Raw genomic sequence first — 288,358 nt, 5'->3', positions numbered from 1 at the left:
CGGATAGAAAGAAAATACCCTGTAACAATCGTCAGAAGAGTCCAGCATTATCGTTTGGAGAATATTTTCGTGGCATTCCCTGAGTGATCTCGTCAATCTGGAAAGCACAGTGGATCAAGTACGCACCTGTTGTTGAGGCCCACGTCCACCCCTACATACAGTCTGCTTTTCCTCAGCATGGTGGAACATACAAGAAGGACAATGCAACGTCTCGGACAGCTCACAGTGTCGCATGGTTTGAAAAGCACCAGGATGAGTTTATCATTCTCTTCTGGCCACCAGATTGCCCGGTTTGAAATCTAATCGAGAATCTGTGAGACCACCTCGATCGGGCTGTTTACGCCATCGATCCTCAACCAAAAAAACCTAGCGCAGCTGTCCACGGTGCTGGAGCCGGCATGGCTCTGCATCCCTGTCGGTACCTTCCAAAATCTCATTCACTTGCTCCCTGTACGTCTCGCACCAGTCCGCGCTGCAGAAACGTGGTTATTCGGGTTTTTGACAGGTTGTCACATTAATGTTAGTGTTATAAACATTGCATGTAGAGCTGAAGTGGAACTATGTCGATGAGTAAGTGCGTTTCTGATCTAAAAAACAATTTTGCACTTTGCTTTTGTAAGATGATGAATGGCGAATACAACATCGGCGACTGAGAAGTCGGGCGTGCAGTACTAAGCGTTGAAAAGGCCCCGCATCGTCGTAAGGCTTCACTTTTGGGAGAAGTGGGTAGGGGGGGGGGGGGGGGGGAGGGAGGGTGAGATTCGTGCGTCGCGCGGCAATCCAGATAAGTCCGCCGGCACGGATAGCCGTGGCAGGCAATTTCCGAAGGGGCGTCTCGCCGACAAAGCGGATTGCAAGCCCGGCTCGGCGCGGAGCGGAGCTGCTCGCCGCGCCACCTCGTTAACCCTCTGCGGGATTCCACAACTGTGACGCCGTCATGGAGGCTGTATCACCCACCAGCCGGCTCACTAGCGTCCTTCACTACAAAAGATTCACGATAATACAGCAGCAAAACTGCCCCCTTTGCGTTGCAGTGCATTCGTCCGTAACGGAAGTACTTGTTCGCTTTAGATTTCTCTTCGCGAACGGCGCAGCTTTTATCAGTCCGGGGGAAATTAGTTGCTCAAAACCAATTTTCCGACTGGCTGTTTTCTTCTTCAGTTCTTTGATACATTGCTTCAGAGCACTGAACTAATCTTGAAACGGTTGTTTTCTATATTTACAGGCTTTCACTATTACATAAAGCAGAAATAAGATTTAACTGAGTAAAATCTTTTCCACTCCGTTGGATGGCTGGTACAGCAACCATTGCAAATTACTGCGAAAAGAAAACAGTATTGGTTTCAAAATAATTATTTTTTACTAACGCGTTTCACCCTTTCGTGGCATCAACAGATTATCTACAAAGAAACCTAAAAAAGGAAAATGTTAATACGAAAAGCGACATGGTCCTACCATGCACCTCTCGAATGAGAAAATAAGTAATTTAAAAATCGTCTTAAAGATAGACGTACGTAGTATTCTGCAAATAAGCATTCGTAGAAAAACGTGCGAGATAGGGCCTGGATCTGTAAGGTACATATAGCGGTTAGAAGTGTTGAAAGTAACAGGTAAAGGGGACGAAAAAGCAAAGAAACCAGAGCAGAGACCACAAACTTTACCTTAAACACGCCAGCATTTGCAGACGTAGAAGTGGAAGACGAAGATCAAACGGCACTCTTTTGCTGAATATCTTAACATTTGTGGGCACCACCCTCTTAGCCTTGACAATCTGCGGATTTACACTATGCTCAGAAACGTAAAAAGTTAAATTTGCTTGAGGAAATGAAAATAGTTAAACATTCGCACACCAAATCAGCTAGTCAGAAAATGTCAACATTATAAGTTTTCAAAATATTCACTTAGCTGTATCTTTCTTCATTTTTCTTCGTTTCATTTCATTTCATAGGTTACGACGCCTTTTTGATCGCCACAATGAACTTCTCTGTTTTTTTTCTGTTTGTTTTTGCTTAAATTTATTGCCTTGTATTGCTACTTGGTTGAGTGCCTTTTTGCTAACATACTCATCTACAAATGTTGGGCGCTTTGCGTTTTAATTCTGAATTTTGCATATTTGTTTACATACTTCTAGTCTTCCTTACAGATATTTCCTACCTTATCTCACCAGGCCGTTCATGTTTACGCATACGCTGCCAGCTCCTACTTCTACGGCAGTACTCTTTCCATACATCGAAGTTGCACTTCAGTATGTTTTGCATTTGCTCATCTTTTTTGCCTTTATTTTTAATTCCTTTTAAACTTCTGTGGTTTTAATATTTGTGGAATATTCCGTCGGTTCTTGGAGGAATATAGGCATATCAATAACTTGAATACAACGTATTACTGTCCCACAGTTATGTTAAAGTATAATCGTTATGAACCGGCTTTCGGCTTTTTAAGCCATCGTCAGATACTCAATGCTGAACAGATAGTCCATACAACTTCGGCGAGAAATGAGCTGTACAAAGAATACGGTACAAAGATAGGCAACATTTTATGACTATATTGATACAAAACACAAGCACGATGTAAGACCTAAAGATACACTGAACAAATATATCGTATATTACAGCATATTCAAACATTAAAACTATGTGAGCGTATAAAACAGAGATGTTCCACAAGTGAGTAATGATACAGGTTACATCATACGGACAAACAGATGGATGTGATGAACAGAACGAATAAAGGGAGTGGAAGAAAGACGTCTATGAAATGTAGGTGTGGAATAGTTATAACAAGCTTATTAGCTAATGGTAAAAGTAATAATAACTGGCTGCTGCATTAATAAGGGTGAATAATACAACTGTGTTTGGTTATTAAGGACTAGGTCATGAATCTCTGATTGATGTTTATTAATTGCCTGAATTTCAAGTAATGTTAGTTTTCTGCCTTTAGTTTCTTTATGGAGAACATTACACATTTTACGTGACATTCATTAAGAGCATGTTCAGCAAAGGAGGAATCTTTCTTTCTTAGTCTCCAATTCCTTTCACGTTTAGTCAGTCTAGTAGCTTTTATTGTTGTTCTATGTTGTAACTACAATTTCCTGTTACGTCTTCCGCGTCACCTACGTGAAGTTTCTCTTACTAAACTTCACACAGCGTACCAGTTTCCTCCGGTTCGACCTATATGTTTAGATGTCTGTTTTGAGGAAACAACAGCTGTATATAGAGATTATGCCACATTTGTACAAATCTGTAACCCTGGTCCTAACTCACGAAGATGCAAAGTTGGTACTTTTTGCCGACGATACAAGTATAGCTATCACACCCAACAGACAAGAATTAACTGGTGAAATTGTAAACGATGTTTTTCAGAAAATCATTAAGTGGTTCTCTGCAAATGGGCTCTCATTAAACTTTGACAAAACACAGTATATACAGTTCCACACAGTAAATGGAATGACACCATTAATAAATATAGCTTCGATCAGAAATCGGTAGCTAAGGTAGAATATTCAAATTTTCTAGGTGTATGCATTGATGAGGGGTTGAACTGGAAAAAACACACTGAGGATCTGCTGAAACGTTTGAGTTCAGCTACTTATGCTATTAGGGTCTTTGCAAATTTTGGCGATATACATCTGAGTAAATTAGCTTACCACACCTATTTTCATTCTCTGCTTTCGTATGGCATCACATTCGTGGGTAACTCATCATTGAGTAAAAGAGTGTTCATTGCACAAAAGCGTGTAATCAGAATAATTGCTTGAGCTTATCCAAGATCATCCTGCAGACACTTATTTAAAGAGCTAGAGATCTTCACTGTAGCGTCACAATATATATATATATTCACTTATGAAATTTGTTATTAACAATCCGAGCGAATTCAAAAGTAATAGCAGTGTACATGGCTACAACACTAGGAGAAAGGATGATCTTCACTACTCAAGGTTAAATCTAACTCTGGCTCAGAAGGGGGTAAATTATGCTGCCACAAAAGTCTTTGGTCACTTACCTAATGGCATCAAAAGTCTGACAGATAGCCATATAGCATTTAAAAGGAAATTTAAAAAAATTCTCAGTGGCAACTCCTTCTACTCATTAGATGAATTTTTGGATGTAGTAAGTGGGTAATTTCCCAATCCCCACCAAAACAAAAATATTAAAAAATATTAAAAATATTGAGTGTCATGTAATATTTTGTGTAATGTAATACCTTGTATAGACACTCTTTATTAACCTGACACGTTCCACATCATTACGAAGTGTCGTATTCATGATCTATGGAACAAGTACTAATCTAATCTAATCTAATCTCATCTCATCTAATCTAATCTGTGCTTCTACGCCTGGAGATGCTGCTGTCTTTAAGGTAAAGTTTGCGGTTTGTGCTGTAGATGCTTTGCGTTTTTTATCCCTTTTGCCTACTAATTTCAGAGCTTTTTACCGCTGTAAGTGCTTTGTAGGTCAACACCCTATCTCGTGCGTCTATTGACTAATACGATACGACATTGAAGTGCCTGTGTTATTCCGAATTACGATGTAATATTCGTTGAACAGGCATTGCGGCGACTACAATCGTCATGAAACATGTGAAATGTATTCTTAGTTGCGGACATGGACTACCATCAGCTGTATAATGGAATGACGACAATGAAAATTTGTGCCGGAACGGGATTCGAATTCGGATTTACTTCTTATCGCAAGCGATCGCCTTACCATATGGTCACGACACACTACAGATACGTAGAAAAACTCATAAAGTTTTGCTCGGCTGAAGCTGCACTTCAGGTTTCTGCCGCCAGACCGCTCGAGAGCGCAGTGAGACAAAATGGCTACAGGAGCCGAGACAGCGCATGTCGTGCTTGAAATGCACTCACATCAGTCAGTCATAACAGTGCAACGACACTTCAGGACGAAGTTCAACAAAGATCCACCAACTGCTAACTCCATTCGGCGATGGTATGCGCAGTTTAAATCACCTGGATGCCTCTGTAAGGGGAAATCAACGGGTCGGCCTGCAGTAAGCGCAGAAACGGTTGAACGCGTGCGGGCAAGTTTCACGCGTAGCCCGCAGAAGTCGACGAATAAAGCAAGCAGGGAGCTAAACGTACCACAGCCGACGGTTTGGAAAATCTTACGGAAAAGGCTAAAGCAGAAGCCTTACCGTTTACAATTGCTACAAGCCCAGACACCCGATGACAAACTCAAACGCTTTGAATTTCCGGCGCGGTTGCAACAGCTCATGGAAGAGGATGCGTTCAGTGCGAAACTTGTTTTCAGTGATGAAGCAACATTTTTTCTTAATGGTGAAGTGAACAGACACAATGTGCGAATCTGGGCGGTAGAGAATCCTAACGCATTCGTGCAGCAAATTCGCAATTCACCAAAAGTTAACGTGTTTTATGCAATCTCACGGTTTAAAGTTTACGGCCCCTTTTTCTTCTGCGAAAAAAACGTTACAGGACACGTGTATCTGGACATGCTGGAAAATTGGCTCATGCCACAACTGAAGACCGACAGCGCCGACTTCATCTTTCAACAGGATGGTGCTCCACCGCACTTCCATCATGATTTTCGGCATTTCTTAAACAGGAGATTGGAAAACCGATGGATCGGTCGTGGTGGAGATCATGATCAGCAATTCATGTCATAGCCTCTACGCTCTCCCGACTTAACCCCATGCGATTTCTTTCTGTGGGGTTATGTGAAAGATTCGGTGTTTAAACCTCCTCTACCAAGAAACGTGCCAGAACTGCGAGCTCGCATCAACGATGCTTTCGAACTCATTGATGGGGACATGCTGCGCCGAGTGTGGGAGGAACTTGATTATCAGCTTGATGTCTGCCGAATCACTAAAGGGGCACATATCGAACATTTGTGAATGCCTAAAAAAACTTTTTGAGTTTTTGTATGTGTGTGCAAAGCATTGTGAAAATATCTCAAATAATAAAGTTATTGTAGAGCTGTGAAATCGCTTCAATCATTTGTAATAACACTGTACATAATGGATGTACGAGAACAGGCTGTAGACACATGGTTCGCGACATATCAGGTTTGTGTTTGGCACTGAGTAGTGCTCGGGTAGCCAAATGGTAAGGCGATATCTCGCGATGAGCGGAAAATCCGGATTCGAGTCCCGGGTAAGACACAAATTTTCATTGTAGTCATTCCATTTTACAACTTATGGTAGTCCATCTTCACAACTGTGAATAAATTGCGTGTATTTATTGACGACTGCTTATTTGCAGAACACTACTTAAGTTTTCCCTTATGATGATTTTCACATTAGTTATTTACCCATTGTAGAGGTACTGATAGGACCATGCCCCTTTTCATACTAATATTTTTCTTCTTTTCATTTTCATTGCAGATAATCTGATGATGCCCCGAAATAATGAAATCATTATTCTAAAACCAAGACTGTTTTCGTTTTGAAACATTCAACTGTGTCCTCTCCACCAATTGTTTTAAAGATCTCAACGATGTGGAGAAAATGAAGTATAGCAGCGCTGTTGAAACCTGGAAAAGACGCAGACCAACCGAAGAACTACCGCCCAACAGCACTCCTATGAAGCTGTACGAACGAATGATTTTAAATCGCACTGTAAGTATCAGAGACCAAAAGCTCATTCCCCAACACACTGTATTCAGCCAATCCTGTCTCTTAAACAATGCTTAGAGAAAAGGTTTGAAAACAAACAAATAACAGATATAGCTCTGGTAGTCTTAGGTTCAGCGTATCACTTAGTCAGCTACAGAATGTTCACGAAAGACTCTACAGAACATTTGACTATCAGTCTAGAAGAATTATAGAAGCTCTATTACAAAACAGACTGTTTTTGTGACTCTGAAGGACAGGAAAAGTCGATGACGTCAATAATAAAACAATCTCGCCGAAGGCAGTGTCCTGGGGACCCTTTTATTTAATCTGTACACAAATGGTCGACCAACACCAGGTCATACTATCTATTTCTTATATGCAGATGATCTGGCTGCTGCTGTGCAATGAAAGAGCTTTGACGAAGTGGAAGGGAAATAGTAATCTCTTTAAACATTATGTGTGAATATTACCGAACCCATCCAAGATACAGATTAGGACTTCCCACCTTTGCTCAAAACAGGCACGTCACCTGGAATGGCAGCAACCTAAAATATACAGACAAACCATCATTGACATACAAATGTCACTGCGAGAAGACCTTCCAGAAGGTTGCTACCAGGAACAACATCCCAAGAAAACTAGGAATAGTAAATGGGAAGCCAGACTTATTGTATTAAGAACAAATTCCGAAGCACTTTGCTTTTCGACGGTGAAATATGCACACTATGTATGGTCCAGATCCGCACATGCCAAAGAAATCAATACAAACATAAATGACACAGCAGGATGCATGAAACCCACACCACTTGGGAAACTATATAAAGCGGAAGGATTCTCGTATTCTGAATCCCAAATAAATGCACATGAGCCCCGAAGATGAAGCAGACAACAAATGTGGTTGTACTGAAGTCTACGAGATGGAACATCTTCCACAATGTCCCAACTGCTCCACGAGAAGTGTCCTTGAGGACCCATCACTTGACAAGAAATAAGCAACGGACGTGGCCCGAAATTGGAGTGGGAAACTGTAAAATACTTTTCTGAACAAGAAAATGTGAAGTGTTGTACAGAAATTGACTGAACTGCCAAAGGAATTGGTTTCATTTTGAATAACAACCAAAGCTCACTGAGGTACCAAAATATTATGACCGCTGCCCAATGCGTGACTGAATGCCGCCAGGGACCGTTGCAGGCAACTGACACGGTAACGAAAGTTCATCAGTGGAGCAGGGACGAATGTGGAATTACTCTAGCGATGATAGGGCAGCTTATGTGGAAATCCACTTTGACAAAGGGCATATTGTAATAGCCTGGTACCTGGGAACGAGCAGCTCAGAAACGGTGAACCTGGTCGGTTGAAGGATGGTGAAACCATAATCTGGCAACAAGCTTTGGAAGTCCATGGCTAAACAAAAAACCTATAGGTCGAAAACTTCCCTGCTCCATAAAGTAGTGTCGTGACTGATACCAAATGTTGTGGATGGGTGCCAAGAGGTGCCGTATTAAAACTCGTACGAGATTTTCAAATGATTTATTTTTTCCACTACAGAGTTTCGTTGACCTCGGTCCACATCACAGGCCCCACATTGCTAAGGTAGCAACCCAGCGGCCAGTGCAATGCACTGTGTCGAGCCGGCCTTGTACTCCAGCTGCAGAGTTCCAATTACGTCAGGATGGCTGCACTACCAGCCGACTCAGCGGCCACTGCCCCCATTGACTCCTCACTGTTCCGCAGGGAGCCATAGGCCGGCCGCATTGCTGCTTCTTCCTCTGCTGGCATAGCTGGGAACGTGGCAGCAACGACCGTCCCCATTCTGGCATCCGCACCTGCAGGCCTCACCTTGTAAGTCTCCGACGTGTGTCGGGAGACGAGACGACTACTCACGGTAGCGAGTCGAAGAGTGGCCCGCCCTGGCTGGCTGCGGACCCCGAATCAGTGACGCACCGTGGACTGGGACGCTGTCGCCCCATCTGTTGCTGTGTGTTGCCGGTAGTGTGACACGCCCCACCGTCCAGGTGAGCTGCCACACTTCAATGACTCTCGTTAAAAAACAACACCTATTTACACTCGGCTTCGCGGCTCTGTTGCGCTAACGCATCGCTCCAAGTCACGTACGCCCCACACACTGGTTGCATCAGTGGGGCCCTTCTGCCTATAGCTTGCGACATGCGAACCGCTGCGTTTACTCTTTTCAGCGGTTCGATGGCCCCTGTGGCCTCCATTCCACTTCGCAGCTACTGGTCAGCGTAACTTACTGCAATCTGGCCCGCACCTGGCTGTAACTCGTGCGCTCTGAAATATTGCATCAAATCTAACTTCCCTATCTTAAACTGTGGTGTCTCTACATTATTCCCCTCTACGGAAAGACCCGGTCTCCGGGTCGTCCTTTAACTAACTCTTAAACTTGTTTGTATTGGCACTTATGATATGCTTACTTACTACTAGAAGACTTAAATGAAGTCTAGTGCCCTTTTAAAACCATGACATGGAACAAAACGTAAAAATTCTTTGCTGGACGACCACTGCTCGATCAACCCCTTACCTACTCGTCTCACACCCTCAGTATCCAATCCACTGGGACTTGGACTACCCTTGGTTCCCTTTTGGAATTGGCTCTCCGCCTGATCAGAAAGAAAACAACACATAACAAAGTTAAGACTGCGATGACACTTGGCACAGAGGTGCTCAAAATAATCGTTAATTGCCGTTGCCTTTCCCTATACTGCGTGACATGTTGAACAAACTGTTCGGCTGATATGCACCCCTCTCGCTCTAAAATGAACTGGTTTACGGTTCTCAACAGACCTGGCTCCAGAGTTTGATTTAACAAGGTCAGATTCTGCCTTGGCAAAGACTCTGAATTGGTTTCTGGCCGTACAGCTGTGGCTACGTAACATTCAATTGTGTCACTCCTGAAATTGACGCTGGCAGATGGAAGGTTAGTCCTATTATGTTACACTTAGTTCCATTGATTAAAATTCCACTTCCCTCGAGCTCTATACGTTTCGCTTCCGTAAACACTCCTTGCTCAAAACAACTTGCTACTACTACCAAATTCTCGTAGGTGGAGAAAATCTAAAGCATGCTCAATTTTTGCTCTATGATGTCCTTTGGGCAGTCTATTCCTTAACCCCTGGCTAAAAATAATTGCACCGTGCACGTGCCCTACATTTGTAGCTTCACAGATTTTCCTCTGACATTAACTATTTTTGATTCAAACTCAACACTGATTGTGTGACTACTTTCATCCCTAAATTTACATTATATAAACACGACTTTTCTGACCTAGCACTGTCGATAACTAAAACTTTAAACAGGAAATCGTACGACTCTAACATCGTTCAACACATATTTATTACGGCTTTGCCGCAAAATTCACTCTGACGCATTTATTTCTCCAGAGCTGGGTTTGATTTCACCTACAACAACACTCCACATACGTCAGACACTACACTTCCCTTTTCAGTGACCTGACAACAGGGATCACTATCGCTCTTCCTCCCTCTTCAAAAAGACTGCTGCCCCTAGCGGGCTCACAATACTCGGAAATACATATAAAATACAATGCCTACTTAATCTACACAAACCCAGTGATATATAACAAGAAAATAAAAAACAAAACTACAAATACTCTACTACTTTCTAGGACGCAAAGCATACGGTACTTCATGCTGTACTCTATCTTCCTGGTTTTCTCTGCGCTTAGCACATCTCTTCACTCTCTCTTTCTTCCTCTTTTCTTCCTGTGACAAGCCTGGAATCACATTCGGGCAACCCTTAAATGGCCGCAATCACCCAATGTGTCCTATCGTCGTTCTAGTTGGCAGCTGAAGCTTAACATTAACGGGAGATGTGGTTTCAACAACTTAGTATAGCCCTTGATACCTCGTGAGGAACTTCTTCGTTTTCTATTTTTGCGTGTAAGGGCTGGACAGCATTACCCATTGCCCCACCCTATACTGCAGTAAACTTCCTTTCCGCTTTACTGCGTCTCTCTACCTTTCCAAAGCCTTTGTATTCGCCTGTAGACTCGTTTCCAAAAATTCCGAATTGTCCTTGCGAATTGACGTACAGATTCACCAGTCCTTCCTTTCTCTAGCTTCACTAAATCAAACGGTGACGACATTTTTCGCCCGTACACTACCTCATATGGAGACAAACCGGTATTTGTATGGACTTTTGCATTGTATACGCATACAATATGCTTCAAATACTCGTCCCACTGATGGTGATGAGAATCCACATAAAAACTCAGCAGCTTCCCGATTGTTCTGTGTACCCTTTCTGTACTTCCCTTGGCCTGTGGATGCAACGCGCTCGTCCTCAACTTCTTTACGTTCAACAATTTACATAGTTCCTTCATTAAATCCGACATGAAGTTGGTCCCTTGGTCAGTAATTATTGTCTCTGGTACACCAAACTTCAAAATCCAGTTATTTACTAACGCTTGCGCGACCATTGCTGCCAGTTGATTTGGCATAGCCACCATCTCCACATACCTTGAAAATGGTCTGTTATTGTCAGAACGAATCTGTTCCCCGATGGTGTGCACCAAGGTCCTAAGACATCAATCCCCAGGAAAGAGAATGGACATGTTGCTCCCGGTAATCGTTGTAGCTGTATCTGTTTCCAACTCAAATCTGCTCTCTGCGCACATGGTGTGCAATTCTTGACGTACTGATCCGCATCTCGTTTCCTACCTCTCCACCAATACCTCTCCGCCACTCTCCTGTTCGTCGCTCTACACCCTCCATGACCGGATAACACGCGATCATGTGCTTCCTTTAAAACTTACCCTCAACTTCGCTGGACTACTACCCTTGGCCCTAACGTCGTTTCCCTGCACAGAAGACCGTCGTACAAATTAAATTGTGGCTGTGTCCGATACAATTTACAATCGTTGTCCGCGTCCTGTAATTTTTGCCATACTGCTAGGTCATAACCTATGACTTCTACTTTTGCCACCTTCCTACTTTAGTGCATCCGCATTTCCGTGCTTCTTCCCAGGCTTGTGCACCACCTCGAAGTCGAATTCACTAAGCCTCACAGCCCATCGAGCGAGTCTAGTAGATGGATCCTTCAACCCCAACAACCACTTCAATGCAGTATGATCTGCCAATACCCGAAATCATCTCCCATATAAATAACATTTAAAATATGTGATTCCATAGATTACGCTAAGCATCTCCCTCTCTGTTGTTGAGTAATTCTTCTCTGCTGCATTCAACTGCCAAGAAGCATAGGCTACAGGATGTTCTTTCCCATCAATTCCCTGTCTAAGAACACACCCTAAGGCTTGATTCGATGCATCGCATGCTAGTATAAACTTGAAGCTTTCTGGCAGATTAAAACTGTGTGCCGGACCGAGACTCGAACTTGGGACCTTTGCCTTTCGCGGGCAAGTGCTCTACCACCTGAGCTACCCAAGCACGACTCACGCCCCGTCCTCACAGTTCTACTTCTGCCAGTACCTCGCCTCCTACCTTCCAAACTTTACAGAAGCTCTCCTGCGAACCTTGCAGAACTAGCACTCCTGAAAGAAAGGATATTGCGGAGACATGGCTTAGCCACAGACTGGGGGATGTTTCCAGAATGTGATTTTCACTCTGCAGCGGAGTGTGCGCTGATATGAAACTTCCTTGGTAGGGCACTTGCCCGCGAAAGGCATAGGTCCCTAGTTTGAGTCTCGGTCCAGCACACAGTTTTAATCTGCCAGGAAGTTTCATATCAGAGCACACTCCGCTGCAGAGTGAAAATCTCATGCTGGACACATCCCCCAGGCTGTGGCTAAGCCATGTCTCCACAATATCCTTTCTTTCAGGAGTGCCAGTTCTGCAAGGTTCGCAGGAGAGCTTCTGTAAAGTTTGGAAGGTAGGAGACGAGGTACTGGCAGAAGTAGAGCTGTGAGGACGGGGCGTGAGTCGTGCTTGGGTAGCTCAGTTGGTAGAGCATTGCCCGCGAAAGGCAAAGGTCCCAAGTTCGAGTCTCGGTCCGGCACACAGTTTTAATCTGCCAGGAAGTTTCGTATCAGCGCACACTCCGCTGTAGAATGAAAATCTCATTCTAATGTAAACTTCTTTTCAAAATCTGGAAACACAAGAACCGGACTTGATGTTAACACTTCTTTCAGTTTGTCAAACGCTTTCTGACACTCTTCTGTCCACTGAAATTTCACACCCTTCCGTAATAATCGCGTCAATGGCTGTGCTAAATCTGCAAAACCCTTCACGAACATTCGATAAAAATTGCAAAGTCCGATGAATGACTTCACTTCCTTAACTGTTTTCGGTTTCTGAAAATCCCTTACAGCCTGTACCAACCTCGGATCTTTTCGCACTCCGTTCTTACTGATATGACCCAAATATTTTACTTCTTCTAACGCGAAATGACACTTCTCCAGGCTCAACGTCAAACGAGCTGCTCCTAACCTCATAAAGACTTCCCTTAACCGCTGTCTATGTTGCTCCAAAGTACTTGAAAACACTATAATGTCATCCAAATAGACAAGGCACTGCCGTGGTTTCAAACCGCTCAATACACTGTCTAGCAACCTCTGAAACGTTGCCGGAGCGTTTTTCAAACCGAATGGCATTCTAATGTACTGGTAATGGCCTCCAGGTGTGGAGAAAGCAGTTTTTGGACGATCCTCTGGAGCCACCTCCAACTGATGATAACCACTTGTCAAATCCATCGTAGAAAAGTACTGGCACTGTCCTAAGTGATCCAAAGTCTCCGATATTTTTGGAATGGGGTATGCGTCCGTTACTGTCTTATTATTGAGGTATCGATAGTCACAACAGAACCTGCGTTTCTTAGTTCCATCCGCAGGTTTTTTAGGCACAACTACAATGCCTGCTCCCCAGCAACTATTACTATGCTTTATAATACCATCCGCATGCTGCTAAGCCGGCCGAAGTGGCCGTGCGGTTAAAGGCGCTGCAGTCTGGAACCGCAAGACCGCTACGGTCGCAGGTTCGAATCCTGCCTCGGGCATGGATGTTTGTGATGTCCTTAGGTTAGTTAGGTTTAACTAGTTCTAAGTTCTAGGGGACTAATGACCTCAGCAGTTGAGTCCCATAGTGCTCAGAGCCATTTGAACCCCATGCTGCTGATCAATGAAATCCTCCACAATTGGCTGCAAATACCTCGGTATTCTGTATGGTTTACGGTAAACCGGTGCTTCATTCCCTGTTAGTATCCTATGTTGAAGTAATGGAGTTACTGGTAACGGCCCTTGTGGAAAAAACAAATCCTTAAATTCCCATAATAATTCTTCCATGTGCTCTCTTTCTTCTCCTTTCAAATGCTTAATTTTGTAGCGCAATGCAGTTTTATCGGCAGTTAGTGGTTGATCGCTTCTCCTACCTCTCAAACACCAGTCTTCGTCATCTGGCACGTCCAAATTTGCTACTAAAACTCCTTTTCTCAAATTCGCGTCTACAGCGCTTAAATTATCCACGTTCACGGGAACTATTCGCCCGTCGTTCCCCTCCTGTACGCGTACAACACTACGTTTCACAATATAACCCAATGAACCCAAATCTTCATTATCCTTCAATGGTTCAATAACACATACTGTACCCACAGGTAGATTCGACTCCACTCTTACCCAAAGCGACTTCCTGGTGACACTAGACACACACTCATGCGAATTAAGACTTAATGCTAATATACGCGGTTCAGTTGGTTTGTTCATTACGTTGACCGCCCCTCGCGACAACTCTGCATTGACAACAGTTTCCCCTAGCGGAAATAACATTACACTAAGTTCCACAGTTCGTTGTACAAGGTTGATTTTGGCATGATGTTGATGGAAGAAATCTACTCCTAGGATCATGTCGTAGCCCTCGCTCACCCATGGTACCACCTCCATGCATGCACTAAATCGGACTTTCCCTATGTGAAAGTCAACTGTCACCGACCCCAAAAACGTGACCTCCTTATCCCCCATTCCACGCAACCTATAACGTGGTGGGTCTAACTTCCCATTATAATCTTAGTATCCACTGACACTTGCGCCCCTGTTTCTAACAAAATCTTAAACTTTTTAGTTCCTACGGATCCTACCACTGAACATTCCACCTCTGCATACGTATTCGTAGCACTGAAATTAAACGGGAGCTCCTTTAGGTGGGTCTTGGGCCCCCTTTGTCGTTTAACGCTTGTCCACCTCTCCTATCTCCATTTCTCCATCCTCCACGCTGCTGATTTCCACCCCTTCCTCCATTCCTCGGTGACTGGGTACATTGCCTCTGCACATGTCCCGTACGACCACACTTATAACATTTTATACCCGCTGCAAATACTGTTTGCCTCTCGCGTATTCCTGTTGCCATGTCTATTTCCTCACACTGAATTGCCAACTGAATGGTCGAATACAAATGTTTCGAAGTTCCTTCACGCACTTTCCGTGACATAAGCGCCGGTAACCGTCTCAAAAATACATGAAGTGCCCTTTGCTCGGCCTCCTGCAACAGAACACTATTCGCTTCATCCCTCTGACCCAACTCGTAAGTACACTCATTAATTTCACTTATCCTGTCCGCAAATTTCTCCACCGTCTCCCCCTGTCTCTTTGTCATTGTACTTAACCTCTCCCTAAAGTACCGAGCGCTATTCTGTTTCTTGTACCTTTGCAAAATCCCTTCCTTTAACTGCTTAAACTTTCCTGCCTTCCTTAAGGCCTTAGAACACCTTACATATATTTTCGCTTCACCCTTTAGTCTAATCTTGGCTACATGTAACAACTGCTCATCAGACCAACCATTCATTGCCGCTGAAAGTTCCAAGTCCTCCACAAACGAACGCACATCCTCAGATGCCTTGCCAGAAAACGGAATAATAAAACTTGCAGAGGTTGGATCAACCCCTGCAACCTAGGCAACAACGACTGATCAAATGTGGTTTCCCGCTCACTTATAGATGTTAATTCGTTTCTCAACTGTTTATTGTCCGTTGTCAATTGTGCTACTTTTTCCAACAAAATCCGCACCGCTTCTGGTTCCGACAAACCTTGCGTCCTTTACTCTGCCGTTGTGTTGCTTTTGTTCCCAGTTAGTCGTATTGTTTCGGGACGAAGTACAAGAATAATCTGACTTCCTACAACTCCGTATCATCATACTCAGTAACATCATAAACCAATACAAAGTAAACAAATGCCACGAAAAACAACATCTTACTGTGCCAAATACAATAACACTTATTCTGACAAAATAAATAATATGCATACGCAAAACATCTAAAATGTAGCTTCTGGTAAGCCATACTTAAAATACCAACAAGAAAGAAAACGTCCAACACTCAAAAGAATAATTTGGACAGCACTCACCACATCTTGTGACTGTACTGCAGGCGGTGGGCTTGAACGTCGTACTGGACAGCCAATGTCCGCTATTCTGACACTAAATGTTGTCTGGATGGTGTCAGAATATGGTGTATTAAAACTCGGCGAGAACTTTCCAAATGATTTATTTTTTCCACTACAAAGCTTCGTTGACCTCGGTCCACGTCATAGGCCCCGCACTGCTGAGGTAGCACCCCAGCAGCCTATGCAATGCACTGTGTTGAGCCGGCCTTGTACGCCAGATGCAGAGTTCCAATTACGTCAGGATGGCTGCACCAGGAGCCGACTCAGCGGCTACTGCCCCCCTCGATTCCGCACTGCTCCGCCAGGAGCCGTAGCCCGCCATGCCGCTGCTTCTTCCTCAGCTGGCATAGCTAGGAACGTGGCGAAACGACTGTCCCCGATCTGGCGTCCGAACCTGCGCCTCTCGCCTTGAAAGTCTCTGGCATGTGTCGGGAGATGAGATGACTGCCTGCGGTAGCGAGCCGAAGAGTAGCCCACTCTGGCTGGCTGCAGACTCCGAACCAATGACCCGCTGTGGACTGGGACGCTGTCGCCCCATCTGTTGCCGTGTGTCGCCAGTAGTGTGACAAGCCCCACCGTCCAGGAGAACTGCCACACTTCAGTGACTCTCGTTAAAAAACAACACCTATTTATACTCAGCTTCGTGGCTCGGTTTCGCTAATGCATCACTTCGAATCACGTACGCCCCACATACTGGTTACGTCAGTGGACCCCTTCTGCCTATAGCTTGCGATATGCGAACTGCTGCGTTTACTCTTTTCAGCGGTTTGATGGCCCCTGTGGCCTCCGCTCCACTTCGCAACCGCTGGTCAGTGTAACTTACTGCAATCCGACCCGCACCTGGCTGTAACTCGTGTGCTCCAAAATATTACTCCAAATCTCATTGTGGTGCCGCTACAGTAGTATGGGCGGCAATATGTGGCAGATCTGACAACAGAGTACAATGCTGAAGCAAGCTCAAGTCGTCGTGTCCCAATGGGCAGGCTAGAATCTGCAGGCCCAAGCACTGAATAAGCACTTACCACTGGGCTCCTCTCAGCTCCTATACTTCCAGTGAACAGTTATGTAAGGTAAATCATTTACATCCGTAACAGCAAAACTTGCTGCTATCTGAGTCCCTTCTATGACTAGAGAGAGACAAGTCAGCTGCTTATATCCAACCCCATCCCCCTTATCCCCACTCACATAGGTGTGAGTAAAACTAGCGAGAGATTCAAAAGAGTAGTAGCATTATGTACGTGATGTCTTAAAGTTCCGATTACATTCGCCTTTCGGCCTTAAAGCCTATGTGTTCATATCAAAAATAAGTTTTCACATTTATATAATTTGACACTATTTTGCCTCTTTTTCATTATTCCAGCAATTTTTGCAGTTTTTGGATATACAATTGTACCATTACTTCACACATACAGGTTTCATACCTGACTATGGTAATTTACCAATTATTTGCTAATTCAGTATTGTTCCGTACTGCAACTTTCCATATAGTGTGTTCGCCACAGAACTCATTATGTTGCATAGGCTGTAGACATACAAGCTAAAGGCATATATGAGGGTCGTCCACAAAGTAAGTTCCGTTTCTATCCGCGGCAGCGCTACAATCGCAGTTCCGAGCATGCACAGCAGTTACACTGACTCAAGGAGAAGATACGTACACCATTTTCAGATCGCTGCTGCCTTGCTTTGTAGTGCTTCTTTATAATGTCAGCCGTAACTGAAAATGCCGCCGCGCGTGAAATCAGATCTGTGATTCGTTTTCTAAATGCAAAGAAACTTAAACCAAAGGAAATTCATCGGTAAATCTGCAAGGTTTATGGACAAAATGCTTTCAGTGATTCAATGGTTAGAAGATGGGACACATTGTTCAATGAAGGGCGTGGTCAAGTGCACGAAGAAGAACAAAGTGGACGCCCATCTGTGGTTACTGATGAACTAGTTCACACAATTGAAGAGAAAATCGTAAGTTTACACTTAGTGCCCTTGCCATGGAAGCTCCACAAATCTCACGATCACTAATTCATGAAATTCTTACTGAGAAACTGAAATTTCGAAAACTTTACTCACGTTGGGTACCCAAAATTCTTACTGAACATCGAAAAAAAACAACAGATGGGCAGTGCACTTCTGTTTTTGACACGTTACAATGAAGAAGGTGATGGTTTTCTTTCTCGGATAGTCAAGGGGGATGAAACTTGGGTATTGTGCGACACCCCTGAAACAAAACGGCAATCAGTGAAATGAGGCACACTTCATCCCCAACGAAGCTTAAGCCTAAGCAAATCCTGACACCTCGAAATGTCATGTGCACCATTTTTGCTGATTGATTTCTCACCACGAGGCCAAACAATCAATGCAAATAGTTACTGTGAGGCCATTAAGAAATTGCGCCACGCAATACTGAACAAGGGCCAAGGATTACTGTCAACAGGTGTTGTTTTTTTCCATGATAACGCCCAACCTCACACGGCGAACGTGACCAAACAACTCTTATGGGGATTTCATTGGGACACATTTGATCATCCTCTGTACAGCCTGGACCTTGCTCCTAGCGACATCCATCTCTTCTTACACCTAAAATCTGTCCTTGGTGGTCAACACTTCAATGATGACGACGAGCTGAAAGAACATGTTACCACATGGTTGAAAACACAGGTGGCAACCTTCTATGAAGAAGGCATACAAAAACTTGTGCCACACTATAACAAGCGCCTACAAGATTTCGGAAACTATGTAGAAAAGTAGTTTAACCATTGTAGGTTTCTGCACAATAAATATTTTTTTCTGTATCTGTGCATGTTTGTTTTATATAACCAAACGGAACTTACTTTGTGGACACACCTCATATATTTATTATGATATTCTTTACCATACTAATATTACACATGCTAAAGAAACCTTCTGTTGCGTTTTCATTACTAAACTGCTGAACTATATGAGTCTGGTATGGAGATACTTGATCAATGAAGAAGATAGTCTACATTAGAAAGAAAAAAAGAAAAGAAAAGAAATTAGCCGTAAGAGGTTGAAGTAGAGAAGTAGAGAATGAAAGAACTTTTTCATCATCTGAACATAAACCATTCTAAAAAATTATTAAATTTGTTGCTTATGTACATGCTGTATAATGTATTCCTACTTTAGTAGCACATGCATAGACAAGCTGCTGCACACAGCCTTCTGCATGCACCTCTTGACAGCGACACTGCGCATGCTACCACTTCATGCATTGCAACAGTGAAGGGTATGGGGTGGGGAGGAGGAAAATGGAGAGAGAATGGGGGGGCCACATCATAAGCTATACCCATCCAAATAGGCAGACACATGAGGGTAGCTGACGTTATTGTGCATAGAATAGCTTACTTACTCAACACCACTCATAAAAAACTAGTGATGTGTGAGCACAGTTGTGTGTAACAGCCAGTTATTCAATAAGTAAGGTCATGTGTGTATTACAACCAGTGTTCTAGCGCATTTTGTTAGTGCAGGTTGCATACATTCAGGGGATAAATTGATTGATTTATGACCCTCTCCCCTTAACCTATTGTTCTGATAACTAATTTATGATATTAAAAACTAAAAACCCGTGTCGATTTTTAGTTTTTTAATATATTAACCACCGATTGCTGACGCGCTGCGATATTGAATGTTACTGATTTATGACCCCCTGCAGATTTATTTATGACCCCCTGGGATATTCTCTCGTTCTGAGGGATCCCCCACGCCTCCCCTTCCCATCCTCCTCCTCCTCCTCCTCCTCCTCCTCCTCTTCCTCCTCACCCATCCCTCTGGCCGGCCGCGGTGGCCGTGCGGTTCTGGCGCTGCAGTCCGGAACCGCGGGACTGCTACGGTCGCAGGTTCGAATCCTGCCTCGGGCATGGGTGTGTGTGATGTCCTTAGGTTAGTTAGGTTTAAGTAGTTCTAAGTTCTAGGGGACTTATGACCTAAGATGTTGAGTCCCATAGTGCTCAGAGCCATTTTTTTTAACCATCCCTCTGGGAACCTCCACTCCTCTCATCAACACAAGTACACTTCCAGACCTGAGTTAATCACTCTATCAATTTGATTGACAAATTAATTATCCCCTGCCCCTGGGAGACCCCAACCCTCCCCTCCACTCTCCCATTACTCCCTCCCCCCTCCCCCCACATGGAAATTGGCGGGTCCGTGCTGTAAAGGAGGGATCTCGCGACAGGAAATTCAATAACACAGAGAAAGATATACCGTTTATTTATAGAATTCAATTTGCAGGGCTTGGATATCTCCTGCTCATCATTTTCTGCTGTGTGGGAAGATACAGGTCATGAAAAATACATTGAAAAGAGGTAAGTAAATCAACTGCAGTTTTTTTATTCTGATTGTGCAAGGAATACTGTTATGAAATAATCACCGTGTGTAATTACATTGTTAAAAATCTTTCGAGCATTAAGCGTGTGATGTCTGCCATCCACCAGGCCAGCCGCCTAATGTATTTCCCAATGCACAGAACCTGCAACCATTGTCAGCTGCCACACTACTCCCCCAAACAAAAGTTTCAGGTGGCTGACACCCTTCATATTGATACTTAACAAATTACTGTTGAAACATATGCTCTCCCTCTGACTCTCTCTCTCTATCCCTCTCTCTCTCTCTCTCTCTCTCTCTCTCTCTCTCTCTCTCCCTCTCCCCCCCCCCTCTCTCTCTCTCAGGTTGATACTTCCTATTTGTGTGAACAAACGTATGCAAACACTCACCAACCAAGATGTCCTCCCCACCTCTCCTACCTTCCATCTGCCTCCCCTGACCTCCTCGCCACTTATGCAGACCTGGTGTTGGTGGTCGGTACATCACGTGGTAAACTCCCCCCCCCCTCCATCCCAGGTGAGGATATCCTTGAAATATTTCCTCACTCCACCCTGTTGATTAACTAATTAATTAAGGATACAGGGTAATTATAAATGGTGAAAAATCGAAATTTTTATAACTTTATTAAATTCTACAGTCTATCCTGATTACATTGAGATATGCATTATAGGGTTTCAAATGAAAAATGACGTATATGTATCAAATTTTAAAGCTAGTCATGTATGTCGACATGCCCCCTTTATTTCTGTTACAGAAACCAGCATTATTTCGAAAAGAACTGTGAACATCCTGTTTCCAGCGATTATGCGTATAATACATTGTATATGTTGGTAATAGTGCAGATTTCTAGTGTCTAAATGATTTTCTTTGTTAGTATTTACTTTTTGCTTCGCTGAAGCAGTTTGTTCACGTGCTACTGAATGTTTGTTGCTCAAGTGCTACATATATTTTTGGAAGTACATATGATTTAGTGTCCAATAAATACGAAATTCAATAAAAGGAAATTTCATGGTAACCAGTTCTCAAACAAAGCAAGCCACACTGTTTAAAGTAACCTGTGTATCAGTTCTTCAGGGAAGAAACTCACACATGGCACGCCTCCTGGGGACTCATATTTTTCTTTTAACAATGACGCTTGTTGTTGTTGATGTGGGCATCGTATTTTCTTTGATAAAGGAAGTGGCGCGAAAGGTAAACAATGTGATGGTGTAGGCCGTCTGGAAGTAGCTGAACAACAAAGTAACAGGAAGTGTTTAGCGTCAAAATTAGTTGTTCTGTGTAGATCCTGCAATAAATCTACCTCGAAAATGACTTGCAACATTGTGAATAATTTATATGATGTGAATTTGAAGTTAGTGTATGCAGTGCATGCAATACGGAAAGGAAAAAAGGCTGCTCAAACGTTTTGTGGTTTGATGGACCTTCCTCCTTCCCCCATTAGGATCAGCAAGTACACAAAAATACTTTTCGGTGCCTTGATGCTGTGTCTAAAGCATCTATGAAACGTGCAGTAGAAGAAACTGTATATATTGGTGGAACCAGGGACATCGCTGTTGCACTTGATGGGACATGGCAACTTCAAGGACATCATTCCTTGAATGGTGTTGTAAATGCTACTTCCCTGGAGAATTGAAAAGTTGTTGATGTTGAGTGCTTATCTAAGTACTGCCACGCCTTCCATGGTAACACTAAAGGACATATTGAACATCAGTGTTCTAAGAATTATGATGGTTACAGTGGAGGTATGGAGTGCGATGGAGCTCTAAAAATATTTCAGAGGTCAGCACCCATTTAATAATGTTAGGTGTACGAAGTACCTCGGCGATAGAGACTCTAAAGCTTTCAATAAAATGAATGTGTGCAATGTTTATGATGATACCTTGCTAACAAAACTGGAGTGTTGTGGACATGTGCAAAAGAGGATGGGTGTTAGATTGAGGAAACTACAAAGAGAAATGATAGGAAAGTTGCTGTCTGATGGAAAATCTCTGTCTGGCTGAGGCAGAACTGAAACAGACATTCTTCATAGTTATTATGGACTGGCCATTAGACGAACTGCACTTCTGAATGATGTTACAGCAATGAGAAAAGCTGTATGGACCACCTACTTTCATAAGTTGTCCACAGATGAATACCCTGTTCACAGACTTTGCTCTTAAGGGTCAGGTTCTTGGTGTAGTTACCAAAAAGCATAAACAAGTGGTCAAATATATCATCATAAGCGTTCTCTTCCTGAGCCTGTAATGAATTAAATAAAACCAATTTTTAGAGTCGTTAGTGACCCTGTTTTGCTTAGTAAATGTCTTCATGGGGCACTCAGAATACAAATAAATGTTTTAACCATGCATATAGGAAAGATTATCCAATAATGTTTTTGTAGGACTAAATACATTAAAAGTTGGTGTGCTAGATGCAGTGATATGTTTCAATGATGGAGTGATAGGAAGGCTGGAAGTCCTGAGATATTTATGCACAAAATGTGGCTCTAATATAGAAGATCAATTGCTTGCATGTGACAGAAAACAGGTGCATGAAGCTGAAAGATTCGCTCTTCAACTTACCAAAGAAGGAAGAAGTGCTAAAAGGAATGCAAAGAGGGAGCCTGAAGACGAAGAAATGCTCCAGGATGAAAACTATGCTTCAGGAATGTTCTAAGGCACAGTTTAATTGGACTTATATCATCATTCGCAATTTCCCACAAGTTGTATTTTTCAGAATTCAGGTACAAATATTTCCTAAAGTTTATAAAGCATTGCTCTATTTTTTTTGTAACTTGCATTGGTCCATACTTATGTAGTAGACCTAAGCTTTATTGTTGAATCAATTAAATTATAGAAAAAATAACATTTTTACTAGGAAAAAGTTATAAAAATTAAAATACAAGATGTGATATTTTTTATCCTTGTAATATACATAATAGGTGGAATTGAATAAGTCTAGTATCTCAGCCATCATTTCATGCAGATCTGGTAAAAATTTGGTCTCCTTCAAATGTATAACATTGGATTAAATGGTACCTCAATTTGAGGAAGCATTTTAGGAAAAAAATTGCATCATTTTCCTTGTAATTTTTCTAATAACCCTAAGCAGGTTCAAAAATATTCAAAATACTTCTAATTGTTTAGAAAGTGTGCTGCATTACCTAACATCAACAAAAAATCTGTAAAACATATACATTATAAACAGTACCTGAAAGAAAGAGGTGTTGATTTTTACATAATATTGAGCCAAAAAAGTACCCTGTCTTAAGAAAAGGAACATTGCTCACCTGATAATCAGTCAAAAAAGAGGACAAGTTCTATGGGAGACCCAGATCTGCCCACAGGTCATATTATAAAACACACTCAATTAAAACATATCACACTGACAATTGTATTCCTCATCTGTGACATACTGTCTGCTCGTTGCGGTGTAAGAGAATGCAATTGGTCGATGGGAGATGTCCCACACTAAGCCTTGTAAGGGCTACTTCTTCAGTTCCTCATGGTCAGAAGGAGGTAAGCCATGGTCGCAAACTAAGTTTCACTGAACCCAGCTTATTATTCCTCACTTCTAGCCACTGAACCTTTTCTGGGCCATGTATGTGGTAACAGACTGCAGGGGAACTGAATAACAAGCAGGAGTTGGAAGGGAGCTCCTTGTCGGCTGCATCAGAAAATTCATTCCCTGTATCACTATGTGCCCTGGAACCCAGCAGAAAATTATTTCCTTTTCCTGCCTCCTGCAACGGAAGGAGAGCATCCTGCACTTCTTGCGCCATCCCATCGGTCGGGTACTTCTGACCAATAGCAAGAAGTGCACTCTGGGAATCTGAGCAGATGCGGAATTTCTTGCCATGTAGTTGTCTCATCTGCTACAGTGCCCTCACGATAGCAAACAGTTCTGCACAATAAATTGAAAAATTGTCTGGGAGCCTATCCTGAAGACAACACTTGGGAACACGATGGAGCAGCTAATAAAATCCACTTTCTTAGACCCATCTGTGTAAACATCAATAAAATCCGAGTGGCAATTTAAAATCTTGTTAAATCTGAGTTCAGAAGTACAGTGTGGGGTACAATCATTCCTATACGCTTTATGTTTGAAAACTACCTGGGCCTGGGCCTGGGTGACTTACTCCACCCATATCTGTGGACCTTAAAGCCTTCCACTTGCAGGAACTGAAGGTTATCCATTGCATGGATCCCACTGGCCTCACTGCCCACAGATGGTTATGGAACAAACGTTTCAGTAGCGGTTGGGCAACGGAGATTAATCGCAGCAATATTGTAACACACAGTCCTGTATGCTTGATGTAGCACAAGAAGAAGACGTCGAATAGGCGGTGGAGGCTCACCAGCCTCTGCACGCAGACTGACATTTGGACTCATGTGATAAGAGCCTGTTGACAGCCTAATACCACTGTGGTGCATGGGTCGCACAAAGACTTTGTAGATTTGGAGCAGACATGTCCTTTCGGCTACCCAAGATTTATGACTAATGCATTTCAGGATGTTCGGAGCCTTGGAGCATCTTAATTACAGCTCTTCAGTTCTTTAAGATGTGGCAGCCACATTGACCTCTCATCAAAATTTAGGCCCAGATATTTCACCTTTCCTTAAAAATTAGAACAGTGTTATCCACATTTCAAACAGGTGAATTAAAAAGAGTGCACGTGTGTTAAAAAACAGCGCAAAGAGAACTTGAAACCTGTGCTGTTTCACCATTTGTCCAGCTACATGATTGTCAAATTCAGTTGTTGAGTAGTTGCAAAGTTGCAGGAGGCACAGAAGATGGAGAAGTCGTCTGCAAACAAGGAACATTGTACTTGGCATCATACTGTGGAGGAAATATTGTTGATTGCAATGGCGAATGCTGTGACACTTAAAACATTCCCTTGGGAGACACCAGTCTCCTGCTTGTATCTAAAATACCTGTCCAAGAGAAATGATCGTATGAGAGTGGGTACACGTCCATGAAACCCCCACTGACAGAGAAGAAAGAAAATAGTATTCCTCTGGTCGGATTTCCAAATCAAAGAAGACGCCGATAAATTGTTTCTTATGGAGGAAAGCTTGCTGAATTGTTGCTTCGGGCAGGGTCAGGTTATCGAGTGCAGAGTGATACCTCCTGAACCCACACTGGGAGCCTCTTAGTAGGACTGTTTTCGAGAACCAGCACTAGGCGCCCGTCGATCATATGCTCAATTGTCTTTCCTTTGCTGTGATAACTACAGAGTCAATCTCATCCTTCCCAGGTTTTAAAATCAGGATTAAAATAGCTTCCACGACTTGGGAAAGTCTCCAATCATCAAAAGTTCATTAGAGATGAAGAAGAACCTTCTGTGACCCTGAGCCCAGCTTCTCAACATTGTGTACATATCAGGTGACCAGGTGCAGTACCACAACGTATCTGCAGTTCAAAATCCAACTCCCACAGAGAGAAAAGCTGGTTGTTTGCGGCATGGAAATCTGGATCCTGTCTAAAATCGACAGTAATGGTCTTATACAACTGCATAGTGTCTCGGCAATGTCTCTTGACGATATTAGGAGACAAACCTCTTTCTTACAGCTGCTATAGGCGATCGTGAGTTATGCCTTGTGATCCATCTGATAGCTTGCTTGAGGATGTGGACCTATTGATGGGGTTAGGAACTCTTGCCAAGACCTCTGCTTACTCTCTCAAATTATTCTCCTCGCTTTTTCCCTCGCTATTCGAAAGGTTGCAAGATTTGCATCTGTAGGACATAGATCGAGTCATCGCATAGCAACCCCCTGTCCCTTATTGCAGGACGACACTCATCATTCCACCAAGGCACAGGCTGCCTTCTAGGTATTCCCTTGGATTTTCAGATGTATGCATCAGTGGTTTGGTGGACCACAACTGTAATGTGATCCGCCTTGTCCTGGATGCTTTCACACTGTTGAAAAACAGCTAACTACCTCTAAAGCGATCAGTTAGCCTTTTCAAACAGCCATCTCGGCGGCAACCTTCCGGGATCTGCTCCACCTGGCAGATGGATCCAGACAGGATAATGGTCCCTACCATGAAGGTTGTCGTCCACTCCCTACTGCGCAGTCTCTGCAAAGTCTATGGCCGTATGGCGGTGCTAAAATGTGTTGCCTGACCAATGTTCATCAATATGATCTGTATTTCTTGACAGATCCTGAAGTAGCTGATCTCTTGACAAGTGGTGTAGGATCCCCACAGTGCACTATGTGAATGAAAGTTCCCTAACAGGAGGAAGGGGGGAGAGTAGTTCAAAGAGTTGTGTTAGAGTCTCACTGTCAATGGGTTCACGGGGCAGTAGGTACACAGAATGCACCATAACATGGGCCACTATCCAAACAGCGATGGCTTTTAGCGTTGTGGCTGAGAGCACAGGTGAGGAGTGGGTTGTATCCTTGATGGCTACTGCTATCCCATCCTATGTCCTGTCACCATAAGTTCTTCTTTTCTGTAGAGGTGATAGCCTCCAAGTGCGTCAATGTGTCTAAAATGAAAATCTTGGAAGCGGTGGCAAAAACTCTGTCCTGTGCAAGGGCTCTAAATTCCTCCAGGCAAGTCCTGTATCCATTCATATTCCACTGGAGTATGGGAGCCATTTCAGTGACATCGTTTTGATTTACCCCTATCTTTGCACCAGTGTGGTGAGACACTTGTAGAACGAGGGGGAATAAAGGAACTGCCTGGGTTCCGTCATGAACATTAAAATCCATGCTGTCGTTCTCATCAGTCACACATGTCGGAATAACGTCTGAGAGCGAGCGCTTCGGACAGCTTTTGACTCAAATGTCATGACCGTTTCCCTTCGAGGATGGTGGGAAAAAGTGGCACTGAGAGGCAGTCCGCTTTTGGTGCACCTTCTGGATGCTCACTGCAAAAACGTCTTCTGTCTTGGTCGCTTGGATCGCTATGTCTTTATTCATTTTGTTTTGTCATGTACCAGGTGCAGTGCCAGGAATGGTACTCAGGACGGTGTTTGCGTCGATGCGTCTTTCTTGGAGACAGGTTTCTGCACCCGGGATGCACAAGAAGTGGTAAGAGGGGGTTTCGTAGCCATATATTCGTTTTTTGGCTACTGCATAGGGAATCTGCTTAGTCACTTTTATTTCCTGAATTTGCGTTTCTTAGCGAAAACAGGGCAGTCTCGGCTCCAGACTGAATGGTTCCCAGAACAGTTGCCACATATTTATGGAAATGGGTAGCCGGTCCCAGGTTCATGGGCTGTCTTTCCACACTTCCCACAGGTCGCTTCACCTCCACAACTCAGGTTTGTACAGTTAAAACGCTGACGTTGTAGTACATCATAAGGTTAGGTATGTACAGCCTAACCTAAAGTCTGACAAAATCTGCCTGATGTGTTCAGGCAGCGTTGGAGACTTTAATGTCATAATAAAGGTGGCAGTCTTCCCAATTTCTTCACTATTCATTCGGGCCCTTTGTTCCACATCCACGATCCTCTGTCATACCCGTTCTTGTTTGAGTTTTGCAATGTTTATATTCATAATATCATGGCACATGACCACACAACTGCTTGTGCTGAGGGAGCTATGCAACTCAACAATAATTCCGTTGTATTCGCCCAATTTTTGTGACTTTCTAAGAAGTTCCACCTGCTTTATCCTTTTCGTCTCTACCAATAAGGGATCATTTTGTAACCTAATAACAGACTTTAAGGTACTAGCAAGCACTTCTAAGTCTTTATGAATGTAGAAGGGGGACACTTTTTCAAACTCCCCCCACCCCCTTCCTTTCAGTGATTACAAACATATTCTGATTTATGACTCCTTCAGCCGCACTGCTAAATAAAATTTGATTTTCAAAAGGATTAGCCTCCCACATTCATTTCCTGAGTCGGCGTGAGCACTCCCAGACGGTATCACCCCGTCAGTTAATAAGTTTGAGTTTGAGGGTTCCATCTCAGTCCCACGAGCAGCTAGAGATATAAGGATTCACTCACACAGTGCCCCACTTGCCTGAGTAATCCTCATACAACTGTGGTGCAGATGGTTCCTCAGAGGTTGCCTGTTAACGACTGTCCCTCCTCAACAGCTAAACAGCTATGCATCTCCTCAGGGTGCAACGCACCTTGAGATTGAGCTTTTTTTTTTAATAGAGGTTTTGATCTTCTTCACGATCCGGACGGCTAAGCCAAGGTCTACGGATCCTGTGACACACAACGTTCCACTGCCAGGTTGCATAATAGTTGCTAAAGCGTGCACACAGATTATGCTTGCAGAGGACTGACAGTGTTCACCAGTCTACAGCTTGGGAAACCCAGGTTCCCCACGCCTGTTTTCAGAAAGTGAAGACTGAGCTCCTTGAGGTGTTCGCCATTTAAAACGATCCAGGGCCCATGTGTAGGCCGGCTGCGGTGGCCGAGCGGTTCTAGGCGCTTCAGTCCAGAACAGCGCGGCTGCTACGGTCGCAGGTTCGAATCCTGCCTCGGGCATGGATGTGTGTGATGTCCTTAGGTTAGTTAGGTTTAAGTAGTTCTAAGTTCTAGGTGACTGATGACCTCAGATGTTAAGTCCCATAGTGCTCAGAGCCATTTTTGAACCCAAGTGTGGTTTATCGACTGCCACGAACGTGGCACGCACTACCCCCTGGAAGTGTGCAAGAGTAAATCGTGCCAGTCTGCTCTCGTTATCACACTAGTTCTTGGAGCAGAGGTCGGTTTAGCTCATACCTTCTAACCCTGTCTTGTGGCCCCATTGGAACTCTTCCCTGTAGATCGCAGCTTCTAACATGCTATTTCAATCAGTGATTTTCAGGTGGCTTTTGGGATATTCCAAGTCTTGGGATATTCCAAGTCTTTAAACACATGTGACACCACTTTATTTATCGCTCCAAGGAAAATAAGGAAACATTCTTCAGTATAATACAATCAGTTCTATGTGGGAGTCTAAACTCATCAATCACTGCAAGGATCGCATATTCTCATCAAAATTCTTTGAACACTACAAACATGAAACTTCAATTCACTATATTTGTTTCTGTCCCTTCAGGTCAAACTAACGTTTCCCGGGGCGAAATAACTTTCACTTAAATGAAGCACCAACTCATAGTTAGTATGTGTTCACATCATGCAAGCCAGCAGATGACTCCTCCACGGCTAGACTGTGTTTCCCGAGAGCCAGGTGCAATGTCATAACAACTCGGACATTTTCGCCTATATTTTTAACAGCGATCTAATTCTTTTGTTAACTTTTGCAGGTTAAATTTTTATTAAATGAAATCTCAGTGATTTTGATATCAGTATGGGTAAAGGCTTCAGCATCGTTAAAGTGATTTATTAATCAGTCAGACATTAAATAATAATACTGAATGTTATGCATCTTCACGCCAAACCGCACACAGGAGTTCCTTCGTTCTGTTCTCGCTCGAGGACAAAAGTAGCCAACTGTCAGAGGTTTCCTATGCCCCAGGTCTGGGTGAGTTACAGTGACATAGTTAAAGGGGGGGGGGGGATGAGCAGTGGGGGCGGCCCGCCCCAGATGCCACCCATATAGGAGTAAACGTTTTTATAATTAAACACCATTGTTTCCTTCTTTTCATTAAAATTGTGCTGTTGGCCTCGAGACTCGGTAGAATACCGACACAAGTGTATTGTCTGTGTGTCTATAGAGTCTGCCAGAAAAATGTGTACACTCTTTGTCAGGATCTATCGAGATATCGATATTGTCTTCGATTTGAGGTATGAGAGTGTTGTAATATGGTCTTTGACTCGTTGAGATGTTAGTACTTTCATCTCGATGTTGAGAAAACAAGATGGCTGGAGCACACTTGACATTCGAGCAACGAAAATGTATTGTGAAGTGGTTTTTCAAGTTTGATAATGCCGTTGAAGTGCAACGTCAGTGGAAGCAGGAGTTTGAAACAGAACCGCCAACCTGGCTAACAATTAAATGCATTATTGACAAGTTTGAATTGCATGGAACGATTTGTGATATTCACAAAGGAAGATCAGGAGGACAGTGTACAGCTACAAGTCCTGCTTTGTCGGCTCTCGTGTTGGAAACGTTTGTTATTTCTCCACAGAAGTTTACTACACAATGTGCACGTGAAGTGGGGGTTAGCAGTACAAGTGTATGAAGAATTCTGAAAGCTGCAAAGTGGAAAGCTTAGGTTCCACGATTACTGCATGAGATTAATGATGATGGTCCTAATGCAATTTTGCGAATGGTATCAGCAAATGCTGAGACAAGAGATTTCAAATCGATTCCGTATTTCTGGATTTCCAGAAGGCTTTTGACACTGTACAACACAAGCGGCTCGTAGTGAAATTGTGTGCCTATGGAATATCGTCTCAATTATGTGACTGGATTTGTGATTTCCTGTCAGAGAGGTCATAGTTCGTAGTAATTGACGGAGGTAGTGTAGGGTGACGAGCCACAATTTAAACTTAATGGAACCGTGAATCGTCACAACAGTGTGTACTGGGCACCAGAAAATCCGCATGTTTATGTGGATAAAGCGCTCAGTCTACCAGGAGGTTCATGTGGTGTGGACTATCATCTAAGGTCTTAGTAGGACCATTTTTCTTTGATGCTACTGTCACTGTGTAACGCCAGTAATGCATATCCTCCTATTTCCATCTATTGTACTATACATTTTTTCTTTATTTTGTTACCTGAAGATATGACATTTCTGTGTCTTTATATATTGTAATTGTTTTACAATTTGTATATATATATATATTTCTGCATTTATGTCGATGTATAATTGGTTTGTTTTGTAAATTATATATATATATATATATATATATATATATATATATATATATATATATATATATGTATATATATATATGTATATATATATATATATATATATATATATATATATATATTACGCTGGGTCTTGCCTAGGGAAAACTGTGCTATCGAACAATTACATCGATAGGTCATGTGGAGAACCAAAGTGTTTTTGGTAGTGTTAATTCTGCCGCGTAGAGCGTGGGCAGAGCAGAGTCTGGCTGGAGTAGAGTGGTGGAGCAGGTGTGTTGAGTGACGCTCCTGCGAGTTGCCGCGCTTTCAGGGTTTGGCAGCTTGTAATTGCGCTCGATTTGCTATGATAGTTTCTGGCACGGTGTCGCGGACGGGAAACATTAGCTGGCACACATCAAGAGCCCATTTCGCCTGGGGACCGTGTCGAGAAGAGGGCGCGCCAACATCCACCTTCTGCAACAGCGACGGCCGGCAATAAGTGATTGTCACCTCCCCGATCGACGACTTCAAACCTTCAATCAACCAACAAGGAAGACAGAAAGCACGTTAAGTTTTAGATCTGTATGGCAGACCTCAGCTTTTCAAACTGTTCCATGCATCACTAAAATACAGCAACTTAGCATGAACCTTTGTTGCTCATTGTCCCAAGTGCAATACCAAGCAGGGTCCCTCCCTTTTCCGAAATGAACGTGAGTGTCGTTGAAATTCAAACGCCAGCATTAAAGTAATATCGTTCTCTTTCACTACTTTAATTTCAAAGTTCAGTTAAAGTATTCATAGCTGGCTACAATAACCAAACAGAACTACATTTAGATTAGACAAGCACAAATTAAGAGTGCGAGTTTTGTTACCATATTTTAGTTTACCTGTGACTGCAGCTCAGCTTGGTTCGTACTAAATTTTACTATTGTTAATTGTTCAAAATCATTTAATTCAAGTTCAAAGTTAAATGTCTTATTTCTAAATTGCATAGATTCAAGTTGCTTTTGAGATGATTGTTGAGGTAGCCCAAGATTAACCTTATTTTATTTAATTTCGTAGTGCTTCAGAAACAAAGTTCACTATTAATTTCAGTCACTAAATTAACTTTCAGTATTCCGGTTTTATCAATTATTTTGCTAAATCAAGTCAGAGTGTAGCGAAATTTATTACTTCTGCCAAACATTCAGTTTTCACACAACATGTGTCAACTTTCAGTTGCCATGCTTTTAGTGCTAGTTATATGTGCATTAACCTTTCTTTTTCATTTATTATAGTAGTTGTCCATAGGACTAGCGACCGTAATTTTCCCCAAATCTCGAATATCTAATTAACGCCAGTTAATTGTTACTGTAACGACCGCACATTTACTTTCTTTACTAACTTTACCCTTTTTCAAAATTAATTTCCACCATTTCATTTGCATTTTTCCTTTTATTTAGATGTAATCTTTCCCCCCTCTTTACTGACAGATTAACTTTGGTGATGATTGCTTTTCTCAAATTTCCATTAGGTACACACGGTTTAATTTTTCACTGTCATTTAGGTCGATAACTGAGGGGGAGGTTACAACTGGATAAGTGTACCTGGAAATGTTATGCACATCAGTTTTGCCAGGTATATGAGCAATTTATGGAGCTGATGATGCAGTCTTCTAGCCACAGGATGGGGCGCCAGCACACTACTTCCCAGCTGTACAAGCTTTCCTGGATGACAATTTTCTGGGGCATTGGATTGGATGAAGAGGGCCCACTGAGTTCCCTCCAAGGTTGCCAGATCTAACAGCTATGGACGTTTACTTGTGGGGAACTGTGAAAGACATTTATCGACGTAAGCCATGCATGCTGGAGGAACTTCGCCAGGAGATAACAGCGGCATGTGCAGTGATCTCCACTGTAAAATTGACTGATGTAGTTGCGGCGACTGCTCGTCGTTATATGTATAGCCGCCACAGTGAACATTTCAACATTTAAAGTAACCGTGTGCTAAACAGAAGATTGTACAACATGTATGCCCAATTATTAAATGTAAAATAAACACATAAGTAATACTTTTTCTTCCTTAAGTGTGTATACATTTTTCAGGTGGACTCTGTATAATGAGCTCTCCCGAGTCAATTTTGCGCAAAGAGGGAAAAGGCTACTTCCGGACGAGCAATGGTGGTGCGGGGGACAGTGTCTTGTATAGTACTGAGGACTCAGTTTTCGTGTTGGTTATCTGCTATGATAGAAACATCTCAAGGAAATATAAAACTTGGGTAAGTGCACTTTAAGGATTCTCACGTTTAAATGTGGCACAATATGATAGCAACAACACACACACACTTCATGTGTAATACGTGGTACAGGAAAGCAGTGACAGTACGTCCAGTTGTTGCAGCGTTGCATAAGTTCAGTAAGTCTAATACGTTCCATGAAATTGTTAATTTTGGTCGTTCAGCGCTCTATTGCCTGGTACCGGACTAAAAAACGCAGCTGGGCTCGAAGCAAACTCAAGGGGCTTGTCATCCTACGGCATCTCTCTGGCGGACCGCGCGGCCCATTTAACTTGGAACAGGGTAGTACAGTTCTGTCTGTAGCACGTAGTAGCTGTGCGGCGACTTCACTGGGCTTTGCAGTCGACCAGAAACGGTTCCAAATGCTCCGTGAGGTAGCACCACACAATGGAGAACATTTCTCCCAGTCTTCTCTTCTCCCACATCGTTAATATCTTCTCGTAGCAGCTCGGGTACGCTACTCTGAATATGACCAATACTGAAATGTCAGCAGCAATCATAAGACTTTGCTTCATTCACATATTTGTTTTGAACGTAAAAATCCGTAGGAAATGTCTTTTTAATCAGCATAACGGCATTTTATATATTTTTTTCGGTCGTGAATAAAGAACTTCGAGAACCCAGTCGCCGAGATTCGGAATTTTCTCCCTTGCAAGCGTCTCAAAACTGCAACTTTAAAACTTCGGTGCAGTACCCTACTTCGAATACCACTGCCGCCACTGTTGGAATGCATTCCAATAACTGTGCTTCTTACCAAACATAGATCGCTTGGACTGGCAGCTTTAATAGGAGGAACAAAGTACAGCGACTTCTACAGAGTTCAAATCTAGCGTTGGAGCTCACTATGGATTGGACAGACTGTTCTGGACCCACTTTCTGTTGTTTCTATTTTCATAGCTCAGCGGCTTGATCGGAGGTGCCCCAAAATCGTCTTTGCTTGTCGGCCGTTTCATTTCTCGTTTCTTTCGTGTTGTGAACTTTGACTGACATGAAGTGAACCATAGTTATTTCAATAGAGTGTTATACAAGAGCGGAAAAGTTATCTTGCAAGAAACTAAAACCAATGTAAGTAGTTTAATAATTTGTTACAAAATATATCAATATTGTATACATGATTGTCGTCTCTTCAGGAACTGTGACATAATTCGGGCTGAAAAATAAAGAATTTTTTTCTGGTTTCGGTTAGCATAAGCTATCTGTTTTCAAAAGTTAAATGTCGGTGTGAGGGCAGCATGTCACATAAATAAGTCATAACAGAAGTGGTAATAATCATTTGTCAATTAACCAGAATGTGGTCTGCTCTTCGTGCTGACAGTACCACTTCGTTAAGGTTTATTGTGCGACTTATGCTATCCAAGCACTAACATGTCATAAATTATCTCATGTAACTTTAGAAAATGGATGGCTTATGCTAACCGAAACTGGCTGTAACGTTACTGTACTATTTTTAGTGTGTAACGTTACGCTTTCCAAACACGCGTAACAAGGAATAGTCTCTTCATTTTGCGGAAATAAGCTATTAGAAGAGCCACCTAGCTGATGGACTAGGTACAGTAGAGAGTAAATTATCAGAACTAATTAGCGCAAATGGGTGATCGGAAAACTAGTTTACACGGACAGTCGAACCACATACAGTAGAACCTCGTGTATATGTTGTTGAAGTGGGATGATAAAGTAAATGTACAGGTGAGATTAACGTTAAAATGAAACTTTTTAATATATTCGTACTAACTTTAAATGCATGCAGACGGAAGATACATCTATCGTACAATAGTAGACAGGTAGTTCTCAGGAGAGGCCATTGCCAAGCAGTTAGGAAGCTTTAATGACACACCACGCTAATACTTTTCTTGAAACTAAAACATATTAAGTAGTATCTGTTTGTCACTGCCTTTCAGCACATTTTTCTCACAAAGTAACATATCTATGAAGTCAGCAACACTAATTGAAGGTACTTTTTTATGTACATGTTCCAAAGATTTGATAAAATAAAAATACCTTGATGAGTTCAAAAACATCTAAAAAAAAAAGTAGATTTCAGCAGAGAAAAGCAAAATAGGCTAAAACCAGGGCATGTCTGGCGCAATCTTCAAATATTGTACAAAAACTAATGATCGCCAAAGCTCATCAAAAGAAACTGATTCTCAAGTTGATGCAAGGAACGATTCGGATAATATCAGCTAATCTTCAGAGGGCGATGATGATAATCCATGAAGAAGATGAATTAGAAAAAAATGCTGATAATGACTGTGATAATGCTGATAATGTTACTACCGTCAAAGACTATATTAATATAAATGAACCACTGAGGCACTTGAGAAGTGTCCCTCATTGGAGCATACTTGTTTATTTATTTATTTATTTATTTACACGTCAAGTTCCGTAGGACCAAATTGAGGAGTAAATCTCCAAGGTCATGGAACGTGTCATTACATGAAATTACAACATAAAATTAATAACAGATAAAAATGAAATCTACATCTACATGGATACTCTACAAATCACATTCAAGTGCCTTACAGAGGGTTCATCGAACCACCTTCACAATTCTCTATTATTCCAATCTCGAATGGCGCTCGGAAAGAATGAACACCCATATCTTTCCGTACGAGCTCTGATTTCACTTATTTTATCGTGGTGATCGTTCCCCCCTATGTAGGTCGGGGTCAACAAAATATTTTCACATTTGGAGGAGAAAGTTGATGATTAGAATTTCGTGAGAAGATTCTGTCGCAACGAAAAACGCCGTTCTTTTAATGATTTCCAGCCCAAATCCTGTATCATTTCTGTGGCACTCTCTCCCATATTTCGCTATAATACGAAACGTGCTGCCTTTCTTTGAACTTTTTCGACGTACTCCGTCAGTCCTATCTGGTGAGGATCCCACACCGCGCAGCAGTATTCTAAAAGAGGACGGACAAGAGTAGTGTAGGCAGTCTCCTTAGTAGGTTTGTTACATTTTCGAAGTGTCCTGTCAATAAAACGCAGTCTTTGGTTAGCCTTCCCCACAACATTTTCTGTGTGTTCCTTCCAATTTAAACTGTTCGTAATTGTAATACCTAGGCATGTAGTTGAATTTACCGCTTTTAGATTATACTGGTTTATCATGTAACCGAATTTAACGAGTTCCTTTTAGCACTCATGTGGATGGCCTCACACTTTTTGTTATTTAGGGTCAACTGCCACTTTTCGCAACAATCAGATATCTTTTCTAAATCGTTTTGCAGTTTGGTTTGATCATCTGATCACTTTATTAGTCGATAAACGACAGCATCATCTGCAAACAACCGAAGACGGCTGCTCATATTGTCTCCAAAATCGTTTATATAGAGAAGGAATAGCAAAGAGCCTATAACAGTACCTTGGGGAACGCCAGAAATCACTTTTGTTTTACTCGATTACTTTCCGTCAATTACTACGAACTGTGACCTCTCTGACAGGAAATCACAAATCCAGTCACATAATTGAGACGATATTCCATAGGCACACAATTTCACTACGAGCCGCTGGAAATCCAGAAATACGGAATCGATTTGAAATCTCTTGTCAATAGCACTCAACACTTCACGTGAATAAAGAGCTAGTTGTGTTTCACAGGAACGATGTTTTCTAAACCCATGATGACTGTGTGTCAACAGACCGTTTTCTTCGAGGGAATTCATTATGTTCGAACACAATATGTTCTAAAATCCTGCTGCATATCGACGTGAACTATCTGGGCCCGTAATTTAGTGGATTACTCTTACTACCTTTCTTGAATATTGGTGTGACCTGTCCAACTTTCCAGTCTTTGGGTACGGATCTTTCGTCGAGCGAACGGTTGTATATGATTGTTATGTATGGAGCTAATGCATCAGCATACTCCGAAAGAAACCTAATTGGTATACAGTCTGGACCAGAAGACTTGCTCTTATAATAAGTGATTTGAGTTGCTTCACCACTCCGAGGATATTTACTTTTACGTTACTCATGTTGGCAGGTGTTCTCGATTCGAATTCTGGAATATTTACTTCGTCTTCTTTTGCGAAGGCATTTCAGATGACTGTGTTTAGTAACTCTGCTTTGGCAGCACTGTATTCGATAGTATTTCCATAGCTAACGTGCAGAGAAGGCATTGATTGTTTCTTGCCGCTAACATACTTCACATACGACCAGAATCTCTTTGGACTTTCTGCCAGGTTTCGAGACAAGATTTCGTTGTGGAAACTGTTATAGGCATCTCGCATTGAAGTTGGCGCTAAATTTCGAGCTTCTGTAAAAGATCGCCAATCTTGGTGATTTTGCGTCTGTTTAAATTTGGCATGTTTGTTTCGTTGTTTCTGCAAGTGTTCTAACCCGTTTTGCGTACCAAGGAGGATCACCTCCATCGTTTGTTAATTTATTTGGTATAAGTCTCTCAAATGCTGCCGATACTATTTCTCTGAATTTAAGCCACATGTGGTCTACACTTATATTATTAATTTGGAATGAGTGGATATTGGCACTTAGGAAGGCGTCAAGTGAATTTTTATCTGCTTTTTTGAATAGGTATATTTTTCGCTTATTTTTCGAGGATTTGGAGATTATAATATTCAATCTCGCTATGACAACTCTGTGTTCACTAATCCCTGAATAGGTTTTGGTGCTCGTTATTAACTCAGGATTATTTGTTGTTAAGAGGTCAAGCATGTTTTACAGCCGTTTACTATTCGCGTGGGCTCGTGAATAACTGCTCGAAATAATTTTCAGAGAATGTGTTTAGCACAATCTCGGATGATACTTCATGCGCAACTCCGGAATTAAACATGTATTTTCGCCAACATATCGAGGGTAAATTAAAGTCACCACCAAGTATTCTCGTATGAGTCGGGTACGTGTTTGAAACCAAATTCAAGTTTTCCTTGAACCTTTCAGCAACTGCATCATCTGAATTGGGAGGTCGGTAAAAGGATCCAATTATTATTTTATTCCGGTTGTCAACAATTACCTCTGCCCACACTAACTCACAGGAAGTATCTACTTCAATTTTGCGACAGTTTAAACTACTTCTGAAAGCAACAAACACGCCACCACCAACCGTGTTTAGCCTATCCTTTAGGAACACCGTTAGGTTCTCCGCAAAAATTTCGACTGAGTTTATATCCGGCATTAGCCAGCTTTCAGTGCCTATAACGATTTGAGCATCAGTGCTTTCTATTAGCGCTTGGAGCTCTGGTACTTTCCCAACATGGCTACGACAATTTACAACTGTTATACCAATGGTTCCTGGATCTACGTTCTTCCTGTGTTTATGAACCCGAGAAAAATCAATCCATAAGTTTAAGTAAACGTAATCAACAATACAACAAGAATCAGCTTAATTTTTCAAGGAACTCCTCGACAGAATAGGAGTGGCCCATGAGGAAACAGTTCAGTTTCGATTTGAAAGCGCGTGGATTACTGCTAAGATTTTTGAATTCGAGTGGTAGCTTATTGAAAAAGGATGCAACAGTATACTGCACACCTTTCTGCACAAGAGTTAAGAAAGTCCGATCCAAATGCAGGTTTGAATTTTGCCGAGTATTAACTGAGTGAAAGCTGCTTATTCTTGGGAAGAAGCAAATACTGTTAACAACAAATGACAGTAAGGAATATATATATTGAGAGGCCAATGTCAAAATACCCAGACTCGTCAACATAGGTTCGTGAACTTACACCACTTCTTGCCCGAACCGACCGTTTCTGAGCCAAAATTATCCTTTTAGAATGGGAAGAATTACCTCGAAATACAATACCATATGAAAGCAAATGAAAATAAGCAAAGTAGAGTAATTTTCCTGTTGAACGATCACTCACTTCAGATATTGTTCGAATAGTAAAAATGGCAGCATTTAGTCTTTGAACAAGATCCTGAACGTGGGATTTCCAGAACAGTTTAGGCTACTATCAATCTGAACACCTAGAAACTTGAAATGTTTAGTTTCACTAATCATATGCTCATTCTGTGAAATTCAAACGTCAGGTTATGTTGCAGTGTATGTTAGAAACCGTAAAAACTTATTCTTACTGTGATTTAGCAGATTATTTTCTACATGCCATGAACTTAGGTCATGCACTGCACTATTTGAAACTGAGCCAATGTTGCACACAACATCCTTTACTACCAAGCTAGTGTCATCAGCAAACACGAATATTTTAGAGTTACCCATAGTACTAGAGGGCATATCATTTATTTAAACAAGGAACAGGAGTGGTCCCAACACTGATCCCTGGGGCACTCCCCACTTGACCGTATCACACTCAGACCCCACATCACAGCCATTCTCAACGTAGTGAATATTGAACTTTTGCTGTCCGTTGCTAACGTAAGAGGTGAACCAATTGTGAGCTACTCCTTGTATTCCATAATGGTCCAACTTTTGGGCAATATTTTGTGATCAACACAATCAAAAGCCTAACGTTCTAAACCTTTTGTTTAATCCATCCAGTACGTCACAGAGAATATAGCATTTTCAGTGGTTAAATGACTTCTAAAGCCGAACTGTACATTTGATAGCAAATCGTGTGATATAAAATCCTCAATTATCCTTACATACACAGCGTTTTCAATAACTGTAGCAAACACTGATGGCATAGAAATACGTCTAAAATTGTCTACATTATCCCTTTCTCTGTTTTTATAAAACAGCTTTACTACTGAGTACTTTAATTGTTCAGGAAACTGACCATTCCCAAAGGAACAATTACAAATATGGCTAAATACAGGGCCAATATGTGCAGCACAGTACTTCAATATTCTGCTAGCCATTCCATCACAACCATGAGAGACCCTAATTTTCAGTGATTTAATTATTGACTCAATCTCCCCCATGACAGTATCACAGAGGAGTATATCAGGCATCAATCTAAGAAAGGCATTTGTCAAGAAAGTTATATGATTCCCTGTAGAAACTAAATTTTTATTTAATTCACCAGCAGTGCTCAGAAAATGATTGTTAAATACTGTACATATATCTGATTTATCACAAACAAAAATATTTTTGCTACGAACTGACTTTATATCGTTGACCTTGTGCTGCTGGCCAGACACTTCCTTCCCAACTGACCATGTGGTTTTAGTTTTATCCTGTGAACTAGCTGTTATATTTGCATGCCACATCCTCTTTGTCCTCCTAATAGCATTTTTAAGCACCATGCAATACTGTTTGTAATGGGCTACTGTAGCATGATTTATCTGAGCACAAAGGCCTTTTAGTGTTAAAATTTGTGCATAATGGTCTGAAAGGCCATTCATCCTTTTAATAACAGAATGCACATCTAGTAATGAAGGATGAATAAAAATATTGTCTATGGCTGTGCCATTGTTCCCCTGCACCCTAAGTTGGAGAAAACACAGTCTGCATCAGATCGTATGAGTTTAGGAGATCTACTTACATCATTTTTCTTGCACAATCATATACAACATTAATATTGAAATCACCACATATAACTAATTTTTGGTACTTCCTGTAAAGTGAACCATGAACCCTCTCTAGCTTGAGCAGAAATGCTCTGAAGTCAGAGTTAGGGGACCTATAAACAACAACAACTAAGAATTTAGTTTCACTAAATTCAACTGCCCCTGCACAACATTCAAATATCTGTGATACGTCTGTGGACTCAAATGGAATACTGTTTTTTGTGTACATAGCCAATCCCCCATCCTGCAAGGAACTCCTTGAAAAACAGCCAGCTAATCTACATCCTGGTAAAGGAAGCTTCTGAGATGTCAAATTATTTATGTGGTGCTCTGACATACCAATAATTTAGAGTCAACATCTATAAGCAGTTCACTAACTTTATCTCTAATATTTTGATGAAATATGCTAATTCCTTCTCTATTTGGAAACATGACATCCTCTGAAGGTGAGCCCTTAGTTAGAGGGACTTCCTTTAAGCTATACCTACCAGCTGATTTCAATCTGAAAAAGGTGCAGCGCTAACGCCAACTGCTAAAGGAATTTTTCCATGAGTGATCCCACCATCACCCACTACACTGTCACCTATAATCTTTGCCGCCCTCCCCTTCCCATACCTATTGAGGTGCAGGCCATACCTAGTGAAAACTGATCTACTGATAGACCGAACTGGCACCACTGAAATGTGATCCATGCCTTCTGCCATCAGCGCCCTCTCCAGCCCCATGTTAACGCGCCTAACAGCTGCATTAAGATGAGGCCGATCATGACACTGAAACAGTTGCACAAAATGCACATTAGTGCCACCAATTTGAGTAGCTATCTTTACCAGGTCACCAACTACATCCCTATCAAAACTGTTCCCTGCTCCACTTACTATCACTACCTGATCCTCCTTCGTAAAATTCCTTCGTAACTCCCCTATGCTTCACAATGCTGGTGACCTGGTACTCACTCCCCAACACTTCCTGCAACTGCTGGCCCACACCTCTGCCATGCGAACTACCTAGCAGCAGAACCTTCTTCTTTCTGTTGACTTTGCAGCTAACCTAGGCCTCTTAACTGCTGAGGACTGCTGCATTTTCCCCACATCTGCAGTTAAGAGACTCCTCTCCACTCAGCTCAGGCAGTTGGCAAAAGCTATTGCATATACACAAAGTATAACTGTCTGAATACCTCCCCCTCCTATCTGCCTTCTTGCTAACTTCCAGTTCCCATTCTCCACCACCCTTCACCCTCCTCAACCTATCTAGTTCCTCCTTTGAGCGTTGTAACTGTACCTGAAGGGCACAGATCTTAAGCTTCTGTTCCTCTATCAACTTATTTCTACTACAGATTCTGCATTCGCAGGAGAGGATCTCGCTAGAATGCCCACTGGCTTCCCCACTACATTCGCCCAATGAAAATATTTTGAACAAATCCCACACCGTAACCCACAACTCACAAACCTACGATAGAGCCCACACTTCTCACTCATGGTAAAATTTTACAGTTACTGAAAAAAACTATACGTCTACGTTACCTAAGTTCAGTTACACTAGTAGAACTATTTATAGTAACAATAGCAGTCTCGAAATTCTCTGTCTACTATGAAAGCAACTACTTGTATCAGTACTGCTACACCATAGCTAGTACCTGTTCCAACAAAACTTCACAAAATTATTAGCTAAAACCAAAAATTCAAGCGGTCACTGGAACACTCAACGAAGTTAAAACACTGAATGAAAATTTTACTGAAATATTTCAATAGAAACAATAAGAAACGTCAGCTTAAAACTGAAGCAAGAAATTTACTGAACGACATCAGCGCACAGAAAGCTCTACAAAATACAGCGAGCCAACGTTTCCAAACGTTTATTAAATCGTTATTTCGCCACAAACAGCACGAAACACCGGTGAAAACTCTTAATTTAATAGCAGTGCACAAACAACTTTGTCAGTTCTTAGCCTTATAACCGCTACAGATGCAACTGCACGCCGCATAATGTACACAAACTACAGAGGCGTAAGGCTTGGACGAACGGCGTAAGCACACTGACTATGTTCGCAACATTTCCAAAACAGAGAAGGGCCATTTGGCACTGTATCTAGGCACAGATCAAAAACAAAAGATGATGGCCGGCATCAATCAAAGTAATGGTTTTATAAGGGGAGCCTAACCTCTACTGCTCCTGCTGTCGTTTGTTTGCTGTCACCAGTAGTACTAATGCAAGATCGATTTAAGAAGTGGTGGAAACTGAAAGCATGAAACTACAAATGAACACCTGGTAAATGAAGCAATAGATGACGCTGCCTTGCAAGTAATGGATAGGGAAAAACTGAAGTGGAAACCTCTTTTATCAAGGTTATTGGACATAAATTTGCTTCTGCCTTAACAGACCTTAGCATTTCGCGGACTTGATGAAGGACAAGGCTCTACAAATAAAGGCAATTTCTTAGAACTAGTGAAACTACTGTCACTGTATGATCTAGTGTGGAAAGATCACATCTTGAACTTCGAACATGGTAAATCTTAAAAAGTGTAATATTTGTCGCCAGCAGTACAGAATGAATTTATCAATGTTTTAGCGAACCACCTAAAATCTAAATTTGTCAACGAAAGTAAACCGTCTAAATGTTTTGGTATGTGTTTGGTAGCACAGCTAACATTTCACATATTGATCTGTAGTGAAACGTTTCGTGTAAATTGATAACACAGAAGTGGAAGCAAAAGGGTATCCCTTAGATTTTTTCTTCTAAAAGGAAAACACGCGGCTGATCAAAGTGACGGAACGGTTTACAAGTTATGATATGTCGTTCCTAAGGTTATGACAATCCAGCTGTTATGAGTGGCATATGTGGAAGAGTACAAGCTATTATTAAAGCAATAAACAATAAACCGTTTTTGTTGGATGTATTGATCATTCAATTACTGTATGTGGCCAACATTCCTTGGCACAAAATGTGCAACATTTTCGCATCAGTGGAGACCATTTTTTTCTGCTTCCACTATACTCCGGGATGTTCTTATTGAACACAGCAAAGCATCTGTTAAAAGACTCTCAAAAATACGTTGGAGTGCTCATTACGCAGCAGTGAAAGCACGGCAGAAAATTTTGATGGAGTTGTCGCTGCAATTGACGAATTATAGAACCAACAAAAAAATCTGGACACCAGAAGTGCTTCACAAAATCTTGTACCTTCTCTATGTAATTTCATATTTCTCTACTAATTCTGCTTTTGGAATGATGTACTAAGAGAAATAAATTGTACTGAGGTTGCATTACAAAGTAAATGCTTGAGTCTTGATCAGTTAGCTACAAAAATAGAGGCACTTCTTCTTTATAGTGAACAAAACGAGGTCATATTGTAAGAGGCAAAACGACTTGCTATGAAGAAATCGGAGGCATACAACCTTCCGATAGAAAGAAGAATTCATCGTAAAGAACGAATGGCTGGTGAACTGGCCACCAATACAGAAGTCACGCTGAGAGCAGAGCATCAAAAAGATATTTTGAATGTCCTGACCGATTCAGTATTGAACTCTGAACCAGATCAAAGTCTATTCAAGATGTCACAGCCAACAACGAAGACTTGAAATTAGCTGTTTCAAAATTCACTGGTTTTTATTAAGAAGTATCTATAGTACAGCCCCTATGAGATTCCAAGGTTGAGAAGACGCTTAAAAGCGGCAAATGTTACTGTTTCTGACTGAGAATGTCTTGACTCTTTGAAATTTATCGTGGAATGGCATTTTAAAGACTCTTTTACAAACCTTATGCTCGCTCTAAAGTTATTTATGACGATTTGCGTATCAGCTGCTTTATGTGAAAGAAACTTTAGTAAATTGAAAGTAATTAAAAATTAATAACGATCGACAGTGAGCAACCCAAGGCTAAATAATCGTGCCATGTTAACTATCGAATATGAGACAACACAAAATATTAATTTTGAAGATATTCGACTATTAAAGTTAGAAAGAAATTTTTAGTGTTTGCGTCTCGCTTTAGCAAATAGTTCTCTGAATGCATTTTAAGTTATAGGGTATAATACGATAGACTAATTTAGCGTATAGTACTATATACTAATGTATAATCAACAATAAAAGAATACTGTTATATATTGCACTTTTGTCGATTAATGACTCTAAGGCCTTGTCTTATTTAAATTCATGCTTGGCACGTATCCAGTTTTGTTGATTTTAAGAGTTTTCGTTAGTGGGGTGACTCCATCGATATACGCCCGTGTGCCACAGACCCTCTAGCTACGTTACTGGTGTGTAACCGTATGTGCAGTGGGTAACTTGTGTGTCTATCGTCTCACATAGCCACAACACTGAATACTGTCCTACACAATACCACAAATCATAACACGCAATGACATAAATACAATGTAGGGACTAAGACAAACAGCTGCACCGTTCGCTTTATTTCAGATGCACAAAAATATCCTTTGTACACACACACACACACACATGCACCAGCGCGCGCATCCAATCTGCTCAAATGAACTATTATCAACACTGTGAAACTTTTGCAGCAAGTTCACGATATGGTTCTTAGTTCACCTGTCGTATTTGCTTTCAAAACCTGTGAATAGTATAGACATTTCCTGTGTATTTTTTTTAAAGGGTTTTGTGAAAATGTAAGTATTTCTGATGTAATAAGAAGCTTCAGTGGCAAATATACAATCAGTCTGAAGAGGGGGGACAAATCCTCGGTTTTTTGGAGTCCTTCAGGACAGTCCAGTTCGTCTTTCCATGACACTGAGAAAGGAGGTTAATGTAAAGAATGTCACATAAACCGTTTGGTTAAGACAAAATTAAAAATAAGAACAGGAGAAAATGTTTTGTATTTGCCCACAAAAGCAAGTTTTGGATTTGTTCCCTTCTTCAAACTACGGGAGCGATTAAATTATTCTTCAATTACTTAGGTTTTCTGCAAGTTTCGGAGGAGAGCTTCTGTAAAGTTTGGAAGATGGGAGATGAGGTACTGCCAGAAGTAAAGCCGTGACGGCGGGGCGTGAGTCGTGCTTGGGTAGCTCAGTTGGCAGTTCCGTTTCAGCCGCGCTCGCGAGTGGCCGCTGTTAACTGTTGCGCTGCGCTTCAGTGTTTACATCGCTGTACTTGTGCTTCGCCGAGTGCTGTCCGTCCGTTAATCTCCGTGTTCGTTCCTGTTCCTTGTGATCTGATCGCTCTTTCTGGTCTTGCTGCTGCTACGTGGAATTTCGGTTGTTTAACCGAAATTGCTTCGCTGAATTAACCATGGCTACAAACCTCAGGAAGAATACTCTGGTATTTGCGTTTGACAAGGAATCCCGTCCTGTTCAGCCGACATCCCTGGAAATAGATGACTGGATTACACAGGTAATTGGACTAAATTCTGAAACCGTTCATACCTGGCAACTGGATCAGGAAAAATACTGTGTTTTTGTCAAGTTAATCAGTGCTTCGACTGTTGATAAAGTGTTACGAAAGTGGGGCTATGAAGTAGATTTTGTGCATAGAAATGGTTATAAAAGTAAGGTTTCCATCTATAGAGCGGACATTCATTACAAAACCGTTCGTGTCTTGAATCTTCCCATTGAAATTGAAAATGATAAGATTAAGGAAGCTCTTTCAAACTACGGAGACGTTAAATCAATTGCAAATGAAAGATGGTCGCCTCGCTTTAAACTGCAGTGTTTTAACGGTGTCCGCAGTGTAGAGATGGACGTTAAGACGAATATTCCGTCCCACATAACTGTTTGTGGGTATAAGGCACAAATTGTTTATACAGGTCAGGAAGCTACATGTCATATATGTAACGAAACCGGCCACTTCAGACAGGAATGTCCGCGGCGAACTGTTGTTCTTAAAAGTAATTTGATACAGCGTCAGAAGCTTACCTTAAATGATCTGTTACCAAAGAATAGCCCGGAACAACTGGTTGAGGATGTTAACGCAGCAGGCCAAACTGATGTGTCCCTTCACGATAACAGTCAATTTCCCCCGTTAACAACAAAAGGAAACCCTGTTGCCACTACTCGTGAAACTGAAACGCAACCGAAAAAACGACCTCTGGAGATAACTGATAGTTGTTCAGAGGACGAGCTGTCTTGTCCCACTCCCTCACTACGCAAGCAAAAACAGTGCGATGAGGAGGCAGAGGAACCTGAAGGCAAAATGCGAATGGAAACTAATGAACAGAAAGATAATACACATACGGTACCAGAAAATGAAGGGGGTGTAAACAGCATTAATGTGCAAGAAACAACAGGTGCAGTAGCCGATTGCAAAGATCAGAATCTATCTGATAATAAACAAATTCAGGGAGAGGATGCAAAACTGCAGTCTCCATTTGTTTCCCTCGATCAGAAAGTGAGTGAAATTAATAAAGAACGAGGAAGTGGTGGCCAAACTGAAATCACGGTCAACACCTCAGGGCAGGCGCCGGCAACCGAAATTGCGAAAGCGTCTGCTGCTGCTCCAGATAAGCCGCGAAGTAAAATACCGACGCAACCAAATGAGAATGTAGCTCGTAACCAAGGGAAGGGAAAATCCGGTAGGGGCGACCCAAGCCCAAAGAATGTTCAGTCCGAAACGGTCGTACACGAATCACTGGAGGAAAAATCAGAAAGTTTACCAGGAAATCATTCTGCTTGCATTACAAGAGAAAACATCAGAAGCAGAAAAAAACGGGACAGTAACTAATAAACAGATGGAAGTGTTATTCCATGTTCAGCCTTCCGAGAAAACTGTTACAGCTTAGCTGAACCCTGAACCAAAGGAAACTAAATTAGTTCATCAAAACAACTACATAGTGAAAACACAATGACGCAATCTTATACTGTCACCACTATAAACATAAATAAAATCACGACCGGTTTGAAATTATCGGCCCTTAAGGAATTTCTGTACGAATCCGCGACTGATATTGCCCTATTACAAGAAGTTCTAGTTTCGGAGTTGGTAATTCCCGGCTTTGTCAGTTACATAAATGTGTCTCCCGAAACAAGTGCTGGAACAGCTATTTTGGTGAGGGAAGGGATTACAGTAAGCGAGGTGGAACGACTGGAATCCGGAAGGGGAATAGGACTAAATATCTACGATGTGACTATCATCAACTTGTACGCCCCTTCAGGAAGTTCTCATCGAGCTGACAGGGCACGTTTCTTCAAAGATGACCTGATATACTTGTTAAGGAAATCGCCAAGACAGTTATTACTAGGAGGTGATTTTAATTGTGTTTTAAATCGAAAAGATCAGTTACCTAATTTTAATTTCTCAAGTGAACTAAAACTACTAGTTACTGGTTTAGAATTAAAAGATATATGGGAAATCAAATACCCCTCCACTGTTGAGTTCACTTATGTCACGGCAACATCACGTAGCAGGATTGATAGACTATATATTTCTAAAAATCTTGAAACTTCCGTGACAAAAGTAGAAACCATTCCTACGTACTTTTCAGACCATTCAAGTGTCTTAGCTTGCATGAATCTAAAAAGACAGCCGGTTCACCGATTCAAGAATCAGTGGAATTTGAACACTTCCTTGTTAGTAAATCATGATTTAGAAGATCTGATTAAAGAAACATGGGCAATATGCCTGCGAGCCAGTAGTAGATATGCCACTGCTATTGACTGGTGGGTTAAAATGGCAAAGCCAAAGTTGAAGAAAGTTCTTATTCAATACAGTGCCCAGAGCGCAAGGGAAATGAAATGCACTATAGAGTATTACTATTCCGTTTTGAGAGATCTATATGATCAAGTCTCCGCAGGTTCCTCACTTCGGATAGCAGACATCAAAAAAGTCAAAGCCAAGTTACTTAATATCAAGAGAAGTCAAATGGAAGGGTTGAAAATAAAATCGAAGGCAAATTCGGTGTCAGAAGATGAAATTACTTCCCTATATCATTTAGTGAAGCATACGAAAAACGGGAGAAGGACTTTTATTGATGAAATTCGAACAAAACACGGTACGACTCTCAGAACCCAGCACGATATCATGAACGAGATTTATCGCTACTATTGCGAGCTATATTCTGTACATCAAAGTAGTGATGCTTCCTTGGAAGAATTCCTTGACATCCTAGCCCCACAGCTGACAGAAGATGACAACGAAAATTTTCTAGAGGTTGTCAGTGAAGAAGACGTGTATGAGACTCTGTGCGCCTCACCACCAAAAAAATCCCCAGGACCGGATGGTCTGCCAGCAGAGTTTTACATCCGTTACTGGCCAATAGTAGGTGAGAAAATCACGGACATTGTAAATGAGGTTATTCAGGGTAAAATGATTCCGGCTGAGTTTAAGGAGAGTAAAATTGTTCTGGTGCCCAAAAATAATGGAAAAAAAGATTTAAATAATTTTCGTCCAATTTCACTGCTGAATTCTGATTATAAATTAATAGCTAGAATAATAAACAAGAGAATTTCATGCCTTACAGATAAAATTATTAGTCAACATCAGAACTGTGCGCAAGGCAGAACCATTTTTCAAAATCTAGCGGAATTCAGGGATATCATTGCTATAACTTCGGTAACAAACATAAAGTGTGCTTTATTGTTTTTAGATTTTTATAAAGCGTTCGATGTAGTAAATCATGAATATCTTCTACAGACATTGAAGAAAATAGGTTTCAACGATAGGGTCATACAGTTGATTAAGAACATAGCAACTGGAATAAATGCTAAAATAGCGGTGAATTGTCAACAATCCAGGCCGATGCAAATACAACGAGGTGTTCCTCAAGGAAGTCCTCTGTCCATGTCGCTCTTCGCCATTTCGCTGGAACCTTTCCTCCGCCATGTCCATGCTAGATTAAAAGGCTTAACATTATCAGGAAATAAAACCGTTATAAGAGCCTATGCTGACGATATAGGGGTCATTATAAGGAACAATGATGAGGTAACCACGCTAGCAACAGTGATTGATTCGTACTGTAGAGCATCTGGAGCCAATGCAAACGAAAAAAAAAGTAAGATGTTAAATCTCAGAGGTTTTGATAATATAAACGTCGAGTGGGCAAAATTAGTCCCACAACATAAAACACTTGGGATCACCCTGACAGCATGCCCTATGAAAATGATGGCTTTAAATTGGAAAGTTGCAGCAGATAAAGTGCAAGGAGCCATTGTAGAGAATTTAACTCGTTATATGAACCAAGTTCAAAGAACACAGTATATCAACTCATGCATCCTTGCTAAGGCTTATTATACTGCCCAGCTGTTTCCAATACCGAGAATGATAGCGAGGAGAATAATGTCTAAAATCACCAACTTTTTGTGGAGAGGTGAAGTGTTCAGAGTACCGGCTAAAGTAGCCACTTTAGATCCTAAAAATGGTGGACTAGGATTAACTGATATAACGGATAAAGCCTCTGCTCTTTTTATCAAAAGGCAAGTTAATTTAATAAGAGACTCGCGAGAAAGCATAACCAGCCAACTTTTTGAGATCATTAAACCTCCAAGCCTGCTTCCCCCGATTGACGTGCAGAATATCAACAGTCGCTTACAGCACGTGAGGATTTTCTATGTTGAGTTTAGTTATGTCAGTGTCGAACTCAGGCAGTCCCGACACTTAACATCGAGAGCCATAATGCGGGAACGAAAGAAAAGCGAAGGAAGGAACAAAATAGAACGACAATTTCCAAACATTGAGTGGACTGAGATTTGGAAGAACATTAGTTCTAATGTGCTCACGTCTAATATAAAAACGTCATGGTACAAGACGGTTAACAACATAGTTTGCACCAATGAAAGACTGCATGCAATCGGACTCTGTGAAACAAATTTATGTCAACAATGCCATCTAGTTGACACAGTAATTCATAGATATACTTGCAGTGGTCACATGAATAGTTGGAAGTGGATCCGGGAGCAAATAGCTCTGATTACAAGAACATCCCCTGAGTATGTATCGCTGTCATTGATACACAGGCCTGAAGCACGCTATTTCCCAGAAGCAAAAAATAACGCTGTGTACTGGTTGCTGGGAAACTTTATTAACTACGTCCTTAACAAATTAGGATCCGATAGCCTCATAGAGTTCAAGGTATACATGCTGTGTGAGTTCCACAAAATTAGAAGCTATTCGAATCACAAGAAAAAGTTCGGCAATATGTTAAAAATTGTATTTGAAAGAATGGGCATTGGTTAATATAAAAAAGAAGGCTGTGTTGACAATTATGTATTGTAGTTACCTTAAGGATACTATTTACGATTTTACAGTATATTTATGATGTGCGCTTTTTCTACTTCAGAGAGTAGTGTTTGAAATTTATAAGTTAATGTACAGAACTTATGTGACATTGATTGGTTATACTAGAAATTTGGAAATAGACAGTTTTTATAGAAATGTCCTTATCGATTGGTTAAAACCATGAGATTCTATCTGATAAATGTAATATATATCTCCTTTCCGCCATTCTCAAGTATTTCAGAAATTGCCTAATATGATTATTAAATTGTTTTATATTTAATCCCACGAACTTGTTGATATCCATCATAAAGAAATTATGCTTCTGTAAAGATTGCAGTTCATGTAATTCAAAGTGCAGATTTTACTTCTTCCGGTTGAAGTTTAAATACCTTTAAAAAAATTTTTTTTACTTGATGTTTAACGTAATTCTTTCTGGTAATTTAGTCAGTAACACAATGTTCTGTTGTCTTTCCTTAACGTCAGCGTAATTGAAATGATCAAACCGTTTTGTTTAAATAACTTCATGTATGTATAACTTAATATGTATTTGGAATGTGTAACATTGTTTTTTTTTTAATAAATGTTTTAATGAAAAAAAAAAAAAAAAAAAGTTGGTAGAGCACTTGCCCACGAAAGGAAAAGGTCCCGAGTTCGAGTCTCGGTCCGGCACACAGTTTTAATCGGCCAGGAAATATCATATCAGCGCACACTCCGCTGAAGAGTGAAAATTTCATTCTTCACCCTAAAATATTCCTTGACTGGCTGCACCATGTAAGTTTATTAATTTTTGGGTTTAAAATATCAATACGAGAATACTGTTTCAATAATATTGATCATATATGGATGTGAGGTTAACATTAGGTACCTGTACCGGTACTTATATTACTATTTTTTGCATAGGATAACATGTTCTTGAACAAGATTTCAAAAAACGGTGGCAGAGGTCTCCTCTCCTCCTCTTCCGGACCCCATCAACAACCAGCGAACAGGACGGCTCTGGTTGTCACTCCGCTGTATAACAGTACTTGGCGCGCGGGCATTAGGTGACTGCAGTGGGGTGGAGTGAGTAATAGACAACCGGTGCTCGTCAGAGATTAAAAGTTGTACTTGCAGGAGTTCGTAGCTGCATACTATCAGAACTATGGCCTAAATTTTGACGCGGGATCGATTCTTAAGACTGTTATCCTACAAATGTGCTTTTTTATCTCCTTAAAATATGTAGTCGAGTTGACGTTTCCATGTAAAGTCGCCAAATGAAGTCGTACCTGAGCCACAACCACAAGGCAAGTATCATAAGTGAAAGTTAATTGGAAATAAGGCATGAATATTCAGCTAAATACTGTACTTAACAATAAGATTTACCACTTTTGTATACATCTGTTTGACTTGTATAACTCGTGAGCAGACTACAAATTATTGATAATGCTGTTAGATTTTTTAATGCTCTCCCCCAGGACATTAAGACTTAATGAATGGTGTATTGTAAATATGATGTGATTGTTCATTCTCTTTGAAACTGTCAACAAGTGAAGAAGAGGTACTGTGCACAGGAATTAAGATGAAGTGTTTTATATCATCCACCAATAATTAGACATACCAATCAGTAATTAGTCTTTTTGCACTTGTACTTTGCGTATTTGACTAAAGTAAATTGAATGCAAACAATGGCTCTATGCTACAGAAGGGGCTCATTACATGCACAGTTTACTAGAAAATAGGACTAAAAGCCTTAACCCAGCACAGTGTAGTAGTCTTATTTGTATAGTCCATTGCTTAAACATGGGACACACATAGATGTTCAGCTTATTAAGAGGAATGAATTGGACAAATTACCTACTGGCATCCTCTTAGATGCAGTCCAAGATTAGTCGGACGGATACATATTAACAAATTTTGTGGTGAAAACCAGGCTCTTAATGTAATTTTGTTGTTGTTCAGATTGTACTAATTTTACGGCTTATCCCTTTAAAGCCTCTCTTGGAATAACTTGTAAAAGGCTGAAAAATCAAATCACTCATTCTTGAATTGTTCCATGAATACTGACAAAAATTAATCACTTTGAAAATCAGAAAAATTTTCTTTAAATTGCGCCACTCTAATGCCCACCTGATGGAGTGTTGCAGTTACATACTAGTGGCTTGTGCGACATGAGCAACCTGGAAAGCAGGTAACACCATCAGTCATGCAGCCGCTTCAGTGCTACACTTGCACCATCACACCGCCTCTCCACTGCCCCACTGGTGTCCACATTTCACTTTTAAAGGGTGACTTGTAAAAAAGCCTCCCTGCACCCATTGTTACCCACCAACTTAAGGAACAGGAGAACTATTATGATTTTATGCCTCCAGAACAAAATAAGTTGATATCAGTCACCATCGCTTAGTAAGCACCGCTCCCAGAATAGCACAGTCTGTCCAAGGTAGCATTCAGTAACACACTTGTAAACTTGTTGCTCTACACCTGCATAAGGGGGAAGGAATGTGCAGCGGCCACTCATTTGTAGGGAATTGGGATAATTCATTAAATTTTTTTTGAATTGGTTTCTTTGGTTACAGCTCAAGAATGATGGGAAACCTCTCCTAAAAGCTTGTGCATCTTTCCAGCATGTGATGCTAACATAGTTCCCATGGTAAGGAATGCTCACAGACAGACACTGTCGAACATTACTTACAACACTTGGCTAATGAAAATATAGGAAAAAGTTGTCAGGGATAGGGGGTGGAGATGGGGATGGTCTCTGACACAGGTAGCAGACTGCCTGGCCAGGACACCTCTCCCTATCCCCAATCCTCATCTGGCAACATGTCCTTTCCTGTATTCCATACTTTGACTGGAACAGACCCTTCAAATGTCTGGCACCTTCCCCGGCTGCACCTATGTATCCCTCAACAGATAATAAATCTGACAACAGGTTTAGCCTACCTCACTTGATGCCTACTGCCTGGCCTTTCCTCTTTCCATATTGCACAGTATTTGGTCATGGACAATGACCAGGTGTAAAGATAATCTCATTCATCCGATAAGGCCACAAGTTTATGCTTCCCACAGTCAAATCTTGATGATCCGGTGCCCAGTTTGGCCATAATTAATGTCCTTGGGCCAACATTAACACATATGGGGATTGTCTGCTGCCCCCCCCCCCCCCCCCCCCCCCCCCCACGTTCAACATGTCCTGAATGGTGTGCTCCAAAACATTTTTCTGCCACTGATGGCCACCTGCCCTGTTCCAAAGAGCAGAAAAACTTCCGACCACCTTCTGTGATGAGGCACGGACATCCAACACCTTATCGTCCACTCGTGACTTCACTATCCTTGAACAACTTTCCAAAGATGTGTATGACAGAAACATGCAAACAGCCAGCCAGCTTCGACATTTTTTGAGATTCTCGTTCCTAGATGCCAGGCCTGGCCATAATCTGCCCTTTGCCAAAGTTTCTCATCTCAGTGGATTTATATGTTTGTGGCCCATATCATTGATAAAATGATTCTCCTTTTTTCTGTACTTATCAGCACACACTTATGACTGTCTCGTGTATCCACACCACCACCAGGCAGCTTTCAAAATCACTGTATACGGTTTTGGCTTATCAGTTTATGTGTCATGTTTCAAGACTCAGTAATTTCACAGGTATGATCAAATTAACATTGATATTTTTTAAAGTATGTGAAAATTTGAACCAGGAATATTAAAAAAAAAACTGAAAACAAACCAAAATTAAACTTTGCTAGTGCCAGCCTTAAGACCAGATCTAAAAGAAGGATCAAAAATATTTATAGAATGTGTAAAAGTATTCAAGCACTTAAAAACACTCCTGAATTTGAAACTTATCTACAGATGAATTACTGTGCTGACAAACACAAATTTCACATTTCAGATGTAATATCTACTTAGTAATAACTACATACACTTATTTTGTTTTGGAAAGGTGTCTGGGGAAGTTTATTGGGTTTACATGTTCAAAATGCAATGGTAAACTTCTAAACAGTGTTCCAGCACACAAATGTCTTCCCAAGAAAACTGTTATGTGCTTGCTTGAACAAACAGGAAAAGTTAGATTTATCAAATTCTTCAGCTTACTTTGTAAATTAAGTACAAGGCCCTAAAAATTAAGCAGCACTGCTCCACGGTTGCTCTTCTGTGAACAGTCAACTGTTTACATGTAATATTAACGCTGTTTATACAGCGTACGTCTCACAGGCAGACATTCTGTACACTTTTGTCTAATCACTAGTCTGTTACAGTTCAAGAAACAGATCATACATGAGACCACAGGAACTATTCAATCTCAACGTCTCCACTGCTATTTTGCTTAAGGCTTCTTTCCAAAACCGTCATGAAAGTAACCTACTAACACACTGGCTGTCCCATGCACAGTGTTAGATGTTTCACAGCCAGGCTGGCAAGTACACAGTGTCAGGACTGAGTGAGGCTCTGCTGTCATCACCGGTCCCCTCGTGCCCATCTGCTCATTAATTATGCAAATCGGAAAATTTCTTACGAGGAAAACTCCCCATCGCAATGCCCTCAGATTTAGCAGCAAGATGCTCCAATGGATAACCCATCAAAAACTGAACACAGATCAAGCATGAAAACAGGAAGAAGGTGTACTGAAATGTGAGAAAAGAAGCAAAATCAAAACAGTGAACAGTCCAAGATCAAGGTGTGCAGCATGGAGCAAATTTCAACAGCCAAGGCATTGTGGTTCAGTGGTCACGGAGTTGGACTGTGATGGGGGAGATCCGTGTTCAAATCTTTATCTAGTCCATCTATTTTTTACCCCGAGAAAATTATGAACCCTCCATCCAGTCATTGACGTGTCTGTTAGGTGTATTCAAATTTGTTTCTGTGTCATGATGTAACATCCATTTTCAACAGTAAGGTGTAAGGAAGGGACCTCCAGATGTACATATGTCCTATTCTTTCTACACAAGTGCGTGTTCTCACTCTTGCATCCCATTCTGGAAGTTTTGACTCTTCAATGCCTTTGTTGTAATGTAGTTCACATCCGTTTATTTATTATTTTCATTTCTGTGAGAGGTCTATGCGGCATCTCACCTGCTCTCACTATTCATCACATTTACTTATTACAGTAAATATTCTTACCACATGACTCATATTCTATAACCAATGTATAGTATAACAATTATTAAGATTACAAAAGAACATACATGTCAGTGACCGGTTGGAAAGTTCATAATTTTGTGAAAAAAAAGTTGAGCACAAGGGAGATTTGAACACAGATCTGCTGCTTTTCTGTCCAACACCGTGACCACAACCATGCCACCGTGATTCTTGCAATTCGGTTGATGTTGTACATCTTGAACTTACACCAGTCACTGTTTCTATTTCACTTCTTTTTTCACTCTTCAGTACACCTTCTTCCTGTTTTCATTCTTGATCTGTGTTAATGTTTGACAGCCTATCCACTAGACCATTTTATCACTAACTCTGAAGGAACTGCAACTGGGAGCTTCCATTGTTACTAAACTTTGGAAACCACTGCACATTGAAATTTTCAAAGTGTCACCTATTATCTTGTCTTTATAATTATACAGCTTTTTGTTAAATTACCTTTATTGCCTATTATATCATTTTATCTTTTATGTTAATATCCAAAACACATTTTTTAGTAGTATTTTAACATGTTGTAATTTCTGTATTACGCATGTCTGTAAGAAAAAGTTTTCTCACACACAGAAAGTCAGTCACGGTTCCATAGTTTAGGCTTATAGTTTCTCCCCGTCAGTGCCCAGTGTCTTTAAAGTGTAGTTCTGAATCTATAGAGTTATCAAGAAGTGCTCAGTTTATGTGTCATGTTACTTTCTATCAGTCGTGGATTAGCTTTCAATACCTGTGAAAACGTATAGTTATTTTGTTGATCACTGTCACTTAAACTCTTTGTAATTATTTATAACATACATTCTAAAAAGCTGGCCATCGAACTGAAAGTCCTAATAAATGTGAAGAGTACGAAAAGTAAATTATGCAGTTTTGTGTAAATTGTTAAACAGCAGTTCACCACAATGATTAATTACAGCAATACTGTTAAAACAGAACCTCTAGGCATACAAAATAGGCAGTAAGTTAGAGGAGGGGGACATAGCTTCTATGTCAAATTCGCATCCCGACTCATTGCTGAATGCAGTAATTTTCATTTCCAAGAGCTCCCAGGCAGACATTGCTTTCCCACATTATCAAGACACTGGTGAGTTGACTGGTCTCAATTGTAGCTGTTAATCTAATCACTGACTTACTGTTTTCCCCATAGCCTACCCTATATTTACCATATAACTGTAAGACAAAATGACTGATTTTTGTAAACACTTTTCTGAAAATTATATCACTTTTCTGATTGAAAATCTTTGTAAATCTAACCTTACTGTTTACTGGAGTGATGGGGTGGCAATAATACTGTTTTCAAAGTTTTTTTGTTTGTGTAGTATATCTGAATATATTCAAGCATGTGCACCACCTCTCGACATCTCTCTCCCTCTTACTGAGGGTTACTTTTCTTCTTCCTTGCTTTGTACACTACACAATTTCCGGGAGGGGGGGAGGGGCATTTTTGTGATGGGATTAGGAAGGATAAACCTCCAACTTGCTGCTTTCAGTCTAATGGGGGAAATCCCAGATTGGGGCCATCCACATGTAGGGCAGTCCAGTAGAGTGACCTCTACTGTGCCCTCAATCAGCTGAATTCTGAAATGATTAAAACAATTTTTTCCTGTCACTTTGTTTAGTAGGCTACATAAACTTAAAATCTTATATCCTCTGGCATAACTCCTCATGATAGAAATGATGACAATTGCTGGTCCTGTCTGTCAACTGCATTCATTGAACTGTTGCGTTGTGTAATTGCTTGGGGCTTCTGGTTATACATGTTTGGTTTTTTTTTCTGTTGCTGTTATATTGAATCTGTATGGATTGTGGATAGAATATTTACTTTATCCATCCACTGCAGAGCCATGAGCTTTGTAAAATAGCAAGTTTCTTTCTTTGTTTAGATTTTTGGAAATGCTCTGGCATATTTCACCTTGTGCATCTGTCTACAGCATTTGTGCCCCTTATGGACAAACATAGCGAAGTGTACTAGTTGTAAACAGACTGTATGACTTGACCAAATAAAGTTACATGGAGATCCATAACAGCAGCTTCACCAGTCAGGATTTCTTTATTGCCAGTTCAGGTTTTTTCGATGTTTAACTGTCACATCCTGAACAGTGGTTACTATTTGACTCTCAGATTGTGAAGAACTTTATTCCAAAACATACCTTTTTTTATTGTATTGGATGTAGCAGATCTACCTCTGGATTTCATGAGACTTTTGTCAACTGCAATATAACGCTCATGAAATAAACATTTTGGAAATTTTGTTTCTGATGGTCAGTAACAGGATCCAACTTGAGACAGTCTGCAGGGTCATCATTTTTTGGAAATATGTACTGTGGCATCTTCTGTCATTCTCCAGCGCCGTGACATGCACGGGTGTTTGAAAGTAGAGTGCCGCGAAACTTCCCCGCTGAACGCCAGACGCTATACACAAGTGACATTTGTTCTGTGATTTACTCTTTTATTGTGGTTTTCTGTTCCATGTTCTACTCCTTGGCGAAAGTGTGAATCCAAGTGTGTTAGATACGGGATAATTTACCATACTGAACTTTTCTCACGCCTCTGCACAAGTTATTGATTGCAGTGTAGTATTGTCTGTTCGGTCTGCAGGGTTTCATTAATAAACTGTTGCATCAAACTGAGACAAGCCTACTTCCCTTATTCAGCCTACAAGCACACGCAGATGTTAACCCGTCAATTTCGGTAATTCAAACCGGTACCGAGAAGGTGGTGACCCCGACGTGATCTCCTGCATGCATGCTGAATTTACAAGAAGTCTTTGCAAGAAACTGAGATGGCGAATCCACCAGAGCCGACAAATACTTCTGTGGCGCATCCAGCAGTGCAATTACCACCCTTCTGGCCGCACAATCCATTCCTGTGGTTTGCGCAAGTTGAAGCAAATTTTTCCTACGCAGGTATCACGGTCAACGCCACAAAATTCGTGCTGGTGGTCAACCCACTAGATCACCAGTACACTGCTGAGGTTTCCGGGTGGGAAGGAGCACCTGATCCCCGGCACGAATCCGCCCAGCGGATCCCCTGGGTTCGGTGTGGGGTGGCAGAGGGGTGAAGTGGACTGCAGTAGTTGTCGTAGGGTTGTGGACCACTGTGGCTGCGGCGGGGACAGAGCCTCTCCGTCATTTCTAGGTCCCCGGTTAACATACAATACAATACACTGCTGATGTTCACGACCAGTGAAGGCAATCGGGGTGTCACAGACTGACCTGTCTTTAGATGCAGTGGCCGAATTAGCCAATGAGATCCAAGAGGCAATGACGCCGACAATACATCTACATCTACATTGATACTCCGCAAGCCACCCAACGGTGTGTGGCGGAGGGCACTTTACGTGCCACTGTCATTACCTCCCTTTCCTGTTCCAGTCGCGTATGGTTCGCGGGAAGAATGACTGTCTGAAAGCCTCCGTGCGCGCTCTAATCTCTCTAATTTTACATTCGTGATCTCCTTGGGAAGTATAAGTAGGGGGAAGCAATATATTCGATACCTCATCCAGAAACGCACCCTCTCGAAACCTGGCGAGCAAGTTACACCGCGATGCAGAGCGCCTCTCTTGCAGAGTCTGCCACTTGAGTTTATTAAACATCTCCGTAACGCTATCACGGTTACCAAATAACCCGGTAATAAAACGCGCCGCTCTTCTTTGGATCTTCTCTATCTCTTCCGTCAACCCGACCTGGTACGGATCCCACACTGATGAGCAATACTCAAGTATAGGTCGAACGAGTGTTTTGTAAGCCACCTCCTTTGTTGATGGACTACATTTTCTAAGCACTCTCCCAATGAATCTCAACCTGGGAACCGCCTTACCAAAATTAATTTTATATGATCATTCCACTTCAAATCGTTCCGCACGCATACTCCCAGATATTTTACAGACGTAACTGCTACCAGTGTTTGTTCCGCTATCATATAATCATACAATAAAGGATCCTTCTTTCTATGTATTCGCAATACATTACATTTGTCTATGTTAAGGGTCAGCTGCCACTCCCTGCACCAAGTGCCTATCCGCTGCAGATCTTCCTGCATTTCGCTACAATTTTCTAATGCTGCAACTTCTCTGTATACTACAGCATCATCCGCGAAAAGCCGCTTGGAACTTCCCGACACTATCTACCAAGTCATTTACATATATTGTGAAAAGCAATGGTCCCATAACACTCCCCTGTGGCACGCCAGAGGTTACTTTAACGTCTGTAGACGTCTCTCCATTGATAACAACATGCTGTGTTCTGTTTGCTAAAAACTCTTCAATCCAGCCACACAGCTGGTCTGATATTCCGTAGGCTCTTACTTTGTTTATCAGGCGACAGTGCGGAACTGTATCGAACGCCTTCCGGAAGTCAAGAAAAATAGCATCTACCTGGGAGCCTGTATCTAATATCTGTCACCGCAGTGTGCGCCTACACGGCGACAACTGTTTCACGCCTGGATTATGATGTTCTCGCCAACGAAGTGGACTTATTTTCACGGCAAATCAGCGAGCTGTTACCTGCCGCGACACGGACAACAGGAGCTGACATCGATTCCGTTGTCGCTCACACAGCAGGTCATCGACAGCCTCGCCTACGACAGGGACAGAACAAACAGTCTGTTGGTACCATAGCAAGTTTGGAGAGCAAGGACATAAGTGTACGATGCCCTGCACCTACCCAAATGGCAGTGGCGATCAGAAGTGAATGCCTCCTCCGGTTGCTGTCCGACATCCAGGCACCTGTTTGTGAGTGACCGACACTGGTTTCAATTTGTCAATATTTCCTCAAACCATGCTACATCAGAAGCGACTATCTACACCCATTTGCCTCACAGCTGCTAATAACTCCTGGATTATGACGTATGGCATGATGCGCTTGGAACTCGACCTCGGGTTGTGCCGCGCATTCGTGTGGGACTTTACTGTCATGGATTTCGCCGACCCAATCATCAGAGCCGACTTCCTCGCCCACTACAACCTGCTGCCTGACATGAGGAACTCTCACCTAGTTGACACACCGGCCTAACAACTTCTGGATTCCATCGAGATGCTGCTGTCCATACTGCCAAGGTAATCCAGGTAGTGGATGGCGTGTACGAGGAGCTGCTGCGAGGATTTCCAGCCCTGATGCAACCACCCAGGGAGGGCACCAAAGGAGGTAAGACATGATACTGTCTATTACATTGAGACTACTGATGGACCCCCTACCTCTTGTAGCAGAATTTGATAGTGTTGTGCAGAGGTGTAATTCGGCCTTCTAACAGCCCTTGGTCTTCACCATTACATCTAGTGCCAAAGAAGGAAGCTGCGTGGATTGCCGATTATTATCCCATACCCTTGTTGTGTAATTACAATTACACATTGAGTGGTTCAGTAGTGTTCACTGTGTTGGACTGCAAAGGCCTGCACACAGATACCTGTAGCCGAAGGTGACATTCCAAAGACAGCCATCATCACTCCTTTTGGTTTATTTGAGAGCATGTTCACGACTTTTGGACTGCGGAATGCTGCATAGACATGGCAGCGCTTCATAGATTCTGTGCTACAGGGTTTACCTTTTGCGTCTGCATATCTGGACGACATTTTGGTTTTTTTGTCGTCGCCTGAGTAATATCGCCACCATCTAACCGAGGTAGTCAAGCGATTGGAACACTACGGAATCTACCTCAAAATGTGTCTTTGGCCAGTAGACTTTCTCAGACATGATCGCTACCACTACCTGAGAAGGTGGAAGCCATGTTGCGCATTCCGATGCCTGCTACAGCCAAGGAACTACGGCGTTTCCTCAGTATGTTAAATTTTTTCCGCCGCCATTTGCCACACCCTGCTGAGCTACAGGGGACCTTTAGTCACAGCACTAACTGGTCCGAAAGCCAATGGTAACGCGCCCATTACTTGGACTCACAAATGACTGTCGCAATTGAAACGGCCAAGAAAAGCATCGCCAACGGAGCCCTGCTGGCACATCCAGATCCTACTGCCACGTTAGCACTGGTAGTCGACGCTAGCCAGACCACAGTTGGCGCTGAGGTTGCAACAACAGTGTAGTGACATACGGCAGCACTCGCATATTTTTTTCTTTTCCCACGCAAGTTGACAACCTCACACAGACTTTGGAGCGTATACGACAGAGAACTTCTGGCCATTTACGAATCTGTCAAGTACTTCAGGCCACAACTAGAAGCACGTGACTTTTGTTATCTTTACAGATCACAAGTCACTAACATTTGCATTCCATCAGAACAACATGAACTGTTGCCCCAGGCAACACAATCAGCTCATGTTTATTTCTCAGTTTACCACTGATATCCGTCATGTGTCTGAGATTGACAATGTAGTGGCCGACTGTTTGTCCATAGGCAGCAGCATCGCCAATATGACCGATTATGCCAACCTCGCTGCAGCACAGCAAGCTGATGCGGAATTACAAGCGATTCTGTCAAATGGTGAATCAGCGGTGGACCTGCAGCTGGTAGACATTCCTGGAAGTGACGTAAAGCTATGTGACATGTCCACATCGAAGCCAAGACTGTTCCTACCTCTGGAATTTCGGAAGGACACTTTCCATTCATTGCACAACTTTTGTCACCCAGACATACAAGCTACAACACGCTTAGTAACAACGCATTACGTGTGGCCTGGAATGCAAATGGACTGCCGCAAATGGGCGAGATGCTGCTTGAACTGCCAGCATAGCAAGATAAATTGCCACATCCACTCACAGGTAGGAAGCTTTCACGACAGCACGATTCGTGCATGTCCACCTTGACATTGTTGGCCCACTGTCATCATCTGATGGTCACCATTACATACTTGTGATGATTGATTGGTGCACATGATGGCCGGAAGCTACACCAGTGGACAATGTTACTGCAGAAACTATTGTTTTCACCTTCATCACACACTAGGTGTCACATTTTGGTTGCTTGCTGCACATTATGACGGACAGGGGACGTCAATTCGAGTGTGATTTGTTTTGAGAGCTGACAAAATTTTGTGGCACACTTCACCACCGGACGACAAGCTATCACCCTGCTAGCAATGGTTTAATAGAGCAATGACACCGTACCCTAAAAGCTGCCCTAATGTGTCATGAAACCGAATGGACCAAAGCACTTCCTGTGATATTACTTGGACTCCAAAGCACATTCAAGCCAGACCTGGATGCTTCTTCAGCCGAATTGGTTTACGGCGAAGCATTATGCCTGCCGGGAGAATTCATGGCTACCGATGCTCGGCCAAATCCTACAGGTGACCTGCCGGAATTTCTCTGCCAACTGCGACAACATGTCCGCAGCAACCTCACAGACACGGGACCCCTGCCACGTTTGCCCATCGTGACCTATGCTCCTGCACACACGCCATGTTACGAACGGAAGGTATTAAACTCCTCGCTCCAACCACCATATTCCAGCCCACACCATGTCGTAACCAGAGGAAACAAGACCATGGACATCTTGATAAATGGGAAACCAACTACAGTCTCCATTGACCATGTGAAACCAGCGTATGTCTTTCCAGAAGCAACAACGCCTGACCTACCACGACTTCTGCCTCACTCAGCAATCACTCCATCAACGTCGTCGCTGACAGAGACACAGCCAGGTGCCGCAGTTGATCCACCACCATGCACCTCAAGATACGGGCAACATGTCAATTTTCCAGCATAATATTTGGAATGCACTCTGCTTCCACCATGGGTGCTGATGTTAACGTCTTCTGTCCTCCTCCAGCACCGTGACATGCGTGGGTGTTTGAAAGTACAGTGCCGCGAAACTACCCCGCTGAACGTCAGAGACTCGATAAACAAGCGACATTTGTTCTGTGATTTACTCTTCAATTGCTGCTTTCTGTTCCACGTTCTACTCCTTGGCAAAAGCGTGGATCCAAGTGTATGACACATACAAATCTTCGATATAGCATGGTGTTGAAATAAAGGTGTATGAATTGATTTCTTTATGTACCAGTACGAAGTGTTGGCTTCTTCACCTGTACTGTAAGAACAATGAAGGAAAATTTGCTCAAATTTCATCAGGTGTAGTAGAAAACAAGGCACTTTGATTTTTTTTTCTTTCCTTTTTTTAACATCACACACCTGTTGCTGCAACTTCAGTGTCACTGTTTGATTTACCTCACTGTATTTTATCATCAGAGCTACCAGGAATACCACTTCCACTGTTGAACAGACTTTCTATTTACTTGTCTGGAGGTAACTTTTTATGGCACAGCATTGCTTGCTGCTACAAAGCTGATGAAAACCCTGAAAACGATTTTTTATAACTTGCCGAGTATCTAAAGGAACTGTTATTCACAAGGAGAAGTCCCCAGTAATGGGCCTGACTTTTTGAAACTAAGTAGGTTAAGACTGCAGCCAGGTACCACCCTGCAGCCATTCACCTGGTTGGCCCACATTTGCGAGTAGTTGCCAAAAATATTTTGAAATGTCAAGTGATGTTCAGTATCGGGGGGGGGGGGGGGGGTTTACATACTTTTGTTGCATGGTGTAATGGTCAGGATAGCTTCACGTGTAGGAGGTTGTGGGTTTGAATCTCCCCAGGTATTTTTTAAATCTGCATCAAAATAACTTCATTTTCATTCAATTAATTGACTGAAATAAGATTTTTTATTTCCATTCCTTTGTCATAACACGTCGCGTTTTGATCATTGTACGAACTTTTTTCATTTGTTTCACTTCTTATATCATTTGTTTCATCTTTTTGTATCATTTGTTTTCAAATCTGAATTTTAGTGAATATGAGTTTAATTGTAGTGATCTATTATACTCAATTATTTGGAAACTCTGATCAGTTAGAAAGCGAAAGACCGAATAATTTATTTATAGTGACTGCACTGGCGTGAAAAATGTAAATGAGAAGTATATGTAAGAATGGAATATTGTGGACAAAGAAATAGGGTGGTGATATAAATTAAATCTAAATTAATACATAAAATTAATTAAATACACATTAACCAAGATTTCAAGTGCAAAAGGAGTGACAGGAAGGAAAATGAAAGTACATGAAGTCTATATGATGATGAGAGCAGATCAAATATAAATGGAATTTTATTTTAATTTAAATTCATTTATTGAAAAACAAGGCAATTTATTTTTTCCACTAGTCCCCTGCTTTGGAAATGCATTTGTCCCAGTGTATGGGCAGCTTTTTGATGCCTTCATCATAAAAAGAACTGGGTCGTGTGAGCAGCCAGTTACGCAGTGTTCCACACACCTTCAAATCGACGCCCTCCTAGAGCTTGTTTAAGTGGTCTGAATAAATGGAAATCACAGGGCAACAAGTCTGGACTGTAAGGAGGATGATCAAATGTAATCCAGAGCATTTCCTGTAGCTTGGAGAGAGCTGCAGTATGGGGTCGCGCATTGTCATGAAGGAGGATGACCTGTCTAATCGACTGGTCTTGTCTTTTGTGGCGATATGCAACTCTCTCCTTGTTCAACAACTCACAATAGTAAACAGCATTAATTGTGCATCACTCATGCAAAAAACATCACAGCAAAACGCCTCACTGATAAAAAAAAAACAGTTAAAAGAACCTTGCCACCTTACAGTCTAGTCTGCTTTCACTGGTGCTGCCTCCCCTTTCCTACGCCACTCCTTACTGGCTCGTGTGGATTCTGGAGTGTAGTGGTGAAACCATGTTTCATCACAGGTGACAATCTGACTCAAAAAAATGCAACACCTTCCGCAACGCTTGCTGTAAGCCTCTGACGGACCTCCAAATGTCTCAACTTCAGATTTTCGGTCAAAAGTTTAGGGACCCATCTGGAACTCACTTTACGGAACTGTAAGTTGGTTGCGATTGCTTGACAGCTCCCATAACTGATACAGACTTTTTGTGCCATTTCTGATACTCTCGTGCTTCGATCAATGATGTGGTTAACAGCATGAATGTTTTTTGTCTGTAACCCTGGTTCGAGGACAGCGACACTTGATTCTTTTCCACACATTCTTGTCCGATCTTGAACTTTTTATACTAGGCAAACACATGCATCCTTGGTAACATTTTGCCACCGAACTGTGCAATGAATCTTTGGCAAATTTCCGCTGCTGTAACTCCTTCGCAAGCAAGAAATTGGATAATTATGCATTACGCAATGGAGGGTGCACCTGTTGCTGAGACATTGGTGTTAGTGATGAAATGGTGGGAAATGTCTAACAGCATGCTCTCCTCACTTCTAACAGTCCCACCTAAGCATGGCAGAAGCACAGGGGCAGTCCTACCAACTGTATGTTAAGGAACAAAAATCTCATTATATTTGATCCCCTTCTCATAAAATGAGACAAAAGAATGGAAATTAAACAATTACATTTTAATCACTTAATGGAATGAAAGTGATGATCGAAGTCATTTTAATAAAGATTGAAAAATGAAAAATTACTGTGACTGGATTCAAACCCACAACCTCCTTCACATGAAGCTGCCATTCTATCCATTACACCACACAAACCAGACTATGTACTTACACTTTTTACATTGAGCATTCCGAAATTTTTCTGTCAATTACTCAGAGTGAGAGCCCAACAGGTTAAATGGCTCTAGTAATGATGTTTGGTTTGTGGGGCACTCAACTGTGGTTATCAGTGCTTGTACAAATTCCGAACCGTTGCTCAGTTCAATCTCGCCACTTCCATGAATGATGAGGACAGTAGAAACACCCCATCATCTTGAGGCAGGAGAAATCAGCGACCCCGGCAGGAATCGAACCCAGGACCCCGTACTTGGGAAATAAAAGGCGACCGCGAGACCATGAGGTGTGGACAAATGGCTCTAGTGTAAGATACCTGGGATTTAAACCTATAGAACCATATAGACTTTCAAAAAGTTGATCTCACCACTGTGGACCTCTCCTTTCAAGTAGATGACTCTCTCAGCTTTCCAATGATGTAACATGTTATGCCACCTCTTGACCAAAAAGACGAAACACTAAGAAGCTACAGCTGCTCAGCACACATCTGGCAATGTAAACAATAGACTTGAAAGCTGTATAAGCAAACAGGTTAATGCCACCATACCACAGTGAACTAAGTAGTTTATGGTTGGAGTTACTTCCCACGTTATGTGTGCATTTCTGGATGTGGCATAAGTACATCTTCGATATTATTTTCATTATGGGTACATTTATGCTGCAGCCTCACAGATGGCACACTGTGGGCTCACAGAACTGGGAATGTTTACCTTGTGGCTTTTCACTATATGAAATTTAGTTCCTGCACTGTGGCAATGACAACAGCTCCTGCCAAAAATTTGGTCGACAAGTAGATGAAAAATAAGGGTGCACCTTTTAAATGTAGATTGTCTGCAACACCAATATGGTCACCAGTTTTAAGAAGAGCTTAAATTATCAGGAATGCTTCTTCAGACAGTTGAATGTTATTTGAAGTTTTTCTGTTTATTTTATATATTAAAGAACCCGAATAAGGTTAAATCTGTATCAAAGTGAATTATTATTTACAATCACATGAATAATTAATTTAATTCCTGTAGAGTTGTTAATATGCCTCACTTTTAATCAGTTTTTACTGCCATAATTTCATGCTGATGTTCTAACGAAAAAGCAAGTGACAAATTAGGTGAAACAGACTAACTTATTGCATAAATCATTACTCCTAATACTACCCATTATGAAGCAGCTGGGATCCGTACGCCTCTTGTCCCACACTAGTTCTTACAATGTTACTGGCTGCTTATGGTGGTGATATTGTAAGATATTGGGAGACTTGAGTCTACAAGAGAGATTTCTCAAAACATCCACACAACCCGTACTTTAATATTATCGAAGAGTGTACGATCCACACCAAATGTGACAATCAGCAAGTTTTTAACTGTACAATGCATCAATGGTAACAGGTTTGTTTGGTAAGAGCATCAGGACAATGCCCCAACACCCGAGATGACAGACTAATTCAGATAGAGACTATCTCAGAAAAAGACTACTTTAAAACTGAAGTACCAGTACTAAGCGAGGAATCTAGGAATATACTACAGCTCGGGAAGTATCGGTCTTGCAGGAATCACCAAGGTGATCTTAATGAAATTGCAGCTTTACAGAGTCACTGCAAGGAAATGGAATGGAAGAGAGAATATGAAGTGCAACGGGATGTACTCTCTGCCATGCACTTCACAGAAGTTTGTAGGGGCAGGTGGTGAATAAAGAGAACCTTTGCAAACAGCAATTGTGCAGTTTAGATTTGCTGGTATCACTAGCTACGAGGAGGACTTGCCAACTGTATAACGAACTCATATTATTATATATATATATATATATATATATATATATATATATATATATCCCTCCAACATCGTATTTTGAATACTGTTTTGAGTAAAGGAATCGTGTCATATTATTCAATGAAGACCTAAATGTTTTCCTATGTTTTGTGTCATTTTAAGTGCCTTATTTACTTTCATATTAATGTAGATCCTCTGACAAAAAAATGCAGCCATCTAAAGCAGTGTGTATTGGTTAGTGAATCCTCCTTGATTGAACCTGTGTATGACCTGGGAGTTGTACTCTTAGTGAGTAATGTACTATCAGCAATTTATTTATATACTCAAATAACAGGGCAGCACAGCTGATACTTCTGTAGATGCTGTGGAAGGAAGTAACTGATTCCTCAAGTATCTCAGACTGTCTAGCAATATAAATTCCCATCCCTACTTGCTTGCTCCCGTGGCCACAAGTTTTGTAGCCTATTATGAACATGCACTCTTGCTTACTCTGAATCTAAGCTTCACTCTGTCACAGTTTTCCTCGTATAAAAGGAAGTATTCCACCTCTCGTGACAAACAATAGTTATTTGGACCAGACTTCTTTGCTTAATTTCAGCCCCTACTTCTAAATGTTCTAAAAACATATCAAATATTTTATGCATACTGCACTTCAGACTGTTTTAGTCTTCACCTCATTTACTTAATCATGATAAAATAGAGTTACACAGTGTTTAAGTTTCAAGAGATAGAAATATCCCATATCAACTGCAGTGTAATGTATTTCAGTGGTTCCTTAACCTGACCAGTATTAGCATCAAAGCTGTCATCTTTGACCATCAAATATTCCTTTTCCCACAATGAGTCAATCTCTAAACAGTTTTAACATTTAAGTGTTTACAGATGCATGCACTTTATGTTTCCGGGATTATATTTGCATAATGAAATGAACCAAAGACAAGGCATTTGGAGAGTTTTTTGTGCTGTGGCTTAGTTGAACTCAATTTTCATATTACTGAAGTATAAATATGAGAGCACCAGATATACTGCAGCTTCAACAACACTGCACCTGCACTGTTTGCTTCTGTCAGCCAGCACAGTGTCACGCGAACATGTTTCTGGTTGTCTAACTGAATACTAAGTATGAATAAGAATCTTTATTTTTTGAATACTAAGTATGTTACTCAATATGATTTTTGCAGTTTTGTTACATGAAGCTTGTGGTGACAGCCTCAGCTGCAGTGTAGCTGAAGTTCTGGCTGGGTGATAAATCAACAGTGCATCTGGTTGTGTTGCTTCTGTTTGTTTGCAAAGCTGAAGTACCATATTCAGTAGCTTTCACAGGATTATTGTGATCTTTTTCTTGTCTTTATCCAGAGGTAACTTCAAGGAATATATTTACACAAACCATGCATCCAATCCATTACCTGCGAAGTACTACAGTTTCGTAATTACTAAAGTAGGGAATCAACGAACGCTTATTAACACAAATTAGTAACATTGAAGGTCTAAATGTCCAGTAACTCAAGTAGTGAAACAGTGTTCATAAATAGTACCTGTAAGGTCTTACCTTCCCAAAAGCCACTACAGGATGCTGCAGCAACTGCTAAATATCCCAGTGTCCACTACAGGGCTTTACTCTGCAGAAGGATACTAATCCCAAGTAGTATTATATTAACTATTATCTGTACAGTGGATGTGAATTTCTACAACAATTTGTGTGCAAACTGCATATTGTAGTATATTGTGTGAACTATTATTATTCCAAATTGTTCCATATTCCCCAGAACACACATGAATAATGAAAATGTAACTTGTCCAACTGATGCTTCAACTACTCACCAACCTTCCACAAAACACAAGTACACTGAATACACACACACACACACACACACACACACACACACACACACACAATATCAGAGGTAACATTCTGAATAATTTCCATGTATTCATGCTCCAACAGTATATATAATGAACTATCTATACTTTATTAATTTCCTGCAATGTTCTGTGCAACTCTGTTAATCTAAAAATCCCAGTTACAAAATACTTGGAAATACGAAATGCCATACAAGGATGGATGTAACATTAATGCCGCAGAACATTCAAAAAATTTAAGAAGGAAACATTCAGCATGCTCTTGCAAACTGAACCTTAAAGTCCGCTTAAAATTTCTTTAAAGTATATGGATAAAGTAGAAAGAAGTAGGACAAATAATGTGAATTTTGACATTTTTTGAAAATTTCTGTCACAGCAGCAACGAGAACAACAGTTTTGTATTGATCTTTAAGGTATGTACCTATCAACCAGTAGGCCTATTTCACCAGTAAAAACAGCAACTACATTAACTTTATTATCTCCTTTGATTCAAACTGGGTTTAATCTCACATAAAACTTACGTTGCTTCCTTCAGAGTGCCATGTGCAGATTGAGATGATTTAAAATTTTGTTTTCACTCACAGGTTTATTGTGGGAAAATAGTTCTCATGGACGAAAACTATGTATCTGGATATTGAACAAATTTGAACTGAAAATAAGATGTATCTGCTTGACCAGCAGTAATAATTATTTGCTCTTTGACATGATGTACATATCATGATATTGTGTAACAAAAGTTTCTCTTACACCTGTAGTACATTTTACACTAAAAAACAGAAATAAAAACTAAATGTATTTAGAACACACTTACACCTTAAAAGTTTGTAACATCGTCTGGCAACATTTTAATTAAATGTTACTAGTTTAGTATCACATCAAAAAACAACATTCTTAAGTAGTGTAAGCAATGAGCGCACACAGCGAGTCAATTTATCACAGAAAAAAAAAAGTCAAATATAGTCAGTTCATGTGTTTTGAAAGTTGATAGACAAGAGCCTGTTCCAACTTTTTCACTTCACAACACTTGAAACTAATTTTAAGATGGGGAGAAACGGAGGAAATGATATTAACTTCTATGCATTGCAGGCTCAAATGTGTGTGCATCACACACATTTCAAACAAAAAGTTAGCATTCATGCAGCAAAGAAAATGTGAATACATGTCCAAACTATCACCACATAAAGGTACAGAAACTAAATATCTTCTCTTGGATTGTACTTTCACCACAACATTAAGTAAAACCTCTTGTTAATCTGACATTTTAATCCACTTACTAATTAAAGTTGAGATTTCTTACAAGCACCATTTATCAATCCTCCATTTGAAAAAATTTATTACAAAAATACACGAGTTGACAGCAAAACTCCCAACTTTCAGAAAGAAAATCTTTCGTCTCCCTTAAATTCACAGTACTTGCATAATTTTTACTTCATAATCAGAACTGACCTGCCACAGAAATTCTGAAGTGTGTATTCTTGTGACACTCAAATGTTTAAACAAATTACTGTTCTGCAAACATTGAGGTACATCTATTTTTAGTGACAAAACAAAAATTAAAAATAATTTTACAAGTTGTCAGTTCTTAATCAAAGGCAATCCATGCTAGTGTCTTTAATACAATAGAATGGTCATGTATTTAACAACTAAATAAATTTCTTTCCGCAGTCTTATTTAAATGCTTAATTTCATTTTATTCACTGCTTCAGTGCAGACTGCTGAGCCACCTCTGGCTTCAAACAAGGGTTAAGTCTTCGCAGTTTTAGTTACCTGGAAAAGAACAATTTTTTAAAATATTTGACACTGAGTAAAGAACTCAAATAGAATGAATTTAGTCGACAACCACATGCTCTTCATACAATGTTAAGTTACAAATTACTACTTACTTTGGACAGTAACTGCTCTGGGAGGTGTACTATTTGCAATTGGAGCTGGTGTCTGTTGCATGTTGGTTGAGCTGTTCCTATTGCGGTTAGCTCCTAGTATCCCAGATCCTTGGCCTCTGAAGTTGTTGCGGTACTGACCTCTGTAACCACCTCTGTTGTAATAACCACGACCTCTAAATCCACCTCTGCGTGCTGATGCTACTCCAAATGTTTCAGAGTTCAGCTTACGTTCTGTCCTCCAATCTGTTCTTTGTGAACGCCTGAAACAATTTTTTTTGCAAATTTAGCAACACAGATGTAATTGAGACTTACTTGCTGGGCAAGCAACACTCACACAGCTATTCCATTTCACAACAGTTCAATAAATGTTGCCATGACATCAGACAGCCTAAAAGAAGAAATACTAACCTCATACTCACTAAAGGTGGGTCATTTATCTTTGCATCAGAGTGGCCTGCACTTTAACATTTCCCAATCTATCCTCTCTTTCCCGACCGAGGAGCTTTTAATCCCTAAAGCTGGGTTCGTGTCAGTTTTACTTTTATACATATACAGCAGTATTTCAGTTTTGTTTCCTGATGGAAAGTCCTAGCCAGAAGTTAATCCATAATCTCATCAAAATGTTAACACACTTTATTTTGATGCAAGACTCATTGTCTTTCGCGACAGGGTTATTAGAATCTCTTCTGAAAGTATCCCTCCTACCTCACCACCTTCTGTTTCCGACATTTAATTTTTTTATCTCTTTCATTCGAACATTATTGTCGAAGAATATGTATAGGCCATTGGCCATGAAACCTTATTGTAACTTACTCTAGTGAGAATATGATTAAGTGCAGAATTAAGTTAACTGGTAAGGAGATCCACTTCATTTTACCCAAATTCACTGATATACCTGACCTCATTCACTACTGTGATCAGTTTATTAACACACACTATCTGATGAAAAGTATCTGATATCAGAAGAAATAGATCTGTCTGTATAGAAAGATGTGAGACTATTGTGCTGGCAGCAGAGCAGCAGTAACAGCTGAATGTTTCCAGTAAGAGAGCTCTGAGACTTCGAAGGTGGACTGGTTGCTGTGTCACATGAGTAACAAATCCGTCAGGGATGTTTTAATCCTTCAAAAGCTGTCCAAGTGAACAATTGGCGATTTCACTTAAGTGTGAAAGTAAAGAAAAACACAGCTAAACAAAGACCAAGCAGGCTTCATGTACTGATGGACAGGGACTGTTAAGCATTGCTGAGGGTGCTTGTAAAAACCTGCATGAAGTTAGTGGACGGAATCAGCCTACTTCCGAAGGGCTACTAACAGTCCAGCTAGTAACTGTGCATGGGGAGTTACAACAAATCTGGTACAATGATCAAGTAATTCTTCTGTACGTTACACATTTCTTTAGTCTGTACGGCGTGTAAGCCGACAAGGAAAAAAAAGGTCTAAATTTTTACAGGATTTCCTGTGTAAAAATACACCTTTTCCACAGTGAAAACACATTTTCTCTGTGTTCAGTGACAGCATACTTTCACTCGGGACTGTAGAACTTGTCAATCATTGAATGGTTAATGTTCTATACACTGGCGTGTAACTTCCCTGCATTTTGCAATGCGGAAACAAAGAAAAGGACATTTTGGAAAGATCTTTGATTTGCAGCAAAATGTACGCTGCACGTTTTCGTATTATGAAATTATATCTTCCAATTCCAGGAAACACAGCACATTAGTTTCCGAAGCACTGAAATCGAGGTTGCAATGTGCTTTTGTGAGCCAATCATAGCTCATGTCATGTGATCTTGCCAGCCAATGACAGCAGACATTCAGAGCATAGAACACATGATCTCAGCCAAATAGTATAATCACTTAAGTAGTGTTAACACAAAAATAGGGAAAGTTAATGGTTTAAATTAAGCTCAGCTTTCATATATAATGTTGGTCATTTTTGCATGTGTTATGCTTGACAATAAGTCACGCAAATGTGCAAGTAAAATCTTAAGTAATGACAAATGTCTGGTCTTCTGGGCTCTAAATTTTTCTAAGTGGCTGGTCCTCAAAATTTTATGTCAGAGTGAAACAAATTGTGATTTAACAAATTCAGCACACCTTCTCACACTTAACATATTTCATCTTGCATAAAATGAAATTTAAGTAAGGCTTTTCAAACCACCATTCACAACATTTCCTCCAACCTGTTAGAAATAGGTTCATTTCAGAATTTGCCAGACTGCAGCACATACCAGACATTACTGCACACATGCAGGTACGATGATGTTACTCTGTATGTTTGTACATATGAAGTAGTAAGAGCTCTTACATTATGTCATAAAATAGAAATGACATTAGAGGCTACTCCAAGAGCATCATAATTTCATAAACCACACTAAAATGCATAATTCAGTTTGAAGTGCACATTTATATGTCCCAATTCACTACGAAGTAGGCTTCAACCAGATAGTAAGCTTTTCAGTGTGGTTTTTGGGATGTAAAATTACTTTGAGTATCAGTACTCTATTATCTAATGTTGGTTCTTTATTATAGCATAAATCTGTATGTGCCACAAAAAGAAAGTTTGCACTTAAAATTCAGCGAACCATTGAAAATGGCCATTAGTGTGGAGTAGTAAACTTCGTTTCAAATAAACTGACTGCCTCAACAGGAAAGATCAGTAGAAGTCAAATTTATTTAGCAAACCGACAAAAATAACCTCTCTGTTCTGCAAGGCAATTAATGCTCGAGTGTCAAAAAATGTGGAAATAAAATAAAACCAAGAAACAAATTTTAGCCTTTTGTAATTATGTGAATGTATTTTAAATCACTTGCTAGTGCCCAGCAACAGAAATACATTTTGTTTTCATTTGATGTGAGAGGTTTTAAATAAAGAGGAAACAGCAAAAATCGCTAAACGTGAATACTCATCATGTGGAGACTGTACCCCCTTCCCACTACAACTCTGACTGCTCTGCGTATGCGCGGGTCTGGCAGGTTGGGTGAACCAAGAAAAGTTTTCCGGGTTGTATCTGGCAGCTTATTGCTACTGGCAATACAGTTAATAGCCACACTTCAAGTAACCAGGAACAGGAGAAGGTACTGCTCATACACATCTACGCATACGCATAAGCCCACTGGTAACAGCTGAAAAACCTAATGTGAACAATTGTTATGTCACACTCCTCAGGAGGAGGTTGCTGTTACGAGGCATTGTACTGTCTTCATCATAAAGCCTTTGACACATTTTGCTGTTGGCAGAAGCTTATGTGTGCACTGTTTTTGTTGTAAATGGCACATTTCCTTTGCAAATTAGGTTTTATTTTGTTTTCTCTCTGGTTTATGTTATATTGCTGAAGTATTATTCTGCAGTAGTGGGATACAGTAATATTCTTTGTTAGAGTATCAGTTTTTACCAGTCAAAATAAAAAAATAACCAAAAACTCAAACACCAAAAAATTCCCAGAATTTTAATAAGTTGAAGAGGGTTTTCCCAGTTTTCTCCCAGATTTCCCAGGGCATGTAAACCCAGTTTAATTAGTGTCAAGAGCGACAGTGAATGATTCCAAGAAAGTTATCTGGAGTGATAAATGACATTATAAACTGCGGGAACGAAAGGGTTCAAGTTTGGCAAATGCCTGGACAATATTACCTCCCGTCATGTGTAGTGCAAACAGTGCAGTACATGAGGTGAATATGTTACAGTATGGAGTGTTTCTTGCAGTCAGGGTGTGGTTCTTTTGTTGCGCTTAAGGGAACACTGAATGTGAAAGGATACAATCACATTATACAACACTGTATACTGCACACAATCTAGAACAGTTCAGACACAACTGCATGAGCATGCGCCCTGTTGAAGCAGCATCTGTGAGGTAACAGTTTGTGGACAATAATATTCCTGCCACAAACTGGCTCCCCAAGAGTCCAGATCTGAACCCAATGCAGTAACTTTTGAATGACTGGATTGAGGGGCTTAAAGAAATGAAGTTACAAGTTGCTTCTTTCAAAGAAACTATTGACAATAATCTGAAATCCACATTTCAGTAAAAGGGCGTTATCAAATATAGAGTAATACAAAACCCTAGTGTTTCAAACAACTTTCGAGTCAGAATAGAATTGTCTTTACATCTTACTTAAAATACATAATCTTATTTTTAATCACTAACACAACTCAGTTTTTTATCTGATAAAAGTCACAAAAAGTTTGTATAAGTGAGACAGTTTAAACTTTCTTTAAGCAGCTCCTGAAAGTTTGGTTTCCAACCAGTTGAAACAACTAATGTCACTCCGATTTCAGCTGACTGCAGTGTTTTGCTTTCATGATGGCTGGTGTGAAGAATCTAGGCTTCCATAGGAATGCAGATGAGAACTGTAAGGATTCCTTTGCCACTCCTGGATAAATACAAAGGAAACTGGCCCAAAACTCTTCCAAGCCCTATTCTTTTCAGCACTCTAATCACATTTCAATTGGACTGCAGCCTCTTATTTCATTAACAGGTGTATGCACGTTAATTGTTATGAGTGAGCTTGGTAATAGATGTGAATAACAGTTGGTACTCCATCAGTGTAAATTCTCCTAACTCTGTCCAAAAAGAAACTATTTTTAACAAAAAAATCATTAACAATAGGAAATAGATCAAAACCTTCTGATGTTGCTTTTAAGTTTTTAGGAAACTATAGTCCTTCCACCGTTTTCTTCTTGTCCACAAATTGGCATTATACTATGAAATGAAGTCATTGAGCTGTCAGTAGAACTGTCACACTGCAAAGCAAGAAACAGACCTCAGTCTTAACTAGCAACTCTTGCACATTCTGGGCCATTTCTTCAAACCTACATTGTATACTGTTGTTTGGAAGAGCTCTCGTCTGCTTTCATTATATTTTCAAAGAATGGAAGGTTTGATTAACATCTCACCAACAGCAGGTAGCTTTGTTTTCCTGTTGTAAGAGAACTTAGTATGATTATTTAGCAACTCGTGTTTGAAGGACCTAATGGAGTCTAATTTCATGTGATTTAAAGAATATTTTTCCCAACAAAAGCTTTACGTTTAGTTTTCAATTGAAGATGAGCTGCAGTGTGTCATTACAAGACATTATGAAACAACACACTGTAGGAATCAAATAATTACTTTTTCAATCAACATAAATTGATACCCAAGATTCATATAATATTCTTTTATTAGAGTATGTTCATCATATCTTCTTTCTTTAGGAGCTAATTTTAATCATTGTAAAAACCAATAAAAATATTTATGTCTACAGAGCAGAAGTAGTACAATACTGTTACATATGCAGATTTCAGACTGAAGGAGGCCTTTTCAACAAAACTTGTGATACGTTAGACGAAGCTGATGCTGCCAACTGTAAAACAAAATGTGCTCAATAACTATAGTAAGAACAAGACTTTTTACTGGTCAGACCACATGCTTCTGTTTTCATCTGAGCTGTCTGTAGATAAGATTCCACTGTGTTAGAGGTGCAGAGTTAAGTATGGGGTGTAGCATCTGTATGATGGTCCCCTTGACACCTTCACAATACTGGCCAAGGTACTGTATTTACCAGAGTATAAGGTGATCCTGAATATAGGACAACTTCCCTTTTCTGAGGAGACTCCTTCAGAAAAATTTAACATTCTGACTAATCAAAATTACAATCTTTTATTGACTTAAGCTATCTGCCTAAAAAGTTACCATTACACCTATTCTAAAATTAGGCCATTTATTGGTTATCTATGTTTTGATAATAAAAGGAGAAAAATAAATAGTTTACATTAATTTTTATCTTCACTCCCTCTTGTTTAGCCTGTCACCTGTAGAACCACTCTTGTTAATTGTCTTCGCCGTCATCCTAATAGGGCACGGTTGAACTATCTTCATAGTTTCTTCCATGTATGTTGCGATTCTATTTTTACACATAGCAGATTTCACTTCTATACTAACATGGGACTATTAGAATTTCTTTTGTTACAAAAACACATTGTCTGCCTGTTACTATCGCATGGGCTGTGTGGAAACAGCAGCTGAACACCCCATATATTTTACATCATACCTCACAGTGAGCATCGACAACATTGCTGTGTGAAACACTGAAGTACACCACTGGCTCCTGTCTACACTTACCTCCTGCAGAAATGTACACTATTGCTGCGTATTTGGCAAATTTTGAAGTCAATTTGATTCAGAGTACAATGGAGTAGTAGTAGTAGTAGTAGTAGTAGTAGTAGTAGTAGGAGGAGGAGGAGGACAGTATATAGCTTCGTAAGGTGTGTGAGGAATGAAGTAATCGGTTTGGAGTCTGGAGGGCATTGAGAGAGGTAGTGTCCGACAGCAGTTTCAGGCAACTTCTTGCAGTAGTTGGTCAATAGGAGTGGAAATTCTTTCAGTGGGAGCACAATACACAGTTAGAATTGTGTATCTAGGACTGTTGACTTAGTGGATTTTGGGGCCCATGCAGAAGGTCGGTGTGCAGGGTGTCGTTGGGCTGAGGAGACGGAGTTGGGAGAGGTTCTGGAATGGGCCTAAGGATTCCAGAAGAGATTGCAGGTTATAGTGAATTGTGGAATGGGATCATGTCACCATACTGTGCCACTCCCCACTGGCTCAAGTACCTGTGTACCATATGCCTCACCCACACACATGCCATCACTCCCTCCCACATTCCCAGCCAGCAAACCAGCTGCCTCACTCCAGGTCACTAGCTAGTCACCTCGATCCCTCCCTTGCCTCCATCCCCATCCCTCACCCCATCCAAACCGCTGGACTGCAATCCCAGCACCTAGCATCCAGCTGCAAATGTACATACCTGTACTCTAGCTCGACAAAGGATTTATTCCTAAACCTGTTTGTTTTCTTTATCTTTTTTATGTGCCCATCAATGACTCGACACTGTCCGGCTAGTGGTCTTCTCTCTTACAATTTTTGTATCAATATAGAAGACCGTATAATGAGTTGTTGTAGTTATGGACATTTTTCTCAATATGAATATCAGTACGTTTTATATTAATGAAATTCTGACAATCATTTGCAGATTGCAAAAACAATATGTAAAAATTAAACTTTTATCAACTGCACTGGAAGTAGACAGCAGAGGTGGAAGAAGACTGCACCAGAAGTATTGAGAGTGGGGTGTTTATAAGCAGGCAACTAATATGAAAGGAATGGAATGTGAAGTATCAGACTAACTCCTCAGGTATTCTGTTACTGTAGAACAGAACAAAAGCTGTGCAAAATTCTAGTCCAGATTATCTCAATTGTATATTTACAGGTTCTTCACAATTTTCCTGCGTGCTGTGGCTTGTAGAGTTTAATTTTAATGTAGACTCTTTGAGAAAGCCAGAACTAGTTTAGGAAACATTCTACCAGTTACAACATTTTCATAAATTGTATCTCATGACTTATGCAGAAAACAAGATTCTACATTTCAGTGTTGACAATGTGTACAGAACTACATCACCTAAGTTGATCTTATAAATGTGCAGGAAAATTGCAACTTCAATTAAGAAATGGAGAGAGGAATGGAATATTTAATAAATGTAATGGATCTTCACTTGTCTTTTGAAGTGATCATACATGTAGTAGTAGTAGTAGTAGTAGTAGTAGTAGATGTGGCACTTTAGACCGGTGTTAGCTTTCTAACTGAACATTGCTGCATGAATGTAATATTTAGGGATTTACATATGGAGAGGGAGGAATGTTACAAAAGGGCATATAAACAGCAATGTTAATTCTTTAAGCATTCTGCTGCTGTAGATGCAAACACTCCACTCTTTAGCCTGTTTTTGAGCACTACATGTTTTTGGTTGCTCCTGAAAAATTGTAGAAGTAATTTAAGAAATTTCTCCCTTGCACTGATAATCAGGTTCTCCAAATTGTCCTACTAGGTTTTAAGGAAGATATCTATTAGAATGTGTTTCATATTCAAGAGCTACCTGAAGAAAGGCAAATGTGGCATTTTGCCAGAGAGGTCATTGTAAAAGCTCCATGGCTGATTGCCTCTGGACTATACCGAGAGCAAGTATCATTTTAAACCTGATAATGTTACTTGTAGAACTGCCTATAGTTAATCTGTTACCCTCCGCCACACACAGTCAGGTGGCTTGCGGAGTATGGATGTAGATGTAGATGAACTTACCCTTTACTTCTCTCTACTGCTTCACAGCTTATATTGTCGAAGAAAGACTTTGATCGGTCATAATACACTTCATGTTCTTCTTCAGTCTCACCTTCACCAATTCCAGTCTCATTTCCAGAATCATCTTTCTTTTCTGCATCACCATTCGCTTTTCCATCACCTGCAATGACAGGTTCTGTATCTGCTGTAACATTTACAATTTCATATTTCAGCAGATTTTTCTACAGAACACTACCTGTCACACTCTTAGTTGGTTCTGAAACTATCACAGTTAAGCAAAGCATTTCAAAATTTTAAAAATAAGAAAAACACACACACAAAACAAAGCATTCACAGGCATATCTAAGAACTAATTTTAACAAACAAGAGAACTGAATACAAGCTTTTTGTTACATGAAATAAAGTATACAGCATAAATAAATTCAACTGAAGAAAAATAGCTAAGAAGCATCTAAATATTTAATAAAACTAGACAAAACTACAACAATAGTGGCATCCTGTAAATGGATCTTTTGTCAGGCATCAGCAATGAAAAGTATGTAGTACCTATCAAACTCTTCCAGCAATTTTTATTACATGAGCATAGTATATCTTTAAAAGCCAGTTTAATGCGTGTTAATTCTGAACAGAACACACATTTTACTCTTCCCATGCTCATTTCGCCTAAGTTTAGGTCCATAATTTTTGTATGGGGGCAAAGTGCAAGAAGTAATTGAAGCAAACACTAACTTCCCTTTTTCTTAATTCAACTTATATACTGAACTCACAGTAACAATACTGTAAATTTCTCAGTAGCCATATCAATTTCATTATTCTAAAAACCTTAAAATTTGCTCCTGCAATACTAAATTAATTTATTTTTACCATATTAGTGAAATAAAATATCTTGCCAACATTCCTCCCCAAATTCAGAAAACAAAGTGGAATTCAGGTATTGTAAAGTTTCACTGTTGAGTTCATTAGCTTACATCCCTTTCACTGTAATTTTCTTCAGCTTCTTTCCCTTGGAGAGTCTTAATTTTTCGTTTTATCATTAATATTAAAATTCTGAAGATTTCATTTCTCTCCTACCCAAACCTCACAGCTCGTATGCTGGGTTGAGTCACTCACACGTACCATCTGTAGTGCCAAAACACCCTGCACCTGCTGTGCCCCCAGGATAACAGCTGCCTAACTGCCCCTACAGCATAGAGGTCCACATCCTGACTTGGCACTGGATATGTCCGTTTGTGTGTAGGCCTGACATTCAATGGAACAGCGTGATGGTGTTTACAAGCTATGGTAAGCAAGAAGGATAAAATTCCCAACATCTTATGTTGTTTTACTATCATAAGAGGAAAACTGTCTACAATGCCAGAAGATGATTTGTGCTGTATACAGGAACAATGCAGTAACAGCTCAATCATGCCAAACGTGGTACAGTCAATTTCGAGCTGGTAATTTCCCCCTAAACAGACAAACCTCTATTTGGATGGTCAGTGGTTACGGACATGGTACAGCTTAATGACATGACAATGCTCCATGAATGACAGCATGGGCGTTGGCAGTGAAACTCTTTCACTCTTGCTACTGTAGCCAGGAATTTCAGGAAGCTGGGTTACATAAATACTTGCAATGTATGGGTTTCTCGTGAACCGAGTGAAGCGAATTTGATTTAGTGTGTGTTATCTGCAACTCCTTAAGGAGACAATCAGAATGCTTCTTTCCCTGAACACCTGGTAACTGGTGATGGGAAGTGGATTATGTACAACACTGTTCAGATGAGTAAATCAAGGCACAAAACAGGGCAGCCACCACTATCAGTTCCTAATTCAGGACTGCACCTGAGGTAAGATTTGCCATCCATCTGGCGAGATTGTGGGGGCATCCTGTACTTTGAACTTGTTCCGAATGAGATGATCACTTCCAAGAAACACAGTTCACAATTTTATCGTCTCAAGGCAGCCACTGATAAATGACCGGACTTTAAACGTTATGTCCTTAACACAACACCACACCACACACCTCTATAGTGACCTGCATTCTTTTGAGTGGAATGTGCTACCCCAAAAATTGTACTCACCAGACACTGCCCCATCCCAGTCATCTTTTCTGCTCCTGACAGTACTTCCTAAATGGTAAACACGTCACCTTGAAGGACACACACATTTTGAAAGAATGACGTTTAAAAGCTCCCTGAGAAATGGCAACATATTGTCTATAACAATGGTGTTGGTTTGTTTACAAAACCAATCTACTTTATGTAGTTACATTGTGCAAGACCTTAGGTGTGATGTGAGTAAGCAGACAGGTCTCGAATGATCTGTTGTAGCTGTGCTGTGGAGAGTTAGGTTCTAGGACATTTTTGTGACTGCAACATAATACAAAGCAAATGAACTTATGAGACAACCCAATAGTAATATTCTCACTCAGATGCCTGCTAATATATGTACATAATGATTTGATTGTTTAGTTGAAGGTAAGGGATGAAACAACGGTTCAGTCTTTCAGACAAGGGTTCTTTCATCTCGATGTTCAAAGGCTATGTGGTCATATGAGAAAGTATGAAGCAGTGGTGGAAGTGTGGTCCTGAAGGCAATACAGATGTTGCAGATTGAGTCAGTATGTAGACTAGAGCAAACAAATGGTCTCTCACAGCTAAGTGAGGCATGAGAAACCCGACCTATATTCGACCCCTGCCTACCAATTAAGGTTGAAGAGAGCTGCAGAGTAAAGAGTGCATGAAATCCATTGAAGTAAAAGGGAAGAGGTTGAAAATATAATGGACATCAGGTGGATTGTCAATAATAAAACAAGTTAATGACACACATTGGCAGTTGCGGAGGAGGATGAGGAGGCAGTTGTGGAGGAGGAGGATGAGGAGGCAGTTGTGGAGGAGGAGGAGGAGGAGGAGGATGAGGAGGCAGTTGTGGAGGAGGAGGAGGAGGAGGAGGATGAGGAGGCAGTTGTGGAGGAGGAGGAGGAGGAGGAGGATGAGGAGGCAGTTGTGGAGGAGGAGGAGGAGGAGGAGGATGAGGAGGCAGTTGTGGAGGAGGAGGAGGAGGAGGAGGATGAGGAGGCAGTTGTGGAGGAGGAGGAGGATGAGGAGGATGAGGAGGCAGTTGTGGAGGAGGAGGAGGAGGAGGAGGATGAGGAGGCAGTTGTGGAGGAGGAGGAGGAGGAGGATGAGGAGGCAGTTGTGGAGGAGGAGGAGGAGGAGGAGGAGGAGGAGGCAGTTGTGGAGGAGGAGGAGGAGGAGGAGGCAGTTGTGGAGGAGGAGGAGGAGGAGGAGGCAGTTGTGGAGGAGGAGGAGGAGGAGGAGGCAGTTGTGGAGGAGGAGGAGGAGGCGGCGGCAGTTGTGGAGGAGGAGGAGGAGGAGGAGGAGGAGGAGGAGGAGGAGGAGGCGGCAGTTGTGGAGGAGGAGGAGGAGGAGGAGGAGGAGGAGGAGGCGGCAGTTGTGGAGGAGGAGGAGGAGGAGGAGGAGGAGGAGGAGGCGGCAGTTGTGGAGGAGGAGGAGGAGGAGGAGGAGGAGGAGGAGGAGGAGGCGGCAGTTGTGGAGGAGGAGGAGGAGGAGGAGGAGGAGGAGGAGGCGGCAGTTGTGGAGGAGGAGGAGGAGGAGGAGGAGGAGGCGGCAGTTGTGGAGGAGGAGGAGGAGGAGGAGGAGGAGGAGGCGGCAGTTGTGGTGGAGGAGGAGGAGGCGGCAGTTGTGGAGGAGGAGGAGGAGGAGGAGGAGGAGGCGGCAGTTGTGGTGGTGGTGGAGGAGGAGGAGGAGGAGGAGGCGGCAGTTGTGGTGGAGGAGGAGGAGGAGGCGGCAGTTGTGGAGGAGGAGGAGGAGGAGGAGGAGGAGGCAGTTGTGGAGGAGGAGGAGGGCGTAAAACAAGAAACAGGGTGTGTAGAAAATTGAAGCAAACTGCCTGTAAGCAATTTGAATTGAAGAAATGAGGGATGACACTTCCAGCGAAGGAGGCAGGATTGAATGTTACGTGACCAAAATGCTGCGAATACAAACCACTATGCCACTGCCCCAAAGGTAGTTAAAAAAACTGCGTCTGAGAATAAAAGCCACTGTCTGATAAATCTAAGAACAGTTCAATTTTCATGACTTGCCAGCCAACATGAGAGTCAATCCTTTTGGAAAATGATGCTTAGCACAGAACCTGGAGGAGGGGGCCAGTTAGGTTTCTCAAGCACAATGTGGGGATGCCTTGTTACCTAGAATTGAACTATGACTACTTCTAGTATGATCAATGCAGAGGCAATGTACTGGTGGGAGTGGGGGTGTAAGTAATCGTCTCTCTAACATAATAGTCATCCAGTTCATTCCCTTGGAAATGCACATGACTGGAGCAAAAGAAATCCTACCTGATGACACACATGATTAAGTTCAGAGGGGTCTTGAATAGTAAGTATCACACAGTAAAAAGCGAAACGTTAGTGACTTGGTCAACAGTCTCCAGGCCAATGACAAAGTATTAAAAAGGCATCAAGGGAGGCCAGCGTAACAAAATGGAGGGTTCTTTCACGAGTTTCTGACCAGCGTGAAATGAAAAGCATAACCTGTCATAGCCAGGCTTTAGAACTATCAGCGTAAAAGATTGCAGCAACCTTATACTCCTTAAGAATGAAGCAACAAATGGTGGTAGATTATGGGAGTGACATTTTATGTCCCTGGAACAGATCGTCCTAATCCTTGGTCTTGGTACGAACCAAGCAAGGTGTGCAACAAAACACTGGAATTACATTCTAACATGGGTACGATTATGCCCTGGCCGAGGACTGTGAGGTGCAATTCCACCTGAGGGCAGATGTCAGGTGGTCTATGTCCTTTTACATAAGAAGGGAAGGATAAGTTCGATGATCAGGAAATTGTCGAACGTTAATTGCCTACATGGGGAATAGTTTTCATAATCTGAAGAGGGAAGGTCCCCCACTTCGGTGAAGAGACCACAGGAGAAGTCCACAAGGCACCAGTGGTTAATCAAACTTCGCAATGGTGGACCGACGCCTTTGGTGTCATGTGAGACCGACGCCTTTGGTGTCATGTGAGACCGACGCCTTTGGTGTCATGTGAGACCGACGCCTTTGCAATGTAGGTCTTCAGACATTCAACAAGAGTTATCAGTACAGATACCATCCTGAAAGGTGAGATCCAGTAGAGTTTTGGATCTTTAGTACAAGCCAAGCGAGGTGTGCAATACCCACAACTGGGATGAAGATACATACGCTCCTAGAGAAGAAGTTTAACATCTTGGTCCACCATGGAGCTGGCAATGGAGGGGACCTGTAGAAAGGGGAAAAGCAATTCCAGCAGCATAGTAGTTTGAATTTGAAATCTTGCATAACCTTATCGATAGTGTGACAAGTGGGGGCGGAGGTAACAGTAGAGGCATACTATTGCGAGTTGGCTCTCCTATGTACCCAATGTGGTCATCTGTCCGTCAGACAGTGGAAAGGAAGCAACACCATCACCAGAAACTAGCAAAGATTGTCATATAGAGACAGATGTAGCAAAGCCATGAGAATGGGAGAAGAGACTGTTAGGTAGGTAGATGGAAAGGACCCATAGGTAGCACGAAGTGAGTAAAGTGCCATGATTTAAAAGAGAAAGCTCATGGTCATTCTATTACAAATTTCCTACCAGACAAGGGATACTTTCCCAGAGGGAATGGGGTGCACTGTGATTATGGGTGTCCCCATTGAAGTGTCCTAATTTTGTGACAAGACAGCCACATCAAAATGGCCATTATTGCAATTTGATACATTTTGTACACTGAACATCCAGTGCCACCTATTTCAATCAATAGCTCTCCCCATGAGCACCACCCAGTCACAGCAAATGTCTGGCACAATGGCCACTGCCAGGAGTCTTAATGCCCCAAGGAGGCAGCCATTTACTTCTTGGGAGGTATGGGGAGCTGGCAGTTCAGGCTCATCAGTGTGATTCCTACACTTTTAAAGGGTCCAAATTGAAAGGCACATAATGACACCACCATGTCTGGCTATTGCATTGGCTGTGTAATGCATAGGGAGTCCATACTGGTAATGTACACAGGTAATTGTTAACATTACAGGCAGTAGGCACTAAAAGTATTCCCCAGTCGAGCCACACTGCAGGAAAGATTTGGCAAGTTGAGGTCAAACAGCCTGAATGGGAGCAAAAATTACTTCCTCCATGCTCGTCATGCACATATTCACTGAGGAGTCTTGAGCCCTCTGGGGGGTTGTCGCCTAATGCCGCATTGCACTGATCTGTTCTGTGCAAGACTCATCCGTGCACGACTACTGGAACATATGCCCTTTTGAAACTGCTCACTTTAATGAAGCCTCTCTCTCTCTCTCTCTCTCTCTCTCTCTCTCTCTCTCTAGTTTTACCCTCAACCCTCCCATTGCTTTTATCTTTAGTGTGAATCCAAAAAACTTACTTATTTTCTCAACTTTACTGCAACTGTGTTGCATGTATGCAACAATAAAATAGGGTAGACACTAAATAATAATTGAAATATGCCCATAAACAAATCAAAACTAAATGATAAATGCACCTATCAAGGGAAGCAGACAGGAATGATTTCTACTGAGCTGTTGCATCTTACATTGTATCCTTTCTCAGCTTCTCATGTTTTATCAACTGCTGAATGTTTAAAATGGAGCAGGGAGTGGTGGTAAATTAAAGCAAAATCTTCATACTTACCAGATATGACAGCAAGCTGTGAACTGATAGTCAGTAAACAGAATTATTTTAAGAGAGCCAGTAAAGACAGACGCACTTGAGATTGCTTACTCCTTTAACAAGGGAAGGAGAGTGAGTGAAAGATTCTGGGCAAAATGAATGTGTTTAACAGGGTGTATACACGGACAAGGAAAAAAAATTCCCAGATTTTCCCATTAAAAATATACTTTCTCCCAGGTGAAAAAACACTTTTTCCGTGTTAAGCGACAATATTTTTCCCTCAGAACTGCAATACTTATCAATCCTTTGAATGATTATGGTTTAATACATGGGCGTAGAATTTCCCAGCACTTCAGAAAACGAAACTCGGGAGGGGAAAAGGCACGTTTAGGAAATATCTGATGTGCAGCAACATGTACGCTGCGTGTTTTTGTATTACGAAAGTATACATTGGAATTCCACCAAACACCACATGTTACTTCCAAAATCACTGAAATCGAGATTGCAATGCACTTTTGTAAGCCAGTCGTAGCTCATGTCACGTGATCTCACCAGCTGATGGCAGCGGATATTAAGAGCATAGGACACATTGTAGTCAGCCAACAGCAACATCACTGTTAAGTAGCATGAACAAACAGGGAAAGTTAATAGTTTAAATTAATATACACAGTGTTGCTACAATAAAAGCAAATCTTTCAAATGCTGGTCTGTAAGGTTAATACGCTGCAAAAGAAGCTAAGCTTTGCCATATAATGTCGATCTTTTTTGCGCATTACACTTAAGATCAATCACACAAATGTGGCAGTAAAATTTTTAATAATGACGTAAATGTCCGATCTTCAGGGTTCGATATAATTATTAATGGCTCGTCATCAAAGAGTTGACTTTTAAATGAGAGTCAAACACTCTCTCATTTAATAAATTCATGGTACATTCTTGCACATAGTTCAACTTATGTGGAAGGATAAGTACTTTGAAAGTAACGCTTTCCAAACCACCATTCGCAATATTTTCCCGCGACCTGTTAGAAATAGGTTAGTTCCAGCAATTGCCAGACAGCACAGATAACAGGCGGCACCACGCTTGCGAAGCTGTCATGACATAGGAAGCCCGTAAGTACATACGTGTAAAATATTAAAATATCATACATTATGTTTTAAAAGAAACACGACATCAGAGGATACTTCAAGAGCATTGGAATTGAGTGAACTGTACTAAAATGTACACATTTCAAGTTCATACTTAAAGTGCACATTCTAGAAGATGAAAATGTGCACTTCAAATGCAGTGAACAGTTGAAACTAGCCAGTACTGTGGAATAAACAATTTGTTTGAAATATATGGACTGCCTCTGTGGAAAAGGTTAATAAAAGTCAAATTTCTTTAGCAGACAAAAAGAACATGTTTCTGCAAGGTGATTAATGCTTGACTGTCAAAGGTGGAAACAAAATCTGAAACTAGTAACATATTTCAGCCTTCTGTAATTATGTGAACGTATTTTAATTCACTTGTTAGCTCCCGGCTACAGATATCCATTTTGTTTTCATTTGACATGAGAGTAAACCAACGGGAAACAGCAAAATCACTAAATGTAAATATGGGCCACGTGGAGACTACCCACTATAACTCAGACTGCTCTGTGCAACAGCCCCCGGACCTACAATATTTGTTAACCGGGCCAATACTACATAAAATCGAATTTTCAAAAATATGTTCATCTTGTAGTGCACATCTTTTTGAAAAGTCTGAAACATAAAACATGTGTTTAAGGAAATTTAAGATGTTATTTCGTCTTAAGTGTGCCAAAGGGCAGTTCAGTGCAGTGCCATGCCTCTTCATACAGCATTCTTCTACGGCACGTCACTGTATTTCGCGCTCTGTGGAATTGAAACGTGTATATTTTGTAATGGATGCCATCAAACTATATTCAGGACAGTTTAATTGAAATGTCCTGTGGTGCCTTTCCTGCTCCCAGTCTGCCGGTTGGCAGCCTGCCCCCTCTTTAAAACATCTAGCAATTAATAGTGGATGGGATTATTTGTAATTGGGAGAACAAGAATTCTCTTCATTGCCTATTAGCTATTAACTTGCTGTTTTGTTTGACACAAAATTAAATATAGGATACATAAAACCAATGAAGACAAGAGACCAGCAAGAACGTACACATTTCTTCAATTCTTAGCTCCTAGCATTTTTCTCTCTCTAATCTTGCTACAGCTTTACATGGTGTGCTTTACTTTCTGGGAAACAATTTATTACCTCAAAGTTCGTCAAACGTTTTGCTACATGAAAAATGTAAATGTCGTTATCTAATACTGAAAAAGCTGTTAACACAATTAATACCCAAGATTGGTGTGGTTTCTCGATTTGATTACATCTATTTTGTCACTGTCTGCTAGATAAAATAAAATAGGCCTTTCTAATATTACAGCAATTTTGTAACACACGTCAAACGAGACTGTTTTGGCACAAATGTTCATTTTTACAACACGACAGAATATAATTCACGAAGCACCAATATAGAATGCCTATTAGGCCTACTACAAGCAAAAAGCTTTATGTCGGAATATAGTTTCACATTTCATTCATACGCACCAGTTTCTCAAGCATGAGCTCGAAAAGCAGTATTACAAAATTTTTATATAAATTTGGAATAGTTTTATTCTTCCATAACTTGCATGTCGTTTCCATTTCTTCTTCTTCCTCGTTCTAACGAACGATCTTGTCATCACCAATTCTGTAGCTATTCCTGCCATTGTCAAAATTTGTTCATCGATTGGCTTCACTAACCCTACCAGAATCACAGATCCAGTCATCCCGCAATTATTGTCCGGTTAGGCGTTATTACATGTTCGCACAACATGTTTTCCACGTTACTTCTATAATAGAACTTAACCGACTGCTAGCTGGAGACTGCTCAACTGGTCCTTACTAGTGTAGCGATCTGGCCAAAAATTTTCTGTCAAAATTTAGTTTTCTTGGATACACCTAGAAGAAAATATGTAATCTTTCTCACCTGTTATTCCCGTTAGTCGTTTATTTCCATTCTGGCAGTCAATGTATGGATTTCGCTAGTAATTATAACAATGCTGATCATTCTCAAACCCAATCAACCGCATAATCAGACAGCGATTGGCACTCATCCATTCGGCATTACTCCGCTCAGCTCGTATAGGCCTGTTCCCTTTCGTCTGCGGAAAGTTTATTTCTAGATGCGACGAGGATTCTCCTGACAGACATCATGTACACTATGCACAAATATAAAAATCATCTAATGATTCATTCAGAAACCAACTTAAAACTTGTTCAAAAATTTTCAAAAACCGACGGGGATGCGTTTCAAAATCACATGAATAACAGATAGACGAACGGGCACTGGATGGTAGGCGCTTTGTGAAACAATCTTTTCTTCCTGAAGAATATGAATCTGGCGCCACCTTTTCCCGACAGCATCTAGCTGCTGCTTGCACAGCCAACAGCCACATTCCTGTAGCCAGAAGTGGGAGAATTGCGCATGCACATGAGCCCACTCTTAACTGCTAAAATCAATCTAACAAACAGTTGTGACTTCACACTCATCGGAGGCAATTTGTTGGTATGTAGCACTGCATAGTCTTCCTAAAGCCTTTGATACATTTTGCTGTTAGATGTTTGCAGGAGCACTGTGTGTCACTGTTGTATATGGCGCATTTCCTTCGCAATTTAAGTTATTTTCGGTTCTCTCTCTCGTTTATGTTTTATTGTTGAAGTATTATTCTGCAGTAGCGGGATACAGTAATATCCTCTGTTGGAATATCTGTTCTCACCAGTCAAAATTACACAAATGTAACAGAAAACTGGAACAATGAAAAATTCCCAGAATTCTAAAAAATCCCGGGTTTTTCCCAGTTTCCTCCCAGACGAAAAAAAATTCAAGTTTTTCTCTGATCACCCAGTTGTCCAGAGTCGTATACACCCTGGTTTGAACTTGAAAAAAATAGTTTAAAATAAAGGAAGTTAAAATATGATAATGTTGTGCTTAGCAACTGGATGCATTATGATTTCACTCACTGTTCAACAACAACACCAATGCAAGTGTAGAAGCTGGCAGAGAAGAAGAAACCTTTAAATTAGCTGAAGGAGTAAACAATCCCAAGCAGTAACAGGAAAATAGCAGATGCTTCTTCTTAAGAAACAATGTGGAAATGTTACGAAGTGACAACAGTTTCACCATGACCTGCCAAGTAACTCTGTATTAGGCAAAGAATCACAAATTCTTTTGTGAAACACTATTTTCATTATGACAAACACTAAATACAGTATATTCAAAATAAAACTCCCTGGCAGTTTAGAACTGTGTCCCATACGGACCTAAAGTTGCTGTCTTCACCTTTGCAGGCTAACACTGAACTGACCCACCCATCAAACCCCAATTCACGACATGCTCTCACATTTTTACTTTCACTAATACCTTTTCTCCTACCATCACTGCTCCACCCATCTATGGTTAACTGCTTCTGGAATGGGAGAAAGTTCGTTTGTATAGTCGGCTTAGTGTTACACTTTCGAAACAAGTCCACATGCCTTTACACTGTTCAGCCATGTTAATAGGTATTGTATTTGCAACGACAAGGCACAACCTCTGCCAGATTAGAATTTGTGCTATGATTGTAAACTTGAACCATATCAGTGTCTTCCACAGTGGAACAATTTTCGAAGACCAAATTCAGTATTTCAGCTTCCTTTGTCATCTTTCATTTCATTGCCAGCATGGTCACTGAGCGACTGAATGGAAGACTTCTATCCAATCGCTGACTTTGCAACTAAAATTCTAAGAAATTCTGGCAATTTGTATTGTTCAGCAACATCTCATTTTCAAATTCACTGAATTCTCTCTCAGTCCACATCTGCTTCCTCGTTGTTAACATGCTAATTAATCAGATACAATGCAGTTTCTTCCCTGTCATTTTTGCTAAGCAAAGCTTTTTCGTAACATTCCTTGTAGAATCTCTTCACTGGTGCTCTACATTTAACTTGTGCCCTCTTCTATGTTAACCAATTTGTTACATTTGTATTTATTACTTGCTACGTGGTCAAAGATATTGCCCTCTTGAGTAACATCACTACCTGCTTCATATTTGACACTAGTTTCTCCTGAATATCCATCCCTGGTACAACTTTTAACACTTGACATACAGGGTGTTCAGAAATTTCCATTATAAATTTATAGGACTTGCAAGGGGAGTAAGTGCATAATATTTTGAATAGAAATCCATGTCCAGAAACAGTTTTCAATTCAGATGTTTAACTCCTCCACTTTGGCTTGGGGAATTTAATAAGGCATGATGCAGTACAATTATTAGGTAAAAATTGTAAAGGAAACGTGAAGCATTCATTTGCCACTCAGTCATTTTTTTTTGTAATACCAGGTTTTACATGTTAACATATACTTTGCATACAGAACAGTATTGATGCTTTACAACAGCAGCCTGACGTGATGACCACCAACATCATTACAAATACTGTACCTACAAAGCATGTTCTGGTGCACAATCTCCAACCCACATGGTGTGGTGGGCCTTTAGTTTCTAGTGGAGCAGCCAGTACTCTTGTGAGCATATCTTCCTCTGTCCCTACAGGAGTCTGTAATTGAACTTTGCTTACACCACCCGAAAAAGTAGTCCATTGGAGTTTAATCTGGCAGTTACACAGTTGGACCACCTCAGCCTATCCATCTTTCCCCACATTGTTGATGTGTCTCCTAACCACACGTGAGAAGTTGAGGTGGTGCACCACCATACTGAAACCACGTTTCCTGACAGCTTCCTAGAATGGGTCCAATATGTTTTGTAGGAAGATCAAGTATGCAGTACCAGTTAGGTAGTGTGGAAGGAGCTGTGGCCCAATCACACAACCATCCAGCATCAAGGCAGACATTAAGTGATATCTGAAGACCATCTGATGAAGCACCCAACATCCTATCTACCCCATTGCATAACATGGCAAGAGAATCAGACTTTTCTCTCGGCAGACATGGGCATGTTACTCATCTGAATTTTAACAGTCATAGAACAGAAACAGTGTTTCTAGACATGGGTTCCTATTCAAAATAGTATGTAATCACCCCACTCTAAGTCCTAAAGTTTCTAACAGGCGTTTCTGAACGCTCTTCATAGTTAGCAAATTGGAGTCTTACTATTACAATAGCATCATCACGAAATTTCCCATTCTCTAAATTCAGTCTGAAGAGCTCTGCCACTACAGCTGCTGATGCAGGTAGTGTGTAGCAGCATTGAATTACCATGTTTGACCCACATTTGAGGCTTACATTCACTATTTCACATTCAGATTCCATTATAACATCACAATACAAGGCGTTTCAAAATAAATATACAGGTTTTAAGGCTTAGTAGCATTTATTGCATTTAACTTACAATTATAAACAATACATCAAATGGAAGAGCAACTATAATAGTTGCTCTTAAAAGTGTTCAATGTGAGCACCATCGTCGCACATCGAGTCAATAGGCGAGTTTTTCTAAAATCTCTAACACTGTGTATATAGTACTTGTCCCAACAATGGTGTTTCTGATGTCAGAACACTGGTAGCAGAGAAATAATCGTCATCCCTTATGAACCCCCCCCCCCCCCTCAAAAAAAAAATCACATTGGGTCAGGTCATGTGTGAACATTAAGGCAATATAAAACGAGCTGTGTCATCCAGCGCCTTGCGGCCAACCCAGCGGTCGGGTACATCTTTCAATCAGTTGCGTACTGAGTTATGCCAGTGAGATGGCACACCATTTTGCTGCCAAATAAAATTCTGCATTTCAGTTTCTTCCAGTTGGGGAAAGAGTCATAGTTCTAGAGCATCAAGATGAGAAACACCTGTTACAGTTGCTTCACCGAAAAAATCAAGAGCAGTCTCATTGCCACTGCACCATTTTGTGAGGATTTGCTGACACACACACACACACACACACACACACACACACACAACCATTCACATTTCCATTTATGTGAAACGTCTATTGACCACTGAAGACTACACGATCCACGAAAATCTTCATCCCATGCAATAAAATTTTATTTACGAAGTTGGCAGGTAAACTGTAGTATGTAGATTTTAGAGCTTGTAAGAACTGCAAACGATAAGGACAAACTGATTTCTTGGAGCTACGTGTGAAAGATTCTCGCTCGTTCAACACATTCTTGAGTCGCTCTTCATCATTCCATGAACTTCCCTTTACGCCTGGGTATACCAACAAATCTGAGTTGCTCTTTCATTTGACATGTTATTTACAATTTTAAAAGTTGAGTATAATAAACACTACCAAACGAAGCCCATATATTCATTTTCAAACACCTGTATACCTTGTTTATGACAAATACTCCACCACCATTGTCATCTGGCCGCCTTGCTATGTGTGTAAATCCGAATATGAAATAGTGTTTTTCTACTGTTTACTTCTGAACCCATGCCATTTTCTGTTGCTAGTAGTATGAACGTAAGTAGATTTGTTAAGTGATAAATTCTGGGAATTGCCAGGTATAACCCAGCAGTTTACCATTATAATGAAGGACTTTAATGTGTGTTGCTTGTCCTGTAGCTATCCCTCTATACTAGTTAAAAATGTTATTTAGTTCCCACACTAAAAGGGGTCAAGTTTCTAGTGTTTTGAGCAGAGAGACAGAATATTAAATCCCACTAAAGAATTGGCACTAAGCAATGTCAGGAGAGCATTTATCACAGACATTTTTGCGTGGTATGCACTTACAAGCTCCACAGCATTCAAAGTCCTTGTTAATTTCTCCTGTGAAAAATTTCTTGGCATTTAGTCTTAGGAAGTTAGGGTGTGTGTTTCCACACAAAAATATACCAAGATTCATTCATTTATTGAAGTAATGACACCCATGTCAATGCTCTTCATTGTCCTACAATTTTATCTGATCTATCGTGGGGGACGTTTGTCTTGCAGGGCCTGAAGAGGCGGCTAGTGTACTGCTCACAGACTGGATGATTGTTTCTCCTGCATCTTATTACTTTATCAATTCTCTTCTCTGTATTTGTTATCTGCACTTCAGCAGTCAAAATTTCCAAAGCAGTTCTTCATAACAGCATACACTTATCAATTTGAGACCAATACAATAACCTGGTAGTTGCAACCATCACAAAAAATTGTCTTTGAACACTTCAGTGGATAATATGTGCATAGTTATGGCCACAAGTTGACAGGTCTATTACATACTAGGAGCCAGAGCCAGTGCTGTAATGTGAGACTCCTGAGTACAGTACACACAGCTCAAAATTTGATATTGCCATCTCTTAATTGCCCTCTACTGATTATCTCACTGCCCCATGTGACTGCAGGCATTAAAATCTCATCAAATGAAAGGCAGGGCAACTGCTTCTATCTTCCATATTTTGTAAGCAATTGCCAAATCACTGAAGGTGTGATTTGAGTAATGTCAAACTCAAAATTCTCACCTCCTGCTCTATTTTTGCCATAAATAGGTTTTAAGTCAGGGTAAGAAGAAGATATAATCCTAAAATCTAATGCCATTCTTAAGTGTTTCACAGTCTTTGGCTGTGGACCTGTTTTGGTGCAGGACTAAGAAGACAGATGTGACCTTCCTCTACTGACACCTTGCCCTCTTTGTTCAGAGATTGGTGCTCAAGGGTGACAGATCTTTTTTCATTATTTTTTGACCATTCATATCCATTGTTTACACCAGATGGTGGAGATGATTTTAAGAACTGGGGTACGTGTGTTGACAATTGTGACTCATGAAGTTTGTCCAGTCTACTGGATGGCAGTACTTTGACTCATTAATTCTGAATTTGACAAATGATCACTAATTTCTTCTCCTTTTTAAATACTATGCAAATCTGTGAATGTGGAGGACTCTCTTCCAAGCAATTTGCGTAACAGCAGTTGTTTGCAAGGATGGTCATCTAAATAATCCACAGTTCTCAAATTTTGGCCCTGCTTTGCAGCGTGATGATGTGTGTCGTAACTGTTAAGTCGGGTTTTGTGCTGCATCTCTATATCTTAACTGCTTCCACAAGGACATTTCCTTCCACAGCTAAGTTGACAGCACCTGCATCTATTCAGTTTATCTTTTCTTATATTGCAGGATGAAGTTTGTGCATCTTACCGTTTCCTCTTCTTCCTCCTCCTCCTCCTCCTCCTCCCCCCCCCCCCCCCTTAGCTCCTCATGTGACTGGGGTGTTAGACAGAAAGCATTTATGACCACAGTCTGACTTGCCTGGAGTAATATTCACTGTTATACCTCAACCTTTAACGTCCTTAGCCATCTCAGGTTACGCAGCAATGGATACTTTAACAGTGATCAAGTTCATTACACTTATACTTCAGATTTATTTGCTCCATATGATGGAATCTTTTTATAATTTTAGAAGATATTTTTTCTATTATAGAACAGGTACCAAGTAAGACTTTTTCCATGTCTCCTGGCATGTCCATTTCCCCATAGTGAAGCCAGAGTGAGGAAAACAGTTCTGATGTGCAACCTGTATTAAGACATCCATTTAAGTATGACCAGAATGTGAAGTTTAATTTGCATATGCAAAATGGTTAATATGCATTGCTCCTCTCCACGGCAGCACTTGCTTGACCTGCACACTGCATTTACTTTTTGTAAATAATGTGCTGAAATTTGCTACTTCAGGCTGTTAGTGCTGTAAACAGCATTATTATTATTATTATTATTATTATTATTATTATTATTATTATTATTTCTTTACTTTCTAAGGCGTTAAATCTGGTTAAAATGGAAAGTGACGCGGACCTTGATCAAGCGTCACTTCCTTTTAACTGTATGGTATGTGTTATATTGCATTAAGGAACTTTCGGGTAATTTAACATGTATCAATAATTACAGATTTATGTAGTTGTATATATAAGATTGGATGTAGCTGTATTGCATTGATGTACTGGTGGATATTGTGTGGTATGACTCCTATAGTTGATAGTATAATTGGTATAATGTCAACTTTATCCTGATGCCACATGTCCTTGACTTCCTCAGCCAGTTGGATGTATTTTTCAATTTTTTCTCCTGTTTTCTTTTGTATATTTGTTGTATTGGGTATGGATATTTTGATTAGTTGTGTTAATTTCTTCTTTTTATTGGTGAATATGATGTCAGGTTTGTTATGTGGTGGTGTTTTATCTTTTATAATGGTTCTGTTCCAGTATAATTTGTATTCATCGTTCTCCAGTACATTTTGTGGTGCATACTTGTATGTGGGAACAGGTTTTATAAGTTTATGTTGTAAGGCAAGCTGTTGATGTATTATTTTTGCTACATTGTGATGTCTTCTGGGGTATTCTGTATTTGCTAGTATTGTACATCCACTTGTGATGTGATCTACTGTTTCTATTTGTTGTTTGCAAAGTCTGCATTTATCTGTTGTGGTATTGGGATCTTTAATAATATGCTTGCTGTAATATCTGGTGTTTATTGTTTGATCCTGTATTGCAATCATGAATCCTTCCGTCTCATTGTATATATTGCCTTTTCTTAGCCATGTGTTGGATGCGTCTTGATCGATGTGTGGCTGTATTAGATGATACGGGTGCTTGCCATGTAGTGTTTTCTTTTTCCAATTTACTTTCTTCGTATCTGTTGATGTTATGTGATCTAAAGGGTTTTAGAAGTGGTTATGAAATTGCAGTGGTGTAGCCGATGTATTTATATGAGTGATTGCCTTGTGTATTTTGCTAGTTTCTGCTCGTTCTAGAAAGAATTTTCTTAAATTGTCTACCTGTCCATAATGTTGGTTTTTTTATGTCAATAAATCCCCTTCCTCCTTCCTTTCTGCTTAATGTGAATCTTTCTGTTACTGAATGTATGTGATGTATTCTATATTTGTGGCATTGTGATCGTGTAAGTGTATTGAGTGCTTCTAGGTCTGTTACTCCATTTCACTACTCCAAATGAGTAGGTCAATATTGGTATGGCATAAGTATTTATAGCTTTTGTCTTGTTTCTTGCTGTCAATTCTGTTTTCAGTATTTTTGTTAGTCTTTGTCTATATTTTTCTTTTAGTTCTTCTTTAATATTTGTATTATCTATTCCTATTTTTGTCTGTATCCTAGATATTTATAGGCATCCGTTTTTTCCATTGCTTCTATGCAGTCGCTGTGGTTATCCAATATGTGATGATCTTGTTAGTGTGTTTCCCCTTGACTATATTATTATTATTATTATTATTATTATTGGCTAGACACAAAGCATTAAGTTGCCCTTGTGTAATTACTGCTGTGTGTGCTGTCAATTCATTCATTTGTCTGTAGGCAAATAATGAAGAAATTTTTGGACTACTAGAAGTCGTAGCTACAATTTGGAGAAGACATTTTTTAAAGGTATTTAGAATTTGGTACACAAATGTCCTACTTTTATTATCAGCGATGAACAACACAAAGCACAACATGTGTGCAGTGGGTGAGCTGTGAGGGACCTTACAAAATTGTGGTAATAGTAACAACCTAAAAAAAATTAGATCTGAGTGAAATGAAATGAAATCATTTACTTTTTACCCCTCAAGAGGTAATTATCCCCATATTGGGAACCACTGCTCTAGATACTATCAACTTTAAGATGGAGTGACTACTCTAGACACAATGTTGCTATCACTTCCTGCCACCTGAAACTGAGGAACTAGGGACATGACTTTCGGAGTGCAGGTTTCTTTATCTAAAAATATAATCTTTATTTTTATTTGCTTCACTTATTGTTTGCACAATGACAAATCCCCCACCCAAATCCTCTGGTACTGACATCTTTCCTCTCTCCCCTTTTAATTAATAATTCTGGCTTAAAACCTCAGCAGAAGGAGATACAATTTGTAGACAAATTTACATTCACTAGCATGAAGTTAGTATGTTTAAATCTTAAAATGATTTATGCAAATCTATCTTCTAGCAAAGAGCAAAACATTTCCAAATTCAATGGTGTTGCTTTCTGCTGTTCTTCCTTTGAAGTTACATTATGATTGTGTAAAATGTAATTTTCCACAAAATTTGCCCATTATTTCTAACCTCACTAACCAAATGGTTAGTAACATCTCTTCTGTGTGAAGTCTAATATCCTGTCAGCAGAATCAATTTTCACTGTGCAGTTGAGTGCAAATCGATGCTTAACTTCCTGGCAGATTAAAACGGTGTGCTTGACCAGTACTGGAACCTAGTGACAGCTACTCAAGCACGGATCGTAATCTGTGCTCACTGTTTCCCTTCCACTAAGCAGAAAATGAGATACTGGCAGAATTGAACCACTGATCGTGAGTCAATTTGGTAGCTCAGTCAATAGAACACTTTTCTGCAAAAGGCTAAGGTCCCACTTTCGAGTATAGCTCCGGCACAGTTCTAATCAGCATTCTTCTGCCTATGCCCATTCTGGCAACACACAATATCCTGTTACAGAGTATGCCCTACACTGTGGACATACTAGCCTCTGTTTAACCACATGTGCCATCTATATTCTTCCCCAAGACACCAATGTTTTGGGATTTGCAGGCAAGAACTGGCAGTTTAACGTCCTTGTTTCTTGTACCCATCTGGCTTTAATGTAATAAATTTCTACACTGTCAACATTTCTTCTCAGTGACTACAGTATAACCCCACATTTTCATTTCCAGAATTAACGTTTTTCCTGTCTTTTACAATTCTTATCACTTCCGTCAAATTTTCTATATTCACAATGTTAATTTGCACCTGGCTCTACATTAACATATCAGTAATTTTCCCACAATTTACATTTTATAGAACAATTTTTGTGGAGGAAAAAATGGCTGATTGACAAACTGACGCAGGCACTGCGTTGGCCTTCACATAGCGGTTACATATGCTACATGGTTAACTTTCTTGACATCTAGGTGCTCTACTCAGCAGATCTGAATCGGTTGAAGTCTGAACAAATCACAATTTGTATCCTGCTGCTGCCAACCACTAGTCAGTGTGGTGGTGGATGGGAGTAACTGTTTTGATAGAAGTTTAAAGAACAAGCAACTTCTGAGGAACATTCATTTGTTTCGAGTTGATACCAACTATCTTTCAGTATTGTGTGCTACAATAAGTAGTATCCTTCCTTTATTGTAGCCACATGGTTTTGGCGTTAACTTTGCCCTTTGGTAATTATCATATGCAGAGGACATGCATTTCACAGTACTTTTAACTTGCTAATATACAGTAATTTCCTTTATGGTTCATACATACACTGTAAATAGTGTCGTTTGTGAGGTAAGGTTGACATGTTCACAATGCTGACAAGCCTGTTCTTACAACTGACGTGAGTCAATTTCAATCGAGACAGCTACTCTCAACAACTGCCATGCAGAGAGTGTGTGTATCGTGTAGTGCGTTCAAAACCTTGTGTTAAATGATGGCAGTGTCAGTATCTTTTCTTGTTTTTGTTTTCTGTTGCAGTTTTGAGATTGAAAAAGCCAGTATTGCCAAGAGAGACAGGAAAACCCTTTCTATGGAAGGAAAGGTAAAAATTCTGCAAAGAGTTGAAGCTCAATGTGGAACATGTGTTGCATTAGCACAGCTTATAGAAATACCCGTATCTACATTTAACACTATCGTGAGAAACAGACTATTTTTGAAAAGTGCAAGCAACAGTGTGCCAATTTAAAAAAAAAAGTACAATATGCCAGCTATTTGAAGTATGCAGAGCTAGAAGAAATTACGAAGAACCAGTGTCAGGCAGCACAAGTGTTGAACATTCCAATAAACTACATGATGTTGCATGAAAAGGCTGTGAAAGTCATTTAAGTACTTGTGACCAAGGACTTTACCGCATCTAATGGGTCGATTGATAGATGTAAGAAGCAGTACAATGTGGAGTATAAAACTGTGTGTGGCAAAGAAAACAGTGTTGACATAAAATCTGTTACTGAATGGCAGAGTGGCAGGTTACAGAAACCTTTGAAACTAATATAAGCCAAAAGATATCCTTAACACTGACGAAACTGGTCTCTCTTGCAGCATATTGCCACAAATAACACTTGCCCTCAAAGGTGGAAACTGCCATGGAGGTAAACACAGTGAAGTTCACCTGACAGGAATGTTAGGCATGAACGTGGATGGTTCTGAAAAAATTAAACCTTTCGTGATCAGCAAAGCTAAAACACCAGTGTTTAAAAATATAAGAACACTACCAATGAACTAAATGGTCAACAAAAAAGCATGGATGACTTCTGAATTATTCACGAATCAATTATATTGCCTTTATGCAAGAATGGGCAGTCACAACAGAAAATTTCTCTTTTGGTGGATTGTTGCCCTGAGTATCCCAGAAATTTGAGTGTTCTGATGTGCAATTAGAGTTTCTGCCACCAAAATGCAAAAGCAAATTACAGCCTTTCGATTCGGGTATTATCCATGCCTTCAAAACACACTATAGAAAGGTGATTGTGCCGAAGGCATTAACTTTGACGGAGACTGGGAAAGACCCAGCCTCCTCTAGAGTGACCATTTTAGATGCTTTGCATTATATTGCGAAGGCATGAACAGAAGATATGGTTGCCACCATCTTCAACTGCTTCTGAAAAGAGGGGTTCATGGAAGCCAACAAATGAAATTCGTGTGACGCACCAGACCTGAGAGTTAGTGACAACGGTAAAAATTGCTTGCTTCATAATGGGAAAAGTTGCAGCATCTGGTTGACAACTTTGTACACATTGTCGACAATGTTGTCACAGTGGAAATTGTTTCTGTTGATGTCACTGACACAAGAAAATACTGAAAGTGCAGGACGTGACAGTAATAGTGAGATGAGGACAATGAGGTTCTCTCATTTGCGGTTGTTAATGCAGCAATGAAAACAAAAATATATTTCATCTGCAGATGTTGATAAAGTTTTCCACTGTGTTTACAAACTCAAAAACCAAATTGAAAAAATTCATCAGAAAAAAATTGAAACAATCCACAATTTTGTATTTTTTGCTAAAAGGCAGTAACTACTGTACTCATTTGTTCATGTCAAATTTATAGACCATTCAAATTAAAAATAAGTATGATAGATAATAATGGCTTACTAATCTTTTGTAAATGTGTACTTGAAATTCTGAAGTGTAGAATGGTACCCTTCCCTGTCATCTTGGCTGTGAATGCAGACCAATCTCTATCTTAACCCTAACATCTATATTTATTTCGAAGTGACAATTTGGCTGCGAGCTGACCAAGCCAGTGAGTGTGAAATAAAGGCTGCAGCAACAGATTGACCTGTAGATTAGTGCCATATTTAATGCACTTTATAATACTTCATGGACCTATGTTTACAAAATCAAGGACAGCTAGGTAAGCGACCAGCACAGTGTAGATCTGGTGAAGCCATTTTCGAAGCAAAGTTACACTGAAAATGATGCAGTTTAGAGATATTTTTAATGCAGTACAAATATGGCCTGCACTTTTTGTAGGCATCAAATATAAATACTAAAACTGCAAAGCTAAAGTTATGCAATTGGCAAACAGTTAAATCGACATGGCGGCTGCTTGGTTTGCATTATTTTTAGTGCAATTTGTGCTGAAATGTCAGTGAATGTCGTGTCACCTGCTAAACATAGCAAAAAATTCAGATAAACTTTATTAAATAATAAACATTCCCTAACGAGTGCTCTGTTGCCTTTTATCTGCATGCATCATATGGAACTACGGAAGTTGAAGGGGGCCCTACACATAACCAGTAGAACTTAAAGAGTCAATTCCCAAATTTTACACTTTTCCACAGTTTACGCCATTTTTTCAAGTCCCCTGAATAGTGTAAAAGTGAAGTTTTACTATATTCCTTTTCTAACCCCATTTTCATTTTTTTAAACTATTTTCTGACTCACAATGCACTTAGCTTTCTATTCTTATGGACTAGTGCACAATGACTTTTATATTTCCCTATCTTCTACCTTCAAGCTCTCAGGTTTATTGAATCTCATCCAGTGCAGCCCCTAAACAATCTGTCTTTCCTTCTCATCCTGTCCACCAAGTCTCCCCTGATCCAGACTTCTGGGTGACACTTGAATGCTCCACATTGCAAAACCTCACCAGTTCTTATCCTTCACTCCCAGGGTTGCCACAGGTACTGGAAATCTGTGAATTTCAAACACATTAGAGAAATATCAGGGAAATGTGAAAAGAGGGGGGGGGGGGGGGGGGGGGGGGGAAGCACTGGAAAATCTCATTTTTGTCTCAGCACATGAAATGGTTTGTTTCCTGAGCTGTCGTGCACCATCGCTGGCTGGGTGCAGCCGAGTAAATGCACCATTTCCCTATTCCCTCATTTCTACTGCTTCTCCCCTCCCTACCACTCCCATCAGCTTGCAGTCATTGCTGCCACCACTTCTTGCAACTAGCCTAGCAGCTGCTTACGAGAGGCAGGGAGGCATGAGGAATGGTTTATTTGGGTCTGATTCTCAGATTGTAGACAGAGTGGCTGTAGAAGGCAGTCATGTGGATGAGTTGTGTCTTGAGTGATCGTGTGAATGTACGTGTGCTCATTTTCTTACTAACAATATGGCTGAAAATTTAGTTGTGGGAAGGCTATTCCCTTTTCTACATCCCTGTCTGTGAGCTCGGCAATCTTAACTATGAGTTGCTATCTATCCTCATTATTGATCATCATAGTATTTTAACACACTGTCTGTCGCATGGATTGATTACTATGGTCTCAATTCATCAACATTCTGTTTGTGGCTCGTGAACAGTTTGCCACACAAGTTTCCACAATCGGCCAAAACCAGAGGCTGTTTCTGCGAGTATCTAATGGATCAGGCATGCCGGTCTGAAGCCATTCAGTTCCCTTTAGTGTGCAGCCCCTGCCTGTCATATGTAGTCTCACTGATGTGCCTGCAGGCCATGCGTGCATGTGCGTGTAGGGGACATAACACAGCTGATTTTCATGGTTTATCCATGGACCCAGGACTGCGGTGCTCCTCAGCAGACCAGGCTATGGGCAATGAATTTCAGGAATTTAAACTGTCTCACTCCAAGTACATTGTATAGTGTGGCGTTTTGAAGACACTTTATCTGTTTTAGTACATTCTGGCACTTCAACAGTAATTTATATGTTGGAAAGTATGGACAATAAAAAGAATTGTCAGTCACGGGCAGTTTGTATGCTAAGTACTCATTTCTCTAAAGAAAAAACACAGTACCTGTAAAAATAATAGATATAACACAGTGGATAATAACTGAATGTAGGAGAACCAAAATTTTATTAGTGGGTTACTTAGTGTTTGTTCACACAATTCTTCCCCACTTTACATACTTCTTTCAAGAGATCTATTTTTTCTGAGGTCATTTCTGAAATTAGTGAAGGCATTTTAAATCCGTCTCACGTCTCCAGGAAAATGTGTATTTTTGTCACCATATGTGTGTTGTTTTATTGAAATAAAATAACATCAGAGGTCTTAATGAAAGACATACCATTTGGTTTGCTTTCTTCATCTAAAAACAGTTCATTACGAAGTATACTGATGTTAGCACTTAAGATTTTTGCTCACATCAAGGAACGCCCTCTGCTTGCAAGTCTGACATTTCCTCATTTGCACTATTGTTCCTTGTACCACAGCTGCGAAGACATACTGTCGACTTACATCTAAACTAACCCTTGAGATCGCAGGGAAAAAATCCTATAACTTGTCTGGGAATCAGGGAAATATCAGAATTTCACTTGGGGAACTTGCGGCAACCCTGACTCCCGTTCCTTCCCCTTCAACCCTTCTGCCAGAAGCAGCCAATTTTTATCCATCCCGTTAATCCTCTCCCCTATTTTTAGATGTACATGTCCTCTTCCCTCCTACTGGTTCCACCCCCTTTCTGGTGCTAGTTTTCTTTTCTGGTTCAAACAGTTCAAGTATCACATATCTGATTCATGCTGCACCTATGCTATGGCCATGTGCACCCTTAATGTCCACAGCTAGAAATATTTATTTCTTCGTTTTCTTGTTGGTGTTCCTTGTTAGGGTGACATGGAGAACAGTGTTCATGGAGTTTATGCACGTAATTCCACACAATTTGTGTTTTCTCTTGATCCGTAAAGAATTTATCTATTTTATGATTCTGACAACATTAGTGTCTAGTAGTGATGTGTTTTTGAGGTATTTCTAGGCCTCTTTCTACTCCTTTGGCAACGACCTTCAGTTCAGTGACTACATCGGGGTGAGGATGACCTCGCATAGTTAAGTGATTTTATTTTGAAGTAACACCCTATGCTCTTATTTTAGAACTTTATAGTTATGTCACTTTTAAAAATCCCTTCCATAGTTTTCTAACACAATCTTTTCATTATTACAGATGTGTCTGCAATGCATTTTTAAAATCATATTTGTGTATGTGCTAATACTCACTGGCAGAGTGTGAGAGCGTACATTATTGAATGAGCTTATTTGTAACCACAGTCCTACACATGAATGATTTCAGCAACATCATACTTCAGCCCTTTAATGTTAGAAACCATCAGCTCACCAATACAAACAGAAAATAATTAATGAATGTTTAAGCACAGCTGTAACTTAGGATATTAATAAATTGAAATATCTCAAGACACAAAACAAGTATTTGCACTGCCAAAACATAGGCCAGGCTTCAAAATTACAAAACAACTGATTCAAAGAGGAAAGACATCTACTGAAGCAAATTCCAGCAGTATTTAACAATACGGACTAAAAAATGATTGAGTAACTTTAACTGTGTGTTGGCTTCTGTCTCAGGGTCTTCAGCTGACAGGTATTGTGAAAGCTTCACTCTCCATTGCCGATAGTGGACTTGAGCCAAGCTTGCAGCTGCAAACTGCATGCACCTAGCACACCAACGTCCAGGAAAGCCCTTGGATATTTGTGTGCCAGATACAATCTGGGGCTATCAGCTCGTCTCCAGTCCACCACCAGCAATGGAGGGTGAAACTATGACATTGCTAGCTACTGGTGCTGGTGAAAGATCAGAAAAATCAAACAAATGTCACCTGAAAAAACCCAGGACAGAAGCCAACAGGTAGTTTGTGATCAAGTGGCCACACAGCCTTAACAATGTTAAGTGAATGTTTTCATTGGGAAAACAGCGTAATTAACATCAACTAGCCAAAATCTAGTGCTGTGTATTTTATATTTCTGAGAAAAAGTAATGTTGCTGATCTCACCTATCTTTGTCTTCGCAAGCTGGCTCCTTAATTCTTCAAATTCTGTATTTGCTTGTTCAAAATCATATTCACTATCAAATTTCAGTGTTTTTCCCTTGGCAGTTGGTGTTCCCACTTGCTGACGACCCATACCACCACCACCAGCATTTCCCAATCCACCTCCACGGGCTCTGCTACGTCTTGCACCTGTTCTATTTCCCCAGCCACCTCGCTGCTGTGGTAAGCGCTGGGGCAAAGGCTGCATCTGTTGTGGAGCTTGTTGAGTTACTGCATTCTGTCAAATATAATATTTCATTTCAAAAAATGTGTACATAACTCATTATGTGAATTCAGTAAGGAAAATATTTATTGCATATCTTTTCTACCTGTAAATTACTGAACATATTAACCTGCAAGTGTACAGGATGCTTATTTGAAATTAAATTCCTGCAGTCCTTCCAGTTTTTGAGAGTAAAAAGCATAAAATCTATGCAATTATGTTGAATTAGAAATTACATTGTCTCTCAAAATGTTTCCAAAGTTATCAAAAAGTTTTTTAGATGTAACCCATGAAAAATAGTTTTTTTAGATGTAAAATCTCCTTTCCAGTTCTGATTATCCCAAAATTGAGGCAAGATTGAAGGATGGTGTAATTACCTTTCAATATATTTATCATATTTTAACAATTCTGTTATGACTGAGTTAATTTTCTGAAGTTTTCCTTAGTATTGCACAATATAGCATAGACCATCAAGTGTTGTTAGTGGGACACTGACCCTGCCACAGCAGCTGGTGGAGGCCAGACTTCCACGTAACAGCTAATGGAAATGCAGACAGACAAGGTATTCAAACTCAAATCCTGGTGGCTATACTAATTACACATGTTAGTCTCAAAGATGGCTGCCATCTGCTACTCTGCACAGAGCAGGCATGTCACCATTACCACCTTATAAACTATCCAAATAAAATCAAAGACATTTTGGGTGGTGATTTCTACCTAATATCTTTGTAGCTCATGTTCGAAGACCCATGCCGTAGTTCAGTATGCTAGCTAAACAAACAATTTGGCACAAAATGCTTGGAAATTCACAGAAGTCTTCCCAATTGCCACTGCTTACATATTTGATTCTGCTCCCTTATACATACTTCTGAAAAGCCTAGCTAAGAACAATTACTGAGCAGATATTTAGTCAGAGTTGGTTCACCAAACTTTGCTCTAAGGATATCCTTTAAGTGGACAGAACTTTCGCAACTTATCAGCAAGAAACAAAGCTAAGTACTACTTTCATAATCACTTTCTGACTTTCTTTTTGCCTGACTTGCATTGTCACTTCCTAGTTTAAGTATTGCTGAGACAATTGATTATGAACAACCTTTTTATTAAATACTAATTTCAAATTAAGTGATTTACTATGCCTTACACTTATGGTAATTGGGCTTAACTTCATCGAGGAAGGTGGGTGAATGACCCAAGCCGTGTCTTTATGATGTGTCAGGTTATACATGCCACAGCTCAGCCCCTTAAGTGGGGAATGCAAGTAGAAATTTTCACACTGTGAGCCTCCATACTGGTTGTATCCCTTCAGGTAAAACAGAAGTGCTGTGCCATCTGTTGACTAACAACACCAATTAATCAGTTCTGTGTCGTCCAAACAAGACACAGCCATGGCAAAAGTGCCACAGCTGCAAAGATACGAGCTGGTGCCAGTGCCATGGAGACTCGCCACTTGCACGAGCTCCACCAACAGCAAAGGATTGCTGAGGATGAAGATATCAACTTTGCCTTTGCCAATTGCCATTTGAGTACAATCTGCCAATGATTGGATGACAATAGACAAAAACCTACTCAGATGATAGAAGAGCAGCTCTCCACACTTTGTTACAGACCATCGTCCAGGGGTGACGGACAGGAAACGTCATTTAGTGAACTCTTACAAGTAAACAGACAGTAGTTGTCAATTGCATCTGCTATGTACTATGAAGTCTACCCACAATTATTTGCACTTAGCTGTTGAGAGCATTTTTTTTGTGTTATATTACAAGCAGTGTTGCAGACTTACTTATTCGGCAAGTCACAAGGATAAGTAAACCTTTAACTCATCTGTGAGACTGTTACTAATTTGTTGCAGTGTAGTAGAACCTTCATCCTCCTATCCTGTTACTTGACCCTGGAGGATTGCTATATAATAGTGGCAGGGAGAGATTGTCTTAGTGTACTGCACCCTGCTTCATGAACTCAAACTCTGCCTACTGTAACAGTGGCAACTCAGCCCCCACAGCAGTGGTGGCAAGGCCTTAACAAAACTGGCGACAAGGGTTTGCGAAAGTCAGAATCTGTACTGACTTACCTCCACGATCTTCCACATATTTTGCGTAGTCTTACACTGGAATGAATTTTTGCTATTTGTAATGAACTGATGAAAGTGTTAATTAGTATAAAAGACAGAAGAAGTGATCTAGATATTGAAAGTGACACCACTTGGAGCAAATGCCAGAAAAAGTGAGGTACAGATGGTGGATAGTGGTAAGATCACTGGAGCTGCATCAGTGAAACATTTGAGATATGACAACTGGAAGCTGGAGGAAGGTGATACCTCGTAAGTGTTGAAGCTATATTTCAGTGAAACAAACATTGTTCATGAAAATTATGCTTCAGATTTTAGTCCATACTGGCTGTAACAACTATGTTGTATGTTTCTTAACTGGGTAGATGTTGGTGCAGGTAAGCTTTACATTTTTGTGTACAATTTTATCAACCTTCCATTTTTGAACACACTGATTTTTTTCTGTATTTGCAGCAATACAAATTTCAGCTACTGTAAACAATGAGGAAATGCCTGCATTTGAGGAGAATAAATTATTCTGAAATTCACTAATTGCAAATTCCCCATCATCAACTGTATTAGGATACATCTACTATCCAATAATGAAATATAAAAATTGGTGTCAACCAGGACTAATACAGGTCAGAGTAAATTCTCAAATTTCGCTGTTGGATAGTAGATCTATACATACTACAGCAGATGTCAAGGAGTTCACCACCAGGGAATTAATTTCGAAGTATTTTGTACATCTATCTAATTTCAACTGTGTGTGTGTGTGTGTGTGTGTGTGTGTGTGTGTGTGTGTGTGTGTGTGTTTGCTGACACGCATACAATAATAAAATATTGTTCCAGTTCAGCTCTGTCATTTAGCAGTCTAATGATAGATTTAAAAAATCATGTAATGTAGGAGCAAACTTTTCTATTGATGGATTTCTTATGTTACAGAAAAAGCCTGGCAGTATCCCACCCACCTCTAGGAGCAGTGTAATATGGAATGGAGTTTCGAGATCTCAACTCATGCACAGGATATTGGGGGTTCTTGGCTGGCCAGCTGTGTTACGGGTACAGTGGAATTGGTACAAAGGGTATCTGCCTACTAATGCTAACAGCACGAATTTGCTGCCTTGTAGGAAGAGGGATGCTCGAAGGGTAAGGGACCATTGCTGGCAGAAAAGGCAACTACGACAGGCTGAGAAGGAGCAGCCCCCATGCTAGTAGTGCACAAGGGCAACTTCCTTGTAGTCACAAAAATTTCAAGCACATGATGAAACCAGACAGTGTTAACGACAATCATGCATCGGACACTGAATTAAGACCCGAGTTTCTCCTGGCATATACAATTTTCGAACAACTTACAGGTATTCAGCCAGGTAATATTTTCAGCGACTGCCGATATTTTGGCACAAGTACACCCCGCCATTTTCACGGCAAACTGCTTTGGACAGAGCGATGTACAGGCAAATTAAAAACCTTGGTTCTTAGACTGATGCAGGAAAGATAGCATACACTGAACAGTGGCCAAAGATGGCCAAAGACAGATCGATAGTGATACTACGAACGAGCAGGTGAGTTAACATTGACTATCCCTCTGTTTTTGCAGGGAGATAGCAGGATTCAAAAGAAAGTGTAAAGAAAAACCTCCATCCCTGTTTGCAAGGTTGCTCAGTAATTTAATCTCAACTGCCTTCTTAGTAACACTATCCCAATAGCTGGACGTGCATGCCAATATCTCCGTGTTGTTACACAGCATGAGGTGGCCAGTATCCAAGCATTTCTCAGCAACAGCAGATCTACATGGCTGCTGTAATCGTGTGTGCTGTTTATGCTAAGTAAGGCAGGTGTATATCACATTCCTTGTAGCTGTGGCATGGCATATATTGGTCAAACTACCACGACTGTGGGGCACCAATGTACTGAGCATAAATGGCACATACGATTACAGCAGCCAAGTAAATCAGCTATTGCCGAACACAGCAATCTGGAAGAGCACTTTAACGGAACAGACAGTGTCTTAAAGATTTAAGATGAACATCAACGAAAGCAAAATGAAGATTATGGAATGTAATTTGATTAAATCAGGTGATGCTGAGGGAATTATATTAGGAAATGAGGCACTTAAAGTAGTAAATGAGTTTTGCTATTTGAGTAGCAAAATAACTGATGATGGTCGAAGTAGGTAGGATATAAAATTTAGACTGGCTAAGACAAAGAAAGTGTTTCTGAAGAAGAGAAATTTGTTAACATCGAGTATAGATTCAAGTGTCAAAGTCCTTTCTGAAAGTATTTGTATTGCGTGAAGCCATGTATGGAAGTGAAACATGAACGATGAATTGTTTAGACAAGAATAGAAGGTTTTGAAATGTGGTGCCACAAAAGAATGCTAAAGATTAGATGGAGAAGGGATTGGCTGGAAGGACACGTTCTGAGGCATCAAGAGATCACCATTTTAATAATGGAGAGAAGCATGGAGGGTAAACATTGTAGAGGGAGACCTAGGAGTGAATACACTATTGCAACCCACATCCTTCAGAATCTGCATAGTTACTCGGAGAAGACGAGGCTTGCACAGGATAGAGTAGCACGGAGAGCTGCTCAAACAAGTCTCTGGACTGAAGTCCACAACAACAGGTATTATACCATCTATCATTCCCTTATGCTCCCTCAAACCCATTTACAACCACTGGCTCTTTCAGTCTATCCAGATCCCGTCATCTTAAATTCCTGTATTTTTGCAGTTTCTACAGTTTTTCATGACCAATGAATTGTGGTCAGAGTCCACCTCTGCCCCTGGAGATGTCTTAAAATTTCAAATCTGGTTCCTAAATCTGTGTTACCATTATATAATCTGAAACCTTCCATTATCTCCAGGCCTCTTCCATATATACACCCTCCTTTCATGATGCTGAAACCAAGTTTTAGCTATGATTAAATGATGCTCTGTGCAGAATTCAAACAGGCAGCTTCCTCTCAATTCTTTCCCCCAGTCCACATTCACCTTTTATTTTCCTTCTCTTTCCTTCCCCTTCTATCTAATTCCAGTCACCCATGACTATCTGAATAATCTCTTAACTTACGTATTTCTTTAATCTATCATCTGCACAAATAGTTGGCATATGAACTTTTACTACTGTGGTAGGTGCGCAACTGAACACATTGCATCACTATGTTGTTCATTGTAGCCTTCTACCTTTGTATTTTTTAGTCATCATTAAGCCCACTCCTGCATTAGCCTTATTTGATTTTGTATTTTTAACTCTGTATTCACCTTATCCGAGTCCTGCTCCTCCTGCCATTGAACTTTACTATCTCCCACTATATGAAACTTTAACCTATCTATTTCCCTTTAAAATTTTCTATAACCAGCCTGATTACGGAATCCAACATACCACACACTGATCCGGACTATTTTGCCTCCAGAATATTTTACATAAGGATGCCATCATTTAACCACACAGAGCTGTATACCCTTTTGAAAAGTTACAGCTGTAGTTTCCCATTTCTTTTAGCCATTTTGCAGCATCAGCACAGCAAGGCCATTTCAGATGTTACAAGGACAGATCAGTCAATCAAGCAGACTGTTGCCCCTGCAACTACTGAAAAGGCTGCTGCACCTCTTCAGGAACCACACATTTGTCTGGACTCTCGACAGATACCCCCTCCATTATGGTTGCACCTATGGTATGGCTATCTGTATTGCTGAAGCATGTACGACTCTCCACCAACAGTAATGTCCGAGGTTCATGGGTTACCAGGTATGGGTATTTCAACAAACACAGTGGAACTTTGATTTTATGTTCTGCAATTCTATACCACAAATTGGAAGCTGCTGTGAAAACCTGCAACATCAATGCTAAAATTCCCCAATTTTACATTTCTTCCTAGGAAGGCTTAGCTTGATTAACATTTTTTTTACTTGATATATCGCTTGACTGTCCCATTTTCTTGCTATTGATATTTGGTATTACTGAACAAATTTTAAGTGGCACGAACGGCAGGCGGTTTACATCACTGGTGGTGGCATAGTGAAGGGAGAATGTTAGGCTGTCACAGAGAGGGGAAACGCGAGAGAGGAAATGTTGATGTAACCCATAATCAGTGGTGCCCACTATCTGCAACATTTAGTTTCACCGTTCAATTATGACACACCTACTGCTAGGTTGTGGCACCAATTGCAACAGAGAACAGTCCATGCTAAGTGTTCCATACCGTGCCAACACATGACCAAGTGGCCCAATCACTACCTTTTCTTGTGCCATGTAATGTAGTTTTGTCTTTTTGCATGTATTTCTGATGTACAGTATTCGGGAACAATTTTGATTGTCAACCTTTTAAATTCAAACACCAAGTCTCAACAGTTTAGCCATTTCCAGTTAGTGAGCTCTTATTGGCTTATGCACATCAGTTTACACACCTTAGCGCACAAAACATTCGAAATTCCTACAACTGAAATTCCTGAAGTATTAGTTTATGAAGTATAAAGAGGCACAGAAACTATGTATTTTTTTAGGGCACAGAAACAACTAGGATATAAATGCCCCCATCAAAACTGTAGAACACAAAGACGAAGACTTAAAAACACCTACACCTCAATCCCAATTGAAAGAAGAGGAAACAGGGTTGTGGAGAAAGATCTATAAAATATGCCGAAAAGAAACAGAGGTCCAGAACTTCAATTGCCTTCGCCATACTGCTGCAATGGATAAAAAGTAAAATTTGGCTGACAACGCTCGTGTTCGGCACGTGACCCCCACAAACGGCACGTGACCCCCCACAAACGGCACGTGACCCCCACAAACGGCACGTGACCCCCACAAACGGCACGTGACCCCCACAAACGGCACGTGACCCCCACAAACGGCACGTGACCCCCACAAACGGCACGTGACCCCCACAAACGGCACGTGACCCCCACAAACGGCGAACACAAATGAGAACGCTAGCAGTTAAAGGGCATTCCATCAGGGAGTGGTGGACTGTCAAAAGATTAGCACAATGTGCATGAAATGGTGGAGGAGCACCACTTAAATGGCAATGGCTAAAAATGCAGTTCCCAATACACAATCTAGTTAAAATATCTCACAGTGAGAGAGCCCAGAGATGGTCATCCAAGCCGCTAGGAGAGGCTTAACTACACAGTGCTTGTTCCCACAAAGGGAGGACCAGTTGTGATGCCGAAGTGAAACCACCTGCTGGCAGATGAAAACACAGATATGATCAGAAAGAACATAAGAACTAGGAGGCTGAGGTACGGCGACTGCAGCCCTCGCAGCAATGTGAGCAGCCTAGTTTCCAGTCAGACTGATTACCAGGAACCCCCATGAACATCACAGTGACTCAATCAGGAGTGAGCAAGTAACAGCTCTCCTGGACCCCTTGCACTAAAAGATGGATGATGTACAGCACAAAAGAGGCTTTGAAGGGCACCGAGTGTAAGCAGATGATGCAATTGGAAAGTGTCACCGAGTGTATTGTGTGGGCTGATAAAATGCAAAGAGCTCTACTGTAAATACTGAGCAATTTTCCAGAAGCCGATACTGAGAAACGTCAGCACCAATGAGAAAGCCACACCTGACACCACTCTCAGTTGAAGAGCCATCAGTGTACATAGAGGTACTATCGCGAAGTTCCATGCGATGGTCATGAAACTCAAGGCAATGGAGTGAGGCTGAAGTAGTGTCCTTAGGTAGCGAATGGAAACTAAGGTGAACGTGGGCCACCACACGAAGCCAAGGTGGTGTAGGATTTACAGCCACCAGGAAAGTTGTAGGTAGTGTGAAGTTAAGCTGCTGGAGCAAAAGCCTAACACAAATTCCAAGAGGTAACAGAAGAGGGACACACCCCATACTGGCAATCAAAGTAGTAGTCGAAGGAAGCGTAAGATGGGTGGCCATGCATGGCAGACAAACGGCATGCTTATACACTGAGGAGCAAGTCACGGCAGTAGGACAGCGGTAGTTTGGCAGCTTCTGCATACAAAGTCTCAACCAGGCTAGTGTAAAATGCACCAATGGTGAAACGGATGCTATGATGGACAGTATTGAGATGGCGTAAGAGGGATGGACATGCAGATACATAAACATAACACCCATAATGTAGTTTCAAACAGACAAGGGACAGGTATAAACACAAGAGTGTCGTTTAATCTGCTCCCCAGGAAGTACCAAAGAGGACATTGAGGGATGGCTTAAGACATGCAAGGCCAAGAACATTTCTTATAGAGCATGAGCCCAGGAATTTCATAGTTTCAACAAATTGAAGAGCAACAAGCACAAGATGTGAAGACAGAGGAAGAAACCAATTTTGCCACCAGAAATTCATAAAAATGGTGGTGTCAGTGTAGAAATGAAAGCCATTGGCAATGCTCCAAGAGTAAAGATCGAGACACAGCTGAAGATGCCACTGAGTGTGACAGGTCCATGGAGAACTGAAACAGATGACAAAATCATCAACGAAAATAGAGCTGGAGACGCCCAGCAGGAGACAGGCCACTATAGGGTTAAGGGGACCACACTGTGGTTCATGTCGAAAAAAATCTATTTTTGGTTTTCACCATATTTCGATAGATTAAGCACTCTGAAAAGGATTTTGCTGTTTTTTTCTGAGCATTTAAAGAGCATTTTCCTCCCAGGTCTGTTTATGTGCCACACCCCCTTTTCTGTCACCCACTTTTCTGCATATATTTTAGATCTTTATATCTCCTGCATTGCACGTTATGGGATTTTTTACTCCCTAGTGTGTTGGCTATCCTTGCAATGCAACAGTCTGTGTTCTTTTGTTTCTGCTGTTTGTAAACAACATGCTTTCAAACACGTGGTTAGCATTGTTCAAGTGTGATTGCGAGTAGTAGTTGTATGTTTGCAGTGCTTGTTTACATGTGTTTTGTTGTGTTTATTGAAGATGATCAAACGTAAAGGCATTTTCAAGAAACAGTTTAGAGGAAACAAGTTTAGAAAGCTTTCTGTACACGAAGTTATGTCGACTGGCAACGATGTTTCTAATTGTAATTCTTCAACGGGTGCATCATCAAAGAAGCTCTGGTCCTCCTACATAGCAATTTTATCAACATTCATAACGTAAACTGACAACAATCACAAATCCTTAAACAAGAAATTTCAAAGTTTTACAAAATATAATAGACCTATTATAAAAATATGGGTTTTGTGATTAGCAATACTGTAACTGAATACTATCACCTTTACTAATGGTTTATGAGGTAATGGAGCCATTTCCTAACACACTACTGCCAGAAATTATACCTCAAAATGCACAGTTTTCAGTATTCTTTCATTTAATGTTCACCTTGAATGAGAAATTTATAGTGAACATTATGAACTCAAAATTCCTGGATTACACCTGTGATGTATGTTCTCCACCTGCAGCCAGTAACTGTATAGCATGGTGATGTCACACTAATGCAGTGGCCTCTGACATAGTGAACAGGAAGCTTACTTGGTGGCTTGTCCCGAAGTACAGCTGACACGATAGGTTTATGGCAAATGGAGTGACTGATTCCCACTGATTAATTTATATAGCTGCACCTCGTATGCCCTTCACTACTGTGTATTAATTTTTCATACAGTTCTGCTCAGATTCTGTCGTCAGAATCCAAAATGCTGCTATTGACTGCAGCCAATGTAGTATACTCTCTTTGCTATTTTCCTTATTAACAGGATGTTTTCAGTTAACAGTTGTGTGATGGCTTTATCTTTTCTGAAGTCCTCAATAGTGTTTGATGCATTCTGACAGCAGACATGTTATAAATTTGATAGATTGATGGCACAGACAGAACACAAATTACAGCAGTGTTAACTTTATTTCATATTCACTGGTATAAATACAACTACATGGTATCCAGTAATGTGTTGGAAGTGCAAACGGCGCACTTTGGCAATACTGGAGACTGCCCTACTTCGACTACTCAGTGCAAGGGTCGAATAGGCTTCACCCAACTTTTTTGATGTCAGTAGTGGGCTTTTGACTAGAGATTTTTGCAAGTGCATGTGAATTACCCCAGTGTACATTTCAGTTATTCATTCTGTGTGTGTGTGTGTGTGTGTGTGTGTGTGTGTGTGTGTGTGTGTGTGTAGGGGCGGGGTTTGTAAGCACGCCACAGTATGGTGTTTTAAAGCAGCAGCACATTGCGACATTTTCAAACATGTCACCCTTGCCATTAAATGTCACTTAGTGAAGCATGGAAGACCTAAGACTCAGAGATGTGATAATCGAGATGACATGCAATTTAGACTATTAATCCACAGTGTAATGAATTATGTCATGGTCTCCTCAGTTTAGAGATGCTAGGTTCTCAACCTGGTATATGCGAACAGTTTTTTCCATCTTACCATTGCTTTTTTTCTGGGTGAGCACAAAGGAAAAAGATTCAGAACACATGCTTTGTCATGTAATATGTGGTCTTCGCATATCAGAAAATAGCCTGATTACCTTGTATCCAGATACCAATTTCTATTTTCTCCATGCATTTTTATTTGTTACATATCTGATGAAATTCAGTTACCATAAATTACTGTATAAACGCTTTGCTGTAAATTCAGTTTCCTTGAATTGCACAGTTTTTATACAACATACTGGAGAAAATTACAATTTTTAATAATATATGCCAATTACACAATTTTGCTCGTCTGTTAACTTAATATCTTCCTCGATTCTACATTTTCCTCAATTTTGCATTTTTAAGTCTGGAATACATGAAAATGTACAATAGGGGTTTCATAGTGACAATATTTTGTGGTGGTAATATTGTACCAACGTAATGCTCATTTACGAGTTTTCGATATTCACATGCCAAATTTTTTAGAATCTTTTTGAAAGTCTTGGAAAATATCTAAGTTCACACTCCAGTTTCAGCAAATGTTGACACATTTTGTAACCATAAGCACATGTTGTTCAATAAAATTCTCTCACTTTTGAGAACTTTTGCACGATTGCCATACAATGCAATTTTAGCTGTAAGACAGTTAAATTCCACATACAAAATAGCTTCAAAATCATGATTACTTTACAAATGAGTTAATGTATTAAAGATTAGACATCAAGCATGTAAATGAGGAAAGTTAGAAAGCCTTAAAATTAGCTTGAAGGCTTTTTGAAAGTCACTAAGTGCTCTCATTATCTAACACTGAATTACAGTGGTCCGGGAAATTTGCACTCTGTTTTAAGCAAATGCTAGTTTTTCATGCATGTCAACATTTATGACAGCAGCTGAGCTGTATGTTGTACAGAGATGCAATTTTTCCAGGTACATTCAGTGGTATATGTGGACCCAGCCTGCGGAAGTGTTGTGCGTTGAGTTATTACTTCCTTAGTAAGTTAAGATGTCATGCCTATTGAGACAGTTTTACTGAATGAACAGTAGAAGTGCACAGTAAAATATTTTTCCTTTATTTTGTGGGAGTGTGTGAAGACTTAAGGGTTGAAATTTTATGTGACATTTGTTGCACGTCACTAAATGACGTTATTAGCAACTACTAGATGAATATATTCCAGGTATTTGTGCACCACAAATTAAGCTGCATTAAGACTTATACGCTTCTAACTAATACTTTCCATATTGTGTTAAACTTTTGACAGATCATTGTACCTCTTAATGAGGTTATGGTAGCACTTTTTTAAATTCTGTCATGAATTACATGACATACAGAAAGTCAATTTTTGTTGCCACTGAACCATATCTTGCAACCCCCCAACTGAGACCATGCAGCATGAACCAGGTTAGCAATTTAGTGATACAGATTTGGTGTATCTTCACAGACCGACATTTCTTAAAGAAAAACCAAAGGCATTCCAAATTATTTATCCTCTAAAGGAGGTTGTAATTAAAAATGCATGAAGTTTTTCAGTGCTCTACTTTTGTAACTTCCTTTCCACAAGTTTTATACCTTTTGCACAATTGTTATTTTCATGTCATTTTAAAAAAATTTTGTAAAAAATCTGGGCTCTGCAGTTAGATTTCCATATTTGTAAACTAAATGAATTCTCACCAGGGGTAGCTGTCCCTTTCCCCATCTGCCTCACCCCTTCGCAGGCACCGCTCCCGCCTGTGGAGGTAACTGTCAATGTCACCCACCACAGCTTCAGAGAACATATTCAGCTTGCACTTGTCCAAGTTGGAAGCCATTAACAGTTATTCAGTCAGGCCACCACTAAATATTAGTGAAACAAAGGTAACATACTGACAACAGCACAATCTAGCACAGCCACTCTCTCCCCCGACAGAAAATGTTACTAAGCTATGATTTACTTCTGAATAAATTGAGTATAAAGACAAACCTGTTGATTCCTCTGGACAGCATCACGACTTCTTTCATGACCCACTTCACGATCTCTCTGCTGACTGTACTGTTGGCTGTACTGCTGACTGTATTGTTGATTTGGCAGTGTCCTCATTGGCCTGAAAAATATTTGAAACGAAAGAGTTAATTGCAGTGTGACTGAATTATTCCAAATACCAAATGTAAATTAATTTCATTTCACTGTAACAACAGCATAAAATTTATATTTAGCTTTCAGAACACTAGAGAGGTTTTACAAGATCATCCGCATGTTTAACTACTAATTGCTACTACAAAGCCTCTGAATGTCTTAATACTGATGAGCAATTATTTTAAAATATAATTCCCACTACACGGTGGTGGCAGCAGCAGCAGCAGCAGCATATGTTCAGAACTGAATATGCATGCCAAAGCTGTTTGCTGTATTAGAACCATAGCTTAGAGTTAAATGAAATTAGTTTACCCCCCAAATAATTTTAGTGGTATCACTGTACCCTCCTCTGTCATTTGAATGCTGATACACCTCTATAGCAAACTGAGCTACAGTTTAAGAAACAAATACAGTGAGCACCAGAAAAAAAGCCCCAAGTGAAAAACCGACAAATTAACAAACTAAGAAGATGATCTTCAGCTTTGTGAGAAATAGACAACCATTTTGCATTATGTTTAAAACTTAACATTGCTCAAATGACCATCTTTAATACCGATACACTAACATATCCTTTCTGTAGTTATTCATAATCTTTAGTATACTGGGGAGGCAGTGACAACTTTCTTCCAAGTGTCAGCCCATGTCATTCACACGTCTTTGCTTTTCGAAATTACATGTTCTCGGCTTCATGGAGTTACCATGCTCATTACTTGAAGTGTTCAATTATAATCTCCAGATCACTTGACTTCATTTCTGTATGACATCATCATAATCACTGTTCACCTTAACAGTAACACTCCTCTTATGGATTAAACATGCTAAATTTTAAGACAGTGCACTGCCACTTAGTCACATGTTGCTTTTCAGAGGAATTGTCAAAGTTTATTCAGGCCAGTATCTGAAGTTTAGCCTCTAATGTGCCGGAAGTGAAAACGCACTTCACTAGATATAACATCCGTTTAGTGAAGAGTATTTTCTGAATTGTGGGCTTTCTCAGTATCTGCATGATAACTATTTTGTAGGGATGCATTCACAGACTGAATGGCATCCTCAATTGTGTTTGACAGCCATAAACCCACTTTGAATGTGGGTAACTGTGCAAATTTCTGAATTTTATTTCTGACAAACTAAATTTTTTGTTTATGTTGTCTGGATGGCCGGGAGAGTCCTGCTTCAGTGAACCAGTCTCCGAAATTTAATACGTAACAGTACATTTTTCTTGTCAGGAACAGCTCTACCTAAGCATAAGGCCAACATGAAATGCACTCATATCACTACTGACAACTGAATTTCTTTATGCAATGAATTCTGTCTTTCCTCCCAACTATTCCATGGCATACACAGAGCATTTTGTGTTACCACATTTACACGATTACACAGTAAGGTTTTTCCCAAATCTGTATACAGGATAATCATTCTCAGATTAAACTAGTGGTGCTGAGGTAAACATTTGTATACTGTTTACTAGATTAACATAGGTGTTGTCTTACACTTACAGGTGACACTTTGGCTACCGAGGTTTCGTACAAATTTATTTTGAAGAATTCTGATGTGTAGAGCTTAGCATAGAATACCCCCCCGTTTGAAGAGGCTCGACATTTCCCGATATGCAGAAGCACTTGATACATTATTGACACAGTTCAATCAATCACCTGACATTTAACTTGTGCAACAGATGTAGTGGCTAGTTCCTAGTTTCTCGCATATCCAACAATCTAATGCTCTGCTTAAAAAACTGACAATTTTTTAAAACAGAGGAGGAAATAACATGAAATTCTATCAACTTAAACTTTTGTTGGATCTAAATAGCTTTGCAATAGAAGTTCTGTAACACCTATGGATACCGCACACCTACATTTACGCTTCCTTTTAAGTGAAGGTAACATTTGAAGGCGAAGATCTTGTCCTTCGAAATCTATTACATACTTCTGAACCCAACTCAGTATTTTATTTGTTTATGAGGAACTACCGAGTTATAATGTGCATTGCAAATGAAAATTCAGTTGCTGTTCATTTATTGGAATATTGGGGAAAAATTGCCAGCTTTTAACTTTAGAACAAAATGGCATCATTCAGACGAAATGAGAAAGAAAATTAATCCGGAATTAAATGCCTGGCCAAAAAATCACATTAAACTGACAGCAATTGTTATCGCAAGAATAAATTAAAGCAGGAAGACCTGTTTTGGAGATAGGACCAACAGACAGCACTAGAACGCGGAACGAGTGAAAGTTCAAGAACTGGACTTAGTAGTGATTGCGATCTTTCATGTACGATTGGTTGCTGCTGTTACTTATCTGCACTCTACAAGATAGAGCCATCCATGTTTCACTGTTGATTAAGCAGAGCACTACAGAGAGCTTAGCTGCTATCTGTGAGAGTGGGAAGGGGAATGTTGGGTAGGCAGCAAATTTTGTCTTGCTGCTAATCATGGGAATTATATGGCATACTTTGGCTTTTTATGAACAGCTGTCACATTAAAACTGCAGTTTGCCTGAATCCATTTGCACTCTGACTCCAGATGACTTAAAAGTTGGACTAATACTTGACAATAGCACAAATTTCTGCAGCAAATGATATAAGTGTGGACTGGAGCCAGTGGTGTACTTACGTGTTTCGTAAAGCAATGTTGTCGACACCATGAAGTATGGTGTGAACAATAGGGGATGTGTCAGCTGCTGCTTCTACACAGCCATTGAGACAGCAGTAGGCAGACAATGTTTTTGTAGCTAAGGATACTGTAACCATCTTGACAGTACAGAAGTGACACCCATTATGTAAAAATATAAAATTACAATGCTTATTCTAAAACCAGCCAAATCTCTAACAATGAAGGTACAAGTTTTGAAGTGTCCTGTTCAGATGACAACGACGTTTAAAAATAGTGGTGCCACAGATGACAGGCTATACGAAAGAGGCAGTGAAAATAAAAATTAATGTTAAGTATTTCTTTTAATGTATTTTATTTCTTTTTACATTATCAAAATGTAGAAAACCAATAAATAGCACAAGTTCAGAATACGTGTAATGGTAACTTCAGGCAGATACATCAATAAAAGTTTGTAAATTTTATTAGTATGAGTATATTAAAAAATAAATTTTCTCAAGGAGCCTCCTATGAGGGGTTGTCTCGTACTCACGGTTGTCTTTTACTCTGGCAAATACGGTATTTTATAATGAATATCCTTACTTCCTAGCTGCACTTATGTATCAGCCCTGTCCCCTATCACAGTAACCACATCCAGTTTATAGAGACAGGGGGAATGGCGTATAGTTTGCCCTTATGGTGATGGACTGGGCTCTTAAATGGGTGGTTTTCGGAGTCAGCAGGACTTCAAGGTGGAGTAGTTTACGTCTTAACAGCCTGTTTCTCTAACACCCGTTATAGAGAAACTTACTGAAGTTCAAGCAATAAGAAACCTTACGAAAGTGCTGCAAGTGGGGAACAAGAAACTTGTTTATGAAAATGCTTGTATTCTGCTCTCTGGCTGAAAGCCTAAATGTTTAATTTTGTGAAGCATTTTGAGTGTTCACAAAAAATGGAAGGGTTGGCCAACAGCACTCATGGGTGAGTCTTAGTGTGAGCTCTCTGTAGCAGAGGCAGTGCCCAAAAGTTTCTGAAGCCAGTAGTTTGAGACCCTGAGTGTCTACTATGGCACTTTCCAGTTTTCCAGTTGAGTGGTGCCTTTAGGTGAGCACTCATAGGCCACTATGATAGCGTGAAGGAACGCTGGCGAGCCTTGCTTGGATTGATTTTACGTGTCCACCAATGAAAGTTTCTGACTGAACTGATCAGGTTGTGAGAACCTGCCGTTTGTATTCCATCCTGCACATCACCTTTAGCGGTGCACATAATAAAGTTGCAGCCTTGTGTAAGCTTTCACACTGTGAAACTTAAGACTGGTTAAACGATCAGTTCACGAGCTCCCTACTTTCAGTTGTAACTTCAAAAGCTATGAAGTTCCTTCTGCTACACAGTACACAAACTGGTCTTGTCAAAGGAAAAGATTAATGTGCTTTTAGCATGCAGCATAAAATTTTTTAAATACAGACTACTGTCCTCTGGAACAATTTTACATGCAGCAGATCTCAATACATTCATACTTTGTTGGCACATAAACTCATGCACATTAAACAATTTAAAGCCTTACCTTTCAATTCCAATCTGAAGTCTAGAGTTCTGAATAGTCCTGGAAAAAGAAACTAAATTGAATGTACTGCTTTAAATGCAACAACACTATAACAAATACATGAACACTCATTGTGATGAAATACTGGTACTGTAGCAGCAATTTGCCAGCCTTTGAGGCTAATGTACTGAATGTTTAACAAGAATGAGTAAGAAACTGACTAAGAAACCTACAGGGTATCTTAAGATTTACCTGATCATTATTTAAGTAATTAAAAAATTTTTAACCTATGGGCTAATAATCTTAAATAAGCAAAACTGCACAAGGAAGGCAATGCCATGTTCCTGAGGATGTTTTATGAACCCACAAAAAAATCAACTCAACTAATTCAATTCACTGCCACTAACTAGCAACATTACCCAAAAATTTATTTAAAGACCTGTGGAATACCACTGCAGTGATAGTTCTGAGAGCTTGGTTCTTATTTTTAATGCCATTAACTATTTGTCATCAAAAATTACGATGAAGTCTAGTACTTTTTGTGGTAAGTTCATGAAATTATGTTGTGAAAGCAAGTCACTATTTCTGGACTGTGTTTTATTGCTAGATGCATATGCAATATAATCCTTTCATACTATATACAGAAGATATTTTTAAGTTCACGATTTCAGCCACGAGTCAAAATTCCTTCCATAATTGTTAATAGTGGAATACATTGCGGTCACTGTAAATACTATTAACAGCAATATGCTAAGTAAAATGCTTTGAAAACAAACTTAATACATCAACAATTGAAGTGAAGGACAGATTGCTACTCATCGTAAATATGACACAGAATTCCAGTCCAGGCTGCCCAAGTGTGTGTGTGTGTGTGTGTGTGTGTGTGTGTGTGTGTGTAAGTAAATCACTATTAGCCCCTCTGCCCTGAAAGTGGATGAAATTAACAAAATTTTTCTTAAAGGAAAAAGGTGAAAAGCCAAAACAACCTTTAGCATGTTCTCTTGTGATGGGAAAAATAGAAGGGAGTCATAAAAACCATTATAATGGGAAGGTAAATGCCACGTGGGGGTAAAGATGGTGACCTAAAACTGAAAGGCCACCCTGGGCACAATACACAGCGATAGTCTAAAGAGTCTGTTGTAAAAATCAGGAGTATGCCAATTGGAGCAAAAGGTTTGCCTGTCACATCAACGAACACTTCACTAGTGAACTAGATAGTCAAATATTTAAGCCATCTGACTGACCATGATGTGCTCCTTGAAAGCTCAGTTGGGAGGAGCCCCTGCAAATGTTAAGTTTTGGTTAGAGCACTGGTTTAGCATACAGACCCAACTTAAGTGTACACCAACCTGTGAATAAGCAACATTGTCTCCATTATCACAGAAACCACTTCCATATGAACTGCTTCCACAGAAGGCCTACATGTCCACTATGAACATATTTGCTTTCACAGATTACTCAAGATCTATATTGATTATCTGCCCACTCTTCTCTACCTGCCCACTCTTATCTATCTGACTGGCCACTTCGCTATTATTTCTTGTGCAGTATCCTCTGCCCTGTGACCAGCACAGCTCCCGCTTGCAAAAGTGTTAGATATAATTGTTTATTCATCCAAAATTATTACAGTGTTCAACAGGTAACTGCCAGGGATAAAATATTCTCATTCACCCAATGCTACATTCCACTGGCAGTGTGAACTCATCTGAACATAGTTGAATGAACCTGTCGAAATATTGTGGTAAAGTGACTATCACTCCACACTCACTACTAGGCAATAGTACAATGTCAAAGACACATCAATATGTTTTATTCACATTGTGTTACCAGCTGCTATGTTTATTTTCCATGTAGGTGGATCTACCATTAACAATGAATAGATGCAATAATTAGTGTGTTTGGGTATATCCTTTAATCAACAGCCGAGTAGCTCTGCAGATTATGTCTATTTTAACTAATTCACTTCTTATAATGTTACTTACTACACATTGATTAGTGTTTTCAGATTCATTTAATGTAAGATTTTTAGCAAAGGAGAATGTCACACTAACATGTATTGTTGAGATCACGAACCCTGATGAGATAATTAGTGACGGACATTTATGAACTGTCTAAAGAAAATTTCACTGCGATGAATATTGCATAGTTACTTTAAATCACTGTAGGTGTGCAGGAATAGTGTTTGTTTTTGTTCTTTTGTATTTATAGCAACCCCCCCATGAACGATGGACCTTGCCGTTGTTGGGGTGGCTTGCGTGCCTCAGCGATACAGATGGCCGTACCGTAGATTCAACAACAACAGAGGGGTATCTGTTGAGAGGCCAGACAAACGTGTGGTTCCTGAAGAGGGGCAGCAGCCTTTTCAGTAGTTGCAGGGGCAACAGTCTGGATGTGATCTGGCCTTGCAACACTAACCAAAACGGCCTTGCTGTGCTAGTACTGCGAACAGCTGAAAGCAAGGGGAAACTACAGCCATAATTTTTCCCCGAGGGCATGCAGCTTTACTGTATGACTAAATGATGGCGTCCTCTTGGGTAAAATATTCCGGAGGTAAAATAGTCCCCCATTCCGATCTCCGGGCGGGGACTACTCAAGAGGACGTCGTTATCAGGAGAAAGAAAACTGGCGTTCTACAGATCGGAGCACGGAATGTCAGATCCCTTAATCAGGCAGGTAGGTTAGAAAATTTGAAAAGGGAAATGGATAGGTTGAGGTTAGATATAGTGGGAATTAGTGAAATTCGGTGGCAGGAGGAACAAGACTTTTGGTCAGGCGAATACAGGGTTATAAATACAAAGTCAAATAGAGGCAATGCAGGAGTAGGTTTAATAATGAATAAAAAATAGAAGTGCGGGTAAGCTACTACCAACAGCATAGTGAACACATTGTGGCCAAGATAGACACGAAGCCCACACCTACTACAGCAGTACAAGTTTATATGCCAACTAGAAATGAAGAAATTGATGAAATGTATGATGAGATAAAAGAAATTATTCAGGTAGTGAAGGAAGACGAAAATTTGATAGTAATGGGTGACTGGAATTCGAGAGTAGGAAAAGGGAGAGAAGGAAACTTAGTGGGTGAATATGGACTAGGGAAAGGAAATGAAAGAGGAAGCCATCTGGTAGAATTTTGCACAGAGCATAATTTAATAACAGCTAACACTTGGTTCAAGAATCATAAAAGAAGGTTGTATACATGGAAGAATCCTGGAGATACTAGAAGGTATCAGATAGATTATATAATGGTAAGACAGATTTAGGAACCAAGTTTTAAATTGTAAGACATTTCCAGGGGCAGATGTGGACTCTGACCACAATCTATTGGTTATGAACTGTAGATTAAAACTAAAGAAACTGCAAAAAAGGTGGGAATTTAAGGAGATGGAACCTAGATAAACTGACTAAACCAGAGGTTGTACAAAACATCAGGGAGAGCATAAGGGAACAATTGACAGGAATGGGGGAAAGAAATACAGTAGAAGAAGAATGGGTAGCTCTGAGGGATGAAATAGTGAAGGCAGCAGAGGATCAAGTAGGTATAAAGATGACGGCTAGTAGAAATCCTTGGGTAACAGAAGAAATATTGAATTTAATTGATGAAAAGAGAAAATATAAAAACGCAGTAAATGAAGCAGGCAAAATGGAATACAAACGTCTCAAAAATGAGATCGACAGGAGGTGCAAAATGGCTAAGCAGGGATGGCTAGAGGACAAATGTAAGGATGTAGAGGCTTATCTCACATTGGGGTAAGACAGATACTGCCTACAGGAAAATTAGAGAGACCTTTGGAGAAAAGAGCCACTTGTATGAATATCAAGAGCTCAGATGGAAACCCAGTTCTAAGCAAAGAAGGGAAAGTAGAAAGGTGGAAGGAGTATATAGAGGGTCTATAGAAGGGCGATGCACTTGAGGACAATATTATGGAAATGGAAGAGGATGTAGATGAAGATGAAGTGGGAGATATGATACTGCGTGAAGAGTTTGACAGAGCACTGAAAGACCTGTGTCGAAACAAGGCCCCGCGAGTAGACAACATTCCATTGGAACTACTCACAGCCTTGGGAGAGCCAGTCCTGACAAAACTCTACCATCTGGTGAGCAAGATGTAGGAGACAGGCAAAATATCCTTAAGACTTCAAGAAGAATATAGTAATTCCAATCCCAAAGAAAGCAGGTGTTGACAGATGTGAAAATTACCGAACTATCAGTTTAATAAGTCACAGCTGCAAAATGCTAACACGAATTCTTTACAGACGAATGAAAAAACAGGTAGAAGCCGACCTCGGGGAGATCAGTTTGGATTCCGTAGAAATGTTGGAACATGTGAGGGAATACTGACCCTTCGACTTCTTAGAAAATAGAGTAAGGAAAGGCAAACCTACATTGCTATGATTTGTGGACTTGGAGAAAGCTTTTGACAAGGTTGACTGGAATACTCTCCTTCAAATTCTGAAAGTGGCCGAAGTAAAATACAGGGAGCGAAAGGCTATTTACAATTTGTACAGAAACCGGATGGCAGTCATTAGAGTTGAGGGGCATGAAAGGGAAGCAGCAGTTGGGAAGGGAGTGAGACAGGGTTGTAGCCTCTCCCCAATGGTATTCAATCTGTATATTGAACAAGCAGTAAAGGAAACGAAAGAAAAATTCAGAGTAGGTATCAAAGTCCATGGAGAAGAAATAAAAACTTTGAGGTCTGCTGATGACATTGTAATCCTGTCAGAGACAGCAAAGGACTTGGAAGAGCAGTTGAACGGAATGGACAGTGTCTTGAAAGGAGGATATAAGATGAACACCAACAAAAGCAAAACGAGGATAATGGAATGTAGTCTAATTAAGTCGGGTGATCCTGAGAGAATCAGATTAGGAAATGAGAGACTTAAAGTAGTAAAGGAGTTTTGCTATTTGGGGAGCAAAATAACTGATGATGGTCGAAGTAGAGAGGATATAAAATGTAGATTGGCAATGGCAAGGAAAGAGTTTCTGAAGAGAAATTTGTTAACATCGAGTGTAGTTTTAAGTGTCAGGAAGTCGTTTCTGAAAGTATTTGTATGGAGTGTAGCCATGTATGGAAGTGGGACGTGGTTGACAAATAATTCGGACAAGAAGAGAATAGAAGCTTTCGAAATGTGGTGCTACAGAAGAATGCTGAAGATTAGATGGGTAGATCACGTAACTAATGAGGAGGTATTGAATAGAATTGGGGAGAAGAGGAGTTTGTGGCACAACTTGACAAGAAGAAGGGATCGGCTGTTAGGACATGTCCTGAGGCATCAAGGGTTCACAAATTTAGCATTGGAGGGCAGTGTGGACGGTAAAAACTGTAGAGGGAGACCAAGAGATGAATACACGAAGCAGATTCAGAAGGATGTAGGTTGCAGTAAGTACTGGGAGAAGATGAAGCTTGCACAGGATAGAGTAGCATGGAGAGCTGCATCAAACCAGTCTCAGGACTGAAGACAACAACAACATTTACAGCAAATTTCTGGTTGACATCAGAAAACTTATCTTTAGACGTATTTTAATACATGTATGTGAACATTGTAGGTAAAAAGAATTACATGATGATTTCTAATGAAGACTTTTTTTACAAAAACTTCCATAAATTTCACACATGCCCAGACTTGGTGAAATGATACATCTTGCCTTAACAAGTGGAGTAAGAAGTATAATGCTTGGTATGTGCACCAATAACTGAGTAGACACGGGGAGTGAGATTGTCAGTTGTTTGACATATTACATTTTAGTTTTGTCTAAGATCTGATGTAAAATCACACTAATTTTCTAAATGTAGTTATGTAAGAGATTATACTTCCAGCCAAGCGATTACCCTTGCTTAAAACCAGAGTAGATCGCTAACACCTTTGGAGTTACCATTAAAAATCATCAATTAATGTTAACCATACAGTAGCTCCTACATATTTTTTAAGTAAATTACCTAGATCCTATCACAGTGCAAAATGGCTCGTAAGTTCTGAATAGTTACTTAATCCACACCGATGTTATCAGTTTTCCTCTCTGATTGTAAATTATATTTAACAGACTGCATATGAGCTTCAGTACTAGAGTTTGGTAATTTTCATGTTTTACAAATGTTCATAAGCAGTGTTGTCCTAGAAGCGCACTGTGCACAGATTTCAATGTATGTAGGAATCCCTGAAAAACTACATCCATAACAAAGCTCAGATCTTAAACTCTTCCCACCCATGCTAATGTACTTCATAATCCATCATACTCTTACTTGTCTTTGGCAGTAGTAGTATTGCTTTTAACAGAGATAATTACAGTTCAAGAACATGAATGCAACTGCTTTAGTTGCTGAATAGCAACCTCCATTCTATCATTTTTTTTTTTTTTTTTTTTTTTTTTGTGGGGTTTAAGGGCACTCAACTGCTGAGGTCATTAGCGCCCAGTCACTGTTGTTAGAGCACATGGAATCTAGTAAAACTCAAGGGGAAGGGGAGACACCAGAAGGACCTGACAAGGATGCAGATAAAATAAGTAAAAAGGTTAAATGTCTTTGGACAAGCCAGTTAAAGTTATAAAACGCAGAATACGAGCAGCTGCTCGAGCGTCATCAGCTAAAACATCTGGTAAAGTAGATGGCAGGGACAGGACAACACGAAATTGACTAAAACGGGAACACGACAACAAAACATGGCACACTGTTAATGCCTGACCACAAGGGCACTGCGGGGCTGGGTCACCGGAGAGCAGGTAGCGGTGGCTAAACCGGCAATGCCCAATCCGCAACCTGGTCAGAAGGACCTCCTCTCGCCGAGATGGTCGGGAGGAGGTTGTCCAAGCAGTTGGGAGCAGTTTGACTGCCCGGAGCTTGTTTCCTTGGAGGGATGACCAAGCATCCCACCACAACGACACAAGCCTCATACACACATCCCCATGAACGTCAGATGACGGGACACAATGGGAGGCTGGCCGAGGCAGGAGGACTGCAGCCTTGGCTGCAGCATCCGCAGCCTCATTCCCAGGCACTCCTACATGTCCGGGAACCCACAGAAAGCTGACAGGAGAACCATTAGCAGCGAAAGAATGGAGGGACTGCTGTATCCGTTGAATCAAGGGATGGACCGGATAGGGAGCTCCAAGGCTCTGAAGAGCACTGAGGAGTCAGAGCAGAGTACGTACGATGAATGGCGGTGGCAGCGGGCATACTGAACGGCCAGATGGAGAGCAAAAAGCTCAGCCGTAAAGCTCTAACATTGGTCGAGGAGCCGGTATTTAAAGGTGGCGGCCCCGACGACAAAGTCACAGCCGACACCATCGTCAGCTTTGGAGCCATCGATGTAAATAAAGGTGTGACCGGCAAGTCGAGCACGAAGTTCGACAAACCGTGAGCAATACACTGCAGCCGGAGTACCCTCCTTCGGGAGTGAGCTGAGGTCAAGATAAATATGAACCGGAGCATGGAGCCAAGGTGGTGTCGGGCTCTCACCCTCTCTGAAGGTGGTAGGGAGGGCAAAATCCAATTGTCGAAGCAGGCGACGGAAGCGGACTCCGGGGGGCAGCAGGGCAGAGACATACAACCCGTACTGACGGTCGAGAGAATCGGCGAAGAAGGACTGGTAAGCGGGGTGGTCGGACATAGACAACAACTGGCAGGCATACCGACACAGCAATACGTCGCGCCGGTAGGTCAATGGTAACTCGGCAGCTTCAGCATAAAGACTCTCGACAGGACTAGTGTAGAAGGCTCCGGTCGCAAGACGTATCCCCCTATGGTGGATGGAGTTGAGCCGGCGTAAGAGGGATGGCCGAGCGGACGAGTAGACGAAGCTCCCATAATCCAGCTTCGATCGGACTATGGACCGATACAAGCGAAGCAGGACAGTGCGATCCGCTGCCGAAGATGAACTGCTAAGAACTCTGAGGACATTAAGGGAACGTGTACAACGGGCCGCCAAATAAGAGACATGTGGAGACCAACACAGTTTCCTGTCCAACGTGAGCCCTAGAAACTTAGTTGTTTCCACGAATGGGAGAACAACGGGAGCAAGATGTAAGGATGGCGGAAGGAACGCTTTGTATCGCCAAAAGTTGATACAAACCGTCTTCTCTTCAGAGAACCGGAAGCCATTTGCCACGCTCCATGAGTAGAGGCTGTCTAGACAACGCTGAAGGCAGCGCTCCAGGAGGCATGTTCTCTGGGCACTGCAGTAGATCGCGAAGTCATCGACAAAGAGAGAGCCTAAGACATTAGGTGGAATGCAATCCATAATTGGATTGATCGCGATGGCAAAAAGGGCTACGCTCAAGACGGAGCCCTGAGGCACTCCGTTCTCCTGGAGGAAGACGTCGGACAATACGGAACCCACACATACCCTAAACTTTCGATCCGTTAAAAAGGAATCAATAAAAAGGGGCAGGCGACCGCGTAGGCCCCACCCGTGCATAGTGCGGAGGATACCTCCTCTCCAACAGGTATCATAAGCCTTCTCCAAGTGTAAGAACACTGCTACCGTTTGGCGCCTTCGCAAAAAGTTGTTCATGATGAATGTCGACAAGATCACAAGGTGGTGAACAGCGGAGCGGCGGCGACGAAAGCCGCATTGGACATTAGTAAGTAGCCGTCGAGATTCAAGAATCCAGACTAACCGGGCATTAACCATGCGCTCCATCACCTTACAGACACAGCTTGTAAGAGAAATGGGGCGGTAACTAGAAGGAAGGTGTCTATCCTTCCCGGGTTTGGGTATAGGAACAACGACGGCATCACGCCAACACATGTGGACCTGACCTTCGGTCCAGACGCGATTGTAGGTACGAAGAAGGAAGCTTTTGCCCGCCGGAGAAAGGTGTGCCAGCATCTGAACATGAATGGCATCTGGCCCCGGAGCAGAGGACCGGGACAGTGCAAGCGCACGTTCGAGTTCCCGCATAGTAAAAGGGGGCATTATAAGTTTCCAGATTCAGCGAGTGGAAGGAAGGTCGCCGAGCCTCTTCTGCCTCTTTCCTGGGAAGGAAGGCAGGGTGGTAATGGACGGAGCTTGAAACCTCCGCGAAAAAGCGGCCAAAGGCGTTGGAGACAGCCACAGGATCAACAAGGACCTCATTACCTGAGGTCAGGCCAGGTACCGACGAGTGGGCCTTAATGCCCGACAGCCGGCGCAGGCCACCCCAAACGACGGAAGAGGGAGTAAAACTGTTAAAGGAGCTGGTGAAAGAGGCCCAACAAGCTTTTTTGCGTTCTTTGATGACTCTACGGCATTGCGCTCTGAGTCTTTTGTATTCAACACAATTCGCCAACGTAGGATGGCGGCGAAAGGTGCGTAAAGCACGTCGTCGAGCACGGATAGCGTCCCTACAAGTCTCGTTCCACCAGGGGACGGAAATGCGACGTGAAGAAGATGTAGTACGAGGAATGGAACGTTCGGCAGCATTGATGATAACAGCCGTGAGGTATTCGACCTGACTGTCACAACTGGGAAAATCGTGGTCCGGAAAGGTCGCCAGGGAGGAGTAAAGTCCCCAGTCAGCTTTCGGTATGTTCCAGCTCGAAGGATGTGGGGATGGGGTGTGGTGCAGGAGACGAACTACACAGGGGAAGTGGTCGCTCGAATAGGTGTCAGAAAGGACATACCACTCGAACCGACGGGCAAGAGTGGTAGAACAGATCGAGAGGTCCAAGTGGGAGTAGGTATGAGTAGAGTCCGAGAGGAAAGTCGGGGCGGGGGTATTGAGGTAGACAAGGTGGAGATGGTTGAAGACATCCGCCAAGAGTGAGCCTCTTTGACAGGATGCAGGAGAGCCCCAAAGGGGATCATGGGCATTGAAGTCGCCAAACAATAAAAAACGGCGGGGGAAGCTGAACGATCAGGTGCATCATGTCAGCCCGACTAACAGCAGATGACGGTGGAGTGTAGATGGTACAAACTGAAAAAGTAAAAGCAGAAAGAGTAATGCGGACAGCTATTGCTCGGAGTGGGGTGGTCAATGGTATGGGATGGTAATAGACATCGTCCCGAACGAGCAACATGACCCCACCATGAGCTGGGATACCGTCCACAGGGGTGAGGTCATACCGCTCCGAGGTATAGTGGGTAAAGGCAATACGGTCAGTCGGGCGCAACTTGGTTTCCTGGAGACCAAGGACAAGTGGACAGTGCAGGCGGAGGAGCAGTTGTAATTCCTCCCGATTAGATCGAATACCTCTTATGTTCCAATGAAACAACACCATCGCTAGTCAAAAAGTTGGGGGAACGAGACGGGGAAGAGCTGGTCACCTCGACGGCCGCGGAGGGCCAGGTTGCGAGGGAACAACGCTACAACTGACGGGAGGCAGATCCGGTTCCATCGACTTGTCGCCAGCTGCGGCCGCTGTCCCTGGTTGTGTAGGAGGGGCAGCATCATTTGCCGACGAGAGGCCAGCTGAGCGCCTGGCAGCAGAGCGTCCCGGCGAAACTGAGGACGGCCGGGAGCAGCGACTCATGGATGGAGCGTCAGACGAAACGCGCCGGGGTGGAGAGGGGGATAGAGACTACTTCTTTGAGGCCTTCTTGGAAGGCTGATGAGGCACAGGGATGGTGGGCTGGACCCGAAGAAGGTCCTCACGCACGGGGTCCGTTTTGGAACGCCAGACCCCGGCAGCTGGGGTCCGGAACGTTTCCCCGATGGACGCCTGAGAAGAGGATCGCTTCTCAGGTGGCGGGGGGAGAGGAGGAGGAGGAGGAGGAAGGGTGGCCCCTGGGGCAGAGGGGGCGGGGGCCACGGGGGAGGATGATTTGGAAGGGAGTGATTTGGGAGGCGGAGGCAGAGCCCGCTGATGGGCGGAGACGGCGGAGGGGGGACAGGATAGGGGTGAGGATACTGCGGAAGGAGTGGACACAACTGAGGCAAATGAAGTGGTCAACGGCACAGGATGGAGGCGGTCATACTTCTTCCTGGCCTCGGAATAAGAGAGCCGATCCAAAGTTTTGAGTTCCTGTATCTTCTTCTCCTTCTGATATGCGGGGCAGTCTGAGGATCTAGGCGAGTGGAGGCCAGGGCAATTAATGCACCGAGGTGGTGGGGTGCATGTATGTTCCTCACGAAGAGGACGTCCGCAATCGCCACAAAGGTGCTCAGCCTCACACCGTGACAACATGTGCCCAAAGTGCAGACACCGAAAACAGCGCATAGGAGGCGGGACGGAAGGTCGCACGTCGCACCGGTAGCACATCACCTTTACCTTCTCCGGGAGAACGTCCCCCTCGAAGGCGAGGATAAAGGCCCCGGTGTCGATGCGACGGTCTTTGGGGCCGCGCTGGACTCGCCAGACGAAATGCACGCCTCGGCGCTCCAGGTTGGCCCTGAGCTCCTCATCAGATTGTAGCAGGAGGTCACGATGAAAAATAACCCCCTGCGTCCGATTTAGTGCCAGATGCGGGACAATGGACACTGGGATGTCCCCTAGGCGGTCGCACGGGTGGAGTGCTGCCGACTGTGTGGCGGAGGTGGTCTTGATAAGAACGGACCCTGAACGCATCTTGCTGGGAGCCTTAATTTCCCCGAAGATGTCCTCAATGTGCTGAACAAAGAACATGGGCTTGGAGGTGGCGAACGTCCCCCCATCGGTTCGAGAACAGACCAAATAGCGGGGGAAGTACTTCGCCCCAAGCCGGCGGGCCTGTCCCTCCTCCCAGGGAGTGGCCAAGGGGGAAAGGGCAGGAGAACCAGAACTAGAAACGGTACCTTTTCTTTTGAAAGACTCGGCTGCAGAGCGACCTGATACGTGTTGACGTTTCATCTGCGAAACGTTCACCCCGATACCACCCACTCCGACCAGGGGCTCTCCCCACGGGTGCCACCCAGCCTCAGCAAGGGCCACCTGGCAGGATGACCGTTGCCGGGAGTCCTGATGCCCCAAGGAGACGGGCATCTACTCCTTGGCCGACGTGGGGAGGGTGCAGCTCAGGTATCGGCAGTACGATCCCTGTGTTGTCAGGGGGCTACAACCTAGAGGGTACATGACGACCCCACCACAACGGGCTGGCTACCGTGCTGGATTTCTGGTGCAATGGAAAGTCCATGATCGCTGGTGCAGATGGGGACGCACTATGGGCGTAACTTGTACAACCCATCAGGCGTTTAGGCCCAATTTGAGGAATAGGACCAGTGGTACACCACGTAAGGTGTCCTTCCCCAAAAGGCTCGTACTTCTGTAGAATTTTGAAAAATGGAGGTCAAACCCCAAGGGGGACCATCACATGGAAGGCCAAAACGGTTGAAACTCCTTTTAGTCGCCTCTTACGACAGGCAGGAATACTTCGGGCCTATTCTTACCCCGGACCCGCAGGGGGGCCTATCATTATTTGAAATACAGGATGTCCCAAGCGGAATGGTCAATATTTACGGATATGACAGTAACGTTCATTTAAATCAATGGAGTCTACTGAACATGGTTATAAAATGCAAACCTGGGGGGTGGAAAGGCAGTAAAGAAATAACATACAGATGCTGCACAGTTAAACTCACTTCTTGCAGGCCTCAGCAGTTGTGCGGGCCAAAAACTGGACAAGTTAACTTGGAGGGGAGCACAAAGCAGGAAGAGATATACTGCAGAGGAATATGTGAGCAGATTGGTGGGGTGAAATGGGGGATATGGGAGAAGTTTGGAGGAAGATGTGGACAGTGGTGTGTTGTTTCACTGAGTTGTCAACTCTGCTCTTTGCCTCATGTTGTGGCTATTACAGTGGACATGGCTGGTGGTAATATCCACAAATGAATTTGCTAAGGTAATTAAGATCTATTACAGTAAACAAATGCTTTCACAAGTGGCCCTGGTATTGAGTGATGGGACAAGAAAAGTGCTCAGTAGGTCAACAGAGCAAGTCTTCACATGAATACAAGCCATGTGTCAGAAATTGACTGTTTGGTAAGGATGAATCAGGATGTTTCATATGAAAGATGGGCAATGGATCACTTTGGGGAAGGTGGGGTGGATTATGGCTAGAATGTTTCTCATTTCTGGACATTGTCAGTAGTTAGGTAAGTAGGTAAGTTGATAGGGTGTGTTCTTTTTCAGCTGGTTCACAGCACAATATTTCTTTTTGAGGTAAGTCAGGAGCGTAATGAATGTCAAAGTACTGTAGTCAAGACAGTGTAAGAAGTTCCAAGACAGCTAGGAGTGCTGTTAGCTTCCAGCTGCAAATTCATGCAGTTGCAGGCAAAAAATAGCCATCTACAGAGCTGTGACAGTGAGGCATTGCCACAGAGGTGTTTACAAAATCTCATTACATGATTGGGTATGCATGCAAAGCTGCCGCACCAAGGCCATTTTAACTGTACGTGATCTTATGCCGTATCAACAGCAGAATCTTCAGCATACTGGTCAAGGGATTTCTCTTCACTGCAGATTTGCTCGCTGTAGGTGGCAGGAAGACCACAAGAGAAATTTAAGTGTGGAAGAGATGGCACATAAACGTACATCACAGTAATCATCAATGTACTGAATCCCTACCTTAAAATACAGTGAGCAAAAGGTTACTTACAACTTTTACAAAAAGCAGACTGCTGTTTTAAGAGTTTAGGATATGGGATGCAATGGTTGAGTAGGGAGTGACACAGGTTTGTAGTTCATCTTCAATGTTACTGTAACTAAACTGAATCAGTGAAGGAGACCAAACAAATTTGGAAAGGGAATTAAAGTTAAGGGAAACAAACTTAGAAGTTTGCCACTGATGCTGGAATTCTGCCAGATGCAAGAGACTTTGAGGACAAGTAGAATGGAATACAGCGTCTGTCGGGAAGAGATCAAAAGTCAAAAGAGTAAAACAAAGGCAGTAGAATGTAATGTAATTGAAGCACCCAATTATGGTGAAGATAGATAGGGAAACTAAAGAAAGTAGATGAGTCTAGGTAATTTGACAGCAAAATCAATGACAGCTGCAGCAAAAAGAATATAAAATGATTGGCTTTATCAAGAAAAAGATTGTATGAAATATAGCAATTTCATAACACCCAGTACACAATTAAAAATTAAGAAATCTTTTCTGGATATTTTATCATGTAAGTGAAATTTCAGACAAGAAAATAAAAGCTTTGAAAATGTGCTACAGAAGAATGCTGAAGATGAGATGGACAGGTTGAGTAAAGTGGAGATATGAATCTCACTGCAGAAAGAAATTTGCAGCACAACTCTACTGAAAAAGTGGTTATTTTCAGGCCACATCCTTAGTCAGCAAAGGGAAAGACCAAGGCATGAATACAATAAGCAGATTAAAATGCATGTACGTTGAAGTAGTTATTCTTAGATGAAGAGGGATGCACAGAACCGACCTGGGTGGGGAGAAGCATGAAATGTATGCTCACTCTTTAGATCACAACAACCACAATGCCAACTATTAAACGTCTTCACATAATTCAGTGTGGCTTTGTGAAAATTAATATAAGCTACTTTAAATGTAATTCCATGGTTTACTGAAGTTTTACTGAACTTTTACAGAACGTACTCTGCTGAATGAGGTAAAAGCTTATGAAATCATGGCTGTACTACAGTCTGACAAAAGATTTGAGCACAACCCCCAATTACTTGAGGGGAGGAAGAATTATCTGTGTAATAACTACAGTGCATCACATTTATTACACGTTTACTATGCAGTTTTTATACTAACCCGTCTCTGTTCTGCTGTTCCTTTGTGTCCTTTTTGATTGGTGTCAATCCAAGTTGGTTGACTTGCACTCCCTGATCCATTGTTGGTGATTTGCGTGTAAGCAATAGTGGTGTTGTTGGTCTGGAACCTCCCGTCAGAAGATCTAGGAAAGAAACTGAAATCTGGAACGTTTTGCACTATTCTATCTCAATGAGCCAAGAAGCAAGATACAGTGATATTCCTCGAGATGATTTAATTTTACTAAAATGACTCAAAACAGTAAAATTTAAAAAAATTGGAATTTCATTTGTTAAATCTAATTTAACATTTTGAAAATGGTCAGTTCAGTAAATACATAAGCAAGAGGTGGTCAACAATGTTTAATTCTCAGAGTTCCTGTATTGAATCCACAGAGTACTTTATGAAATAATATTTGGCATGAATAAATGTGAGTTGTACAATATTGATAGGAACACCAACACTACCACCAAATTGTTCAGTCTTCCACAACAAAGCCATCACTAGTTGTAAAGCTACTGTACAATAGTGGATGTACAATATGGTACAGTGTTCTTTCCCAGGCATGGTGGTAATATTCTGGCCAAATGTCTGCAAGCAAATAAGTGGCACGACTCCGTAATAAATATTAATCGGTACTGCCTGTACTGACAACACACAGCTGACGAAATCAACACAGAAACAATGGAGACATAGGGACACATTCTTAGTAACGATGCAAAAGATCTACCACTTTAATTGGAGGCAGTGCCTTTGCCTTCTACTATCACAATCTGAAGTAAAATTACACCCCAATCCTCATTGCATTTAACCTACAAAGGGAAGAGGGAGAAAGAAGTCCTCTTCATTTGTCTCTGGAATGAATTGTTTAACATTCTGCAACAGTGCCTCTTGGCAATCTTCTCTTAAGTTCCATCTTATTAGAAGGTAACTATGATGACACAAATACCTGCTTTGGAGACTGAATTAATATCTATTCACTCATTTACACTTTATTGAAGGGCAAACATTAATTTTTTGTCCCATTGGATATAAATAAAGTATACTACACAAGATGCGAAAAGAGGTGGTAACCTTTTGAAGAGAGAATTCACATTGCTTGCAGCCTGGCCATATTGATTTTAATGAATGTTACAGGCAGATTTAATTTTTGCTAGGATTTGCATGTGTTCAATGACAAGTGAATACAGAGCACTTTGTAATAATCACATTCTTCGCTTAAAATATCTAATCTCTGGAATATCACGTAACAAAGCTTGCTATTATGTGGGCAAATTTCAAAAATTAAACAGTGCAGTAAAGTTAAGAACTTTTGTGAAGTCTTGAGGTTAAAGTTTTTCCAATTACAAAACAGTCTCTCCAACAATTACATTTGAATCCACTACCAATACCTACATTTGAATCCACTACAAACACATTTTAGAAGGATTCTAGTGCACATTAAAGTCTTCCATTATCTTCCGATCTCTAGAATACAGCCCGTGACAAATCTACAGCTGTAATTACAGCACAAGACACCATAGACAATGGTATGAACTTGGGTGGTTATTAATAACTACAGAAGGGGCTGAAGGTAACATTTTTGAATCATAACGTCATCTTTTAATATGAGCTACTGAATGACACACGGATTTCAACATATTAACTACACACTTTGAACAGACAATTTTCTAGAATAAACTGTGCTGCCTTTTCCATTAAAAAGTACTTTAAATATACAGAAACAACAAAGTAATTCAATTCTGCAAATAATGTGTGAAACATTCTTACTAATGAGTGAAAACTGCATGGATGCTGAATACGGCAACATGGAAAGGTATTTTTGTCCCTTTAAGTTACAATATACAAAGACTGTCAATGGATATTTCAGACTTCTTATTCATTGATGCCATTACATGAAAGTGAGTTACTTTTGTTGATATTACTCTTCAAGCAGAGAAAAATCACTAATTTTTGATTTACACAAAGAATGGTAGTCTATGGGGCTTCAGCCTTGCTTACACAATTTTGTATAGGAAGTAAAAACGTAATGCCTAGACCACAATTTTCCAATCACAATTAAAGTTGAATAACTAGTTTTGATTGCTATCAGTAACCATCTTCATATCTGTTACATGTAGGAAACGGACTAAGAAAATTATTCGACAATCGAGTAGTATACAAAGACAATGTACAACACTTGATCAAAAATAATAATGATCGAATTGTATATGTAAATGGAAAAGTTTGGCAGTCACTTAACATTGTAGTATAAACAAAGTTTATGCTCATTAGGTAACATACTGTTCAAAAATATGGAAAGGTGTAAATAAGCATTGGAAACCATCATTAGCTGTAGTCATGCAACAACATGCATTCATAATTACTAAAGCAGTAACAGCACATGGTTGAAAACATCACCATGAGCAAGCCCGATTGTAGACCTGTCAAAAGAACTGCAGACCAGACATCTCAAAAACTGTGTTCATCCAAATGGATTTAATATATATATATATATATATATATATATATATATATATATATATATATATATATATATATATATATATATAAAGAACAGCATAAAGATTACAAGGTAGAGATGTGTGTTACCTCCTGAACTGGCAACATGCCACCTGTAGGAAGCAGATGCTATGTAATTGCAATTAATTCATGAACAAATTGAAGCAGCTTATGCTTAAGGCCAATTAATTTCAAAATCATGAAAGTAACATGGAGTGAAGTTAAAACTAAGACAAGGAAGCTGCTTTATATAGATTATTGGCAATGTGCAAAATCGTCCAGTTGCTCGAGTAGAAGTTGGATCAAAAGCTCATTACTTGCACTAGAATTCACGTATTATCAAGAGAACATTATACACAATGGTCCCCAAAACTCTCCGCTGTTCTGCAGCTGTAAACATACAAGCCACACAGTTTGTAGTAATTTTATAATGAAGTTAAGTGAGGCACGAAATAAGAGGGAAATATCAAACCCTAGCTTATTCAAGAATGATCCTGTGTGGCATATAATTTAATTTTTATACAATATGTAGAAACTGTAAGGATAATATGAGAACACTGCACACTACCAGTCTGACAAGACTTGTCCAATTATGCAAGGGCTCCTACCGGCCAACTGAAATAGCAAACACAGGCAATAAATGGCATGGGAGCACTTTCATTTACAAAGACTGACAATTATATTGTACATATACTGCAAAGGAACATAATTAAGATGACAAAGTGATTTTCATGTCTAACATGAGCCTAAAGTAATAATGATGTCAATGCCCTCTCATCACACCCACAGCAGTATAAAATGTCTTATTTCTGTTCCATGATTCATCGTCTATAGTGGCTTCCTTCACAACAGTGTTGTGAAACTGACAGAATTGCCACCGTTAAATTACAGTGACCAATGGCTATAAAACATCTGATGTCACGAACTGTTCCAAAAAGAAACAAAAAATATTAGGCCAGAATAAGGCCCTCCTGCATGTCAACAGTAATCTTATTGAGAGGGTTAAATTTACAGCTATGACCTATAATAATCATGTCACAAAAAATGAACAGTGCTTTTGCAAAATGGCTGTTGCGATTGGTATGCAGACTACTAACTCACTCAAATCATGCACCAGATAAAGCGAATGCCTAGTAAATTTCATAAACTGGGTACGCACAAAATGAACTGCAATGACTGTGACCGTAACTATATTGGCCAGACAGGCACAGGGGGCACAACTACTCTCTAAACATCCTTTGGCTCACATATTACTAATGAGATATATGGTACAAGACATTACTGAAGGGTAGAAATATTACTTCATGTGCAAAGAACAACACTCTAAGAATTAGATATTTATTCCAGCGTGAAGAAAGCCCCAGGTAATGTTTAGAATGACCAAAAAGCATTCGGCAAGAATTGTTTCTTTCGTATCTACAGCAAAATGTCACATGGAAAGTAGCCGTTGCTAATCTGCCACTGCACGTCTACCTGCCTTCCGCATGGAACACACCTATCTCACCACTGACTGCTAGTGTTACACACACAAGGTTGCTGTCAACAAGTATGCACCTGAAGATGATTTAACACCATCGAAACTGGTCACCAATGAAACCAACACCTTAATACAGCTGGAGGAATTTAGTCATTTTTAACATATATTACACTAGCCGACGTCCCAAATCGTCCATTTGAATTATGGATATACGAAGATCAAGTCTAGGCAGTTACAACACTGCTGCTACCGCCGCCATCTGCCATCTAGCTGTGCCTGCCCTCAGTGCTGCTTCCTGCTTCACATAAGGTGGTATTCGTCACCATCAGCTGTCACCTCATCTCATACAATGTTTTACATTTCATTGTTGAATTACACACACACACACACACACACACACACACACACACACACACACACACACACACACACACTAATATGAGTTTTATTATTTGATCTACAGTGTGTGTTATGTCTCTCTTTGTAAATACAAGTGCTCCTGTGCCATCTGTCAATGTTTGGCTACTTCGGTTGGCCAGTAGGAGCCCTTGTATAATTCTGTGCTTTGAAGTGCCTTTCAGACTGGTGGCACACAGCATTCTCTGATTATCCTTCAGTTTGTACGTATTTTATGAAGGAGGCAATGTCACATGCCATGCAGGATCATTACATAAGCTAGGGTATGGTATTCACTTTTCATTTTATGACTATCACTTAGCTTTATTACAAAATTTCTATAAACTCTATGGCTTCTACATTTGCAGCAACAGAACAGCTGAAAGTTTTTTTTAACCATTGCATACACTGCTCTCATAATCCCTGTTATACTATTGTAAGTAATGAAGTTGCGATCAAACTTTTACTCCTGCAACTGGACAATTTCGTATGTGACCGTCAACTGTGAAATTACTGTATGTGGTTCATATTTTTAGTGCTACTCATTATTTCAATGTTTATGTCAATCGACTCTCATATGATACATCTTTTAAAGATGGCATGCTTCCAGTTAGCTGTACAAGGCCACTTCCCCATCTTTCAGTTTTTAACTTCCCTGTTTTTTACAGTTTTGAAATTCGCTGGCCTTAAGCATAAGCTTCTTCAGTTCATTCGTGAATTAATTTTGCAATTACATAGCACCTGCTTCCTACAAATAGCATGGTGCCAGTTCACGAGGTAACACCGATCTCTGCCTTTTAATCTTTATGCAAATATTATCCTTATATTTTAAAATCCATTTGAATGAACAATAATCTTTTTGCGATTTTTGGTCTGCAATTCTTTTGACTGGTCTACAACCTGGCTTGCTCACAACAAGATTTTCAACTACGTACTACTGTTTCCAGAATGAGATTTTCACTCTGCAGCAGAGTGTGCGCTGATATGAAACTTCCTGGCAGATTAAAACTGTGTGCCGGACCGAGACTCGAACTCGGGACCTTTGCCTTTCGCAGGCAAGTGCTCTACCAACTGAGCTACCCAAGCACAACTCACGCCCCGTCCTCACAGCTTTACTTCTGCCAGTACCTTGTCTCTTACCTTCCAAACTTTACAGAAGCTCTCCTGCAAACCTTGCATAACTAGCACTCCTGAAAGAAAGGATATTGCGGAGACATGGCTTAGCCACAGCCTGGGGGATGTTTGCCCGCGAAAGGCAAAGGTCCCGAGTTCGAGTCTCAGTCCGGCACACTGTTTTAATCTGCCAGGAAGTTTCACGTACTACTATTGTTTTGGGAATTACGAAGGCATGTTTTTGTATGACTACAGCTAACAATCCTTTCCAATGCTTATTCACCGTCTATTCATATTTTGAACAGTATGTTACCATATACTCATTACCACTGTTTATACTACACTTAAGTGGCTTTGTCAAATTTTCACTTTTACATTGGCTCCCCATTATTTCTGCTCAGGTGTTATACACTGTCCTTGTATACTACTTGATTGTAGAATGATTTTCTTAGGCTATGTTTACTACATGTGTCACAGATCTGAAGATGGTTGCAGATAGTAACAAACTAGTTACCCAATCTGAATTCTGAAAGTACAACTGCAATTTTGGCATTGAAAGTCTGTAATTCTAAAAAATTTTATTTAATAAACCACATTAAGATAACTGTCTCACCTCCCCCCCTCCCCACTGCCACTCATGTCAGGCTTCACTAATATGTTACTTAAATTTAAATGACATCCTGGAAACTCCATTGTGTTGTGCAGTTAGTAATGACATCAGGCACTGACAACCATAAGGGCCCCAAAGCACAGGAAGTTTTGAGAGAAACAGGTGTTTCTGAAAAATCAGATTTACAGTAACTACACTTCTCACAGGAGTGAACTGCTTTTTAACCGAGTTTCAACATTCTATACCTACTATGAAAAAATAAAGTACATTTTTCTCACTATTTCAAATATTTTACTCTAAAATCTGAATCATAGCCACTAGTTCTAATCATATGGGCACATGGTGCAAGTAACGAGTTTTTTGACACTGACCAAGAAGCATTTAATTGCTAAATTATGGCTATTCAGAAGAAACAAGCCAGAGGTTGTGAAGTGGAAACTGCTGAAGGGATCGGAATGCCACTGCCTATGGAAGAAGGTGTGGCCCCTACACTAAGACTGAGGCCCCATACCCACTGTTAGAGGAGTGAGAGTTGGTTGGTTTGGGGTATAAAGGGCCAAACTAGAGGACCATTTGTCCCTTTTCCCTGACCAAGCAATGCTCAAGGTTCAAAAAACAATGCCACACCTAAAAGGAAAACTAATGAGAGAAACAAAAAATGGGGAAAACATACACCACATGGAAAAGTAGGAGGAGGTGGTAAAACCCATAGAACATTTGGTCTGGACTGGCTGATCACAATAATGAAAGAGGATGAGCCAGCCACTCTTCAACACACTTAAATGTCCATAAAAAAAAGCCAGATGAACACATGCAGAGAAAAGACTACCACCAAGACAAACAAATGCAAAGAAAGTGCGACAGTTAAAATGGAGGGAGAGTGGTGGACTCAGAGAGAAGGCTAAATGCCCACCCTTAGATGGTACGATAAAAACCCCTTCACAATAAAACTTAAAACTAAATCTGCTGTTGAGGCATTGTCACCCAACACTGAAAGTAGGGTGCTGGGAAGGTAAGAAGAGCACCGCCGAGCTGCTAAAAGTGGGCAGTCGAGCAAGATGTGGACTACAGTCATATGTGAGCCAGTAACACCGAGGTGGGTCCTCACGATGGAGGAGGTAGCCATGTGTCAGCCATGTATGGTCAATGCAGTGCCAGCAGAGAATCACAGAGTCCCTGCGAGAGGTCCGCATGGAGGTCTTCCACACACTCTTATAGTCTGATTTAAAGTAGTTGTAACTTGACATTTGCACTGAGAAGTTGCGGCGTTGTCATGTCAAGCACTGACTGGAGGCAGCCGCCTCAGCGCATCGCTACCCCCCAGCGATAGAAAATCATTTTAAGGCCTTTATCTTCTACAAAACGTAAGTAAAAAATTTCAAACCCACATATGATGTATATCTCTACAATTTCTCACAATCTGTCAAATATCTATTCTTAATTTTAATTACGACAAGAGTTACGTTAATTTGTTTGAAACCATTTAAATTCTCGATTTCGCCAACAGCTTCTAACTTATCACGTCATTACTGAAAAACTATTTGTATCACAGCAAAATATTTTTTTCCATTCATTAACAAAATAATGCACTCGGCAAAGAATCCTTAAAAGTTTTCGTAGTGCATCACGTTTCTTGTACATAAATTTCTGAAAACAGCATTTTTAAGCAACCCTATCAGTACTGAACTCGAAACAAGTATGACGTTTAAAATCTCTATCTCCTATAAATATTATGTAAATATTTTGAAATTTACGTACAGTATCGGTCTCAGTGGTATCTATAAGGAAATCAAATATCTTTTCTTAATTTTAATTAGGGCCGTTGTTACATTAACTATTGAAGTGAGAAATTTTCGCGTCCGGAAAAGTTTTCTTCTTTAGATTGCAAATCTCGAAAACTATTGCACACATGGAATAACATCTTGGTGTATATACAAAATGATACAGAATTAAAATTCAGTCTAACTTACCGTAAGGAGATGACGAGAGCTGGCCAAACAGTATTTCTTAGTCTCACAAGAAGAATAAGAATTAATCGAAATAAATTCACAAACACACTATTTAATGGCAGTAAGTACACTACACACTACTCAGACAATGTGAAAACACCATTTAATTCAGAGTCAGAGTCAGTGGAACTATCAGTCTCGCTGCTCGTATTGACAGATATAATCAAGTCTTCGACACTGCTGTAAGATACCTTCATTGTTCCATGCGTCCTGTATCACTCCTTTCACATGATGTACTACCTTCTGCCAGTCTTCTGATGTCACAATTTCAACTGCCTCTTTCAAAAGGCGTTCCATTTCGGCTAATGTGAATTTCTTATTTTCTGCAGCAATATGCCGCTTAACCTGAGCCCAAATCAGCTCTACTGCGTTGAAATGTTAATGGTAAGGAGGCAATCTGAGCAATTTATGCCTGTATTTTTTTTGCTACTTCATCCACCATGTAAATCAGGTCCTTTGGCTCGTGTTGCGATACAGGTTCTAATAATTCTGCCCTTGTAAAATTACTGTCGAACTGCACCTTATGTTTCTGTAACCAGCTAACACTGTCGTTTTTCCTCGTTGCCTTTGTGGGTGCTTTGTCTTTTATTACTGAATGATAAGGAGTGTTATCCATAACAATGACAGTGTTTTTTGTTAAGTTCTGGAGCACACAGTCCTTCAAACCATTTCACAAAAGTATTGTGGTTCATCTCTTCGTGGTAGTCGGAGGTCTTATTTGAACTGAATAGCAGCGGACAATTTGGAATGAAACCTTTTGAATTTCTGGCATGTGCTACAATTATCCTTTTTCCTGTACCGATCAGAGCTGCCATACTTCCGCTGATGGTACTGTCTGTCCAGCGTTTTTTTTAAACTGTGTCCTGCATTCACCCACGTTTCACCAAGCCAAACATTATCAAAATTTGTCCCCACTAATTCTCTAAGAAAGCGGCATCGCCAGGCTGCAATATCTTGGCGTTCCATTAGTAACTTTCTGCCAGAGAGAGATTTATAGCAGAATCCTAACATTTTCATGACTCTTAACAAAGACGATTTACTACCATGAAACAGGTCAGCCGCTGTGAGGGTAACATGTAGTTTTGTGAGTGTTGGATACTCCTTCCTCGAATAAAATGCGTATATTTGACGACGAATGCCATCTTCCTGAAAAGAGTCAAGTTTTGCGACTCTGTTCTCCAGCCGCCTCTTTTTCCCAGATGTCTCCAATTTAGATGAGTCACTTGAGCCTTGGTTCGTGAATTTCTCCTTGCAGATTCTTATTACTGATCGTTCGCTAACTTGCAGAGCAGCTGCAGTTCGCTCCACCACCTTATCCAAAGGAACGAGAGGCCTTCCTGCATCCCCCCCCCCCCCCCCTCTCTCTCTCTCTCTCTCTCTCTCTCTCTCTCTCTCTCTCTCTCTCTCTCTCTCTCTCTCAAATACTCCCTTAAGGAACACACGTATTCACGCACCTGACTGCGCATAACGACTCCACGTCCGCCACTTTTTGAAGGTTTCCGAGGAGTGTGCAGCCTCGGCCTCCCTCTCTTGCGACTGCTTTCATCAGACATCGTAAACACGCGAAGCTACAAGTCACTCAAATCTCTCACCCGCACATCTACAACGGCTCGCTGAGGACTGACTGGCACAATGCCTTAGTCAGCTCAGCAGAGCGAAGTGGCAATGCAGTGGCAGCAGCCTGTCAAGTGACAACTACTTTAAATCAGACTATAGTCTGATTAAGAGCATGCAGTTTGTTTTGTATACTGATATTATGCCATTCCATCTCTCAAAGCTGAAAAACCTTGTGGTGTAATAATGATCACAGGTCAGATACACGGATGCTGATCTCTAGAAGCAGTTTCCATGTAGCCTGTCAGTGAGTTCATTTCCTGGGCTTCCAACATGGCATGGGGTCCACACAAACATCATGGAACTCCTAGATGATCACTAGGAAAGGATGGCAGGGGTAGCATTGGTCAATAGCTTGTAGGCTGCTCAAGATTCAATACAGAGAAGAAACTACTCCCATACATGAAGCCAATGTGACCATCAGCCATCAAGCCCTCAATGTAAACCACTTCATCGTCCCGGGACATATCAACAACCTAGAGGAAGTGACAGCACGGAGCTGCACGGATAACTGTGTCCTTAGGACCATGTGAAAGGTCCAGGCAAAGCTTTGACCTAGGTGTACACCATGGAGATGTACGTGAATGGACTTCTAGTATAAGTGGTAAAGGCAAAGACTCCATTTCAGACAGAAGAGATCGCAAGTGAAATGCAATCTTAAGCCCTGACCTGGGCCTCCGATGCTGGAGATTAACTGCCATGGATGGGGAAAAGGGGACTAATTTGGATGCTCAGGAGAACTAAGAGTGTGTGTAACTTAACTGGCAAGAAGTTGTGCACACCTAACCTTCAATGGAGGGACACAGGCTTCCTTCAGGACACTGGTCACCAGACTCGTCCTAGAAGCTCCTGCTGCCAGTCGAACACCATAGTGGTGCACAGGGTCGAGTAAACGCAACGCAGAGGGTGCCGCCGAACCCTAAACCAGACTCCCATAGTGAAGGTGGGACTGAACAAGGGCACTGTAGAGCGATCTGCACCCCAGTTGGTGTTGCTCAGGCAGCAGAGGGCAGACTCGAGGTAAACTAGATTAGCAATGGTAGGCCACGAGACTCCAGGATCCAACACAACTGCCGATTACCATACATTCTAACAGCTTACAAAGAACGTTGGTAAGGCTGATGGGCCGATAGCTATCTAAATCATGCAGGTTTTAACCAGGTTTGAGCCCTGAAATGATGGTGCTCACCAGCCATTGCGATGGAAAGACGCCATCTCACCAGATCCAGTTGAAGATGACGAGGAGATATCGCTTGTAGTCTGACGAGAGATATTTGATCATCTGACTGTGGATCCAATCTGGCCCAGGAGATGTGTCGGGGCAATGTACAAGGATGCTGAGGAGCTCCCACTCTGTAAATGGAGCATTATAGGGTTCACTGCGACATTCAGTGAAAGAGGTCTTTAATTTCCATCTGCTGTTTGAGAGTGCAAAATGCTGGGGTGATAATTCTGACACAGAGGTTCAAGCATAGTGCTCAGCGAAGTACTCGGCAATTGTGTTTTCGTCGGTACGTAACACGCCATTGATGTTAAAGCCAAGAACACCTGTCTGGGTCTGGTACCCACAAACACATCTGATCTTCCTCCAGACTTGGGAAGGTGGTGTGTGGCACCCAATGGTTGAGACGTACATCTCCCAACACGCCGTTTTCCATCTACTTATAAACTGGCAAATGTGGGCACTGAGCTGTTCAAAAGCTATTAGATGCTCTAGGGGAGTGTGCCACTTACGTCTCTGTAGGCTCGCTGACCACCTTTAATGGCCTCCGTTATTTCCAGCAACCACCAGCTATTTACTTTCACTAGGGGCACCCTGAAGGCCAAGGGTGCGTGTTTTCTGCCACAGAAATATCATTCTAGTGACTTACTCAACTACCACATCAATGGTACCATGTGGGAGACATTCAACAGTGACAGCAGAGGTGAAAGCTTCCCAGTCTTCCTCATTTAAAGCCCAACTTGGTAGATGTCCGGGGGAAATGGCACTGGGGATGTAACAGGAAGATGGGAAAGTGGTCACTACCACATGAGTCATCGTGGGCTCTCCGGTGGACAGATGGGAGAAGTCCTGGGCTGCAGAGGGATAAATCAATGGCCGAGAAAGTGCCATGAGCCACACTGAAGAGTGTGTGTGTGTGTGTGTGTGTGTGTGTGTGTGTGTGTGTGTGTGTGTGGGGGGGGGGGGGGGGGGGGGGGCCAACATTCAAGAGGCAGAGGTTGAGGTTGAGGTTGAGTTGAGACAGGAAAGTTCCGATCTCTCTGCCACGGCCACTACCCAACAAGGGGTTATGGGTGTTAAAATCTCCCGAAAGTACAAAAGGTTTAGGGAGTTGCTGAATCAGTGCAGCCAATGCATACAGGGGTACTGCACCATCTGGAGAAAGATATACATTGCAGACAGTTATTTCCCAAGTCATCCTGACAGCCAGTTTCAAGAGGTGTTTGAAGGAGGGCACAGGTTCACTGCATAATGAATTCAGGAGAGATGCACACACCACCTGACACATTACTGTAGTCACTACGGTTCTTGTGATGTCCCCTACAACCGTGGAAGGCAGGGGTCTGCATTGCTGGGAACCGGTTTTCTGGAGGGCATTGCAGAAAGCAGGTGTAAAGCTTAATAGTTGCTGTAGCTCAGCCAGATGGTGGAAAAACCGCAGCAATTACACTGGAGCATGACATTACAGGGTGTATACGTGGACAAGGAAAAAATTCCCCGATGAAAATACACATTCTCCCAGATGAAAATACACATTTTACATGTTAAGTAACAGTGTACCTTTCCTTGGAACTGTAAAACTTATCAATCGTTTCAATGGTTGTGGTTTTATACCACGGTGTAGAATTTCTCAGCACTTTACAAAATGAAACTCAGGGGGAAAAAAACACGTTTTGGAAAGATGTCTGATGTGCAGCACCATGTACACTGCATATTTTCGTATTACGAAAGTATAAATACGAATTCCAAACACCGTATGTTACTTTCCGAAGGATTGAAATCGAGATTGCGATGCGCTTTTGTAAGCCAGTCGTAGCTCGTGTCAAGCCATCTCGCCAGCCGATGGCAGCGGATATTCAGAGCATAGGACACGTGATGTAGTCAGCCAATAGCGACATCACTGTTAAGCAGTGTGAACACACAAATAGAAAAAGGTAATGGTTTAAATTAATATACATAGCATTGCTACAAGAAAAGAAAAGCTTCCACGTATAATGTTGGATTAATAAGCTGCAAGAGAAGCTAAGCTTTCACACATAATATTGATCTTTTTGTGTGTGTTGCACTTTAAGATACATCACACAAATGTTCCAGTAAAATTTTTAACAATGACATAAATGTCTGATCTTCTGGGTGCAAAAATATTCTAAATGGTCATCCTCAAAGATTTGATTTTTGAATGAGAGTCAAACGCTCTGCGATTTAACCAATTCATCGGACATTCACGCACAGAGTTCATCTTGTGTAAAAGGATGTTTACTTTACTTGAAAATAACACTTTTCAAACATCCATTCGGAATATTTTCCCGCGACCTGTTAGATTTGATTCAGCAGTTGCACCAGATGACAGGCGTTACCGCACTTGCACAGCTATGACAACGCAGGAAGCTCGTACGTTCGTATGTGTAAAACATTAAAATATCTTAAATTATGTCATAAAAGAAACAAGACATACTCTAAGAGCATGGGAATTTTGTGAACCATACTAAAATGCATAATTCAGCTTGAAGTACACATTCGTATCTCCAGATTCAAATGAAAATTTTCTTGGAGTACCAGAACCGTATTATCTCATGTTTGGTTCTTTATTATAGCATAATACCATATGTGCTAGAAGATGAAAACGTGAACTTGAAATGCAGGGAACAGTTGAAACTAGCTAATAGTGTGGATTAAACACTTCATTTGAAATTAATTGGCCTCAGTAGAAAAGATTAATGAAAGTCTTTCTTTAACAAACCGACAAAAAAACTTCATTGTTCTGCAAGGTGATTAACGTTTGACTGTCAGAAAGGTGGAAACAAAATCAAACTAATAACATAGTTTAGCCTTCTGTAATTATGTGAATGAATTTTAATTCACTTGACAGCTGCCGGCCACAGAAATCCGTTTTGTTTTCATTTGACTTGAGAGCAATAAATGAAGAGGAAGCAACAAAATCACTTAAACATGGGTCACGTGGAGACTACCATCTCCCCACAACAACTCAGACTGCTCTGTGCATTAGGTCCGGATCTATGATATTTCCGAACTGGGATAATATTAGATAGTGGTGCCTCCCTCCTTCGAGCGTTAGAGGCAGGATGCCAAAAATTTTAAAAATCTGCTTTTCAAAAAGTCTTCATTTTGTAGCACACATCTTTCTGAAGAGTCTGATACATAAAACATAGAACGTAAGACATGTTATTTGGTCTTAAGTGTGCTGAAGTGAAGTGCCACGCCCCTTCACACAGCATTTTTCCATCACACGTCTCTGTATTTTGCTCTGTGAAATTCAAACATGTAATGTTTTGTAAAGGGGGCCATCAAACTAAATTCAGGCCAGTGGAAATTTAAAATGTCCTGTGGTGCCTCTCCTGCCCCAGTCAGCCAGTTTGACATCCTGCCCCCTCTTAAAATAATAAACTCACAATTAATAGCAGATAGGATTATTTGTAACTCAAAGAACAAGAATTCTTTAGAAAATTTGCACTCTATTGCCTATTAGCTAACAGGCTTGCTGTTTTGTGTGACAAAATTAAACATAGGATACATAAAACCAGTAAAGACAGGAGACAAGCAAGACAGTAACACCTCTTCAATCCTGAAGTCTTGGCATTTTTTTCTCTCTAATCTTGCTACAACTTTACATGGCATGCTTTCCTTTCTAGGAAAGGATCTATTACCTCATCAAAATTCGTCAATGTTTTGCTACATGAAAAAACAAAATGTCGTTGTCTAATACTAGAAAGCTATTCTGTGGTGTGGCTTCTCGATTTGATTACATGCATTTTGTCACTGCTAGATAAAACGAGTTAGGCCTGCCTAATATTCCAGCAATTGTTACACACCAAATAAACAAGACTATTTTGGCACAAATGGTCATTTTTATAACAATATAATTCGTGAAGTACCAATATCAAATGCCTATTAGGCTTACTACAAGCAAAAAGTTTTGTGTTATGAAATACCGGTAGTTCCACATTTCATTCATACACTCTAGCTTCTGAAGCAAGACATCGAAAAGTAGTAGTACGAAATTTTTATATAAATTTGGAATCGTCATATTCTTCCACAATTTGTGGGAGTCCCCGTTTCTTCTCCTTCCTCGTTCTAACAATCAATCTTGTCATCACTAATTCTGTAACTATTCCTGCCAGTGCCAAAATTTATTCTCTGGTTAACTTTACAAACCCTGCCACAATCACCGGTTTAGTTATCCCGCATTTATTCTCTGGTTAGATGTTATTACATGTTTGTACAACGCGTTTTCCTCACTACCTCCAGAATAGAACTTTAGTGGCCGCTAGCCGAAGACTGTATAACTGGCCCTTAATAGTGTAGCGGTCTGGCCAAACATTTGTCAAAATTTCGTTTTCATGGATCACTGGGAAGACAATACATAATCTTTGATGCCTGTAATTCCTGTTAGTCATTTATTTCCACTCTGGTAGTATGAAACTATGGAATTCACTAGTAATTCTAACAGCACTGATCATTTGCAAACCCAGTCAACCACATAAACAGCGATTGTCATTTACCCTTACGTGTGTACGAAATTGTACCACAATGTCAAAGAAGTAGACAGCACGTATTACACGTAGACCCTTTTGTTTGCAGGAAAGTTTATTTCTAGATACGACGGGGATTCCCCTGGCAGACACATCACGTACACTATGCACGCATTCAAAAATCAACTTACGATTCATTCATAAATCAATATAGAATTTGATCAAAAATGTTCAAAAACCAACAGGGATGCGTTCAAAATCATATGAGTAATCAACAGACCAAAGTGCCCTGGATGCTAGGCACTTTGTGAAACAAGGTCTTTTCACTTAATAATATGAATTTGCTCGTCGGCAGACTGCAAGAGGAGGTCGCAATGGAAAATAATCTCCTGGACCATCTCGAGGCTTTTATGGGGAGTGATGGAAACAGGAGTACACCCAGCAGGTCACAAGCAAGTAATGCCCAGGACTGGGCTGGGGATGCTGTCTGAATCAAGACCATCGCTTCTCATCTTTGACAGCACTGTCACTCCCAAATTTATCCTCAAGATGTTGAACAAAAAAATTGAGGCTTTATAGGTAGAAAAGTGTTCTGCTACAGACTAAATACTGAGGCGAATATGGCTCTTATTTCTGTAGTCCTGCATTCCTCCCATGGTATAGCGAGGTAGGGAAATAATTTAGGATCATATCTGTCAGCATTGTACTTGCTGTTGCCCTTAGAGGTCACCAGCAAGAGATGACTTAGTCCACTTCATTGCAGGTCATCTGCCCTGATGCCACCCACTACAATCAGGGCTCTCCCCACAGGCGCCACTCAGCCACAGCGAAGGCCACCTGGCATGATGACCATTGCAAGGAGTCGTGATGCCCCAGGAAGACAGGCATCTACTCTTTAGCATATGAGGGAGTTTACAGCTCAGGCATCAGCAGTGCGATCTGTGTTTTCATGAGGCTACCACCAGCTACCGTGCTGGATATTGAGCGCACATAAATCCAATACTGTCATGGGAGCGAAAAAGGTCAGGAGATAACAGAAGATAACATAACCCGAAAGTGTCCTTGCCCAAATAGTTGAATTGCAGGTGGAGATGCAAAGCCATGACAAGAGGTTCAGGAGGTTGAATCTAAGGGCACTATGGGTAACTTGTGCACCACCTAAGGCGTCCTTCCCCATACGGCCCGCACTTTTGTAGAATTTGGAAAGTGGCAGGTAACACCATAAAATCGGACCTGAACTTATAGGGGAAAAAAGTGTGACTCCTTTTAGTTGCCTCTTAACAGGCAGGGATACCTCGGGGCTATTCTAGCCCCTAGACCCACAGGGGGAAGAGCATGGGCTTAAACCCCATGTGACAGCAGAGCAGAAGCCGCATTTGGGTCTCTCTTCCACCAACACTGGTAAAAGGAAATGGATGCTTCAACAGGGAAGCAAAGGGGTGTAGTGCATTTCCTTACAACAAAAGGGGTGTGGGAATGGAAATTCACCAAAGAATGGCAAAAGTGTACATTGTCATTTTGACATTCATGTCCAGGCCAATGGTTTCCACCTGAACTTGCTCATCTTTAATTGTGAGGGCGCCCATCTGCTTGGCAATGGTACCAATAATGCTGTGAGGCATTCCAGATCATGGTCCATCAGCCAACAACACCCATGCGTCCTCATATTGCTAGTGATAATTACCTCTATCCCTTCAATGGACAAGCGTTGTCTTTGTGCATCTGTACCATTCTTTTCTCACTTCCCATTGCATGCACTCCATTGCCAGGAAATTAATTATGCCCCTTTGTTCTCCTCTGAAGCCTGCACTTCTGTTTTCAGCATAACAGGGTGCAGTGGATGGTCAAATACATGAATGTGCTTTATCTATCAGGTGCATTATGTCCTACTGGCAAGTTTGAGGCCTGTGCACTCATAGGGACCATATCTTCTTCCATAGGCAATGGCATTATGATCCATTCTGTGGTTTTCATTTCACAGTGTCCAGCTCATTTCTTTTTGAATAACACTAATACTATTGTACACACAACTGTGGCACCCTCCTTGCTTGAAAATCTTGACAACATTAAGTACTTATAGGCCGTGTTAGGACTGTAAATCACAGTGCTTGTCAGGAAATCCTGAATTTGTGTTTTCACTAGCTGTAGCAGGACTTTTCATTTCTGTGGTAAGAGCAGATGTGTGGAAGATAGGTACCTATGTTACTGTACATTGTGCAAGGAGCACAATCAAGCAATGCTTCGTAGTTTCTCTTCTATTGGCTAAACCATACTATTAGTACCATTAGCAACTGTCAATTTTGTTCATGGAACAGTTGCCTGCATTTGTCACACTAGTACATCCAAGTTTATCACAATAACATTCACAGTTAGGTCTATCAGACATACCTGATACAAACTGAGCTGAGTACTTTTTAATCAAAATTGTTACCACAGTAAACAGGATGCATCAATAGCCATATGTACATAAAATTTATGAAGGCAAGAAATATTTACAGCCACAGGCATTTCTGATTAGTCTGATCAGGGTGTCCCATGCCTATTGTGAATTAAGTCGGCAAAAAGAGCAAAAAAGTGAGTCTGTTTCCATAATAAGGCTTTGTCAATAAAAAACAGCACTGCCTCAAAGCTAAATTTTCCTTCCCAATACTACATTTAAGAAGAGAAGATGAATAAAAATTCACTCACATGGCTATGGCACTAGGTTGTTTAGCAAATTTAACAAATTTATGGACTAAGGCTTGCAGGGTTGGTGAAAGAGAAAAATCAACAAAAACTGTCAGTTCTCTAAGGACACTGTTCTCACACATGACTGAACTGTCTTGTGTGCAAGAAATGACAGAATATGCCATAGGAAGACCAACATTGTAGGAAGGCTCAATGGTAAGTTGTCAGCCGGTCTGCAAGGTGCTTCGTATGCTTTCTCCAGAATGAAAAATACACATATTAGGTCAGTCATCAGAAAATTGCAGCCCACAAAACCACTCTGTGCAGACCACAGAGCCTTCACAGTTTCATTCACAACACATAGAATAAAAATACCTAAGATGGTGTTTTCCACACAGGGCAAATTTTCCTAACAACCCACTGGAAACTAGTCATTATTTCCAACAGTGTGCCAATTCTGTCAAGGGCTGCAGCGATGTGACAAAGTTAGCCTTTGTCTAACTGTTTGGTATTTCTCATAAAGCACACAAGGTTTGACGAGTAGTAACCTACTGGAGTGTGTTCTTTGTGTAACAGTTTCTTTGCAACAAATGCTGTGCAGTTATCAAAACATTATTTGCTGAAAACATTGACATATTTGAACATTAAAATGTGCTATGACTTCATCATTAAACATAGTTGAAGCTAACATTCCTTTCGAGTTATGAAAAATAATTTCTAGGTCAATGACTTCTAGCAAGAGGAAAACAGGATACAAGAGCAGGATCTTCTATGAACCATAAACAAAAATACCTTGCACAACATAAACTTCGTTCATTCAGTATCTGGAGTAAATTAGTGTGCAATTCAATTTGAGGAGGACATACAGTAAGCAAGCATGCCATTTACTGGTGGCAACAATATCAAATACCTCCACAAAGTAAAGGAACACAGCACTGTTGTGTACATTGTTCTGGATCTCAGACGGATGAGAGGTCCCAGGCTCACCTTTTATTTTCACTCTCCAAAAACATCACAAAGCATACAGTAACACCTAACTTATTTGGAACAGATTGTAAAATGCATATGGAAATAAATATCATTTTTGCTGAATCTGAACTGGTGTTACAAGAGAATTTGCTGGCACAAAACTGTCTGGATCTCCTAACAGTCATGGGTTAATTAAACAATATAATTAGCACATATGTACACATATGAACAGATACAAAGAATTGTACATTTGTATTAGAATTACAGGAAGTCATGCTTATGCTTTTTGAAGAGTGAAAAAACATGGAGTCTGAGAACTCCCATCCCTCTGTCCGTTCCTGAGATCCAGAGCACCATACACAACAGCACACAGGTTAATGCTGTGTTCTTTGACTTTCTGTAGGCATTCGATATTGTCCCCACTAAAAGTACAAGCTTAATTATCTCACCACATTTGTGACTGGATTAAGGACTTTTAGGAAGGACTCTTCATGTACAGTGGAACCCTATTAGTGCAACACTCATCCCGTTTTTACCCATAGTAAGTTCATTTTTGGAAGTCGAAGTCCCAATTATGCTAAACATTCGTTAAAATGATTTGTTTGTGTCCTGCCTCCTGCTTAGTGCACTCAATTTTATCTGTACTATTTGAGTCATTGCGACTTTTACCGCCAAGAGTTGTCTAAAGTGACGGGAGTAGAATGTTCACAGCTCCATGGCGCAGAAATGTACAGGTAGACAGTGCTATTCAGTGCCAACAACTTTGCAAGTAATACCAATCACTTGCTATAACATGAAAACAATCTCTGATAAAATTGTTTTATCTGTATAAATAAAAATCTACTCACCAAGTGGCAGCAGAAAAAACAAAAGACTTTTGCTACTGGGAAGTTTTCAGAGCCAGTGGCTCCTTCAGGCAGACGGGTTGAACGGGAAGGAAGAACTGTGAAGAGAAAGGACTGGAGATGTCTAGGAAAACGGGTAGATTTCGGGGAAAGTCACCTAGAACTGCTGGTAAGGGGAGACTTACCGTATGGGATGAGAACGAAAATGATTGTTGAGGACTGCATCGGATGAGATTTGAAAACCTGACATCTTAAAATTAGAAGACAGGGTAATATGCAAGACAAATTACTACTAAAACATCGTGCTTGAGTTAAGAGTGAAAAGCTAAGGTGAACATGTCATACGAAAGTAGTTCACATAGGTTGGCAGTAGCTCCGATGACTTCAGGCTTCTGAAGTGGCCAAACAAACTGAGTAGTGCTTAATTCAGTTACCTTTGTTCATGTTTAGCATTTTACTCAATCCATGATTTTTATCCACAATTTTGTGTGTTGAACAGTATTGGTTCACCATGTATAAAAAGGCAGGGAGAATTAACAAATGAAGTAAAGTTAACCTATTCAAGAAGTGGACAAAAATTCACACATTTTTTAAGTGTGTCAATACTCCACAAAAACTTAGCATTCCTCAAACATTAAATACAATAGTTAGCAAACCAACTGAAGCAGCCTGTTTGGAAGGAGGAAATGGTAAACAAAACCAAGTGTGTGACAGTTTCAAAACTGGAAAATGCACTACTGAAGCGGATAAAACAAGCTCATGCTTCAAACATTCCCATAGACAGTGTATAGGTTCGTGCTGAGTAAGTATCTTTGGCACAGTTGTAGGGAATCCCTTGCAATAGTAGCATCAAGAGGTTCACGGAGAGAGAGTCTTGTGTCAATGAGTTTAAGGTGAGATTGGAAGTGTGAACATTCAGACTTTTCAGTTATGGAAAAACACTCTTCCACTGATCACAGAGAAGTGCTGTCCCAATAATATTTTTAATGCAGATGAAACAGCTTTTTCACTCCTAAGTTTACAGGATAAAGATGCCATTGCAGAAGATTTCATAGAGAGAGGCTAACTGCTTTATTAGATTGTAACAAAAAAAGAACAGGGAAATTTATGCCACTAATAATTAGAAAGGCTTCAAAAACATGGCAAAATAGATCTAATGCAAATGCATGGGTAATATAAACTGTATTACAATTATTGCATGTGTGGAATGGTTAGTTGCACTTTGGAAACAGGGAAAACAATGTTTATTGACCATTGTGCAATGCATCCGTCAGATGTGTTTTATCTACATAATACATTTGTGTTTTTCCTGGTAATTTTACAAGCAACCTTCAGCCACTAGACCAAGGCATTTTAAATGCCTAAAGCGAAAGTACAGGAAAATTCTTGTATAGAAGTGGGGGCTTATTCCACACAAGAAAGCACCATCTGACTACTTCAGGAAGGCTGGTTTTTCTCAGATACTCACAAATTACATCATGCCAGAAACTGAAGTACCTTCACATGAATAAATGAGAAAGAACACTGACTATTAGCTTTGATGAATACATTGTGACGGAGGTATTGCCATCTGTCAGTCCATTACACTGTATTAAGTATTGCAGGAACAGACGGTAGAGAAACAAGAGAGAAGTTGAGACGAGTGAACTGGAAACATTCACCATTCCCACAATGTCAAAAGCTATTGAGGCAACAGACATAGTTAAGCATCATGCTTGGAGTTTCGAAGTCAACAGAAGTGATGAAACATTGGCTATGATGGGAAAACTATATTAAAATTGGGACAAATGAAAATTAAACTATTGATATTTTTATTTTGGCTGGAGTCACAGTCATGGTAAATTTTTTGAATGATACTGCCACCACTTTACTGTAATATTTCTTATTCTATTGTTATACAATCTAGATTTCAGCCTTGGGCCATTTTCAAATATGAAGACTCACATGTAAAGGGGGATCAGGCTGCTGTGAAATGCAAGACCTTATCAGAAAAGCATATCTGGTCATATTGAGCAGATCTGTCCTCAGTAGAGACAGCAAAAAATGGTAGTTTTATTTTATTTTCTCCCACACTCATTTGTCAAAATCTTATTTTTGCTAGATTATTTGTTGTCATGCATATTAAATATTTTGCCAAATTCAGTATTTATTTTCACTCTTTAACAAATTAAATGTAATTTTTTGTACGTGAGTTAAGTTTTTCATCAGTGACTAATATTTGGGATAATATGGGAACTCATAATGCCACACTTCCTGCCATGCTACATCAATAAGTTATAACTCAAAAGTGCCTTCCCAAGATCACATTCACAATATTAAACAAAGAAACTCTTGAAATTGTGTAACTATACAAGAAGCAAAAACATTTTAACTACATGTACATAGCCTAAGTGCAATATACTGTATATATGCACTTCTGGAATCAACCAACAGTAATGCAGGAGTCACATGATGCAAAAACACAATCTCTATGTTCAAAATAAAGGGTAGTTATAATTAAACTTTCCCTATTTAACGTGTTACAACACACGCTAATTACTGCACGAGTATCAAACTTGGTAGCATTAATGTCAAGGACATGGGGAAGAGAAATACTGCAGAATCAATTCAATTGTAACACTTTTAATGTGTTGCTACAGTACATCATACCATTACATACAGGTACCATTACAGCTACAAAAGGGGCTCAATATGGCACCCATCAGTGTCCAGAAGAGTGACAGTGGAGTAGCACATTCTGCATAGCAGAACGAAGCATGTCCATAGGTATGCTGGCTATCTCCCCTAATATGCTGTGCTTCACATCAGCACGTGTGAATGTTTCTCTGATAAATTTCGACCTTCACATAACCCCACAACCAGAAATCAAAGGGAGTGAGGTCAGGTGATCATACAGGCCACACATTTGGAAAAAATTGGCTGATAATTCAATGGTTTCCAAATGTGTTTCTGAGAAGCAGGTGAACTTCACCAGCGATGAGCCCCATCTTGCATGAGAACTGTCAAATTCAGTGCATTTCTTTCCTGTAGGCCGGGTACGACATGCTGGCGAAGCACATGTTCATCACTAGCCCATTCTTTTTTTGAACAGACTGGCACTCAAGGACCAATGGTGTACAGTGCGACTTGCCAGCATTACTGTGATATTACCTTTGCTGGGGGCACAGGAGTGTATGTTTCATTGTGTGCGGTTGTGCTTATTAATGTGTGTGCTATTGCTAGAGTAACAGCTACGGCTTTGGAGCTAGTATGAATGCTCCTTTCGTTGTACATTCCTGTGCTCCATTCCCTTATTTTAGATATTGCTCCATGTTTGAAAAGCATTTGCTGTCACTTAGCCCTGCTGATCACCCTTAACAGCTCAATTTCAGCCATTTCTGTATCATATCATTAGGAAATGGTCAGTGGTGTTCAAATGTATCACTCTCTACTGAGCAGCACCTGAAAGGGCAAGAAAGTATAAAAATATTTATGATGAGGTGACCTAGCAGTACCTAAGTAGTCCAAGAACTCATAGAACGTAATGCACGAACACAGTGAACAGCTGTACACTAGGGTGCGTGATACTTGAGCTGTGTAATGAAGTCAACAGGAAAGTTGTCTTAAGACCTGGTTGGCAAGATGGTGAGGAGAAAAACTGTCTCTTTAGATTCATATCAGTGGATTGCCTCCCTACACAGCAGGGGCACTTCAAGTTGAAGGGGAGAAGTGAGTTTTAGTTATAATTATTTGTAAACTTACATTATTTATAAATTTATTTATAAATGGAGATGGCATCTTGAGTTCAAACACTGGTAACTGTTTTTCTGTGGTATCTTTCTGTGGACACCATAATACCTTACCACAAATGTGTGGAAGTGAGTAATGCAGACAAGATGATCATAGCACTAAATCTCAGTTCCTCCATGTGTTCCTACATGCTTTAATATTACAAAGAAAATGCACATTCAATTAGTTCGGTATGACGTTAACTAACTCTCAAACATCCACCCGGGTCATGTCTACCAGTCTGTCCACAATATCTTCGAAATGCCTTCAATGTACAAATGTTCAACTTCTACCATGAGTTGCTGCTCAGCCACGACTGTGTGGACTGCCAGAAGACCATGAAGTGGGAATCCCACTGTGGCTGATACTTATTAAAACAGAAGCAGCGAACAGAGTTTGGCCGCCCAATTGCTCTCCCTAGTCCATCTGTTGGGAAATATCAACATCACATCTTTAAGTCTATTCAATTTGTAGAATTTCTACAAAAACTGTCTCAATGATAGCGACCTGCTGGTGAGCTTTAACAGTGTCCATCTTCATCAGGGTACTATTGCAGGGACCTGTGGAACTGACAAACAAGAAATTCAAGACTGACAAGATGAGAGACTTACAGTTTGTGCTCTCCTTATATTATTTCCTGTTCAATGGAAATTAATGGACATTTCCATCATGGGAGTCCTCTGTCTGACTGATGAATTTGTCCATGGAAGACTTCATAGATAAGGCACTGCTGCATACTAAACTACAGCCGAGCTGTTCCTACCACTATGTGAAAGTCATGTCATTATTTGGCCACATGGACAGAACAGCTTAAGTGAATTTCTCAATCACCAGAACTCAAACCCTAAATTACAGTTTACCATGGAGACAGAATACAATGGCATCCTCTCATTTCTTGATGTCCCAGCAGAATGAAAACCAGATGGCAACATGAGACACCAAAAAAAGCCTACACACTTATCTGCATCTACAGATCTGAAATAACCACCCAAATTCTCAGCATGAAGGTATTTTACACAGTTGGTCGCAGGGTACTGATGTATCTGCAACCACAACAGCCTCAAAGCTGAAACACCATGAGACTTTCTGAAGGAATTTATGTGCCTGCAAACTGGTAAAGCCTGCATTTAGACAGGCTGTACCTAGACAGCAGCAGGATGAAAATGGAGCACCAATCACTGACATCCAGTTTCACACATCCTATTTATCAGCAATATCTCCAGAAAAGTCGAGACTATTTGACCATTAATGACTTATTTCGTCTGCTCCCTCAGACCTTGACAGTATGGCATAGTTCGCACCACTGTGAGATGTCACATGAACCTCAACTGTTCAACACTTTCAACTTGTAATATGGCAAGCAACAAGATAACAAGACTCTTGTTTCTGTTTCAGTTGCCATCACAAGCTCTTCTGAGGAGGATTTATTAAGGCTTATTATTTAAAGCTCAAGAAACTGAGAAGGAAGTACTGGATGCACCCATACAATGCTATTAATATCCAACAGTTCAGCTGTGGTTTCTCATGAGGTCTCAGCACAAATTTCACGAATTCTACAGACTGAATCTAGACAGTTCCCACTTTATGGAGCAACTAGTATCAGCTACTCTGACAAAGCAGGACATATTTGACTTGCTATTTCTCCTAGGAGGCTACTCATTGCAATATGATAAGTTCTTGACCGTATACGAGTTCATGCAATGTTGTACATACATAAATAACTATTACAAATTAATGACGCTTGCATATTGTTTTTACTATTGTTAAATTGTGCAAAACAGTATGATACAGCTTTAGGAGTATTCAGAAAAACACTACTTGAAGTGGCGTCCGTCACCATCTATGGTGTAGAGTGGGTGCTCAACTGTAGGGGGTAGACAATGTCAGAAAACTGAATAATCTCTTAGAAAAAACAATTTGTTGTACTCTGCTTCATATAGTTACTCATTCAGAAGTAACAGGAATTATCTCCTTTAAACGTGTCAAAGTTTTCTGGAATCACGAAGCATCGACTGAAAACAAAGGAACACAAACATCTGGATAGCATCAGCTGATGACTTCTGGTGTCTACTCATTTCCAGCTTCACCTTGTACTGGCAGCATACAAACATGAGAATTCCACACAGCATATCAAACCACAGCACATGGCAGTAGCCTCACGGTGGCACGTATCTGCCAACCCCATCACAAACAACCTCCAATTAGTGTCAATTTCTTGAGAATGGTATGAGTTATTGGTCTCTTTCAATCACTAACAATTCAATGTGTTACTTTTATTTTTGTACACAGCAATGTGTGACCTAAACCCCAGCCAACAAACTGCTCGGCAACTACATTCTTCACTGCAAACTTTCGAAAATACACTTATTAGTTTACTTATTTGCGAAGTATCACAGTAACTGTGGGCAAAAGTGAAAAGTAAACCAGTTCAGTATCACACTGATGTGGGACTTAGAAGAAAGAGTGAATTTCATTTAAAGAATAGTTTCCTTAGAACCTAATGAGAAAGCCTGCATAGCAGAGCACACATGCTGATCTAAAAACATGTGGTTTTTTTTAATTTTATGCAAAATGAAAGCTTTACTGAGAAAATATGTAGAGGAACAGATGTACCTTTACTTCATTTACATAGAAAAAAAATTATGCACATCTGGTGACATGTTATTCGTATGATGCAGTTTATTGAAGCAACAAGTACTCCCAGCTGAGATCAGGGGATACAGTACGAGTTCTAGTCATCGTCATATGCAAAACAATTGAGTTGTTTCAACTACTTTCCTATGCACTGCACCAATGCAGGTTCCATCTGTTTAATTTTGAGTTGCACTGTGTATCATTGTCTTACTGATAACTGCACCACCTAGGTTCAGTAAAGGTGGATCTAGGCCTTTAAAACCAGTGGTCTACTAAAGCCTCTTGTCAGCACAGCAAGGCATACAATGGAGAATCCATACATACAGTACATGAGAGGTACCATGAACATAGACACCAAACCGAACTATGCCACACCATCAACCAGGATCAAACAGTATACTAACCGGTCATACTAAGTGAGCCATGGTGCCTTTATATCGCTCATGTCTGGAGCCTGTGTATCAGGAGTGACTAATTCGTGCACAGTGACAGATGATCTGAAGTGGATTCATTTTTTATTTCTGTTCAATAGTGGTAAAAAATATGGAGGAAAGTGATGCAAGTAGACACTGCATAAAGTGATAACTATGCATCATAAAATGTTTGTAAATAATTTCTTTGTGTGAAATGTGTTTCACAAATTTTCTCCTGTTGAGTTAAAGTGAAGAAAAGTGAGTTTTGCTTTCAATAGGAACTAGCTTTTTTTAGAAACTCATTAGCTATTTTAAAGGAAACAAATTCTCGAAAAAAATTTTCTAGTGGATGTGCTCTTGCTGATTAAAGTAAAATAAATAAACATCACACTGTAAATTTACTTTCACTTTAAGTTACATTAAAATCCAAAATTTGTAAATTTCTTGTACAATAAGCAATTGTGTATTAGGATGTATGTGAAGAAAGTAGTCAGATGAAAGCATGGTTTCAGGGATAACGTTTCATGTAAATTCTGAAAAGACACGTGGAGAATGGAGGAATGTTATGGACACTAAAATGCAAAGACGCCATAATCAGAAACCTGGGAAATCTATGCGATGAATAGTGATGTGCTTTTGCTAATGTAGGATAAAATACCATTATTAAATGGAAGGACAGAGATCACAGTACCTTTAAATAAAAAAAGTGAAAAGTTAACTTCGAAAGACTTCCACGAAATCTATTAAAATGTTGAAAATTTGTATCAATTTTGTCAAGTAAGAAATGATTTTTATATAGAAATTAAAAGATTAGGCTAGGTTAGTCTTAGACTGCCAAGTCCAGAGTAAGAAATTTGTAATTTTAGTTAATAAGAATGAGAATTTTTTGAAAAATTAAAATTTGAAGCCAGGATCAATACTTTTGTATGAATCTAAAATTTTTGGAAAAAACTTTATAATCATAGCGGGTGAGAGGCATGGCGGCCTTATATCACTCCTGTCTACAGCCTGTATATCTGGACAATGACTCGTGCACAGTGACAGATGGCCTGAAGCAGGTTCAGTCTAGTACGTAGTTCTAATTTTCATCCACCGGAGTACAGTAGCAGACAAAGAATGTTTTTGTGAATTGTTCTGTATTTCTTGAAGGCTTTTTTATTTAAGTTTGTACAGTTTTGTATATGTTTTTAGTAGTGTGAATGATGAGTGAATGTGGTCTTAAGTAAATACATAGGTCACTGTTCTACTGAAAAACATTGTGCAAACTAGCGAGATAAATTTTTAATAAAGTGTGAATGCAAACAGGGAATTTTATCATATGTTAAGTTTGTGGTAAAAGGAAAGCTAATTCAAGTGCAAACAAAAATAGTAACAGAGTATAAAAGTATCAGAAAGTTAAATATTTATTTCAGGTAAAGTACAATTCTAAATTCAGTTATTTGTTGATTAGTCATGAAAAGGGCGGAGTAACAAGGGAGAATAATATTTTTCTATTGGCCTTAAAGAAAATTTACCAAACAGAACAGAGTATTCATCGTGCGTCTTTTATCTTTGAGATCTAGAATGCTTACAGCAGTCTAGAGTAGTCTGAGCCCAGCCTTTGAATGGTTCGGTTGTATGTAGTATGAACACCAAAGGAAGTTATATTTTGCCAGTTTTAGTGCTACATGCCTCAAAAGTGGTTTTAAGTGAAGGAATGTTTCTTCCGGTGTGTTTTTTAGAAAATACAGATTTTAAGTAATTTTGTGTATGAGAATAAATTTCGCATGGCACATTGAGCAGATCGGTAACCAAAAAGTTCAGTGCATTAAACACCGATAAACTTAGTGTGGCGAACGTTTTTATTTAAGAACAATCAGTGTTTAGTAGCCACTCAGTTTTCGGGAAATACTTTACCATAAACTTGCTATGTAAATTAAAGGGTTTGTGCATTACTGATGGGATGAGCATGGGTTGGCAGTGAACTTTTAATACCAAACAGAATATAGTGAAGTTTTGCCAGTATTTCCACCTTTCATTCAAAATTAAGACCTTCTCCCCATTTTTACAATATTTATGTTGTATGCAGCCTGATGCGAGTCGCAGTATGGTAGGTTTCTGCTCAGCTTTCCTACTGGCGATCTGCTGTGACGAGTTCACAGGTAGGTGCTGGTAATAACTCGGAAAGGAACAGCGCTGCCACATATGGATTACAAAAACTAGGACTGTGAACCTATATATCTCCTCCTGGGATTGTGTGATTGTAGAAGCCAATGAAATCAGGATGCGATAGGGTCTAACAAAGATTGTGGCCTGCAACTTAGGTGAGGAACTCTACAAAGCCAAAGCGCGCTACGGTGACCCTGTACTGGAATACTGTTTTATGTTGGCATTTAGATACACACTGCCTTATGGCCTTATGGTTCAATCCACATAATGAAATTCCCATGGCATTATCCCAAGATATGCCATAGTTGGTATGACTCATGGAATGACTTTCATATATAGGTCACTCGCCCCAACACAGCAGTCAGGAGCCATCTGAAAATGGCAACAAGGTAATTTGAGAGACCAAGTGGACACATGAGAATTCTGAAACTAGAAATATGCCGGGACATCAAAGTTCACATTCAAAGGTAATCATTTCATCCCTCTAGCAGAACTGTTTAGCATGGTCTCTAAGTTTTGAACCATTTATTTTAACTCTATAACTAGTTTGTTGTAATGGGAAAGAGGGGTGAGCAGTGGTGCATGAACTATGAATCTACTGCAATGATCCCTTTAACTTTCCCAACATTTTCTTCCATCGTTTCAGATATGCAGTTCAAGATGATGATCTTGTTGTTGGTTGGGGTTGAAGGGACCAAACAGCAAGGTCATCGGTCCTTAATTTCAAATGTGTTCCATTCCGATAGTGTGACATCTCAGAAAAGTCGGAATGATGAAAGGGAAAAGGCTAAAAACTGTAAAAGGGCAGTCATGTTGTCAATGGTAAAAACAAAATGAGGTAAGTCAGCAAGAGAGCAAACCCAACGCTATTCTGGAGGCAGGAAACATCCCACCTCAGAAGCAGCAGCAGCAGCAAGACCACCTGCGATTTAAAAGGTGCAACCGCTAGAATGTAGAAGTGCATATGGGAAAAGGAGACTAACCAATCCTAAAAAAATGATAAAAACAGTGAAAGGGGAGGAAAGACTATCTCGGTCAGGGAGGGGAGTGGAGTGGAATCTCCAAACACGGCTTACAGTGGGTGATACCCCAACACTTACTGCCCTGCCCCAACACCAGAGAGATGAAGAACCTTAGAACTCAGAATAAAAACCACTTTCCCAGAGGAAACCGAGAACCAGGTCGACGATCCTGGAATCGGCCAACATCAAAGGTAAAGTGCGGGGGAGTCTGTACCAAAAGAAGGGGGCATTCAACCAAAATGGGGACTACTGACTGGAAGGTTCCACAACCACAAAGTAGGAGTGGCTCATCACACAAAAGATAACCGTGGGTCAGCCTGGTATGGCCAATGCGAAGACGACGACAGTGTGGTCAAGTCCTTTCGTGAGAGGCGAAAGGAAGAACGCCATGGGCCTGGTGTCACCTTAATCGCACAAAGTTTTTTAGACAGGGAAGTAGCCTCTTAACAGTTGGCCCATGATTGTGCGAAGTGGGATTTGATGTGGAGCTGTAAATCCACTGCAGGAGGGGGTTGCAGTTCAAGATTTTACCAGTTTTGGTGCTTTGCCTTGGAAGACAAGGACCGGTATCTATGTCATCAATTCCTCTGAGTAAACTGACAGCCAAAGTGTATATCCAGTGTTTCACAAACCGGATTCATATTCAAATGCCCACCCAGAGCCCGATGTGTCAATTCCGTATTTTGTGACTGGCAGAAAGTGTACAAATAGTCCTATGAAATTTGAACTACTTTGCTGTTTTTACTGCAGCTAAACTAATAGCTGAAATGATTTCATCTGTCTAAATTTACCAGCCCAATAGCAAAATAACCTCACCTCAACAGATGGTTTCCTCTTATCCTGGTGTCAGTGACCTGCCCCACCTTTTAGCCTTCCAACATATCCTCTCCCCAACAAAGGAACTACCACTTCCTAAAGCTAGGTAGTGTGTCACATATGTTTAATTACGTACAACAGGAAAATTATCTACCAACTGAGCGCACACAGCTGCAGAGTGAAAATTCATTTAGCAGACAATCCTAAGCTGTGACTAAACCATTTATCTGAAGTATCCTTTCTTCCACGAATTCTGTAACTACGCAAAGAACCATTTGTGAATATTTGGTAAAGTAGGGCAGGTACTGGTGAAAGTAAACCTGTTAGAGCAGGTCACGAGACACTGACAGCTCAGTCAGAAGAGAATATGCCTGTGAAAGGCAAATGTTGTACACACTAGTTCCATTCTAACACATTTCATCTGCCAGAAAGTTTTAATAGAAACTTTAAGGGAGAAGGCGAAACACACGACACATAAGCTATATTACAATGGTGAGTGATGCTACTCTATTAGCACAGCACACGTGAAAACTGTTAGAAGACTTCTTTGAAACTTAATACACCTTAATGAATTTGTAAATAACAGAAAAATTCATGGTACACCTGTATGCCCCTTATCTTACAACCCATATGCGATATATACAGTGAGGCACCATATGCTATATATACAACCAGGCACTGTAATTGTCAGTTTTCTTCTAACACTGAATCTTTAAAACATTTTGCAAATATGTCTTTCCACTGGTGTAGTATTCTGCAATTTGTCATACTAGCATCTCCTTTACAGATGCTAATCACTTTTCCAGAACCTTCTAAATACTCTAAATGAGAGAATTAATTAATTCAACGATTGAACATTTAGGTGATCAGTCAGTAGAAGAACAAGAACACATCAAATAAAAAGGCAACTGAATTTCCAGACAGAGGGAGGCTTCAGGATTTTTGAGACCATCTGAAGAGAAGTTGGGACCCATGAACAATCTAAGTCGAGTCTTCCATTTTGGAGACCATGTGATTTTTGTACGTATTAAGAAACTCCTCACAGAACAATGAAGTCAAAAGATTTAATCCCTACCCTCAACAACAACTTGCATTTAAAACCAACACATCCTAATACTTCCCAATTACAAAAACTAGACTATTCAGACACCAATGGCAAATCCAGTTTTAAGTGCTGTTACATTCTTAATGAGTCAATTACAAGCCTTACTACACTTTCAAATATTTGCTATTTACCAATGCAGTAACATGGACAGGGTTAAATGAAATACGAAAGGTTATTAGGAAGTACCAAGAACTGCAGCATGCAAGTTAATGACAAGTATGCAACTATACTAATGCAAAAACTTCTCTGCACTAAAACTATGTACATTTATTATATTAAATGTAAAACACCACCTAGATTGTACTCTGCAGTAAAAGGGTAGACTGAGAAGTAAAGTATTTTTGATAAAACAATCTTAAGAACCCAATGCAGGGAAGTTCAACTGATGAACAGGTTCCCATTATCTTTATTCTCTCAGACAAGTTTATGTACTTATGCAGAGTATTGGTTTGTAAAACAAGCCTGACAAATTCTCTCTCTGTAAGTCATACACGAAGATAGGAAATTTATGATTTAGGAACAAATGAGGATGGCTGGAAGTTATTTTCAATGTCAGCTTTATGACATTTGCCACTGGGAGAGCCAACATTTGATGTGATGCACTGCTCTAAAAGAACTTCAAATTAGACTAACTGTGCCAATTCAGTTGTTTGTTCTATAGTAAAAATGCATCCCTTACAGTTTTTTCATATACAGAACTTCATTCAGAATATTGTGTACCTATTTATATGTGAAGTCTTGTCACACTCTGTGAAAAACTTATTACTAATTTATATATTAAAACATGGTCTTCAGTGGTAGTGTAGTGGCCATACAAATTTCTCCAGTTGGGCTATACAAAATCTTAAGAAAAACATGTTTTGTCACTGCATGATTATCTTCATCCAGTCAAAGAATGGTGACAACTGAAGACTACAGTAGGCCTGATCCGTTTTTACAAAAGTAAGGTTATCAAATCATGTGACCTAATTTGTAACACTTTTCAATCTACCCTTAATGTGAGTACCAAGAAAGAAGTTACTTATACTCTCAGTCCACATACTGGAAACAATTTTAGGTTTTATTACATTCAATTATTACCACCACCACCACCACCACCACCACCACCACCACCGAAGGTAAGCTTTAGTGCCACGAGGCATAAATTATACCTCAAAATTATACGCGTATGAAGTAGAAAGCTTTGTGATGCATGCCCAGGCAAATAGCAACAGTTACCGTATCTCGCACCTTGGTCTTTATTGCTGGCAGGTTCTCTATCCTGTATTTGAACAGGCATAACTAACTCACTCTGTGGTTTTGTTATTGTGCGATGATCTGGATGCAAACCGATGTTAGGAACAACTGCACCTGGAAGACCTGTCATAGTACTCATCGCACTGTATGACGACGGGTACTGTGGCAATGATGGACCCATTGGCCCAAGCACAGGATGGGAGAACCCTTGCGTTTGGTATGCAGCTGATGACAAGCTTGATGGCACTGACAACTGAAAAATAAGATTTAAATGAAAATATTAAAATAATTGTGTGTAAGAAAATTTTTTACTTCATTAAAATTACAATATATATATTCATTATAAATTTAACTGTTCTGCAACAAATGCAGTAACATATGTCCAATGTTTAATGTGTGTGTGTGTCACTGGTCAAAATGTTTACTATTCGAAAAAGTGGCCTACAAAGATGATTAAAATGTTTCAATAACAGCAAAACAATTTGGGAATAAGGTTTCATGCAGTAGATTTCATGAAAGTTTTCCTTTGAATATTACTCAAAATTTGATAATTTGCAAGAAACATTCAGGTTACGAACATTAAATTTCACCCCAAAAACATCTAAGGATGCTTTTTTCTCACCCATTCTGACGTGTACCAAGGAAAGTTGCACAATTCCAAATTAAAAGTAAATGTGTGCACAAAAGTGGCAAATGCTAGAAAATAAGCTATGTATATAATGGAAGGAAACATTCCACGTGGGAAAAATTATATATAAAAAAAACAAAGATGAGGTGACTTACCGAACAAAAGCGCTGGCAGGTCGATAGATACACAAACAAACACAAACATACACACACAATTCAAGCTTTCGCAACAAACTGTTGCCTCATCAGGAAAGAGGGAAGGAGAGGGGAAGACGAAAGGAAGTGGGTTTTAAGGGAGAGGGTAAGGAGTCATTCCAATCCCGGGAGCGGAAAGACTTACCTTAGGGGGAAAAAAGGACAGGTATACACTAGCACACACGCACATATCCATCCACACATACAGACACAAGCAGACATATTTAGTAAGGTAAGTCTTTCCGCTCCCGGGATTGGAATGACTCCTTACCCTCTCCCTTAAAACCCACTTCCTTCCGTCTTCCCCTCTCCTTCCCTCTTTCCTGATGAGGCAACAGTTTGTTGCGAAAGCTTGAATTTTGTGTGTATGTTTGTGTTTGTTTGTGTAAAATAAGCTATGTTTAATACATGACCCTGTCCAGTTGTTTGCCCTAGGACCTAGTAACGTTACTAGACTTGCAGTCTGACTAACCGCAGAAAACATTCCTGCCAGCTCAAGCTACATTTTTACAGGCTATCTGTGTCACATTTACTATAGGGCAGTTTATGTCAAATGGTCTAGTTTTAAACATCTTCCTCACTATATGATCTTTGATTGTGTCTACAGTGAATGGTTTAGTTTGCTAAATTACCCTTTTAGCCCAGGTCCTAATAGTTCCAAATATTTCACCACACTGTTTTTGATAATCAGAATGCTGACTAGCTGAGACACAAAGTGTTATAAATATAAATGTATATCTTAATGGATGTTGAAGCATATCCTGCATCATTTTTATGGTGACTATTTCATTATCCCACCAGTGGAGACTAAAGGGGAGACATTACTACTATGTCACATACTTAGAGACCCCTACATATTGATGGGGTGGAGAGGTGAGGGTTAAGAATCAGTGATCTAGTGTGATATCACCCCATTCAGAGGTGAGTATCAAAGCCTGAAACTATATCCATGTACACACAAAACCTGTTCTGATATCTCTCTCTCTCTCTCTCTCTCTCTCTCTCTCTCTCTCTCTCTCTCTCCTCTCCCCCCCCCCCCCCCACCTCATATCCCCAGGTTATTATTATTATTATTATTATTATTATTATTATTATTATTATTATTATTATTATTATTATTATTTCTTTACTTTCTCAGGCGTTAAAAAAGTCTGGTTAAAAATGGGACGTGACTCGGACCTTGATCAAGCGTCACTTCCTTTTAACTGTACGGTGTATGTTATATTGCATTTAGGAACTTTCGGGTAATTGAACATGTATCAATAATTACAGATTTCTGTAGTTGTATATATATGTTTGGATGTAGCTGTATTGTGTTTATGTACTGGTGGATATTGTGTGGTATGACTCCTGTAGTTGATAGTATAATTGGTATGATGTCAACTTTATCCTGATGCCACATGTCCTTGACTTCCTCAGCCAGTTGGATGTATTTTTTCAATTTTTTCTCCCGTTTTCTTTTGTATATTTGTTGTATTGGGTATGGATATTTCGATTAGTTGTGTTAATTTCTTCTTTTTATTGGTGAGTATGATGTCAGGTTTGTTATGTGGCATTGTTTTATCTGTTATAATGGTTCTGTTCCAGTATAATTTGTATTCACCATTCTCCAGTACATTTTGTGGTGCATACTTCTTTGTGGGAACGTGTTGTTTTAAAAGTTTATGTTGTAAGGCAAGCTGTTGATGTATTATTTTTGCTACATTGTCATGTCTTCTGGGGTATTCTGTATTTGCTAGTATTGTACACCCGCTTGTGATGTGATCTACTGTTTCTATTTGTTCTTTGCAAAGTCTGCATTTATCTGTTGTGGTATTGAGATCTTTAATAATATGCTTACTGTAATATCTGGTGTTTATTGTTTGATCCTGTATTGCAATCATGAATCCTTCCGTCTCACTGTATATATTGCCTTTTCTTAGCCATGTGTTGGATGCGTCTTGATCGACGTGTGGCTGTGTTAGACGATACGGGTGCTTGCCATGTAGTGTTTTCTTTTTCCAATTTACTTTCTTCGTATCTGTTGATATTATGTGATCTAATGGGTTGTAGAAGTGGTTATGAAATTGCAGTGGTGTAGCCAATGTATTTATATGAGTGATTGCTTTGTGTATTTTGCTAGTTTCTGCTCGTTCTAGAAAGAATTTTCTTATATTGTCTACCTGTCCATAATGTAGGTTTTTTATGTCAATAAATCCCCTTCCTCCTTCCTTTCTGCTTAATGTGAATCTTTCAGTTGCTGAATGTATGTGATGTATTCTATATTTGTGGCATTGTGATCGTGTAAGTGTATTGAGTGCTTCTAGGTCTGTGTTGCTCCATTTCACTACTCCAAATGAGTAGGTCAATATTGGTATAGCATAAGTATTTATAGCTTTTGTCTTGTTTCTTGCTGTCAATTCTGTTTTCAGTATTTTTGTTAGTCTTTGTCTATATTTTTCTTTTAGTTCTTCTTTAATATTTGTATTATCTATTCCTATTTTTTGTCTGTATCCTAGATATTTATAGGCATCTGTTTTTTCCATCGCTTCTATGCAGTCGCTGTGGTTATCCAATATGTAATCTTCTTGTTTAGTGTGTTTTCCCTTGACTATGCTATTTTTCTCACATTTGTCTGTTCCAAAAGCCATATTTATATCATTGCTGAATACTTCTGTTATCTTTAGTATTTGTTTGAGTTGTTGATTTGTTGCTGCCAGTAGTTTTAGATCATCCATGTATAGCAGATGTGTGATTTTGTGTGGGTATGTTCCAGTAATATTGTATCCATAATTTGTGTTATTTAGCATGTTGGATAGTGGGTTCAGAGCAAGGAAGAACCAGAAAGGACTTAATGAGTCTCCTTGGGATATTCCACGCTTAATCTGTATTGGCTGTGATGTAATATTATTTGAATTTGTTTGGATATTAAGTGTGGTTTTCCAATTTTTCATTACTATGTTTAGGAACTGTATCAATTTAGGATCTACTTTGTATATTTCCAATATTTGTAGTAACCATGAGTGGGGTACACTATCAAAAGCTTTTTGGTAAGCTATGTATGCGTAGTGTAGCGACCTTTGTTTAGTTTTAGCTTGATATGTCACCTCTGCATCTATTATCAGTTGCTCTTTACATCCTCGTGCTCCTTTGCAACAGCCTTTTGTTCTTCATTTATAATTTTGTTCTGTGTTGTATGTGTCATTAATTTCTGTTTAATGACTGAAGTTAATATTTTCTATATTGTTGGTAGGCATGTTATGGGGCGATAGTTAGCTGGGTTCGCTGCGTCTGCTTGATCTTTAGGTTTCAGATAAGTTATTCCATGTGTAAGTGTATCACGGAATGTGTATGGGTCTGCAATGTAACTTAAATTATTTTAGTTAGATGTGAATGTGTTGAGGTGAACTACTTTAACCAGAAATTTGCTATTTTATCATTTCCAGGGGCTTTCCAATTGTGAGTAGAATTAATTGCTTGGGTGACTTCATGTTGCAAAATTATCACTTCAGGCATTTGTGGTATCATCTTGTATGTGTGTGTTTCTGCCTGTATCCACCGTGCATGCCTGTTGTGTTGTACCGGGTTTGACCATATGTTGCTCCAGAAGTGTTCCATGTCTGTTATGGTTGGTGGATTGTTTATTTTAATGTGTGTGTTATCTATTGTCTGGTAAAATTTCTTTTGGTTTGTGTTGAATGTTTGGTTTTTAATTGCTCTGTTGCTTCTTGTTGCGAGATTTTACCTAACCTTTTTCGTTTTTTCTGACCTTTCATTTCTTATAAATTGTGTTAGCTGTCCGATGTCTTCTCAGTTTTTCTATTCTGATCTGTAGCCTGTGTTGCCGTTCTGGTTTTGTGGGTTTCTTCTGTGTGTTGGTTGGTTCTGATCACTGCCTAGTGTGTATATTTAGTGTAGTGAGTGCTCCTATATAAACCAGTAGTTGTAACTCTTCCATAGTTGTGTTTTCATTTATTTTGTTGTGTATGATTGTGTTGATAGTTTTTGTTTCGACTTGTGGACGCCCTACGCAAAAACAACGCCCTACGCAAAAACAACGCCCTACGCAAAAACAACGCCCTACGCAAAAACAACGCCCTACGCAAAAACAACGCCCTACGCAAAAACAACGCCCTACGCAAAAACAACGCCCTACGCAAAAACAACGCCCTACGCAAAAACAACGCCCTACGCAAAAACAACGCCCTACGCAAAAACAACGCCCTACGCAAAAACAACGCCCTACGCAAAAACAACGCCCTACGCAAAAACAACGCCCTACGCAAAAACAACGCCCTACGCAAAAACAACGCCCTACGCAAAAACAACGCCCTACGCAAAAACAACGCCCTACGCAAAAACAACGCCCTACGCAAAAACAACGCCCTACGCAAAAACAACGCCCTACGCAAAAACAACGCCCTACGCAAAAACAACGCCCTACGCAAAAAACAACGCCCTACGCAAAAAACAACGCCCTACGCAAAAAACAACGCCCTACGCAAAAAACAACGCCCTACGCAAAAAACAACGCCCTACGCAAAAAACAACGCCCTACGCAAAAAACAACGCCCTACGCAAAAAACAACGCCCTACGCAAAAAACAACGCCCTACGCAAAAAACAACGCCCTACGCAAAAAACAACGCCCTACGCAAAAAACAACGCCCTACGCAAAAAACAACGCCCTACGCAAAAAACAACGCCCTACGCAAAAAACAACGCCCTACGCAAAAACAACGCCCTACGCAAAAACAACGCCCTACGCAAAAACAACGCCCTACGCAAAAACAACGCCCTACGCAAAAACAACGCCCTACGCAAAAACAACGCCCTACGCAAAAACAACGCCCTACGCAAAAACAACGCCCTACGCAAAAACAACGCCCTACGCAAAAACAACGCCCTACGCAAAAACAACGCCCTACGCAAAAACAACGCCCTACGCAAAAACAACGCCCTACGCAAAAACAACGCCCTACGGATCTGATCAGCTAGTCTGCGTTCTGTTAAAAATTTTAATTCTGGGTATCTGGTAATGAATGTTGTGTATACTTGTGATCTGTATCCAGTTGTGTTGGTTCCTAGGTTTGTTGCTTGGTAATAACAGAACATGAGGTGTCGATTAACTTTATCTGACCATCTCATCCTCTGTCTCTGTTTTCCTTCTAGGGTGGTTGCAGGAAGCATATCCTGCAAAACACCTCTATTTGGATTTCATTGTGGGCGGGCATAGGGTTCAAGCGTCGTCCCCGACCATGACGGCGCTTGTCCAAGGCTTCTTCAGTTCTGTCCTAAACCAAGTAATCACACTAAAAGGGGTGTTAGCCCTATTAGTGGTTTGTTCTTTTCGTCGCCTTTTACGACTGGCAGATCATCATCATCATCATCATCATCATCATCATCATCATGTTGTTTACAAGTAGAAGCCAAGTAGAAACTATCCAGCTGGGAATCACTTCCTACAAGGCTCTATTAACTGCTGTGCGAATTATTACAGGTTTAAGTTCAGTATCGAGGGTGAAGTAGTTATTGGTAATTCTATTGGGTAACTCCTGCACACATTTTGAGTGGGAGGGGGACTAAAGCAGAGAAAATACATATCAAATTCGATGTTAGAAAATAACGCTTCATAAAGGGATCATTCTGAATCTGCCTAATTCATGTAGCATCCAGAGATCTGGCACTACTGGGTTATCAGGTAACATTTTCCCTTTATTTCTTTTTTCTTCTAGATTTTTAGCTTCAGTTGGTAAACATCTGGGAAGGTGCCTGGAAATGAAGGACATCCTGAAGCCCACTGACAAGGCCTCCTGCCATCCCTGGCTGTTGTAACAATTAGGACAACTGTGGTTTGCGATGTATCTGAGGGATGGAAGGCAGGGAGGCAGATAGAAGAGCAATCTGTCCTGCTGCATACTACTTCGCCTAGGTACTCATGGCAGATGAGGTAAAGGGGAGAACGTCATTCCCATGGTTTATGTTGGAAAGACAACTGAGGCCCAATGTTAAGGGGAAGCACGAGTGTATATTTTGGCTGCAGATTTGGTCATAGCTAATTGCCAGACTTTTATTATCAGTACAGATTTAAGTGTTCATCTAAGGCTTTAAAGTGTGTTCAACAGTCTTTAAAGTTCTGTACTTCTGCAGTTGGCTCCCTTTTAAATGATCTTTGATGTCCACATATGGTAAATGACCTTCCCCACCACTAACACAACACAGTTTTCACATGGAGCATTCTTGGGTAATTGTCACCCACTATCTCCAGAGATCCTCTTTGATACTGCATGACAAACACACACAGTTGAGACAGCACATACAATCTGATGTCATACCAAGACATTTTCATTACACTGTATGAAATACTGCAACCACCCACAAGTTTTTTTTTAGAGATTCTCTAGTGCTGTTAGTAGTTTTGGGCCCGAGTCCATTGTCAGACAGTAGCACCGATTTCTTGGCCAGTTTTGCATTTGTATCCTAAAATACAACGAAGTTACTACAAGTTCATAGTTTACAAAAGGTTTTACTATGTATGAGCTCTATACATCTTACTTAATAAAAAGCTATCCTTTACATATTGTAGAAGGTTTGAGCCTCTTTCTCAAACTATATGATCCACGAGCTGAACTAAATACAAGATGGCAGACATTTGTTTACAGATATTACACATCTGCAGCTACTGCAAAGATACTTCATAGTACAGATATTTTGAAGCTATAATTCATTATTATTTGCAACGTGCTTGTAATGACCAATGAAGAGTATTCTGTCTTATTTCTATAATTTCAAAATTTAGAGTAATACCGAATTTTGGAGGTACAGCTGGTTTTCAAAACAGTAGTTTATTATTTAGGATGCATTCATGTTTACTGTGAATGTGGTTGTATATTTCTAATCTCACTAACAAATTCATTTACACTTTTCTACAAAATTTAGTATCTAAGTTTCCTTCAACTCTTACCTCTGTCAGCAGTTAAAGCTGATTTACGTTGGCTGTTGAGCCTGAGAGCAGTAAGTTCTCAGTATTTTTTATCTGAACACCTACCAACTCAGCAAATTCAATATTTTAGAACTGCAATTTTGAATGTTTTGTGACCTATTTAATAACAAATACTTATTTTACAACACAAATTTAATACTTTCCAAGAAATAGAAGCTATGTTCTGACAATGGGCTCAGCCCCAAAACTAGTAATGGTACAATAAAAATCATTTCCAGAAACTTGTGGCTGTTTACAGTATTTCCTACAGTCTAATTTACTAAAACAGCTATGGTATTCTCTAACCACAATGGTGAAAAATAAAGGACGAATTTTTATTTTTCCCAGGATTAAATGAATCTTTAAGGCCAGAATGAATGTTCTAGTTTCCCTTCATTCCATTTCGGGCCTTGTTGGATATGGTGAACAAAATGATTCCTCCACCTTTCTAAATTAGCCCAAATTATTCAGCTGCAGTGTAATATCAAAGGAAAAATTATCCTTTGGATGATGTTTAGACTTCTTAATTATGAACAAAATATCACCAAGTTTGTTACATCAAAACATCTAAATTTGGCCAGAAGATATTTCTAATAATACAATTCTACTTCTCATTTTATCTAGATGAGGTATCATTGTATTTGTCTTCACTTTATGAAATCAATGGTTTGCATTCAGGTAGAATTATTCATCTGCTCTGGTTCTGAAGTACTAAGGTGTAGGGTACTTTTATTTTACTCCCACAGTGTAACTAATGAAATAAATGCCTTTCATTTCATTTCTCTGCATTTTACATTGCCGTTTGTGAATAGTGCAACACAAAGAAGGAATTACCTGAATAGCACCACACTTGGATGTGGCAACAGGTATGCAAGCAATATGCGATACATTTTGCAGCGAGGTGGGGCACACGTAGGCCAAGCAGAGCCCTATGTTGTCGGTCTGACAGTCCGTGTCGCACCTAGTGTAGTCAGTGCAGAGCTGTCACACAAGATGGAAACAATGAAGTGAGTGCCAATATGCCTCACTGACGTGAAAGGGAGCCATATTGGCATGTGGGGAAATTCAAATGGGGCAGAATGATCGGTCTCCAGGAAACGGGATTGTCATACTGTGACATTTCGGCTCGCACAGAACATGCTGCTATAACAGTAATGCGTGTGTGGAATTAGTGGATAAAGGAAGGTCGCACACAGCGACGAGCAGGAACTGGACCACAGAACATTACCACAGCACGGGATGACTCATTTTGTCCGGTTGGCCATTACAGACCACACAGCGTCATCCGCAGTGTTGGCTCATAGCTCGAGCACTGCACAGGTGTGAACTAGTCCGCACAGATGATTCGTTGCCATCTGCTGCAGGTTGGACTGGTTGCACGCATGTCATTATGTCGGCTTCAACTGTCCAGAAACCACAAGCTCCTACAACAGCAATGGGCACATGAACACCGTCACTGGGGTGACGAGTGGCAGTATGAAATGTTTTCTGAGAGTCGCACTTCGAAGTGTCCTACTGTGATGGCCACATACCTGTCCAGCAGTACCATGGTGACCCCAACATGGAGGGTTGCATTGTGGAGCGGCATAGCTGACAAACACCAGTTGTGATGGTATGTACTGCAGGCACCTTGAACAGCAACCACTACCTAACGGTGGTTGTGGAGCCTGAGGTACTCCCCTGCTTCAGGCATCACCACAGGCCACATTTCAACAGGACAATGCCTGGCCACATATTGTGAGGCATGTAGAGGCCTTCTTCGAAAAGCAATGGGTACCATTGCTTCCCTGGCCCTCATGTTTGCCAGACAAGTCATTCATCGAACATGTCTGGGATATAGTTGATCGGCACCTGGTGCATCCCGGTCCTCCAATAACTGCGGTCACGGATTTGTTGGCTCAGATACAAACTGCGTGGAGGAAAATCCCTCAGTAATGTATTCAGAACCTTACTGATTCAATGCCATGGCATATAGCAGCTCTAATTGCAGTGCATGGTGCCCACACGATATACTGAATAGCAGGTCTCTAAGGACATATACAGATTTGAAAAGGTAATCATTTGTTACTTGTCATGTACCTAACCTGTAGTATTAAATAAATTGAATTCACACATTTCCTTTTGGTGTTGCAATTTCCACCAATGGTAGTGTATTATTTGATTTGACTGATGAGACTGATTGTAAAGCCACCAGCTTGAGATACTTTGTGTCTTCACTGCACACAATGTATGTGCCACGCCAACAGACAGCTCTCCATGGTCAAAACGCCCGAACAGTGAAAGCTGTCTCGCACATTTAACCTTTGCACGGACATGAATACATATGCATAAGCACTGAGGCAGACCTGAGAGTCCCTGTACAGTCAGGAAGCCACAGCTGTGCAGGTACTTTATGACCCCTGCCCCCTACCCACATATCCAATTTATCACACTAAGTGAATAATTGCATTTCCTACAGGATCCACACCACAGCAGGTGACCTCTCCATTACTGACCAAATATTTTCAGAAGTGGTGGGTCAAAATACCAGCAACCATGGTTAAGGCAAAAATGGTCATATGTAAGATAAAGAGAGTGGAAGAATGAACAGAAACTGAGTCCTTAGCAGAGCTTACTTATAGTTGAAGAAGGTACCCTGCTTTGAGACTAAGGGGAAAGAGAGAGGGTGGTGGGGGAGGGGGGCAGACAGATTGAGGATCAGGATGTAAGGCAGGTTATCAATCATGTAGGATGCAGCAATCAAGAGAACAGTTTGTAACAAGGAGAGATGCATCAGTTTACCCTTAACATCCAAAACAATTTATATCATCTTCTGAGCCTGAAGATACCACCTATCTGTTTATCTTATCACTACAGCAGTGTTTCTCAGTGTAAGATGAACAGAAACAATGTGTAAGACAAGGAAAGCTATGGAGAAAAGTTATCAGGATTTTCCAGCTCAACAGAAAGTGCCAGGTATTTTACACATCAATCTGAAGATTTAAATCACTACATTAACAATGAGAGAATGCTGGATTATTTATTGTTTACAAAAGAAAATATGAAAGCAAAGAGTGCAGCATCCTGCAGGATATAAACGTTAACCATAACTAGTGTCCACTTTCTCACACAAAATGCAAATAGCAACTGACATAGGAGTTACGTAACAGCAGTACTGAATTTAAATCTTACTTGACAAATCAAATATTAGAAAAAGTCTTTCTGGAATGATGTTTCTGAAGTTACCTAGCAACCGAACTGAAGTGAAGTGAATACTCCAACTTTTGCACACGGGTTGTAGCCATAATGTTTGGTCTTCCTCTGAATCAAGTCTCTCAAAGCACTAGTACGTCTTATCACCAACAATTCTCGACTCAATCCTTTGCTAATCTTGTCACACTCTCATTGTGCTATGCTATTTGTGGATCAGTACGTTCTTTAATCACCTGCATCAGACATGCTCAAGGAACAGATAAGCATAACCCCCTACACACACACACACACACACACACACACACACACACACACACACGCACGCACGCACGCACGCAGAGAGAGAGACTGCAGGTCAGCATGTAGCATGTAGAACTGGGTGCTGGGTGACATGAACAGAGGGGAAAGAGGGGGGCACCAGAAGGAGGGGTTGGGCATGAGTAGCTAGTGGCTCTGAGGGAGGCCGCAGGTGTGCAGGACGAAACCTGGTAGGAAGGTGGAGTACGTGCGTGGGGTAGCCATGTGACTGGTATCAGAGGATGGATGGATGGATATGGTGTTATGGGCACTCAACAGTGTAGTCTTTAGCGCCCGAACGGAAACAACAACGGACGAGAGAGACTAAAATGCAGCAAGTGCAAAAATAGGACTAAAGTTAAAGGTGACAGTCTACATAGGCAGTGTGCACGTCAACAGTAGCCAAGTGGAAAGCAGCACATAAAGAGGAGAACTGCAAGAGAACGTAGGGGAAGCGGTTAAAATGAAACACACAGCACATGTTTGGAACTGGCCTATTACAAGAAGAAAAACGAGTGGTCAGTCACTCGGCAACACACTAAAAATTCCAACCTAAAATTTTAGGCTGAAGCCCAGAAACATCACAGTACCTTAAAACTTTCTTGACACTCGCCTTATCGGCTAAAATTGAGGGCAGATCCCCACTAATATTAACTTCTGCCCTGACAGAACGATATAAATCACACTCAACTAAAATGTTGTGTACAGTGATTCGTACGCCACAGGCATCACACAGCGGGGGTTCCTCTCGCCGTAGTAAGAAGGCATGCATAAGAGGACAGTGCCCTCTATGCGAAGACGTGTAAGGGTTACTTCGTCACGCCTAGGTGACCGGCACGAGGACCACCACGGCTGGATGGTGGGTTTCACCAACCGCAGCTTATTTTCCGTCACCACCAGCTATTCCTTCTCCCACAATTGCATACACTTCCGCCACAGCACAGAAACGACACCTTGCAAAGGAATAGAACATTGTGTCACCTCCAGTAATCTGCAGGCGTCCTTGGCAGCTCTAACAGCTTGTTCATTTCCCCGTATGCCCACATGCCCTGGCACCCAGCACAAGTGCACTTGCTTGCCCTGTCGGAGGATGTACAGTTGGTCGAAAATCAGCTGTTCCAACTTCTCCACTGGGTACAGGTTCTGCAGTGACTAATGCGCTCAGTGAGTCAGAGCAAATTAGGAAGTGTTTGCCCTGAGTACACCGTATCTGCTCCAATGCCTTCAGGATCGCGTGAAGTTCTGCAGAAAAAAAAAGTGTATTCCTGGGGAAGGCGAATGCTGACAACATGTTTGGGGAACACTACTGAGCAGCCAAGAAAATCCCCCTGTTGGGATCCATCAGTGTAGACTACTGTAAAATCATGATGCCTATCTAAAATGTTAAAAACAAAGATTTGAAAGTAAAATCTGATGTACTGTCTTTCTTAAAATTTGCCAAATCTAAAATCGGTCTGGGCCTCTGGAGGAGCCAAAGTGGATATCTGCTCCAACCTCGACGTGAAACATTAAAACCGGCCACACCCATCTCTAAAATGCAATCCTTTGCACAAATCCCATAGGGCCTTGTTGCTCTTTGCCAGTTGCGAAAAAGCCTTTCTAGTGGAGGCTGAGCAACAGTGTGATATGCAGGTGTGTATGGTGTGGATAATGTTTGATAGGCCTGGCACACCATTAGTAAACACCGCCGGAGGTGAAGTGGCAGTTCACCTGCCTCTACACAGAGGCTCGGTATGGGGCTCGTTCTGAACACCCCAGTGGCCAACTGAATCCCCTCATGGTGCACCACATCCAACAGCTTCAAATAAGTGGGTCTTGCAGACTCATACACCGTGCATCCATAATCAAGCCGGGACCGCACGAAGGCTCTGTAAAACTGGAGCAGACACGTCCTGTCTGCTCCCCATGTGTGGTGACAGACATTTTAAAATAGACAGCGCCTTAAGAGACCATTTCAGTTCCTTAATGTGTGGCAGCCATGTACGCTTAGAATCAAAAGTGAGGCCCAGAAACTTCACCGTGTCTTTAAAATTCAGAACGGTGTCCCTTATCCTCAACTCAAGCAAGTCAAAAATGGAACGAGAACAGTTAAAAAGAACACACACCGACTTATCAGTTGAAAACTTAAAACCACTCTTCTGTGCCCATTCATCCAAACATCGCAGAGTGAGTTGCAACTGACGAGTCGTCGTTTCAAGGCTTGAAGAAAAGCAAAATACAGAGAAATCGTGCACAAACAAGGAACACTGCACAGGACTTTTCACAACAGACGTAATACTATTAATAGCAATAGCAAAGACCGTCAAACTTAAAACACTACCTTGAGGGACACCGTTATCTTGTTCAAAGCGACTAGACAGTACGTCTCTGACTCTGTACCAAAAATAACGTGGCAACAGGAAGGACCGAATAAAATTGGGAAGACATCCACGAAAACCCAATTCGTGGAGCTGCCTGATAAGATGCCTCCAAGTACTGTCGTATGCCTTTTCAATGTCAAAAAATATTCCCAACAGTTGATGCTTGCGCAGGAAAGCCTGTTGTATAGCAGCCTCCAGGAAGGCCAGGTTATCAAAGTTGGAGTGATACCTCCTGAACCCACACTGAAAGCGACTAAGGAGTTGTCTGGATTCTAACATCCAGACAAGGCACCGGTTGACCATCCGCTCCAAGGTCTTTCCCATGCAGCTAGTGAGGGCAACATTACATTAACTACCCGGGCACGTGCGGTCTTTCCCAGGTTTTAAAAGAGGGTTAAAATTGCTTCACGCCACGGGTCGGGGAAGTGACCGGACATCCAAACTAGATTAAAAAGTAGGAGGAGGATTTCTTTATTCCTCCCCGTGAGGTGCCGCAGCATGCTATAGTGGATTCTGTCCTGACCAGGGGATGTATCACGAGCCCCACACAATGCAGAATCCAGTTCCCACATGGAAAATGGGCAGTTGTACTCTTCTGTATTGCTCCTCTCAACAGCCACTCTGTGGGGCTGGAAAGCTGGATTCTGACTGGCGGTTGCAGTAATAGCTGCAAAATGAGCTGCCATAGACTGGGCAATATCTTTTGGGGTCGTTTGGAGAGTACCATTCCACGTTATAGCAGCCATAGGGCACCTCCCACCTCTCGCAGAAATCCTCCTGATGGTCTCCCATACAATGGAACTTCGTGTAGAACGATTAATGGTGTTCAGGAACTGCTGCCACGACCTCTTCTTGCTCTCTCGTATAATCCGACAACACTTTGCCCTCGCCACCCGAAAGGCTGCAAGGTTCTCTACATTTGGCCAGCATTTGAACCTACGCAGAGCTGCCCGCTTAGCCCCGACTGCAGAGCGGCATTCGTCACTCAACCAAGGGACAGGCTGCCGCTTCGGTTGTCCCGTGGACTGTGGGATGGACACTTCACTGGCGCAGTGGATCACTTCAGTAATATGATCCACCCATTCCTGGACACTGACCCGATGTTCAAACTGGGCTATTGACTATACAGTGCCCAGTTGGCTCTACCGAGCACCCATCATGGCGGTTTCCTTTCCGGTTCCACTGCATGTGGCAGGTGAATCCAGATGGGGAGGTGATCGCTGCCATGTAAGTCATCAACCACTTCCCATGCAGCAGTGTGGGCAATGACTGGAGAGCAAAGCGATAGATCAATGGCAGAGAACAACCCAGTTGCAATGCAAAAATGCATGCTTTATGACCCGTATTTAGCAAATAGACACTGGAAGACAGAAGAAGCCTCTCGATTGCTCTACCCCTGGGGCAAATACTCACAGAGCCCCAAAGCATATTGTGTGCATTAAAATCACCACAGAGGATGAAGGGGTGGGGGAGCTGTGTAAGAAGATCACTGAGAGCCTCTTCGTCGAGCACATCATGTGGGGGGTAGGTAAAGCGAACATACTGTTAGCATATGACGCACATGTACTAATATTGCAACTGCCTGTAAATTCGTTGTGAGGAAGAGAGGAGAGGAGTGGTAGTCGGTGTTGACGAAGATACCTCCTCCTCCTCCTCCTCCTCCTCCTCCTCCAGTGCTCTGTCCACTCAGGTCATCCTTTTTGTGGAGGACATAACCATGTAGCTCAGGGGTGTATGCTTCACTGAAATTTGTCTCTTGCTGACACACACACACACACACACACACACACACACACACACACACACACACACACACACACACACACAGGTCTATCCTGAACCGATAGACGTAGTTCCTCCACATGTGTCCTGAACCCTTGCAGGTTCCATTTTAATATGGGAGCCATCACGGTGGTTGTATTTTCTGCCTCTCTTTCCGCCGAGGTGGGGAGACTGCAGCGGGTGGTCTTGGGGCGAGATGATTGCCTCATATTCTCAGACTCCATCAACTCTGGGGAAACAGTCTGATGAAGCGTCTAGTGGGACCACATTAACATGATCCGAGGGTTTACCAGACGATTTAATCTGTTGGTGCTGCCTAACGTGTGCTTTCCTTTATTTAGGGGGCTTTGCTGGAACTGGCGCTGGGGTGTTTATGACCATGCTGGGCTTTGGAACAGCCTCAGCAATCTGAGATGCCTGGAGCTCTTCAATGTTAGCTACTGTACCTTTCTCTGCTGTTCGAGGAGGGGCTACAGGCTCTGATACACTTGCTGCCTTGCAAGTGCACTGACATGTGCAGGTGTTTGTGCCAACACTAACAACCTCCGTCTGTGTAGATGCATCGACTTTTGGAGGCAGCTTCTGAACAATGGAAGCAAAAGACGTAACGAATGTGGGGGCTGCATGGCCTTAAAGATCTTTTTGGCTTCACTGTAGGGGATACACACAGTTGTTTTTATTTCTTGTATTTTATGTTCCTCTAGGAAGATTCTACAGTCCCTACTCCAAACAGGGTGGCTTTCAGAACAGTTTATACATCTGACAGGCAACGAACCGTCATTTCCGTAATGGGCAGCCTTACTACAGTTGCCACACATCGCTTCTCCTTTACACCCTAGAGTTGTATGCCCAAAACGCTGGCACTTAAAACAGCGCATTGGTTTTGGGACATACGACCGGACGTTTAGTCGAAGAAATCCTGCCTTGACCTGTTCTGGGAGTTTGGGGGTATTGAAAGTAAGAATGAAGGAGTCAGATTTCACCAGGTTCCCATCCACCCTTTTCATGATGTTCTGTACGTCAACAATTCCCTCCTGAGCGCACTCACTAATTCATCTACGGGAATGTCAACGAGATCCCTACAGGTAACAACACCCTTACTGGAGTTCAGGGTGCTGTGAAGCTCTGTATCGATTGTGTATTCCCCAAGCTTTTAGCTGTTTGAAGGTTAACTGCTTGCTGAGCAGTTGATGTTTCAACAAGCAGTGTCCCATTCCGTAAACGCTTCACTGATTTTAAAGCTCCAGCTATTCCTTCTAGACCCCCCTTTTGGATATAGAATGGCGAAACCTTCTCAAAGGAACCCTCTTTCCTTTTTATTATTAAAAACACATTCTGGTTGTCAGTATGTGCTCTGTTACTCTGAAGTGCTGTACGTTTGCTGACACCAGAGTCAGGAGGACTTGCTAACCTAGACCTGTTGTTGGATTGGGCGGTAGTGCCTACCAGCTGTCCACCCATCCCACTGGCCAGCGAAAAATTAGGAGGAGGAAAAGAGGAAGAATTCGTGGTATCCATGGTTGTCCCACGAGCAACTAGGGAAACTTATGTCCATCCAGACAGAGCCCCGCATGCCTGGATAAGCCTTTTACAACTGAGGTGCGGCAGGTTCCCCAGAGGTTGCCCGCTAGCAACTGTTCCACCTCAACAACCATGCATCTTATCAGCGCGCAGCATGCCTTAAGATTGAAGGGTTTTTTATACAGGTATGTTCTGTCCTCGCGATCCAGGCAATCAAGCCAAGATCCCCAGTCCCTACGACACACAACGTTCCACCGTTGCGCCACACGGTGGTCGCTGAAGCATGCCCAGAGCTTACGGTATCAGCAGACTGGCAGCGCACACCAGTCCACAGCTCGAGGACCCTGGGTTCGCCAAGCCCGTACCCAGCAAATGAATGCTGAGCCCCCTGAGGGATGGTATCAGAGTCTGACATATGGTACAAAATGAAGGCGACAGATGGGCTTAGGAGGGTCTGACAGAACAGAGGAAGGGAAAAGGGTGTGGGAGACAAGTGGGTTAGCATAGATTGAGGCCAAGAGAACTATGAGAGCAAAGAATGTGCTACAAGAGTAACTCCCATCTCTTAGTTAAGAAGCTGGTACTGGAAAAAATAATGCAAACAGCATGGGCTGTGAAGTAGCCACTGAATTCTATCAAGTTGTGCTCCATAGTGTGCTGCACCACAGGTTAGTCAATTCTCCCTGACCAATCTGACAGTGGTCGCTCAATTTGGTGGACATGTAGTTTGTTATTGCACCCTTATAAAATGCAGTGCAGTAACTGCAGCAAAGCTGCTTTCACATGTGGACATGGCCCTGATGGGATAGGGTAAGGTTGTGGCAGGGGCGAGTCATCAGTGAGTTGGAGGTTTACGTCCAGGAAGGTGGCATACTGGGTTGAGGAGGACCAGGTGAAGTGACTCAGAAGGTGCTGAGGTTTGTGGAGGGATGAGGACAGTGTCTTGGCCCTGTATCCACACCAAGATATCAATCAACCTTAACTAGGGGTCTGGCAAGGTTTTCCTAGAAGGCCCATGAACAAGTTCACATAGAAGGGTGCCATGCAGTTGCCCATGGCTATGCCACTGGTTAGTTGATTCCCCTCTAAAGAAACAGTTGTGTGCGGATATAGTAGTTAAGGTGAATAAATGAGGTAGGCCTGTAGGATTTTGTGTTCAATAGTGGAGAGTCTATGAGCATGAAGGATGCTTGTGTATAGGGAGCTGGCATCAACAGCGGCAAGTAGGGAACCTGATGGTGACAGGGTGGGGATGGCCGAGAGTGAACGAAGTCTTACCTTTTATGATAGGCTCGGCTTCTTATCACTGGTTGGAGGTGTTGACTAGAATGCAGATTATTTCCATGGAATCACAGTATCCCGTTACAATGGGGCATCCAGGATTGTTGGATTTGTATATTTTGGGAAACAGAGAAGATGGATATGTGGGGGGCTGTTGGGGTGAGTGAGATGGACTCAGGGGATGGATTCAGGGTTGGGCCTAACGATTTCAGTAGGGATGAAAGTTTATGGTTTACTTCTGGGATGGGATCACTATGGCAGAACTTTTAGGTTGAAGTACTGCAATTCACTGCAACAACAGTAGCTACATTGTTGTGAGGATGATTAAATAAGAGTCTGTTTTGAAGTTTTGAACAGCTGTCCTTTATTCTGTTAATGTGAGGGACTTCGGGAAGAATGGTGAGGCCAACTAGAGATACGGACTTCCTGGAAGGTGATAAGGGGGCAGCTAGGTGAGAGGGTCACAGGGGGGACTGTGGTATGAACTGTGAGAGCAAAGGTGAATGTTAGGATTCAGTGGCCTTTGAATGTTTGGACTGGTAGTAAAGAAGCATTTCCACCATGACAATTGGGAGAAGAGGTCTTTGATGTGTCCAACATGGTTAAACTTGGGTGAGGTCTTTGTATAGGACAAACACTTGTAGGTACAAGGTTTTTGGTGGATATGGTAACAGTGTCTTCAGTTTGCTTGGCTTCTGGATTTTTTTGGAGTCTTGTGAGGGAATATTTTAGGCTGTTACAAATTGAAAAGGCTCAGCAAGACATGAACTGAGTGCTTGAGAGGCTGACAAATGGTTTCACTGTGGTTAAAATAGGTCATGGGTAGTCATCCTCAAAGACAGAGGAGCATGTTAGCGAGTTTGACAGCTTTTTGAGGTTGTGCCTGGAGTGCTCTTGCAGGTGATGGATGGCAAGGGTTTTAATTGTAGACAAGTGTACATAGTTAGAATTGCACAGCAGTAGCCCTGGAGGGAGCAGAGGTGGTCCTGGGATGCCTGAATCATGGAAATGAGATACTGTGGTACCTGGTTTGTGAGGGATAAGCATTGGTAGACTCTGGAAACAAATGTCACTGGGAAAGGAGAGGTGGGTTTCAAAAGAATCTGCTAACCATCCTTGACTGAAGTAATTTCATAATGGGAACACTGACAATGCATGCTTTAAAGAGGGAGGAGCATTGTCTGCACTGATATGATTATGTGGGCCTACTCAGAATGCCAAGGTACAATACCATCTACAATAGTATAAAGAAACTCTCACAATAGCAAGGTACAACTTGGTGGTATTAACCACTCTCGCCCCACTCAAACAAAAAAATTCCCAAACATCCGTATGTGCCTTGAAATAACTGAGTACCGCTGTGGCTGTGCATTCAGCTTAAAGCAAGTCACGTCGTGCATCCAAAGAAAATAACTCTTCATGCCCATCATGAGCAAGGGTCACTAATTGTGCCATTAATACTGCTTGAAACACGACATGTTTATCATGGTTTTCCTAAGGATGAGCACTTTCAACGTGAATGAACAGTTCGATGCAAACGAGTGGACGAAGTCAATGAGAAACTTCATGTGCGCATTGACTACTTTCGACCTGAAGATTATTAACAAGATTTCAGAAATAAATTTCTAGGGTTACCTTCAAGAAAGAACATACTACTCCCAGCAATTTCTAGTATAAACATTCCATACTGGCATGGACAAGAAATTATGGAAAGCAGAGAAGCAAGCAAAATGGTAAGATGTCAGCACACAAACTCAAAATAATTTTAACTCAAAAATGATCTAAAATAAATTCACATAAACCAAGATGACTAAGTGTCATGGGATACCTCTTAATATTTCAGACCACCTTTTGCCCAGCATAGTGCAGGAACTATTTGGCATGGACTCCACGAGTCATTGGAACTCCCCTGCAGAAATACTGAGTCAGGCTGCCTCTATATCCATCCATAATTGTGGAAGTGTTGCTAGGGCAGGATTCTGTGCATGAACTGACTTCTTGATTATGTACCATAAATGTTAGGTGGGATGTGTGTTCAACAGTCTGGGTGGCCAAAGAATTTTCGAAAGTTGTCCAGAATGTTGTTCAAACCAATAACAAACCAGTTGTGGTCCAATGAGTGTATTGTTATCCATAAAAATTCAGTTGTTTAGGAGTGCAAATGGCTGCAAATGGTCTCCATATAGCTGAACTTAACTACTTCCAGTCAATGATCATTTCAGTTGGACCATAGGACCCAGTCTATTCCATGTAAGTACTACCCACACTATTATGAAGCACCACCAGCTCATGCACTGCCTTGTCAACAACTTGTGTCCACTGCTCTATGGTGTCTGGGCCACACAAACCTTACCATCAGCTCTTACCAACTGAAATCTGAGCTCACCTGATCAGGCCACAGTTTTCCAGTAGTCTAGGGTCTAACAAATAGGGCCACAAGCCCACGAGAGGCGCTGCAGGCAATCACATGCTGTTAGCAAAGGCATTTGTCGTCTGCTGCCACAGCACATTAATGCCAAATTTTGCCGCACTGTGCTAATTGATACATGCGATGTACATCCCACACTGATTTCTGGGGTTATGTCATGCAGTGTTGCTTGCCTGTTAGCACTGACAATTCTACACAAACATCATCATTGCTCTGTCAAGTGAATGCTGTCAGCCACTGCATTGTTCATGGTGAGAGGCATTGCCTGAAATTTAGTATTCTTAGCACACTCGACACGAATTCTTTATTTCCAAACAGTAACATTCCAAGTGTCCAGCTAAACTACCATTATGCAATTAGAGCCCATTAACTCCCATAACGCGGTCATCATCACTTTGGAAACCTTTTCACCTCAATCACCCGAGTACAAGTGAGTTCCACCAATGCACTGTCCTTTTATACTTTAAGCACACAGTACTACCACGATTTGCATATGTACACACTGCTTTCCCATGCTTTTTTCCTGTGGTACTGGATTACTCTACAACAGTGAATGACACTACTTTGTGCAGGAAATAAATTAGGTCACTCAGTTTTATTAGCTTTTTCTCGCACAGTTTCATTTTCCATGGGAACAGTATTTTTCTTATTCTCTAGAGGCATTAACAATATCAGTATAAAAATAGCTAACAATTTTCAACTGAACTATGAATTTTGCATGATGCTCTGGAGCCTGAACAACAACAACAACAACAACAACAACAACAACAACAGTATCCATTGAAGCGGTTTTTTAGTGCAGTTGACAAGATCTCCATATGACATGCTGAAGGTTTAGAGTTCGAATCACATCAACTGCTTACATTTTAATTTCTCAATTTTATTGAAATAAGCTATTTTTGTGATTTATGCCACTGATTATTTTGTCAGTTGTCTTATTTACCATGACCATTGTTTGTTTTGTTTTAGGGCACAAAACTGGGGTCATACGCACCTAAGTCAAAACTATAGAAAAACACAGACGAGGGAAACAACTGTCAGTCCCAATGGACAGAGTAGGAGACAGCTAAAAAAGGCATGCGGAAAAAGGGTTAAAAACACCATACAAAAATGGAGGTCCGAATCTAAAAATTAAATGGCCTTCGCCACATTGCTTCAGCAGATAAAAAGTAAAACGCGGTCGACAGCCCGCGCGTCATTCGCTAAGACGGTTGATAAATCAGATGGAAAACAAGCTGGAAAGTAAAAAGAAGAAAAAGCATTCCAACAGCAAGTAGCAGAGTTAAAATTTGGGTGCAATGCGTACAAACTGGTGGGGCAGCACCACTGAGCAAATGACGATGGGTAAAAAGGCAGTGCCCAATATGCAGCTGAGTTAATCTCCTCCTGGTGGGAGGGCCAAGAGGAGGTCGTCCAAGGTGCTGGGAGATGCTTAATAAGCTGAAGCTTATTCCTATGAAGTGAGGACCATTGGTGATCCAAAGGGAGCCCACCATCTGACAGACGGCAACACAGAGATCATCGGAGGCAATATAGGTACTCACAGGCTGTGGTACGAGGACTGCAGCCTTGACAACAGTGTCAGCCACCTCGTTCCCTGGCAGACCAACATGACCAGGGACCCACAGAAACATGACATTGGCTCCCGCAAGAGTGAGCAAGTGACAGTTTCCCTGGACCCGCTACACTAAGGGGTGAGCAGTGTACAGTGCACAGATACTTTGGAGGGCACTGAGTGAGTGAGCAGAGGACACAATTGGGAAGGCCGTGTTGCCGGATGCACTCCGAGCCCTGATACAAGATGAAAAGCTCAGCTGTGAATACCGAGGAGTGTGCCGGAAGCCAATATCTAAAGACACAGACGCCAATGACAAAGGCACACCAGACCCCACGATCAGTCCAAGAGCCATCAGTGTATACGAAGGTACTATTACAAAGTTCCATGTGAAGGTCATTAAACTGAAGGCAACAGACCGAGGCTTGAGTAGTGTCCTTAGGAAACTAAAGACGGCCAAGGTTAACAGGGGCCACTTCACAAAGCCAAGGTGGTGAAGGGTTCACACCCACTGGGAAGGTTGCAGGTAGCATGTAATTTATAATTTAGCTGCCGTACCAAGTGGTAAAAGCCGACTCCAGGAGGTAACAAGACGGACGAGCCCCATACTGATGATCACATGAATCATCAAAAAAGGTGGCATAGGAGAAAGTCATGGCAGTAGGAGAGTGGAAGTTCAGCATCTTAAGCATACAGACACTCAACAGGGTTGGTGTAAAAGGGGCCCATGACCAAATGGATGCCATGACGATGGATAGTGTTGAGACAGCATGAAAGGGATGGGCGTGCAAATGCCTAAACAAAGCACCCATTGGCGAGTTTCGTACGAACAAGGGACCGGTACAAATGGAGGGTGGTTCAATTGGCACCCCATGAAGTACCATTGAGGACATTGAGGGACTGCGTACAGCAGTCTGCCAGGTAAGAAACATGGGTGGAGCAAGAGTGTTTCCTATGGAGCATGAGCCCAGGGATTTCGTAGGGTCAACGAACAGAAGGGCAACAGGCCCAAGATGTGTAGATCGTGGGAGAAACCATTTGCACCACCAGAAATTCATACAGACTGGTTCTGTCAGTGGAAAAGCAAAAGCCATTGGTGATGCTCCAGGAATGAAGGCAATCAAGACAGCACTGAAAACACTGCTCAGTGAGACAGGTCCATGGAGAACTGTGATAAATGGCAAATCATCGACAAAGAGGGAGCCAGAGATGCCCCGCATGGGGAGACAGTCCATTATAGGGTTAATGGCAATAGCAAAGATGACAATGCTCAGGATGGAGCCCTGAGGCACACCATTCTCCTGAATATACATGTGTGACAAGGCAGAGCCCACACGTACCTTGAAAACTCTGTACTGTAAAAATGCCCGAAGGAAACAGGGCATGCGCCAACAGAAAACCCACGTGTAAAGAGTACAGAGGATACCAGTTCTCCAGCAGATGTCACAGGCCTTCTCCAAATCGAAAAACAACCAGTGTCTGGGATTTCTGCAGAAAACCATTCATGAGATGAGTGGACAAAATAATGTCATGGTCAACTGCAGAACACCGCACTCAAAATCCTCACTGTGCATTCACGAGTAAATGGCAAGAGAGTCAGCACACCAGCTGGCGTCAATCATACATTCCATCAACTTGAAAAAGCAGCTGGTTTTTGGCCTTACCGGGCTTAGGTATGGGTATGATTATGGCTTCACACCAGCAACCAGAAAATGTGCCCTCAGCCCAGATGCAGTTGTACGTGTTGAGCAGAAGGTGCTTGCCTGCAAGAGAGGTGCTGCAACATCTGACTGTGGATGGTGTCTGGCCCTGGGGCAGAGGACCGCGATGAACTGAGAGCATGATCTAGCTCCCTCATAGTGAAGGCAGCATTGTAGCACTCACGAATCAATGAAGAGAAGGGTAGAGCCCGAGCCACCTCCACTCGTTTCCAATGGAGGAAGGCAGGGTGATAGTGGTAAGAGCTCAAAACTCCTGCAAAATGGCGGCCCAAGGTGTTGGAGACAGCAGTAGGAACCATGATAACATAAGCACCTACTGTCAGGCCGGAAATGGGGGAATGGATCTTGGTCCCAGCGAGCCATAAGAGGTTGGCCCACAAGACAGAGGAAGGTGTGGAACTGTTAAAAGAACTAGTGAATGAAATCCAACCAACTATTTTCTTATCCCGAAGAACATTACGACACTTTGCACACATCTGTTAATAATGAATGCAGTTTTCCAGCATAGGATGGCAGTTAGAAATGCGCAGAGCATTTCTACGTGCGCGAATTGCATTGCGGCATGCCTCAGTCCACCAAGGGACTGGGACACCATGTGGTAAGGAGGAAGTGCAAGGAATGGAACATTCTGCAGCAGTATGAATAACATTGGTGAGATAGTCCACCTGGTCAACACAACTGGGGAAATCTTTTTCTGCGAAGGTCACCAAGGAGTAAAGCTGCCATTTGAGCGTGCATGTGTATGGGGCAGGAGTCAGTTGATGAAGTGCACACGGGAAATGGTCGCTCAAGTAGGCGTCGGAAAGAACAGACCACTCAAGACGATGGGCAAGGTGGGCAGTGCAAGAGAATAGGTCCAAATGGGAATAGGTGTGTGAGCAGTCAGAAAGGAAAGTGGGTGCAACAGTGGTAAGGCAGAAGAGGTTGAGTTGGTTAAGGTCAGCCAAGAGGGCACCTTTCTGGCAGGTCCTGGGAGAACCCTAAAGGGGATGACGCGAATAGCAAAAAAGGGGAGGTAGCTGCCCAATAACCTGAAAGAAGTCTGCCCAGGTGACATCGAAGGACAGAGATACATAAATGGTAAAGAGGGATAAAGTCTGGTGGGAAGGAAAAGGTGAATGGCAACAGCTTGAAAACCGGTACTCAGGGAGACGGGTTGACTGAAGGTCATCCCATAGGAGCAGTGTGAGACAGGATGCTGACCTCAAGGGGAAGGTCAAAAGAAATCAGTAAGTAATGTGAGAGCTCAAAGCGGTCTTGAGGGCATTTCGTTTCCTGAAGGCAAAGTACAAGGGGATGCTGCAATGCTAGAAGCAGTTGTAAATCCTCTTTGTGGGATCAAAGGTCACAAACGTTCCATTGGAGGACAGTCATGAGGAGGCAGACATGTAGGGATATCAACTCTGGTCACCAATGGACAGCCAATGTAGAGTCACTACTAGAGGGCAAAGAAGCAAGAGGATGCTGCTCCATGCAGTCCACAGAAGCATTGCCGTGCTTATGTGGTCTGTCTGTGGAGTCCAACGCTGAAAAACGGTTGGTGGTGCACACCGGCGAGACAAAGGCCAGTCGAGCTAAGTGACCACTTGGCGACACCGTCAAGCAGGATCTTCAAGTTGGTGAAGGTAAAGACCATTTGTCTTTAGTGGACTTCGAGCCCTTCTGGCTAGAAGACTTGGGTATTTGGATGGAAGTAATCTTTGAGAGTACTACTCCTGTCCTTTCCTGCCTGCCGGTTGTGTAGTGGGTAGCTTCACCCCTTCAGGCCAGAGTTTGACGATTAGTTGCATGGCAGAATGGGGGATGGTGATGTTACATTGACACTGGGGAACTTCACAAACTCAGAGCCAAATTTGAGGTCGCATGTCTGCGTAGCCATGTCCATCATGGAGCAAGGGGTAACAAGAACATAACTATAGGAGCCAGAAAGGAGAACACAAGGTTTGCAACTAGCCAGTAACCTGCGAGCTACTGGGTAAGGCACTTTTTCCTTTACCTGAATCTGTTGAACAGCCCACTCATCTATACACGGGACAATCCCAGGAGAAGGCAGCATGGCCGCCACTGCAGTTTATATAGCGGGGACGAGGTGGACATTCACCCCCTTGTGCACCCTGCCACAGGTTACACATTTGGCTGGGTATCAAAAAAATGTTCGAGCATGGTTGAAACGATGACACTGGGAGAAGCACATCCAAGTCGGAATGAACAGCTGGACTGATGATTTCATAGCCTGCTTTAATCTTTGACGGCAGCACCACTCTATCAACGGTGAGGAAAAGAGTGCGGGTGGGCACCAAGGAGGAATCTACCTTTTTCATTACATGGATGGAAATTGTACACTGGTCAGAGAGATAAGATTGTATTTCAGCCTCTGTTAGACTGTCAAGCAGCCTGGTGTCAAACCACAGGAAAAATTCAAAGTTATATGAGCCTCGACATGAACAGGTTAGCTGTGGAGAAGTGAGGCAGCAAGTAGTTGTGCTTGAGAATCAGAAGCAGTCTCCAAAAGCAAAGTGCCATTCCATAAATGAGAGCAGGATTTCTCAGGGCCAGCAATGGCAACAAAAACTTTCTGGATAATAAACTGATTGAGCACGGCGAAGGACTGACCATCTACAGTATGTGATACCACAAGGAACCACATTTCAGCGGGAAGGGTCTTCAAATCAGTAGCCTCATTATGTTTATGTTTTGCCGACATCGATGGAGAGGATGTTTGACTCATTGCGAGGAAATCCCCACAACTGCCAGCATCTCCGATGGCACACTCTAACTGGGGGGGGGGGGGGGGGGGGGGGGCTTCACAATGGGCCGTAGGTGATTGTTCACACCTCAGGTCACACCTCCTGAACTCCTGATTGAGGGACCAACTGGCATTTTGGGAAGGTTACAGCTCAGGCAATCACCCCTCCCTGGGCCTGGCCTGTACCAGGGAGTACATTCAAACTCTACCTGTTGACCTGGGGCTGGGAATTACACGTTACCAAGTCACCTGTTATGTGTCAGACACATGGATCAGCCTTCAGAAGCCCACAGGGAGGAAGAAGAGGATCCTCAAACACCAAAGTGGAGAAACAAGAGGAGAAGGGAAACAGAAAGAAAAAGAGCCAAAAACAAAGTTGAGACTGTTTGCATGTCAGCAACAGAATGCAGAACATTCCCAATAATACCCCAGATGTGTTCCCCAAGGGAGGAGAAAGATTAGCAAGAGGTTAGGCACACAGCACAGAACGGAAAAAGTGCTGCAAAGGCTAGGGCCCTGTGGTAGCCAAGGTAGCCAAGCACAAACCCGCCCCGGAAGGTGTCCTCTTTGAAGAGATGGAGAATGAGCAGGATTGCAATGCCACAAAAAGAAATTGGACTAAATCTCTGAATGCACGATGCACCATTTAAGGCGCCGTTCCCAATAGACTCACTCTTCGGGAAAATTTCGGAAAATGGAGGTCAAACCCTACAGGGGACCATCACGAAGGCCGATAGGGGTGACTGTCACCTCTTACAACAGGCGAGAATACCTCGGGCCTATTCTAACCCCCAGACCTGGAGGGGAAGTTCGACATTGCCCAGATTATGTACATTACTAGTGAGCTCTATGTAAACGATGTGAGATCAGTGCAAGAAGTCACAGAAGTTGTAAATGTCTAAGAAAATGTAACAGTGTGCAATGACCACTCTCTGATGTCCTTCCACATACAGTAAAATATTCTGCAAACTATATTGCCTTTGAATGCCAGAACTTTTTAGGTTTTCCTACAGCAATAAGTTAAGTAGGAGAGCCTATGGCAGACTGCACATCAGTTATACCTTGTGGTGGTCTTTACTCTCTCCACAAGCATGTGCAATCAAAGTGCTGCAGTTTAAAGAATTTATTGCTTTTCATGCACATGTAAACAAACAAAAAAGATTTGTACAGTATGTACCATTTCAAAACGACTGTTTCCTGAGGTTCATGAAACGTATTGTGCTTCATGTAAGAACAAAAACTAAGGATTAGGTATCTGAATGAAGAAACCTATCACAAGGAGGAAGCAGCTATGGACTCCATCTTCATCTGGTGAAAGGCAAGAGAAATCTGACAAAGGCTACATTAACATCTGTTTCTCCAAATGAGAGATGTTTCCTCTCATTTATGTAGTCCTAATGTGTAATACATCTGTCATGCCATTATTTGATCTGTCTTGCTGTGTACTAAACCAAAGTAAAATGTACCAACAAACGACAGCATCTAATGTAGCATGTTTGCCGTATTGTCACCCTGCTGTGCTGCACTGCACTACACCACCTCATCATGAGGTCAGGGGAGCTCCAACCAACAGCAGACTTTTTGCCAAAATGACTCCCTGGCAGTAACATCCTATGGGGAATATTGAAAAGGAGTGAATGGAATCCCTGACAAATGTTATTTCTTGCAGTTCTTACATTTTTCAATTTTACACAATGAATTTGGAGCCCCTTTGAAAAAGGTGTAAGAGCAATGCTAAAAATACCCAGATTTTACATTTCTTACTCAACGTCTTACTTAACTTTGTCCCATTTTCTTTCTATTGACATTTGATGTGACTGAAGAAGTTTTAAGTGGCTCAAAGGACAAATGGTTCACACCATGAGTGGTGGCAGAACTACGGGAATACTTTAGACCATTGTGGAGAGGGGAGATATGAGAGGGAAATGCTGATGTAATCCTCCACCAGTGTTGCGAACACAAATTGCAACATTTAGCTTCACCTGGCAATTATGATCCAATTACTTCTAAGTTGAGTGGTAATGCAAAAACAAGACCGTTGACGCAAAGTGTTCCAGACCGAGCCAATACGTGATGAAGGTGCCCAGCCAACAACTTTTCTTGTGCCACTTATAACTCAGTCTTCTTTTTGGATGTATTTTCTTTCAATGTACTGTATTCAGCAACAATATCAATCTTTAACCTTTTAAATTTAGACACTGTGTCTCTAAGAACACACTAACATAATCAAGGAAACATTGCCTATTCCCAGCTAGCGAACTCTTATTGGCTGGCGACAAAGTCACCCAATGGCCAGTGCAGCCACCACACCACCTACTGGATGCGTGGAGAGGGGAAGCAGTCCTTCAGTGATGTGAAAGGAAGTAGGGGTGAAAGCATTTTGTGAAGTGCTGAGAACGTACTTTTCATGCAGATGATGTGCTATGATAAAGATGTCACACAGAAATAGACAAGAGTTTTGCAATAGCACATTTTGAAGACTGTGTTCAAACGTAAGACAGTTGCATCAACTAAATACACTACTCGTGTATATATTTTGCGCCACACACATCGCACACTGTAGATTGTAAAGATTGGTAGCAGTGGTAGATGGCATGAAGCAAAACTATAACACCTGAGTTTTCATTCAAATTTACGGTTTACAGTGTATAGAAATTCAATGGGCCAACTTATCTTAAGCTTGTAATATCTATTGGGGAAGTAGCCTCATTTTTTCATGTCTGTTCCTCTCATTAACCCTAAAACAACACTTTACCAATGGTGAGCATATGAAGTGCAGCTCAAAAGAAAAGCATTAAACAGTAACAGCAATTGTGATGAAGTACATCAAGCAAATGGCTGCATTTTAGCTAATGGTTGAAACACTTAGCTGCTGTGATGGTTTTGGTTTAATTCAATATGTTTATCAATTTTTGTTTTCCCTGAGAGCACAAACAATGATTTCTCAAAAACCCTGATTTTGAACATATAATTTGTAGTCTTAGCATGTTTGAAAACATGCTTGATTATCTTTTATCCTGACACCTATTTCAATTTTTTGATGAGTGTACTTGCTATTATACATCTGATTTTTTTAACTGATGAAATTATTTACCATAAATTATATAAACATTGTACTGTACATTTAATTTGCTTCCTTTTAACAGATTTTGTACAAAATATTTGAGAGGATTGCAGTCTTTAATCATATATGCAAATTACATATATTTTGCTCCTATTTTGGGAGGTTAACATTTTCCCCAAGTTCTCTATTTTTCTCAGTTCTGTGTTTTCAAAGTCTGGACCCCACAAAAACATGAAATAGGGGTTTCACTGTATGTGGTGTCAGGCTGTGCATCCAAGACAAAGGCACAAACATGAGGTATCAACCCGTCTTCTGTCTGACTACCTCAATCTGATGATAAACACTCAGTAGCATAGTCAGTGTGGAAAGTGTTATCAGCACATAACTCACTTGGGCAGGATTTGGGAGAGTGGGGCAGGAGCTCCTGTGAGCACGAAGTTTATCCCCAGAGGGAGTTACTTCTGCTTATAATGCATAAAAGTCCACCAAGTAATTATTAAAGGCACTACAATCATGGTGCACAAAACTATTACACTGAAAACCGTTTAACAAAAATGCCAAACTGCCTGGGCAAGCCATCCACTTCACAGCACATTGACTTCTCCTCCCCAGCTTTTCCAGTAGGAGAACCCAACAGTTAACAAAACTTCATACACACATTACACTGGTGTCTGCATCAGCAAGGATGGTGGGCAGGTCTCCAGCCACAGCCAGCTCTACAGGGGCAAACCATCCCACCACTTAAGGAGGTGGATCTTTTTGGGGCAGCAAAATCCTAAATTTGAAACAGTTTCGAAACAATGAATTAACAAGACTATGAACCTGTTTACATAACTGAAGAAGTTTGAAAGTAAGTTGGAAATATGAATTATTCATAAAATCCAGGATGTTTTATACAGAGTCATGAAACAAATAGCAAATTAAGTTTTTCATTTGATCACCATTTGTGGGTTGTTCAAAATAGCAAAGCTTACCAGCAGTAGCCTTGATAACTGGAAGTCTTTAATGCCTCCAATTTTTTTATTCTGTACTCAATATCGTTTGAGGCATTATATGTCATGCATATTACTTGGGGGCCATTATGGGCCAAGTGGTCTAATTCTGGAAAAGTTCCCATACAACCATCATGGATTTTGCTGAAATTTTGTGACAGTTCACTCATTTCCCATAGACATTAATAAAGTTTTATTTCTGCTAATTTAATACTTGCAGGGCTATAGCAATTTGTTTCACCCCTTAGTGTCTTTCTGTAACAGAATTTCTCTCCTCTTTGCACTCTTCAGCAAAATAGATTTTCTGAGTGATTTGGATATGGGGAAATTTGAAGAAAAGTTGATTGACAAAATACATAATGTGAAGTTCAGCGTTTTGTATCCCCAGAAGTAATTGCAAGATACACCTCAAACCTTGCATGTATTAACTTCCCAATATAACATTTCAGAACCTAGAATTTCATCCTCCTACCGCTTTACAATGCGAATTCAGGGCAAAGGTGACAATTTTTCTAAAGAACACCAAAAATCAATATTTTCACTACCTTTTACAAGGAAGAGTTTTCTGTTTACATTTTTAAACCCATTTCATCAGGACTACTGTTCTAAACAACCAAAAAATGACCTTGCACTGCAAGCACCTAAGGACCTAAAAAAATAAGGTGGAAGTTCATTGAAAGTGGGGCCTTATTCCACTGGTACCCAAATTAGATCTGAGATGATATGTTCTACAAGCTTCAGTCAAAACTGTGAATAGGCAGTCTTTTTGACATCTGTACAGCATTCAGCACTACAACATTTATAGAAAACAGAATTGGATAAGGAAACCAATAAAAAGAATGGTCCTTTTTATGGCTCTAATAATTTGAAGTAATCACATTTGAAAACTAATTTGTTTGATTCTGTCTTATCAAAATTTCTTCCCAAAGAATCAGTGACAGCAGCTGATCAGCAGTGCTATTTTCTCACACAATTCCACAGCAAATTAATGAAACCTGTAAGGAATTCAAAACATAAGCTTAGGATCCTAAAAGAGACCACTTCCACCTTTTGTTTCTGACATATGGAAGTATATCAGCAGCTTGGAATCCTTTGTAAAGGAATCTTTGGGTTTGGTAACTTGTGCTAATGAAAGAAACCCATGGCTGCTGTTGCACAGCTATCAGTTGTGTTTCCTATGGTGATAGGGATGCTGGTTCTCTCAGTTTCAAAGGAATCAGCAGTAATAAATGAGAAGCACCAGTTTGCTTTTGTTCTACAATACTACTATTATTGTGTTAACCAGTTTTCAGCTTACAAGGCCATCTTCAGAGATTTAACAGCATTGGTTAAGCCACCACAAACCATGTCAATAATTTTATACTATTCTTATGTACATACTAATGTCCCAGATTAACTGAAATCTACAGTACCACAATGTACACCGTATCTTAAAACAGAACTGAACTAGCACATCTAGAACACTACACAACAAGAAGACATAATAATCATTCTCTCTACTATGAATCGATGTCAAAAAATGTCATGAAGTCTGCTGTGAACTTCACCAAAATTTACACAATGTGACAGTGGTATAAAACCAGCAGGCTATCTGTACAGTGTATGCTGCAGCTATTATGCAACAATTACCATGATTTCCACTGCCTTGGCAACACACAAATTGTGGTGTTTGTAACTAGTTTGATTCTGTAGTTATATGCCACGAGTGGTGATAAGACAGCCCGTTTTCAGAAGTTTTTCGAGTTATTCTGATTTCCTCACTTTCTAGTCCTCAAGACTTTCAACATTGCCTTCCCTGGAGAGTACTGAACAATTTTAAGACATTATAGAAGACATCAGATCTGAGTACCAGCAGAATTTGGGCCCCATTTTCAATGCACCTCCACCCTGTCTCTCTTTTAGGGCCTTATACATTTGTATTGCCAAACCACATACAGCTTTTAGATGGTTTACAATGTAATATTTCTAAAGAAAATTGTTCAAAAGGCTGCACAAGACACTTGTGAACATGGGTTAAAAATAACTATTTTTGGCTTTTTAGAAATATTGTCAACTTTGCCCTCAATCTGAACTGCTGGAAAGGAGGAGGATGTAATTTCACATTTCAACACATTGTATTGTTAAGTTCCTGTGTGCAAAGTTTCAGGTTTATGCTGCTATTACTTCAAGGAAAATGAAATGCTCACCATCTTTTTCTTCTTCTTCTTCTTCTTCTTCTTCTTCAGAGTGTCTTTCAACTGACACTGCTTTAAATTATCCACGTGCAAATTGCTGAGGAAAATTTTTTCTTATTTTGCTTAACTGAGCACAAAGAGATGAAGGTGACCATTCTGTTTCTTTCAAGAGGAGGCATTGTCTCAAATTTGCTGAAAATTCACAGGTTCACTGTTGATAGCTGTGTTATGGGGTCAAACAAATTACTTAAAAAAGTACAGAATTAATGACTGTAGAAATTTAGCAATGCTCATTGGGAACTCACAATTGTTCATACAAAATTTCATCAAAATCCGTAAAGGTCATGCGGGAACCTCTAGATCATTTGGTATTAAATAACCGTCTGCTTTCTCACTTTGCTGATTCAAGATGCAACCTCTGCCACTAGAGGACTCAGAATCACAGAGTTTAACATGGTGGTTTAACTACACCTGTGCACAAGTAACAGCACACTGTAATCCAGTTTCTAACTGCAGAAAATTCATCCGCAAATTGAGCATCCTCTCCTTCAGTGTGACAGTGCCAGACCACAAAAGAGCACTATGACATCTGCAACAATATGACACTTTGGGTTCACTGTCATCCTTCATCCTCCAGACATTCCCAACTGACCCAATTTTCATCTGTTTCAGCAACTTAGAGGACACCTTTGAGGACTTCCCTAGCAGCAAAAGCTGTGGTGAGGTTGTGGCTCCAACAACAAAGTCAAATATTCTGCTGTGACAGTTTCAACAAACTGGTCTCTTGTTGGGAGAAATGTGTGTCACCAGGTTGACTATGTTAAAAAATATTTACACACGAAGATTTAGAATGTTGCTAACCTTTGTTTAATTTAAAAAGTTTTGAGTATTCACAAATCTGAAGCCATTACTTCTCAGCACATCATAATAAATAAAGTAGTGTCAACCCATACCAAGTGGTTCAAGAAAAAATAACTTTTTGCCTGACTATCTCAGAAAAATTTTGTATTTGCTGGGTGAATTCCCAATGTTTAGTAGTCACAAGAATATTTTTTTTTTAATTATTCTTTGTTATTTTGAAACAGCAGCCATAATTGTTCCAGGCCGCATGCGTTTTTTCATATTTGCAAGCCTCTACATCTTTTACAATTATTCAGTAATGGATCATGCGAAGCCTTTCAGATAAAATTCATTTAGTTCAACACACTCTGGGCTACAAATTAAGATCATTATCACTTAGCTGAATGTATTCTTTAATATATTTTAATGGTTCTAAGTTATCACCCACAAATTAAACAATTTTTAACAGTAGTTTTCGAAAGAAAGATTAATTTCTCAGCTTTCATATTTTTTCTGTATTACACTGTATAGTATAGTTACTTTTGATAGAGTATCAATGGTGAGCAGCTTACACTTAAGAAATACACTATTTTAAAAATGGATATTTTAATTTTAAATTTAAGTTAATACACGTTTATATCATCAAACTTCAGTATAAATTTGAACTTTCAGATTCAACTGGAAGTTATGGAAAAAAATTACCAATACAAGTCAAAAAGGTTTTTAACATCTGTGATATCTAGGCTTGTGGAGTAACATATCAGTTACAGTATATTATTTAATCATATCTATGATTACTTACTTTTTATTGAAAATAAGCCCACTAATTACATTTTTTGTTCTCTTGTTATTTGTTTAATACATTGCTCATTGAACACATGAGAAATTTGTTCACTCAGTTTGGGTGTTAGATAAGTTCACCCAGTCACAGTTGTAAATTCCATGGGAGACAGCTTCCTTAAAACATTTTTAAGTGGCATCCAAACTTTATTCTTCTCAATTTTTTAAAATTATGTCCTTGGTCCTGAATGGTGATAAAATACAACAAGAACATCTTGGTTTTATAGTCAATATTATCAACTTTGCCAATCCACCACTGTTCATCGTAAACACAAGCCACTATGTCTATTTTGAAGAACCAGTTGTACAAGTTTTCCACACTAAGTTCACTATCAGGCGAAGTTGATGTGATCTTACACTTGAGTAAGTAGTGTGAATGGGGTACAAAACAATGAAAAGATCGAGTGCCTTTAATTTTCTGACAAGTATAGTACCTTTCCTTGAAGACACTGTCAGACTTCTTGTATTTCCTCACACTGTACAAAAATATACGTAATTCCTTTGATATTTTTTTTTTTTTACAGAATTCAAACATTTCTTGAGGTGTTATGATTGTCATCGGCCTGCTGCAGACTTGCTTTTGTGACAGTACATTTTGTTGTACCGACACCATCACAAGCATTCTTCCCATGGCATGAAGCAAAAAATTGCCATTCTACATCAAACCCAAAATCATCTTTATGAAAGGAGATGTTAATAAAATTTGTTTTTATATTGACTTGCTGCCCCATCTGAAAAGTAAATCAGCTTTTTATGGAAGGGTGGTGCTGTTTAGTTTGTTAATTTTAGTTGAAAAATGTGCACTGCTGTAGTGCTGTGTTCAAGGTAGTCACTTATGACACAAAAGCTGTGGCTCACTAGTTTATCTTCATCTTTATAATAGAATACAAATGGATGAACTGTGGCCTGTTTGTTTATACTTCATCTAACAAAGGAATAATTTTCCAAAGAGCCGGCAAAAACTAAGCACTCATCAGTTGCCAAGGTTTGCTTTTTGTCTTTCCAAAATTTATTTTGAGCTTTTGCAATAAAATAGTGGCTAACCTTGAAAATCTGAAAATGCATCAACACTTCAAAAAATTCGTGATTTTATGACTGTCACCATTTCAGTTGTCTTGTGTCACCCCTTGTTTGTATTTTATACTGTCAGGCATCAAATCATCATCTTCAGATGCTTCAAACAAGTCAAGTAAGGCTTGTTTGTCTGGACAATCTTCATATTTTCCCTTGATCATACAATTTTAACTGTCAATATTGCATACCATAACTTCCAAAAGGTCTTTATAGTACACTCTAAGATTAGTCCCATATATCATCAACTTTACCTTCTGATGATACAAACACTAACATTATGGGTGCCAGATGACCTGCAACAATACACCATCTTGGTCTCAACTCGCAAAACTTTGATCTTCCAATTTTGATGTCAGGATTTTCTTTTTTAGATTCTGTGAATAGTTCATTTAAATTACACAATATTAACCTTCGTCTTTGAATCTTAGAACCATTTTTTCATAAAGTTTTTTTGCCAAACACCAAACAGCAGTTAGTGTCATCATCATAATACTTAATAACTTTATTGTTTTTTCGTCTACCAAATTAGATACACTTTTCTTTTGTAATGCTGGTGAAATTCCCTTGTTAACAAGACTGACACAAATTCATCACTAACTTTTCGCTCGACTCCAAGAATTCGGCAGTAAAGTGAAAATCTTAATTTTATCCTCTTTGATTGAAGTACTGCATTTAGTTTTTCTATCAATCATCCTATTTGGTTGTCGAAGTTTTAGAACTTCCATCTGTTTTAGTACAAATTGTATTTTGAAATGAAACTTCCAAATTCTTTTTGACTGTAGCTGCCACTTCCTCAATTTTCCTCAATTTTTGTATTCAGGGCATTTGGTCTTATCTTGACTTAGTTTTCTAATTTTACTAGCAGGCGATATACCCAGGATTTCACAAGCTGTACCTACTTTCTTAATGGTTGCTGATAAGTCACAAAATTCTGTATCTGATGTTTCCCTATCCATTCTCTTGTGAATTACAAATATCTTAGAACAACATGTTGGACAATGACTTTCCTGCTATGAGATTGACAAAAGGGCTTTAATTTTTAGAGTAATGATCAAATGCTATTTCTCACAGTCCTTTTATTATAAGTTTCTTATGTTTCTCAAAAGGGTCCATGTAAGACTGACCAAAATGTGATGAATTTTTTTTTGAGTATTTCATTTCATGGTACTTTTATGTTGATTTGACCTCTGGGCCAACTCTCAAGTAAAACAACACTTTCTTCTTCACTGTAATCTTCAATTAAAGTTATGTCTTGAGGATACACTCCACACACACTTATGACATGCCTCATTAATAATAACACCAACAGAACAATGAGACACCATTTTTCAACTGCACACTTCAAGAACTAAGTGTGAATACACAATTGTTGGTGTAAGGGACAGGAAAACAATCAGACTTTTACAGGCTTACAGATGCAATTGTTAGCCTTACAAAACAATTACCACAGCACTGTTTCGACAAATAATCATTAGCTAGTGTAATGTGGTGTGTTACATTATGCAATTGGTATACTTTACTTGATTAGCCTACCAGATATCGCAGATGTTAAACGTATTTTTGACTTGTTTGTAATCTTTTTACTTAACTTCCAATTGAATCTAAAAGTTGAAATTTATACTGAAGTTTGATATCATAAAGGTCTTAAGTATGAAATTTTCAGACTTTTATCTGGTCCCCCAACAAATATACTACAGGCCACAAAATGGAAAAATTAAAAATCTATTTTTTAAAACAGAATATTTTTTAACTGTAAGCTGCTCACCATTGATACTCTATGCAGTGTAATAGCAGAAAAAATTTTAAAGCTGAGAAATTAATCTTTCTTTGGAAAACTACTGTTCAAAAACAGAGTTTAATTTGTACCTGATAACTGAACTATTAAAAATATATTAAAGAATACATTCAGCTAAGTGATAATGATAATTTGTAGCCCGGAGTGTGTTTAACTAAATGCATTTTATCTGAAAAGCTTAGGACAATCTACTACTGAATAATTGTAAAAATGTAGATGCTTACAAACAAAAAAAAAATGCATGCAGCCTGGAACAAATATGGCCACCATTTCAAAATATTAAACAATAAATTTTTTAAAAATATTTTTGTGACTACTAAACATTGGGGAATTCACCCAGCAAATATAAATTTTTCCTGAGATGGTCAAGCAACCAGTGCTGGACCACTTGGTATGGATTGACCCAGTAAACATATAGCCTAAGTACAATATTCACTGTGAACATTTCACTTCTGTTTCACTATCTGACACCCTACACCTGACTTGTCTTAAAGACAAGTTCACACAGAGATGTATGACACTGAAAGTAAGATGCCATTGACAATCTTTTGAAAAATGTTGACGGACTGAAAACACATGGAGCTGCTTGGGAGTGGGGAGGGGAAGGTTTACCATTGGAATTTTTGCATGAGGTCTCATTTCTAGAGCCAACCATGTCTACAGCCAAACTGATGGTTACCCTGATGTCAGTGAAATGCTTTGAGACAAAAAATGCTAACTGAATGTGGCAGACTATTGCTATCATAGTGGTGGATCTTCCCTTCAGAGAACCTTGTGTTAGTGGACTGAACATATACTGGTGAGCAGTACCTCCATCAGTGTGGCTGGCTTTAAGCCTGCCAAGCCTACGTGGTCGATCTGAGTGACTGCAATTTTTTGTTTTCCACTTCCAACCATTCAGATTGCAACTGACATGACTATCAGATGAGATGATGTCATGCAAGGGGATAGCACATCACCCCATAACATCACCCCTACTTCCTTCTTAGTCTGCTCTGGACTGCAGTAGTCCCTATATCCAGATGTCTTGACATCAATTTGTCGTGTTCCAGAGAGCACACTTTGAAAACCTTATCAGAAAAAATAAAGTGCATTCCTCTGCTGCGAGCAATCTGTACATACAATAACTGAACAGTGGGCATACTTAAAAATGAAGGAACATTTTTTTTAAAAAACAATCTGGAGTACTAATTTTTTTGTACTGCATCAAGCTTAAGATAACTTTGCACCCCCATAAGACACCAAGGCAGCAACTTATCTCTGACTGTATATTCAGAGGTCTGATATATACGTATACAGGGTGGTCCATTGATCGTGAGCAGACTAAATATCTCACGAAATAAGCATCAAACTAAAGAAGTACAAAGAAAGAAACTTTTCTACCTTGAAGAGGGAAACCAGATGGCACTATGGTTGGCCCATTACATGGCACTACCATAGGTCAAACAGATAACTGTTTTTTTTTTTAAATAGGAATCCCATTTTCATTACATATTTGTGTAGTATGAATGTTTTAGTTGGACCACTTTTTTCACTTTGTGGTAAATGGCACTGTAATAGTCACAAACATATGACTCAATTTTAGACGAACAGTTGGTAACAGGTAGGTTTTTTAAATTAAAGTACAGAACGTAGGTACATTTGAACACTTTATTTGTGACACATGTACCTTTGTGAACTTATTTCTGAGAACACATGCTGTTATAGCGTGATTACCTGTAAATATCACATTAACACAATAAATGCTCAAAATGATGCCCATCAACCTCAATGCATTTGGCAATACGTGTAACGACATTCTTCTCAACAGCGAGTAGTTCGCCTTCCGTAATTTATGCACAAGCATTGACAATGTGCTGACTCATGTTGTCAGACGTTGTCTGTGGATCATGATAGCAAATATCCAACTTTCCCCACAGAAAGAAATCCGGGGATGTAAGATCCAGTGAACGTGCGGGCCATGGTATGGTGCTGCTTCGACCAATCGATCTGTCATGAAATATGCTATTCAATACCGCTTCAACCGCATGCAAGTTATGTGCCGGACATCTACCATGTAGGAAGTACATCGCCGTCCTGTCATGCAGTGAAACATCTCTTAGTAACATCAGTAGAACATTACGTAGGAAATCAGCATACATTGAACCATTTAGATTGCCATCAATAAAATGGGGCCAATTATCCTTCCTCCCATAATGCCGTACCATACATTAATCCACCGAGGTCGCTGATGTTCCACTTGTCACAGCCATTGTGGATTTTCCATTGCCCAATAGTGCATATTATGCCGGTTTACGTTACCACTGTTGGTGAATGACGGTGCGTCGCTAAATAGAACATGTGCAAAAAATCTGTCATCCTGTAATTTCCGCTGTGCCAAGTGGCAGAACTGTGAACGACGTTCAAAGTCATCGCCATGCAATTCCTGGTGCATAGAAATATGGTACAGGTGCAATCGATGTTGATGCAGCATTCTCAACACTGACGTTTTAGAGATTTCCGATCCTCACATAATTTGTCTGCTATTGATGTGCGGATTAGCCGCGACAGTAGCTGAAACACCTACTTGGGCATCATTTGTTGCAGGTTGTGGTTGACATTTCACATGTGGCTGAACACTTCCTGCTTCCTTAAATAACTTAACCATCCGGCGAACGGTCCGGACACTTGGATGACGTCGTCCAGGATACCGAGCAGCATACACAGCACACGCCCATTGGGAATTTTGATCACAATAGCCATACATCAACACTTTATCGCCCTTTTCCACAATTGGTAAACGGTCCATTTTAACACGGGTAATGTACCACGATGCAAATACCGTCCGCACTGGCAGTATGTTATGTGATACCACGTACTTATATGTTTGTGACTATTACAGCACTATCTATCAAAAAGCAGAAAATGTGGTCCAACTTAAACATTCACATTTCTTTACGTAGTACACGAATATGAAATAAAAAATTGGGGTTCCTATTCAAAAAACAGTTGATTTCCGTTTTTTTTGTTTTGGTTTGTTGGGCGCAAAACTTCTATGGTCATTAGCGCCCGGTCCGTGACTTAGGAAATAGTAAAAAACCGAAATTGAAAACCAGCAGCAATGGGAACGAAAGTCATAAAATTGGAGAAACTAAAAGCAGAAGGAAGGCTTAAAAATCCACTACAGAAAGGGGTTGGTTGTCCCCAAAAAAAGCTTCAAATGACTGATATCATTTCACTGACACTAATAAACTTGAGAACGCGGTCAGCTGAGCACGTGTCATCTGCTAAAATCAACGATATGTCAGGCGATAGCTGTAGACGGGAGCGTAATGGATTAAAATAGGGGCACTCAATTAAAAGGTGTCTTACCGTCCATAGCTGAGAGCAGTGGGGACAGAGTGGGGGAGGACCGCCACTTAAAAGATGTCAATGGCTAAAAAGACAGTGCCCTATCCGGAGTCTAGTTAAAATTACCTCCTCCCGACGACGCATTCGGGAGGAAAAGGTCCAAGCACAAGGAAGAGCTTTCATGTCCCGCAATTTATTATGGGTAAGTGTCGACCAATGCGTGTGCCATAAATGAACAACACGTCGACATAGAACGCTCCGTAGATTGGCGAAGGGAATCGATTGAATAGCTGGCCGAGGAAGAGAGACTGCAGCCTTGGCTGCAATATCGGCCGCCTCATTTCCACAGATACCAACGTGTCCCGGGAGCCAGAGCAACACCACCGAGACGCCCCCCAGGTGCAGCAAGCGCAGACAGTCCTGAATCTGGTGGACCAGAGGGTGCACAGGATAAAGAGCTTGGAGACTGAGGAGAGAGCTGAGAGAATCTGAGCAGATAACGTACTGTATCTGCTGATGGCGGCGGATGTAGTGGACAGCCTGGAGAACAGTGTAAAGCTCCGCAGTATAAACCCAACACTGGTCGGGAAGCCGAAAGTGATTTGGGGTGTCGCCAACAATATAGGCACTCCCTACACCTAACGATGTTTTCGAGCCGTCGGTGTAAATAAATGTGGCGTCCGTCATTTGTGCACATATGGCAGCAAATGCCCGACGATAAACAAGTGAAGGGGTACCATCTTTGGGAAATCGACAAAGGTCACGGAGCAGGCAGATCCGGGGACAGAGCCAAGGCGGTGCTGTACCCCAAGTTTTCAAGAAGGTTTTAGGAAAGCGGAAGGAAACAGAATGGAGCAGTTGACGGAAGCGGACTCCCGGTGGTAGTAGGGAGGAGGGGCGGCCTGCATACCCTACATCAAAGGAGGCGTCGAAAAAAATGTCATGGGCTGGATTAGCAGGCATGGAAGACAGATGGCTAGCATAACGACTCAGAAGGACTGCTCGCTGATTGCACAGCGGAGGTTCAGCAGTCTCAGCATAAAGGCTTTCCACAGGGCTGGTGTAAAAAGCTCCAGACACTAAACGTAATCCACGGTGGTGGATAGAGTCAAGATGCCGAAGAATAGACGGCCGAGCAGAGGAGTAAACTATGCTTCGATAGTCCAATTTCGAGTGCACTAAGGCGCGAAAGGGGCGGAGAAGGACCACTCTGTCCGCTCCCCAGGAGGTACCATTCAGGACACGGAGGGTGTTAAGGGATCGCAGACAGCGAGCCGAAAGATAGGAAACGTGGGAGGACCAGCACAGTTTTCTGTCAAAAAAAAGCCCCAAGAATTTAGCGACGTTTGAGAACGGAAGGTTGACAGGACCTAGATGTAAGGAGGGCGGAAGAAACTCCTTACGCTGCCAAAAATTAACACAAACGGTCTTGCTGGGAGAAAAACGGAAGCCGGTTTCGATGCTCCAAGAGTGGAGGCGATCGAGACATCCTTGAAGATGTCGTTCAAGAAGGCTGGTCCATTGAGAGCTGTAGTAGATCGCAAAATCGTCCACAAAGAGGGAGCCCGAGACATCAGGAAGGAGACAATCCATAATTGGATTGATGGCAATGGCAAACAGTACAACACTCAGCACGGAGCCCTGGGGTACCCCGTTTTCTTGGGAGAAAGTACGGGAGAGAGTAGTGTTCACCCGCACCCTAAAAGTGCGCTCTGCCATAAATTCGCGAAGAAAAAGGGGCAGCCGACCTCGAAAGCCCCCAAGAGAACAGTGTGCGGAGGATGCCTGCCCTCCAACAGGTATCGTATGCTCTCTCCAGATCAAAAAATATTGCTACTGTTTGGCGTTTCCGGAGAAAATTGTTCATGATGTAAGTGGAGAGAGCAACAAGATGGTCAACTGCAGAGCGATGCTTTCGGAATCCGCATTGGGCAGGTGTTAAAAGACTGCGGGATTCCAGCCACCACGCTAAACGGTAATTCACCATACGCTCCAAAACCTTACAGACACTACTCATGAGAGAAATGGGGCGATAGCTAGAGGGGAGATGTTTGTCCTTTCCAGGTTTCGGAACAGGAACGACGATAGCTTCCCCCCATCGTCTGGGAAAAGTACTGTCGGTCCAAATTCGATTATAAAGGCGAAGGAGGTAATGCAGACTATGGGTTGATAAATGCAGCAACATTTGGACGTGGATACCATCCGGTCCCGGGGCGGAGGAGCGGGAAGAAGAGAATGCATGTTGGAGTTCCAGCAAGGAGAAAACAGTATTGTAGCTTTCGCGATTTTGAGAGGAGAAAGCAAGAGGTCGCACTTCCGCTGCATGTTTCTTCGGGAGAAACGCTGGCGGGTAATTTGAAGAGCTCGAAATCTCAGCAAAGTGCTGACCCAACGAGTTAGAAATTGCGACGGGGTCCACTAATGTGTCATGTGCGACAGTGAGCCCAGAGACCGGGCAGAAACTAGGCGCGCCTGACAACCGTCGAAGCCGACTCCAAACTTCCGAGGTGGGAGTGAAGGTGTTAAATGAGCTAATAAAGAATTTCCAGCTTGCCTTCTTGCTATCGCGGATGACACGACGGCATCGCACTCTGAACTGCTTATAGCGAATACAGTTGGCCAAAGTAGGATGGTGGCGGAAAACGCGGAGAGCACATCGCCGCTCACGTATTGCATCACGGCATGCCTCGTTCCACCAAGGAACTGGGGGGCGCCGGGGCAATTCGGAGGTGCGTGGTATTGAATATTCCGCAGCTGTAAGAATAACGCCGGTAATATGTGTGACCTCATCGTCGACGCTGGGAAAGTGACGGTCATCGAATGTCGCTAGAGACGAAAAAAGTGCCCAATCGGCTTGGGCAAACTTCCAGCGTCGCGGGCGCATGTAGGGCAGTTGAGGCTGCAGTCTAAGGACACATGGAAAGTGGTCACTCGAGTGTGTATCATCAAGGGCGAACCATTCGAAGCACCGAGCTAGCGGAACAGTACCAACCGCAAGGTCCAAATGAGATAAATTTGTCGTGGAGGCAGACAAAAATGTAGGGACCCCAGTGTTGAGGGAAACTAGATCTGCTTGGTGGAAGACGTCTAGCAATAGTGAGCCACGTGGACAAGAATGTGGAGATCCCCAAAGCGGGTGGTGGGCATTGAAGTCCCCAACCAGCAAATATGGGGGTGGAAGCTGACCAAGAAGATGAAGATCAGCTCGTGCCATTGGTGTGGACGATGGAATATATACAGTACAAAGAGAGAACGTGTATCCGGAAAGGGAAAGACGGACGGCGACAGTTTGGAAAGAAGTGTTTAAATGGATTGGGTGATAATGGAGAGTTTCATGGAGAAGAATCATGAGTCCTCCATGTGCTGGAGTGCCTTCAACAGAGGGGAGATCATATCGGACGGACTGAAAATGAGGGAGAACAAAGCGGTCATGGGGACGCAGCTTTGTTTCCTGAAGACAGAAGATGACCGGCGAGTAGGATCGTAAGAGGATCGACAATTCATCCCAATTGGCTCGGATACCGCAGTGGATGATGGACATAGGGTGAACAGAAAATGGAGGAATGTCACCAAGGTCGCTGTCAACTCAACGTCTGCTCTGAGCTTGCGACCGACAGCATGGAATGGCATTCAGCCGAAGGCAGAAGATCCTGATCCATAGGTTGGTCAGGAGCAGCTCCTGCCACCAGCAATCAGCCGGTTGATCGGCCACCATCAGTGCGCCTCGGCGACACAGAAGACGGCCGAGGGCGATTTCCGCCAGGTGGTGCTGTAGATGGGACACGCCTTTGCGGAGAAGGAGAGGAACTGGGTTTCCTTGTAGCCTTCTTGGAAGTATGATGTTTAGAGGAAGGAGGAACCGATGGTTGGGAAGTTGCCGTACGTAAAAACTCTTCACGAGTATGCTCTTTTTTCGAAGTCTTGGTGTCTGACTTGTGGGCTCGAGATTTAGCAGAACTCGACGAAGGGTGAGCCAGAGAGTGGGCAGGCGAAAGTGGTGAGGTTGAACGGGCGATCTTTGCGCTGGCCGATCTGACGACCGTAGCACTAAAGGTGAGGTCGCAAGTCTGCGTGGCCGCCTCCTTTGTTGGCCGAGGAGAAGCAAGGACAGTGCTGTATTTTCCTTTCTGAAGCACGGTGGGCTGTCGACTGGCGAATAATTTTCGAGCAGCAAAGGTCAACACCTTTTCCTTTAATTTCCTGGATGAGCTTTTCGTCCTTAAAAACGGGACAATCTCGAGAGGAAGCAGCGTGGTCACCCATACAGTTGATGCAGCGAGGAGATGGAGGTGGACAAGCACCCTCATCACACGTAACACATTTGGCTGGATTGGAACAGGACTGGCTGGTGTGATTGAACCACTGACACCGATAGCAACGCGTAGGGTTTGGGACGTAAGGGTGAACGGAAATTATCTCATAGCCTGCTTTGATTTTCGATGGGAGTTGAACTTTGTGAAATGTCAAGAAGACAGTGCGGGTTGGAATGTTGTTCGTGTCAACCCTTTTCATAACCCTATGAACAGCCGTTACACCCTGGTCAGACAGGTAGTGTTGAATTTCTTCGTCAGACAATCCATCGAGGGAACGTGTATAAACGACTCCATGCGAGGAATTTAAAGTACGGTGCGGTTCCTCCCGGACAGGGAAGGTGTGTGGTACTGAGGTACGCAGCAATTTTTGTGCCTGGAGGGCACTGACTGTTTCTAACAACAGGGTGCCATTCCGTAATCTGGAACAAGACTTTACAGGACCTGCAATTGTGTCGACACCTTTCTAAATAATGAAAGGGTTGACCGTGGAGAAGTTGTGACCTTCGTCAGACCGAGAAACAACAAGGAACTGTGGCAACGATGGAACAACTGACTGTGGCTGAGACTCAGTGAACATACATTTGTGAGCAGACATAGTGGAAGGTGAGGAAACCATTGCGGAAGAATCCCCATGACTACCAGCGTCTCCGATGGTGCGCTCCTCCCTTGTGGCGGCCCTCTGAGGGCACTCCCGCCTTAGGTGATCGTTCACACCTCAGGTCACAACTCCCGACAAACGGACGGAGGGACCAATCAGCACTTTCGGAAGGTATCAGCTCGGGTAATCACCCCTCCCTGGGCCTGGCCGTTACTAGGGGGTACGTACGTGTCCTACCTGTCTACCCGGGGCAGGGAATTACGCGTTACCCCGTCACCGGCTACGCATGGAAGTGCGTGGGTCGGCCTTCAGACACGCACAGGGAGGAAGAAAGAGAAAGGGAAAGGAAAGAAGAGAGGTCTCAAACACCGCAGCGGAGAAAAGGGTAAAGAGAAGAGGTAAGAAAAAGAGAAGGACAAAGGAAGGATGAAGACATACAAGCAAGGAAGGCGAAGAATGCAGTACATTTACAAGCGTCCGTCTCCGGACGTAGGCACAAACCATACTCCCAGAGGGGGAGAAAGGGAAGGAAAGAGCCAGAGGTGGGGGGCGAAGATGGGGGATGGAGAAGGATGTGGAAAGGGAAAGTATGCAGCCCAGAAAGGAAAAGGAAGGAAGGCCACATTAGCTCGGGGTCCCGTGCTCCCTACGCACGTATCCACAAAAGAGTTGTGGATCCCCTGGGGGGGGGGGGGGGCGGGGGGGGAGATATCCGTTTGACCTATGGCAGCGCCATCTAGCAAGCCAACCATAGCGCCATATGGTTTCCCCCTTCAAGCTTGACAATTTTTGTTCTTTGTAGTTTTTTTGTTTGATGTTTATTTTGTGAGATATTTGGCCTAGTCACTATCAATGGACCACCCTGTACATCTGTGAGATAGTCTATAGCATGTATCCCAAATATCTTGGTCACATAGGGACAGTTCCCCAGCCACTCCATTTGCTTATACTGCCACACTATATGTGAACAACAGTGACAATGCTAAAATCTTCAAGGCCTGTCAAGCCAGATGGTAGCACTTCTGAATCTGGACTCTAAACTGGGTTGGTCCAATAAGCTCCAGTTAATATCTAAATGCTGTCAAGATGGACTGCATTTAACATCTTTATATGGGAAGTACCTGCTGCACCATAGGTCACTGCTATTATCCATGATCTGATGAATACCCTATAAAACTGCAGGAGGCAGACCTGTTAGCTCCTACAGTTTTCTTCTGAGATTTTTCAAAATATTCAGTGATTTGGTGCTCCTTGTTTACAGGGTCTTCCACGTGTGCAAAGCCCCTTGGTTTGTCCATGTGTAAGGCCAAGAAAGTGCACATAGCCAAGGAAATTTAAATACTGTATCCCATCTTTAGCTGTGGTTGGTTAAAACTTCGGTGAGTGCAGTTATATTTAACACTGTCTTCCCTGGTGAGAACCTAAAACCAGTTTCATTGGCCCAACCTTCTAGGCTCCTGATGATAAACTGTAGTTGTCTTATTAGACCTGACGATTACACCATGAAGTCATCTGCAAACAAAGAACACTTAATGAGGCTCCTGAATGCAGGCAACACCACTGATAGTAATTGCAAACAATGTGACTCAGTACACTGCCACACCCCTCTCCTGAACGAAGGATTCAGACAAATCAACACTATCTTGAATACCTGTCCTGCAGGAAGGATTGAATAAGAAGCAGCAGACGTCCACATAGTCCTGTCCTGGCAAAAGATTATGTACCCTCCCACTCCAAGTGGTGGATACACTTTTTGAAACACACACACACACACACACACACACAGATATATATATATTTCCTTGTTATGACTCCCATATCATCATCTCCAATACAATTGTCAAGGGAAGACTAGTAGAGCCTGAGACCTCATTCGGAATAGCACAGGTGACCTCGGGATTCAAGAAACAGGAAAGGCAACAGTTGACAATGCGCTCTACAGTCTTGTCAAGGCATCTCTTAAGGGCTTCACTTTAGTAATGGTTAGGGTTGGCACAATCCTTGTCTGGTTTCCATAACAGAATTAATATTGAGTCCTTTGAAGTGACAGGGTACTGTCCATCAAACCAAACTGGACAAACAAAACTGGAGTTTGCCTCTGGCTCCAGGACACAGATGACTGAAAATGGCATGATCGATGATGTGTTCCCTGAGCAGTATGTCTGGCTGCAGACAAAGCCGATTCCAATTCCCATATGCAGAATGGGATAACGGACTTCGTCACACAAAAAGAACTGGAGCCACCTCTCCACAGTCCTGCAGAACATATGGAACTCTGGATGTTCGTCCAGATGACACAGTGGTGGTGAAGTGTTCAGCTGAGATTCGAGTCATATCTCTAGTCGTGCCCACTACGTCCACCAAGACCATTTCTCAAGGCCGTATGGGAAGATGAACTGCCATTGCCTGAAGTCTGCTTTATTGATTCCCAAAGTTGTGCAGTTAAAGTTATCAATTAATAGACGTCATTAATTCCTTCCAGGAGTTACTCTTCTGTTCTTTTATTACTCATGTTGCTTATGCTCTTGCAGACCTGAAGGCATAACGATTTTCTGTTATTAAATCTTGGTGTAAATTTGGTGATTTCGAAGAATGATTGCCTATTGAAGTGCGGGGTCGAAACGAGACATACTGAACATGTGATCCTAAATCGATCATGCGGCTCTGCTGGCCAGCGTTGTGAATACGTTTACGATTGTCACTACAGAAACAACAAAAGAAGAGCATCACAAAAATTCTTGTAGCTGCAAAGGAGACAACTTACCTTACTCGTCATCGGTGTTATGTGAAAGTCCATGTGTTGTGTACGCTACAGGAACAATTCATTTTTTGCCACAGCCTGGGTAAACTCTGCCAATATCACTCAAGAATATGGTTAGAGTGTTACATGTTAACTTTTCCCTGCAAATGCAAGTTGTGGAAATAGAGGTACTGAAACAAGTATAGTTCATCTCTCAGTCTTTGACACCCTTCTCTTTTAATGGAAGACTTCAGATTCCCATAGCCGCTCAATGTTCTACATGTATACAATGGGATCATCTGAAGACAAGAATTCTAGAGAGTTGTTGACAAACTCTGGTTGAATCCTTCTGCTTTTAGTGTCTTGTAGGACAAACCAGTCTGTAATGACTTCACTACCAGGTAGTATGAAGTGCTTTATCAGATGCACTGAAGTAACCCTGTCTCTGGACAATTCTCTGACAATGGAACATATCAAAGACTCTTGTTCAATTCCACCAAATACCCAAATATTATCGATTTCACTCTTTGAAGGTCGTGCTCCCTGGTTCTTCCTTCTTGTTATGTGAGACTCTTCCACTTCCACAACTTTACTCAGTCCAATAATCTGTACACTTTCGTTCGTCACGACCACATAACACACTTCTCTGCAAAACCCGAAATTGTCACACATGGTATTAACAGATAAGTCAGTTTCCGATGCTGTTGCTTGCAAGGTATAGCCTCTAATCCGGCAAGATAGAAGAATTACACTGGTCTGGATGCATAATTTGGAAGAGTCAAACCATGTATTCTTCCTGATATCTTTCGTTTTCCACAATGAAATTGTAATGGTATGTAAGCATCGCAACTATTCTTACAAAGTTTTACACACTTTGTACCACCACAGTCTACACAGTCCCTTGTTTCCTCATCCGGTAGTACTCCATATTTGTGACAAAAGTCAATTTTATATTTGGGTTAAGCATGGAATTAGATCTTTCCATGTGAGAGAATCAGCCGGAGAAACATCAAGAACACCAGACCTCCCACTCACTACCGACAAATTGTCGGTGTTTCCTTTGCAACTCTCATAATTCGCAGCTGTATGTAATTTAGAGAAACTGAGGGAACAATGAAAAAAAGAAAAATGACAATCACAAATATGATAACACCAGCCACTAGAGTCACATGATCGATTTAGGATAGCACGTTTAATTTTATCATTTGGAACCCACAACTTCGAGAGGCAATCATTCTTGGAAATTACTGTAAATTTCATCAAAGCTGGACACCTACTCCGATTTTCAAACTACATTCTTAATTTCACCAAAGAACAGGCTGTTATCCAAGGTGGTTGCTAGACTGGGAAATGGAATCTGTAGCAGCTCAGTTGATCTCCCATTTGATGCAGTCCACCATCTCCAGTGCACATTCCTGTTTGAAGACAGCCTGTTGACTGTCCCAACCTATTTGCCCTTTGAAGCACCCATCTTTGCCGTCTACTTTCGACCATCATCACCAGAGTTGGCACATGGATCCAAATTGGAAAGTGGTCACTAGCATGCAAATTATCACTTCCTACTCATCTGTCTCTGCAATAGCTGGGGAGCAGAAACAAAGGTCAATGGCTGAAGATGACCGTGTGTCTGAAGAAGAGTGTCACCTGACCCTAGTTCAAAAAGCAGAAATTCTCTAAATGGACAAGAGGGGGAAACTGCAAGAGAATACTCAAAATGAGCTCTGACCGTACACATGCATCCAACAGATCGGAGGTTGAAGGTATCAAACACATTGTTATCTTAGCTGATGAGAGAACTTCCAATGCAACTGGCTGTGCGACCATGGTAGGATGGACAGGACAGGAATAGTATCTGTCATTGACAGAAACAGCTGCACCATTCTTAATCTTGTCTCCATGAAGATCATCCTTCCTGTAGGAATGGAAGCCCGTTAATGCAGGTGTGCAACTTTAAAATGTCTTTCTTTTAAGTAGATGCACAACAGTCTTGGGCCAGATATACAATTCTTTCAAATGCAGTCAACACCTTTAAATTCCATTACAATACACACTTTCCTGTGGGAGCCATTGATTAGCAATGGTCCCCAGCCCTTCATATATCATTATCAAAAACAGGATTACACTCAAAGGCAGAGCACTCACTGAACCAATTGTTTAGCTGCCACTTTCAATTGTGAGCCACTTTTGTGGAACTCTCTTCATTTATGGGAAGTGTTGGCTGCATTAGTAGACAGAACAGTTGGTGCAGTCTGTGTGCCGTGGTATGTGGCCAAGGTTCCATGTCAGTCCCATCTTCCAAGTGGTTTCAGGGTCAAGTGTAGCATTTTACTCACAGGTACACTGACAAGTATATGTACTCTTACTTGAAACTGCACTTTGGGTTTGTGTGGAGCAATCAGACTCCAGCATCTGGCTCCTTAAGGGTAAACAAGAAAGTAGTGAGTGTGAGATGTTTCTTAGCTTTGAAAGCTGTTTTAGTTTCATCAAAGGGTACACATCTCTTAACTCCCGTATCTTCCTTTCCTTAGAAATTCCACATATCCTGCTCCACACTGGGTGATCACCAGGGAAGTATAGACATTTTGGAAGAACATACAAGAGTCACCTGATTTATGAGCTGAGTCAACAACTTCCACATGTAGCCCTACTGGTACAAGCCATACATCCATGACCAAATCATTTCAAGCATTGCACTGTATTGGAAACAAACTTTGAACCTTAATGCAGTTTAGCCGGAAAGAATACATTCAGGTAATTCCCAGCTGTTCAACATTACAATAAATGCTGCAGTTCTTTCTAATGCCATTGACTCCTCATAGCTCTGCACTTCCACAACACCCTTGTTTTCTCCATTCTTCAGATGATTTCTCAGGATTCATCTCCATTGTACCTGTGAAGGTAACCACACCTTTACAGGAGACAGGTCTTTTGCAATTCAGTTACAACAGTAGTCACTTAAAATCCTGCATTCCTTAAGTTTAGGTACTTCATGGGACACAGTACTACATCTGTTCCATTGAAGTTATCACAAATGATTGCATTTGTCTTCAAATGTTTCCGATTTAATTTTGCGACACTGCACCCAGTATTTATTTTCTTCGTGTTTATCACTGTGCATTTCAAGATTTTTCTCACTCAAGAGCAAATTTTTACCTAAGCATTTTGTGTCAGGTTTTAGGTGTATCGTGGTACCTCTCTAACTTTATTGTGCAGTCAAACTGTTTGTGAAATTTCACACTGTGTGCTTCTGGTTTTCTGCGTGACTGAAGAGGCACAGTACCCTGTAACCTCGAAGACTACTACAGTCCAAGAGGCAGAACACACAACACTTACATAAATATTTGCCAATGACAAATTTTCAAAAACATGTCTCGCTGAGCAAGCAAATATTTAACTGGTACAGTGTTTCATTATTTAAATAATGAATGACAGTTGCATGTTTCCCTAAAAAACTGATTATAATGAAGGAAAGAAAGGTTTCTGCTTCTCAGTTGTGTTCAGCTCTTCTTGGCACAGCAATGAGACAAAATAACAGTAAGTTCCTACTTATCACCCTCTTTTTACATACTTTGATTATACACAAATGATAAATTCGGTAAGATTGTCTATTGATTTTGTTGCATTTTGTTGCCAACTGACAATACATAGTTAATTAGTCCCCATGTTAATGGACTACTGTCTAATTTATGTCCAAAAAACAGCAAATGGTGGAAATTAGATAATTTCAAGAAAATAGCACTGATTAAGTTAAGAACTTGCAATGTGTCCAGTGGTTATGCATTTGGTATGCAGCTTAATTTCGCCAATATATGTAACAGTATAGCATGCATATTTCAATGTATGCCACCTCCCCTCTAAAGTGAACCAAGTTAATGTTTGCATGTCATTTATAGGAAGTGTAATTTGCAACCTACAGCTATCTGATTCTGTGATTTGATCCTTGTATGGAAGGAGATAAATTTATCCATTTGGAAAGCAGAGTTAACACAGGATAGTGTGAACTTTGTTTTTATACTTGTTTTGTGATGATGATGAGTTGGGTTGAGGGGGCACTCGACATCACGGTCATCAGCGCCCTGACAAAAACATCAGCAGGAAATCTCACGGGTGTGGACGAAGGCTGCCCTCACATGCAGTGCAGTTTATAACGTATTAAATTCTGCCGCCCTTCCCCACCAGTTTAGGAATGAGGCCCGATAGTTCACAAAATTTCACCACTCTTAACACTGGTATCGGTATCTGTGAGGACGGTGGGCAGATCTCAGTGAGACCAAGGGCTGCCCTATTATCAGTATACAGGACATGTAGCCACAATATGCTGAACTGAAAGTAGCATGCCACTAACTTCACAGAAAGATGGATCCTACCCCCAGAAGAGGAAGCTATGTGTGAAAGGGCTATGCCTGATGCACAGTCTGGTAAGCAAAACCTCCTTACAGCGGCGAGGCTGACACGAAGTCTGCCAAGCTTTTATGGTCAGTTTGAGTGACCGCAGTTTGTTGTCCAACACCTGCAACCACTGACACATGATGCATCTGTCAGAAAATGAGAATGGCATACAGCGGGATGGGGCATTGATGGACAGCACCATTCCAACATGCTTCCTTGGCATGTTTATCATCCATGTCGTTACCCTGTATCCAAACATGGCCAGGTACCCAGCAAAAGATCACCACCTTGCCATGGCGTTGGAGCCGCTGTAAGCAGTCATGGATCAGCTGAATCAGTGGGTCTACCGGATACATTTGGTGAAGTGCTTGCAGTGCACTAAGAGCCAGAACAGACAAGAAAACTCGTACGGTGATGTCTGAACCCTCTCCAGTGCCATTAGAATGCCATATAACTCCGCATCATAATTGTAAATTGTTCTGGAAGACGCACTTTAAAAACCCTATCAGGGAAAACCACAGAACAACCAAGAGCATTCTCCTGCTGGGATCCATCTGTATAAATAACAATAAAACTATGATGATACGTACTTAAAATAGACAAAAACAAAGTTGTAAAAACCATATCTGGAGTACAATTTCTCGGGTACTGTGTCAGGCTTAAAATCACTTTGGGCCTCTGAAGACACCAAGGCGGCAGTGTGTTCCATCCCTGGGTGTGTATTTTCATGCCCGAGAGATCCAGATCCTTGAGGCAGGCCGTAGCATGTATACCAAATGGCTGGGCCGCATGGGGTCGATTCCTGAATAGTCGTTCGAAGGTGGGTTGGATCACTGAACTAAATGCCAATGACTGAGGTGACAGATTTTCAGCGCCTGTTGAGCCAAAAGGATACGTCGCCGAATCCAGAGCGGTGGTTCACCAGCCTGTGCACACAGGCTCTGAACTGGAGTGGTCTGAAAGGCTCCAGTCAATATTCGAATGCCTGCATGGTTGACAGCATCTAACATCCGGAGGTAGGAAGGATGGGCCTTATACCCCAGGATTCATTTCTACACTGTCTGCAGAAATATCTCTCAAGGGAATAAAATTAGATTAGGACATTAAATTATTACAAGATTGAAATGTGCTGTCTCTCTAATAGGCCAGAAGAAACCTAGGAATTGTCTTCTTCCAAAAGAGAACTATGGGACTTAACAAAAAGCTCTTTGGAGCAAGATTACTGAACACTGGCCTCACCAGAAATTTCTCTGGTCAGTCTGAACTAGTTGTGACTATCTACTGGCACCCACTAACAGCTTTCAGCCAATCACAATCCACTGGAACTGGGAGAATGATAAATGCATTCTAATGATCATAATGGTTGCAATCTTCATTCTAAGAAATCTACTTTCATGTTGAAATAATCTAACACTTTTTAAGGAACCAGTACTACCCTACTACCCCTTGTGAACATAGAAAGAGCAGATCTCAGAGGCTCCCTTTGCTCTCTTGATTATGACTGAACTGTTTGACTAGTGTCCTGCTACTACAATTCTAAGACTTTTTGGGTGGACCATACAAGGGTGGGGGGGGGGGGGGGAGGGGGGGTGCAGCCCCCCCCCCCTGCCTGGCCTTGAGTACCACTTGTTTATTATTATCTTTGTTTGCTATCAATGTTAGCAGATTGTTCTTGTGAAACCTTTGTGTGTGTTGTTTTTCTATGTGTTTTCGTCTTTGTGATACGTATGCAACGTTTCTATATCCGCCATATTGGAATTGTCGTTTCCACTATATTTGTGACGTCCTGGGTCAAAGCCGACAGGTTAGATCGGACGCTTCCGTATTTCCAAAGAAACATAGAAAACCCCTCTCTAGATGGCCAGAGATATTTCACAAGAGCCTCATAGAAGCAAATCTTGTACAACCACTGTGTTACCTTACTCTACACAACTACTCTGCAATTCGGTGCCTGGCACCTTGTTCACATCAGGAACATCTCACTCAACTGGAAGTGGTAGGAATGTTCAATCAACTGAACCTGCCAATACAGGATGCATGCTTCATCCTAAAAGAAAACTTAACAATGGAAACAATTCTTTTCACTTTTATTAGCTTTGGAACACCAGTTGTGACCACCTTATCTGTAGCTTAACCAAAGTACTAACTCAGTTTACACTGGAAGGCAAGTTACTTTTGTGTTGGCAAAGCAGTATTCAGTTCCTCAGTTAATCTGGACTGTTTTCAATGTTGTGCTGATGACCTCAAGACAGACAACAAAAACATACTTGTCCAATTTGCACCAGCTACTCTCTGCTCTACTGAACAGTGCTAATCAGTTTTATGAAAAGACAGTCTGCAACTCTGATTTCACCAGCATTAAGCAAACAAACCTGGCTGAACGTGTTGTCACAAAGATTAGATGGAAGTGACGTGACTGATCTACTCCACTGGGAATTCGCGAGTCAAATTTAACAAACTGGATGTTAACTACAGTACTACAGTATTTTGAGTCCAACAAGCTCACCCAAAAACCTAGCTATGATTTGATTGAATTTAAACTACCAGAACAAAGTTTAAAAACTATTACCCAGCAAATACCTCCCTTACTTCAGTTACCAATTATTCATGTGTGTGTACTACCAACAACCATTTCATTTCAGTAAAACTTCCTCCTCCACTCCAGTCTGTGCCCTGGAATGTGTTTTCCTGCATTCCTGTCAGCCTCAAACATACATTACTCCACTACTTTCTGATCAGTATTTTTTTATTGTCACCACCACCAGTCATTGTCTTCACCTGTCAAACACAAAGACTGAACTTATTCTATGGCTTGATAATTTGTGCTGCTACTTTGTCAGTTGTTCTGCCCTCCCCTGATCAACAGGTGGGTACCTCATCCTGTGGTCTGGTCCTTTTTACCTTCCTCAAGCTATCAAATCTCTCCTCCCTGGAGAGAAAGTCCCTAAAGCTAGGACACCTATTTACATGTACCACCACCACTTCTGCCTCATTTCATACAATCTTACTTTGAAGCCTACTTTCAAACTGGCTGTGTTAAGTTTTTACATTTGCTGATTTTTATCTACCTTTTTTAAGGTAAACATTACTATGTCCACAAAATGAAGCCGATTCAGGTTTGACCCATCAACACATTCTATTGCAATTCCAGTTAACGTGAAAGCTTAGAACTTCTTGGTTGATCTAGAATCTGCTTGCCTCATTCTTTCAATTCTAAATCTGACACTATCCTGATGCCTAATGGAGTCTGCAATAATGACAAAGAGTCTCCCATTTGCTAATGTATATTGAATTAATACTTTCTGAAGGCTTTTGTTAAAATAAGAAGCCTTTCAATATTATGATTCCCAGGGATTGTGCTAACACACTCACTTCCAATTCAACATTTGAAGGGTCCATTACACTACAGTCACTTATAAACAGTAGCAACTAAAGAGAACCTACAAGATGACAAATGAAATTTATGTCTGTTCTTGCTTAATCATGGACCACACCGAGTGCACAGCAGCTTTTAAGTTTACATGCAGGACATCAATACAATAGAACAATTTTCTTCCATGTCTATTTTGCATTAGACATAGAACAGCCGATTTTTCCTGAAACTGCTTGGCACATTTAAATTGAACAACAGGCATTACCTTATGAGGACTTATCACCTGCACTAAAAGGTCATTTAAATCACAAATCTAAGTGATAAACATTTCAGTGAGGAGTCCACTGACGACTATGCCACATGTAAATTTGAGTGGCACATGCATTTTGAGGATGAGTTCACATTAAAATGAGTTACAGCTTGAAACTGCCCAGAGTTATTGAATGGCGTTTACTTTAACCAAAAGGCCTGGTCAAAATGTTTAGTACCAATTACATGACCAACACAAAAATCAACAAGTGAAACTTTCGTAATGTAACGTGGATTTATATAAACGATACAGCAAAAGTAAATGCTATAGTAAGCCTCAAACAATAGTGGAGCTTACAATTTCGCACTTGGCAACCCACGGTTTCTAATCGATGTATAGTAATAATTACCATCATAAAAAGCTGCGAAATAAGCATTCCTAGTCCGCAATCTGCTGAAACTGAGAATTTAAGAAAAATCTCTTAAGCAGCTTCATTAAATGCAGGTAGCCGTTTCAATGTTGACAGCTACTGCCTATTTATTAAGACTGTTTACAGACAGCCTAAGAAAAGTAGCATATGCAGCGCGTCCAATGATATCAGATGCATACGATGATGACGGGGGACGGAAAAGCTGGAAACTTACGGAACTTCCAATAGTTTTAAACTTACCTGAACGATGGCAGGATCATTTGGAAGAGGTCCGACATTATTCACCACTCTAATGTCTTTTATATCTGAGCCGCGAAACAAGATGTAATCATAAACTTCATTCTGGGGGGCGACGCGATACTGCGTCTCCCGATCCTCCGTCCCAAACGAGCGGACTAAAAATTGTGGAGAAAATATTTTCCGCGTTTAATCTACAGGTACTAACAAATTTCGTAATATCTAAAGTAATTTCATACACTTTCATTGCACGAATTTCCTAGAGACACGAAACAAAACACATCTGAAAACATCTGTCAGCAAATGTCATAAGGACTATGGCTAACTGATGATTAAACGTTATTAGCCTACGTACAAGTAGGTTTTTAAATACACATACATAAAATAATCACTAACTGTTACAAAATACAGTCAGATCTTTTTACCATTGGCCAAAGCAATTGTGCACTCTTGTGGATCGAGAGTGAATAATCTTCCTTCATAACGTATATCTGCCTTCGATATCAAACTTATCTTGCTTCCAAGTTCTGGCATTCCGGTACTCATGTTGTATACAGATCGTCCCTGCAATCGTCAACTGCGACAGTTCACAACTCCCTTCCGCATCTGCACCACAAATCACAACTGAGCTTCGTCGCACGCAAATGGCGACCAAAACTTTTAATGACGTCAGCTAAAGATAGAGAGCGCATTTAAAATAAAAGCTCTTTATCCGCATTCATACAGCAATGAATGTGCAAATAAAAGCAATAACTGATTTTATAAAGGCTATTAACATATTTTTCTCAGCCTTAAAAATTAAATAACTTAAATTCCATTTTGACTACATTGGTAGTCCTTCTGTGCATGATGGCGGCTACTGTGGGTAGGGTTAGCGGAGTAAGGTTGCTTAAATCGAATTGTAATGTTTTACGATCTCAGGTGAGTCAATAATACATTTTCTCGTTGTGTATTTTAAGATGTTTTATAGGCTTATCCACAATTAAATTAAATGATTATATCCTTTCAAGCCCCCCCCCGTGCACATCACGGTAGCGCTAGATTTAGCTGAAGGGTAAAAAGGTTCATTGTGACATAATGGTGTGTATTTGATAATGAAGGAGGCCTTAAAACTCAAAATATGCACAGTCTTTCTGATACGTTGCAAACTACTATACTCATCACTTGGTTTGCACGAGTAATGGTAAGTTTTTCTGAATCGTCTTGTGCTTGCAGGTTGCCAGCATCTCCACCGCAAGGACGAGTTGGTCCAGAGGGAAAAAAGCGGTCAGTATTTTAGACCTTTAACTACTGTTGTTCATTTTTATTGTGCGTCTGTAGTACTTTCTTTATGGTGTCACGTTAATACAATCATTTTCTTTCTTTAATGTTTGTAACTTTTGCCCTCATGTTTTTTTGAACATGATTGTGCTAATGAAAGAAAACATTAAATTGTTCGCAAGAAAATATGATTAAAGTAATAAATGCGAATTCTGATTTTATGTCTGCTTAATTCGGTTTAAGTTTTAAAAGATGATTGGTATGATTTTTTTCTCTCCCTAAATGAAAATGATACAATAACTTACTACTTTCTATACAATCGCCAGCAGCATTTTTAAATATTATTTGGGTGTAGAGTGATCATTATTGTCTTCTGCAGAAGAGCTGAGATGCTGCAGTTAGTAGGATCCAAGGTAGAGATCACAGTTTGGTATGACCTATTTTTGTCATAAAGTGGGACACTAAATCTCCAAAGATGAAGCTGTAGGTGTAAAATTATTGATAAGGATTTACGTAGGTGAAAAGGAAAAGGCTGTGCCCTCATCACTGTGGAATCCGAAGGGCACATATTGCGACTTATCATTACCAGTATATAGGTGTAACCTGATAAGTTTCTCCATCACTTATTGAACTGTCTTTATCAAATTATTATATAGAGCCTTATTTATAGCCTCCTGAGTGTGTAACATGTAGAAAAATAAAAATACCAAATTCTCCTCCAAATAATTTTGTAAAGTCCAAGATAAATCATAAAAATGTTCATTTTTTTTAATTTCATTCACTTGCAGCTGATACTGAACTTACAGTAACAGCTAAAAGTGAATATGATGCTATTTAAAAATTTTAAACTAACTGTGGGCACTTATTACAAGAAAAAATTATTCTTAATTCACATATTTAGGTAATTATTGCCTTGATACAAAGTCATTAGTACAGTTGTTAGTCGTCGCTTGCAGGCGTGAGATAGGGGTTTAAATAAGATGACTGGACTGTGATCAAACCCAACACATTATATGAGGCATAAGTATCATGATTGCTTTTGTCTTTTAACATAAATAGCTTTTCTGTTTTCTCTAGTTCAACATTATGTCTGATAGAGCAACACAAGTTTAATATTATTAATGGGTGGATGTTGACCACTATGTTCCAAGTGTCTTTAAGACAAGTGCTGTGTTGCATATAGTTGTATATGCTCAGAGTTACCTGGAGAAGTATTTCAGAATGAATCGGTGAAAAATCCAGGATGGAATAATGACAATATTATAAAAAGCATAATGGCTACTCAACATATAGTGGTAATGTTGTTGCTGTCAGGTACAACAAAAAGACTACTAAAGAGGTGAGCTTTTGGCCAAAAAGCCTTCTGAATTAGACACCTCCCCACCCCCACCCCTCCACACACACACACACACACACACACACACACACACACACACACACACACACACACAGAAAAAGTAAACAATGATTTCTGCCCAACAGTAGAAACGAGAGGTTAATTCGAGGATGGCACCCCCCCCCCCCCCCCACACACACACACACACACACACACACACACACACACACACACACACACACAGCTGAGTGATATCACTAGTTCTTTATTAGAGGCATGCATTGAAATATTGTGCAGATAATTATATGTAATTAATGTGCCCAGGGAGGAGACAGCAGTCTTAATCTATCAAATAAGTTTTTTTATATTAAAAAAATTCCAGTCTAGACACCAATTTTTAGTATATAATTGCAGCACAGTGACTAATTTTGGTTGTTTTGTACAACCATATTCAGATCGTTGAAATCATTAAAAAAAAAAAAGTGGTGAACACACATTCAAAAGAAGTCAACATTAAATGTAGTCGTGTACTGAAATGCATTCTTATTGTGGCCAACAAGACTTGCAGTATGTAGTTAAAAACTTCATCATTAATGAGCCAGATTCTGAACCATAATCCTGTAAGAGTAGAGTAACAAAGAAGGAAAATTGTCGTTTGCATTAGTAAAACTTGCAGTGCTAATTACGAGCATATGATGAGAGAGTTGCTAATGCAGCTGACTACAACTGTGACATCCACAAGTGGTTGGGCTGTAAGTGGAGGTATTGCTGGTGGTTGATAGGTTTGATATGGATAGAGGTACTGATGTAGTCATATTTAGGGTGGAGGTTGAAGGTTTTGCATCTGTTGGGCATTGGGGAAGGTAGTGTTCAATAGCAGCAAGGCAATGGGCATTAGAGATGTCAGTGAAAAGGGATCAGGGATCAGTAGTGATAAGCAGGGCACAAAGTGGTAAAGGAACAGGAAGTGTGTCATCATTCCATCCTGGGTTTTTCATTCTGCATTTATAACATTGTTTCAGCTGCCACCATTGTCAGATCAGAACTTTAAATTGTAAGACAAAGTTGATACTAACAATGAACTTTCTTTTGCAAGTTTTAAGTTTTGAACCAATGACAGCAAGCAGAATGTTACAGATAAAGACACATTAAGCAATTCAGACAGTTACATTCACAAAAACTAATCCTGTCATTTTCTGTGACCTTAGAAATGTGTTGTGAGTAAGATAATCTAAGTGACGGAAACAACACTGTAAAACTATTGATGGCAGTGAGTGCTCTTTTGAATCATATCTGTAAAAGAACTTGAATGACAAACACAACAGAGACATTGGTAGAAATAAAACTAAAATTGTAGTGAGGAACAGGAAATAAGGTATGCTTAGAGATTCAGTACACGGGCTGTTTTTGTTTCCGGCATGTTTGATGCCAGAGGCATTTACATACTATTTTAAAAATGCAGTGTTTGATGACCATTAGTGGCTCAGGCATAACCAAAACATGTAGATTAATGGATATAATTGGGTCACAGTCATACAGAAACCTGTTAAATGAGTATGAGAGCTATGTTACTTAACTATTTACACATAATGAAACTTGATATTTAAGAGCTATAGTTGCCCATGTGTATAGCTATCAGTTGCTAAGTCAGTCAGAAACATCAGTTTAGTGTGCTTTGTTAACATGCTCATGAAAAATGAAATTAGTTTACTTGCTTTGATTTCCTAGTATTGCAGCAGAATCCTTTGGGCTAATGCATAAAGGTCAAATAAACACTACTAAAACAAACATTATCAGTATTTTGAGAAGTTTATAGCCAAACTTACTTGTAGAAGCTTTGTCAAAGAACATTCATATGGGCCAGTGCATTTACTCTGTGATGGCATTTGGGGTCATTGAAAGACAAAAGTCTCTGATGCACAGTGATTTGAAAATATTTTTTATATAAACTTTGTATCCTTTTCTAAAATCAGATTCCCCCCCACAAAGACTTGGAGCGGGGAATTGAGAAAACCCTTAAGTGTTCATTTTCTTCCTGTTGATATAGGGTCTACATTAGTAGCATATGGTATCAGTTAATTGGATTTAGTCTTTCCTTCCAAACTGTTTAATTTTGTGCATGTTCTGTGTATATTATTCAGGACAGCTCTGTATTATGTGGAAATTTTCAGACAGTTTACATACAAAGTAAATTTTTTTGTGTGAAAACATGGCTAAATGCTGGGTATTTACATAACTGTTATTTTTATCTGAGTCTGCTGTGAAATTTGATAAATATAACCCAATATTATAAATACTGTCTATGCAGAAATTCATGTGAGGAAGAGGAGGATGAGGAGCTGCGAAGTAGAAATATAATTTGCATTTGTTTTCAAAACTTCCATTTTCAAGCAGGTCTCCACTATCTGGCTTTTGAACCCTAGTTACTCTTTCCAAATCATGCCTGATCCTTCGCAGCAAACCTTTAGAGGAGAGTAAATGTATTGTGAGACTTGTTAAGTGTAACTTTTAAGTAGTTGCCCACATAAAGTTAAAGAATGGACTTGAGACATTTTCCTTACATCAAATTTCTCTCTGACATTCCCCAAAATATTAGGCTATGTGACATCAGTGAATGGAAGTTTGCAAAGCAAGTTAATTGTTTAACATTTTGCTCAGCAAATTCAGTAATTACACATAGAGCAAATGTAGCTAGACTTAATCATTTGAGAAGATTTTGTCGTGTTTTCCAAAGCAGGGGCTGATTAATATGTGTACCTAGAAATTTAAAGATTTATTTTCTTTTTTAAATTTCCTTTCACACATACTAGTAGCATTGGTGTTAATTGTGATGATAATGACGCCTTATACAGAATTGAATGAATAGAGTATTTCAGCAAATTACAGGTATCATTTATAGAGAACCAGTCAATAATACTTTCGAATATTTTCTTCTTTGCTCCTTCCTTGTTGCAGCTGTGTTTTGCTTTATTATTGTGATTGTAGCAAATAGCATTATTTCTGCTCTACTGGAGTAACACTGAAAGTGACCAGTACATAGAAAGAGCAGGAGTGGTGCCAGAATTGAATCCTGTGGAACATCAGTATTCATTTGTTCCCACTCACGATCAGAAGATTCATCATGGGACCTGCATTAGCTAACAAGACCATTTGCCCCCATCTGTATTTTTGGTTGGTTGATTTGGGGGAGGGGACCAAACAGCGAGGTCATCAGTCCCATCAGAGTAGGGAAGTTGGCCGTGCCCTTCGAAAGGAACAATACCGGCATTTGCCTGAAGCGATTAAGGGAAATTGTGAAAAACCTAAATCAGGATGTCTGGATGTGGGTTTGAGTCCAGTGTGCTAAGCGCAGTGCTCGGTTTGTTTATATATGTGATGAACCTGGAATGTCAGTCATATGATATGACTGTTGAGACATATAAGGGTAACTGTTTTATGACCAGAATGTATTCAGTAGTATTCGTTTGTATGAGTGACCACTTCATAATGTGATAAAACTACCCATGTTTCCACTACAGTTGCAGCCAGTCTTCATCAATCTCTCTAATGAAGGCTGTCTGCAATGGTAATTGAGTGAGGTAGTTTATCATGACACACACAATCCCAGTAGAATGTTATTAAAGTCAATAAACATATTTCCTTTCACAGTTTTTCGAAGAAGTTATGAACTTAAGGCTGAATTTTTTGCTTGCAAAAAGTCATATTGACAGTAAAGTAAGGAGGAGGGTCTGCAGCTCGTGGTCGTGCGGTAGTGTTCTCGCTTCCCGCGCCCGGGTTTGATTCCCGGCAGGGTCAGGGATTTTCTCTTCCTCGTGATGACTGGGTGCTGTGTGATGTCCTTAGGTTAGTTAGGTTTAAGTAGTTCTAAGTTCTAGGGGACTGATGACCATAGCTATTAAGTCCCATAGTGCTCAGAGCCATTTGAACTATTTTTTAAGGAGGAGGATGCCAGTTTTGGCAATTTTATTGCACCATTTGTTAGGGGTTAGTGAAGAGGAAAGTGTTCAGCTCATGTGCAATGTGGGTTTCAGAATAGATAATATTTTAAACAATGTTCAAAGACTAGTTGTACTTAACATTTTAGTTACTTACTTGCTTTCTGGATAAAGTATTCTGTGTACATGTTGTGAATTGCTGCAACAAACAAGCCCACTGGAAATCAAGGGATGAAAATAGGTGAAGTAAGCAAGAATAAACTCATTGTAAGTGCTAGCTGTAGATAATATTCTGGTATTAAAGGTAACTGTACTCAGCTTCTATGGAACATTCTAAACCTGGGCTTTTATAAGAGCTAAGAAACGTGGTGTGTGTACTTCATTCACCAACCAACCACTGGAACGATTTAGGAATTGAGAAATTTGATTTATTGTTCTTTTACCTATAAGTAAGAGTGGATGTATGTGCCGATTTCAATATCAACTTCTGTAACAATTAGGGTTGTGTTACCCACAAGGTAGACAGATTTAAACTGAGTTGTACAGTTGTTAGTAAGTGATTAATTTACATACTGCTGCTAAAAATCTAAGGGTTTTTGTTGTGCTAGCAAGTAACCAAAATGAAAGTGATGACTAACACAGATATTTTAAAACATTGTATTTCTTTTTGGGGAACTTGAAGTTCTAATGGAATAAAAGTCACTGTGTGAAGTGACATTTTCCTCAGAAAATATATTTCAGTATTAAAATTTAACAAAGTTGTGTGTACCATTGTCCGCTTCACAAGTGTCTTGAAAAACTTTCAGGAATAAAGCTATGTGTACCTGAACTAAATGTAACCTGTAAGCATATGATATACTCTCACAAAGCCTAATTTCCTCCACCAAGTTATATTCTGGTGCTGACAGTACAAACTAATTAACAGTAATGTATTATTCAGAATAAGCATTGAGTAATTGTTCACTTTCATATGGGGGAGGGGGGTCAGTAATGCAAGGTAATAACTGATGGACTTTGAATGCAAACTTGTGGCAAGCTTCTGTAACACTCACTACACCCAAGCATTGCACAGAAGCTCAAAAGAAAAGGCAATTCAGTATACACGAGAATCACTATCATATTCATTAACTCAATTTGATTTTACTATTCTCCCTGGGAAATAGGCAAAATAATCAACTCTTTTAAAACTGAAAATTCCTGGATGAATAATACATAAAATAAAGGAAAAGCAGCTACTCGCATATAAGCGCACGTGTGCGCTTAGGTAATTTTTTTTTTTAAATTTTGCTGTAAAGTAAAATAAAGTAGAAAGAGTGTATGATTTTTTTTTTTTTTTTTTAATTTTTCACAGTTGGTCACTACAATCGGCATTGTAACGGGAGGAGTCGGCGCACTTGCCATTGCTCTTGATCGATCAGTAAAAGCAGCCGATCTAGACTTACACCCACCAAAACAGCCATGGCCCCACAATGGTCTTTTTCAGTCTCTTGACCATGCCAGGTAAGTACTTTGTTTGTGTCTGTGGTGTGTATTAAAAATGTATGTTACCATATTTCATTTTCAAAAATACATGCCTTTGCAGTGTTCGCCGGGGATACGAAGTTTACAAGCAAGTGTGTGCTGCATGCCATAGTATGAAGTATATGGCATACAGAAACTTGATTGGTGTTTCTCATACAGAAGCAGAAGCTAAAGCGGAAGCTGAAGAAGTTCAGGTTTGTGGTTAATTCTATTTCAGAAGTACAAAAGTAAAAAAAGACAGTTTGCATGTAAGTAATAGGTTATTGTATGGAGTGTAGTAAAAAAGAACTTTGGCTGACCTTACATGCATAGGTGTAGCTCAGTGTTGGGTACTCACCTTTTATTCACAACTATTTCCTTTGCAATAAACATAGGAACAGGGAAAACTGACTACACTTCTGTGCTTAGTTTGATCCCATTTATTAAGGCATTCCAGAGCTGCAAAACAATTTGTCTTTGGAAACATTCAACAGCTGTCGCTATTAGCAGTTTAATGCCCTTACTGTGTGCCCATCTGGGACCTGTCTAGTCATTTAGCACATTTAACTTTCAGATACCAACTGTGTTACTGTTTTTGTAGATATCATCATCCAGTGTCAACCAAACACGACAAATATAGAATAATATATCATAGATGTGTCGTGTATCTTTTAGTCATGAAATAAACTGCTCAAGAAAGTTCTGTACAATTCTCGTGACTTCATAGTTCATGTGTTTTGCATCAAAAACCTCATTCTCTATGCTCTTCTGGCCTCAGGAAATTGGTATGTGTAGCCACCAGTGTAATGGAAGTGAAAGTAAGCCTGCGACCTAAGTGCAGGTCAGTGGTGTACAAGCTGCGTCTGTAATTGTGAATGGGGCAACGTGTACGCTGTTCAGTCAGCTGGCATACCTTGGGGTGTCGTTCCGAGCTTAAACTACATGTGTATTTGGGGGGGGGGGGGGGTCGGCGTTTGTGGTTATTTTATGGCATGGATGGTTGTGAGCAAGTGTAGTTTTGTGTCGAACTGGCATGCACCATAGCAGAGTCATTCAACATCTATCGTGAGGCACAAGCCACTGCACTTACAGTGGTGACACAATGTAACAGCAGCAGCTTTAGACTACACTCCTCAAATTATGGCTCATAGTTACCCTGATGACGATTCGGAGTACCATGTGCTGCCTTTTAGAGGCAACTGGGAGGGCTGTATCTACACAGGATTACACAGCAGCCTGTGTGTGATCCATTTGGCCTATTGGTATCCCTTAAGAAAGACAGTACAATCCTCCCCCGCACTGCAGGTTTGAAAAAGTTGGTCAGAATGAAATCTTGATTTTGGTACCTGACAATAGGCATAGATGAGTGTGGATGCAGGCAGGTACTGTGACGAATCAAGCTGGAATAATTTTTATTCCCCTCTTGTTTTGCCATCTGCCTCCTTAAATTCATTTTTTCAGGTTTAACTAATTACATTAATACACATGAATATAATCTGCATTTTTATGAATGAGAAAGATTGGCCCATAGTTTTATAGAATGTAACACCAGATCTAATATTGTGCTTAGTTTTATGTATGTAATTGGTTTATTCTAATTTATTTTGACTGTTCCTAGTTAGTATCTTTTGTTATAGGGTGAAATCGGTAATTGTTTCATAACGTAGATTCTATTGTTGACGTATAAACAAATACAAATTCTGTAATAATTGTAAACATTTTGAAGACGAAATGCTAGTATTCATAAAGTATCTATTTGGCTCTAGTCGGAAACATGGTAGCAAAACCTGCCCTTCATTAATTCCAAAATAATTAACAGCTTTGTCAAAAGTATTGTTTGTGTTTTTACATTTGTTAATTTCATGATTTAAACAAATAATTCGGCCTAACTCTTGCAGTAGAAGAAACGGTTAAAAAGATGCAATTTTTTGATGTATTCAGTTAATTTAATGAGTTAAATTTTAATTGTAATTTCTGTAAATTTAACATCAAACAATGTGCAGTTTCAGCACCTGTTATTTTGATGATATATAAGGGTCCGATTTTTGGTCATGAGACAGTCAGTCCCATGGCTGAGTTTCGGACGAGAAACCTGTGCTGGTTAGAACAACAACAATGCTTCATATTAACTGTGGAATATGTGTTAAACAATTAGTCCATGTGTAAAAACAGTGACAGTGTCTGCTCCGTATGTACCTGATTATTCTTAAAGAACTATGAACTTTGTGGTTAGGTTTTACTGCTTGTTGATGTTCAACAAAAAACTATTGTAGCAGTTTGTGGAGGTTCGCCTACAAACTATTAATGAGGCTTTTGGAAAGTTTAAACAATAGTGGACTGGCCATACATAAATAACTGTGTATCATTAGGGGGCTGTGTAGACAGTAAAAGTAAAAGACTGTGCACCGCAACTGTGCATATGTCGGCTACATTATTTGCAGTAGTCAGTGTCCAAATTACAAACCTCATATTTCAGCCAGTGTAGCCACGCAGTATGTCGACACTGAGGACAAATAAACTAACAATTAAAAGTAGGTGGAACTGCTACAGTACCAGTGTATGTCTCAAGAATGTCGCCCCATGGTTTCATCAGAGATGGTGGTCATTCGTGTTACAGACTGGAATTGTGTATGTTTGTTGGACACCTCACGTTGGTATTGGAGGGCTGTGCAGTATCGGGAACAGGATCCTCTAAACCTTTTGTTCAGCCTTAAAATTGACATTTTGGTGATAGTGTAGTCTTTTCAGATGATATTTCATTAACACAGGCACCCATCTCGTGAACATGTTCTTCCAGGAAGCAGCACCCCCAACCAAGCATAATGACCTGCAGCATCTGCTGACATATGAACCTTGTTGATAATGCTTGGGGGCTTGTTGAAGCTTGCAGTGGTACATTTTGGAAACCCCTTTCACATACTGCAGGGTCACCTTCGAAGAATGGACAGGCTTCAGTAGCAATGGCTTATCCACCTTGCAGACAGTATGTCAAAGAGGATCATAGCATGTTACTGTGTGTTGTGTGCAACAACACCAACAACACAGTATTGAATACTATCCAGCTGCATATTTTGAGTTTACAAATGGAGAAAGTTCTTTATTAATAAAATTAAGTTGCATAAGGTTTGTTCTTTCAGTTATTGGTGCCTTTGAATATAAGCCCACACAGCATTGCAGAGATTCATGTAGTTTGAAATTTCTTCTTCTCGACCTCCTCTCCCTACTTCACCCCTTCCTCTGTCTCATACATAGTTTTGATCATTTTTTAGTACTAAATCACCTACAGAAAGGAATGTTTACAATATGGGTTTGCAAATTTTCATCAGGGTTGTGTTTACTTCAAAGACATTAACCATAACCTTTTGCTTTCCTTAAAAAAAATTAGTGTAGTATGATGGAAGAGGATTGGTATGAGCTGTACCGGTATCTGTAGGCATCATTAGACCTATTGAAAACTGCAGTAAATTAAATTTTGCATGAACATTTAGCTGCAAAAAAGGCTCATGGAAATTGGTCTGTGAAAAGAATTGAATAGTCCAACTGAAGAAATGCATCATATGCAGACATCATAACAGAGGATGTAACTTGGATACATTTGTACAGACTGGAAACTAAGCAGCAGTCAGTCATTTGGGTGTTGCGACAGGGTGTATATGGCCCCAGACAATTGGCAAAAACTCAAGAATTTTTCATTGTTTCAGTTTTCAGTTAAATTTTTGTAATTTTGAGTAGTAAGAACTGATACTCTAAAAAAATAATTTTACTACCTGGTAATACTGCATTAGTAAAACATAAATGAGGGAAATAAACCAAAAGCAAAACTTAAGTCGCAAAGGAAATGTGCCTCCTCTGCCATTTACAACAACAAAACACAGTGCACACACAACTGTCTGCCACCAGCAAAATGTTTCAAAAGCTTTAGGACGAAGACTATGCAGTGCTTTTGATGACCGTGATGTCACAACGGTTTACATTAGGTTCATTTGAGCAGTTGCCTGCAGGCTCATGCTCATGCGCAGTTGAGTCTTGTATGAGCAGTACCTTCTCCCGCTTATGGCTATTAATGTGCGGCTGTTAGCTGTATCAGCAGTAGCAACAAGGAGCCAGATGCTACCCAGAAAAATTTTTCCGATGCGCGCAGTCTGCCAGATTCACACACGCACAGAGCAGTCTGAGTTGTAGTGGGAAGGGGGAAGTCTCCATGTGACCCATTTTTAAGTTCAGTGATTTTGCTGTTTCCTCTTTTACAGTCAAATGAAAACAAAGCGGATTCCTGTAGCCGAGAGCTAGCAAGTGAAATCGAATACAATCACATAATTATGGAGGGCTAAACCGTGTTAGTAGTTTCAATTTTCTGATTTTATTTTATTTCCTTGTTTTTGGCAGCCAAGCATTAACTGCCTTGCAGAACAATGAAGCTATTTTTGTCGATTTGCTAAAGAAATTTGTCTTCTATTAATCTTTTCCGCAAAGGCAGTGATTTTATTTGAAATGAAGTGTTTCATTCCACACTATTGGCTAGGGTCAACTGTTTGCTGAATTACAAGTGCCCATTTTTATGTTCTGGCATTGTATGCTGTTACACCGTATTAAAGAACCAAACATGAGATAATACAGTACTGGTATTCCAAGAAAATGTGCTGCCCGAAAACCACACTGGAAAGCTTAATATCAAGTTGGCGGTCTACTTCTTTGTGAATTGACAAACGAATGTGCACTTTAAGCTGAATTATTTGTTCTAGGATGCTTACAAAATTCCAATGCCCTGATCACTGTTTTCTTTATGATGTAATGTAAGATCTCTTAATGCTATATAGGTACAAATGTGGGCTTCCTACATCATAGTAACTGCGCATGCACAGTAATGACATTTTCTGGTGCTCTCTGATAACTGTTGAAATTAATTCTAACAGGTCATGGGAAAATGTTACGAATGACGGTTGAAACGTGTTACTTTCAATGTAAACTTCATTTTACTCAAGATGAGTTATGTTACATGTGCAAATGTGCTTTGAATTTCTTAAATCACATAGCTTTCGATTCTTATTTAAAGCTTAAAACTTTGAGGGCCAGCTACTTACAAAAATTTCAAGCACAGAGGACCAGACATACTTAAAAGTTTACTGGCATACTTGTTGTGATGTATCTTAAAGTGTAACAAATGCTAAGAAAGATCAATATTTTATGGTAAAGCTTAGCTTATGTTGTAGCTACACTATGTATATTAATTTAAACCATAAACTTTCTGTATTTGTATGTTGGTGCTACTGAACAGTTACATTGCTATTGGCTGACTATATCATGTGATCTATGCTCTGAATATCTATCATCTGCTGGCAAGTCCCATGACATGAGCTATGATTGGAATACTAAAGCACATTGCAACTTGATATCATTGCTTTGGGAACTAGTGTGCTGTGTTTGGTGGAATTCAGATATGTACTTTTATAATATAGAAATATGAAGTGTACATGTTACTCCACATCCAAGATCTTTCCAAAGCACATGTTGTCTCCCTCTCCCCGCCTCTCCCTCCCCTTTCTTTCTACCCCCTTTTTTGGGGGGGGGGGTTCATTTTCTAAAGTGCTAGGAAGTTCTACACTGGCATATAAAACCTTAACCATTCAATGAATTGATAAGTTGTATAGTTCCAAAGGAAAAGTATATTGTCACTTAACACAGAAAAGGTGTAGTTTCACCCAGGAAAAGTTTTTTTTTTCCCCCTCTGCGTATACACTCTGTGCAAAATAAACTGAAACAAACCAAGGTGGTTTGTTGAGCAGCTGCTTCCAAATAAATGATTGCTTTAGACCACAGGTGAGCAATCAGTGGACTGGATCTGGCCCGTGAAAGAAATTTTTTCATTGGAGAGAGAACGAAGCATTCACGTTGCTTTCACTTGTGATGCATTTTTTTAAATATTTTCTATTCTGTTATTGTTCTTCCAGTTTGGCTTTTTTATAATTCAGCTACTATATGTGAAGTTCAAGTGATTTAGTGTTTTCAACTTTTGAAAATGAAGAAAGAAATGATGGTTTAATTTATTTAGCGTTACAGAAACATCCCATGCCTATGCGAGCAAACATCCTAATGACTTGCTTGTGGCTAAAATCACGAAGTTAGTGCTAATTGCTTGTTGACTGGGATTGGTTGTCTTACTGTCAGACTCTCATATTGAGAGTAGTAAATAATTTTTGTCCATTGCACACACATTAGAACACTGTAACTGTTGAAACTGAAGGTCATTTCTAGTGAATTAATGGCAACCAGTTGCTTTTAAAGTTGTTTATTTTGCCATGATGACATTTCAAGTTGCTTCGCACCTAATCTTCAGAAGTTTACATTTATTTACATGATGTGTTACTTTGTTTCTTTACTAATGGTGTTGCAGAAATTTGCAGTGGAAGTTTTCAAGACAGCTGTTGTTAAGTGTTGTAAGTAAAGAAATATTGTTCGTAACACTTGTGTATATAAATGTAGACATCTAAAGATGTGATGAATATAAAAACACAAGTTTAGCAATATCATTTGTTGGTGTGGTGTCAGGAAACGGGATGCCATTCACATCAGTGCGTTACCCCTTGAAAATTAATTTTACGGGTGCTATAGTTTTCATTTCATGCATTGGGAGTGCTGTTGCCACGTGATGGGACTGGCACCCAAGTTTAAGTATTTATAAAAATCAGGCCTGCGGATCACTGCTTTGAGGATCAAAGAACATTTAGTGTTGTATGGTATGCAGTTACTTGCTTGACCCAAGTCTTTTAGGAAATCAGGAAAACAGAAAAAAAATCATGCCTCACAATGAGAATGCTAGCTGTCATGTTCAAATGTGAATATTTGATGAAGGAAAACATCAAATTAATGCATTTTTATATCAAATTTAAAAAAATTGTGTACGATGAATTTATTCTGATCAAAAATCTGTTGAATTCTTCCAAAGCCATATTTTTGTAGTGCTGATGTCAGAATGGAATAACTGTTTCCAGAATTGACTTGAAAGCAGACAAATGTGTGTAAATTTTAAAGGCAAGGATTTAAGAAATAATAAAACTATTTGTTCAAAAACAATTTCTTCCATGATTTGTGTAAAACCTTAAAAGGTAGTCCATGTAAGAGTGCTGGAGGAGGATGTAGTTAAGTTGTTCCAGCCTGTAGAAGTGTTTGTGGGAGTGATTGGAGAATTTGGGCAAGTGTGAAGATTGCAAAGGAGTTTAAGTTAGCGAACCATGAAGGTCAATGCTTGTGACCTTATGAAAACATGTAGTATGCTGGAAAAGGGATTGCTGATCTTCACAAATGTGGCATACTGGGATGCTATCGAAGGCACTTTTCTGTGTGGAAGGCATCACAGCAACTGAAATGTGGGCATTGTTGACGATGGTAGACTTTATTTCAATGTAGGTACTTTTTGAGCCATTGAAGGGGTGGTTAACATCAGAGAATGTGGTTAGCTGAGACAAAGAGTACCAGGAAACATACAGTTGAGGAGATTTGAATTATTTTGAGGAAGGAGGGTAATTTCTTTTTCTTGTGTCCAAATCGTGAAACGTAAGCAAAAGAAGGGGCACAGGCTGATGGGTGGCAAGTAATGTTTCCTCTGTGTGGCCAGTAGACAGTTCAGCATGTGAGGAGGAGCCATAGGTATCCATAATGGTGTTAAAGATGTTCGTATAGCTTCATCTCTAAGCAGATGTGGTTGTAGGTGGGATATAAGAGGACATGTTGGTAAAGGATGACTATTTGAATTTGGAGGTGGCAGAACTGGGGAATTTTTTTTTGTAACTTCACAAATTATGGAGAAGCGAGATTGAACATAAGTAGTATGAAAAGGTTTTGACAGTCTGATGTATTTGCTGAGCATTGGAAAAGCAGGAAGGAATTATGATATTAAATGCAGTATAAACAGAATCCAAGTTCTATTATATCGTAGTATTCTATGTTTATAAATAGTCACACTTTTTTTAAAAAATGTGGAAAATAGAAATAATAGGGCAAAGTCATTGAGAAGATGACTTGCCTCTATAATTACATTTATTCCAGTTATTAAATTTCTTTAGTTGATTCATTTCTCTCTTCATATAGGTTCAGGATGGGCCTGATGATAATGGCAACATGTTCATGAGGCCAGGTAAATTGTCTGATTACTTCCCAGATCCATATCCAAATGAAGAAGCAGCTCGTGCAGCCAACAATGGAGCATATCCTCCAGACCTGACATATATAACATCTGCACGTCATGGTGGTGAGGTAAGATAAAGAACTGCAAGTTGTAGTTAAGACGAAGTGATAAATAGTAACAGCCTTAACATAATTTGTACTAGTGTATTGTTCAAATTTTCAGTGCCCAAGTGATCACAATTTACTACAGTACCACCATTGTATTTTATATCACAACTTTAGTTCTTAAATGCAGTAATGACAATATAGTTTTATTCTCATAATGGAAGCTGGAATGAAGTTAACCAATGCCTCTTAGGGGCATGTGGTTATGAAGGCAGAACCCAAAAAATAAAAAAAAATTACCAATATGTATTTTCCACTGATGGAAGGAAAATGGGGAAATTAAAACACTCAACCTTAGAATTGCAAATGGTTTGAAAGATATTAACTGTTGCCTATATTATAGATAATTTCTTCATGAGGATAATATATTAATCTGGAAAAAGTTTAAAAAATTGAGAAAAGTGAGTGAGAAGTGAACACTGGAAAGCTGAGAAAGTTAATAAATTGGGTAAAAAAAATGCTGGAGGGGGTTAATCTGTAACCAGAAGTTCACAGTTTCTGTGCCAGGTATTATGGTGGAACACTGTTACATTGAGAACTGTTGACTGCTGCTGTTAAAGGTATGCTGTTCGATGTAAAAATTGCAACTTGATGCAGGTGGCATCTGACAAAATTCAGATTAGTGTGAAGTATGCTACATGCTTGAAAATGAAGTGGTTAGCATTTCATACAACCACACAAAGTAGGTAGGAGTAACAGCATCTCAGTGTTGTACATAAGGAAAGATTATGCAGTGGTTCTCTTATTCTAATATCTTCATTCATAAGAAGATGGTGTAAGGATGGAAACACTTACCAGCGCTTGTTGGAATTCACAGAATAGATCCCGTATTGGTCAGGATCCAATGGCTGTCAATGTGAAAATGGGATTTGGTTGGTTAAGGATGACCATACTCAATACCACCAAGGTTAAATGACCCACTTCACTACTGCCCAATAGGAGATACGAATCTGTTCACTAGGCCATGTATAAACCTACAGCCATGTTGTGCTCTTTTAGTTGAGAAGTGGCTTGCTTATAGCAAGGCAAGTATATACACATACAGCATGATGTTATTTAAAGCAACATGGACTGTCAGCAGTGATACTGGAAGCAGTTTGCTGTTTGTGTTACAATCACAAACGAGCTTGCTCAGCAATGAGACAACTCTGTTTGGTCTTCTTGTGAGCAACAAGGTCATTTTGGGACTGCACAAAATGAGGCCTAGTAGCACTTAGTAAAAAGTAAACAATGTTTCTTTACCCTGAAGCATATATTTTTCAACATTCTTTATTTCTACCTATTTACTGTGACACATTTAAACTGTGGGTTTAGAAAAATTCATCCTTTTTTGTTATATATTTGTTTTTTCCAGAGAGTAATACCCATGAATAATGAAGAGACAACCACACAGTTTCTAAATAAATTGATTGTATATACACCAGTCGTTATTCTGGTGACTGCAGTCTATTGTCATAGTGTATTATTGCCATAAAATTTATGCCAGTTAATTGTCAAATTATTTGGTAATTTTAGTAGAGCCTAAGAAAATAACATTCTTATGGGTTAATTTGTATGTGCAAACTGTATTAGTTATGCAGGAGAACTGGTTGGTATTGAATGCTATAATGTGTTGTTAAGTTCCATTACAAAAAAAAAAAAAAAAAAAACTATTCTATAATTTAACACTGGAAAGTCCAGGATGGAAGAACAACAGTACTATTCTATAATTTAACACTGGAAAGTCCAAGATGGAAGAACAACAGTATGGAAAGAATAGGTTGGTACTCATCACATTCAGAAGGCATTAAGTCACAGAGGGGCACCGTGATAGACAGCTAAAATATTTGAACTTTCAAAGGCACATGCTCTCTCTCTCTCTCTCTCTCTCTCTCTCTCTCTCTCTCTCTCTCTCTCTCTCTCTCTCCCTACACACACACACACACACACACACACACACACACACACACACACACACACTGACTGTGACTGCAGAGGCTGCAATAGAATCATTCTGCAGTCAACTTCAAATGCTGGTTCCCTAACTGTTTCTAATACTTTTTTCGTTAAAAGAATGTCATCTTCTCTCCGGGGCTTCCCATTTGAGTTCACGAAGCATATCTGTAATAACCATATGTTGTTCAGAACTAGCAACACACCTCTGAATTTCTTCAGTGTCTTCCTTTAATAATACCTGCCTGGGCTCCCAAATAGTTGGATAGTGTGGAAGAATGTATCACACACTAGTTTTGTCTACTTGTCTACACGGCCTCCTTTATATATGAGCTACACTGTCTTAAAATTTCCCCGATAAACCAAAGTCAGTCATTCACCTTACCTACTGCAGTCCTTGCATACTTGTTCTATTTCATATTGCTTTGCAGTGTTATGTGTAAATACTTAATCAATGTGACTGTGTCGAGCAGCACACTATTAATGCTGTATTTGAACATTAAAGGATTATTTTTCATATTCATCTGCATTAACTTACAGTTTTCTACATTTGTAGCAAGCTATCATTCATTATAACAAATAGAAATTTTCTCCAAATCGTTTTCTACCACCCCACAGTCACTCGATAGTGATTCCTTCCCATACACCACAGCATAACCAGCAAACATATCCTTGTCGCTGATGAACACTCACCATTGGAGACAACGCGCTGAGTCCATTTACTTATTAAGTCTCCAAGCCACTGACATATCTGGGAATGTATTCTATATGCTCATACCTTTGTTAACTGTCTTTCATGGGGCATCATGTCAAACACTTTCCGAAAATCCAGGAATAAGAAATTTGTCTGTTACCCTTTATCCTTGGTTCACAGGATATCGTGAAAAAAATGGCAAGCAGAGTTCCACATTAGCAATATTTTCTGTATCCACGTTGACTCGCAGACTGAAGTTTTTCCGCCTCAAGAAAATTTAGTACTATATTCACTCAGAATATGTTCAAGAATCCTGCGGCATACCAATGTTTGAGATATTGCTCTGTAATTTTGCAGGTCCTCCTTACATACAGAAGTCACATTTTCCACTCGCTTAGGACTTTGCACCGAGCAAGAGATAGATTGACAGTAAATGCATCCTAAGTGGAGGGAATGATGAATAGCACTTTCTGCAAAACAGAGTTGGGGTTCCATCCAGACTTAGTGATTATCTTATTTAGAGGTCTTTCAGTTGCTTCTCTATGCAGGGTCACCTGTTACTACAACCTCCATATGGGAATCTGTTCAACGGTCAGACAACAGAATGTTGGTATGAGCCTCCTGCGTGAATGATTTCTTAAACACTAAATTTAAATTTCTGTTTTCCTTTTGCCACCATCTATTGCCACACCAGACTGGTCAGTGAGTGACTGGATAGAAACCCTTGGCCTTCTTAGTGATTTTACTTATGACCAGAATTTGCTTGGGTTCTGTGCAAGACCTTTTGCTGAGGTATGACAGTGGAAGAAGTTGTATGCATCAAATATTAATCTTTTTACAGACAAAAAAATTCTTAGCAGCTTCTGCCTGTTGTCATTAGTGCATGCTTTCTTGACCAAGAGGCAGCATCATCTGTTTCCTTGGCATTTTCAGATTTTTGTTAGTAAACCACAGGGTGTCTTTTCCATCCTTAATCCGTATTCAGCACATACTACGGTAGAGTGCAATTTACAATCAGTTTAAACTCTGGTCATCATTCCTCTACGTTTATCAACTGGAGGTAAATGATGTCCATTTATTGTGTAAGTGGGATTCTAACAACTGATTATAGCAAAAATACCCTCCTGGCCTTCTTGAGGGTACTTATAAATGGTGGGAAAAAAAAAAAAATTTATAACTTTATTAAATTCTATAGTCTTTCCTAATTAAACTGATACATACTTTATAGTGTTTCAAATGAAAAATGACCTCTGTATACCAAATTTTAAAGTAACGGACATGTGTGCTGCCATACCCCCTGTATTTATGTTACAGAAACCAGTATTATTTCGAAAATAACTGTGAACTTTCTGTTTCCAGCAATTATGCGTATGATACATTGTATATGCTGGTAACAGTGCAGGTTTCTAGTGTCCAAATGATTATTTTTGCTAGTATTTACTTTTGCTTTGCTGAAGCAGTTTGTTCGCATGTTACTGAATGTATGTTGCCCAAGTGCTACATATATTCTTGGAAGTACATATCCTTTAGTGTCCAATAAATATGAAAGTCGATAAAAGGAAATTCCATGGTAACCAGTTCACAAACAAAGCAAGCCACACTGTTGAAAGTAACCTGTGTATCAGTTCTTCAGGGAAGAAACTCACTCATGGCACGCCTCCTGGTGATTCAAATTTTTGTTTTAACAGTGACGCTTGTTGTTGATGTGGGCATCGTATCTTCTTTGATAAAGGACGCGAAAGGTAAACAATGTGATGGTGTAGGCTGCCTGGAAATAACTGAACAACAAAGTAAAAGGAAGTGTTTACCATCAAAATTAGTTGTTCTGTGTAGATCCTGCAATAAATCTACCTCGAAAATGACTTGCAACATTGTGAATAATTCGTATGATGTGAATTTGAAGTTAGTGTATGCAGTGCATGCAATACGGAAAGGAAAAAAGGCTGCTCAAAGGTTTTGTGGTTTGATGGACCTTCCTCCTTCTCCCAATAGGATCAGCAAGTACATAAAAATACTTTTAGGTGCCTTGATTGTTGTTGCTGTTGTTGTTGTTGCTGCTGTTGTTGTTGTTGTTGTGGTCTTCAGTCCTGAGACTGGTTTGATGCAGCTCTCCATGCTACTCTATCCTGTGCAAGCTTCTTCATCTCCCAGTACTTACTGTAACCTACGTCCTTCTGAATCTGCTTAGTGTATTCATCTCTTGGTCTCCCTCTATGATTTTTACCCTCCACACTGCCCTCCAATGCTAAATTTGTGATCCCTTGATGCCTCAGAACATGTCCTACCAACCAGTCCCTTCTTCTTGTCAAGTTGTGCCACAAACTCCTCTTCTCCCCAATTCTATTCAATACCTCCTCATTAGTTATGTGATCTACCCATCTAATCTTCAGCATTCTTCTGTAGCACCATATTTCGAAAGCTTCTATTCTCGTCTTGTCCAAACTATTTATCGTCCATGTTCCACTTCCATACATGGCTACACTCCATACAAATACTTTCAGAAACGACTTCCTGGCACTTTAATCTATACTCGATGTTAACAAATTTCTCTTCTTCAAAAGCACTTGCCTTGCCATTGCCAGTCTACATTTTATATCCTCTTTATTTCGACCACCATCAGTTATTTTGCTCCCCAAATAGCAAAACTCCTTTACTACTTTGTGTCCAATTTCCTAATCTGATTCCCTCAGCATCACCCGACTTAATTCGACTACATTCCATTATCCTCGTTTTGCTTTTGTTGATGTTCATCTTATATCCTCCTTTCAAGATACTGTTCATTCCATTCAACTGCTCTTCCAAGTCCTTTGCTGTCTCTGACAGAATTACAATGTCATCGGCAAACCACAAAGTTTTTATTTCTTCTCCATAGATTTTTAATACATACTCCGAATTTTTCTTTTGTTTCCTTTACTGCTTGCTCAATATACAGATGGTTGTGTCTAAAGCATCTATGAAACGTGCAGTAGAAGAAACTGTAAAGATTAGTGGAACCAGAGACATTGCTGTTGCACTTGATGGGACACGGCTACATCAATCATCATTCCTTAAATGGTGTTGTAAATGCTACTTCTCTGGAGAATGGAAAAGTTGTTGATGTTGAGTGCTTATCCAAGTACTTCCTCGCCTGCCATGGTAACACTGAAGGACATATTGAACATTGATGTTCTAAGAATTTCTGTGGTTACAGTGCAGGTATGTAGTATGCTGGAGTGCTAAAAATATTTCAGAGGTCAGTGTCTGCTTATAACGTTATATATACGAAGTACCTAGGCAATGGGGCTCTAATGCTTTCAATAAAATTAATCAGTTCAATGTTTATGTTAAAACCTCGGTAACAAAACTGGAGTGTTGTGGTCATGTGCAAAAGAGGATGGGTGCTAGATTGAGGAACCTACAAAGAGAAATGAAAGGAAAGTTGCTATCTGATGGAAAATCCGTGTCTGGCCGAGGCAGATTGACAGAAACTGAAATAGACCTTCTTCAGAGTTATTATGGACTTGACATTAGATGACCTGCACCTCTGAATGATGTTACAGCAATGAGAAAAGCTGTATGGTCCACCTACTTTCGTAAGTTCTCCACAGATGTGCACCTTGTTCACAGACTTTGCCCTAAAAGAGCTGATTCTTGGTGTGGTTACCAAAGCAAAAGGGAGTGGTCAAATATCATAAGCATCCTCTTCCTGAGCCTGTTGTGAATGAAATAAAGCCAATTTTTAGAAACCTAAGTGACCATGTTTTGCTTAGTAAATGTCTTCATGGGGCACTCAGAATACAAATGAAGGTTTCAGCCATTGCATGTGGAAAAGATTACCCAATAATGTTTTTGTAGGACTAAATACATTAAAAGTCAGTGTACTAGATGCAGTGATATTTTTCAATAATGGAGTGATAGGAAGGTTGGAAGTCCTGAGAAATTTAGGCATAAAATGTGGCTCTAACATGGAAGATCAGTTGCTTGCGTGTGACAGACAATGGGTGCATAAAGTTGAAAGATCTGCTCTTCAAGTTACCAGAGAAGCAAGAAGTGCTAAAAGGAATGTCAAGATGAAGAAATGCTGCAGGATGAAGACTATGCTTTAGGAATGTTCTGAGGCACACTTTAATTGGACTCATATCTTCATTCGCAATTTCCCAAGAGTTGTATTTTTCAGAATTCAGGTACAAATATTTCCCAAAGTTTTATAAAGCATTGCTCTAATTTTTTTCTGTAAGTTGAAATAGTCCATACTCATGTAGCAGACCTAAGATTTATTGCCGAATCAACAAAATTATAGAAAAAAATAACTTTTTTTATTAGGAAAAAGTTATAAAAAATAAAATGTAAGTTATGATATTTTTTTATCCTTGTAATATACATAATAGGTGAAATTGAATATGTCTAGTACCTCAGCCATCATGTCAAGCAGATCTGCTAAAAATTTGGTCTCCTCAAAATGTATAACATTGGATTAAATGGTACCTCAATTTAAGGAAGCATTTTGGGGAAAAAATGCATCAATTTCTTTGTAATTTTTTTAATAGCCCTAAGCAGGTTCAGAACTATTAAAAATACTTCTTATTTGTTTAGAAAGTGTGCTGCATTACCTGATAGCAACAAAAAATCTGTAAAACATATACTTTATAAACAGTGCCTGGAAGAAATAGGTGTTGATTTTTACATAATATTGAGCTGGAAAAGTACCCTGTATCCTTCCTTAATTAACTCCAGTAAGCGTCATCACTGTGATGTAAACATGGTCACTGATCCCTGTCTCTATACTGACACCATCAATAACGTCAAAACTGTTTCTATGTACAAGGGCAAAACTATTGCCTCTGTAAGTGGGCTGTCGAACTAGCTGCTCAAGACACGTTTTCGGAAAACGTGTTCAGTACTTTGCAAGACAGCATGTCCATATCAACTGCAATGAATGCATAGACAGCCCAGTCTACACTCAGGAGGCTGAAGTCACCTCCAAATAATACTGAATTATTGTGTATTTCCAGGCTACTGAGCTTAGACTTTCTTTGAAGGATTCTAAAATTGTCCTAGTGTAGGTCTAGGGTCTTTGACTAGTAATCAATATGTCCTCAGTCCTGGGTTCGAAACCCACTACCGCTTAAATTTTGATTAACAATCAGCATTATCGGTCAGAGACTTCTGGCATAAGAAGTCACCATCAGTCTGCTAAAGGCCTTGTCAAAGGGGGCAGAGGAGCAGACAGAAATTCAGGGCACTCTCTTCGCTCTTGTCCGTGCAGTGGGAACCTGGAAGAATCTGAAATGATCAATGGCATGAGGGATGCGGAAGACAATGGAAACCACTGCCTTAAAGACACATAATGTTTATCCACAAGACATTTGGCCTGTAATTGAAAAAGTGTCACAATCTCTCCATTGTCAAAAGATTCCGGAATAGTCCCCCATTCGGATCTCCAGGAAGGGACTGCCAAGGAGACAGCGACCATGAGAAAAAGATTGAATAACCAACAAAACGATAACATTGTATGAGTCAGGGCATGGAATGTCAGAATCGTGGACATGATAGGGAAACTAGAAACTCTGAAAATGGAAATGCAAAGGCTCTATCTAGATATGGTATGGGTCAGTGAAGTGAAATGGAAAGAAGACAAGGATTTCTTGTCATATGAGTGTAGAGTAATATCAGCAGCAGCAGAAAATGGTATAACGGAGTAGGATTTATTATGAATAGGAAGGTAGGTGAGAGAGAGTGTTACAGTGAACAGTTTAGTGATAAGATTGTTTTTTCCCCAGAATCGACCGCAATCTAACACCGACAGTGATAGTTCAGGTACACATGTCTAATAGTCATGGGGAGACTGCAATGCAGTTGTAGGGGAAGGAGTAGAAGAAACAGTTACCGGAGAGTATGAGCTTGGGATGAGGAATGAGAGAGGAGAAAGACTGAGTTCTGTAAAAAATTTCAACCAGTAATAGTGAATACTCTGTCAAAGAATCACAGGAGGAGGTGATACGTGTGGAAAAGGCCAGGTGATAAGGGAAGATTTCAGTCAGATTACATCTTTTTCAGACAGATTCCGAAATCGGATACTGGATTGTAAGGTGTACCCAGGAGCAGTTATAGACTCAGATCACAGTGTAGTGGTGATGAGGAGTAGGCTGGAGTTTGAGATAAGTGAGGAAAAATCAATAGACAAAAAAGTGGAATAATTAAGTACTAAGGAATCAGGGGATACACTTGACGTTCTCTTAAGGCTATAGATACAGCAAGAAGGAATAGCTCAGTAGGCAGTACAGTTGAAGAGGAATGCACATCTCTAAAAAGGGCAGTCACAGAAGTTGGAAAGAAAATGTAGGTACAAAGAAGACAACTGCAAAGAAACCATATGTAACAAAAGAAATACTTCAGCTGACCGATGGAAGAAGGAAAGGAAAATTAAAAGTACAAAGAAATCAAAAAATAAATAATTGTTGGAGGAACTGACTCCACATACAGGAAAGGAAAGACATTGGTATGCGAATGTACGAGTCTGGTGACATACCATCTGACTTTCAGAAGATGTCCACACTATTCCTAAGAGAGCAAGAGCTGACAAGTGTGAGAATTATTACACAATCAGATTAACAACAGAAACTGTAGAGGAAGACAGAGATTGGAATACATCCAGCAAATAATTCAGGACGAAGGTTGCAAATTCTACTCAGAGATGAAGAGATTGGCACAGGAGAGAAATTCGTGGTAGGACACATCAAACAAGTGAGAAGATTGATGGCTCAAAAATATTGTCTTGGCAGAATCAGGTGGCCGGTAAAAAGGCTGATAATTACCTTGAGTTTACCTAGTCCTGTTGCTCACTTTGACGTAATTAGTGAGTTAGATCCTTTTCCGACCATGATACACACATTATTTTTGTCTACTGCAATAAACGCTCCACCTCCTATGGCATTTCATTTGTCGTTTTGATATACATTCGATGCCCCACTAATATTTCAGAGCTTTCTACTTATGGTTTAAGTTGGCCCTCATTCAGAGAAAAATTTGAGCACAATGATTTGCTCGAGGGCAGTAAATTCAGTAACTTTGTTATGAATATGTGACAATTTACTGTTGAAATGTTCACAGTCACACTATCTTTACTTCATACACAGTCTGATTCCAACCTGTGTGTATTGAGTGGTAAGCACTCATCAGAGGACCTCCAACTACTGCAAGAAAGGGGGGAGGGGGTAGGCCACAAGCACTCAACTACCTCAGTAGCTGCTTCTCCTCCCCCCCCCCCCCTTTTTCTCCCAGGGCGTCACAATTCTTTCATGATTTTTGTGCCTAGCTCACATGGGGCCCTGAGCTATTGCAGCCTATTCTTCCACCCTGGCTGCATTTCCTTAATTCTCCCTATCCTCGCTCCTTTCCCGGTGCCCCCTTCTCCCCTCTCTTGGTGTACTGATTCATATCGACTTGGCTATCCACCTGGTTCCTTGTGTTGCTTGCAATTTTGTTCCTCTTTCCTGTTCATTCCTTCTTTTTAGCATTCAGTTCCCTCTTGAGGTTTGACCTCCACTTCTAAATATTTTGTTTTTAGTGTCTTCCTGGAGCATCGGAACTCCCAGCAATGGAAGCCATGCCAGGCGGTCCTTGCTGTGGCTGGATGGCCCCCCTTGTGGAGAGCCTCTGATCGGAGTGAGTGATATCAGGGTGGATGCTTGGCATGTGAAGCATATCAAGCTGCAAAAATCTGGCTGTTCTCAAACACCTGTCTCCTCGTGTGGTGAAGGAGCATTGAATGCCATTCCGTATAAACTGGCAGCCTTCCCTTACCTGGCTACATCATTGAAGGAGGATCAAACTTGCCTTCTTGGGATGAAACACCTTCCCCACTATCTTTCTGTACTAGGACGGACAGGGACACACTCATGGCCAAAAAGCCATTGTGAATGGAGTCTCTCAGTAAGATGCAGTCAGGCTCCCTCTTAATCAAAGCTGCTTCTGCCGTCCAATCTACAGCTCTTCGTGTCTGTAATCATTCTTGGCAATGTCTCAGTGTGTATTACAAGATGTATACAATCCGGGGGAAAAACCCAAGAACGTTTTCATCTGGGAAAAACCCGGGAATTTTTCAGAATTCCAGGAATTTATCATTGTTTGCTTTCAGTTAAATTTTTGTAATTTTGACTGGTAAGAATGTTGCTGTATCCTGCTACTGGAGAATGATACTGCAGCAATAAAATATAAAAGAGAGAAAAAAAAAACTTCGGTGGCAAAGGAAATGCGCCATTTACAACAACAAAACACAGTGCACGCACAAGCATCTGCAAACAACAAAAATATGTCAAAGGTCTTAGGGCGAAGACTGTGTAATACTTAGTTACAATAAACTACTTTCTATGAGAGTGACGTCACAACTGTTTACATTAAGTTCGTTTGACCAGTTGCCAGCGGGCTCATGCGCATGCGTAGTGGACTCGCGTATGAGCAGTATCTTCTCCCACTTCGTGCTACTTGAAGTGTGGCTGTTAGCTGTATTGGCAGTAGCAACAAGCAGTCAGGTGCTAACGAGTACAATTTTTCTCATGCACGCTAGGTGCCAGATTCGCGCAGTCAAGCATTAATCGCTTTGCAGAACAATGAAGTTACTTTTGTCAGTTTGCTAAAGAAATTTGGCTTTATTAATTTTTCCACTGAGTCAATCAATGTATATGAAACGAAGTGTTTCATTCTACAGTATTGGCTAGCTCCAACTGTTCGCTGAATTTCAAGTGCACATTTTCATCTTCTGCTATGTATGGCATTATGCCATAATAAAGAACCAAATATGGTACAGTACAGTCCTGGTACTCCAAGAAAATATACATTCCAAAAACTACACTGAAAAGCTTAACATCAGATGGGACCTACTTCATTGTGAATCTGGAAAAAACCAATATGCACTTCAATCCAAATTATGCATTTCAATATGGTCTAGGAAATTCTGATGCTCTTGGAGTATCCTCTGATGTCCTGTTTATTATTTGGCGTAATGTAAGTTCTCTTAGTGCTTTATACATAAGAACGTGCAGCCTTCCTACACCACTGTAGCTGCGCACGCGCAATAATGCCTGTTTTCTGGCGCTCACTGGCAACTGCTAAATCGGACCTATTTCTAACAGTCTCGGGATGGTATTGCGAACGGTGGTTCGAAAAGCATTACTTTCAAAGTAAATTTCTTTTTACACATGATGAATTAAGTTGTGTGTGAGAAAGTGTGATGAATTCAATAAATTACAGAGTGTTTAAAACTGAATGCTTTGAGGACCAGCCACTTACAAGAATTTAAGAGTCCAGAAGACCAGACATTTATGTCATTATTTTAAATTAAAAAAGATCAATATTACATGTGAAAGCTTACCTTTTTTGTAGCTATACTATGTATATTAATGTAAACCATTAACTTTCCCTCTTTGTGTGTTCGCGCTATGTAACAGTGACCTTGCTATTGGCTGACTATAACACATGTCCTATGCTCTGAATATCTGCTGTCATTGGCTGGCAAGATCACGTGGCATGAGATATGATTGGCTTATAAAAGGACATCGCAATCTCTATTTCAACACTCCGGAAACTAAAGTGCTGTGTTTGGTGCAATTCGAATTTATACTGTCACTTAGCACAAAATATGTGTATTTTCGCCCAGGAAAAAGTATATTATTTAAACGGGATATCTGGGAATAACCCGGGAATTTTTTTCCTTGTCCCCGTATACACCCTTATTACCCCTCACCAATCTCTGAATATGGTCTGGGGAGTGATTTTTCATAGGGACCTCATCCTGCAAACTGATGAGGAACTGCAAGCTCATCTGGAGCAACGCGGCATTCATTTTGTTTGATGTGTGTAGTAGGGTCACAAAGACAACCGCACCGATATTGGTGCCTTCATTCTGGCTTTTGAGGGTGATACACTCCCAGGGAAGATCAAGCTCTACAGACGTGACGTGAAGCCATATGTCCCACTACCCATGAGGTGCTTTAGGTGTTTGCATTTTTGGCATATGTCTTCCTACTGTATGGCAGACCGCTTGTCTTATACTGAGGATCGCAAAAAATATGAGACACTCCATCCAGTGTCACTTTCTTCAACTTTTGCCGTCATTGCGGTCTTTTCCCCTCATACCTCTTTTTTACCACAGCCCCATCCCCTTGTCCCCTCTCCCTCCCCTGCAGTTCATACGACCTCCCCTCCAGGAGCTGCTCCCCCTCCCCAGCTAAAGTACGGAGTTTTGGCCTTTCATACTAAGTGTAGGCTTCCAGGTTCCTTAAATTTAATATTGGCAGACTATTCACGGAATGTTGAACTGGTCCTCAGTGTCCTGTGTGAAATTGGTTTTTGTTTTTAGATACAATGTTTTGCTTTACTCCTGGAATAGGGGCAGGGTGCAGGGTGATCATGGTTGAGGCATTGCTTCATGTTTTCTCGGTCTGGGACCCCTGACCACTCCCCCTTGAAAAGACTGCTCTTTTATCCCTCTGTTTTCCCAGTTTTATTATTTGGGCTCCCTTTTACACCTTCTGCATTTGTTTTAACCTCCTTGTTTTATAGTTCGACTCCTCTGCACTTTTAATGGACCCTTTCTCGTCTGTGTGTAACTCTGAAATCATGGGACTGATGACCTCGCCATTGATTCCCATAACTCCCCCTCAATTAACCTATCAATTGATCAGTAGCTGCTTCCTTTGTGTGGTGCACCCCTAATCTGTCCAGCAGGGTCCTTCAGTTCTTCACATCATTATACAGGTCTAGAAATCTGTAGTCGATTTTGTCACAGATTGACAGAGCCTTTGGTTGTGATCCTCTCCCCCTCGGCTTCATGACTCCAAACCAAAGGACATGATCAGCTCTTAGTATGATGCTACAAATCTGCAAATTGTGAGCTTTGATTTCACCCTGTGAATGAGGCCAGTGGTCTTCACCAGTTCTGCCAATCGGTCCTATGAACTGAAGATTACCTCAGAACCCAAGTGATAGACATCATTGGTGCTGATATGAGCTAAAACTTCCAAATGACAGCACCATATATCCTCATTATCTGCAGGCAGGATTGCATCCATGTCTCAGATGAAGCCCTGGGGCAGACGCACAGAGTGCATATTAGATTTCATTTCAACCCTGAATGTTACTTCCCAGGGTTGGGGGGGGGGGGGGGGGGAAGGGGAGGGGGGTTCAATAATGTGCCTAACATTGGAGCTGCCAATAACCAGCAACCTCCTGTTCCCATGTGCCTGCTCAGTCACTGCTGAATGAGTGACCACCTGTTCACCCACTGGGTCATGGGTGGGACTATTCAGCAGCCTCCACATAAACTATCTGCCTTGAATGATGTGAATATGATACAAGCCAGCACTCTCACTGTGGTGAGAGCAGATTCCCTGTTTCGAGTATGCTGAAAGGTGCTGGGTTGACAAGCATGTGGGCGAAACAAGCCACACCTGAGTGTCTGTGGTAGCCACAAGATTCTCCACAACTGCTACAACTTAAGACAGCAGCCTGAGAATTGCTGACTGCGTCCAAAAATGTCACCAGCCATTTGCAAACTGTGGTCAGCTCCTCCTGCATCTGCACACAGCATGCATACATCCTATTCATCCTAGTACTACTAATTTAAGATCTAACTATAAAAGTACACACAGAAAGCTAGATACGTAATTTGCTACTCTCCTGACGTGTCATGTATGAAAGCTAGAGCCTGACTCTTACTGGAGGTAACTCAGCAAACCATCTCGATTACTGTTGGCATGTCGACATGTGAGCAGTTCGTATGAGGTAAGCCGTCCCCTCATTACTCCTAATTGTAGCAGGAATCAAATACACTCAGGTTATTACTTTCTTAAAAGTAATTCCAGGATGACTAGCTGCTGTAGCAAGGTGCTGTAATTAGGTTTCCTCTACTACATGTGTACATGTTGCCGCTCCTTTGTAATGCATTATTCGAGTTCATAGAGATCTTTGCCCACAGCAAGGATCTAAATTAAAAATGTTGAACATGATTCTGGTAATCCGACGATGTACTCTGCTAAACTCTGTAAGAAACTCCTGTACCTGCTGTCCTCTTCTTGTGTTCATTGACACAGTTAGGGAAGAGTTACCTTGTTCCTCAAAAGATAAGGTCGCTATCAAAATAACTACAGGGCAGGGACCTTTCCTGTAAGTAAAAAAAAGAAGGGGTAAATTATTTAATCATTTTAGTTGCATGGGGATTAATTTCACTTGTGCAATATCGTCATCTGCTGTTACTAGCCACCTGATTGATTCGGTTCCTCCCCCCCACCCCCACCCCCCTCCCATCCCCCACTGTACTGCATGTGCTGGCCATCTGAGCTAATAATCATATGGTGGCTTCTTTTTTTCTCCAAAGGTCTCTTTAATTTTCCTGTAGGTGGCCTCTACCTTTCTTATAGTTGTACATGCTTCCACAGTCTCACATATGTCTCACTCATTTTTTTAGACATTTTTGTTCCCTTTTTGTCTGCTTCATTTCCTGTATGTTTGTATTTTCTCCTTTTGTCAGTTAAATGCTATATAACCTGTTAACAAAGGATTTCTACTAGGTCTTGGCTTCTTGCCTTTCTGAGAATCTGCTACCTTTCATTACTCAAAGCTACCCATTTGTCTTCTGTAGTATTCACTTCCCCCCATTTTAATTGATCGTCACTTAGTGCTTCTTTTGAAACTCAGGAACCGTCAGTTATTTTTTTTCTTTACCCAGGTTGCATTTCTTTTATTTCCTAACTTTTTGCATTTTTTTTCAGTTTGTCTGCAGTTGCAGTGCCTGTGGACATGTTTTTCAGTATAAAAGCTGGTTTCAAACTCATCATATTACCATTATATAATCTGCACGAAACCTTCAAGTGTTCCCAGGTCTCACCTGCCTGCCCCTCTTAAATGATTATAAACAAATCAAAAAACTACCATCTACTATATGTGTGCAAGTGGCTTAGTGTCTCAGTAAGTGCCAGCCTCCTATCCAGAGGTCTCAGGTTTGACCCCTAGTCAGTCCTTCAATTTTCACCTTAGTCTTCAACCTGTGACTGTGTTTGTTAATGTGAAAAAGATAGAATTTTACAATGGTTTGAAGTCGACATTAAACTGTGGGTTCTGCTATAACTGGCTGGGTCAATCAGTTCAGAAGATCTGTGAAGGCAACAGTCTTAGCATTGTAATGCCACCTCCTTTGTACAAGTGTGGATTGATTTTCAAGTAAGAATGTGAAATATTAACGAAGAAAGGGCATATCATGATGATAACAAGAGAATGGCAAAAACTGTATATAAATGTAGGCTTTAGATCTGATGAATTATGATTATTAAGGTCTCTTGCTGTGTGATAAATTTCAGTCTCAAAAAACACATTTTTTTATCATGTTTCTAAAGCATCAGGCTCAGAAGTCAGTATCAGTAAGCAGCTAGCTAGGTGACACAAAACTGTATTCTTGTTAAATTTTAATGCAAAGAAATGGTTTGTATAATATCAAGAACAATAATTGGACTTCGAAAGACATGGCTTGAGGCTTGACTTACAGATAGTAAAATGCATAAACGACTGTGCATTTGAAGCTATTGTTATAGGGAGACATAACGGAGTAGTAGTGTGTGTGTGTGTGTGTGTGTGTGTGTGTGTGTGTGTGTGTTCAGAAGAGATTGACCATGTTGTAACACAGATTTATATTTCATCTTAACATTTGAATTTCCTTTTCCAGGACTATGTGTTTTCTCTACTAACGGGCTATTGCGATCCACCTGCCGGTGTAGTTCTCAGGGAAGGCCAGTATTACAACCCATACTTTCCTGGTGGAGCTATAAGTATGGCACAAGCTCTCTACAATGAGGTATGTTCTGTGAACATGCTTGTAACTATTTGTATATAAACTACCTCATTTACAGGGATGGCCAGTGATACCTTTTTTGTTTTTTATGTAGGTCATAGAGTATTCAGACGGAACTCCAGCAACAGCCAGCCAGCTTGCGAAAGATGTTAGCACGTTCTTGAAATGGGCTGCGGAACCAGAACACGATGAAAGGAAACAGATGCTTATAAAGGTTAGCCTGAAAAATTGATTTTTGTTTTGTTTGTGTCACATTCTTTGTGCCGTTTGTATATACTCACATGAAAACAAGTTTTGCATCACCCCAGTTCCCAAAACTCCTGAAGATAGACATTGAATGTGGATATTGTATCACAGACACCGTCCCTCTGACTGTTTAGAGATGTCACAAAACCCGCCCACAGATGTCAACAACTATGCGTGAGCAGTGCCTATTAGATGGAGGGGACCTGACAGCCGATTCATTCCAGTCACTCCATATGGAAGGAGGTACACGGCTCATGTTGTTTGTTGTTCAACCATGCCTAGACGGTCAGTACTGCGGTTCCATCGCGTCAGCATTGTTACTTAGTGCCAGGAAGGGCTCTGAACAAGGGAAGTGTCCAGGCGTCTTGGAGTGAACCAAAGTGATGTTCAGTCGTGGAGGAGATAGAGAGATACAGGAACTGTCGATGACAAGCCTCATTCAGCCCACCCAAAGGTTACTACTGCAGTGGATGATCGCTGCCTACAAATTATGGCTCGGAGGAACCCTGACAGCAACGCCACCATGTTGAATAATGCTTTTCGTGCAGCCACAGGACGTCATGTTACAACTTGAACTGTGCGCAGTAGGCTGCATGATGCGCATCTTCACTCCCAACGTCCATGGCAAAGTCCATTTTTGCAACCACAACACCATGCAGCGCGGTACAGATGGGTCTAACAACATGCCGAATGGACTGCTCAGGATTGGCATCACGTTCTCTTCACCGATGAGTGTCGTATATGCCTTCAACCAGACAATCGTCGGAGATGTGATTGGGGGCAACCCGGTCAGGCCGAACATCTTAGACACAGTGTCCAGTGAGTGCAGCAGGGTGGAGGTTCCCTGCTGTTTTGGGATGGCATTATGTGGGGCTGATGTACCCTGATGGTGGTCATGGAAGGTGCCGTAATGGTTGTACAATACGTGAATGCCAGCCTCTGGCCAATAGTGCAACCATATCAGCAGCGTATTGACAAGGTTTCATGGGCGACAATTCACGCCCCCCATCGTGCACATCTTGTGAATGACTTCCTTCCGGATAACGGCATTGCTCGACTAGAGTGGCCAGCATGTTCTCCAGACGTGAACCCTATTGAAACATACCTGGGATAGATTGAAAAGGGCTGTTTATGGATGACGTGACCCACTAGCCATTGTGAGGAATATATGCTGAATTGCCTTTGAGGAGTGGGACAATCTGGATCAACAGTGCCTTGATGAACTTGTTGATAGTATGCCACGACGAATACAGGCATGCATCAATGCAAGAGGACGTGCTACAGGGTAGTAGGAGTACTGGTGTGTACAGCAATCTGGACCACCAGCTCTGAAGGTCTCATTGTAGGGTGGTACAACATGCAATGTGTGGTTTTCATGAGCAATAAAAAGGGCGGAAATGATGTTTATGTTGATCTCTATTCCAATTATTTGTACAGTTTCCGGAACCCTCGGAACCGAGGTGATGCTAAACTTTCTTTGATGTGTGTAGTTTCAAAGGTAATAATGATACATTCATTTTTGTGACAGACAAATCTTTGACATTAGTTAGGTGTGTGTTTTTTTTTAATTACTGTTGGCACCAACATCTCTTCAACCCCACCTAATGGATTTTGGTAAGAAGTTTTCTTTGTCTAGATTGGTGAATGGAAATATTTCAGTTTTGCTGTACAGGGCATCTCAGCATTGTTTTTTAAAGTTTTAATTGTACATACAATGTTATATCATTGTTAAAACAAGTACTTGTTTGAGCCTTTCAGATAAAGATTTTGTGCGTCATGTGACGGGCAAGTCTAGTAAGTGCCACCCTGAGCCATGTAATGTTCCATTCAGTGAGTGGGGATTTCTCTGTGTCCTTGCATACTGTCTCAACACAATCCCTGGGCCAGACGTTATCCATTCCCAAATGCTTAAACATCTATCAGTAGATTAACGGTGACACATCCTTGCCATCTTTAACTGCATCTGGAGCAATGGTGAATTCCCGTGGCAGTGGCAAGAAAGTGTCATTGTTCCAGTGCTAAAATCTGATAAGATCCCACTGGATGTGGATAGCTATCATCCTACTAGCCTCACCAATGTTCAATGTAAGCTGCTCGAACATATGGTGAGCTGGTGGTTGTCTAGGGTTCTTGAGTCTCCGAGCCTTCTGGTTGCACCACCACTGACAACTTGGTATACCTGGAGTCTGCCATCCAAAAGGCCTTTTCCCGCCATCACCTTATTGCACTTTTTCTGGACCTGACGTAAGCCTATGACACCACTTGGCAACATCACTTCCTTGCTACATTATGTGAGTGGGACCTCTGGGTCCACTGCCATTTTTTATAACAAACTTTTTGGCACTCCACACCTTTGGAGGTTGAGTCAGTGCTTCACACAGTTCCCTCCATATCCAGGAGTGAGGTCCTGCAAGGCTCTGTACTGAATGCCCCACTATTTTTAGTGGCCATTAATGGTCTCGCAGCAGCTAAAGGGTCCTCAGTATCAACCTTTTCGTATGCTAATGACTTTTGCATTTCCTTTTTCTCATCTACTATTGGTGTGGCTGAACATCAACTGCAAGAAGCCATATGAAAGGTGCAGTCATGGGCCCTCGCCTATGGCTTTCAGTTTATAGCTGTCAAGACATGATTCATGCACATCCACAAAATTATCTTGATGACTATCTGCTTAATGTAGTGGACTCTTATCACTTTCCAGGACAGGTTTTCAATGCCTGCTTAGTTTGGTTTGCCCATCTTCATCAAGATTTTTTAACACCTGAGTCACACCAACTGTGGTTTAGATCGCCGTACACTGTTGTAGCTGTACAAAGCTCTTGTACAGTCCCATCTTGACTATGGAGGCCTGTTGTATGGGTCTGCATTGCCCTCAGAATTGCAGATGCTGGACCCTATACACCACTGTATAGTTAGACTTGCGAGGGGAGCTTTCTGTACGAGCCCAGTGAACAGTCTACTCATGGAGGTTAGAGTTTCTCCATCGCAACTCAGGTGACAACAGCTGCTCGCCAGTTACACCGCGCATATTCATGGCTCGCCTAAACATACAAATTATTGTCTTCGTTTCCATGACACAGTGCTCCATCTCCCGTAACAGTAGCCCAGATTGGAAATTGTAATTGCAGTCGATGTCCGGTCCCTTCTCACTGAACTCTAGTCTCTCTCTCTCTCTCTCTCTCTCTCTCTCTCTCTCTCTCTCTCTCTCTCTCTCTCTCCACGACCACTCTTGAGTCCACTCATGTACACCTCTGTGGGGCTTACTTTGACCACGGCTTTGTGTAGACTTACCACAAGTCCCAGAAGACTCAGTTCATCCTGCAGCCCAAACTGGCATTTTCCCTCTTCCTGATGTGTCCCAGGATTCAGAGGTAGTTTACACTGATGGCTTAATGGTTGTGTTCATGCTGTACAGCGCTCCTTGCCAGATGGCTCTAGTGTTTTCACTGCAGAGCTGATAGCCCATCTCTCAGGGACTTAAGCGTATCCGTTCCTGCACCGGGAAGTCCGTCCACATTTGTAGCAATTCCTTGAGCGCCTTAAAAGCTCTCAACCAGTGCTATCCTCGCCATCATCTGGTAATGGACATCTAAGAGTATATTTACATCCTTGAACAAAGTGGATGGTAAATGGTCTTCTTGTGGAACCTGGGGCACATAGGAATCCAAGGAAATGAACTTGACCGACAAGCTAACCAAAGAGGCTAACCATAAACAGTCTGGAGATTGGCAAACCAGAATCTGATCTTCGATCAGTATTACACTGAAAAATTTTTGGGCTCTGGTATACAGAATGGCACTATCTGATTTTGCTGAACAAGGTATGTATGATAAAGGAGGTGACTGATGTGTGGTGGTCCCCCATGTGATCCACTCCCAATGACTCCGTAGTCTTTTGTCGGCTCCCCATCAGCCATACTTGGCTGGTTCATGTTCACGTCTTACGTTGCAAGGACCCATCTCAGTGTCACTATGGTTCACACTTGACAGTCTTCCACATCTTATTAGACTGTCCAAATTCAGCTACCCCGACACACTTTCAACGTTCCTGACACATTACCTGCAGTGTTAGGTGACAGTGCCTCAATGGCTGATCTAGTTCTAAGTTTTATTTGAGAGGTTTTTTTTTCCCACTCCATTGAAGGTGCTGTCTCTTTTTGACTTGGTGTTCGTCTTTTCACCACCTGTTTTTCCCTTGCCTTGTGCATTTTGGCTGGAACTTTAGTGTGTTGCAGAGTGGCTGGCTCATCCTTTTTCATTCTTGTCATCAGCCGCCAAGGCCATCTGCTATATTATTTTTAATACCTTTTACTGCTGTATTATTTTTAATACCTTTGACCGCTTTTTTCCCTTTTCATTGATGTTTTCAGTTTTTTCTTGATACTTTCATTTCTTACTTCAATGTGGTTAGACACAGTTTTACGTGTTTTGCTCCTTCCCTGGATTTGAAACGATAGGTTTCTTTTGGGGTACGGTTTTAATCTGAGACCTGTGTGACTAACGAAAACGGGGCTGATAACCACACAGTTTAGTCCCTTTAACCTCCAAACCAACCATGCAACCAGCAGGCAAAATTTAAAGCTAATATTGAAATTTCAGAGAATGTATCTAACCATATAAGAAAATATTTCATTGTAATGCTAGTGATTAAGTCGTATGGGATTAACCAGCTACATGTTTCATTATTTTTATTGTGTAGCATACAGAAATGCACTAAGAAATGTAGAAAACATTGACACCAGGAACATCTCACCATGCATCGTGGTCACTTTTGTTCTTGAACTGCTATCAATGTTTCTTTCATGTAAATTATTGCATATAAAAGGGTCATAGGGAAAGTATAGAACATTTTTTGACATGTGACTGTGTTCCACCAACCAACCAATCACTGATGTTGGTATTCATTCGCTGAAGTTTGGCAGCAGCTAAGATTCAATACATTGCTGAATGCTTAGCTGTACAACTTTAAAATGTGTGACAAAATTTACAATCGCACGAAGTATAAGGTGCACAGTCTTACTCGCATATTAAACTCTGAAAAAGTCTGACCCATTGAAAGTTGAAGACAAATAACTGAGTTCTATGGTAATGTGATGAACAAAGCACCAGTATGGGGGTAGTGTATCATGTTTAATGCAGACAGGAGAATGTTCATGACGAAGATTGCTTGGGGGCGACTCTCAGTGGTGACTGATGGACTCGCAGCAAGTGTTGAAACAAAACTCCAAGAAGATAGGCGCTTCGCAAATAGTGGAATGGGCTCATCCTTTCCGGACATTTCAAGAACTGTGTTGTACAAGATTGTTAGTGCAGATGTGAGCTATAAAAAGTGAGTGGCAGGTGGGTTTCTCAAATTCTGTCAGATTAACGCAAAACCAAGTGAATGAATGGCAGCTGCACTGACATTTCTCAGTCACTGTGAAAAGGATGGTGATGAAATTTTTAATCACATTGTTGTCACTGGCGATGAGACTTGCGTATCACATTTCATAGGAGAACCAAAGCACCTATCGATGGAATGACGTCATTCGCAGTTCCCAACAAAACCAAAACAAGTGAAACCAATTTTGAGCACCAAAAATATTATGGCTATGGTGACCACATGCCTAGAGGTGAGACCATAAATGCAGCGACCTACTGTGAGATACTTCAACAATTTCGCAGAATGCTAACTACTGGAGCCATCCTCCTTCACGATAATGCATGCAACAGGATTGGCACAGCTTAGCATTTTCAGTGGGAAATGTTTCAGCATACACCATGTAGTCCAGACTTAGCTCCAAGTGATCATCGCATATTCCCCAAATTGTAAGATTTTTTGAGTGGACAACACTACAAACGTGAACTTACAGAAGCCTTTAATCAGTGTTTCAACAAATTGGTAGAAACTGAAGTGCAGAAGGCTAAGTGGTACGACAGGTGCCTAAATTTGAATAGTGACGACACAGAAAAGTAGCTTGGGCATAAAATTGTAAATGAAATAAGAATTTCAGTAGGGAAAAAGTTCTTTATTTCCTGAATGACCCTCGTAATTATAAAATCATTCAGTTTTACTGGTAATAGACATTTTATACATGAGGTGACATTTTAGATTTGTGCATAAACATTAATTACTTCAACAAATCAAAACTGTTCATGGCTCGAACTCAGAACTGTTCCCACATTTGCTCTTCCAGTTGGGAAAACGCCACAGACTGTAATAAATAATCGTAGCATTGGAGGTTTGAGTCACCTGTGAGGTTTGCTGGGCTGTCTCATTTGAAAGAGCACTGTCTGTGAAATGCCGAAGTCCGGACCAAAGTCTGTCTCCACAGTTGAAGTTTTGTTTTGTAAATATTCATCTTTACATACTCCACCAACAGCAATCATTCTCAGATATAATTTTTATCATTTTAAATTCTCTTGTATATGAGCAGTGTAAGTGATGCTGACAGTGCATTGAACTTCTATGTTGTGTGTTCTTGTACAAAATTAGCAATTTGTTTTTTATCTGTTTGTCATGTATGATAGAAAAACTAAGAAGTTAAGGATAATTGTTGTTTTCAGTGTGTAGTGCCAGAATTAGGTTATGCTATTTTGGATTTAGGAAGTTTATAATTTCAGACTTGCATAGAATTATGCTTATCCTTAACACATTATGTTGTTACTTTTATTTTTTCAGGTGCTGTTCATTTTCCCTATGTTACTTGGTGTTGTCTATTACATCAAGAGGCACAAGTGGTCACTTCTTAAGAGCAGGAAGATGGCATTCAGGCCCCCAACACAAAAATGATTGGAAAAATAGGAAAATTTTCAGAAGATTTGTAGTTTGAAGATCATTAATGAACTTTAATCAAATTCTATTGGTAGCAGATTTATTGGTGATAAAATATTCAGGCAAAACAAGAAATAAATTGTGATTCAGTATTCCCAAATCAATAAGCAGATTTTAAGTGGTCACATAACATTACTGCAAACCCAGTGAAGCAGCTTAAACCCTGAATTAATTTTTGCCTTTTGAAGGCAGCAGATAACACAGTTTTATACACTGCAAAGTTAATGTGAAAATGAAGGACTTCATTAAATGTGAAGCGTCAGTTTCCTTCAGTGTATTTTGTTATTTATTCACTGAAATGCTTACAGTTAGCAGGTCTTACCACAGCATCAGACTTCACACATGCATCATGTGGCATTAAAAGATTGTGGTGTATGTACAAATATTTATAATAAAGATCTGCTACTGTAAATGGATAGTTTGTTGCTTCTTCTGTACATTGCATGTTTTCTGTACGTTGTATATTTTCGGGTTCAGTCAAGTTGGATTGCTTGAGAAATGTGAAAGCTGTTATGACACTTTAAAAATATATTATTGGTGTATACTGGATGTATTTATATCACTTTCATCTGTTGATAAACTGCACAATAAGAACCTAATTTAGCTGTGATGAGAAGTACATTGAATTGTTACCAGAACTCGATAACTGGGGAAAATTTAAGTGGTCCAGTCCTGCATAATGGGCGTGAAACAACATGCAATCAGTCTGTATTCATGAATATCAATAGAGGATTTCTTTCCACATATTGGTACAGCAAGAGGGTGAAACAAATCTTTTTGAGTACTTTGTGACTGGTAACAATGTAATACTCCGTTTTGTCAGTGTTACATGTTGTGTTGTTTGTATTCCAAATTTTGTGCCCCTTGCATTGGGGGAAACTATTTCTTTGTCTTCACATGATTTAAAGTAGCAGTTCAACCATGAATGTTATTTCTGATGTCATTGTTAGTGTTATTGGTGTGACTATTGTTTAGGCATATATTAAGCTGAGGAGTCATTCACGATATTATTCCTGTTACTGGAGGTAACAATGCTGTTTAATGTATGACTGCAACATGCAAGACATGGCAGCCATATTTTTGTGTGCTGCACTATAATGCCACTTGATGTATACTATGACCTCACTCAGACTTTCTCACTTTGTTTTCTTTTTTCCCTGAGCTTGGGTGCACTCTGGAAGAGTTCAAATAAATATCCCAAATATACTCCAATCTACATTCATATACAGTGTGCAAAAAAACTATGAATACAAATGAAACATTTCTAGCATTCATTTTCATTGTGCGCGTCTGTGACTCAGTGCCTCCTCTGTGTAGTGAGTGGTAATCTATCCTTTCCCAATTGTTCCTATGAATATAAACTTTGAGTGTGTAGAAGAGAGAGAAAAAATGCTATTATGTGACAAAAATTTCTTTGGTGCCCTGTTTCCTTACTGGATGTTCTTAAAAGTTTCGATGCTAGGGATATTCAGACATAATGTTCAGACTACCATGTTACAAATGATTTTTATAGATGTTGCTGAAAATGCCATCTGTTTACGTTAACGCACAAATGGCATCTGTGTGCTACTGATTTTCCGCCAAAAACAGGCAGGTGTTTCTAAAGTAATGGCTGCAGCTTCAGCCAAATGAGAAACAAACTCATCTGTAGTCTCTCTCTCTGTCATATGCCAAAGACTTCATCTCCCCCACAGAAGAAATGTGTAGGAGTGATGTCATGAGAACACTGTGGCCACAGTACTGGCCCACATCTCACAGACCAACAATTTGAGGAAAACATGGTCTAAATGTTTTCTGATACAAACAGCAAACTGTGGTGGAGCCCCATCACACTGGAATCATAATCGTTGCCTGACCGCTAGCCAGACATTTGCCAATATTTATGGTACAGCTTTCCGGAGAAATGCAGAAATTTCCTCCACCAGCATGTTAGGCAGAAGATACATCTCAGTTAGATGTGGATGAACAAAATCCGACCAAAAATTTACTGTAAATTTCTGTTGACAGTGGAACAGACAAGTTGTATTTAAACTCCATGACATGGGTGTTGAGGCTGTTGACAATTCCTTCTCATATGAAGGCAGCCTATTCAGTAAGCAAAACACCCCTTTGGAAGTAAGGACGTTTAAAATTTTGTGTTGATGTTATTGGGAGATTTCCACTGGGTAGTGGTAGTCCTTAGATTATAAGTCTTTTACGTGCATGTCTTTCTGATATGGACATTTCACACATTGGCATTGGAAGTATTTAGTTCCTTGGCTATAGCTAATGTGCTGATGCTGAGACTGTCCTTAATTCACTGTAACAAAACTTGTTCAAACTGAACAATTTGTGACAGATTTACCAGTTTCCCATTGGTCTGGTCTAAGGGACTCTGTTGCAAGAAGAAGGCCATTGAGTGTTTGAAATGTGACATGATTTTGGTAACCTTCTTTCTGGAAATGGTTGTGCATACCGGCACTTTGCTGTTGAAGTGTTACATTCTGCTCTTCTATTAGACACATGAGCATAACTTGCTGGGAGTGTACTCAACCATCAAGAACATGTAAGCATCAAAACAGCAGAATGGACATCTTTGTATAGGTTAGTGGCCATAATAGTGTGTGTGTGCGCCTGCCCCCCCCCCCCCCCACCCACACCCACACCCACCCACACACACACACACACACACACACACACACACACACACACACTCTCTCTCTCTCTCTCTCTCTCTCTCTCTCTCTCTCTCTCTCTCTCTCTCCATGTTAGTTTTTGTGTCTCACTTTATTTTTTTCTTATTCTGAGTGTTGCCATCATCATATCTGTCAAATAGAGTAAAATGTAGTAATATACTTGATTAGTACATACCAAATACTTTGAAACATCTGTACAGTGTATGTTGTCAGATAATTCATAACTGTTAAGAGATACTGGTGGTGACAGTCACCAGTAAGAAGGTCATTGTTCAGCCATGGTCAGATGGCACTCGAGGCACCATAACAGTGCACACTTTTTAACTGATGAAAACTGAAGACATGAAGAAAATATAAATTAGATAAAAAATTTACTTACCATTTTTGTTAATACAGCAATGAATCATTAAAATGATAAGTCTGTTTGTATTAATACGTGTACATCTATATGGCTCTAGTGGGATTTTAACAAACATTACATAACATAAGATTTGTTCCACATATGACAGCTTGCATTAAAATTTGTCTTCAAATGCAAGGCTGCATAACAAATAAAGAACATCTATTGATCCATTGTGGATGCAGGGCAGTGCCTGTTCAAATATTTAACAAGGAAAATGGCCAAACAGTCGTGCAATTTGAGAAGGTTTTATTTTCACAACCAGTTTTGGCACGTTAGTATGCGATCTTCAGGCCCCCTATGCATCTCGCATACAGACATTCAAATGTGTAGATATTGGCGTACTGTAGATATTATCTGGATGTCATGAATTTGTTTCATGTGCTTCCTTTGAAGACTTGATAACAACTGGCCAGTTTCTTACTCATCCATTCATTTGGATTGTCCACAGCATGACCTTTTTACTAGTTTCATCATTTCAGCACAGTAAGACATAAATTTCTGAAAATACTGTCCACCCTTAGATTATATTTATAAAAGGTATGACTTGACAAATGGATAATTATTCATGTAGGAAAAATGCTTAAAATAAGGTGTGAATTACAGCAATTACTAAATTACAATTAAATTATAAAAAGTATCTTAGTTATCTTTACATAATACAAGTGTAGGTTTTACCTAAAGAATATAATCACCTATCTGTTCCAAAATAAAACAAATGGCTTTCCCATCGACTCTTAACACACACATCATATGTCATTATTTACATATATCCCCCTTCTTTTGTACGTTAATGGTCTTTCTTTCCCCTCCAAGAGAGCCCGTGATACATAGCAGTAGTTAAAGAAACTGATAACAAGAAATTCCAGATACTAGGTACATATTACAGCAGTCTACAGTGGGATTGCTAAGTAGTGACTCAACCCCCTGTATCAGGAATGCATTAAAAGAGTACACATAGGAAACATTGAAAGATCAGTATTACACATATCTTAATGATCTACTATTTTTCACTCCAGTGCAGTATTTCACCACTTTCTCCAACTTCTACCATTGTGATTACTGACACATGAGCCAGGTGGTTCTTTGAAGAAACAGTACAGAGAAAAATGTGGCCTTGGCACAATTCTCTCCTTTTCAGCATTCCTTTGTCTTGTATTTATGTTTAAGTTTCTCATTATTTTTCAAGTATACTAACAAATAATACTTGGAGATCCATATAGGCAGTAAGAGGATGTACTTAAAATTTCTCAGGTATGGAAATGATTCTCAGTAATATAATTATGCACAAAAATATTAAATTTGAAGTAACTAGCTATTTTAGCCTATATCAAATTACGATACTTTTCAAACCATAAAATATTCTTGCTCTAAATACCAATTTTTAAAATTCATCTCAGTTTTGTATCATGTGTAGTTGCCAGATTCAAAGTGTGAATATTATATATTTTTTCCTGCAGTAACAATCCATTTTCTCTAATTTTAGTTGTGTAATCACGTGCACAGTTGTCACGATTTAATTTTGTTGTTAATTATTTGTAGTCAGCTACTTCATTATCATCATTAGACCTCAGACTTTTAGGTTCTATCACTTGCAAAAATAGGTTATAAAAATCAGAAAATAGGTGACCAAAATGTGACATTTTACTGTCTAAAAAGATAAAATAGATTGACAAAAATCCACATTATATTATTGTCCATGTTCTTACTTAGTCACAGTAAATAACTAACACTTTCTTCAGATTTTCTCTTGAGAAACTGCATCTCTTGTCTGTTACTAGCATTTTATATGCTGAGAATGAGCATTCCTTGTCAAGATCTAATTTTCCAACAATCAAATTAGCCACATATAGACATTTTCTGTCAGTTGTCTCATTGACAGAGGTCCACATGTATGAATCACCTGTATCTCCTCTTATCCTGCTCAGTGTATTTTCATATAAAGTATCTAAATAGTTCTTTCACAGTGTGGATTCTGATGGAACGCTGCAGAGACAGTATTTCTGTAGAAAACTTTTGAACTGGCTATTTTCAACTGCATTGAATGGTACATTTACTGCAACAGTGCCGCGGCACAGGTCAAGATGAAATTCGTTTTTGTTTGTTGCATTTGGTTTAGTCACAAATGTTTGTTCAAAGTTTGATTTATTTTTTTAAATTTGCCTGGTGTTTAGTCCCTACGACATGCTGACTTAAATGTGATCTCTGTTCAGAACGTACCTACAAACAAAAAGAAATGAGAAATATTTTGTGGAAGAATTTACATATGAGATCTACTTAGCAAAGTTAACCTACATTAAGGGTTTAGGAACAATATTTTTGCATTCACTTGTGTCTGGTCCAAGTTAACTTGGGGGGGGGGGGGGGAGTGGCATCATTGTTCTCTGAGTGGACGTAGGAGATAAAAGGTTAACATTTTACTTACGTCTTTGTTGCATACATTGCAATGAGTGACTCTTCCGCCTGTAGAGAAATCAGGAAATTATTGTAACCACTGACGAATCAGAGATGATTTGGAGCTGCCTACTTTTGGCATGCTTGACTTTCCACAAATACACTTTTGCTGTGAAATATTTCACCACATCCAATCAGCACGCTGACCGACTGAATGTAGACATTGCAGGTGTTTTAAGCAGGCTGTTCCGACAGGGCAGGAAGGCGCCAGAGTCAGATCACAAGGCTCCTCAGTGCCCTGCCATACCTGAAAACTGCATTGTGTTCTGTTGTCACAGCTCGTCAGAGTTTCATGGAAGTGGAGGAACAAATGCTCCTCGTTTAATGTAACCATATGCACAGAAGTCCATTGAGGTTAAATCGGGTGATCATGCTGCCCAGGTCATCGTTCCATCGTGTCCAGTCCAAAATTCCTGCAGAGATATTTGAAAAATTCATGATGATAATGTGATGGTGCGCTGTCTTTGTGGAAAACAAAACCTGTGCTCATATCCTGTTGGAATTGAGGCGTTAGGTAATATTCAAGCATGTTCCTGTATGCTAGGCCAGTTCAAGTTGACTAGTTGTGGCAGGATTTTTAACATGTGTGCGTGCGATGCACCAGTTGCGACGGGTTATACGTTGCTGCTGCAATGCAATTTCTTTTATAATTTTTGTTCACCTACCTCTTTACAGCGGTAGATCTTCGCACGTAAACTCCTGACTGCAGCTGCTTACGAGATCACAGAAAAGCAGTGTTGAGGAAACTGTATCCTCATAGCTACACGCCGGAGGCCGCTATAAGTAAAATTTGCTGAAAATTTTCTATGTACTTTAAAGAAATGATTCGGAAAGGGGATGTCACTCGTACTTTAGACATGAACTTCAAATTTAAACCTTCAGTAGATCTTTATTGCCGTAAAACAAGATCATCAGCCCACATTTACGAAAATTACTAAAGTTTCTGCTCACAGTTATCACCATACCTAAAACAGCCAGAACTTTTACCTTCCCAAATTCCGAAACCAATTACTTGTAACACAGTCAATGATCGGCCAATTACTTCTGCACACAATATTCAGTGGTTTTCTTTAGCAAAAGTTTATGCTCGCCATAAAATACTCAGTAAGAATATACTCAGTACCGCCACGCTATATAATTCAAAGTCCACTCGTGATTTTCGTCGGAACGAATTATCACAACACTCTAAAGTTTTCATAAACAGTTTCTGGTCACCACCAGATACCGTTAACACTGGACCATAATGCGGAAGTCATCCCAAGACTTCATCTTACACATAATGTGAAAAGTTACATCCAGCATACCGCCTTGAATCAAAGCTAGCTCACGACTCCTTTCTCACTCTCCCACACTCAAAACTATATCTCCTCGCTAGGCGGCCAACTGTCTCTCTTCTCATTGGCTGTCAGCACTCACGACCAATGAGAACTCACTTCTAGGACGCGGCTCGCGCCAAAATCTAGCAAGCACCAACCACTTCTCTAGGCTCATTGACGTCATCAAATTAAGTAACACAAAACTATCCAATTAAATAAACAAAACAAAATGAACTATAAGCTTTATTCTACATCTGGAAATTTATTATGTAGTCGCGAATGTTCTGGCTGTCTTACACACAAGCATACATACTTGGACATCAGACACTCACTAGTGGATTCGTTCCCACGTTACAGACTTGGAACACTTGCCAGTTCCTGTAGAGAATTACATGAATGATTTTTAATAATGCCGAACGTCCCACATACTCTCAGGCACGCATTCTCATTCACACGCACCCTAACCCTCAATACACATATTTAAGGTAAGTCTTTCCGCTCCCGGGATTGGAATGACTCCTTACCCTCTCCCTTAAAACCCACTTCCTTTCGTCTTCCCCTCTCCTTCCCTCTTTCCTGATGAGGCAACAGTTTGTTGCGAAAGCTTGAATTTTGTGTGTTTGTTTGTGTGTCTATCGACCTGCCAGCACTTTTGTTCGGTAAGTCACCTCATCTTTGTTTTTATATATAATACACATATTTACTTAGAATTCTTGAAATTATTGTTAGAGAAACGTCACAGAGGTTTTCTGAAACTAAAACCTTTCCAAATTTACATATGAACACTGAAGGTGAACTATTACATCACTGTATTTATTTAAATTCTTGACTGTCGGAAATTTACATTTTTTTTTTTTACGTCACACGCACACTAACAACATTATCGCTTTGGTGAGCGTCACCTCTGAACACTTACACTTCTCGCTTCTGCTAGCACTCGTTGTCCGACTCTGTCCGGCTTTGGAGGTCCATATGAGTCTCGTGCTACTACAGCCTTACACCAGCGCACCTGAAAAATTCAGCTGTCCTCAGTTTCCATCCTTAAATGCTACATCTTAACCTAACACAATAACCCTCTCAAAATTATTTTAATCATAGTTTTCATGACTCTTACTGAATAACTACTTTTCCAAGTCATCATGCAAAATTTTCTTTCCAATATTTCCATTTACAAATATCCTTTTTTTTAGTTAAAAGTGAACTAACTTTCCTACAAGCAGTACCAAAGTGGCACATTTACTATTAATTTTTCTTCAATTTTTTTTTCATCGCAATGAATCAGACAAGTTACTGTTACATATAAATATATACAAATTATTTCTAACAAATAGTACACAAATACACTTCAAATTTCAGCCAGTGCTTATGGCTCTCCAAATCCGATACATCACGTAACCTTACAAAACGCAAAATTATTCATATATATACAATTTTTCTCCAGGCAATCTCCTACAGCCCTCTAAAAAAAAAAACATCATCTAAAAACATATATAAACACTACACATTCCTTAAAACTACTAATCTTAAAATTGTTCTATTGACTTCTGGGGCACTTGAATAGTTCAGATTCATATATGGGTTCCTCTTGACTAAAGTCAACTTAGGGTTTCTCAAGCCAGCCTTTTGCTGCTCTGTTACAATAATCTCCAACTTGGGTTTCACAAAATTCAACATCAGGTTTCTCTAGTCACATTCAGTATTTGTTACATAGTCATGTACATACTACACTCACTCAGGTTAGTAATGGTTAATAACGTTTCAATTTATTCTGGGTTATGTCAGGTTCCTTCTCACTTCTCTCATTTGTACATCCACCTGTTTTTAAGCTTTGATCCCGTTTTCGTTTACTTACTTTACGTCACTCTGTTTACAAACATAGCTTCTCCTTTTACTAACATTGAGCAGGCAACACTTTGCCTCTCACTCCTTTGTTTATTATTATTTAGCAGGCAACACTTTTACTGCTCTGTTACACATTACCATCGTTTTACAGCCACCCTTGCTGCTCTGTAATTATTTCCTCACATACATTCTTATTGAAACATTTTCTTATTACTTTATACAAATATTCTTCTTACAACGTATTACCATTATTTTACAAACAGCCTTGCTGCTCTGTATCATACCTTAACCTCCCTTACCAAAAAAACCTCCCGTGGTTCTCACGCCATTTAAACACATACTTAATACTACGATTGAGCAGGCAACACCTAGCCTCTCACTCCTTTACTGACATTGTGCAGGCCACGCCCTGCCTCTCTTCCCAAAACAACCTCCTGGTACTTGCTCCAACACTAGATAGTGAAGAAAGAAAGATGACAGTAAAAGGTTCTGAATGAAATAAGGGGAAGGTTGACAATACGAAATGAAAAGAAATAGTATTGTCATACGACTCAAGACCTAGTGTTCGTCACGCACTTAGCTCTCGACTCTCCTCTCTTTGTACATACTTCTTCAGGTCAATGATATTTCTTAAGCCTAGCAGCTTATGAGACATTACAAATTCCAACCTGTAAGCATTATGGTGAGGCTTCTCTATTATTCTAAATGGTCCCACATACTCGTAAGTGAAGTTTTTTGTTTCCGAGGTAAGTTTTTTGGACTTCTCCTTGGTCTTTGTTAGTACTAAATCACCTATTTGGAAGCTAGTAGGATTGGCTCTAGCATCGTGTCTTCTCTTTCTTTCCAGTGCCTTCTTCCTTATGTTAGCACGTGCCAGTTTCTTCTTTTCTTCCATAGCTAAATCAGTAAGACTAGGGAATTCTACAAGATCAAACAAGATATTATTTGGCCTAATTCCACACATTAGTTCTACAGGTGCAAACCCTGTGGCTTCATGCTTAAGATGGTTAATGACCTTCTCAAAATATTCTATATAGTTGGCCCATGCAGAATGTTTCTTGTGACAGTCCTACGTAACCTGTTCAGTTCCTTCATAATTCTCTCACACATATTGCCTTGAGGAAAGTAAGCCGAGATTTTAATATGCTCTACCCCACGTTGTTTTAGGCACTCCTCAAATTTCTTAGAAATAAACTGTGGCCCGTTGTCCGATAATATAGCTTTGGGCACTCCTATATTTACAAAGTAATCCTTTTCCAATATGGTTACTATACTTTAGAATTAGCTTTCTTAATGGGGTAAAATCTAACGTACTTGGAGAAACCATCTACCATTATGAAAACATATTCACAACCACCTCGTGACACTGGTAGTGGTCCAAATAAGTCCACAGCTACTAAATCCAGTCGATTCTGTGGTTCTACAGAATACATCTGACCTTGAATAATTTTATTGTTGGCTCTTACTTTCTGACATCGGTCACATGATTCTAATCGCCGTTGCACCTTTCTGCACATATCATTAAAGATCACTACTTCATTTAACTTAGCAATACACTTACGAGCTCCATAGTGTCTGTACTTACAGTGTATATAGTCAATTAATGCATCAACATGCTGTTCTGGAAAACAGATTTTCCAGTTCTACTCAGAATTTTTTCTACGCCTAAATAAGACATCTTTATGCACCTTGTAGTATACAGATAATTTTGGAAAGTCAGGATGACCTAATCTGCTTTTCTCTAATTTAATACTGTCATCTTGGTTTTGCTCCCTTCGCAGATTCTTACAAATACGTTTGATTGAACCATCATCCTGCAACTTCATGATTGCCAATAATACTTCATTACATTCTTTATTACAGACGAAATTCCCCTCCGGTCCGTTGTCTTTCACACTTCTTGATAAGGCATCCGCCACAATGTTCTCCAAACCCTTAATATAGATCATCTTATACTTAAATTGTTGTAGATACAGGGACCATCTCCTTAATCTAGCATGCTTAAGTTGACAGGAATCTAGATAGGTGAGGGCACTATGGTCAGTGAAGATTAAAACCTCATGTCCTAAAAGGCACTTCTCAAATTTTTGTAAGCCAAAAATAACAGCTAATGCCTCTAGCTCGGATATACTATAATTCTCTTCTGCTTGTTGAAGGGACCTACTTGCAAAAGCAATGGTTTTGTGCACTACTTCTCCTTCTTTCTCAATTTTAAACAGTTCAAGTCCCAATCCATATCCACATGCATCAGATCCTCAACAGAATAGTGTCGAAACATTTTGGTGGTTTAAGATTTTACTATTAACTAAGGCTTCCTTTAGATCTTCGAAAGCCTTCTGACATTCCGTAGTCCACTTATATACTACATTCTTCTTTAATAGTTCTCTTAGGCAAGGAGCATTAAACAATTGGCCAGACACAAATTTTCTGTAAAAACCAAACAGACTAAACATCCCCTTCAGTGCTTTGCGTGTTGTTGGTGCAGCATAGTCTCGAATAGCTCTAATCTTCTCTGGATCAGGCATGATACCTTCTCCGCTCACTACATGCCCCAAGAATTTTATCTCCTTCTTGGCAAAATCAGTTTTATCTAATTTTAATTTCATGCCCCCCACTTTTATTGCTTTCAGTACCTCATCTAATAATACACAATGTTCTTCACATGTTGGTGTTGATATTAAAACGTCATTCACATACACTGTTACCCTTCTTAACAAATGGTCTCCTAACACTTGTGACATAGCTCTTACAAAGGCACATACACTTATATTTAGTCCGAACGGCACCACCTTGTATTGATAACATCTACCTTCAAATAAAAATGCCGTATACTTTCTTGACTCTGGCTAAGGGAAGATTCCAATATCCACAGGTTATGTCTATGGATGTGAAGTACTTTGCGCCTTTAAACTTCTGCTGCAGTTCTTCTATATTTTCTGGTCTGTCACTCTCAGGTAATACTATTTTATTCAACGCTCGAGCATCTAATACTAATCTAATCGAGCCATCCTTCTTTGGTACTATTACCAGCAGGTTGTTGTAAACACTTACTGCTCTTTCAGTGATTCCCCACTCTAGCATATTCTGAATCAGGTCACGTACCGCTTCCTTGTGCACTTCAGGAACTGCAAACGGTTTTTTGAAGAAATGAGCATCCTTTTGCACTGTCAAAAAACACTCGTAATCTTTAACTAGCCCTGGCTGATCTGAAAATACTTCTACATGCTTAGTTAGAATTTGTCTTAAGTCATTCCTTTGTCCCTCATCTATTTCGCTTAATTCCTGTAATTTGTCATCAATCCTTTCTCTGACGCTATCCAGCTCAGACGGATCCACTTCTTTACCTCCACTGTACTCATTGTAGCCTTCCATCAGTTTTGTGATCTTGCAAATACGGATTGGAAAGTCATTCAGTTCTGTATCGTCACATGGTCTCTTACCTACAAAGGGTATTGTTATAAGGTTACCATTAATTCTAACCATTACATCATTTGTCCCGAAATTTACCCATGCTTCATGTTTACTAAGAAAATCAGCACCCACCAGCATGTCTACGCTTAGTCCACTTATTGCTAAGAAGTTCTGCTTAATTACTACCCCCTTTACATCTATGGTTAGGAATACTTCTTGCTTTACCACCTTCTTGGTTTTTCCTGTTGCGACAATTATATTTAAGCCACTTACTGGCATCTTTACTACTTGTTTATTATCTGAGAGTCCATTCACAAAATTTTGTGACGCAGCACACACCTCTGATCCTGTATCTATTAAACACTTCACCTTTTCATTTAATACACTTAACTCTATTATTGGCTGTCCTAAGTACTCTTTTTTGAATTCAGGTTTTACTTTGTCTAATAAATCCTGCATCGTTTCCCTTCTGCCAAAACCTGTCTTCTGGGTGGATATCACATTCACACTTACAGACCGAGCGAGGTGGCGCAGTGGTTAGCACACTGGACTCGCATTCGGGAGGACGACGGTTCAATCCTGTCTCCGACCATCCTGATTTAGGTTTTCCGTGATTTCCCTAAATCATTTCAGGCAAATGCCGGGATGGTTCCTCTGAAAGGGCACGGCCGACTTCCTTCCCAATCCTTCCCTAACCCGAGCTTGCGCTCCGTCTCTAATGACCTCGTTGTCGACGGGACGTTAAACACTAACCACCACCACCACCACCACCACCACCACCACCACCACACTTGCAGGGTCTCCCTCGTGCTTAATATTATCCCTATTATTAGTGGCAGCTCCTACCAGTCTGTCCACTAGTGCTAAATCGAAACATCTCTCTAGTGTTTCTCTTCCTTTACTCGACTCTGTTTCTGCGACCCTAACCCAGGTGTCATCAGCAATATATATATCCTCCACTTCTTCCTTCTTCTCCATGACCCTCAACTACTTCAAATAACCTATTAAGCACATCTTCGACCTCTGCTTCATTTCTGTTTGCACCACTGTCAGACAGATCCTCATCTGTTTTGCTGTGCAGATTTACCTTCACCTCTTGATTCAAAACCTTATTATCAGTACTTACTTCTTCGACAAGCGTGTGCTTTTTCTTATTGTTAATATTACTGTGCCCCATTAACTCTACTTTAATTAATTCTACTGTCTCTTGATGCTCCCCGTTATTCTTCCCTTCTTTCGTAGCAACTATATTAATGCTAGGTGGTTTTACTGGTGCCTTTCTTATGGGTGGTTTTGCCAGCGGGTTTAACTGGGAATGCCGTTGTCTACGAGCGCTAGCATAAACGTAGACAGCTACATGTTTTCCGCCCGTGGTGCGTCACCGCTAACTGACGTCCTTCGCCAGCTGGTTGTGTCACCTGACATCTGTCGGCCGTCTCCGTACTGCCCCCCGGTCACTGACCCGATTATCATATGTCCTGCCTCTCCCTCGTGACCTACCTCGATATCCGCCTCCTCTCTGCACACTCATTCTGCTTATGTTTACATCAGTGTGATTGTCATTCTGCCTAACAAGAGGGTGATACTCTCTTCTTGCACTTTCCTCCTCTTTGAGTACTGATTCAACGCGTTCTAGATATTGTACAAATTTATCTACATTGTCTCTAGGTGCAGATATTATTTTATTCTTCCAATTCCAAGGTAACTTATTTTCTACCCCCAAAATGATTTTCTCCGTTTCTACTTTATTATTAAGATAGGATAGAGTAGTTACCTACCTTTGTACAAATCTTTTTATTCCTTCTTTCTTGGGGTCGTATTTTTCCCCAGACCAGAAACGGTTAAGTACATCCATTTGCTTTCGCTTACCCCAGTACGCCTCGAAGAAAGCGTGTTTAAATTCCTGTAATTCAGTATATTTTTCTGAGGCCAAGTTCCCCCAGATTCTTGCCTCCCCCATTAAGTTTGAAGTAATAAATCCGATCTTCAGCTTATCAGTCCACACTTTAGGCAAGATATCCTCAAAGCCATTCCAAAACTCACGTGGATGTACACTTTTATTGGGATCAAACTTGAGAAACTGTCGATAGGTGACATACACAATCTCAGTGGATTCTACTATTCCACTAGACATAATGCTACCACTATTGTTGGTAACACAATGTTCTACTTTTGTTAGGCGACAGTCATGCTCACACAATTGCTCATTCATACTTTCACTGAATTGATTAATATGAGTTTCCAAGCCAGTGACTTTATTTATTACCTGAGCCCCAAGTTTGTCACACTTATCTTTATTTTCCTTCAATTTACGTTCTAAGACAGCGTGATTTATTACACTATAATTTTCTACCCCTTTGATATATTCACGAGCCTTGACTATTTCTGTATTTACATGCACTTTAAATTGCTGGTGGTCATCAGTAACTTGTTCGATTTGTGTAGTTAATTCACTTTTTACTTGAACAATAGTTTGCATACATACCTGTTTAACCTGATTTATTCCATCAATTTTTACATTATTACTAAGCACTGCCATGTCGTGCTTCCAACAATCTCTTAGATCTGAAATTTTTGAATCCAGCTTAGATTCTATTTCCTCACCCATTTTATTCATTTTTGACTCTAACCCACTCATGTTTTAATCTATCTCAGGCCATTTTTGTCATATCAGAACCTAATTTGGTCATATTAGTTCCAGCTCTTCACTTAATGAGGTACCCATTTTTGTCATATTAGCATCTAAACCATTCAATTTTGCCAATAGACTCATTAACATACCTGCCACACTATCTTTCGCCCCATCATTTACTGATACAAGTCTCCATTAATATTAGCTACTGCCACAGGTAGATCTGAAACACTGGGATCTGATACATTCTGTTCCACCTCCGATCCGTAATTAACACTTACTGACTCTGTCCAACTACTACTGAAATTGGGCTGGGACACAACCAAGCTAAAGTTCATGGGATCAAAAATCTCTTCCCCTTGATCTTTCCCCCTATATACCTTCAGTTCGTCCTCTACATTTGTTTGCTTACACTCAGCCATTTTATTCAGTTTTTTTTTTTTTTTTTTTACACACACACACACACACACACACACACACACACACAAAGTTTTAAAAAGCACACTATTTAACTTTGGTAACACGGCTAGCTGAGGCTGCGGGTCCGATCACCATGTACTGGGCCGCTGTACCAGTTTACGGGCCACCACTCCGGTCAGCGCTGCCAACTGCCACCTGCTTCCGCTGCCACCGTCACGTCGTCTCGTAGCCCGTAGTCTGCCAGATGTCGCCGTTATCAGCTACTTAAGTCAGCGCGCTATAACGGCAAAATTCATCCGCCAAGCACATGAAACACACTCACAGTTCATCGCTATAACTGTCTTTCTGTCCACATGGCGATAGTTCACTCTTAATATTTGTCCTTTCCCCAGTTCCTATTTCTTCACGAGCACTTTTTTATCGTCCGGTTACACACACACTACTGCTTTTTATGAAATGTTTCGTTATCTTTCCCGGCCGATGCTCCAATTGCGACGGGTTTTTTTACGTGCGAGCGTGCGATGCACCAATTGCGACGGATTATACGTTGCTGCTGCAATGCAATTTCTTCTATAATTTTTGTTCACCTACCTTTTTACAGCGGTAGATCTTCGCACGTAAATTCCTGACTGCAGCTACTTACGAGATCACAGAAAAGCAGTGTTGAGGAAACTGTAACCTCATAGCTACACGCCGGAGGCCGCTATAAGTAAAATTTGCTGAAAATTTTCTATGTACTTTAAAGAAATGATTCGGAAAGGGGATGTCGCTCGTACTTTAGACATGAACTTCAAATTTAAACCTTCAGTAGATCTTTATTGCCGTAAAACAAGATCATCAGCCCACATTTACGAAAATTACTAAAGTTTCTGCTCACAGTTCTCACCATACCTAAAACAGCCGGAACTTTTACCTTCCAAATTCCGAAACCAATTACTTGTAACACAGTCAATGATCAGCCAATTACTTCTGCACACGATATTCAGTGGTTGTCTTTAGCAAAAGTTTATGCCCGCCATAATATACTCAGTACCGCCACGCTATATAATTCAAAGTTCACCCTCGATTTTACCGAGCGAGGTGGCGCAGTGGTTAGCACACTGGACTCGCATTCGGGAGGACGACGGTTCAATCCCGTCTCCGGCCATCCTGATTTAGGTTTTCCGTGATTTCCCTAACTCGTTTCAGGCAAATGCCGGGATGGTTCCTTTGAAAGGGCACGGCCGATTTCCTTCCCAATCCTTCCCTAACCCGAGCTTGCGCTCCGTCTCTAATGACCTCGTTGTCGGCGGGACGTTAAACACTAACCACCACCATCACTCGCGATTTTCGTCGGAACGAATTATCACAACACACAAAAGTTTTCATAAACAGTTTCTGTTCACCACCAGATACCATTAACATTGGACCATAACGCGGAAGTCATCCCAAGTCTTCATCTTACACATAATGCGAAAAGTCACATCCAGCATACTGCCTCCAATCAAAGCTAGCTCGCGACTCCTTTCTCACTCTCCCACACTCAAAAGTCAAAACTATATCTCCTCGCTAGGCGGCCAACCGTCTCGCTTCTCATTGGCTGTCAGCACTTACGACCAGCACCAACCACTTCTCTAGGCTCATTAACATCATCAAATTAAGTAACACAAAACTCTCTAATTAAATAAACAAAACAAAATGAACTATAAGCTTTATTCTACATCTGGAAATTTATTAACTAGTCGCGAATGTTCTGGCTGTCTTATACATAAGCATACATACTTGGACATCCGACACTCACTAGTAGGGGAACCACTAGTGGATTCGTTCCCAGGTTACAGAGTTGGAACACTTGCGAGTTCCTGTAGAGAATTACATGAATGATTTTTAATAATGCCGAACGTCCCACATACTCTCACGCGCGCATTCTCATTCACACGCACCGTAACACACAATACACATATTTATTTAGAATTCTTGAAATTATTATTATAGAAAAGTCACAGAAGTTTTCTGAAACTAAAACCTTTCCAAATTTACATATGAACGCTGAAAGTGTTATCAGATCATCGTACATAGTCACTGAAGGTGAACTATTACATCACTACATTTATTTAAATTCTTGACTGTCGGAAAATTACGTTTTTTTTATGGAATTTTACTAACTTCCAAAATACAACTATTTTTGATCTCAGACTTTGACATATTGTTTGTTTTCACAACAGAAGGATGTACATCAAATATGACGTTCCTCGGGTTATTCCTTTATTAGTTATTAATATTTTTAGTTTCGTATAATGTAAGTGGCCTGCCAGCGCTACTCCCCTGCTTTCACATGCGCAGCTGCAACAGATGGTCGTGACGTCCGTCTACAGGGCCCAATCGTCCATTACTGACCATATAATACTCTACCGGCTTACATTGCAGCCCACATACATTTTGAAGTAAAGCTTTTAATAGACAAATGGGCGATCACGCACTAGCTGCGACGTCACATAGTCATAAAAGAAATGACCATAAAAGTTGTTGGACTTACAATCAAGAAAATTTACCTTCAGCGAGTCCAAGACATCTTCGATTACTTGACGTTGTTTCTGCTCATCTTGTATCCAAATATTATGCAGATCCACTTTAGGGCAGATATGGAAGAAGGCTTTGGTCACGGAATACAATTTTATTAAGAAAATCAGTCTGCAGTTTATTAAACATTTCTACACTAAACTAGGCTCATTTTCTTTGTCACATTCTCTTAAAGCTAGCAGCAGTTCCAGTTTGTAGAGTTTAAATGACAGGCATTTCAGTAACACCTGCGACACTGTAACACTAGGCGTATTCAATCCTATGTTTGCACGTCTTGTTGGTTTACCCAGGCTACAAATGTAAGACTGCTGAACTTGGCCAATTGCTGTGTCAGAGACTGCCGACCGACCTGGACTCAGCATCTTATGTGATACACTGCCTGTTTTGGTGAAATGATTGTACCAACTAATAACAGTTTGCTTTTGAGATGGTGGCTTGTAAAATTTAGTCATGAATTCTCTCTGAACTGTAGCAGTAGTAGGTCTGGATTCATGAAAACATAAACAACACTGCAAATGCCACCTAACAATGTTAGGCAGGAATAAAACTTGAAGATATACTGCATTCAGTGCTGTATCAAACATTTCTATAAGTTACTTGCCTTTTCTCAATTAGAAGTTACTTTTGTATAATTAATTCATAAAAACCCAGTACATCATCATTGCATCAGATACAGGGTGTTTCAAAAATGACCAGTATATTTGAAACGGCAATAAAAACTAAACGAGCAGTGATAGAAATACACCGTTTGTTGCAATATGCTTGGGACAACAGTACATTTTCAGGTGGACAAACTTTCGAAATTACAGTAGTTACAATTTTCAACAACACATGGCGCTGCAAGTGATGTGAAAGATATAGAAGACAACGCAGTCTGTGGGTGCGCCATTCTGTACGTCGTCTTTCTGCTGTAAGCGTGTGCTGTTCACAACGTGCAAGTGTGCTTTAGACAACATGGTTTATTCCTTAGAACAGAGGATTTTTCTGGTGTTGGAATTCCACCGCCTAGAACACAGTGTTGTTGCAACAAGACGAAGTTTTCAACGGAGGTTTAATGTAACCAAAGGACCGAAAAGCGATACAATAAAGGATCTGTTTGAAAAATTTCAACGGACTGGGAACGTGCTGGAAAGGTAGGGCGACCGCGTATGGCAACCACAGAGGGCAACGCGCAGCTAGCGCAGCAGGTGATCCAACAGCGGCCTCGGGTTTCCATTCGCCGCGTTGCAGCTGCGGTTCAAATGACGCCAACGTCCACGTATCGTCTCATGCGCCAGAGTTTACACCTCTATCCATACAAAATTCAAACGCGGCAACCCCTCAGCGCCACTACCATTGCTGCACGAGAGACATTCGCTAACGATATAGTGCACAGGATTGATGACGGCGATATGCATGTGGGCAGCATTTGGTTTACTGACAAAGCTTATTTTTACCTGGACGGCTTCGTCAATAAACAGAACTGGCGCATATGGGGAACCGAAAAGCCCCATGTTGCAGTCCCATCGTCCCTGCATCCTCAAAAAGTGCTGGTCTGGGCCGCCATTTCTTCCAAAGGAATCATTGGCCCATTTTTCAGATCCGTAACGATTACTGCATCACGCTGTCTGGACATTCTTCGTGAATTTGTGGCGGTACAAACTGCCTTAGACGACACTGCAAACACCTCGTGGTTTATGCAAGATGTTGCCCGGCCACATCGCACGGCCGACGTCTTTAATTTCCTGAATGAATATTTCGATGATCGTGTGATTGCTTTGGGCTATCCGAAACCTACAGGAGGCGGCGTGGATTGGCCTCCCTATTCGCCAGACATGAATCCCTGTTACTTCTTTCTGTGGGGACACTTGAAAGACCAGGTGTACCGCCAGAATCCAGAAACAATTGAACAGCTGAAGCAGTACATCTCATCTGCATGTGAAGCCATTCCGCCAGACATGTTGTCAAAGGTTTCGGGTAATTTCATTCAGAGACTACGCCATATTATTGCTACGCATGGTGGATATGTGGAAAATATCGTACTATAGAGTTTCCCAGACCGCAGCGCCATCTGTTGTTGAAAATTGTAACTACTGTAATTTCGAAAGTTTGTCTGCCTGAAAATGTACTGTTGTCCCAAGCATATTGCAACAAATGGTGTATTTCTATCGCTGCTCGTTTAGTTTTTATTGCCGTTTCAAATATACCGGTCGTTTTTGAAACACCCTGTATATTCATAGTGCCCAAAAATGTTATCCTCTAACGCCCTAATTGTATAACACACTGCATGTAGTTCATATACCTCACTCATGACGACACCATATACTTTTACTCAGAAAATTCATTACACTGCAACTGTTTTTCAAGCATCTCATTATATTTATATTTGGATCTGACTATAATTCTCCGATAAGCTTTTTCTCCCAATGACAAGCTCAGGTGCACAACCGACATAAATTGCAAAAGTTAACCATATATTTTTTATTTCATATTGTGACTTTTCCATTCACTGCAACATTGCATCATTTAGTATTATTTCAAAAAAAATATTTTCTCTCTCTCTCTCTCTCTCTCTCTCTCTCTCTCTCTCTCTCTCTCTCTCTGTATCAGTAATTCATAGCTGTATATGTTCCATTAATTTTAAGAATGCAATTATACAAACTTTGTATTAACAAATAGAATCATGAGTTTATTATGTTTGATAAACCTTCAAAATTCTTCTAGTAATGTCATAAATGGAAAATTTCTTTACAGTAGATATGGTTTCATTTCCTTGCAGTGCCTCAACATGAACAGTAACTCTGTATTACCTCCAACATTCCTAGCTATTCTCAAATTGTATAATTTGCACTTCAATATAATTTATGTTATCTCTATGAGATCAATACATTAACCTCTGACATAAATGAGCTTACTACTTAATTCTGTAAATGACAAAGAAGAAGATAGGATTACAGTCAAAAATATTCTGTAAAAGGTAAATGGACGAGTCAGAGAAAAGTATGCAGTATAGAAGCTGAAGTCTGAAATAATACTAGAAGAGCATAGTTTTGCCGTACCTGTATTATACAAAGTTTTTGTGACCCTTGTGAGGGGTACCGTTGCTACACTGTCTCAGTTTCACATTCCGATTTTCATTTATTCCAAGCATAAAGCAGCTGCGCAAGTAGTGGGGGCTTTGTGGAAGAGACTGGGCAGTTTTTATTAGGTTAGAGGGTCACACAGACAGGGCTTCAGTTTCAAAGGGTACAGGATGAGTACAAGCACGAGAAGACGGTAGACATAGTAACAATCAATATTGTGGTGTAAACTGTCATAGCTGTGTTGGAAAAGAAACAGAAAGCAATGAATCTCAAATCATTGTAGGTACAGGAAGCTGGAAA

The 288,358-nt window shown here is 40.7% G+C and overlaps 2 protein-coding genes across 5 annotated transcripts; one reads left to right on the top strand and one right to left on the bottom strand.

Moving 5' to 3' along the window:
* Positions 1 to 70,707: 70,707 nt before the first annotated feature.
* Positions 70,708 to 228,125, bottom strand: LOC124605110 (protein LSM14 homolog A). 4 transcript variants are annotated; one of them, XM_047136562.1, is made up of 10 exons: positions 227,892 to 228,125; positions 227,470 to 227,624; positions 170,357 to 170,615; positions 137,310 to 137,451; positions 122,722 to 122,760; positions 118,418 to 118,538; positions 105,828 to 106,101; positions 80,045 to 80,228; positions 71,935 to 72,194; positions 70,708 to 71,818 (listed from the first exon to the last, which is right to left on the bottom strand). In XM_047136562.1, exons 1-10 carry the CDS (start codon positions 228,010 to 228,012, stop codon positions 71,811 to 71,813), a joined length of 1,563 nt encoding a protein of 520 aa, XP_046992518.1. In that variant the 5' UTR covers positions 228,013 to 228,125; the 3' UTR covers positions 70,708 to 71,810. The 4 variants fall into 4 exon arrangements, with proteins under 4 accessions (XP_046992518.1, XP_046992519.1, XP_046992520.1 ...); XM_047136563.1 differs by having other exon boundaries at positions 80,045 to 80,225; XM_047136564.1 differs by having other exon boundaries at positions 80,045 to 80,204.
* Positions 228,126 to 228,281: 156 nt separating this feature from the next.
* LOC124605111 (cytochrome c1, heme protein, mitochondrial) lies at positions 228,282 to 267,703 on the top strand. The gene is made up of 8 exons (XM_047136566.1): positions 228,282 to 228,387; positions 228,682 to 228,732; positions 235,349 to 235,497; positions 235,580 to 235,712; positions 243,583 to 243,747; positions 260,103 to 260,231; positions 260,323 to 260,442; positions 267,135 to 267,703. The coding sequence occupies exons 1-8, from the start codon at positions 228,313 to 228,315 to the stop codon at positions 267,243 to 267,245; spliced, it is 933 nt and encodes a 310-aa protein (XP_046992522.1). The 5' UTR covers positions 228,282 to 228,312; the 3' UTR covers positions 267,246 to 267,703.
* Positions 267,704 to 288,358: the final 20,655 nt, after the last annotated feature.

The sequence above is a fragment of the Schistocerca americana genome, chromosome 3 (assembly GCF_021461395.2).
Source record: "Schistocerca americana isolate TAMUIC-IGC-003095 chromosome 3, iqSchAmer2.1, whole genome shotgun sequence".
NCBI classification, from domain to species: domain Eukaryota; kingdom Metazoa; phylum Arthropoda; class Insecta; order Orthoptera; family Acrididae; genus Schistocerca; species Schistocerca americana.
The sequence above is the reverse complement of the archived record's forward strand: the minus strand, read 5'-3'. Positions and strand labels throughout refer to the sequence as shown.

Bases quoted from the DNA above. Each gene is read 5' to 3' on its own strand.
- LOC124605110 (XM_047136562.1), bottom strand. From the start codon at position 228,012: ATGAGTACCGGAATGCCAGAACTTGGAAGCAAGATAAGTTTGATATCG. The intron at 227,625-227,891 runs GTAAAAAGATCT...CACAATTTTTAG, and splicing joins CACAATTGCTTTGGCCAATG to TCCGCTCGTTTGGGACGGAG. The intron at 72,195-80,044 runs GTAAGTTCATCT...AAATTGTTTCAG, and splicing joins GCAGTAGAGAGAAGTAAAGG to GCGTTCACAAAGAACAGATT.
- LOC124605111 (XM_047136566.1), top strand. From the start codon at position 228,313: ATGATGGCGGCTACTGTGGGTAGGGTTAGCGGAGTAAGGTTGCTTAAA. The intron at 228,388-228,681 runs GTGAGTCAATAA...TTGTGCTTGCAG, and splicing joins GTAATGTTTTACGATCTCAG to GTTGCCAGCATCTCCACCGC. The intron at 235,498-235,579 runs GTAAGTACTTTG...ATGCCTTTGCAG, and splicing joins CAGTCTCTTGACCATGCCAG to TGTTCGCCGGGGATACGAAG.